The following is a 288358-nucleotide window of genomic DNA, read 5'->3' on the forward strand; positions in this document are numbered from 1 at the left end:
AGGGTATTTTCAGCAATTCTGAACAGGTGCAGAAAAGCATCTGGTCATGGTAGGTGTTGCCGGTGGAACAGCAAACCAACACTACTGGGCTGATAACTTTCTGGGTTGGCATGTAGGATGCTACTATACTGCATATAAACCCACACATTTACTGGACAGTACAGCAGCTTTTCTTGAAAACCTTGAAACAGAAGCAAATGGAACAATACCATTTTACATCAATATTGTCTTTGCAGCATCTGGTCTGATAGCTCTCATACGTTTTGCACTTTGCACACTGGACATGGCAAGGGAGCAGTTTCTCCATTTGTTCCTCTGCATTAAACATTTTTTAAAGTACTGTCATTTAGGAAACAGTCATTCAAATAGCTTGTGTAGGAGATATTCCTAGAGGGCTTTGTAGAAAGCAAAGTTCTGTTTGGCTACTAAACTACTATAAAATGGACATAAAGTGATACTGGATGACGCACCAAGATTTGGATTGAAATTTGAGATTATCACAATCCTGATCTTGTGTCCGCGGACGTACTTCGCAATAGAAACAGTGTGGTGTCATTCCATGGGCTGTCAAATAATAGGTACTGCTCATTAGACTCTGGTAGATGTAATGAATGAACTGCTAATAATCCTGCAAGTTTATGGATTATTAAGGCCAAATTGTAAGCAAATATTTGCTTCATTGCTTGCTTATTAGCTGGATGATAGTAACTTTCATCTTACTTTTTCATACTATGCTTAAGCTTTTTATAGGTTAGCCATACCATTTTTGTTCTTCAGCCTCCTTTTTGAGGAATGTGTAACTTCCTCAAAGCCATAACTTTAAACTTAACTGAGATTTATCAATGAATTGTTTAAAGAGCCTAGGCTTGTACATGTTTACTGTATAGGCTGTCTGATGCCAAAGCCTCAGGCTGGTTAATAACTGGCAAGCCCCTCCTCGCCCTGCACCCACCCCCTAGCAAAAGAGCAAAACATTTTATCGAAATAAATTTCACTGACATTTTCCTTGGTTCCCTCTCTTTCCCAACTTAAACCTGAGTTCCAAAGGTCGAACAAATATGTCTTGAACTATGTCTAGAAAGTGCTCAGCCTTGGATTCTGGCAAGATTGCTGTGGGAGGTTGTTTCAGACTTAAAAACTATGGTCTAGCCAAAATGAAGCACTTTAAAGCCTACTAGATTTCAATGATTTAAATGCTGCCACTGGAAACAATGGGAGTTAAAAGTGCAATGTCAGCTGGAAATTTAAACATGCAGCTATGTTTGAAACTTTTCAATGTCATTATCTAGTTTACACAGATAAAATGTTGAGCCAATTCTGCTACCCGTTAATGCGCCTCCATAGTGATAAGCTAATAATGAATTTGTCTACACGAGGAGCCATTACATGATAAACATTGCAAAAGGCCAGTCTATTAGCTGACTATTACAATAATCTTATATATCACCAAAGAACATGGTCAGTAGACACTGGCCCCAATTAACATAATGTTGTGACTTGGGCCACAATCCTCTGCATACTTACCTTTGAAAACAATAGGCCTACATTGGCTGTGAGGTCTAACAAATTTGTTCCATTGGTTTCAATGTGGCTTAACCTTGACTAAGACCCATTCTACACATGTAGCATGAGCTGGTAACATCTTGAGGTGGAAAATTCAACCGTACTACCTCAAATTGCAGATGGGAAACTCATATTTGAATGCTCACCTATGTAAAAAAAATCCCTGTAAGTAGAAATAGCAGAGCAGGGAGTGGGTTGGGTTAGAACCTTACATCCTACTGGAACAATATTTTATATGTAGGACTTATTGCCCTGTCGCCGTAAGAAATCATTCACATGTAAGGAGGGTTGGGGTGTTTTTTTTTTAATTCAGGGGAGCATTCAGAAATGTGACATACATCCCTGTAGTCTAAAATCATACAATCTAGTTTACCACCTCAGCTTCTACTGCATGTGTAGGCTAGATCTGACTTTTGCTGTTTTGGGGCTACTGAAATCTAGTGAGTTCCTACCAAGAATGGGAGAGTTGTGCTAGAAGGTGTTTCTGCTTTTATTCTGCCACTTGCTCTGTGTACACACACCCCACAAACATCGCTTTTGTTGTATGCTTTTTAAATATTGGGCCTTTATGTATAACTGTCTTTGACCATTTGCCTTGCTGGCTGGGGCTGGTGGGAACTGGAGTCCAACAACATCTGGAGGTTCCCCATTTTTTAGTCCTTTAAACTTGTTCATAGGAAGGCTTACAGCCCAATCCTATCCACTCATTTAGTTGATTTGATGCAAGGAGAGGCTTATGTCCCAACAGATACGTTCTGTGTACGCATTATTAGAGTGGGTGGGCCAGTGACAGAAGATACAGACCTAATAGGGCACAAAAGGCCAATGACAGTCCTGTGTTATTATTTATTATTATGCATTATTATGGCCTGCATTATTATGACAGTCCTGCTCATTACGCAGTGCCTTCCCTCCCCACAGCATCAATTGCTATTCTGGCTTCAGCACAGAACCAGCTACCTGTACTAGTGCAAGAGGCCTTTTGCTGCATGCTGGGAACCCTGAGCCAAAACATAGATCTGCACAGCACATGCAGGGGTGCATATGACTGAATGCGAGCCAATCACCTTTGACTTGACAAAAATCAAATTTCATTTTATACCATTTTATTCCATGAAATAATGTATAAAAACTTACAAACTGGAAAACATAACTAGACACAAAATAGGATGATACTCAAATAAAACATGTATATAAGAACAGAGCTGTATCTGCCTCTCTCCCCCATCAAAACACTGCCTGCGTTTCTAGAGGAATACTTTTGTTTATTGAAACTTCCCCACCAGTACAAATTACTCCTTTTTTATACTACTGGAGAATACTCAGAGATTTATATATTAAAAAGATAAAATCAGCAGCTTAATTTTAAATTTGCAGACAGTACTGTCCAGAGCAAAACTGAATGTACAATGTGTCCCCTTTATTTTTTGCATAATTTGCCTGACTGGAGCGAAGGTAATGGAACATAAAGAACATACAGCTTCCCACTCAATGTTGCGCTATTACTTGAAAACCAACCATGATAGTCTCATCATTCTTCTCCCATTCTGCTATGTTACAAGAGGATGCCAGTAATTAAATAGTATTTAAGACCAGACTCCCTTTCCCATAATTCCTACATGTTAATCAGATAAACTCAGATCAATGTTTTGATTAAAAAAGCCAAAGTGTTTTTCCTCTTTCTGTGACTCTAGAAAGGCTCAAATCTGTTCTCCCATATGCTTAGCACTGGGCTGAATACGTACAATTGTTCTAATCTCTGATTTCCTCCCTGTTTTGGGTGACAGTACTCAATATCATCATCATCAGTTTCCATTCAGCAGGATAAAAAATGCATCCACACTGGACAAATTTGAATATTCTTGTAAAAACAATCAATTTGTCTGACTTTAAAAACTGTTCAGTTATTCAAAACTGGTGTCCAGTTTTGTTTGGGAAGGGTGCATACATACATTTACCTGACATACACACACACACACACGTTTTTATGCATATAAAAAGATTGCCATCACATTATTACTGATAGTTTAGTAAAATCTGATCCCAAACACATTTACCTGGAAGTTTAAGCCCTGCTGCTGTCAATGCGATTTACTACCAAGTCAGTGTGCTTGGGGTCATAGCCTTAGTAATACACTTTTTGAATGGACATAATGTCAACGCAGTTACCTGAAAACAAACACTTGACAAAAATATTTTGGATTAAAAAAGTATCCTTGGTTCATTAAGGGAATTTGAGCTTTTGTAAAACGACAAATAGACACAGCTTATACGTATATATAACTACGAGAATTCTTTATCCTCAACTAGTCTTCCTCTAAAAGGTAATTTGTTATGAGGGAAAATAATTGTACTTCAATGAACAGATGTGTTTTTTCTTTTTCTCATCTTGCATCTCACTGCACTTGAGCATACAGTGAAACAGTCTTAAAACTTACTTAGAGTCTGTTACAGATGCATTTTTAGCACTATTCACATAGTTAGCCAAGTTACCCTTACACATTTTCTTCTGTATGAAAATCAATTATTATAATTTGATACAATACCCTTTATTAATTTATATTTTTGCTGGGAAAAGGGACAGTTAGACTTCCTTTCATGTCAGTGTAGTTATGGTTGAGAGGGAGGGGAGAAGGAAAGGTTTAGTAAAACTGAATAAAACAAATGTTCTTTTTTAGTTTAGTTTTTTTAAAATGATGTGATTTTCAGTCAGTCTAACAACACTGCTTCCTGTTCTTTTTTGATAGAGTCTAAGACCGAGTGGTCACTCTCTGTGGTTTCAGTATCCCCACCACCTAGCAGAATGGATCTATCCTCTTCTAGAGTAAAGACAGAGTTTTGACTTTGGCATGAATGTTTGACAACTTCATTAGGTGTGGAGAACGTTTTGTCACACAAGTTGCATTTATATGGTTTGTTGGTCTGTACCAACATATTGTCCATTTGGTTGCCTTCCTCAAAAGTACAAAGCTCCAGAGTCTGCTTGTCCACCATAGTGTATGTGTCCATGCTTTGGTTTAGACATACATGTCTAGCAGCTTGATTGGCCCGGCAGAAACTTTTGTCACAGGTGCTGCACTTGAAAGGTTTGCCAGTATGTATGTACATGTGCTCTCTCCAGTGGCTTTTCTGAATGAATTTGCGTCCACAAATGGAACATTCGTATTTCCGCCTTTTAACTTCCCTCTCTTGATCCGCCTGCTCCAAGTTGTCTATGTCGGCAATGTCAGAGGGTGGTGGTGTCTCTGCCTGTTGTTGCCCATCAATCGGTGAATCTGAGATCTGCTGCAGCTCGCTATCGCTGATCATTCCAGCTTCAGGCACTTCCATAGCATCTTTTTCAGGAGCATTATTACAAAGAGACAAGGGAATACTACATTCTCCATGCTGGCTAGATGTGAATGGCACTCCTGTGTGAATCTGGAGATGCTCACGCAAACTACTTCGCAAATTGAATCGTCGACCACAGAGGTGACAAGCATAGTATTTGGGGAAGCTTCCATTCTTCTTCATAATGCTTGGCTTAACATGTGCTATTGTGAGAGAAGCAGGCTGATCATCTGAGGAAGAGGCTTCCATGTTGGTTTCATCACCTGGAGGAGAAGGATGAGGAGCAGCTGAAACCAGTTCTGGAGACAGTGAAGACTGCAGTGGGTCAGAGGTGGCCATATTTGTCTGGGGCACTTGAGGCAGAGTTGGTGGTGGTAACTGTGACAGCTGGGAGGCTTCATGCACCTGTTCTTGGCTTACTCTTGATGGCTGTGGCCTTGGTTCTCGAACAGGTTTGTCAGCTGCTGTGGCTGCCTTTGTGGGGTTTCTTGCCTGGTGATCTGCAATCTGAATACCATATAATGAAGATGCCAATGGAAAAACTTGCTCTGGATGTGCAAAGTTTCCTTGACTGGCAAGGCTAGCCTCTTGAATTAATGGGTATGCGTGCAGAAACTTTATTCCTTGCTCTAATCGAACAGGATCTATGAGTTGAGGTGCCATCTTCCCAGTGTACATCAAATGGAGGAGATAGCTGAAAATATCTGGTTGTATATCAGTTGCCTTCAAACGGACACATTCACTGAAACAAATTTTAAAACATTATTTAAGAACATGGTAACGTACTTCTGAAGAATTACAATAATTTAAGTATACAAGGTTGCAATCCTATACATACTTACTTGGGAGTAAGTCCCATTGAACTCACTGACTTACTTTGAGTAAGCATGTATAGTATTGTGCTGTAAATGTAAATATAAATAGGTTAAGCAAAATTAAGTAACTGTTATTGATATTTATTTAAAATTTGATTAGATGTTGCTTTTCCTTTGAAAAAATAGCAATCATTTCCCTTTGTATCTGGATTTTAGGAAATGGGGTAATAGACATTTCCTGCTAAAACCAATTTCAGAGAAGAAAAGTTATAGCAAACAGCTAAGGAAGACTCCTTCGTTCAGGACCCACAACTGAGTATAGCAATTTGTAGTATAATACAGATTCTCATGCATCACAGTAAAACAAAAACTCTCCTGTATTTAGACAAATGAACTCTATATGCTAACAACTTGAACCCTGGGGTGTGTAGAACCCTGGGAGAGTAGAACCCTGGTCCTACTCTCAGCTGTGGTGAGAGTAGGAGCTGCAAGGATGAAACAGCAGAAAGGAAGCACAGTCCTGAATCCCACTTTTCTGACAGTAAGGGCTGGGACTGGAGATTACACATGAGCAGCGGACTAGACTTCCCATCTCTGTTCAGCTTGCCAGACACCTGTCATTGTCTCAGTTGCCACAGTTCAAGCCACCATTTATACTGCTGCAGCAGATGTATAAATTAAGTTGCATGCTGTGAGATGGTTCCAATTTATTCCCAAGTCAACATCTTCAGGATTGCAGTCACTGAACCTGATCCACAAGTGAGTTAGCAATGAAGTCCACCAGATTTAAATCCTACTGGCCTTAACTGATCTGTGGACTGAGCTGGAGGTGATTTATTATGATTGATAAAGCAGCTCACGTGAGGCTGCCCTAATGCTTAGTAATTCTTCAGTTTGCTTTACCTCAACTGACTGCATGCCTTTCTTTCTTTTTTTTAGAGTGGACTCATTTATAATTACCTGCTTTGATGAACAAACAACATCTTGAAGTAGTTGGAAAAAGCGGCAAGGACAGATTTGTGCGCCTTAAAGTAGACATCACCAATAGCAACTGTGCAGTCACACAGGAAACCAAATTCCCTCTGAGCGTTGAGCTGCTGAAGAAGAATAAGCCCATGGTTGGCCAAATCCATCTTTTAAAATCTGTAAAGCAAATGAACGTGATGAAAACAACTTAAACATAACTTGCCTGTAGCAGGAAATGCTGACACTCAGTGGGGTGTGATCTATAGGTATGAAAATCATTTGGCAACTTGCCAATAATGTCTATAGGCTTTGGACAGTGCCAAGAGTTTGATTGCTCCAAGCCATCATTGCATGGGGAACGTGTGGCCGTCCAGATGTTCTTGGACTCCACATCCATCAGCCCCAGCCAGCATGACCAGTGGTGAAGGATTATGGGAACTGTAGTTCAGTAACAGCTGGAGGGCCACGCGCTCCCCACCCCTATAGTAGATGTAAGGTGAACTGGGTTTGGAACAGAAAAATAGAGATATGCAAAGTATATCTGAGACTAGAATAAAAAGTGGTAAGTGAATACATAATTTACAGAATTATGTATTATATTATTATTTAGAATATCCCAAGTATAGTTGTGGAATGGTTTGAAAGATCAGGATCTTTATAACAAACGTATGAATCCCTAAAATATATTCAAATGCCTAGGCCTAAGTGCCACCATAAACTCCTTTTCTCAGCCCTGCCTGTCAGAATTCAAAGCACGGGTGCGTTGCCTCAGTGACTTCACAAGACTATGCAAGGGTACTTGCAGTATGGGAAAATGAATCAGGATGCAGAGATAAACTGAGTGGGCTGACCTACCCCCACCACTTGGGATTTAACTTGGGCTTAAGTTACTTTTCATTTAAAAATAGGTTTGGCTTTTGAGTCACCCACCAGTTCACTGCTATTCCAACCTACAGACCTGGAATACTAGGATTTATTGATATTTTATTTATGTATTTATTTCATTTTTACACCGCCCAATAGCTGAAGCTGTCTGGGTGGTTCACAAATTAAAACCACAAAAATACAACAGAAAATACAATATAAAATATAATAGATTAAAACTACAGAATAAAAATACAACCAGAATAAAACCTAGCAGCAGTGCAGATATTTAAAATGCAATAGCAGATTTAAGATAGCAGAGCTAAAAAACTGAAATGCTAAAATGCCTGGGAAAATAAAAAGGTTTTCCCCTGGCACCGGAAAGAGTACAACGTATGTGCCAGGCGAACCTCTCTATGGAGTTTGTTCCACAACCGGGGTGCCACCGCAGAAAATGCCCTTTTCCTGGTAGCCACCTACCTGCCTTACTTCTTTTGGCAGGGGCTCCTGGAGAAGAACCCCTGAAGATGATCTTAGGGTCTAGGCAGGTACATATAGGAGGAGACAATCCTTTAGATAACCTAGCCCCAAAACAACTGAGAGCAGGGGTTTACACTGTAGACTTTCCAATATCTGGGGTGGGGTGTGTGCGTGTGTATGTGTGTGAGCAAAACCCAGGGCTGCAGAGAGGTGGTCCAGGACAAAACACTCTTGGGATCCTCCTCCTGCACCCCCCTAGCCACCTTGAGTCCCAATAGTGGGAAAAAGGCAGGATATAAATATAATGCTGCTGCTGCTGTCAGTAGATCATAGCATATTTAAATACATGGAATATTGACATAAACAGTTTACAATGTAGTATGTAATGATGATAAATTCACTAATACCTATGAATATCAATTCACTAGATAGAAAAACCTATTTTAATGGAATGCAAAAGGAGTATTTCACAATACTGCTGAGGAAATTGGGAATTATCACAGTATCTATAAACATTATTTATGGCAACTATAATTAAGAGAAGAAATGATCAGACATTGACATAATTCAAACAAAAATCCTTTATTACAGTAATGAATTATCTGAGAGCAATCCTATGGTCCCCGGGAGGGTGATGCAGGGGCCATAAGATATGGCAGATTTCCCCCTCCAAGTGTGGAGACAGGGGTCCTCCCTCAGAAGGAGAGATGTAACCATAGATCCCACCCTCCCAGCCACCTCAGAATCTTCGACATTGGGGAGAACAAAATAGAGGTGTGTTGGGGGTGTGCCAGTGGGCAGAGAGGAAGAGCTTGTTGATTTGCAGGATGCAACCACACTACCCAACACAAAGCAGCACTGTGGCTCACCTGAAGGGAATTCTGGGACCAGATTTCCTATCTGACTCTGTAAAGCCAGCTTCACCAATGTGGTGCTGCCCAGATGTTTTGGATTTCAGCTCCTGTCAGCCCCAGCCAGCATGACTAATGGCCTGGAATGATGGGAGTTGTAGTCCAAAACAAGTGGAGGACACCACGTTGGGGGTGGCTGCTTTAAAGCCACCGCCCTGAAGGTCAAAGGTGAATGATCATATATACAACAACGACTATGTGAGAACAGCAGACTTCTTCCAGACTTCTTCCAAAACCGCAACTATTTATGAGTACAAGTATTGGGGAAACCTAGGCCAGAAAAAAACGGATTTGAGGAAAAGGTGCAACTTAACTAAAAATTCTCTCTGGATCTATCCAGACACAGAATTGTTCTGGCCTTTGACTCTGGAAGAGTTTCATTTTTGCACTAGAAATCTGAATAAGTGAAATCATTCAGACTTCTGCTGCAAAAGTGAAACTGTTTTTTCCAGTTCACTCACATGGCCTGCTCATGTTTGCTTGGCTCTTAAATACAGTATATACAAAAGGAAGAACCTTGTTTTCCCACCAAATTTAGTAATATGAACCAATATGCTGGAGACTCTCAGTCTTGTGGGGCCCTGGAGCAATTTCTCTTCCCCCCCCCCCCCCGCAACTTTGGCTAAATTTGTAAAACTGTGTGTGTGGTGTATGTGTTAATATTCAGACAAAACGCAGACATGAAAAGAACCACTAGGGGAAACACCCAACTTGTCTTGAGCAGGAACCAAAGCCTGCAATCTTATGTACCCTACCTAACATGGGAGTAAACCAACTAAACATAGTGGGACTTCTAGCCTGACACAAGCCTGCCTTTCAGAAGCAATGTTTATCTGGCCCTTGGTGGGATTAACACATTTTAATCAAAGTAGATGTTTTGCTCATATTTTTGCTTGAAAGAAAAAGTAAACATATAATGTGGATCTGTAGAAAGACACAGATAGTTTAAAAGAGACACAGATACTGTGGGGAATTGGCTCTAGTGACGTACAGGGGACCCAAGTAGACTTCTGCATGAAAGGGGAAACTCAGAAAAGTATGGTAACTTGGTGGCAGAGATGGGGCTGAGCTGAGTAATGGCAGAAGAAAAAGGTTGAAGCATTGAAAGATTAAGGACTTAACACAGATATTACAGCTGGGTACAAGAAAGTCCATTCTTCAGAGAGAGGGATGCTTCATTTATGATGCCTTTTGCTTTGTCAGGCTTTAAGTGACCTAAGTGGGTTGGAGCTCAGGTATAGGAAGGCCTTTTAGCACAGGACTTTTAAATTATCCTCTGTCCTGACTATACTGAAGGTTCAAAATAACAAATACGGAGCAGGGAGAGGATCACAAGGGTAGGAAGGATAAGCAAAGCTAACTGGGACTTGAGTCCAGTAAGGCTGGAAGAAGCGTCACGCTGGGCCCCCAGTGCTTGTTATGCTGGCAGGGATTAAGCCTAGACTACAATCTCGGCTCGCAGCGTTTGAACAATAAGGTTTCTTTGAGGATTACTTTTACAGGGGCTGCTGGCCTGGGGGAGGGGTTTACTTAAACCAGGGGTATCTAACTGGATCCAGGGGGTGGTGGGCTGGATGGCCCCGGTGACAACCTCTCCCATACCTTCCACCACTGCGGAGCAGTCAGGACAGGGAAAGCGCCTAGCAGGCTGCTGCCCCCCTCCACGACGTTTACCCAGTGAACATTGAGACCCAGCGATCATGTAAAGCCATGTATTTCCTTTCAACAGACTTGTGAACCAACCCTTTGATTTTCCTTCAAGATGGCTAGATCCTCGCATTTGAATAAAAAATGAGGCTTGCGTGAGCGGCTGTGTTTATGGTTCTTTTCCATTCTGCAATTAGAAGTGCTGCAAAGAAAGTGTGCAGAACTCCAAAGATCTGGAGCAGCCGCGTCACGGTGGCAAATTCAAGACCGCGCCCTGGCCAGAAAGAAGGGGAGAACGGGGGCCGTTTTGCGACCGAAATGGCTGCCGGCGGAGCGGGGGCGGCGCTCCTCCCCGAGGCAGCCCACAGCCGCGACCGAGCGAAGAGGCGCTCGGGCGAGGATTCCAGCACGCCCAGAGGCGCCAACGAGACGAGCACAGCGCAACAGCAGCCAATAGCGGTGGAGGACTGGAACCTTCCCTTCGCCCTCGCCCCCCGCTTCCCGCGGTGAGTCACGCTGTGCCTGCGCCGCCGGCGCTTCCTATTGGCTGCCCGTGCGGCAAAGGGGGCAGGCAGCGCGGGCCGCCGCCGCCGCCGCCGGCTCTCGCAGCCTCAGCTGGGCCCCGCCCCTTTCCCACCGCAGGCGACGCGGGGCCGCCACGTGCGCGCGCACGCAGCGCACGGAGGGGGCGTGGCGTACGCAGGACGGACGGCGGCGCGAGGCGACGTAGCCAGCGCGAGCGAGCGAGCTGAGGCGCCTAAGGCGCGCGAGAGACGGGATCCGCCGCTGTCGCCAGGGCCGCCTAGGCTGCTGAGGAGACGCAGACGGAGCCGCCCACCATCAACCCCCCTCCTTCCCTCCCCTCCCTTTCCCGCTCCGCGCGGCTGCCTCAGCGCCCGCCCCTCCCCCTCCCTCCTAGGCCGGGCTGTTGCTGCCGCTGGTGAGAGAAAAAAGGGAAAAGGCCGCTACGCAGCTTGGCGAGTGCGAGCGAGGGAGGGAGGGAAACCCGGCGCGAGGGCGGGCAGGCGTGAAGGGCCGAGCCGAGCCCGGATCAGGCCAACTCCCCGCCAGGGCTCGAGAGAGCGGCTGCTCCCTTCTAATCCCCACCGGGCGACCCCTCCGCCTCCCCGGGGCAACAGCCTCCACCTCCCTCCCAGCCACCATCTCAAGGCCCCAGCCGGTTAGTCAGGAAAGCCCCTTCTGAGGCTGCGAGCGTCCTCTTTCCGCCGGGTCCCGACCCGGCCTACTCCAACCGCCAGCACAATGGTGGGGGAGGCACCGTGGCCTCCCCCACCCACGCCGCCACACGCCTCCCCTTTCCTCCTCCCCCCGCCGGTCCGTCTCGGGAGTGGGGGGGAGACCGCGCTCACCTGGCTCGCGCTCTCGGGGCCCCCGCCGTCTCCGCGCGCCCAGCAGCAGCAGCAGCAGCGGCGGCGCCAACAACGGAGTCAGCGCGGCGGCGGCGGCGGCGGCTTTTCCTGTCCGGTTACGTTAGGGTCACATGACCGAGAGCGGAGCAGAGAGGCTGTAGCGAGGAGCCCCCGCCGGGGAGAGAGACAGAGAGGAGGGGGGAGGGGAGGCGGCGACGAGAGCTGTGGCGGCAGCAGCAGCAGGAGCCTCCCCTCCCCCCTCGCCTCCTTCCCCGCCCGCCCGTCCGTCCGTCTGCCTGCCTGTGCCTCGCTTTGCGCGCGCCGCCTCCAGCGACGAGCAGCGCACAGGCCGCACCGGCTGGGCTCGGCCCTCGCGGGCGCGCTCTCTGCAACAGCGGTGGGGGCCAAACGAAACGGGCCCGTCGGCGTGTGGCTGTTTGGGGTGGAATCCATTGAAACCTGCGGCGTGCGGAAGCGGGAATGTGTTGTCTTCAAATCTTCGTTACGTTCACTATTCTCGTTTTTGCCAGAGGGAGGGAATCGCCACGAGGTGGCCAAAACAACAATTAGGTACAACTAGGCAGCAATCCTATACAAACTTACCAGTGAGTATGTGCCATTGAACTAAATGTAACTTCTGAGTAGGCATGAATGAGATTGAACTGCCTATTGGAAAAGGGGAGGGGGGTTAGCAGTGTCACCTAGAGCTAATTCCTGGTGCTATATTTACCTTTAAAAATTACATTTGGGTATTTCTAAAATGCATTTTTATGCAGGCGCTTAAACCTTGTTAATAGCAAAACCTTATGCTGAGGGGTGGTGTTTTTTTAAAAATGTTTAATGCAGTAGTGTCCCAATTAACTTGCAAGCTGGAGAGAATAGCATGCCATTGCTGGTAATACAGATACATAGATCATATTCAATCCACAATTACATACACTTGACGTTCCTGTTGAAATTATTGGTGTTTACATGTGCCTAAAGCTTTGATGAATGATGGCAATAGACTCTTGTCCTAAATGATTACTGTCGTGTAATTTTCACAACAGGAGTGTTGAGATAGTAGAAATGTAATGAAATCCCCATTTAAATTTTTTTTCCTAGATTTTTTCTTTTTTAAAGCCAGAGTGGCAGTAGTGGAAAAGGATTTAAACCTAATCCATAAATGGTGCCATCTGCACCAAAGTGAATAGGCTTCTGCTGGGAGTGCTTTGAATAATAGGCCTTACTTCTGAAGTTAGAAAGAAATATTGTACAAATGACTGCAGTATTCTAGTACATGTTTGCTCAGAAGAGAGTCCCATTCAGTTCAGTGGGACTTAATAAGTTTATATAGGATTACTGATAAAATGGGTGCTTTTCTAAAGAAGGATATTTTGTGGCACTGCTAAATTACTGAATCTAGAATAGGTTTCTGAATTACTTCCTGTTGAGGCTCAGGCAGGTTATTTCTTTACTTGGTTGTGTTATCTGGCTGTGCATGCCTTTTTCTGTTAAGATTCAAGCATCTGCATTTGCTCTGGAATGTTATATATTATCAGGTTTTGCCTTTCTATTTTAATGATAAAGAGAAGTCGCATATATTGTACTTATAGTGCAACCCTATACATGTCCACTCAGAAGTAAGCCCCATTGAGTTCAATGAGAGTTGCTCCCAGTTAGGTGTGCATTGGATTGTAGCCTTGGTTTTTCTTTAGGCCTTGATTTGAATAAAATTTACTGGTTTTGCTCTGGCTTTATGTATTGACTGCTAGTAGATTGCTGTACAGCATTAAAGTTGGGGAAAGGTTCTTTGCTGGAAATGTAAGGAGTCCCTTGAATGAGTATGTTATGGAGTGTCAACGATAGATCTACAAATGTATTTATCCTTTGCATTGGTTTGGTTCCACTAATTTCATTATAAATGCTGTGACTCTGAAGAGGTTTAAGTACTCCACCCTCACTTATGCATTGGGCTTTAATGTTTTGGTATATATAGTTCAGCTTTCCCCAACGTAGTACCCTCCAGATGTGTAGAACTACAACTTCAACCATCCTTAGTCATGTGTCCACTGGCCTTGTAGCTGGGAATGAAAGGAGTTGTGGTTGTATACATCTGGAGGACACCACCTTCAGGAAGCCTCAAGTAGCATTGTAATGGTCTTAATATGGCTGCAGTTCTTACCTTCTGTCCATTTTATGCCTTTCCCCCAATTGGCCCCTTTCTACAGCCTATATTGCCTTGTTTTCCCTTTGCTGCAATCTTCTGCATATTTGTGTTGGAAGTCCCGCTGAATTCAGTTGGGCTTAAGCGTGCATGAGATTATAGCCGGTGGCTGCAATCCTGTATATACTTCAGAGTTCCATTGAATTTAGTTAAGATTATTTCTTAGTAGACGTGCATAGAATTATGCTGTTAGTGCCCTCTTTTTGCTTCCACTACAAGCCCCAAATGTTAACTTTTAAAAAAAAATTGTGTATTGACTCTCGACTGATTGGGCCCCAGGGCAGTTCACAACAATAAAAAATAGAAAATCAATAAAGACAACAAAAATAAAGAAGACTAGCAATTAAAAGCAGCAGATTAAAACAATTATAGTTCAGAGCTTAAAGGCACAATCCTATACATGTTTAGACAGAGAAAAGCCTACAACTCTTAGCATGCCCCAGCCAGGCATGCTGGGAGTTACAAGGCCTTTTCTCTGTCTAAACATGCATATGACTGTGCCTTAAAAGGCCTTTTATCTCTGTTTCTGTTTTTCTTCAAAGCCCTCTCTGGCCCTCTTCCCGCCAGATGAAGACCTTCACCCTGGGCATCTCGCATCTTCTGTTCACCTTTACCTCAGTTCCATCATCTTTCACCCCCCTGCCCTTTCCTATGCAGGCACACACAGGCTCCCCAATGTCAGGTTGTCCTGAAATGAAGGAGGCTGTCGCCACTGCCAGAACGTGCAGCAGTAGCAGCCCCCAATCTTTCTCCTTTATTTCTTCCTCAGCCTGTCCTTTTGATCACCCTTCCTATTCTTTTTCCTTCTTCCCTTACACTCAGCCCAACTACTCTTATCTGTTGACTGTTTCTTCTGTTTCCTTCTCCAGCTTTGCATGCTACAGCCTGGCTTTCTAACTAACTTCCACTCCCTGTGTGTTTATGCGCTGTGCATGCAGGGAGTGGCTGCTGGTGTCCGTCCAACCCGAAGGCTGTAGAGCAAGCAAGGCGAGAAGGCATCAGTGTTGAGGTCCACTGCTGTCCCCAGCCTGCTGTCTGAGAAACTGATGTAAAACATGAAGTTACACAGAAATGTCAATTAAAAATAAAAGAATGTTTGTATATTGAAGTTATAGGGTTAATTTGTGTATATTGTCTGATTTCTGTGAAAGCCTTTCAGTGTAGTGGAAATAATTTTGTAAACCTTTTGAGTAGGTCTTTGATAGGTTGACTGATTCCACCCCCCACAATGTATGCTCTTGGGTAAGTGTGCATAGGATTGCATGTCGCCTCAGTTTCTCTTCCTCCCATTAGCTGGGCAGTAAACACTAGCTCATCCATGCAGTGAAAACCCACCATCTAATAAGGAAGCAGGGAGTCATGAATGCACATTCCCACAACCCATTTTGCAATAACTTTTTCTGAAAGTTGAAATCATATGTATGTAAGGAATAGTATAGTGCTTCACCCTCCTGAAAAGTTATAAAGTATATAGCTGATTGCTATGTAGGTTTTACTGAAAGCACAGTAATGGATTCTGCATAATAGGACTCATGATTACAAGAGCTGCCCAAGGAATTGGGGAAGATGTTGTTTTTCAAATATCCCAATCTTTGCATTCACTTCAGGTTTGTGCAAGTTATTCTGCTTTCAATAATTTTTCCATTTGCAGGTCTCTTTATAAATTGTGGCCTGAATTCTTACAAGCAACAGTCTCATTAGGTTAAAATAGTTTTGGGGACACTGAGTACAAGTGAAGTGTGTGTGCGTGGGGAGAGAGAGATGGGTGCTGATACCAAGTTAGAGCTTATGAGCAGCTATTTTCTGAAGTATAAAACAGGAATGAGCCTCATATATTTAAGATTCATGCCTACTCTACTTTGTACACCTAATCATATAAGGTGGTATTTACACATTGATGGAATGGGCATGAGAGTTTTCTGGTTGTTAGAAAGTATAAGGGGATGACCTATCATAGAACATCTGTGGATGTAGGAGCTACTTTGGGAACATCAGGTTTTTGAAGAGAGCAGCAGAAGCTTACATGCCTGACTAGGCAACAGTGGCTGTTGCCAGGGAAAACACCTACTTTAGAATTATAGATGATTGTGTTGGTGTGATAGTGGTAGTGGGGCAGTGATAGTACCAGGACAGGTGAGCGAACACACTGGCCCCAACTGTCTCTTGCCCCTTCCAATAGTGATGGCTTTTGAATGCTGATGGAAAAGAACCTTCCTCAGTTTCAAATAGCCAGACGACATCTATTCACATTCTCTCAATATATGAACAGTCGTGTCGGGGGTTTTGGAAAATTGGAACTGGAAATTTTTCCAGAGTTCTAACAGAGTGTGATTTACCATGTTTGTTTTATTTACAGTGTTGGCATATTTCTGCCTGCAATATTTACATCTACCAACTTCCTTTCTTTTATTGGCTTTACTATAATGCCACATAATAATGTTTTTTCTGATTAGGCATTGTTATGACTACTACAAATTAACAAAACGCACACACACAAAAACCCTTAACAGGTCTTATGCAAACACTTCCAACTTCCTAAGCTCAGGAAAAGAAATGAGACACTGCTTTGTACATTTGCTGAAAGTGAAAGAGAACTTAACTGCAGTTTTAGTTTTGCTTTCATTTGTGGTCTGAGAGGAAATAAACATTTTAGCTTGGTATTTATTTGATCTGTACACCCAATCAGGCGAGTCCACAACTGATTTTTGGCTTGGATTATATATTTATTTTACCTTTACAAATCAATAAAACACACTTCCTAGGAATCCTCACCTGAAAATAAGTAATTACAACTTAGAACCTGCCAATCTTGCATATTATCATTAGCATCCATTGATAGGCATCCATTAATAATGAATTATACAAAACAATACTTTTTGAAATGGAAAAATTAAGCACTGGAAAAATGTACTCACTGCACATCACTGATCTCAACCAAGCTACCTAAGCATATGCTGCTGCTTTATACTAGGTCAGATAACTGGTTCATCTAGCCCAGCACTTTCTACTCCTGGGTTCTTCACCATGGCACCCTCTTGGTGCATGCCAGGCTCCTTGTCTGTTCTGATTTTTATTCCATTTAAAAAAGTATTAACTGGGAGACTGCTATGCTGCAAAGTAAAATGCTGACCTCTACTGCCGTGTATATTTCCAGATATATTCTTAGAAAATAAAAGTGATAGGTGGCTGCAGCCCAGCACTTCATTTTGAAGTGAGCCCATCCACCCAGAAAAAAGGTAAGCCAGGGGCGGTAGGGGTGTCCTAAGTGACTAGACAGGGTTGCAGGGAGCACCCTGGTGGGTTAGATGGGTGAAGTGAGAAGCAAGGAGTATGGTTGTTTTCTATGTTTGAGAGATTGTTTTTGTTTGGGGTTTGTCATTTTGAATGATGTGTTTTGCCAGGGTCTTGTGTGTGTGTGTGTGTGTTGTCTGGGTTGTTTGGGGGTTTGTGGTGCGAGTAGATTGTGCTGTGTGTTTGTGATTCTCTGAGCACTAATCTAATGTCTGTGAAATTGATACTTTGTTGTGTCTTGTGAGAGCAAATATTTGATTTGGCATTTAGGAATCAGACCCCACCCTTGCGTTATATGCAGTTCCTTAGTCAAGTTACTGATCTCTGAGCCTCATCAGTTCGCCTTCTGTGAAATGGGTGTTGGATCAGAGAACTGTGGGTTCAAAAGAGTGATTTTGTATTTGGAACTCAGATCCCACCTGCCTTCTATTTTTTGTTGTTGTTGTTCTCACCAGTTTGCCTTCTGGAAAATAGGTGTTTTTTGACCAGCCGCACTCACCATGGCAGCCGTTTTGTTAATGGGCAACACCTCCCCCTCCCCACAGCCGTTTTCTGAGTGCCTGTGAAATTGTCAAAATTCAAAATGTAGCCACTGACCCCAAAAGGTAGGATACCCCTGACTAACCGTAGCGCTCTGATTCAGGATGAAATGTTCCCCAGGCCAGTTACCTGAGATCCTTCAGCAGGGAGAGGATTGAACAGTCCAGCATACAGAACATGTCTTTTACCTAAAGATGTGACAGCTTGGGAAAATGGGGGAAGGGCCTTCCTATAGTAGTTATTAAATATTTCCAATGAAAACATTGAAAATTCACAGGAAAATGAAAAAATCTTAGGAAATAGTTTTGCTTTCAGAATGGGTAAAACTGTTTTTAAGGCAGTGTTTTAAAATACCGTAACTGCCCATTGCTCCTTCGAAATGCATTCTGATAGTGTGAGAATCTACAGCACAATCTGATGTTTCTAACATCTGTTGTTTAAAAGACAGGTTTTATATGACCAATCTTTGACCAATTAACTGACACTGATGTCCTAATGAGTTCAATGTTATGAAATTATAACTCAATTTCCAGACAGACTGAGGACCAAACCAGACATTACTTTCATTTTTCCTCGGGGTGGGTGGGGGGCTTCCCTGGATTGGGACCCTAGCATCCCAATCCACTAATGCCCCACTACTAAGGGCCTGATCCAGATTGGTCCCCCCATGCCTGCAATTTGTATTGCAAAGGTCATCTATTTTCTTTAGAAATGAAATATGGGGCTGCTAGTTACATCTTTAATCTGTTTTGACCCTTATTGTCCCTAACACGTGAACTGTTAGAGTGGAGGCATGCCCTGGGTTTTGTTTTTTTCCAGAGTAATAGGAATTTGAAAGAGTGATAGGTTTTTTTGCCTTAAATAGGTACCAATTTTTGTAGTGATCTTTCCTGATAGGCTGCATGTGATATTAAGCGTTAAGTCAAAATAGCTTCCTCTTATTGCTAATAAACTAGTTAATTCCCCCCACTGTACAAGCTGCCAGTAATTAAGATATGGTTAGTTACTGTCCACAATGCTACATTTCATTTTTTAAAAAATAAAATGAAATATGCAAGCAGAGGCAGGAAGGGGCCATGGCTTGGTTTCAGAGATGTAATGCTTCTAAAAACATTTCCTGGGGTTTTGGAAGAAAAATGGGAATGCAAGGGGTAAATAGAATATGCAATACTTATAAAATCAACTATTTTAGTACTTTAAAAAACATGTTTTGTGTAATTTAGCCTGTTGCTGTACTGTGATATTATGAAATGAGTATGAATTCTTTCATATTACTTTCATCTATTCATGTACCAGTATTAGTCTTTCAGTATTTTCCATGCATGTTTATACTTACATGTCCTAATACATATGAAACAAGAACCTTTGGATTGAATATATAGGAAGTAGCCATGTTTAACATTTACTTAAGTTAACAAGGTGTCTAGGAGCACAAGTTGAGAATTATTAAGCAAGAAGTAATGTAAGTTAAGTATTATTAAGCAAGAAAAAAAGCTCAGAGCCAGCATAACAAAAGGATATTAAGACTTTTGATTAGGAAGTTGAACCCAAACCCAATTTTTAACTGTTTTGTTTTTAAGAACACAAGGGTTTATTTTCAATTCAGACATTACCTTTAAGGAGTAACTTGTTCAGCCACCTTGAAGCAGTTCAGATACATTTAAGACATTTAAGCTGAAAAAGTAGAGACCAGCAAGTAAAATGATCAAAGGCACCTTTTTCTGAGAAAAGGATAAGGTGTTGTGAGCTTTTTCATTAAAAAAAATCAGTGTGGAATAAGACAAAAAGGGCTAGAAAATTATTAAGGGTTTGAGAGATAAGGCAGACTTCCTCCGCTCTTGTAATACAAAAACTGACAGCCTGTAGGGTTCATAAACCAATGCTAAAAAAATACTTCACCAAATGCATACCTCATTCATAGAACCATAAGACATGGTGATGACTATTTGGTTAGAAAGCAGATGATTAGACAATACATGACAGACCTATCCTTTATTATTAACCATGGTAGTTAAATGGAGACTCCATGTATAGGTGCACTGGATGCTACGGACAAAGACCTCACTTCCGTGCCCTGCTTATAAGTTTCCAGAGGTATCTGGCTAGTTGCTACTAGAAACAGAATCTTGGATTTGACAAACCTTTATCTTATCTCACAAGGAAATGTCCTTTTATCACTTCTACCAAATTTATTGATGGGTGAATTTAAATAGGGCCAATATAGTTACTAGTATTGCTCTGATCACGTCTCCTGCTTCTTGAAGTAACTTAAGGTCAGTCCAAATTAGCTAGACTTTTCTGATTGAAGAGTCAGTCCTGCTCAGTTCATCATTTGAATATAAAGCTTTAGTAGTTTCAAGTTTGGATATAATTTATTTAGGACAATAGCTAATCTTAAGAGAAGCAGTCTCTCCTGGCAGTGGGGAGACAAGCTAAATGCAAGGATGCAACCACTTTACGAATTCTCTCTCCAATGGTTTCCTGGGAAATACAGTGTTTTGTGTGAACTCTCCAATGGTTTCCTGGAAAATGTAATGTTTCGTGCATTTCTCTAACTTTAGAGGAGACAGAGGCACTCTCATCATCCTCAAAATAATCTTAAGTGTCTGAATCAGTTACAAGTTCATGTTTTTATGAGTTCCAATTCCAATTTCAACTTATTTATGGGGTTGAGTTCTGCCTGCTTCTTGCTCAAGCTCAGGGCTACTTTATACACTCAGCAGAATTATGTGGCAATGCTTTTGCTAGACTGTTGTTTCTTTATACTGCTAATAGACTGCATATTTGAATGCTTCCTGTTTAAGAAACTCACTCCACAAACTAACATATTAATGAGAAGAGTTCAGCGTAGCCTTCTGCTAACATGCTATTTTTCTATGGCAACATTCCCCCATAGTGAGTACAGTATAGGAAAACCTTTGCTTGATCCTGCTGAATGTAAATTTCATAATTGTGCAAAAAGTGTAGCTCATTTTTACAAATGACCTCTGAACGTGATAAAGACTGTACTGTCATTGCACAGGTAAGAAACTGCCACCGTGGACGCAAGCTTTAGAAAGCCAGTCTTTAGTCCCCCCCCCTTTTTTTTAAGAAAGCAAACATCTTAAACAAGAATTAATTTACTCTAAATCATGATTTCATAGGAACACAATCACTGATTTAAAATTTAGCCTAGTTCCAGTGTCTTCAACCATTTTGTAAGCAGCAAGTGTCTATACATTTATTATAACAGTTGCTGAACTTTCCAAAAGTGTAAAGAAGAAAGTTGAACTCCAGCAAACAAGGTTGCAAGGCTGCTGAGATGGTCTCCACAATGTTGTCAAACGTCTTGGTTGGCGTTTACTACAGTGATCAGAAAAGCACCCTGCCGAGTTCAAACATGACCTGCGAAATAAAGATAATTTTACTAGATGCCATTTCCTCTTTTTCCAATGTTCAGTATGTGAATACTGTTGCCTGTGATGCAAACATGACACTACCCATGCACAAGAGCAGGAAGTATGAGAACTCTTGGGGAACCCCAAGGTTTGCAGAAGTACAAAAAAATAGGAAAAAAAGTGGGGGGACTGCCCATTTGGGACTGAATAATCAGTGGTAACAGAGTGCTAGATGACTGGTAGGGTAGAACAGAGTGACTGAAGACGGCACGCTCCAACACTGTTGCATGTCCTATTCGTATTTTCTAATTGCAAGTGCTTGATAGGCAATAAAAGCCACCAATAGTATGTTGCGCTCTGCACTGTTAAGCAGATGATTTTATTAGAACCTGGCTAACAACCTTCATTGTGGAATTGGAGTAACTGACTGTGTTGATCATGTACTCTTGTAATTTGTAGAGAGACTGTAGAGAGGCTGATTCTCCCTCTACTAAGAACTCTCCTGGAATGGCTGGTATTGTTCTGCCTAAGGGCCAATTCATCTTATTAGGATGAAGGTGTTCAACCTGTTTTGGATGGGATTGCACTCCTCCTGAACAAGCACCTTCATAGCTTGGGGCTTCACTTGGAGCCATCCTTGTCACCAAGGCTTAGGTGGTGCAGAGTGCCTTCTACCAACTTCTTTGGACAGGGATAATGTGGCTTCAGTTGTCTATACTCCAGTAATCTCCAAGTTAGATTACTGCAGTGCGCTGTATGTAGGGCTGCCTTTGAGGATGGTTCAGAGGCTGGAGTTTGTGCACAATGTGGTAACCAGATTGATAACAGGGACTAGAAGGTCTGAACATATAACACTGGCTCTGACCCACTTGCACATGCTACCTATACATTTCCAAGCCTGGTTCAAGCATGTTGGTTTTGACTTGTAAAGCCTTCCACAGCTCAGGACTGCGATACCTGATGGAGCGTCTCTCTTGGTATAAACCTACCCATATATTATGCTCATCAGCAAGCAAGAGGACCTTCTGAGTGGTGCCCCCCTCCCCAATTATGGAATGATCTCTGCAGTGAGGCCTGCCTTGTGCCAATGTTACCTTTTGGTGCCAGGTTAAGACCTTCCTCTCTTTTCAGGTTTTTAATTGGGTCCTGCGACTTCTTATTGTTGAGTGTGTGTGTATATATGTAAATGGTGTTTATATTATGCAGTAGTATTTTTAAGGCTTTTAATCTTTGTAAACTGCCCAGAGAGCTTTGACTATTGGGTGATATAGAAATAAATGAAATTACTGGGAGTTGCACTTTTTTTTACTTCAGTGCAAATTAAGAAAAAATGTTATCCTCCTTTTAAAACCTATTTGTTTTTATCTATTTGTTCTTGGTTATATTAGCTCTTTGTACAAAAATTCCTACTGGTCTGCGAACCATAATAAACCATTCAAATGCCAACAGAACCTAATTTCTTAACGTTAATTTTATTAACGTTTTGTACCCCCCACCCCTCCAAATTTCTTAACTGAATCTTTATCCAGACACGCATCTGTGAACTTGCTAACATTCCAGATAACATCTAGGAAATAGGTGTACAGATTGCATTCAGAAAGAAAAGGTAAGAGCTCAAGACACTGTCTTTGTTAATACACCTGCTATGTATTTGATACAGCACAGTAGTAGGTTCTCGCAGACTAACCTCTATGGTAATGAGTATCACTATCATCCATTCCAAGCGCAAGGCATGTTTTTCACTCAAATGATTTCTCATCAGGTCTGTCAACTCTGTGCAGTGTTGGAGCTTTTCATTCACCACCTACAACAGTAAAGATAGAGCTGATATTTCTGAAACTCTTGACTAAAAAAATTGTTAAAATGAATTGTCAGATGAACTGCCTAGACAGGCTTAAAGTCTGATCAACTATACATTAATACAGCAGAGCACCTAACATCTTAGTGCTAGGAGTCTGAGTAATATGTCAATGTTAGATCTATTTAACCAGTTGGTGTACAAAACAGTCCACAGTGACTAGATCAGCTATGTCTATAATATAAGTTTGGGGATTAAAAGGATTTGAAACAGAAAACAAGAGCATAGTCCAGTTCAATGCACAGCGCCTACTCGCAGATGATTCCCATAGGCTTAACAGAGTCCTGCTTTCTCTCCTGCACCTGCATGTATGTATAAATGCAGCGAAGAGGCTATTTCTTTCTATACTGCCCAATAGCCAAAGCTCTCTGGGCAGTTCACAGAAATCAAAACCACAGGGTGCAAAATAAAACAAAAGTATAAAAGCTTAAATGCACGTTATAACAGTACAACCAGAATAAAACCTAGCAGCAACGCAGAGATTTAAAATACAGATTTAAACACCAGAACTAAAAGATCAAGAAGCTAAAATACTGGGAGAATAAAAGGGTCTTCACCTGGTGCTGGAAGGAGAACAATGTAGGTGCCAGGTAAACCTCTCTAGGGCGCTTATTCCACAGCTGGGGGCCCACAGCAGAAAAGGCCCCCCTCCTGGTAGCCACCTGCAGAAGGACACCTGAGGATGATCTTAAGGTCCGGACAGGGACATATGGGAGGAGGCGATTCCTTCAGGTAGCCTGGCCCCAAGCTGTTTAGGGCTTTGAATGTTAATACCAGCACTTTGAATCAGGCCTGGAAATGGACTGGCAGCCAGTGCAGCTGGAAAAGTACAGGTGTAATGTGATCTTGTTGGACAGTCCCTTTTAACAATCTCGCTGCCCTATGTTGGACTAGCTGAAGTTTCCGAACCGTTTTCAAAGATAGCTCCACGTATAATGCATTGCAGTAATCCAGACGAGATATTATCAGAGCATGGGTAACTGGCTAGGCTATCTGTCCAGATAAGAGCGTAGTTGGTATATCAGCCTAAGCTGATTAAAAGGTGCTCCATGCCACTGAGTTCATCTGTGCCTCAAGTGACACTTCTGGATTCAAGAGCACCCTCAAACTATGAACCTGATCCTTTAGGGAGAGTACAGTTCCCTCCACAACAGGGTGAACATCACCTAGCTGGGCAGATGAACCACCCCCTAACAGTCCCTCCGTGTTGTCTGGATTGAGTTTCAGTTTATTGGCCTTCATCCTCTCCATTACCATGCCAAGGCACTGATTCAAAACGCCCACTGCCTCACCTGGGTTTGATGAAAAAGGTAGAGCTGAGCATCATCCGCATATTGATGCCCATACCTCCGGATAACCTCCCCCAGCGACTTTATGTAGATGTTGAACAGCATGGGGGATAAAATATAGCCCTATGGAACCCCATGGCATAATTGCCAAGGCACAGAGCAATAATCCCCTAGCACCGCCTTCTGGAATTGGCCATCCAAGTAGGTGCGGAACCACTGCAGTGCAGTGCCTCCAACTCCCAACCCAGATAAACCTATCCATACCATGGTCAGTGGTGCTGAGAGGTCCAGGAGAATCAACAGGGTCGCATTCCCCCCTGTCCATGTTAGGGTGAACTAGGTGTATATGTGACTCTTGTATCCCCCATCTTTGTTGTTTATTCAGTCAGTCGCTTCCGACTCTTCGTGACTTCATGGACCAGCCCACGCCAGAGCTTCCTGTCAGCTGTTGCCACCCCCAGCTCCCCCAAGGTCGAGTCCGTCACCTCCAGAATATCATCCATCCATCTTGCCCTTGGTCGGCCCCTCTTCCTTTTGCCTTCCACTTTCCGTAGTATCAGCATCTTCTCCAGGGTATCCTGTCTTCTCATGATGTAGCCAAAGTACTTCAGTTTTGCCTTTAATATTACCTCAAGTGAGCAGTCTGGCTTTATTTCCTGGAGGATGGACTGGTTTGATCTTCTTGCAGTCCAAGGCACACTCAGAATTTTCCTCTAGTCAGTCACATAACTACCAAGGTGGACTGCCCTAAATTTGTAATACCTTTTCAAAATAATTCCCCTCTTAAGCATCTTTTAGCAAAATATAGCAAAGTTCTCTTCGTTGTTGTTGTTGTTCAGTCGTGTCCGACTCTTCATGACCCCATGGACCATAGCACGCCAGGTCTTCCTGTCCTCCGCTCTCTCCCGCAGTGTGCTCAAGTCCATATCCATTGCATCGGTGATGCTATCTAGCCATCTCATCCTCTGCTGTCCCCTTCTCCTTTTGCCTTCAATCTTTCCCAGCATCAGGGTCTTTTCCAGGGAGTTTTCTCTTCGCATTAGGTGGCCAAAATATTTGAGCTTCAGCTTCAGTATCTGTCCTTCCAATGAGCACTCGGGGTTGATTTCCTTTAGGATGGACTGATTTGACCTCCTTGCAGTCCAGGAGACTCATAAGAGTCTTCTCCAGCACCACAGTTCGAGCACATAATCAGCATTTCCTCAACATTTTGTTTACATTGGAGTGAACCTCTCATTAGGCTCATAGTTCTCACCAAGGGCTCTATTTTTAAAAACCAAATAGCAACCCTATAGGAATCTGACAGAAACACAGTACAGAACTTGTGCAGGCAAAACCATAGAGCCACACCCATTAGCAGGAACAACCATTAGAATAAATTCATTAAGATTCATTGTGACAAGAAGCGTAATTGCGGTCTTCAGGAGAGAAAAACTGACATCATGGGAAGGGTCACATGCCGAAAGACTGGGAACAAGAATAAAGAATGAGCTTGCTACACTGAAAAACTAAACTAATCAACAAAATGAAACATGAAGAGTAAACTACACACTGGAATAAAAAAATCAAAATTAGAAAATGGGAAATGACTAGCTATGTAGTAACATTTTGAAAGTGAAATGGGATTAAAATGGTCAAAAACTGAACGAAGTTAAATGTACTGTTTAAAGTAAAATAGAGCAGAAAGTTTAATAAAGTACACAAGAAGCAAGCCCTGAAACAGGTCTGAACAACCTGGACATTTTAGTCTAAAAAACAAGTATCGGGATAAGAACGCTAAACGTAAATGGTCAGATCACCTAATAGATCAAAGCGCAATTCACTTAAGCAGGAAATGGTGAATACTTTCTATTTAAAACTTAGATGAAGCCAAAAACTGCAGTATTCCACATACAGACTGCCCTTTTGCAGTCTTTTGCTCACTGAAAAGCTGCTCCTGAAGGTTGGAAGAGACTCTAGAATAGCTTGTGATTGAAATGGAAGAAAGCCTTTCTGTGCACTCTTGCTGGTTGAACTTGCTCCTTGAAGAGTATTACAAAGGGACCACCCTCAGCGAAGTAGAGACTAATGGGACACAGGAAATGGTGCAGTCTCTAAGGTATTTTTGGCCAAAGCTATGTGAGGTTTAACTCTTGAATTGGGCCCAAAATTGGGCCCAACAGATTATTAATCGTATGACTACTTCAGCCTACATTTATATTGGCTAGTGAAGATTTTAATTCTTATTCCACACAGGCTTTATATAGCTGTTGTGCCAGGCAATGTTTGGATAAATATCTAATGTGACATCTAAAAAAATAAATAGGTAGCCACTAGAATAGTGTTATCAATGTATCTATCACCTGTTATTGAACTGCTGTCAAACATTCTGTGAAACTAAGAACTCCCTTATGTAAGTAGCAATCTACTTTTATCACTATTGTGGAGTCATATGAGAGTAAAGGTAGGTGTAAGAGCTCTTTACTCCCAGGCTCTGCATGTGTCCAGTTTTCTATGCGCATACACAGTCCTGCATCATAGTCATAATTGCATTTTAAAAAGCAGAGCTTGGATTTTGAGCTACATTTAATGTTATGCAAGCAGACTCCTGCTTGTTCAATGGGACTCTCCCACTCTTCCCCCTACCCTGCAGCGCCCCCATGCACACTCCTAATCTGTTCCAGAGGGTCTTCCCAAGCCTTTGAGAGGTCGTTCCGGGGAGGGGGAATTCATTCTACCTGTGTTTGGCATTCTGCTGGTGGAAGGACACTGTTGGATTCTGCTACACGTGTTTTGGTTAATTTCATTTTAAACAAAATGTGTAACTGTTCGGGCTATCCCTGGGGTAGCTAAGAAGAACAACTCAATCTCTTGATCATTGGCTTAACATTTATATTCGCATAATGATGGTAGCCATAAATAATAGAGTATAATAATAAAGACTTTAATTTCAGTGCTTCATAAGTTAATTAACTTGAATTTTTGTAATCTGTACATTCACTTCCATTGACAGACCATACTTTAAGACACAAACTCTTCAGTAGGGAAAAGAGAAAACAAGTGCATGGTTTTGTTACTATACTATATTATATACATAAAAAAATGAGAGGCAATGTGGAATGTCTGCCTCTCGATCACACCAACCTTCCAATGAACAAAATATTCAACATGAGGAAACATGGAAGAACCACAAATGTGTTCTCCTATGGCTCCCTACCTAAACTGGCTTCTCCATGCTGGGAAAGCCAATCCCTAAAGCCACCACGACTGAGGGTCTCTTCCCCAACCTTGGCTTGGGGCAGAAATGGGTTTGCTGTCCAGGGCAAGGGGGAATGATGATGTGCCAGTTCAAGAATCCAGTGGAGCAGGACCCCCGCCCCCGCCCCCGCCCCCGCTTTTCACCCTAAAAGAAGGAGGGCTGGTATTACTCCAGGGTGAAGTGGAAGGACATATTCCATCTAGTCCCTATGCAGCTTGGTAGTGCACAGCACTCATCTCTTCCATATGCCATATTGCTATGCCTCTGCCATGCCTTTAGGCCTCAGCCTTTCTGTCCTTCCGCTGTCATGACACCAGCCCAAACCAGAAGCAGAAGCACTACAGCGTTAAAACTTATTTAAGGGGAAACAACGTGCGAACAAAGGAAATCAACCCTGAGTGCTCATTGGAAGGACAGATACTGAAGCTGAAATATTTTGGCCACCTAATGCAAAGAGAAAACTCTCTGGAAAAGACCCTGATGCTGGGAAAGACTGAAGGCAAAAGGAGAAGGGGACGGCAGAAGATGAGATGGCTAGATAGCATCACTGATTCAATGAATATGAACTTGAGCACGCTCCAGGAGAGAGCGCAGGACAGGAAGGCCTGGCGTGCTATGGTCCACGGGGTCACGAAGAGTCAGATACGACTGATCAACTGAACAACAACGTGCGAACAAGCCTAAAAATGATTAGAGCTCTATTAGGGTGTTATTAACCTGAGTAAACATGCAAGGAGAGGGAGCATGCTAGATCTGCACTTGCCTTGCTCATTTCTGTCACCCTGTACTCGCGGAGAACAACATTCTGAAGAGGCTCCTGTGTCCATGGTGGTTCTCCACATGATTTTGACAAAAATCGGCATTCAAAATTGCATGGGGAGCTTCCATAGATAAAGGAGGCTCTCTTCAGAACGTCTCCTTCCATGAGTTCAGGGCAATAGAGACGCGTAAGAAGGGGCAGGACTAGTGCGCTTTTTCTCCTCACATGTTTACTCAGTTTAATACCGTCTGAATAGGGCTTAGGTTACTGTAGGGAAAATCTAAAATGCATACCTTAACTCTGCGATTAATACTGAGAAACTGACAAGTTTTATCATACAGCTGTTCAAGGTGCTCTCTATCCCAATAGAAATCTGGTGTAATCAGCAGGTCGGAACTCAGATTGATGCGGTGCCTGAGGAAGGGTACATAAATAAATAATCAGATTCTTACCAATTATGGGACTTTATGTCTATATTTCTATTCTGAGGTAATAATGATCAGTGGGTGGTTCAGATGAGCCTTGAAGGAATCTCAGGCTTGCAGACTCCTCCTTCCCATTACATGCCATAACTGCCTCTGTGGCTTGAAGAAAATATGACTTCTCCAGTTCACATAAAGCATCAAACAATGGTTTTCCTTAAACCAGGAAAACAGTGAGGGTATCACAGTGGACGAAGGAGCTCAGGAACCCAAGGATAGCACCCACGGTGCTTCTAGACAGAACTCCTACCACCACCAGTCGGAAGGTACTGTACAGCAATTCTTTTTTTCTTAATGGATTTTTTGCGGTTATAAAAAGATGGAAGCAGCAGTGGGAAAACAAGGGAGGATTATGAGTGGAAGATGACAACATCTGGCCCCTCCATAAAATTCTGTGAATGAGGCAGGGTGATGGCACAATAAAAGGCTCCTCTGGAAGCCCCCCAAACCATTGTTTGGCATTACATATAAACCAGTCAGTTGTGTTCTATTCAGGCTAAGTTGTTCACTAAAACAAAGTGACTGATTATTTCCCCATATTGTTTTACAACATCAATAAGAGATTCATTTTCAAAAAACAGCTATGAGATACTTGTTAATGAACTGCTTTTTGCTTGGCTATACTATCCTAACATAAGATTTTGAAAACAAACATGCTCTTTCTGGTTAAGGGTCAGTTCCTAATCTGCCATGATTAGAGGATGTATGGTTGATCTTACATCTCTGAATAAAAAGCCATTTCCTGCTCTTAGCAGCCAATTGAAGCTTTATTTACAGCATCCCTTCACGACGCACATAAGCCCATCTGTAATGAATCACAGAATAGTAGGGCTGGAAGGGGCGTATAAGACCATCGAGTCCAACCCCCTGCTCAATGCAGGAATCCAAGTCAAAGCATCCCTGACAAGTGGCTGTCCAGCTTCATCTTGAATGCTTCCAGTGTGGGAGAGCCCACTACCACCCTGAACATTGCTAGGAACGTTATGTAAGTTACCTAGGATTTGGGGGAAACAGAGAACTTGGCACAGTTATACATTTCAATCAATTGCTTAAGGTCTTATCATTCCTGCTCTTTAATACAGCTACTCCATTGACTACATTTCTACACAACATCCACAGCAACCTCACAACAATTTATTTTAAGGGAGTGTGAGTTAGGGTGTGGTTGCACTGAGCCTTTCCACTGTATTTAACATTTCGTTTTCAATTCCTTGTGCCCGTGTCCCCTATAAGGCTTTCCATGTCCTCTTCTTGCAGTTACTGAGCTAGTCTTTGGAAGTAAACGCAGGATTTCTTTAAAAAGATTATGCTCTATTTATGCATAGACAAGCTATGCTTCTCCAAAGGTAACCAATAATTTTGCTGGTATCTAAAAAATCTACAAAAAATGGTGGTTTGAAGTGAAGGGAGGATCTGTCAAAGGAACCCACATGTTTACCAGAATTAAAAACAAAAAAGGAACAAGTTGTCTGTTGATGAAGATATGGGATTAGGTTTATTTATTAACATTTATATACCACTTTATCTGCTAAAAAGCCATCGAGGCAGCGTATAACAATTTAAGCCAATTAAACCTTGCAACAATAAAAGCAAGAACATTAAGAGAGCAATCCTACAGCCCCTGGACAGAGTCTAGGCAGCAAGAGGATACTTAGGATTCCTGGATCCAAAGTTGGAGACAGTGCTCAGACCCAGGAGTCTGAGCTCCACACCCTCTTCCTCTCACAGCTGGCACAGAGAGAACCTAGGTCACAACGGTGACTTTGGAGGGAAGGGAAATCCCTCCAAAGTATACCCAGCCTCCTTCTCTCCCCCTCACCAATGCCTTGGCTAGACAGGAGATAATACCCATCTAGCTAAAATGCATAGGGGTGGGGGAGCACAGAGGCCAAGATCACCTTTGACACTCCTCCCACTCTGCACTGGATGACTGTAAGCTTCTGAGTTCAGAGGCTTACAGCCATCCCCACAGGATTCCGCCCTGAAATAGAAAAACATTAAGCGTGCAATTCTATGCATCCTTAGACAGGAAAAAACCTACAACTCTCAGGATTCCCCAGCCAGCATGGCTGGGGAATGCTGGGAGTTGTAGAACTTTTTTCTGTGTAAACATGCATAGGATTGTGCCCTAAATCATCAAAAACTACAAATTTTAAAATGCCTTTGTACACCCTTTCTAAAGCCAAGAGAGTGGGGTCCAATCATAGTTCTTGAGGGAGCATATTCCATAGTTTGATGTATGTACAATTAGATTTTAGTGTAAACATTAAGAAGTCCTGATACAAATGGACATACAGAAGCCAACCACCAAGATCAAGTGACCGTGGCATGTCTCTCCAAGTACCTGAGTTAAAGTTAAGGAACACTGCTGTAAAGGTAACTCTGGATTTATTTAACACTAAAATCTAGACAATATGTGAGAACTGGACACTTAGTCATAGTAGTTGTGGGTTCAAGTTATTTTAAAACTTGACTGTTACTAGACTCATTTTTTCCTTATTTTTAATGAAGATACCTTAAAGCAAACAGTTCCCCAATTTTTTGCATTACATCAGCATGAGAGAGTTTCATCTTCCTTCTTGATTTTAGTATCTGTAAAAAGATAGCAATAAGCCATTAGGAGCTTTGTAAATAACTCCAGTTAATAATAGCACACAACAACAGTGAAATATTTCCTATAATACAATCAACTGTTTTACTCTTTTGCCAAACGTAACATTAATAATCTCTTAGATCAGGCACTTCTGATGTTTTTGCTTCTGTTCGCGTTCTAATCCATGATAAAATGGTATTTCTTATTCTACTTAACTACTTTTTGTAAATTTGAAGTTTACAGACATGTTAGCTTAGGTTCTGTTTGTATGAGTTGAATACAACTCTTGTGCAATAGGGCTTTCCTGCCACCACCTCCTTGGGGGATTCTCATGAAAGGCCTCAGATGTGGCATGGGGGGGCTACAGTGGGAACAGGAAAATCTGAGAAAATTGGGCAAAGGCCAGTGGCGAACAGAGCACAGAAAAGCCCATCACATAAGCAGCTTCCACTCACACAAAGTCTGGACCCAAGCCATTATTAATAGTAGCAAATAATTTTCCCTATTAAGAGAGCTGCTTAAAAGATTGCCTGTATCACAACTGAATCCTTTGGAGTTGGACTACTGCCAGTACCAGCAGCATGATGTTCTAAAAACCTGAGTTACAACTGTTTAAAATATTTTTTTCTGCACCTCATGACATTCCCCCCCACACACACACACACGCACCCATTTTCAACATGGGCTGGGGAAACACCTCTGGCTTTGTGTTATTTATTTAAAACATTTCTATACTGTCTTTCATTAAATCAGATTCCAAGATGATATACAACAATATAATTAATACATTTAAAAAATGGAACACAATAAAATACACTCAAACAGCCATAATTCAACTGCAAATAACACATTTTGAGGCAGACTGAGGGATTATACAAATTACAGTGTCAGGGTAAAGAAACCTGGTGCTGAAAAGATTGCAAAGTGGATGCAAGGTGTACCTCTTCAGGGAGGACATTTGAAATCTGGCATGGCACCACTGAAAGGTCCCTCTGTTTTGTGACTACTTAATGCACATTATGTATAAGAAAAGTACTGGGCGTAAGGCCTAATAGGAAGATGTTAAGGCAAAAGCTTTAAAGGTAAGTACCAGCACTTTGAACTGAATGTGGAAACGAACAACCAGTGCAACTATTTTAAGATTGGAGTGATGTGCACAAACCTGGCTGGACCAGTTAAAATTCTAGCACCTAAATTCTGCACTAATTGAAGCTTCTGAGTTATCTTCAAAGGCAGCCCCACGTAGAGAATGTTACAGTAATCCAACCAGGAGGTTACCTGAGCATGAATCACCATGGCCAGACAATTCCTCTACAGGCATGGCTGCAGCTGACGAACCAGCTGAAGCTGGTAAAAAGTACTTCTTGCCACCAAGGCAACCTGAGCTCCTAGTGAAGTATTTCTTCCCTTTACTGGCCCTCATTCAGCCCATTACCAGGTCCAGGCACTGGTTCAGCTTCACCTGATTCAGATGACAGGTAAAAATCAGCATTCTGATTACACTTCACTCCAAATCTTCAAATGACCTCATCCAGTGGCTTCATAGAGATATTAATGTGCATCGGGGATAAGATGGAACCTTGCCATGCCCCATAGCATAAATGCCATGGGGTCAAGTAGAAACCTCACAATATCACCTTGTGGAACTGGCCCTACAGGCAGGAGTGGAACCACTGTATGATTGTGCCCCATGCACACACCCCTGAGCCAGTCCAGTAAGATACTATGGTTGATGGAAATGTATCACTGAGAGGTCAAGGAGAACAAAGAGGGTCACATTCCCCCATCTCTCTTCCAACAGAAGTGATCCATGAGGGTGACCAAGGCTATATCAAGGTCAAAAACCAAGCCTGAACCTGAATCCATTTCATCCAAGAGTTTCTGGAGTTGGACCACCACCATCCTCTTCAGCATCTTGCCCAAGAACTGAATATTTGCAACTGGGTGATAACTGCTGTAATTTTCTTGTCACAGCAGGTGTCTGAGGATTCTAATATCTCAGTTATAATAAAACTCTGCTGGACAGCTACTTGAGGATGCAATGGTATTAGAGAAGGAACACTGCATGACTGTCAAAAAGTAGACCCATTAGTGTGCTCTCACTTGTATTCATATTCACTGCAAGACTTGCACCACTTATGTTCTATCCATCTCCCGATATTGCATTGCATCAAACACCCTGGCAAACCTGGGAGCCAGCTACACTCTACAGCACAGGAGGAGGGAGAAATCATGTCAACAGCCCAAAGCGAGGTAAGGGCTTTGACAGGAATGCCAGCCACGTTAACTGGAAACTCTCTAAGAGAACTGAAGAAATCCATCAGGTGATATCTCTCTGGGGCTGGACTAATTGAATGAATCTACCACTCCTGCAGAGGGAATGACAGCTGGCAAACTAAACCACACCAGGAAGTGATCTGACCATGACAATGGAGTCACAGAGACACTCCACCTCTATTCCAGACCTTCCCCATGACCAGTCAACACTACCAGGTCAACAGCACATCCTGCAGTGCGCGTAGGCTATGTGATGTATTAAGATGGCTCCATAGTTGTCAAAGTAGTCATAAAATCTTGAGCTGGCCCCACCAAGGCAGCCTTAGCATGAATGTTAAATTCCCCCACCAGGACTCCAACACCACAGCTGAGTTTACCACTGCCAGCTCAGGCAGGGAATCTGATGGGCAACAGGATGGTCGTTAAGACCTTGGAGAGCAGCTACATATTAGAACAGGCAGTAGTGAGCTAGACAGATCAGGGCTAGGCAGCATAATTTCTAATATGGGATTAACACTGGCCTATTTTGCACGATTATTATAAAAACTAAAGACATAACGTATATGAAGGGCACTTGAAATATGCTATATAAATGCCACATATGAGTATTATTGTTCTCTTGAAATACATTCTGAGTCTCTTAGGACGCAATCCTATGGCCGCTAGTCAGTGGCTAGATGGCTATAGGATAGGTCAGTTCCCTGAGAACCGATCTTCACCCCCTCCCGCACTACCTCGTAGGCAGCGCGGAATGGCCCCACGCTCCTCGCTCATAAGAGGAGCATGGAGCAGCGAAAACGGGGCGTCCCTGGGGGCATGCCAGGGAAGTCAGAAATCCGGTATGACACATCCAACATGTCATCCAGCCGCTGCTTCCCGCTCTCTGCCTTCCCATGGCTAGACAGCCGAAATCAGCTGTCTAGCTGCGCATGCAGGGTGGCTGAAGTGTGGAGGGGATGATCACCTCTGCGCTTCTCCTGCCCTGCATTGGATAAGCAGTTGCCTCCAAGTTCAGAGGTGGCCACCTATCCTGGTAGGATTGCTCCCTTAGTAGCAAATAGCGCCTTTGCAATTCAGTGCACAGATTGGACTGGTTTTGAGTGTTGGTGGAGGAAGAGATGGACATTTCCTTCCTTAAAGAAAATGTTAAATGAGTTTTCTGGCTGTGAATATGCTATTCTTTAATATTTTTAAGTGCAAATGGACTTGATAATCTGAATTCTTTGATATTCTTTGATGCTTGGAGACTAGCAAGTGAGTAATTTAGTAAGTATATCGGTCCTGTTTGTAGTGCCAGCTACGAGGTACCATAGACATCCTGATGTATATGGTTTTAATGCTTTCATATTTTATATTATTTTATCCTGGGTTTTTTGGTTTTAATTTTTGTGAACCGCCCAGAGAGCTTTGGCTATTGGGCCGTATAAAAATGAAATAAATACATACATACATAAAAATAAAATGTGGGTAAAAAGGATAGCAAAGTTGTAGGCAAAATATTCCATTTAATATTCCAGAAAATATTCCACTTAATAGCTCCTGGTTAAATAGTCCCTTTTGTTTACAGAACACTAACCTTAAAGTTACCCTAGGAAAAAGTTTTACATCTGAAGAACAGTTCTTCATCATTCAGAAGCTCAAATTTCCAGAATGCTTAACATCTGGAGTAGAACTCGGGCAAACATCAAACCCGTACTAGGATATGAAGATCCAGCAGAGTTTTCCCCTTCAAGGAGCAGAATGTGTGCTATCTAGTAGCTGTCCCTAGCCTTTACATAGCACCAATATACTGATATTAAGTTACTGATTTGCTAGTCTCCATGTGTCAGGAGTGCCCTAGCTGCCTCTTGCAGTCCCCACCAATAGCCAACTCAGGACACAGACGACGAGGAATTCTTTCCGAGACTTTATTCCTTTATGACTCTTTCAGATACTAATCACTAGCGACAAAGCAAGGAACAGCACTGAAGAAAGATAGCAGAGTAGCCTAAGCTCCAAGTAAGGCAGTTGGTCCCCGTTTGAAGGAGAATCACGGGGAGACCCTGAACGTATGGGCTAGGGAGAGATCCTCCCTCTTTCCCTTGGGTCCTCGGGACACGACAGTTGTTTGGGCGCCAAACAAGCGCTACGCCTCCTTTCGGCGCCCTCCATCTGTCATCGCTCCCTGCGTCTGCACCGAGCGTCCAGCAAGCCCCACTCCAGCATTCTCTCACTGCCAGGGTCACTATCTATCCCAGGAATGCTGGCAGGAGGAATCTCTGCCAGCTGCTGTGCTTGTGAGAGATGAGTGAGCTCCTCTCCCACGGATTGCTGTTCCTCCTCAGAATCAGAACTGCTCTGGGGCTCTATTGGCTCAGTTTCCACCCTGACACCATGCATAAAAAGGTTCAGGTTATCATGTTAATTTGTATTAAAATTATTTATCCAGGATCAAACCTAAGGCATAAAAGGATCAGGAAGCATCTTAATACTCTTTTTTTCTGATAAAAGGCATTCATTTACACCCTGCATTTTCTATTACATTTATGAAAACTCAATTTAGATTTCATATTATTTTCATACATGCAAATCTGGGTGAGAAGCAGCTTTCATCCCCCTTTATAATCTATGCTATGTGTAGGTTACTCTTCTCAATGAAGTCCCCACTGAAGGTTGTCAACATGTGGATTCATAATAAATTTGAAGTCAACTACACTCAAGAAAATGTAACATCCCCATAACACACCAAAATGTGTTTAATTAAAATATCAGGAAACTTTTTCTTAGGTTGTAGGATTATACTGAAACATCTTAGGAAGTAATCAGATGTTGGGTTCGAGATGCTCCATGCGTCTCTATAAAATTTGAAAATAAGGTTTTGATTGTGTGTAGAAATATGGCAAACAAATTCCAATTCTTTCATTTTACTCAAAGTTTCTGGGCTCATCTCTTTGCAAATATAAAACCAAAACCCGTCAAATCTGCCTGACTCCTTTTACTTATTTTTTTAATGGACAAATGAAAAAAGTAGCAAATACCTCAGGTATTGACTGGATAGATTCTACAAAATTATCCAAAGATGCTTCCCAAATGGCCAGTTTTACTACATCAGAGAAAAGTACAAAAGACTTATTATTCATGTTGACTACACTTAAATGTTATCACAAAATAAAAGCCTCATTTGCAATTATATAATGTGTTGTTTCCAAATATTAGGATGGCTTGTCTTTGCAAGTAACCTACATAATGTAGGCTTGAGGGTCAAAACACATGCTGCAGGAGACCTGTGATTGGATTTGTCAGTTGTTTTTATACAGCTGCGGGGGGTTCCAATTTTACTGGAGTGGTGACAGTGGGGGGAGAGGCATACTTAACCTTTTCCCCTGCACTGTTTCTCCAATCTAAATCATGCCCCCCGCAAAAAATACTATTAGCCTTGAAATGGAAAAAGTACAGTAATAATTTCTGCTGTTCCTATTAAAATCAGAGTCCTACCACCAGCTTAGTGTAACACACACACAGGTGATCTGATCACAGATCTCCAAAGTTATCTCTCAGCCCAGAAATGAACAGTAATTTTAGGCCTTTAACAAAGCTACTTGCTGCAAGGCTGAATTGCTTAATTTTTATGCACTGAACTGCATATATATATATATAAAGCTAGAATAATATTTTTATAATGCAGCCTAAACTACTGGAATTGTTTTTCCTTTTTAGTATCCGTGTAAGAGAAAATTTGAGATCAGGACTGAATTGTTCTCATGAGAGCCAGTGTGGTGTAGTGGTCAGAGTGTTGGACTGGGAGCCGGGAGATCCGGGTTGTAGTCCCCACTCAGCCATGGAAGCTCACTGGGTGACGTTAGGCCTGTCACAGACTCTCAGCCCAGCCTACTTCACAGGGTTTTTGTTGTGAGGTTAAAATGGAGGAGGAGGAAAATGTAAGCTGCCTTGGGTTCCTTGCAGGACGAAAAAAGGCAGGATATAAATGCAATTAATAAAAATAATAGCAATAATAGTAATGATAATGATAATAATATGGTTCAAAACAGATATATAGCAATGCAAGCTTCTTCAAGGGTACTTTGTCAGTGTACCTCAACAGTAATCTCAGAAATTCAGTTCTCATTGTCTCTGCTGCAGAAGTAGCTTTGCATTACACTGTGGTAGTATTTGCTTATATACCTCCTTGTCTTTGGTACATCTTCATGAGATTTATTCATGTAAATGTTTTTAGATAATGTTTTGGGACAAAATTACTTGTATTTGACAAATATATGAATATGCAATTTCCTCCCATCTCTTACTACATGTCCCAAATTATGATGCAAACCCACAAAATGCTGCTTAAAATGCATGATACAATATACATCTTACCAGAAAGGCATAGAGCATTTGAAAAAGCAAACTTCTCAAGAGTGACTTCATCAGTATCTAGTTCTGAATTGATCAGAATTTCTCCTCTACGAAGCTTTGACTGCCCTCTGTAAAGAGTAGTAAGAGTATGATAAAAAGATGATTGCAGAGTTTGTAAAATAGAGGGAGCGCAAATGGAACCAAAAAGGAGATTATTGGTTTGGAATAGTTAAGACATATTAAACAGGTGAATATATCAATACTCTATTTTATTGGTTCTGGAACACAGGGTGAAATCGAACACTGCACAAGTTAACTTCTGCTCGCATATCGGTACTTCCCTCTCTCCTCCTCCCCCACTGCAGCCCTCACCCCCATGCCTCCTAATCCATTGGAACAAATTTTGAGGATGTGCAGGGGGCTTCAGGGGGAGAGGGATCAGTAGGAGGAGTTAGTAGGAAATTGGAAATCACCCAAATTTCAACATTTCTTTTGAGATTTGGCCCTCATTGAAGCTGAGAATAGCAATGCTTTCTTATTTTGCAAAGGAATTAAGAATGTAGTTTTATTAAGGAAATTATGCCTTGGCAGGGAAGGGTGGATATTTGACAATACGTTCAGGAAGAAAATGTAATCCGTTCAGGGGAACATGTGGCGGTTTAAAGCAGTAGAGAATCAGGTCCGTGCACCTTGGCCCCGCCCCCTAGATCTCCGGGCATGCTGGCCCTGCCAACCTCAGTTCAGATGTTCCCATGCCGAGGTGGCAAGACTTGAAAGGCAGTTCTACTTGCATTCACTTGAACTAGGGATGTGTGAGACATCCATTTGGGGGTGAAACCTCAACTGATTTTTCTGGTTTGGTCTTCACGGATTTTATTCCATTTCTCTCCGCTGGCATCGACTCAGTCTGTAGTGAGTCAACCCAATGCACAGATTCTGGTGTTTTTTTAAATGGTGGCAATTTGCGCAAAGTGGATCTTTTTTGGGGGGGCAGAGAATCTTGAAATCTGTACAAACGGGATAATAATTTTTCAAAATATTTTTTTATTGGCAATTTTGCACTAATACACATGATCACAAGTCTGCCTGTCCTCCATGTAGCCCTGCCATATTCCCCTCTTCTAAATACCTTGTCAATTTCATGCCCTCCAAACACTACTTTGTTTAGCCCAGCAGAGTACATCATCCAGAACTCAGCAATTTTATCCTCCACTTTGGTGCTTCCCAAGTGAAGGGGGGGGGGGAGAATTGACAAGTTCTTTGACAAATACAGAATATGGCTCTGGTGGGCTAAATGAAGTAGTGCGTGGAGAGGATGAAACCGACGATGGGAATATGGCTCTGTGGGGCTACACAGTGGACAGGTGTATTTGTGATTGTGCGCACTTGCTCAAGATGGCCAATACTTTTTTAAAAAAAACATTCATTACCCCATTTGTGCAAATCACAGAACCCAAAAAACAAAGGCGCAAAATATTTCCATCACCAGGAAAAAAAAAAATCCGCTACAGTCCGCCACTGCCACCTACTGGAATGGAAACACTGTGAAATCCCATTGGGCTTAAACACAGCAGGATTCTCAGCATTGCACATCCCTAACTTGAACACGAGTAGAACTCTCTACATGATCCTGGACTCTGCCATATCAGGCATGCATCATGGCTCTTTGTGGATTAAGGGCATAATCCTATGGTGATAGTAAGCCACCTCCAAACTTGGTGGTGGCTGACCACCAAGGTCAGGGTGGGTGGAGTGTGGAGGGGACCTTCTCCTCTGTGCTCCAGCCACCCTGCATTTGTGGCTAGACAGCCAATTTCGCAAGACAGCCTCAAAGTGGGAGAGGGGGAGGCCAGATGGCACATAGGAAGTGTCGTAATGGCGCTTCTGCCGTCCCCTCCCCTCCCCCAGGAATGCCCCCTTTTCGGCCACTCCACGCTGCTCTTCCGAGTCAAAAGCTGGGGATGAACCATGCCGCCTATGAGCTGGCAGGGGAGGGGGCGGGGAGCTGGTTTTCTGGGAACCGACCTAGGAGTGCTGGCTCCCAGCATGGTTCTAAGAATATGAAAAATCCCATGGCTGTCTAGATGGTGTCTAGCGGCCATAGGATTTCACCCTAAATAACACATGATATGCTGACCATGTCATGCAAATCAGCCCTATATGTCAAAAGCTTCTGTCATTATTGGCCTGTTCAAATGGTAGACTCTTCCTGAAGATCTAGCCTGTGGGCAGGCACTACCTTTTTTCACTGATTATAAGTAAGCCGCTCTGGAAGCCTTTTTGGCTGAGGAGCAGGATAAGAATGCATTTATTCTAAATAAATGAAATAAATACATTCTATGTAATTCTATGTAATTGATGACATACAGATACTTACTCTCCTTTCCTATAGTTAATCTCTTCATTCTCCCAGTGAATTAGCGCTACTTCATATGGCTGAATTTCATGCTTTTCCAGCACTTGCATTATATTCTTCATCTAGGAAATGATATATTATATTAACTTGCTTGCAAATATTGTAAAGTCATCCCAGACAAATTTAGTCTACTGGACACGGTGCCTTCAGCCTGTCTGCAAAAACATGGAGGGAGACAGTGGAACTCTTACAGAGTTCCCAACTCCAGCTTTTCCTCAAAAGGCAAATGCAAGGGCAGAGGGTATCTACAAGAAATAATTGGCAGGAAGTTATTAACCCTACCTCACATGTTGATTCCTTTCCACAAATGCCCACAGGTAGTTTTGAATTGATTTTTTTCAATCCAGGTTCCAAAACAGTAAGTCAATTAGAAGGAAAACATTATTTTGGGGGTGGTGGTGGTAGTGAGTTAAGGCATTTCGCAAGGGAGAATTGGCGGGTATGAAGAGAGTTTAAGCATTTCTCCCTCACACCACATTTCTCCTACAAATGCCCTCTAACCCAACATTCATGCCACTTTGGTAGATGCAGATTTGGGAACCCATGTTTTCCAAAGCAATGTGTTAATTCCTCCCAGAATCTGGCAACACTTTCCATGTGGCCAGACCCATAATATCTGCCATCCCCAGTCTTCTCTCCACAATGTACCCTATACCAACAATGATGTATTTATTTTTAAATTATAACCTGCAGAAAGACATCATTGTGAATTAGTTAGAAAGGGTAAAAATCTATGGAAAAAATATGGCACAGAAATCCCACTGCCATTCATATTTAACTAACAAAGGATGAGAGCAATAAAGTAGATTGCAAAATGTAAGAAGATATATGATTAATAACATTTGCTATATCAGGCCAGCCTTTTAATTTAGTTTAATTTTAGGGACACAGTAGTCATTCTAAAACTTTCTGCAGAGGTAATGATTCTGTTTTTATTTACAAGGGAGAATGGCTGGGTACTTTGTGATCGTTTGCTCACTGCTTATCCAAACAAATAAGATCCCAAGGCACAGAACTGCTTATCCTCCTGAGAACTGCTCATTTATGTCAGAAAGCTGCCTCCCCACAACCCCTCAGGAGACACCCTTCCCTTCAGAGGGTCACTCCCTTAATGGAATCAAACTGTGGGTTTTCCCTTTACCCCATATCCTCATCTCAGGAAGCTAATTTTTATAAATCTTTTTTTAAAAAATTATAATTCCTTTACCTAATGTAGTTTACCTCATAAAACCTGACTTGCACCTACCGTTTTTTCTTCAACATTCCAGAACACAACAGATCCTTCCCTGTATTAATGGAATTGCAAGGGTGTATCAGGCTCACACATTACACTTCATAAATAAAATGTACAATTCTTAGCAAGGAATAATGATCTATTCTATTAGCTGCCTGGCTTTAAAAGTGATCAATCAACCAACTGCCTATCGCATTACCTAAGTGATCATTGCTTTTATGAGGCTTCAGAAAACAGTAAACAATGTTCTTTATAAAACAAATAAAAAGTTTTTGCTGAATAAGACACAGCCTAAGATCCATAGACGTGATAGATACAGAGGTCAAAGTGGCGATCCATTGATTAAGCAGAATGGGACAATCCAATTCCATACTCCATTCCTGCTTAAAACCCTGTATATCATATTTATTCACCAATAACATCCATTTAGACATAAATCATGGGTGGCTTTGCCTGACCAGCCTCAATAAGTGCTTCTAATAATGATGGAGACTCTAATGCTGTAAAAACGGCCGAGCCAAACCTAGATACTAACAAATGTTGCAATTTCAAGTACCGCCATTCAGCCATAGCTGGCAAGTCATATTTGGTATGCAAGATAGAAAATAACAAAAACTCATCATCAACATCCACCAGTTGATCCAAAGTAAAAACCTTCTTATCTGTCCATGTCTGCCACAAAAACATTTTCTTACCCATTTTTAGATCTGGATTTCCCCATAAAGTCAATTTAGCATGAGAAAATGGATCAAACTGTAATTGACATGACGTTATACACCACACATCTTTAACTGTCGAAACTGTGGGAGAAACCCTATGCATTCTTGTATGTCTAGAACCTAATGCCATCCATTTAGAGAGGAACCGGACAAGAAGATTCCCAAACTGAACAAGGTGGAAGATCTAATGCAAATGGAAAAGACCAAAATGTGTGTCTATTGGACATCACACATCCCCCTAAATAAGGGGTTGTCTAATTTGGTTAACTGCTGATGGCGCAATGCAGCTAATGCTTCTTTTGAATATATGTTTTGGCAATGTCCAGTCGTTGCTTCTTTTGGGGAGGTTATTTGACAGATACATTTTGTACAAGAACAGTCTTAAATATTAGCTGATGTACACGCTCTTTTAAATTATTTACCTGCTTCATGAAAATTAACAAATGGTCAGCATAAACGGATTCTCTGCGTCCCTTTGACAGCTAAAAGACTGAAATTACAACATTGGAAGGATAAACGCTCACTTCCTATAATGCAATGAATTGAGGACCTTATAACACCTTCAACATTTGAACAGGTGGCATATAGATGCCACCTTCAAAGGGTTACTTATTTGGATATCTGGTCAACTTTCACTGAGGTGTATATATAATTGCTAGTAGGCTGTATTTTCATATATATGCATTTCATATGTATTCATTGCTATGGACATATACAAATGTATGTATGTATATTTTAAAAAGCTCAAAAAAAGAAAAAGAAAAAAACAAACCAAAACCCTTTGAAATAGATGTAGTTTATTTTCTAAAAATGAAAGCCCAGAAAGAGTAGCCATCTTATAGTCCAATTCTACCCATGTTTACTCAAAAGCCAGTCCCTCTGTGCTCAATGGAGTTACTCCCAGGCATGCACATCTACCTGGAGGTAGTAAGACTAGAGGATTGGAACATTAAAGTTCCTAAACCTAGCTCCCTAAACCTATGATTTTCATTTCTGTTAAAAATTTAAAATGTAGCTCACATGCATCTTATTGATGTGTTTTGCTTACCTGAAGAAAAAAATAATCCCAGGATCATGTTCTTTCACAGTGCTTTCTGTGCCGACTACCAACACATTTGCTGCATCTAATTCATAAAAAAAAAGCAGGTGAGGAAACATATTTTAAGACACACCACATTTAGCCTACATCCTATATCTTATTACCTGAGAATCAGCCTGTGGGATTTACATCCAAGTAAATATTCATAGTTCTGTACTGCACATATCTGAACATAATGCCCTATTTCAGAATAAAGATTATGGAAAAATATGCTTTTAAAAATACGGTCAATAAGCAGGACAATAGAAAAAGCAGTCATTAGTGATCCGAAGCTAGCTAAATTCCATTAATTTTCACATTTCACAACACTACTAGCTTTTCAGGAATGCTACTTGTGACACCTTTAGCCACAAAAAATACCAGTTATCTCTAGTCTGTGTTAAGCTATATCGTAATAAACTCTGTACAGCCTTACTTTCACTCCAATGAAAAAGAATGGGCAATATCCAATGTTAGCGGAAACTAGCATTTCCAGAACAGAACAGGACTCGTTCTGGAAAAGCTACTTTTGCCTGGTTTCCAGGATTACTGCAGGAAGTGCTAGCTCCCTGTTGCGTTAGTGGTCATTCCTACTAGCACAACTTAATGAGTGCTGGCAGACTGCCAGCTTTGGATACTGCCCAATGGATTTATGGCAATTTCCCACCACTGACTGAAATGATAATGAACTGGCTTCTACCCAGAGATTAGGCTTAACTAGTCTGTAGATTTCAACAACTGCATTGGTCAAATTGCCATTTCCCATTTTTATCACACACTGACTTTTCTAAAGCATAGTGAAAATGACTTACCAGCAACTTCATCAGTAATTCTTTTAGCTTTACCCCTTTGTTTTTGCGGGAAGCCATGTCCAACTTGATTTTTCCACAAACCTACTCACCATGTTCTTTTCTGTTTTCCCCAATAATGAACATATCCCCTTGTGTAATAGGACTGTTTAAACACATAAACTAGAATAGGGCTAGAAATATTTACCAGATGCCTGTTAGTCAGGGACCAGGACAGGAGCCAATATGTTGGAAAGGCATCTAAGAACCACAGAGAGAGGAGTGAATATAGCAATAACTATCAATATGTTTTAGCTGAAATCTGCTCTAGGAGTCTTGTTTAGATTATTGAAAAAATAAAAATTCTGTGCTGAAATAAACCCATCCATATGCAGTGATCTGGATTTAAATGCCCAGGATGTAATCCATCTAGCTTGTCCAGTGATAACTGGTTATGGTACTGGCATCATTAACATTTATATGAAGGGACAGAATGCAACTAGGAAGTAAGCTCAGAGAAGAGTTGTCTACTTCCTTAGTATCATCTGCTAAGATCCCTCTGTGCCATGACTTCCCATGCTCTTCATTTACTGCAGATGTATTCAGCATCTAATGCTGTCCAGATGGCCAGTGGGACTCACCACTAGCGCAATAGGAACATAACAGTCCCTAAAACAACTGGAAACAAGCCAAAATGCTTGTTTCCAGAATGGGTCAGGTCAGGAGAGCTCACAGAAGGGAATTCCGCTGACCTCTTGCATTCCAGAAATGAGATTTCAGCTCATTTCTAGAACTGCTTTAGGAAGTGTTAGCTTCCCGTTGCACTGGTGGTTGGTCCTGCGAGTGCAACAAATTGAACACTGGCAGTATTGGATACTGCCCAAGTACTATGAAACATTTTCTGTAAGACAGTCCCTTAAGGAGGCAGATACCTTTCCACGCTCTACAATCTAAGGATACTCATCTGTTGTTAGGCTGCTGGCCTAGAAGGCAGAGAATCAGTTTTCAACATCACAGAACCCAACACTTTGCCAATGAGCCTTGCCACTCTTGTCTCCAGGACACTTGGTTCTGGTAGCCAGAGTCCAGCTTTTGCTAGATCGGAGACCCAGCACACTGCAGCTAGGGGCCTTGCCCAAGGCCCTGTAGTCATTCCAGGAGTTTCTCAGCACTGCACCTTCATCTTCAGGGTAGTCCATTGGAACTCCTGAAAAGGTATCTTTTGAACTGTTGAATCCCCTGGAGAACCTTTGTGTGCAAATGGTAGCCGCCACCTCTTTACCCACTTTGCTACTGAGGGGATTGCAAGTGCATGTGGAGAGACCTGTGTTACACAGAACCCTTTGCTTTGCTTTGCTTTCCATTCCATTCTCTCTCTCAGAAGCCACAGAACACTGATTTGTTTATCCTCAACTGCCACAGCGCTCAAATAGCTGGAGTCCAGCCCATCCAGGACAGGACCAGGCAGGTGAAGCCACAGCCTAGTTTTGGCATGCAACCACCCTCAATTTAGACATCAAGAGCTCCTTAGGCTAATTTCTCCATACTTAAATCCTGTGAATCGATCTCTAGGGTGTCCATCTGGTTCTCTGCCTTTTATGTTTAATATACCTAGGATTGTTTGTTGCATATCAGAGGTGCAGAAGTGTTTTCATGTGAGGTGGCAAACAGCCGCCCCACCCCCGGCCCACCGTGGGCCATATGACATCAGTAAGCGTGGCCCCGCCCACTGACATCACATCGGGGGGCATGGCCACACCCACTGACATCATCCCCCCAGCTTTCCTCCCCTGCTTCCACACTGCGGGAAGCACAGAATTCCATGCCTCCACCCAGTACAGATAAAAGGACTCAGATGGCACCAAGAAGAGCACTCTTTGTGTAGCACAAGAACCCGACTCAGACTGTTTACTCTGCACCTCACAAAGCCTCACAGAATATGTTTCTCCCAATAACCTATTTAGCGATCTCCAACTCTTGTAACCATGTTATTGACAGCCCTCAACCAGTCAGCTCCATTCACCTCTTGCCCTTTCTTGCCATGTGCATTCCATCTAAGGATTATTCAAACCCCCTAAACTTGATGAGTTAATGAAATCTTTCGGTATATATGTTTGTCTAAGTAATTTTATACACACACATACGCAGAGAGAGAGAGACAGAGATCTTATATATTAGATCTCTTTAGACACCATATGGCACTGAAGGAACTTTATCTGGGAAACGTAGTTTAATGTACACAGTGTAATACATAAGAACGTAAGAGCCATGCTGGATCAGATCAAGGCTCCATCCAGTCCAGCATTCTGTTCACACAGTGGCCAACCAGCTGCCCATGGTAAACCCACAAGCAGGACACGTGTGCAACAGCACCCTTCTGCCCAAGTTCCTCAACAAATGGTGTACATAGGCATACTGCCCCTGATACTGGAGGGAGGATATAGCCATCAGGACTGGTAGCCATCAACAGCCTTATCCACAATGAATTTGTCCAATCCCCTTTAAAGCCATCCAAACTGGTGGCCATCACACCTTATGGAAGTGAATTCCATAGTTTAACTATGCACTGTGTGAGGAAGTACTTCCTTTTATCTGTCCTGAATCTCCCACCCATCAGCTTCATGGGATCTGTATTATGACAAGAGGGAGAAAAATGTCTCCCTCTCTCCGTATCCACTTTCTCAACATGCATAATTTTGTACACTTCTATCATGTCTTCCCTTACTTGCCTTTTTTCTAAGCTAAATAATCCCAGCTGTTGTAACCATTCCTCATAGGGGAGTTACCCCTTGATAATTTAAGTTGCCCTTTTCTGCACTTTTTCCAACTCTTCAATATCTTTTTTAAAACTGTACACAGTATTCTAAGTGTGATCACACCACAGATTTGTATCAGGGGAGTATGATCTTGGCATTTTCATTTTCAATTTTTTTCCTAATTATGCCTAACATCAAATTTGCCTTTTTCACAGCTGCTGCACACTGGGTCAAGTTCTCTTTCTCAGTCAGTCACTGCTAGCTCAGATTCTATCAGCTTATACTTGAAGTTGGGATTTTTTGCCCCAACGTGCATCACTTTACACTTGCTTAAACTGAACTGCCTTTGCCATTTTGATGCCCATTCTCTCAGTTCAGAGAGATCCTTTTGAAGCACCTTGCAATTCCTTTTTGTTTTAGCCACCCTAAATAATTTGGTGTCATCAGCAAACTTGGCTACTTCACTGCTCACTGCTAATTCAGACAATTTATGAATAAGTTGAAAAAACACTGGTCCCAATTCAGATCCCTGTGGGACCCCACTGTTTACATGCCTTCATTGGGAGAGTTTACCATTTATTCCTACTCTCTGCTTTCTGTTCTTTAACCAGTTAATGATCCTTCCTCTTATTCCATGACTGCTAAGTTTGCTCAGAAATCTTTGCTGAGGGACTTCGTCAAAATCTTTTTGGAACTCCAAGTAAAAAACATCTACCAGATCACCCCCATCCACATGTTTCTTTGACACCCTCAAAGAACTCTAAAAGATTTATGAGACAGAACTTACTTTTGGGGAAGCCATGTTGATTCTTTTTCAGCAGGCTTGTCCTTCTATATGGTTACTAATTTTATCTTTAATAATGCTTTCTTTAATTATCTTTAATTAAATTAACTTTAATAATTTACCGGGAACAGATGTGATGCTAACTAGGCTGTAATTTCCTGGATCTCTTTTAAAAAATTGATATTACATTGGCCATTCTCCAGTTCTCTGGTACAGAGGCTGATCTTAGGGACATGTTACATATTTTTGTTAGAAGATCAGCAATTTCACATTTAAGTTCTTTAAGAATTCTAGGATGGATACCATCTGGATTTGGTGATTTATTTACATTCAATTTGTCAATAAGGTTGAGTATACCATCTTTTGTCACCACTATTTGCCTCAGTTCCTCAGACTCCCTTCTTGAAAACATCAGTTCGTCTGCAGTGAAGACAGATGAAAAGAATTTGTTCAGCTTCTCCGCAGTCTCCTTATCCTCCTTTAGTAAGCCTTTCACTCCATTGTCATCCAGTGGTCCAGCTGCTTCGCTAGCTAGTTTCCTGCTTCTGATATATTTAAATAATTCTTGTTGGTCTTGATGTTGTTAGCGATAAGCTTCTCAAAATGCTTTTTTCCATCTCTTATTGTCTGCTTGCATCTCCTGTGTGCAAGGTTGTGCTCTCGTTTGTTTTCTTCATTTGAGTAAGACTTTTGTTTTCTGAAGGAAGCCTTCTTTTCTCTAATAGCTTCCTTGATCCTGCTCATTAACCATGTTGGTGACCTCTTGGACTTGGTGGTACTTTTCCTAACCTGTGGTATACATTCTAGCTGACCTTCTATTATTGTGGTTTTGAGTAACCTCCAAGCTTTTTGATGGGTTTTAACCCTCTTGATTCCCCCTTTCAACTTCTTTTACCAGTTCCTTCATTTTAGAGACATTTCCGCTTTTGAAGTCAAATGTGACTGTGCTGGATTTCCTTGGCAATTTTCCACTTAAATATATATTAAATCCGATAGCATTGTGGTCACTGTTAACAACTGTTTCAACAACGTTTACATGTCATACTAGATTCTGGGCAACACCACTTAGGATTAAATCCAGGGTCACCTCCCCTCTGGTTGGTTCCATGACCAACTGTTCTAGTGCACAGTCATTTAGGGCATCGAGAAATTTAACCTGTTTGTCGTGACTGGAATATGCGTTTATCAAATCAATGTTGGGGTAACTAAAGTCACTCATTATTACAACGCTTCCTTGTTTGGAGGCCTCCCTGATTTCATTTTCATCTCATGATCACCTGGAGCATTCTGGTCTGCGGGAAGATAGCATGTTCCTAGTACTAAATTAGTTTTGGAGCTTGGTATTGCCACCCACAGTGCTTCTATGGAAGAGTCCACAGAAAACCCTCTTAGCTTTTCTAGTCTGCTTGACACTATGCCCTCTTTGACATACAGAGCAACACCTCCCCCAGTACGCCCTATTCTTCCTGCAGAATTTCTATCCAGAGATGACAGTATACCACTGGTTCTCTCCAATCCACCAGGTTTCGTAATGCCCACTATATGTACATTCTCCCTTGGAACCAGGCATTCCAACTCTCCCATTTTGGCTCAGAAGGTTCTAGCATTTGCATAGAAACACCTATACACAATGTCCTTCCCCAGATGTCTCTGGCATGTGCCACTTCTGCTATGGCACTTAGGCCTCTTTGACTGGCTATCATGTTTCACCGCCTATTTCCTCCCCTTCTACATTTGGGCAATAGGAAACATTTTCATCTTCATGGGTTGATTCAACCCAAACCAGATGCTTCTCAGCTCCAGTCAGCTTTCTGCCAGGATTCAGTTTAAAAGCCGCTCTGCCTTTTTTATATTTAACACTAGCAGTCTGGTCCCATTTTAGTTCAAGTGGAGCCTGTCCCTCTTGTACAGGCCTGGCTTTCTTTGAAGCCAAGAGTCAGGAACCATTTTGTTTACATTACAAGCTTAATGGCTGAAAACTTGCATGTCTAAACCGAAACCTGTCAATATACAATACTATATGAGAAAAATACAGCATGAATATAAGCCAATCACCCCTTCTAGTGCCATGTCTGGATGGTCCCAGGCCTATCAGTTTGGAAGCGAAACAGAGCCATCCAAAGAGAAGGTAGTTATTTATGTGTACTCAGAGGAATTGCCCAGATACGCAGAAGTATATTGGTTTGTAAATTAAAGGATAATTTTAAGAAAAACCTGATCGACAAAGGCCTATGCTCAGGACTTCCAGAACTAATAAAATGTTGAGTGCATTACTTTCAGGGGGAAAAGGAGGTGGGAGGAAAGGGGATTGGCTTGCTTAAGCCTACAACAGCTTACAATATCCTGGAGATGGAATTAGGGCTTGCTTGAAAAGCTATCCTCTACATCAAGAATGGGCAACATGTGGCCCTCACAGCCCCTCAGTGTGGCCCCTGCCATCCCATGAAATTCAGGAAGACTAAAACAAACAAACATTTTTTACAAATGAAATGGCATCCATAGCTGCTATGGAGCACCAAAAGAGTCAAAATCAGCTTGCAAACAAGTGCCCTTTTGGCACTGCATAGTAGCTCTGGATGCCATCTTTTTTTTTTATTGTATTTCCCCACCCCGGTTTTGGCATCTACAAAGGGTGGGGTGCAACCTATGAAGGGGGGTCCAGGGAGTGAAAATGGCCCACAGACCTCACAAGGTTGCACACCCCTACTCTACATGCTAATACAGTGGGAGTGGGGGAGAAGGAAAAGGGCATGTTCTCCTATTCAGTGTCCAGAACACACACATCAAAGTAACAATGAAGCAAGCCAGCCCAAACCAGAGCCCTGTGGCACTACATAGGAGAGCGGAATAAAGTTGCAAGAGAGTGGAAAAGATAAGTCTTTTTTTCTTGCCCACCTCCTGAACCCCACCCTGCCAAAGAGCCATCAACATCACTACACAATTCCTCTTCCAGGCTCCCCCAAGTTCTAAACAGGAACATTCCTGTTAGGTGCTGAGAATACACTGCAATGTTTCATTGAACATCCCCACTTATACAGCACTATTTCCAAAAGAATGTCAATAGGTTTCTTTATTTCAGATTAAAGTCTTATCTACAGGAGTTAATGGAAATGCTGTCAGCACCTAAGAAAAAAATATGTTCAACAGTGGTAAATGTTGGCTGTGCAACAAATTGTTTATTTTTTTACTCTCCAAATTAGATTTTGATAGTTACTGCTTTATTTAAGTGCTAAAAAGCAATTACACAAATTCCTTCCACAGTTTAATCACTCTATGGATTGCACACTGCAGATTTAGGAAGCTCTACTGAATCGAAACAGCTCAGGAATACAGCCAGAAAGTATAGAAGGTAAGAGGGGGGAATCACTATGGGGAGGTCATAGGAAAATGCTTGTGTGTGTGCCGTTGCATCATTTGCTAAGTGTTTACTTCATTTCTTAGAACTAGATTGGTAAAGTAGATATATTTTGATGCAGTAGCATCATGGCCAAATTATACCATACATGGGATTATGTTTCAAGCAGCATTTCTGTGCAGAAAGCCTCTATACAGAATCTGCAAGGTAATCATAATTATGTCAAGATAATATTATCTCTGAAACAGCATCAGTTTAAAAAAACAATATAAATACCCCAGTCATATTGCTAAAAGGAAGTCTGCTCTTTGTATTCAACCGGCGACTTGTTTCTAATAGAGGGGGAAAAAAGTGTTCAGAGGTCTACCTCTAGGTAATGTTGTTATTTCAACATATCCATACGATGTCAGGTCAAGGCATAGGTTACCAAGATGATATTCATCTGCTGTTGCAAAGGCTGTGCACTGCATCAAATCCTGTGCCAAAGGAACAAAGTTTAGTTTTAGAAAACGATCAAGGGATATATTTAGAGAACATGTATTTGGCTCAGTCACCAGCACTAGATGAGAGGTCTATGACCCCTGGTATCAAATGTAACTTTAAAACACACACACCAGTGGATTAATACTAGCATTTTGCCAGTAGGTGGCTACAACATTTTGTATAATAAAATTGCTGGGCTTCACAAATCCTAACTACTATGTGTGTATAAAAATTATATTCAAAGCTGCAGACCTTTCACCAATATCAATGGTTTAAGATTAGGCATAAAAGATATTACATTAGGTCTCCTTAATTCCTTCCTGCACCTGTTGAACAAGTCCAAATGCAGGCCTGCTGGAAGCATTCTGGAGCTAGGAAAAAATATACCAGTTTGGGTACATTTTAAAAGCCTCCCACTATGGCTTTGATCGTATGCAAACGTAGTTGGGTGCAAGCCCCCTCTAACTTTAGTGTAACTTACTTCCTAATAAATATGCATAAGATTGGGCAGTAAGTAAATCTATTTCCTGTTCCTTCATGTACAGGTTAGAAATTACCTGCAGTACTTGGATAAATGGCTGGCCCTTAAGGTTTTATCCCCTCCATTCTCTTTCTTCTCTCAAAAGGCAACATTCAAAGTACTCAATTTTTAAATTATCCCCAAAATACAATTCCAAAAATTGTGCAATTGTAAATTCATTACAGATGTTAAACTGACTCCCTGCTTTGTTGTTCAGTCGTGTCCGACTCTTCGTGACCCCATGGACCATAGCATGCCAGGCCTTCCTGTCCTCCGCTCTCTCCCGCAGTGTGCTCAAGTCCATATTCATTGCATCGGTGATGCTATCTAGCCATCTCATCCTCTGCCGTCCCCTTCTCCTTTTGCCTTCAATCTTTCCCAGCATCAGGGTCTTTTCCACTGAGTTTTCTCTTCGCATTAGGTGGCCAAAATATTAAATCAATAGTATGTGTACACACATATATACATACACACACACACACACACACGGATTAACATTTGTCCTTGCAAAAAACCACACTTTAGCCTGAGAATTTCTGCATCCAGCAGGTGGAGCTACACATTGGAGAAAAGGACAAATTCAAACTGCAAATATTTTTATGTAGTCTGTCTGAGTCAGTGTGATCTCTGGCACAAGATTTTGCCATGTGGCAGTTTCCACTTGAAAGTACCCTACTCTTTCAGCATTTCTGACACTTTGCCCTGTATTTTGAGCTGGAAAAAACACAGCACAGAAAATGGTGTCTGAAAAAATTGTTGTTTTTTTTTTCAGAAGCTTCTTGGATGTCAAACCATCAGTGTATTCAGAAACTGACTTGCTTCTCAAGTGATGTGGGATACTTAGACCATATTCCACAAACCACAGTTCATACAAATCCCTCACTTGCTGCAATATAATGTGATCAGTTATACTGGGAGATTGCAACATTGTTACAGAGGTATTTAGAAATGTTACCCTATGTAACAATTATGAAAACATGCCTAAATAGTTGTTTTTATATAGTGTTACATCATAAAGAAAAATACTTGCTAACTATTGCACAGAACTACACATATAACTCAATCACTAGTTATCCCAGGATTATTGACTATAGCACATGTAATAAATGGGCAAAGCACGGGAAAACTTTCAGTCTCAAACTCTAACATCCCTTCCAGTACAGAGGTCCTTAATCCAGCATCATTCATGACCCCGGGCTGAAGCAAAGGCTCCAAACTATATAAATTTTAATTGATGTAGTTTGCACGTAATGGCAACCCATCAGTTTAAAAACTGATTGTTCTGCACGAGTGGCCGAGAGCAGGTGCACTGCCTGCAGCGCACCTGCCTCTTCCATTTTTACTTCACAACCGACAATTGGCTCCTTTGTAGGATGTAGAGATGCGAAGGCCCGGGAAAAAAAACAGAAAAATTGGAAAAAACTGTCTTTCGCATTTTTTCCAAAGACTGTTTCCCTCCCCGCCGCCCCGCAAAATTGAACAGTTTTGGATTATAAAATATTTTCTTTTAGAATTTAAGACAAGGTGTTCATATATTGTTACCCATCCTTTACTCCCCACAAAATTATTTCCAAAAGCTATGTAATAAGAACACTTTTATAAAAAGTACTAGGGATGAAAAATGTCTGGAAATAATGAAGCCATGGGGGAAGTATTCTTTAAACCTGTCTGTAAGATTCCCAGCATAGTTATTTCTTCCATTCCTTATTAAAATTATTGATCTAATGTATCTTTTACTGATATTTATTTAAGGATATTCCAAGTCATGCTCAGTTTCCCAACATGTGAGTAGAGTCACCATATCATAATATGGAAGAAAATGTGCATTATTGACAGTTTGGGTTTTGTTCTAGAGAGTCCTGTGTTTCTGGGCTTGTTCTGTTTATATGCTGTAGCAGTCAATTAATATAGTTCTAATCTAAAACCCACACAAGAAAAGACACTGTAGGTTATTCTGCCACCTTCACCAGATGCAACGGAATAGCATATGGGTTATCCCACCTATGTTTCTTTTTTTTTTAAAGTTAACTTTGAAGCTTGGGTCTACAGAACTCACTGCCAGAGTTTTTAATAAAGTTCTCAATTAGACCTCACCACTAGGGAATGCTGCCTCAGCTGTTAAACCTTTTAACTGCTGCCACTAGAATAAACCTTCTCTTCCTAAAAGAAACTCAGTAGCTTGGTTCCTATGCTGTAGGCATGGGGTTGACAGAGTCTAGAGTCCACCTTTCAAAATGAACAAAAAATAAATGTGGTTGTTCAGGCAGGCATTTGGGGTGGATTAGGGTATTTTTAGAAATATGATGTTTTAATGTAGAATTTTATTGTTTTAAAACTGTTGTATTGCTGTACATCGCCCAGAGCGGCCAGGTGACTGGCCAGATGGGCGATTAAGAACTTTAAATAATAATAATTTATGTACTTCATCTATGAAATTATGATCTCATGGTTATAACAAAAACAAACTTGAACAATCTTCAAATTGTTAAAAATTATTGTTGATAATTTACCATTACCATTACCTCTATACTACCATTGTCTGTGATTAAGGCTAACAAGGATTCTCAAGATGACTAGCGACTACGGTGGTACAAAAAGCAAGGTGCCAATTTCAAAACGTATGTAGGGCCTCAACTGTTTTTCTGCAGAAGTTCAAAAGACAATTTTGTACATTTACAGTTTAAAAAAAATTATATGACCCAATAGCTTTTTTAAAAGAGCTAACCATCCCATGAAGACTAGACTTCGGCTATGTTTTGCATACTACTTTCTCTGAAAAGCAACAATGACGTATCTAGCATTCTATGGGGCTTCACTTATATAACTGAATGGATATATAGTACTCGCTAGCTAAATGTGCTTAAATATACTTTTTCTATTTTCACCATTTAAGTTAGTTTGGTTGGACTTAATTTTTTTTATGCTTTTTAAATGAATGTGATTTTCTGCTCTAACCCTCATCTACCATTACATGGTTCTCAAACTTTGCCAAGCAAGCCTCCTCATATTAAGAAACAAATGTTCTAAGGACGCAATCCTATGCGTGTTTAGACAGAAAAAGTCCTACAACTGCCAGTGTGCCCCAGCCAGCATGGCTGGCTGGGGCATGCTGGGAGTTGTAGGACTTTTTTTCTGTCTAAACATGCATAGGATCATGCCTTGAGCCTCTCCCAAGTGGACTCTTTTACTAGCCAATACACCAGGAATAAAAATGGAAGTAGCATGACACAAAGCATAGGGGCCTCAGTAAAAGGAAACAAAAGCCCATCTCCATGTATAAATGCTCTTTCCTAAGCCATGGCCAAACTGAGTTGGGGAACTGGGTCAGGGAAGAGCTCATGCTTCTATGGGTTGGCCCACCTCATATTTTGGTAAGACTGAGTTTTCTCCATACCTGCATAGTATGATATTGGTGTTTGTGAGTTACAGACTTTGAAGATGTCATACTTTACCTCAGTTTCAGATGGTAGTGGTAGATTAGCTCTAGATGGCTGCTTGGTCCTAGATGCCTTTAGTGGCCTTTTAGCTGGTACGATACCTTGGTTTGGCATAATTTTACTAGCTGATAAAACTGAAAAATGTCTTTTTGGTATATAAGTCATTCTTCTTATACATTTTGAATTGTGCGTGTAACTTGCATTTCTAAGAGCACAAAATTGTTCCCTGGATGGAGGACAAACATTCATAATCAAAGGATTCACAGTCTTTCCTGAAATAGTAACATTAGCTTGTGGTCTCTGCCAGTCCATGGCTTGTACACCAACACTGGTTAAACAAGAAGCTGCTGCCTCTGGAATGCACAGATTGATATATCTATTTGCTAATAGATAGTTGCTTGATGTCCCTTGAAGACTGTTGCTTGATGTTAAATGCCCATATTTATGAAAGCATTGGCACTGGCTTATTGTGTGTGAAGATCTAGCCAGGAATCTCAGTAGTTTAATTGCCATCTTTTCACTGTGACCTGAATAAGAGAGTTAAAGAATATCAGCTTTCTGGAAATGAATAATATTTATCATTTTACAGAAAGATCTATACTGCAGTTAGTACTGCAAGTCAATCACATTAATTCATAGGATTCATTCTGCATTTGTAGGCTCAGCTTCAAAGGAAGCAGCAAGGGAGACAGCAACAATAAATCTATTTTACTTACCACAGCAAACATAATGGCCAAATATAGGGTTTAATACATAAATATAGATATATAGAATGTTTGTCCCCAAACACTCTAAAGTCATGTTAACGTCTAGCGGGGAGAAGTGCCTTGCTTCAAAGTAGTATGACTTTAGCCAAGGAAAGGCCAGTGGTTGAAACTATGCAGAACATTCTCAGCACAGAAGCTGCTAGTCAGCTAAGGACTAAGTCAGTGCCAGTTCAGCAACACCCACTGGTAAACCAGATGTGCCCAAAGCTCACACACCATGCACGGAAACGTATTGGTTATTATGCTACTCTGGTCAAAATGTATTACTTAGATCAGCTCAGCTCAGTTCAGCTTCCTTAGAGGCACAGTACCTGGAGGAAAATTATGGGAGGTGGGGGTCCTGAAGTAGGTGGGACCTTTCTTGGCCCAGCAGTGAAGGTTTGGAATTGCAGCCAGCTGTGCCTCAAAGGAAAAACGATACACCCTTCACCCTTTCTGTGAGGTGGGGGGCCGGGAAATGAAATTCTAGGGAGATAATTTTCTCCCCACCCTGGCACTGCAACTCCACAGAGATCTGCTGTGGTAGACGGAGGAGCTATCGCCCTTTTATCTAGCTTCAGGCTGAAATACATGGTTGTGTGCAAAGATCTGTGCCCCCCCCCCCCGCAGAATAGGTGATTAATGCTAGTTTGGGTGGGATAGAATGGGAATCCAAATACAAATAATTTTCAGAAACGCTGCTTTAAGAGACTATCATTATATTTGATCACCACTCACATGATTTCCTTCCCCTCCCCAATAATTGCTGGATATCTCAACATAATGTCCAATCTTTCCTTCACAGTAGAATTTGCTCCAACAGATTGGACCACTCCTGCATTAATCATATAAATTTTGTCAGAAATTCTAGGCACAAGAAAAAAGGCAGTGAAGGAAACATTATTCAGTGGTCCAGTTATTTTACTACAGTCTTACTTCTTTTCCACCAAAAAGTATGGTGGAATAAAATACAATTTACGACTCTAAAGGAGACAGGTACAAAATCAACCCTCCCAGGGAGAGAAGGGCATTTTGCAAATCTGGGGCCACCATACAGACAACCCTGCTTCTAGCAAATTGGACATCTGGAAAGAATGACACCTGGAGCAGAATTTCATTTGGAGATCATAAAGCACAGGAGGTAGGTTAAAATTCCCTGAGATATGGAAAAGGGGTTCAACATGTCTTGGATGGGGTTGCACTCCCCTTTAAGACTCAAGTTTGTACTCCTGTAGTCAGCCCTGAACCTAGATACCCAGGTTTCAGCAGTGACCAGGAGCAATTTTGCACAGGACACATATCTTAGTCACATCTTGTTTGGACTACTTTAACATGCTCTACATGGGACTGCTTTTGAAGAGTGGATAGAAACTTCAGGTGGTCCAGAATGCTGCAGCCTGACCATTGACTGAGGCTGGTTACATGGAGCATACGACTTGCATGTTACAAAAGTTCCTCTAGACGTAATTCAAAGTACTGGTTATGACCTTACAAATCCTCTAAAACTTGGGACCAAGTTATCTGAAACTGCATTCTCCCATATGAGCCTGCCTAAGTGTTAAGATCCTCAGAAGAGATCCTTCTTTTGGTCCTGCCAACATCTGAAACACACTTGGCAGAAACTCAAGAGAAGTCCTTCTTGATGGCTATTCTCTGGCATTGGAACTCCTAGCCAGCTGGTCCAGAGAGTCTCTCCCATACACATCTCTATCTTGCCTAGATTGAGCTTAAGTTTACTTGCTTTCATCCAGTCCAGCCTTCCCCAACCTGGTGCCCTCCAGCTGTTTTGACTTCAACTCCCATCAACCCCAACCATCATAGCCAGTGGACAGGAATTCTGGGAACTGTAGCCCAACATATCTGGAAGGCACCAGGTTGGGGAAGGCTGATCAAGTTCATTACCGAGTTCAGACTCTTGTTCAGAGAGACTGCCCCTACGCTTGGATGTGATGAAGAGGCAAAAATAATGGTGGGTGTTATCTGCTTACTGATGTCATTGTATCTTACAACTCTAGGCAATGGCTGGATCTACACTACTGCTATATAGCGGTACTGAAGTGCACTGATAACCGTTGGGGCACATTACACATTTGATATACCGCTTTTGTAGTGTTATTTCCTGCTTTTTATTTCACATTATGCAATATAACACAACAAGTATCATTGTGCATCCTACAAGGTATAAATATGCAAGAGGGATATAGCGTTACCATGATGGGACATTCATAATATGACTCAAGGTGTAGATCTGACCAACCTCACCCAACATTTTCATGTAGATATTAGAAAGAACAAGAGACAAAACTGAACCCTAAGGAACCCAGCAGGACAATTCCTACAGGGAGGAATAAGCAAGTCCTAACATCACTTTTCTGGACCTTAACTTGTAGGGAGGAGCAGAACCACTGCAAAACGGTGTCTCCAACTCCAGCCTACAATCACTGCTATTATATCTCAATTTCCTTCAATAATAATTTTTAACAAATTGACTTCGGCTGCAGCTAGGCCTGTTCAAACTCCTCCCAACCAGTGCTTGAATGATGGGTGAAAAGGTAATGGGGCCCTTAATGAAATCCTCAAACCTCTCCCCACATTTTTAGCCAAATCGTGACCCCCAGTAACCTCCTAAAGGTAAAGGTGTCCCCAGCCAATCATGTCCGACTCCAGGGCGTGGTGCTCATAGGGATGGGGGAGAATTTCTCCCCGAAACTTCGGGGGGCCGAGTGCCAACGCATTCGGTCCTCCGAAGGTTGTTCGGGGAGAAATTCTCCCCCCCGCCCCAGGATGGGACTTACCTTTCACGAATGTCCCTCCCGGCGGCGGGTCCCGGCGGCGGTTCGGCAGGTCTTCGGCAGGGGTGGGGGCGGCAGCCGGTCTTTCGACCGGCTGCCACCACTGCCATTACAAGTAAAAACAAAACAAAAAACCGCCCCTGTGATAGGCTACGTAACGATTAACATAGCCTATCACGGCTAGATTTGCAAAGTCAGCCGTGATAGGCTATGTTAATCGTCACGTAGCCTATCACGGGTGACTTTAAAAAAAAAAGCGTGTACGGCTAATGGTGGCCCCCATAGGGAGCCGCCATTCGCGTTCCTTATTTGGTCCCTGTAGTCTACGTAAAGATTTACGTAGACTACAGGGACCAAATAAGGAACACGAATGGCGGCTCCCTATGGGGGCCGCCATTAGCCGTACATTTTTTTTTTTTAAGTCACCCGTGATAGGCTACGTGACGATTAACATAGCCTATCACGGCTGACTTTGCAGATCTAGCCGTGATAGGCTACGTTAATCGTTACGTAGCTTATCACAGGGGCGTTTTTTTTTTTTCTTCTTCTTTTGAAGTTCGCGGCCGGGGAGACGGGGCGCTTCTCCCCAGCCTGAATTTCGGCCGGGCGAGGCGGGAAGCCTCCCCCCCCCCAGCCTGAACTTCGGGGTGAGCAGCGAAGCGCCTCCCCCCCACCGCGAAGCAAGCTGCGAGACCAGGTAAGTGACTTTCGTACACTCCTAGGTGCTCCTCTCCATCTCTAAGCCGAAGAGCCAGTGCCATCCGAAGACGCTTCCGTGGTCATGTGGCCGGCATGACTGAACACGAGGTGCACGGAACGCTGTTACCTTTCCCGCCGCAGTGGTACCTATTTATCTACTTGCAATTTCTTGCTTTCGAACTGCTAGGTTGGCAGGAGCTGGGCCTGAAGACGGGAGCTCACTCCGTCACGCGGCACTCGGGTCTCGAACTGCTGTCCCGCCGACCTTCCGGGCTCATCGCGGGGCGGGGGGGCGGCCCCCCCATGGGGGAGGCGAACTAGGAGCCACATATAAGGCGGACGGAAAAAGGCAACCTCATCTCACAGGCGACCACCACAGCCGACAAGCGACTTTCAAGGGAGGGAGAAACGCTCCGCCCGCTCCGTCGGAGCAATCCCCTCCCCTCGCTCTGCGCGAACCTCAGATAAAATCCACTCCGAGCGAGGCCACGGCCCACACGCCAGAGCCTTTTGCCCAGGCGGCTTCCGCTCAGCCCGGCGGGGACGCCGCTCTCACCTCTGAGGGCGGCAACGCGCGACGCCGCGGCAGTCAACCTCGCGGCCCCGAGCGTGAGGCCGCCTTCTGCGCCCCTACACGCGTTGCCCCGCCCCTCCCTGAAGTCGCGCGTGGCTGTTATCCGCCCGCCCCTTCTCGGGTGACCTCACGTAGATCCCCGCCTCTGCTTCTCCCCTTCCCCCTTACGGAGGAGGCTGATTCGCTCGAGCACACACCCGCCCCTTTCTTTGCCCGACGTGCGAGCCAGCCAGCCAATAAGGGCAGGCCTTACTAGGAAATGGCGTAACTCCGCCAGGGTGGCGCTTGCCGGAATGCGGCCTCAATGAGTAAAATGGCGACGCAGATGGCGGCGCTGCCGGCTTCGCTCGCGGGCAAGTTTAAGGGGTGCGTCTCGCCTGTCGTCCCCGCCGCCGCCCTGTCGTGGCTCTTTGGAATGGGGGGAGGGAGACGGGCTCGCCGTCGGCCCGAAGGGAGGGCCTCGAGCCGTAGCGTACCACAGGGCAACGGTAGGCGTTTATATCCGGGCCCCTTTCTTTGCCTTTCCCCGCTGCCTGCTTGGAGTGAATGACTAGACGCTCGCCCGAGGAAGGGCTGGCCTCGCGTGACCCGCTCTGTAAATCACTGGTTCTCGCTTTATTCTTATCTGTGTGAGCTCCAGGGCCACATTCGCTTTCGGCGAACCTCCCAGAGTTGCGCGTCTCCTCCGCTTTAACAGGAGACTCTGCTAAATACTTACTTCCCACGTTCCTAGGCGCGGCCCTAAGCATTTTTACTCAGAAGGATTTCAGCCTTGCGCTGCATTTCAAAGCACGCTTGCTAGGGATTTAAGCCCCATTGAATTCGGTGGGAGCAGTTTATGAATACGCGTCCTTAAGACGGGGCTGCGCATGAGAAGAAGGGGAAAACGGAAGGAGCTCAGTAGTAAGGACAAAATCGAGGATGTGCCAGTTGTAGCTGACGTTGCAAGTCCAGCACCCGGATCCTGTGCAGAGTTACACATGCATAAATCCAATCAAGCGCAGCCCTAATTTTTCCAGCACAAATACTGCTCTCTGGAAATCTTCACCTCCTCCAGTCTGAGAGATTTGTGAAGAATGAACTTCCACGCCTCTATACTGTTGTGCTGTGTTGTTTGTGCTATGTCCTGTTTGGCTCCCATTGTGACTCTCCCTGACCCCACTCCAAGACCGATTCAAATGTGGAACACCAACACCCCTATTGTATCACATGTGTTGCTCTCTATTGGAGCCACATTTACAGGTTTCTTATAATGGTGGTAACTTGGGATATATGTGGCCCCAAATTTCAGCTTTCTATTTTTTGCAAATATATCCCAGCAATTTCAGTATTCCTGTCAGTTACTGAATATAGGTAAAAGACTATATACTAGCCGTTGCTTGTCCTTGCCCTTCCTAGCCAATGACAAGCTGCTGTGGTGACATGGAATGTAGATGAATTATCTAATGGCTCAGAAAAAAATGTTTGTGGTAGAATGTTAACACTACAGCTTCTGTAAGGTAAATGGAAGACTTGATTTTAAAAGGAAAGTCTCATACCGGGCTGTAGGAACAGGATGAGCTATGTCAGTCGGTAGGAAGAGATGAAAGACAGGCAAAAGTTTCTGTGCATTTGAACATTAATAGGGATAAGGACCTAGGATGTAAAAGGTGAAAGCTCAGGGATGCTCGGGAAATAACGTGGTTGGCTGAGAACTAGGGACTTGAATAAAAAGGAAGCAGAGGACTGAAGGAAAAATATGAACTGCTATGCACGTAATGGTGCCAAATTATGGGTTAACCAACAATTTCCTGGTTGTGTGTTGTTGCTGCTTTGAATATGCAATCTCCGATCAGCCTGACCATAGGTTACTTCGTGATATGCAAACCTGGACACTATGGGTTGTTCATGGGTTAAACAACCCAAAGTTAACCTTAGTTCTTAGGTTAACTTTGGGTTGGTTAACTTTGGGTTTCTTAACCCACAAACAACCCATAGTGTCCATGTTTGCACAACTTACAGTTGGGCTGATTGGTGGTTGTATATTCAAATTTGAAGCAGCTTGTTATGTGCTTAGACAGGACTATGTGAGAGAAGTATGCTGTTGGCAAGAAGGAAGTAGAAAAGCTAAGACATTTTGGACGCTGAAGGACAATAGTGTAGGATAGATTGTTTTAAATCTATGAATTAAACACAGGTTTTAAATATTTTCCTATTAGTATTTTATATGTTTGTTGAACAATGCACTCTTGCTAGTTAACTTAGTCACTGAAAGATATTAAACATATTAGAATTAATGTTTATGCTGTCTAGTAGCCTGTATATACATTGTACATTTTTATTATTTTTAGTGACTGCTTTTACATTCTTTATTTCCTGTGGTTCTGCTTTTGCACAGAAAAGGAGCACAATGACCTGGCTCCAAAAGAACAACTGCTTGGTTTGGCTGTTATGGTGGTTCCCCAAATTCACATGTTCCCATCTCACCATGTGTGCTATGATTCACTCCTGACTTGAAGAAAACCATACCTTGCCATTATATGTTAACAGTGAGCTAACTGTAGTTTGCACAAACCACTGTTTGCTTCCAAATCAGAAGGTACAGCTTGAAGTAGGTTTCCAATTCCTGCTTGGAGGCATACTATGGTTTATTTAGCTTAAGATGTAATAAGTTGTGGTTTGCCACAAGCCAGGAAGTAGGAGGATTAATTTGAGCATGCAAAGGCGACAGAGGGCATGTGAATCCTAACCCCGTTCATGATGGCCAAATCATGTTGATGAAAATGAGCTTTTAAAAATGAGATTTCTCAGCCCTGGAGCCTAACAGTGGGACTTCCTAACAGTGGAGGTGCGGTGTAACTGCAATAAGCTGACATTTATTTTCCACAATAATCTCTGTAACATTAAGGCAACAAAACTTGACCCTGAAAGTTTGGGCACTTGAAGTAACATGTATTCAGTGTATGGCTTAAGTATGCAAATCAGTTGGCTGATAGGACCAAAGTCTTCCAGCTTTTAAAGATAAAGTGCCCATTGAATGAATAGTTTCCATTCAAGATGTGCTGCCAAGGGGTGAGTGCATATGACATGAATTGTGGGGTTTAGAAAAGGCTGTGTTTTGACATCACAATAAGCCTAGTTTATCATGATGGGAACGAGCCTAGTCACCCCACCTGGGCTCACACATTCTTCCCCTCCCTCTGTCACAGCCACGAAGAGGAAATCAAGCTTTTGCTTCTGATTTCAGCTAACCACAGTTTGGAGTTACAACAAAACCTTAAACTGTGGTTAATCTTAATTATGGTTTGTTTGAAAGAAGCCAGCTTCATAACCTGTTGTTTGAAGTTAGCTTGTGTCAGACAAACCAAGATTAACCACTGCTTGTTGGGGTCAGATGATATGACAAGCTGCAGTTAATAACAATGGGTGCAAAAGCTGCTAAACTCCTCCTTGCAGCCATGCCAGGGAGTACACAAGCCCAGGAGGAGGCTAGGCTTGTTTCCATCACAATAAATCATGGTTTATGATGTCCAAATGCAGCAGTCTGTTTGTTAAAGAAAGTTTACCTTTTTCTGGATTTCATTTGCCTGATGATAGTTTGATGAAGTGGTTATTTACAAGCCTAAAATAATATTGTTTTGTTCTTCATAGATCCTTTGCATATAATACAATTAAAGACAGGCTGCCTCTTATCCTGACTAAAGTTATTGATACTCTGCATCGACATAAAAATGAATTCTTTGAAGAATATGGAGAAGTAAGAAACTGATACCTTTGACTCTTTCTCTCTTCACAATGTTCTGTCCGAAATCTTTAGCTTACCTATAACTCTCTATAATTATTTCTGCGTGCTTAGAGAGAACTTTTTCTGCTTTTATAACTCCATTCAAAGATCCCTGCTGGATCAGATGACATATCCATCTTGTCCATCATCCCGCTTCCACTGTAGCTTACAAAATATGATGAAGGCAATAGCTTTCTCCCACTGTTGGTCCCTATCAATTGGCTTTCAGTGGCATGATATCTCTAAACATGGTCGTTCTGTATGGCTCTTATAACCAACAGTTCAATCCTATGCATGCCTACTCAGAAGTAAGTCCCACTGATTTCAATAAAACTTAATCCCAAGTAAGTGTGTATGGGATTGCAACCTAACAGACACTGATTGACCTATTCTTCCACTAATTTTTTCTCATTCCCTTCAAAATCATCTAAACTATTGGTCATAGCCACATCTTGTGGCAGTGAATTATGCACTGTATGAACAAGTACTTTCTTCTATTTATCCTTAATCTGCTGCCAGTCAATTTCATTGGATGGCCCCTAATATCAAGAGAGGATGAAAAATCTTTCCTGTCTCTGCTTTCTCCATGCCAAGTATAATTAGATAAACCTCTGTCATGCCCTGTCACCTTTTTTTCTAAATTAAAAACAATTTCAAATGCTTTAGTCTCTTTTCTTAGGGAAGGTGCTTAAACTCTCTGATCATTTTGGTTGCCCCTTCTTGACCCCTTTTGAGCTCTACAATATTCTTTTTGAGAAGGGGTCACCAGAACAATACACTGTATCAAATGTGTATAGTTGTGGCAGCACAGTCAATTTATATACTGGCATTATGATACTGGCAGTTTTATTTTTTTCAGTCCCTTCCTTAATAATCCCTTTACACACTAGATCAGTGTTTCATTTATCTATCTGCCTTGACCCCAAAATCTCTTTCATGGTAAGTCTCTACCAGTTTAGGCACCATGAGCATGTATGTGAAATTTAGGGTTTTTGTCCCAAAGTGCATTGCTTTGCTTTGCACTTATTTGTATTGAATTTTGTTTGCTTTTTTTGCCCATTCACCATTTTGGAGCTCTTCAGTCTGCAATTTCATTTTATTTTGAAATCTGAGTTACATGCTTATTTCCCTCTATATCAGTATGATCCCTTACCCCTCCTTTGTATGGTATTTTGTCCTTCCCTTTTATCTTAGGCTGTTTTATTTTACCTTTCTGGATAACGAACCAATTTTTGTCCTTCTGCTTCCTTGTTTTTTTCCCTTTCACTCAGAGACCATGAGATATTAAGTGAAATGTTCTGACTCCTGGGTGTTAATAGCTGAGGACAGCAGAGACAATATTTCATTTTGTTGCTCTGAGTTGTGGCAGAGTATCATGTTAAAGAATGTTAAACTATGACTTAGAAAACTCAAATGCTGTGAGAAAGTATTGGCCTGCTTAAGAGAGCCAAGTACTGGGAATAAGAATGTGCTGGGAATAAAATATTTTAAATATTTGAACAATTTTAGCAGAGAAGGGCTTTGAAGGCAGAGGAAGGACAGGGAAAGAGTTATTAAGGGTACACTCCTATGCATGTTCAGACAGAAAAAACTCTTACAACTCTTAACATTCCCCAGCCAGCATGGCTAGCTAGGAAATGCTGGGAGTTGTAGGACTTATTTCTGTCTACTCATGCATAGGATTATGCCCTAAGATAGTGAAGATCTTCAGAAGGCTTCCTCCAGCTTATGTATAGCCTATGTGAAGAAATGATTGCAACTGGGATCCAGATGCTTCTCTACAACATTGGGCTATGCTGAAGTCTAGTAGTTATTGTTACTTGTAGAGGGCTGGTATTTGGTTTGTATAAGTTGGAAAAGTCAGTAAGTATAGAAAAACATATGGGATAAGAAACAAAATGCTTGTTCCTGTTCAGGACATCAGCCCTATTGGAACAGAAATGTTGTAGTAAACTGGGTCTTACTGATTGGGGGAGGCTTCAGGAGGGGGAAAGGAAAAGGGAGTTACACCTCTGTTCTATATAGGGTAAGGTCCAGCACTAGCTGCTAGCCTCAACCCTGAGTGCATTTCTGCTATATAATTGTGAATGTGCTGGGAAGGCTTCTGGAGTCTGAAAAAGGTGTCCTTTTTCCTTTGCTCCCTCTGAAATTTCCCCATATAATGTAGGGTGTTTTTAACCTCATGCTGGTGTTTTTAACCTCATGCTACACATCTCCACAACACTGATGTAAACCCCAGGATACTATAAGCTATTAGGGGCACAAGCACACCAAGCAGCTCCCCCATCTTTTAACTTTTGTTTTTTCCCCGATTGATGCCTTGACTTACTACAGGTTATAGAAGCCACTGAGTATAGGTCCTTGGGCTATTTTCTTCAATGCTGTTTTTATTTTAACTTACAAATGAATATATTACTGCATACCTGGGGATTCCCCCCATGTTTGCAGAAAGCATTTTATATTAGGGGGCATACAGTGCTGGAGATGGGGAAGGCAGCTTGCTCCTTCCAGGATTCTTAATGTAAGCTGTTGAGAGCTTGAGCAAATCATTTCCTTCTCTTCATCTGCCTTCCATTTCCCCTTTATTTTGTATGCGGGGTTCAGTTGATGTACAAACAGTTCTGTGTCTCAGACTCTCAACCACAGATTTGATGTTTAATCTCACACAGTCTGCCTGACTTCTGGTTTCTTTAGACTCTTCCCACCCCCTGGTCTCCCATATAGGCTTGACTTCCACTCATCTTCTGTTAGCTCCCAGAATGTGAATCTCAGGCAGCGTTTGGGGATTCAGAAATGTTATTTAAAAAAAAACTTGTATACATCTGCGCATCTAGGGCTTTTCCCAAATATGTAGAAACCACTACCTTATTTCTGGGTGATCCTATCTTGCTTCCTAACTGATAAGCACTCAGCTGCTTGAGTTCGCTATCAGAAAGGACTGGTATGGAGTGCTCCTGTCCATGCTAGCTAGCCATGCCCTCTTCAAGGGTACCATTCCATTCACTTAGTGTTCTATGGCCACTAAGCATGCTCAGTCCTCATTGGCCAGTTTGAGGTGGTCCCCGTTTATATTTTGGAATTCTCCTGGTCATGCTGATAATCCTCTCTTGTTACTTAGTTCCATTTTGGATGTAATCCTGCGTTTGCCATTAGAAGGGATGATGATGAACATACTGATACTGAATTAAGCTAATAGTCCTCATCATCCAGAGGAAGGATAGGAGAATGGAACTGGCACTAGCAAATCCCCTCATTAATACCATAGGAGTAGAGAGGCAACATAATTTTAAGTTTTCTAAATCCTGTAACTTAAAAGTCACAGCTTTGCCCCCTCATCTAAGACAGATCCAAAGTGAAATTGAGAGCTTTTTTGTTAGTTATGCTATGACCTCTAGAGCCCTAACAACACCTCTTCTCTGTTCAGAGTTTTATCCAACGTTAGTATAACTTAACTCCCATTCCTTTCAGTGGGTCTACTCTAAGTAGGATTATCATTGAATACAAACCTGAGAATGTATTCTTTTTAATGCTGCCATTGTCTTATTCATATGTCACTATCCTACCCATATTTCCAGTTTATATAAACAGTAGTACAGTGACAGAAATAAGATGAGAAGGAGGCATAAGCAAAGTTCATTTCCCACACATAACTAACTCTTTGCAGGATTTCTAGGTGTGTGGGGATTATTAGATATTACAAGAGCAAAGTGGTGTCTCATACTTACTAAGTCTTAGAAAGCACAAAATGTTCCACATATCCCCCATATATGTTGTTGACTTACAAAGTTGTTTCTTGTACCCTGAAACTGCATGTATTCACTTGTTTCAATATCCAGTATCATATACAGGTAATAATTTATCTAGTTATTCAGCTTGATTCAGATACTGCGTTGGCTGTCATGTTTGCCACACTGAAGTATGGATTCTGGACCTGCACTTTTAATGGGAGCTCATGAGAATGTGACTCCAACCTTGCAGCTGTTGTGCTTAAAGGACTCTATCAAATATGATTGACTAAAAAGATGTTTATTAACAAACACATATTTGAATTGAATGCATTTATTTTCATTTTATTTTAGAAAGGTATTGAAGCAGAGAAGAAAGCTATAGCCTATCTTTCCAAGTTACGGAATGAGCTGCAGACAGACAAGCCATTGATAGCCTTGAATGATAATCTCCCTGACATCACTCTGTGGAACCAGTACCTCGAATATCATCAAAATTTATCAAATGAACCACCAAGTTGGTTTCAGTCTCCTTGGTTATATACAGAGTGTTACATGTATCGTAGAATTCACGAAGCACTTGTTCAAAAGTAAGTAATGTAATGTCAGCTGTTTTTGTATGGTTTCCATTTGTTGGGGAATTGGGAAAGACAGTTTAGGCTTGAAGTAAAACATAACCTGATCTTAAGTGCTGGCCATTTCCTTTTCTTCATTCCTCTTCAAACTGGTTCTATTCGGCAGCAGTTCTAACATCTGAGGACTGGAGTCTGATAAAGAGCTTTGCTTCCCCAGTTCCTCTTCCATCTGCTATCAGGAACCAGAGAGTGCAAGAGACATTGGCAGTAACCTGAGTGAAGAAATACTGCCCTGTGACGGTCTAACATCTGGCTGCTCTGACAGCCATTTCTGGGCTGGGGTTATTTTCTCTGAGCTCTGCGTTGGCCCAGAGATGCAGCAGCAGAGTAGCAGCTAGAACATTTAAGGAGGGGTGGGTGGGCTTCTAAACACCTTTGTTCGCCCCTAGTAACTCTTGTCTATTTAATATATTTTAAACATTTGTAAGCCACGTCAAGGAGTTCATTTAATAGGTGAAGTATAAATACTCTGTAATAGTAACACTTTTAGTTGTTAGTTCTTGCTATAAATGTTGAAATACTTGGAATTCTCTTCTTGCTTTGCTGGTTCTATGCTTTGTGACTTATTAGCTTTGGTTTTCAGTTTAATTCATATTATTCCATCCATTGTTGTAGTAAATGAAAATTGTTGACAATTTTAAATTTAGAATCCCATACAAAACTAATTTCCAAATGAAAACTTCAGTTGAAAAATACTGTTTAGTTATGGGATGGTGCTGTTGCACTGCAACCCACAGGCAGCTGGTTGGCCACTGTCTGAACAGGATTCTGGACTAGATGGACCTCTGGTCTGATTCAGCATGGCTTATCTTACGTTCTTCGTGCTTTACATAATGTATAAGCCACTTTTACTGTTTGTACAGTAGCTGCATTCAGACAATCATATTTCATCATAATAAACCAATATATGAACACATCTTTCAACTGCACATGCAGCCAATTTGCTCCTCCATTTGTGCAAGCCAGGAAACAAGCCAGGAAGTGTTCCGTTAACTATAGTTTCCAGTTTCATCCAAAGCAGGATGATATGGTTAACAGCTTCAGAGCAAGTTAGTATCGTAAGCCAACATCAAACCATGGCTAAATATCTTGGCTTATCCAGAGCTGTTAACCATAGGTTGCTTTTGCACATAATGGGCCAGTGTGATTTCATGGTTAGAGTGTTCGACTGGAACTTGGGAGATGTGGGTTCTAGTCCCCACACAGCCATGAAGCTCACTGGGTGACTTTGGGCCAGTCATTGACTCTCAGCTTCAGCTACCTCACAGGGTTGTTGTGTCGATAAAATAGAGAGGAGGGGGACTATGTAAGCCACTTTGGACTCCTTGCAGGAGGGAAAAAGGTGGGGATATACAAGAAATAATAATAATCCATGGTTTGCACAATGAGGATGAGCCTGAACGCAGCGTCGGACTTGCACATTCCCCCCATCCCCTCTCTTCCTCCCACATGGTTGTGGGGAGGACTTTGCTAGAGTTTGGTTTCACCCTTAAGGCATCCTGGCTTAGTGTTAAGTTTGAACCAGAGATCCTGGCTTAAAACAAACTCTGACTAATTTAATAGGGAAGCTTCATAACCCAGGATCTGAAGCTGGTTTATTATGAAACTGACCAGGATTCCTGGTTTGAACATAACACTAAGTCAGGATTCCTTGAAAGTAAAACTGAACTCTGGTGGTTGTCCTTCCACCCACACAGGATATGCATGACTCGTACAGTTTATTCAGTCTTGTCCACACAACACTAAGCTATAGTTTAGCATTGGGGGTGAACCGGGCCATAGTTTCCTGGTTTGATTAAAACAGGGAACTATAGTTAACAGATGACTTCTTGGCTTTCTTACTTGTGCGAAGGTGCTGTGTGCACAGCCAGAAAGCTCATTTTATGAAAGCTTAGTTTATTAAACTGAGATATGATTGTCTAAACACAGCCAGTGCCTCAGGATTTGGTAGTATCCATAGTTCAGGAATACAGATTGCATATGGAATCCTTTCAGATTACATTGGAATCACGAAGGGAAAAAATGTTAAAGTTCTTTTCTCTTGTTCCTGGAAGGATGGAGGTGTATCTTGTTTATTGGGAACAAAAATATTAATGTCTTTCATTTCTTAACCATGTTGGGTTTCATAATTTCAATTATGATTTATTACTCATGCTTCCAGAAATTGTTTTCATTTAAATTTCAGTTAAAACATCAACATCAAAAGAATATACATTTTGTTTATGGATATAAGGTCAACAAATATTTTCAATTGTTCATTATAAAATATTTGTAATACCTGTAATGTACTTTCCAGCTGTCCATATTTTTTTCTGTTGAGGGACAAGTATAGGGGAGGAAGGAAGAAATGTCAGATATTCCTTATATATTTATCATATAAGCTATTGTTTCACTCTCACTTATGGTATATTAGAACCCAACTGTTAAGCCACCCCGACTCCATAGGAACAAACATAGTTTGTTTTTTGCATGTAGCTTATTTGGTAAATATATAAACCCCAAACTAAACATTCCTGCCTTTGATTTTTACCCAAGGAAAGATTACAGGTAGAAGAGGGGTAGATGGGAGAGTTTGGAGTACTTATTATATGTGTTTGAAATATGATAAGCTATAGGGAAATATAGTCTGAGAACAAATTAAGGTGCTCCCAAACACTTTTCTAACATTTACATAGTAAAATGAAACCTGTTTGATCAAAGGTGGAACTACATGTGATGCCCAACATGGGATTGTTACTGAGAATTAACAAGTTCCCTCTTACAATATGTGGAACAATTCCCCCATGTCATAATATGCTGTTCATTCTCATCTATGCCAAATGCATTGAATTATTTGAAGGTGAGGTAAGGCAATAGACAACATGACATAGGGTAAGTGATCCTATGGGGTGGGGGTGGGTTGTTCAGCACCCAGTGATGTCCAAAACTGATGTAGTAATGTGTCGTGTGTCCCCCTTCTCTTTAGTCCACCTATCAGTGACTATGATGTATTTAAAGAAGAAAAGGATCATGGTTTCTTTGAATCTCAGCAAGCTATTATTGTTTTAAGTACTCACCTACAAGAGCTGTTAAAGAACATAAAGGACCTAGATGAAAAATTCCTGAAGGAAGAATTTTTTAAGCTGATTCAGGTAAAATTAGCAGTACTTGCTGTTTAAATATCTAATAGGTTGTACATATTCTCTAATTTTAAAAGCTATTTTAAGTTTCTAGTTCTTAAGATGACCTAATGTGATTAGGAGTATCACATTTCCAAGAAATGTTCAAAAGCTATCCATGTCATCAAAATATTTTTAAACAAGTTGAGATTTTGTAAGCCTTCCAGCTCATTGTACACTGTTCCCTGCAATCACAACAATTTTATTTAAAACAGTTAATAAAATCCATATAATATTGCTGGTTATGCTTCCAATACTGAGGTGCAGAAACAAGCATGACCAGCTACCTGAAAATTATATAGGATCTGTACTGGAGCCAAAATCTTTCCCATGCACATGATTAACTACTATGGCATAGATTATTTTGTGGCATTTATTTGTGATATTTATTTTCAGTCAGACACATGCCTTCCTGTGGTGATCCTTAACAAAACACAATACATTCCATTTGTTCCTTTGTTATCTCAGTTTGTCCAGTTCCAGCTAAGCAGTTGTCCCTTATTTCTCCTTTGTCAGACCCTAGTTTTGGCATCTTGCCAGAGTTTGGGGTGTGTTCATTTTCTGAAAACCAATAAATTACATAACTGAAATGTTGAGACGAAAGTATGACTAATGCAGCTTTTGTTTATGAATTTGAAACCTGGGGAGTTAGTTGTGCTCCACAGTTGATGGGTTTATATGTATCATCGCTCAGTAAAAGTATCATCCTGATTTAGGGGATCTATGTGCATGGAAGCAGACTTAAATATGTGTATCTGCAGTTGATGTGGAAATGCATATGTAAATAGGTCCTGCGTGGGTAGTTCCCTAGCCTAATCCAACATCTGGGCTTGTGTGCGGAGCCACCACCCCTTTTTTAAAGCTAGAATCTATCATTGAGCTGTTTGGGAGGAAGGGCGTGGATTTGGGGCCAAACAGCTGATAAGCAGGCTTCCAGCTGTTTTACACAAACGGTTGGATGTTAAACTAAATGTGTTTGGTGTATAACAGCAACGGATTGCCTGGCTCATAGAACTTAATGTGTCCTTTTTTTCTTCTTTAGGTTTCACTGTGGGGCAATAAGTGTGACTTGTCAGTTTCAGCAGGTGCAGATAATTCTCAGAAGTCTAACCCATTACAATCTGTGGAAGAGCTAAAATCTTTTATCTTGGTGGATCACATGGAAAAACTCTGGTCATTACTTATAAATAAAAAGAAAATGGATACACAGGCAGCAACTAGACTTGACATAGTCCTGGATAATGCTGGTTTTGAACTTACTGCTGATCTTGTATTGGCTGACTTTTTGTTATCCTCAAAATTCGTTACTGAAATTCACTTCCATGGAAAAAGTATTCCCTGGTATGTGTCAGATACTACAAAGCGTGACATGAATTGGACAATTAAACAAATGCAGTCAGCTAATCACAAGTGGATGTCTAGATGTGGTGTCTCCTGGGAGGGTTATATGAAAAAAGGTGTTTGGGTTTATCATGATCATTTGTTCTGGACTTTGCCACATGAATTTTCTAGTATGGCTCAGATTACTCCTGATTTATATGCTGAGCTACAGAAATCAAATTTAATTATTTTTAAAGGTGATCTGAATTATAGAAAGTTAATAGGTGACCGGAAATGGGAATTCACAGTGCCATTCCATCAAGCCTTGAACAATTTTCACCCTGCACCTCTCTGCAGCTTAAGAACACTAAAATGTGATACTCAGGTTGGATTGAAACCTGGGCAAGGTGAACAGCTTACGAATACTGAACCTGAGTGGATGATAATTGGGAAATATGGAATAATTCAGTTTGATGCTGCTTCATGATTGACTTGCAAAATATGAAGGATGGCACTGTGCAAAATGCCGTTGGTGGTGGTCATGGGTGAAAGACCACTGGCTTTCAATATGCATGTTCTCTTTACTTCCATGGGTCTTGCTGCTATTCTAAAAGTGGTGCACAATTGTGATACTTCACAAACTTTTCTGGTATTCTTAAAATATCAAAAATACATTAAAGGTTCACTTTTCATCTCTTAATTATTTTATTTTGTAAATAGCATGCTGGACAGAGGGCATAGTAAAAGCTGCTTTAATGCTGGATATGCATCTGACCTCTCTTCTGTTTTAACATAGAACCCAAGGCAAAGTTTAACATAGAACCCAAGGCACTAGTGGATAACAGTTACGTTTGCATTTCTGTAGGAGAAGTCTTACTTTAAAGCTGTTTGAATTTCAGTTGATTCTGGATGAAGTTATTTTAAATAAATTTATTCAAATGGTGTATGTAAAAAGACTTGAATAATTTACCCACTATGAGAGCTATATGCTTGGTCCATTGTAGTTTAAAGAAACAACCTGGCAGGGAGCTCCCTTCTCTCTCCAGCCATCCTAGGCTATCAGCAGCAGTCTGGGCTAACTCTAGCCAGAGACAGAAGGCTTTGCCTTAACAGGCTGCCTTGAAACTTGGTGGAACCACATCGCCTTCTCTGCCTCCCTGCCCATGCTCAGGAGCATTAGAGCAGTGTAGAACGTGCCCTCATAAATGAGGAGGAGAGAGATAGCAGGGAGGAAAATGCAAGGAGAAAAGGGCCTGCCCCACCCTGCCTGTTAAAATGTCATGGCAATTACCACTACCTAGCTGTACCATAGAGAGCACAATGTTGTAAATCTTATTTATACCTCATGACTGGTATAGTTACAATTCCCATTTATCCTGGTCATTGTAGAGGGTATTGTGACCACCACCAGAAGTATTGTTTTAGGAGCCAGCATTTAGAAACCTGGGGTACACACTGTCGCTTAGTAGTTTCTTTAAAAGTCTAGAATATACTGTGTTTCCTTTAGGGATCCCTTCCTTCTAGCTATTCTTGCCCACATACATAGGGGAATACTTAAGGGTAGTTCCTATATATTTAGTTGGTTAGACATTCTCAATCACAATTGTGAATTCTTGGCAGAAGTACCCAACAGATTCTGTATCTTAAATAGGAAGAGATTTATGAAACAAAGTTTATTTTATTTTCTAATGTGCTGTAAGGACAGCCGATCAGTGGCCCATCTTGAATAGTGTAGAATCACTTTAAAACTCAAGGTATATGAATTTACAATACTCCCTGTAATACACAAATGCACATCTTAAAATTACGGTGCTGCCAAATATTTCAGTAATTACTGTTAATTAGAAAGAAAGTAAAACGCCATTTTTTCAGCAGTTTGGAGTCTATTACCACAGTATGACAATGAGAAATTACATGGCAACCTAATGTCAGCCTTGTCTAATGTGGAGGAACTTTTATTATATTAGAAATGCCCTCTTGAATGCTTAGAATAATATCAGATTCTAATTTTATTCCTGTTTCTCTGCACCATACCCATTTTTGTCTCACTTTTAACAGTTACCTAAGCTTCCTTTGACACTACTATCTACTTAACATATTTGGAAAGGAATCTTCTCATTTCTAATCTTGTGGTTTGTTTGCATATTTAATTCAAGCACCCCTTGTTAATGTTTAATTTCTGTGATATTTTATCATGAATGATCAGAGTAGATATCACACTGGCTCAAAGTATAAAGCCCACGTTCATGCTAGCAAGTGGGCAATATGATGAAAAAAACATGCTGAGAAAATTAGCCTGGAAGAATATTCTTTCATTCTTTGGGGACCATCTGCTGCAGTGTGAATCAAGTCACTCCAGCAGCAGCCCTGGTCCCATGAATTGCTGTGCAAGCAAATACATCTTTAGGAAGAAGCATTGTGACTGCTCCATTAAAGATATTGCATTAGTGTAATAAGTGAATTACCACTACAAATGCCCGTGACGATTGTCAGATGCAGTAAAGCACTAGATAAATATGTCAATGGGGTTGTGGAAGTAGGACTAGGTATAATTCAAGTTACGCGCCCTCCTAAAGATCTGATGTTCATGGAACAAACTCATAAGCATCAGTCTGTACAACTACTTTCTGATAATAACTAGTTACAACAGGAATGAAACTGGCAGTCAACATGAATGGATGCACGTCCCATCCAGGAGGCCACTGTACCTACATTGCTGCAAGTTAGCTGTATTATGAGGGGTTTTTTTAATGATCAGTGTTAGCAGATTCCTAATCATGCTTGCTTAGAAGTGAATTCTTCTGAAATCAGTGAGACTTGAAGCCAAGTAGATTTACTTAGGGTGCAATCCTTTTAAGCTGCCTGTTAGGGTCTGAACTTGGAGACTGACAGGCATCCTATGCAGAGTGGGAGGAGTGTGGAGGCAATCTTCACTTCCAGGTTCTTCCGGCTCTGCATTTTTGCTAGATGGACTTTTTTGCTGGTCTAACTGGGGCTCTGTGGAGCAGCAGCAAAGGCCAGGGAGGCCAGAGGATTCTTCATAAGCCAGCCTCCCCAGTCCCCTCCCCACCCACAGAACTGCCTCTTTTGCAACCTCAAGAGAAGCAGCTGGTGTGGTTCTTTCCTGTTTGACAAATAGCAGGTGATGTGCCAAACCTGTCTGATCTATACCACTTTGCATTGCAAGTGGAGGGTTAAATACTCCATACCAAAAAATCATCCAATGTATAAAACTATAATGTCAAGATGTAGGCTAGAATAGAAATCTCCTTGACTTTGAGTTATTTATTTATTACATTTCTAATCCACTCAATAACCAATGTTCTCCGAGTTTTCTGTTTGCAGGGATTGTTTTTTTTTCGTTCAGAGGCCCCAGTTCATGCTGTGTTTGTTTTTTTAAAAGATTTGGTTCCTAATGACACATTCAAGTGCCATATGTAGTTTGTTCCATAGAAGTGAGAGGCAGCTTGGTGGGGGGTTCCGAGGGCCATGGAATGGTCATACATTCCTTCTACCAAGATATTTTAGTACTAGGGATAGTACTGGGTGCTTCTGTCTGATATGCAATGTTAGGATACTACTTGCACCAGTATAGTTAAATCAGTCCCTTATGATAGGCTTTAAGGGCAGTTTTAAACATTATTATAGTTTTGTTTTTATCATTAGGCCCCAGTGTATGTGGCACTTTACAGAGTAGTATGACCCAAACCAGAGTTCTCTGCCACAGAGTTTAAGAATCTGAATTTTAACAGTGGCGATACAACACATCCAAAGCTATTTTTATTTGTATGCTTGACGTTCCTCACTACACATATGCAAAGTGTTTGGTTTCAATGTATTATGCATGGTCACCTATGTGAGGGGTCCCATAATAGATTAAGGGCACAATCCTATGCATGGTTAGACAGAAAGCCCTTCAACTCCCAGCCATGCTGGCTGGGTAACGCTGGGATTTGTAGGACTTTTTTCTGTCTAACCATACATAGCATTGTGTCCTAAATGTTTCAAACGTTACTAGTTCAGCATGAGATTCAGCAATGCAGAAGTGACAACCACAGGATTATATAGTTTTATTTATATTTTTATATATCTATATCTATATCTACTGTGGTTTGTGATATATCTGAATATATATATATATATATATATATATATATATATATTCAGATATATCACAAACCACAGTTTCAGCACTTTTGATGCTTGGTAAATCCCTTCTGCCCACTAGAAAGTGAAGCAAAATCAAATATAATCCACTGCCAACAATCTAATCTAGCTTTCCTCAACCCAGTGCGTTCCAGATATGTTGGCCTACAATTTCCATCATTCCAGCAGCATTGGCTGTGCTAGCTGGGGATGATGGGAGTTATAGTCCAGCCCACTTGGAGTGTGCCAGATTGGGGAAGGCTGATTCTAGTTGCAAATATAATGGGTTATATCCCATGTTAGTCCTACTTAGAGTAGACCTATTGAAATGAATGGGGTTGAAGTTAGACTAGCAGTGGATACAACCCAATATTCTTCTTAGTCACAAAAGCTTGATCTTCCAAATGATAAAAACTCTTTCCATGCAGTGTAGTGATCTATAATTAGTATGTTTTTACTATGTTTCTTTTTAAAGGACTTTTATCAACAGGATTCTACATATGTTATGGGTATAATGCCAGTTTGTAATAAATCTTGGGTGCTTAGATGTCTAGTAGTCAGCAGAAACATTTCTAATCTGTGTGTAACATCCTGTCCAAGGTTCTGGCAATGATCATAGACAAGGCAAAGTGGTCCACAAGGGGAACAAAGTCTTTGTTCCATCCCTCTCTCTTTTTATTAATAGGAGAGATAGTTCTCCTTTTGGAAAGGAAATTGGCACACTTTAAAAAGCCGGCTGAAATATATTTAAGAAGGTCATTAAAATCCCACACTCCCACTACCAATAAAGAATAAAAAAATAAATAGTGGACTCTAGTGGAAGCTTGCCCAAGCTGAAAACTGAAATTGCTTTCTAAGTTTCCACAGGAAAATTAAAGTCTTATCTAAGATTTTTACAAAGTGTTCTGGATTTTACAAACCCTTAGACTTTATGAGCTGAAATATGATTTCTGAGGAAGATGACCTAGAAGTCTAATGAAATTTATAAGACTGTCTTAGTTAGATCTAACGTTTAACTATAATTGAGAATAAAGCTGAATTCGTTACCAAACTGCCCTTAAAATCTCTGTTTTGTGTGTCCGTATGCAGTTAAAAGACATGCCCAGTGAGGATGCAACAGGATATAAAATCATTAAAATGGAAACTAGGTTATTTGAAACATAGTTTCATGCCACCATGGTTTTTTTCCTGCATAGCTAGCAAAAAGACTTGTTTTTTTCTCTGCCTCCACAGAATTGCAGTACCAACAGACAAATATGAAAGGAGTTGAATTATCTGAGAAATAAATAAATTGAAAAGGAATAGTTGTAAGAAATGCCCATGCATTTTTGTTCTCTAGCCTGATTAGATATAGCATAAATATAAAAATGAACAACCATGTTTAAGGGTGTAGTCACTGCAGTGTTTGAGTGAAAAGTCATGGATGGAAAATGTTATATTTTTGACAATTTCATTTTTCATCCAGCAAGATTATTGGGGGGGGGGGGCAGTCATTGTATGTGTCACTAAATCCTGGAGTTACTAGACACCACACAAGAAAATTAAAAGTATGAAGAACTACAGGGAACAGGTGGTGGCTGCTTGCAGGCAGCAAAGGAAAGTGGGAGTAGTGTTTGAACATGTTTATTCTAAAAACAAGTCATCTGAACTAAACTCCCCAAAGGTCAATATTGAAATATAGGAATGAATAATTAGTAGAAAGTTGTTGAAGCATTGGGAGTTGATTCTTCTAATATATGGGCTTTAAAATAATATCTAATACTAAAAGCATAAGATATTTTCTGAAGCAGCAGTTTCATGATGGTGTTGCAATTTGAAATCTTGACCAGGTTGTATATTAGATAAATCTGCAACTATAGTACTAAACTAAAAGGATCAGGACATTACCAGGACTTCCTCCTCCCATATGAATCTGGCTGTGCATTAAGATCCATTGGAGAGGCTCTGCATGTCCCAAGTTCAGAGGCTTGAACATGAGAGACAGCCTTGTGGCTGCCCCTGATTGTGGCACTCCTTGCTGCTTCTTGATAGTGTTTTGCTGCCTCACGTAGACCTTTTTATTCAGTCAGGTTTTTAACCTGGTGAGCAGACAACACTATTTGCTCCCTGGAATATTTAAATAAAACTTTGTCTGCTATCCTTGTGTCCTGTTAAAGTGTTCAGTTTTTAATATGTTTTGTATGATGGTTTGTTTACATTGTATGCTGTGAGCCCCCTTTAGTGTTTTCATAAAACAGAAAAGCACGGTATCAATTTTCTTAATAAAGGAAAACAATAAATTAGTGTTGGGATTATTTTGCAAGGGTGCATATCATGTTCAGAAGAGCAATCATTTTGTTTTAGAGCTCCGAGCTTAGAGCCACTTCACACATTACCATTTTGAGATATATATTCACCTTAAATGTTTTAAGTACACCATGTGTTGTCTCTGGAAAAAAAGTAGTGCCATCTTTAAGAGAAACGCTGCATAATGTGCCACACACACGTACACTCCTATGAGCTTTTTTTAATGTTCAAAAATGTACAAAATATTGGGTAGAAAGGCCATTTCAGTTCTTTTCTAAAATGCCCATGCCATGACACCGAAATAAAAAAAGTTGATCTTTGAGATATTAGAACGAGTTATGCGTAATCATCTTTTTGGTGCCGCCAGCTTGACCTGAAAGGGAAGTCCCTTCCTTCTCCAGGTTCCAAATAACTGGAAAGAAAAAAAGGAAGACAACACCTACACAACCCGAACGAAAGCCACCTTTAAAACCACGCGGTTTTTAAAAGCATTTCTCGCCAGAATAGCTGAGCGGGCGCCCCATCGACAGCCCTTGCGGCGTGTGTCCGTTGCCGTGGAGACGGGCGTCGCTTAGCAGGAGTCGCGCTTGGGGACGCGCGCGGACGGTTTCCCGGGGAAAGTTCTGGCCGAACGTTGGGAGCCGAGCGGCCTAGAGCTGGCGCGCGCGCGGGGCCCGAGGGAACATGAGAAGCGCTGGCAGCGGCAGCGGCTCCCGCGCAGCTTCGGCCTGCGCCGGGCTCACTGACGTGACTAGCGACGCACCGTTGCTGCTCTCGCCCGCCGCCACGGCAGCCTCGCTAGAAGCGGAGGTATGGACCCCGCCCCTGCCTTGCTCGACGGCGTGGACTGGCAGCGTTCTCTGGATTGCAGAGTCAGGGATTTTTCTATGGGCGCCTTTGGGGCGTGTGTGTGTGTCTGGCCCCTGTTAATATTTCCCTTGCTATGTCTTGACTGTTTTGTAGCGCTACAGTCGAGCCACACAGGTGTGGGGGGGGTGGAATTAGGATTGCAAGCCGCCCCGCCCCTTTCAAAACATTTTCTGGTAGGGCGCCTATGCCTAACGGCCTCACGATAAACTCAACAGTCGTAGCTTTCCTTGTCATCGTCGATGAATTTCTGTGGTGGAAAAGCTGCATCTCGTTAATTTTGTTCATCACGCAGCTGTTAAGGGCACAGAAGCGCTACCAGTAATTTTTTTTAAACGTCAACCCTAGGTGTGATTATAGGATGCTGGTAGGAATGTACCCCCCCCCCTCCGGGCAACTGTAATAGCTGAAAGATGCCCCGTAGCTTGCTTTTTGTTTCCCAGGTCCTTTTTGCAACACTTCATTGATGTCACTGTTTACGTCCTGTTTAACTCTGGCCCAGTCTTCAGGGTTACAGTTATCAAGTGAAGACTGCACCATTCTCTTCTGCTATAGCTACAAAGGGGCAGTACTCAACCAAGGCAGTTTCATATGCTTCTTTCTCCCAGTCCCTTGGGGGGAATGCATCTAAAGGTCTACTATCTCTGCCATGAACCTGCCAATTCACTTATTCGATCATCATTGGAGACCAGTTTTTTAGGTGCCTCTCTTTTTTGCAGGTTGAACAGGTAAGCGACTGGAGGTGGTGGGGGTTGGATCTAGACCAAGGGCATAATCCTATGTATGTTTAGACAGAAAAAAAAGCCTACAACTCCCAGCATGCCCCAGCCAGCCATGGTGGCTGGGGCATGCTGGGATTTGTAGGCCTTTTTTTCTGTCTATGCATAGGATTGCACCTTAAGGGCACGATCCTATGCATGTCTAGACAGAAAAAAGACTTGGAACTGCCAGCATGTCAGGGGTGTTTCTGAGTGCAGGGAGTGGGATAGCAGTTCACATTCTGAAAGAGAACCGCCAGACATGGGGGAGGCGTTTTCCCAGGCTAGTCCAGACATGACTGGGCCAGCTTCTCAGGTTACAAACACCCAGGTGGCTGAGGATGAGGGTCCCTCTTCACACACCCTGTGAGAGACAGCGAACAGAAGGAGGCGGGGTTTGGGGAGTCTGATCTAATAGATGCCAGGCACAGAGCGAAGAGAGAGAAGGCAGGGGCAGAACTTAGACTGTCTACCCGATTGGCCTTGCGTGAGAAGCTGCGCTCAGAAGCCTCACAAGAGAGAGGGACCTCCCCCACTTAAGTTAGGCTAGTGAGACTGCCTTCCTCTTCAAACTGCAGGCAATTCCCATAGCTTCCTTTTGAATTCCCCTGAAGGCATTTCTTTGTAGACTGAGAGTCTACAAGACTGAGAATTTACATCTGCATGACCCTGTGAAGTAATGGATTAAAAGCTGTAGACTGAAGCCTCTCGTCTGTGTTTGTTTTTGGCGTTGAAATAAAGTGGGGGCTAAAGGAATCCTGACACAGCATTCCCCAAGCAGCCATGCTGGCTGGGGAATGCTGGGAGTTGTAGGACCTTTTTCTGTCTAAACATGCATAGGATTGTGCCCTTAGTCATACTTAAGAGTAGATCCAAAATTAATGGGGCTTACTGTGCCCTAGAATTAGCATTATTCAGTCTTCAGAACCTACTGCTATGTTAGAGATCTGCAGGGAGGCAAAAAACAACTTTTCCCTACCGCACATGCATGTGACCACATACACATGAACAGTAAGGCATAGTAGTGCACAGCTTGTTATTTCACACTGTAGCTGATGAGGTTCATTTTGTAAGTTATGATAACGTATTCTAGGGCAATTCTGCTTTTCTCAGTTACTGCTAATCCCAAGACATAGCCCCTCACTTTATTTTGAATCATGGGACCAGACCCAGTGTCTGATCATTTACATGTATTTCAACTGATTCAAGGGCACACAATCGCTCCCCATAAAGTGATATGTCTGTGTGTGTACATCCACTGTACCTAGCATGTGGGGGACAGGATAAGAGAGGGACTCTACTGATATTACAGACCCCCAATCCTCTCCAAAAAAATCATTGGCGGTGTTGGAATGTCATCCCCCCATTTCCTCAAATCCCCCAAAGTAAATAGGGGTGAGGGATTTATTGATTTATTTATCTATCTATGCTGCTGCCCTTCATTACAAATTCCAAAGGCAGCATACAGTACAATAATAAAACAGTAAATATATAAAACAACTACAAGAATAAGAAGCAGCCATTTTTTAAAAGCCACAACATTCAGCAGAACAGATAAAACCATGATCAAGGCAACCTACATTACATGATGAAATTCCTGGGCAAATAAAATGGTTGTTACCAGGCACCAAGGTCACCGTTCGTGCCAGGTGAGCCTCTCTAGGTTATGCATATGCACTACTCTCATACTCTCAGGGGCTGTATTAAGACATGAGCCCTTGGCAGGCCAGGAATGGGAATCTGGGTGGCTGAAGGGAAGCAGGCAATTACCTGGATTTAAAGTATAATGGGGGTGGGGAGAGATTGGGCTGAGAGAAAGTGCATTGTAGGATCCCCATTTCTCTCCCACCACACAAAGCTTCTGTCCCTGGTATGGGAGACTGTCCCTTTCCCACTTGAAGGACCACCTGTGGGAATTGCACTTTCTTCATGCCCTGCTGAAAGGAGCATGTGTGGAAGAAAGATTTGGAATTAATTGTAGTGGATGGGAAAGAAGGGAGCAAATTAATCAAAAGAATCTGCCGTCCCTGCAGATTATTTGCACATCCCTATTTTTGAAGTTTAAATGGCCACACTTAGTATAATAGCCATCAGATTTATTCTGTATAACAGGGGTCACCAACTGTTTTGGTCAGTGAGCACATTTGGAAGTTTGAGAGCATGTTGTGGGTGCTCTCACAAAATGGCTGTAATAGGGGAATTATCCAATCATAAAATGGTTGCCATGGTGGTCACGGCTGGGCCACAGCACCACTTTCCAGAAGATAAACTGATGAGACTAATAGAAAAGTAACTTGCCCATGAACCTAAGTACAAGGCAGAGTGGGGACTGAGCTCCAAAACACAAAATCGCTCTTTTGAACCCAATAAAGATAGTGCTTCACAGCAGAACTTCACTTTGCAGCATGCTGGCCTCCCAATTAAAAAATAATAATTAAAAAAAACTTAAGGGGAAAAAAGAAAATCAGGAGAGGCAAGGAGCCTGGTGAGCACCAAGAGAGGTCTAGGCATGTCGGTGACCCCCACTGTATAACTTTGGGTCAGTTGAACTGTGGATCTTATCTCTATAACCCCCCACCCCGCAATACATGATACTACATTATATGAGTCACTGAAGCTACAATCTTATACTCATCTGGGAGAAAGCCGCATTGATCTCAATGGGACCCACTTCTGAGCAGACATGTATAAGATTGTGCTATTAGTCAGGTCATGGGTCCTTCTAGCCCAGTGCCTACACCAGGTGTAGACAACCTGGTGCCCTTCAGATTTTTGAACTACAGTTCCCATATGCCTCAGCCACCATGACCAGTGGTCAGGGACTATGGGAGTTGTAGGCCAAAACATCTGGAGGGCACCAAGTTGCTTGGCTATGGTCTACATTATTCTAACTGGCAGTGGCTCTCTAGGGTTTTAGGCAGAGGTCTTTCCCAACCTTGCTTCATTAGCCTTTTTAACCCAGCCTTCTTCAAACTGGTGCCCTCCTGATGTGTTGGACTTCAACTCCCATCTCCCAGCTGGGGCTAATGGAGTCATAGCCCAACACATCTGGAGGGCACCATCTTGGGACAAGGCTGCCAGAAATGACGTGGCTTGGCCACAGGGTCTTCTATATGTAAAACATACGTTCCACCACTGACCTGTTGGCCCTCCCCTATATTTCTATTTCGTATATATATATATATATATATATATTTTTTTTTCCAGATAAAAATCCCAACATTTAACTCTGTGAAATACTAAAAGGATGAGTAAGCAGCACTAGGGTTAATATTTTAGTTTACCGGGAAAATTTATTTAAATTCTGTCTTTAACAATGGCCATGATAGAGGTTCAAAGAGCTAGTTCCCGTGTTAAATTAGACTGAGTCATGTGACTTTCTTGTCCATGGAAGATGCTGCAGTTTAGATCTATGTTTTACTTACTTACACGTTATATTACTAATGAGAATGGGTGACTGAACACTTTCATAGAGTCTTCTGGTCACAATCCTCTCTCTTTGAAAGAAACCCTCACATTTTTTAATTCCTTCTTGTTAATCTTAACGTTTCTGTATCTTCTCCCAGTTCTTCTCTACCTCCAAGACTACCAGACTAAGGGCACAATTCTATGTGTGTTTAGGCAGAGAAAAGTCTTACAACTCCCAGCATTCCCCATGCTGTCTGCCTAAACACACATAGGATTGTGCCCTTAGCCTTCTTGGGTTAACTAAACTTTCTGATCTGCTCCAATGGACCTACCTTAGCCTTCTTATTGCCCAAGACACTTCTTGATTTTGGCTGATCTTGGGAAAGGAATTCTCTCTCAAACTTTCAGAATCCTTCTCAAACTTTGATCTACAGACCCAGATGGATCCTCCAGGGGTGCTTGGCATTCTATCAAGAAATGAAATTATGTACTGTATGTAATCATCTTCACTTTTATCCTCAAATCTTAAACTTCAACATACTTTTACTTTTCATTTACTTTTTTCTCCTTTGAATTGGAAAGCAGGCGTGTTTTAAATAAGGTAATTTGCTCAGTAGTAAATCTTGCCCTGGTTTCAAAGACTTTAACAAACGGAAGTTGTAAGCTAAGGAAAACATACTATTGAAGACATTTTACAACAGCCAAAAGAAATGTGGAGTGGGTGGGAAAGCAATTATACTTCAGCTGCATTCTGAAATAGTCTGGTAGGAGCAACATTAGTGTCTGTTGCTGGCAAGTAGCCACTTAATATTTGAAATAGCTGCCCCCACCAGACATAGCTATGAAGCAGAGAAAACCTGGTCCTACAGCTTACCAGCTGTTATGTAAGGAGAGAGATTCAGAGTCACAGATGAAGGTAGGTGAAACCTCCTCCTTAATCCCCAAGTAATAAACTTGTTAGTGGGAGTAGAGAGGGTAACACTACTTATAGACACAATTACCATGTCCATTGTAATATATCATGCTCCCAAGTATGCTTGAGGCCTAGACTAGCCTTCCCCAACCTGTTGCCCTACAGATGTGTTGTACTACATCTCCCTTCTTCCCCAGCCAGCACACCCATTGCCCATATTGGCTGGGGATGATAAGAACATAATGAGAGTCATGCTGGATCAGGTCAAGAGCCTATCTAGTCAAGCATTTTGTTCACACAATGGCCTGCCAGTTGCCTGGGGGAAGCCCAGAAGTAGGAGAGCTTAATAACACCCTCCTGCTCATCTTTCCCAGCGACTGGCATACTGCGGCATCATGACAGCTAACCATTGATAGCCTTATTCTCCATGCATTTGTATAATTTCCTTTTAAAGCCAACAAAATTGGTGGCCATCCCTACATCTTGTAGAAGTGAATTCCGTAGTTTATGCGCTGTGTGAAGTACTTCCTTTTATCTGTCCTGAATCTCTCACCATTCAGCTTCATGGGTTCTAGTATTATGAAACTTCTCCCTCCTCACACTATGCATAAACTTGTACTCCTCTATCATGTCTCCCCTTACTCACCTTTTTTCCAAACTAAACAATCCCAGATGTTGTAACCCTTCCTCTTAGGGGAGTTGCTCCAGCCCCTTGATCATTTTAGTTGCTTTTTCCTGCACCTTTTCCAGCTCTACAATATCCTTTTTGAAGTGCAGTGACCAGAAGTGTGGTCACACCATAGATTTGTATACAGGCAGTATGATGGGAGTTGTAGTCTAACACATCTGGAGTCACTAGGTTGGGGATAGCTGGCCTAGACTATGATCTTTCTTTTCTGTTATCAGGATAAGGTGGCAAGGAGAGCTTTTCTGTTCAGGGTCGCTTGCTTCATTTATATTTCTCTCTCTTGGACAAGTACAGTAACCACTAATAAAAGTTTTGGAGGCAACAAAAGGGGAGAGCCCCTTTAAAAGGAGTTGTTCTATGTCACTTCTCAAGGGCTGGTTGCAGATCAGTCCATTTGGGTTACTGTTTCATTTCATACAGCACTTAAGTTCAGCAGCTGCAGTGCCTTGTATTTTATAAAGCACTAAAGATTATTGTTTGAATTATATTTAGGTACAGTTTGATTATTAAAGCTTATCATTCTGAATTCAAGGACTAAAGTGTTTCTTGTTAAATGCTGCAAGAGGGAGTACATTTATCCAAGGTTTTCTTCTTTTCAGTTCCTTATCTTTCGTCCAGCTCATGGCTTTGATCTGAAGTTCAGAGAAACTCAAGTAGATTGCTATTTAGCTTTCTCATAGGGCCTTTCCAGATGATGGGCCAAAAAGCTAGGACTGAAGATGTAGCACTGTACTTGTATTACACATACACAGCACCTGTAGTGCAATATCCAGGCTCTGCATAATGTATAGGGAGGAGCAGCTTCTTGCCTTCTTGTCAGAACATAGCTATACTGCCATTTCAATTTTAGTAAAGTCAGTCCTTCAACTTAAATTACGCTATTTTTTCCTATATAGGAAAAATTATATTGTAAAATCCATTGATATTTATAATGACAATTAGATTTATCTATTTATTTGTTTAAAACATCTCTTGGCCGCCTTTCAGGGCAGAAGCCCTCCCAAGGTGGCATACAGCAATAAAATACATAAAAATACATATCTTCTGTACTCTAAAAAGAAATATCACATCTAGAAATAAATTCTTTAATCTGGCCTTTATTCAGCTTGCAAGGGGATTTTTTAAAACTTATTTTTAATTACAGAATTTCAAAAAAGGAAAAAAAGGGAAAATGTGGCTACATAGATTTGAATATATCCATTTCAATGCATACATATGAAGTGTGTGTGTGTGTGTGTGTGTATAATGCAGGTTTCTAAGAAGTATACATAAACTTCAACAAAACCAGATGAAATATCTAAATAAGTATCCATTCGCAGGTGCTTCCACTAAGTGCCTCCAATAGTGTCTATACATCACCTGTTCAAACACTGAAAGCATTGTAAGGTGTTCAATCCATTGCATTATAGGAGGCCAGCATTTATCCTCTGGTAATCTCTAAGTTAGAGTACTACAATGCACTCTATGTGGGGCTACCTTTGAAGACGGTTTGGAAGCTGCAGCTTGTGCAAAATGCAGCAGCCAGATTGCTCACAGGGACCAGAAGATTTGAACATGTAAGACCGACTCTGGCTCGCTTGCGCTGGCTGCCTATATGCTTCTGAGCTCAATTCAGGGTGCTGGTTTTAACCTATAAAGCCCTATACGGCTTGAGACCGTAATACCTGATGGCATGCCTCTCCCGAAATGAACCTACCTGTACACTATGTTCAGCATCTATGGCCCTCCTCTGTGTGCCTCCTCCAAGGGAAGCTCAGAAGGCCGCAATGAGGGAGAGGGCCTTCTCAGTGGTTGCCCCCCATCTGTGGAACAAGCTCCCCGATGAGGTTCGCCTGATGCCAACATTATCTTTTAGGCATCGGGTTAAGACCTACCTCTTTTCCCAGGCATTTGGCAGCACATGATGTGTTTTAATCGGTCCTGGATGTGTCTTTAGTTATGACTGATAGTTCAGTGTTGTTTTTAGGTATATGTTGTTTGTGCATATTGTCTGTGCTTTTATGTGTGTTTTTGTAAATGGCTTTTAAACTTTTTATATTGTATTTAATATTTTAACTTCTATAAACTGCCCAGAGAGCTTCGGCTATGGGGCGGTATAGAAATAATAATAATAATAATAATAATAATAATAATAATAATAATAATAATAATAATAATATCCTTCCAGTGTTGTAATATCAGTCTTTTAGCTGTCAGAAGGGTGCAGAGAATCCATTTGCACTGACAAGGCTTTAACTTTCAGGAAGCAGGTAGATAATTTGAAACAGCATGTATATCAGTAAATATTAAGGAGTGTTCCAGTACAGAATGTATTTGTATAATGACCTTCTCCTCAAAAGAGGTAACTATTAGGCATTATCAAAACATATACTTAAAAGAAACATTAGCTGTATTACATCTCCAACAATTACCTGACTTAGACAAACTTTTATTAAAGAGATGCTGTGGCATCTAGTATACATGAAACAAAGGTTTTTGCTGAAGAAATTCAACCTGAGTTCCATAGATGCATCTGGTGCAGACGCCAAGGCAGCAATCCATTGATAGGCAAAATGGGGTGACCCAATTCCCTATTCCATTCCTGCTTAAGACCCTGTATATAATATTTATTCACCAATAGTAAGTATTTATAGACATGGTTGTAGCTCAGTTTGCCTGATCAGCCTCAATAAGTGCTTCCAATAGCAAGGGAGATGCTGAAGCTTTGCAAATATTAGCCGATTTCATGCAGCTACTGCTAGTATTTTAGCAATAACATAGGCTCAATGCAGATGTAATGCCTGCCCAGGAATGCAGGCGATGAGCACAAGTAATCCTGGAGCTGGAAGTACGAGGATAAAACAATTAAAATGGATTAAAGTCATGGAAGTAGATTATGGTAAGAGTATAGTCCAGGATATTGGGAAAGAACAGAATACGATGGGAAGGAGACTAAGGGCACCAAGGTTTTTTTTGTGTTTTTTTTTAAAGATTGATAGGTTTGCTTTGGTTACATTCTTTCCGCCCATCGAATCACTGTGAGCCACATGGCACTTGTCAGTGTGAGGAATGACTATGTACACATGATGCGGTCAAATGTATGGGAAGCCACAATATTGTTGCTGGAAACTGCACCTTTATACCTATTTTAACAGAGATGATTGAAACATGCAGGCAGCAATATTACACCGTCTTCTTATGTAATTGTACCAGAACAGTATTCCCGTGGGCGGTCCGTTGTTTGAAAGCACTTTCTATATCAGAAGCTCTCACCACATGAAGAACTTGTACAGTAACCCCCTGCAGACATTTAGGCTGTAATCCAGGCAACTTGAGGCTCTCCAGATGTTTTGGCCTTCAACTCACATCAGCCCTAGCCAGCATAGCCAATGGTGAGGGATGAAGGGAGTTGTAGGCCAAAATATCTGGAGAGCAGGGTGTGCCTACACAAAAGCAGGGGTCTATGGGTGTAGGCCCCTGTGTGAACATTGTTATATACGTGGGCATTGGCCATGTGGAAGGGGTAGGGACTGTAGTCATAATCACTCTGCTGCTTGGAGGCAGGCATACCCTAAACATATCTGTGTTGAAGTAACAGCAAATTCTTACTTATGGTGGGGGGCGGGGGGGGGAAGCAGGGCAGGGAGTTAGTACTGATTATGGTAAAGTTGTCATGTGAGGCTTCTGTCATGAGCTCTGATTACAGTGGGGCATTCCATTGTTCAGTCCGCTGGTAGAAAGTTTGTGATGACCTCCTCACTGCAAAATCTAAAGTCCTCATTGTTTTTGGTCCTTTTCTTTTCTCTCTACACACTCTGAATGATCTTATCATAGGTAGGGATGCTGGAGAAATCCGCCACGGACTCCAGTGAGGCCGGATTCTTTGGAATCCAGCCCCCCGGAGTCCGTGGCGGAACGGACTACCCCTCCACCGCCACCCCCCGAAATCCTCCGGGACGGACCCTACCTGGCGGTGGATGCTCCGGGTCAGGTTGTCCTCCTTCCACAGCCGGCCTGCGGAACAAAATGGCGGCCGTCATAGCGGCCGCCATTTGCGTCCCTGCCCGTGGCCATGATTGACTTCGTAAGTATTTACGTAGCCTATCACGGCAAAGAGCAGGGACGCAAATGGCGCCCGTTATGCCATTTGCATCCCTGCTCTTTTCGTGATAGGCTACGTAAATACTTGCTGCGGAGCTGGCCAGGGGGGATTCCGGGGAGGAGGGATGGATCGCCTCCCCCCCGCCCAGTGGATGCCCTGACTGGAACCAGGTAAGGGATTCGTACATCATATATCATGGCTTTCAATACCACCTATACACAACTGACACCCACTTCTCTCTCTGAACTATCTGTTCCCCTCATTAAATTTGCCTTTCCAACTGCCTGTCTGATATTTCTTCTTCAATTGTTTGTCATCATCTCAAACTCCATATTTCCAAGACTTCTTTTTGTCCTCCCAAGCCCTCCTCTCTTTGTTCCCTTTCCTTATGCATTGACAATGACCCTGTACACCTGATCAGGAACGAAGCCTTGGTTTTCTTTTTGGCTCCTCTCTGCTTTTCATATCCAATTCATCACTAAATCATTTCACTTCATACATATACTGTGTATTGGGTTTTGATTGAATTGTTTTTGAGAAGACCCCTATTGTGTTGTGGAACTACTTCTCCCTTTACAACTTTTCCTCTTTGAGGGTTGCAGTCCCTTGGAGGGAATGTGTTCGCTACCTCTGTGGCAGGCCAGGGCTCTCGTGGAAAGCACAGAGACATGGAAAGCCTCTCCCAAGCTTAGGTTTTCCCGAACAAGCAGCCGCTTGGCCAGGTAGGTCTGTGTCTCCAGCCAGATAACTCAATCCTCTTTTTAAATAGGACACAGCTTTCTAGTGATTCCTTAGCCAGAGTTTCAGTGCTCCCTAGTATTCAGTCTGCAGGAAAGGGCTTCAGCCCAGGGAAAGGTGTACTGCTCTTAGAGGTCCTGCTACAAATGTATCTTCCCCCACTCTATCCCCGCTTTCTGAATAAGCACATGTAGATTTGTGTGTGTGTGTGTTTCTAGGTAATTTGGCTCCAGTATTGTATCTGGCCAGAGCCCCGGCCACTTCTGTGCAAGCTTTGTGTTCCAGTAGTAAGGATTGCAGCGTGGGCCCCTTTTAATTGGTGCACTTCTGGTATCACCTTGTCCCAAATCCCCCATGCACTCCAGTCACATTCTCCTGAGAAAGTATCTGAAGACATTGCCAGCCTCCAACAGCTTGTCTGGAGGTTCTCATAGGGAAGGGGCCACCAGAGACACAGATAAATGTGAGTGTGTGAGAGTTATAGGATCTGGTTAGACCGGGTGTAGCCGGAACACACAACCCCCTCTCTGTCAGCTTAGTTTTCCCTCCAGCCTGCTCCCTCCACTCTACTGCCAACACTCCCCCTGCCCTCACAATCCCATTTTCCTATTCCCATAAGTGTTATGAACTCCACATTTCCTAATACCTGTTGCCTTGTGCTATCATTCAAACCATCCTTCCAGGACGGAATGTTCACGCATGTCCACAACCTTGCTTTGGGTTTCAGGAACCGGCCTTGCTGAAAATATAGCTAATTTCCCTGTGCAGAGTACAGTTCTCAAGGAAAGCCTGCAGGTTCATTGTCATTGTTATGCTTATGTTTAGATTACATTGCTTTACCAGGGTGATTTTCCCAAAATCAACTTGTGCATTTGAAATCGATGTTTATAAACAATAAATGTGCCAAGTGTGTATCCTGAAACACTTGTGTGTGTGTAAATCCTTGGCTAGGAAGTCTTCTCCTAGCCATAGACCCTCTGTGACGAATGTCTAAAGGTTCCTGCTGTGAATGTGTGTCTGTGGGAATGTGGACAGGGCTATACACGTGTTCGCACAAGCAGGAGCACATTTGGTAAGAGTTTGCTCATCAACTTGTGTGGTTTGTTTGTTTGTATTTATCATCTGCATGTGCCATAAAACTTTCCTCCTGTGGGTTGATTTTGTGATATGGAAGTATAGTCCTGGTGAGCCTGAATCAGGAGGGTAACATTTATTTTGATGATCCATCCAAATTATTGGGTTCTGGAACTTCCATAAAGCTACTGAGCTTTTGCTGCCACAAAAGCAATTTACAAGCACTGTGCTTTTGCCTGTGGTCATGTGTGAATTCTATATTAAAAAATCCATAGACAGGGCAATTTTCCTGTCAGAAGATTTTTCAGAGTTATGACTGGTGTTTTTTTAAATGCAGTCATCTGTCTTCACAAGTCTGACCTGCGCAGCTTCTGAAGTTTCAGTTGTTGAGGACATCCAACCAAATGCCTCCTTTGCAAGCCTTTCAGATGCTCATACTGCAAGATTATGGTAAAAAATAATCATGCAACCATTTTCTTCCTCTTGAAACTTATTTTTGTTCTTGTTTCCTTATCCCTTAATAAGCTTTCATCTATCTTTAAACACATTAGTTATTATTTGATGGGCCCAGAGAAACGAACTGGATTTGTATGGGCTTAGATATTTGGGGAGTAGAATAAGGTGTCTATAAGTAACACATAGGCCAAGCTGAATGTTTGCGTGAATTGGCAGTAAAGTATCATCCCAAGAAGATGGAGATAAGATTAGAGCGCTCTCTCTCTCACACACACACACACGCACACACACACACATGCACACACTGATTTATAGATCCAACCCAGCAGAATAGGTCATGGCTTGTCTCTGTTTGCACAAAGACTAAAGGGAGGCAACAACTAAAGGCAAAGAGAATATATCTAAAAATCACACTTCAGATTTAAAATGATTATATAAAGTTGATTCGATGGTTGTTCCAAAATGGAGACGCTTGGTAGGAACCTTTACCATAGATCTTGTTAACATAGTAGAATAGATGGTGAGGGATGTTCTGCCTTTGCATAGGGCAGTGCTGCAAAACTTTTGAACAACCAAGTTGAACACAACCCACCAGTCATGCATGGCAGCCCACCAAGGGCTCTACAGATCTCCTGTTTTTCCTGTCTGCCTGGGACTGTCAAGCACCTGCCTGCCTGGGTTGTCAAACATCTGTCAAGTAACAACATATGACATGGCAAGTGGGATGTGTTCAGCTCTAGGCACGGCCTAGAAATTGGTTTGATAGGTTTGGAATGTTCAGAATGTTCTCTGAGCTGCTGCTTCTGTTTCATATGGAAGTAGAGCAGGGGAAACCACACAGTGGAATACTTTACCGGATTAGACTTGTTGGTGCCTAAATTATCCACTAATTGGAACAGTAATGAGCAAGTGTTTGGTTTATACACAATTACCAGCTGCATTTTATGCAGTTCATTTCTTGGATCTTGATGGATTTATGATTATTAATCTAGAATCATAGAATTGTAGAGTTGGAAGGGACCTTGGACGTCATCTAGTCCAGACTCCTGCTTGATGCATTCCAGACAGATGGCTATCCAGCCTCTACTTAAACCCCCCCAGCAAAGGAGAGCCCTCTAATTCCTGAGGCAGTCCACTGTTCAACAGCCATTCTCTGGTTACAGGAACATTTTAATTGTGTTGACTTTTGAGAGCATCTGCTTTCCCTAGCATTGTGCCATCATGCGGGAAAAATCTCACCTGTTGGAATGTCAGTAATATCTACAAAAATAACTGCAGCAACAACAACAACAACAACAGTAATAATATACATTTGTCAAACACGAAAACAAAGAAGTTGCTATAAAGCTGCTTATTTTATACCTATTAAGAGACCGCAAGACAAGAACATCTGGCAACCATATCTCCCCTTTTCCCATGCCATGTAGCTCTGCTTTTTGTGCTTTACAAATGCAATAAAATACAATTTAACTCAATGGGACTTACTTTTGAATAGACTTCTGTAGGATTGCACTGTAAATGGAGGTCTCAAGTGGATCTCCAAAAAACACATGGAAAATAGTAAAGCCTTCGGCTGCTTTTCCCAAGGTGAGAAGGGAGGAACAGAGATGACTAAATGGAGGTGGAAGTTCCCACTGAGAATCACATGCCTCTTATTACAGAAAAGTCTCAATTACATGTTATAAGGAGCATATGGCTGCCACCAAAAATTGCATCCAATTTGAGGTATGCAGCTTGTCACACAATTGACCTCATGTCCTGATGACATAATGCAGTACATATGCCTGCCCCTACTCCTGTTCAGTAACTGGTCAGGGTCACAATCTCATGCATGTTTACTTGGGAGTATGTCCCATTGAACTCAGTGGGACTTACTTCTGCGTAAACATGCTTAAGATGCTAAGATACCTAATGTAATGTAATGGCTATGAGATTGATCAGGAAGTCCTGGATTCAAACATTGCCTCTGCCGTGAACTCATATGGGTAATAATGCTGACAACGTACAGGGTTGTTGTAAGAATTACTACTAGTGCTTCAATGGTATGCAAATACTAAGTATTATTATTAAGCATATCATTAGACCATTAATATTATAAGGTTGAAGGTGATGTTTTGTGTGCATTTATTTTATTCTCATTTTTTGTATAGAGTTCTTATATACATTTTTACTTCTTATACTGTTTCCTCTGTTTATTTTCATATTTTAACATATTTTAAAGACTGCTGTTTATTTTGATTTTGGTAAAGGTCACTGGCCATGCAGTGAAGGTATTGTAAGGCCAGATTGTGAGTTCGCCAAATAGCAGGTGGTGCCTGAGCACAGAGAGCTACCAGAATGAGGCTCACTTCCAGAAGTATATTTCTAAAATAGTTGAGCCTTAGATCGTTCACGGCCTTAGAAGCCAGACAAAAAACAAACAGAAAGGGGGAAGTATAATGCTCTAATTAGGATGAAGGATAATGTTTTTTTAGAACATTTATTTAATTCAGTTATGAATTGGGTTTGGTTTAATGACCAAAAAAGCCTGATGCGTAAAGAATACTGGAAGTACCATAGTTTGTGAGCACCACACATTTTCTGAGGCAGTTTGTATGAACAGACATTCTTGTATACAAAGCTCTCTCTGTTCTTTGGCCCTCTGCTATTTTAACAGTCTCCAGTTAACGCGGAGGGAAGCCGTCATGGCTTAGGACTACTTGGATGAGTCATTCTAAAGGAATATCTGGCAATATTAGGTGTAAAACTGTGAAACACAAATTTCTTAATCCTCTGCATTTCCCATCACCGGAAAGGAAACTGTTCTTACCATAATTCAGGCAAATGCAAGATCAGTAAGCACCATACCATTTGTATATAACACAGCCTTGTAAGTAAGCCCAGAAAAGTTACTTGCCTGCACTTTTCTTTTTTACTCACCTGCTAAGAGGCTGGTAGCTGGACAGAGCAGTCCTATGGGCATCCAAGAAGCACTCTGAAGTCAGAGTGCTCTGAAAGTCCTATGCACTGCTGGCTGACACTTGGCAGAACAGGAGGGGCGAACTTCGCCTTTCCGTCCCCTTCCTGCTGATATTCTGCTTTTGAGCATACCCAGTGGAGTCACAGGGATGGGAGATGAGAGGCTTGTGGCACCTATGGATCCTTGGTGTCTCCCCTCCCTGCCCTCTTCCTCCTCCTCATTTGCATCCTCATCCAAGGTTGGAGCTGTTGGAAGCTGTTGTGGTGCTTTCCATGATGGCTGCGAGGCAGGGGAGGGACAGCAGGAAACAATCCCTGTTCGAGTTTCCCCTCCGGAGGTTGTCACAGTGTCTATAGCCTCAGAAGGGAGCTCCACAATATCCTGTAGTTCCTGGAACACTCTCTCAAGGACCATAGGATTGCTCTCTCAGTTTCTATGCTGGTTTGGAAGAGACAAAGTACCTCCTTGCGACCAGTATGGAAACAGGCTGTTAACCTGTTGGGAGGCTAGTTTTAAAAACTGCCTTCTACGTAGTGGGCTAGCTACACAGAACGGGACACTCTTTTTTCTGCAGCCATGTTAGAAACCACATGGGCTGGTGGATGAGGGACATCCTTCATCCACCAGCTCTTTTGCTAGTCCACACACTTGCATGGAATTCCTTGTTGCCTATGGTGACCGGGCGAATTGTTAAATCAAAGTTGATGTAACAGTATTGGAAACGGAAATTATCAGTTTGATGGAATATGTTCTTTATGCAAGCTCTAACCTAGATTATACACGAATGGCGCCCCCAGCAAGCACACATGCACAACCTGCTCCAATGCCTTATTTGTTGCAAAAGACGAATAATCCCCTTCCAGATAAACTCTGAGCTTTGCTCTGAAGCTTTTGTGTCGTTATTTGAATAGCACATAAATATTAATCCCAGCCTTCTCTAAACATTATATCATAGTTGCAGTGTTTATGCCTTCTTGCTAGGGTTAAATACAATTCTGCTTCAAAAACATGTTAGGCTTAATTTTATTCAAATAAACAGTGCAACAGTCGCCCAAGCATCACATTAGAAGCTCATTTGGAAGACACAGCTTTGATTCTTCTCATTTTCCTACTTTCATAAATCCTTGCTTTATTCAAGATAATTGGGCTTTCTGGGATAAGTGCTGCCAGCTGTTCTCAGAGAATGGAAAGAATATTCAGAATTCTCACACTACAGAACAGAACAAGAGAAAGATACAATACCATAAAATACCTGCCAAAATCCTGATCATGGTGACCCAGTTCACATGATTAAATTGATCCATGGTGGCCTAAATAAGCCACCTTGGTTTGTAGACACCCATTCCATAACCAAGCCTGCGCTAGTAGGTTGTCATGTCATCTGAACCCAGCAAGGGTGGGTTGTTAGCATAGTTAACACACCACTCAGAACCCATGGGCTGTTTTAGGATTGTAGGTGGTTTGTTAACCATGGCAACAACCTACCTGCACTGGGTTTGGACAACACAAGAACCTATGAGTGGGGCTTAGGTTATGGAATGGGCAGCCATGGGCACCCTCAAACCACGGTGGCTTATTTAAACTACTGTGGGTAATTTAATGGTGCAAACCCAGTCAGTCAGCCATAAAAATTTAAAAAACCCAAACACTCGTGTATGTGTATGTATTTTAAAATTATATTTTACTTTTGCACTTTAATGGAACCTCTATTAGGTGGCTTACCCTTTCTCAATTAAATAGCAATGTATAGCAAAAAATAACAATAATGGTGACAAACTGTGTTTGAATTGTGTTTTAGTTTTAATAATTTTATATTGCATTTTAATGTTTTATTTGTTTTGTGATCCACCCAGAAAATTTGTGTTATGGGGTGGCTATATAAATAATAGTAATAAATAAAACTCAGCTAGGTGGCATATGTTTGTTTTTAATGTAGTACTACTTCTGAAATGGATATTTTGCTGTAAAATAGCATAGTTCTTACAACATTGGTGACCATCAGAACTGAAGATCTATATTTTAAATGCTGAAATACTCCTTGCACTTTAAAGAATACTAATGTTTGAAGCTTGAAACCATGCTCCTGACAAGGAAATATTTAGAACTGGATACACAAAGAAAATGGCCATGTCCATCAAATGCCATGTTGGGAAAGGACAGAAAGACAGTAAAAATGCAGGCAGAATGGGGATGTGGTAAAATGAGTCTGAGCAGGATTGGGAATAGTTTACATACACACCCCTCTCATGGTGTTTTGGTCGCAGCTGTTAGTGAAATGCTACAAACCTAAAACAGTAATGGTGGAATTTCAGTTGACTACCAGGATTTCAAGACCTTCCCCGCTTGCCTTCCATGGGAAATTTTGTAGTATTTTTATGTTCTGTTGTGATGTGAGCTGCCTTGAGAGGATTTGTCTTGAAAGGAGGTATATAATTTCTGAAATAAATAGGGTGTGGCTGTAATTTCACCAGCATAAACAGCTTTGTACACCAGTCACAGCTATGTGGATTCGTAGGACTGGGTTGCTATGTAATGGGATGGACGTAAGCCCTTCTTCAAGCTACATGTGTAACTCAAGTGCTTTACAACAAAGTTTTGTAAAGTGGATGGTTGAATCTCACTGAATCATGCTGGTAATGCATTTGCACCCCAGAGGCGTTCAGCATATTTAGCATAAAAACAAATGCAATAGCCAATTAATTAATTAATTGACGTATACCATGGTGTCAGAGCAAAACCCTCTTTAAAGCAGCTTGCAAAAATTAAAAAAATGAATAATTTTATCACAATTAAAACAATCCAAAATGACAGATAAAAGCAGCAGCAGCTAACAACCAGCATGCATACAGATCAATAAAATGCTGCAAGAAAAGGGGAATAATTGTAGAAGTCCACTTAAAGGCAGATACAGATGAGGCCATATGCCCCTCTTTAGGCAGACAGTTCCCATGATGTGGGATCACCACAGAAAAGGCCCTCTTCCTTGTGCCCAGCAAACTGATGATGGGCCAGAAATCAGAACCTCTGAGGCCCATTTCAGGGCATGGGCAGCTTTGTATGGGTGCAGGTGGTCCTTCAGATAAGGATTGCTGAAGACTTTAAAGGTAAAAAACAGCACTTTAATTTGAGCCCAGGAACAAATAGAAATGCAGCCAGTGTAACTGGTACAGTAGCAGTATAATATCATACGATCAGAACACTTGGCCCCCACAAGCATCCTAATGGCTGAATTCCGTACCAGTTGAAGTTTCTGAACTGTCTTTGAAGGCAGCCATATGTAAAGCAGATTACAGCAGTCTAGTCTAGATGTAACCAGGGCATGTGTAACTGATGCCAGATCTGCCTTGATAGGGTTGCAGCTGGAAAATCAGCCTAAACTGGTAAAGGCTCTTCTAGCCATCAATGCCACATGCACCTCCATAGATAGGTCCAAGTCCACAAGAAGCCCCAGACTGGCTTTTCAGGGGGAGTTCAACCCCGTCCAAAATTGGTTGCAGTCTTCCAGTTCAGCACTCTTCCCAGCCAACAGTATTTCAGTCTTGTGTGGATTAAGCTTCAACTGATTTGCCCTCATCCAGCCCAAAATTGCCTCCAGGCACACGTTCAGAGTTTCCACCACCTTCCTGGCACTGTCTGTCGTATGCATGTTGATAACACCTTAGCCCAAACCTTTCCCATGGGTTTCATATAGATGTTGAAAAGCATAGGGATGAAGATGGAACCCAGACTTGTCCCCCTGTACTACTTTCTGGTTCTGTCTCTCCAGAAAGGACCAGATGCCACTGTAACATGCTTCCAAGTGCCTCTGCACAGTGAGAACTCAAAAGGATACCATGGTCAATGGTATCAAAAGCCACTGAAAGGTCCAGGTGAACTCACAGGATTGTACTCCCCTGTCCATTCAAAGGCGCAGGACATCCATCAGGGCAATCAAAGCAGTTTCCATCCAAAACCAGTTTGGAAGTCAGGTTGAAATAGATCCAAATAATCAGAATAAACTTCCTGAAAAATGGTTCCTTTGCCAAACTAAGTAAAACAATAAGACTGAAGCAGGATGCGTTCTGATTCTCATCCTGTTTTTTACCAGGGAGCTCAAAACTATTTCCTATTGGATATTCCTGTCACTCGAGAACAGCTTTATCACTATCGGAATGCAGCGGAAATGGCCCATAGTGAACTTGCAGCACTCCTGGTAAAGTATGAATGTGCCCAGGCGGAGGTAAGTTTTGAAAGAGACATTCCTTCTTGCATGAAAGTGTTTGTTAACCCACTAAAAGTATCTCGTAGATAATGGAAACTCCACGTAGTAAACGTAATGCATGGACTGGCTCTTACTTTCAAATATGTTGCTTTAGGATTTGGCTATTACTACAGTTTTAATAGTGACCCTTTTGCTTCTTCCCTTCAATATTTTTTTTTGTCATGGACAAGCTTTAGAATTATTTGCTGTGCAGTCCAAACCTATGGATGTTTACTCAGAAGTAAGTCCCACTGAATTCAGTGGAGCATGCAGCTATTCAGTTTTTTCTTCCTGAACAGATTTTTTTTCTGGAAAGAAGAAAGATGGAAAACATGAGAGGGCTACAAATTGAAGATGCCACCTGCCCCCCCCCCCCGGTAAAATTCTGCAAATGAGGAAGTGTACTTGCACAATAAAAGCCTCATCTGGAAGCACCCTAAGTGAGGAGCACCATTACTGTATCATATTCCAAATATGTGTCAGAGACATAGCAAAATAATACTTCTTAAGAAAAGAGGCCTTCGGGGGAGGTGGGAGTTGCTTTGTCCACATTTTCTTTTCTTTCTTTTTTTGCATAGACAGTCCATTTGTTTCTGATAAGAGTGTGCTTTAATGCTTATGCTTCTAATATTGTAGAAGGAACAGGTGGACTCAACTACTGGTCCTTTGCCTTGTTCTATTATTGTGGGTGTTGGGGCTTTTTTTGTTTTAAGAGCTATAGTTTACTAGTCTTTAGATTCACTGCATGAATCATTAATTGTGAATTATGAACCAATTTGTTGTTGCCAGGCTTTTGATCAATTTAATTAACTTTTGAGTCAAAAGTGATTATCTTTTTTTATTGCAACTTGTTAGCACATAAGTATAGTTCCCATTTTGAAGAGAAATGTAACACTTCAACATAAGGTGAACATTTGTTATTACATCTGAATCTTTTCAAGCTCTTGTATTTATCCATTCTGTTAGTTCTGTAAACAGTTGTTCTATTATACTTATTGTGCAGATTTAGCCATTTAAATTCTACAGTAGAGTTTGCTCTCTATATTCCTGTTGTATATTTCTATTTTGAACCCTTATCCTGAACTTAACTGGACTTGACAGTGGGTCCTGTTTTTTGTGTGTTTTTTTGGAAGGGCTTTATTTTTAAACTTGTTTTCTGGAACCAGCCCTGACCTATGATCTTTGCCCCAAATTCAGAGAGTCTCATTATGTACAGGTACAGGCTTACAAACTGACAAGCAGTGCTTTCTGTTGAAAACAGTAGGATCACAGTTTAATTGAAACTGACTAGAATTCCCGAGTAGAGCATTAACAGCACAATCCTATGCATGTCTATTCAGAAGTAAGTTACTGCCACTGAGTTATTCCCAGGTAAGTATGTATAGGATTGTAGCCTAAGGCTGCAATCCTACACTCGTCTACCTGGGAGTAAATCTCATTGAACTCAGTGGGACTCACTTCTAAGTAGACATGCATAGGATTGCAGTTTAAGGTCCAGGATGTAGATTAGGACCCAGACATACCCAAATACTGTATTAAAATTAAGAAAAAGGAGTTTAATTTTGGATATAAATTCCACTGAAATCAATTGGACTTCTAAGTAAACATGGTTAGAATTGAATTGCTTTTAGGACCTCTGAAGAAGTTCTTAAGTTTTGCATAGGTACATATGGGAGAAGGCGGTCTCTCAGGTAACTTAGTTATTCATTCCTAGTAATAAATTCTCTGTCAGAATCTCTGTTAGAATCTATTATATATAGGGAATTACTTATATAAGGAGATACTGATTCAGATCATTGGTCTATCTACAATACTGTGCCCCATAACGTCATGCAGTATCCTTTAAGATTAAGTGGAGATGGTAATAGGAATTGATCTTGGGACTTTCTAAATGGAAAGCATGTGCTGTACTGCTAAGTTAAATTCCTTCTCTCTCAATCTCTGAAAATGATTAAAATATATATTGAATCACGTCTAGATAACCTCTAGCGCACTTACATTTTGTAATCCACATCTGTTTATAGCTTCTAGATCTTAAATCCAAATTAGCCTGTAAAGACGTATCTATCCAGGAACTGAAGGCTGAAGTTGGGGGCTATAAAGAGAATGATGCCAGGCAATCTTCTCTGCTCTTCTCTATGCAAAGTAGACTCCAGGAGATTGAGAAGGAATCTGGTACAATTGCCATGTCTAAAAAACAAGTGGACCTAAAAGCACAGGCCATTCTCCAGGAGAATTTGGAACTGAAGGGGACAATACAGGAACAAGAAGGTCAAATCAGGTAAGGACATCAGATAAAATGCAGAGGAGGAGGGGGATCATGTAAGCCACCTTGGGTTCCTTGTAAGAGAAAAAAGGCAGGGTATGTAAATAATAATAAATAAATGGACATCTTAACCTGAAATAATTGCCCTATATACAGTAGTTACTGTATCTGTAATGGTTCTTAAAAAGAACGATGCCTGTACTCAGACAGTGAAACTCCATCCCTCTCACAGGAAAAATGTCAAAACAAAACCTGGGTGTTTTCTGCTGACTTTTTAGTCTCCTTGGTCAAGATGGAAGGTGTATGTATAAGACAGGGGTGGGCAACTTCTGGCCCTCCAGAAGTTTTGGCCTACAACACCCATCAACCCTAGCCAGAATAACCAATGGTGAGGTCCGATGGGAGTCACATGGCAAAACATATGGAGGACTACAAGTCCTCCTCTCTCCCCCTGTATAAGAGTTATATAGGTTAGTGTGGTTAATAATATTGGATTTTCATAAAATTATTTTAGGATTTTATATTTCATATTTTTAAAATGAATTACTTCTTGCTAGTTCTAGAGAGATGCAACTCAGAATAACACAGGATAGAAATCTAGCTAAATAAAATAAACTTGAACTTGGGTCTCATGCTAGATCTTAGTAATTGTCTTTCAAGCCAGTCTATTTTCCCCTATCTCTCTGATATTAGTACTTGGGGCAGAAGCATGGGAGAGAGATCTCACTACTGGAGGTGGGGAAGGCTTTATCTGAAAGCCTTTGTAAATGCACTGTGGATTTTATTTATTTATTTTTATTTATTTATTAGATTTCTTAGCCACCCATCTGGCCAGCTACCTGGCCACTCTAGGCGGCGTACAGTACAAATAACAACACAGAATATAACAAATTTACATAATCAACTGAACGAAACAACATTGCTCTAAAAACAAAACAAAACAAAAAAACCCCACATAAGCCACCCCAAATGCCTACCTGAACAGCCATGTTTTCAAAACCCAGCAGAAGCTCATCAAAGAGGGGGCATGGCCAAGGTCACTAGGGAGGGAATTCCACAGAGTGGGGACCACCACAGAAAAGGCCCTCTCCCTAATCCTCACCAGCCTAGCTGTCCTGGCTGATGGGACAGACAGAAGGCCTTCCAAGGCCGATCTTGTTGGGTGGTGTCCCTGGTGTTGTTGGAGGTGCTCTGGGCTGGAACCATATAGGGTTTTAAAGGCTGATGCCAACACCTTGAATTGGGCCCAGAAAACAACTGGTAACCAGTGTAACTCCTTCAGGACTGGAGTGATGTTGTCTTGCTGACCGCTGCCTTTGATCAGGCGGGGCACCAGCTGCGACTTCCGAACCGTCTTCAAGGGTAACCCACATAGAGCACATTACAGTAGTCTAGGTGAGAGGAGACCAGGGCATAAACTGCTGATGGGAGCAGGTAGTTAGGGAGGTAGGGGTGCAGCCGCCATATCAGATGGAGTTGGTACAGCGCCACCTAGGTCACGGCTGACACCGGAGCCTCCATGGACAGCTGGGAGTCTAAAATGACCCCCAGACTGTTGACCTGGTCCTTCAGGGGCAGCCATACCCCATTGAACACCAGGTCAACATCCTGGTTTTGTCGGGGTTCAGTTTCAACTTAGTCCTTTTCATCCAGCCACTCACCAACTACAGACACTTGGACAGAGTTTCTACAGCCAACCTTGGTGAGGATTTAAATGAGAGGTAGAATTGCGTGTCATCTGCATATTGGTGACAGTGCACCTCAAACCTCCTGATGATAGCCCCCAGTGGCTTCACATAGATGTTAAATAACATTGGGGAGAGAACAGAACCCTGTGGCACCCTGCAAGTGAGCAGCCAAGGGTCTGAAGTCTCCTCCCCCAGAGCTACCCTCCGGTACCTGCCAGAGAGGAAGGAACGGAACCACCGTAATACAGTGTCCCCTGTGCCCAACCCCTCCAGGCGGTCCAGGAGGATACTGTGGTTTACTGTACCAATAGCCGCTGAGAGATCGAGGAGAACAAGGAAGGAGCATTCACCCCTGTCCAGAGCCCTTCCCATATCATCCACCAAGACCGTTTCATTTAGTAGACTGTTTAGTAAAGTTTTCAGGGCCTGCCCTATTATTAGGCAGCCACCTCAGGTGGCAGATGCTGGGTGGTGTGGAAGGGGCTGTGGTGGCAGCCCCTTGGCCATTCCCCTCTCTTGGAGGATAGAACTGTGTGTTCAAGGCAGCCTGTCCTGCACCCCCTAAGCTAGCCTTCTGCCCTCAAGTATGGTGAAGGATGCTGTCATATCATTAGTGCTGAAGTAAGATTCAGTTGCCAGTCTTCTGTAGGTGAAATGGAAGGGTACCATCTCCTCCTTTGGCTCAGGCAGCAATATGTCTTGGGCCAGCCCTGATAGTTTTTGACTTGATTTCCGATGGAAGACAGAAGTTTTAGGTTTGGGGATTTTTATATAACTTGTTTGGGCTTTGTGTGCTCTCCTGTGCTGTCCAATTCACAGAGCTTATAAAAAGGAAAATTTGGAACTGCACAGTGGTATATGATAAGAATTTGCTTGTGTAGTGTGTGCCCCTGCAACACACTTGTGCATTTCCCTTATGTGTGAGTACATGCATTGTTGCTTAGAGTCACCTTCCATGACATTTTGAAGCTCCATGTAGAGTGGGAGAAAACTGAGAGTGAAGAGGGATCTTTGTTGTCAGTCTTTGGCTGAAAGAAGATTTCTCTCATCATGAAGCTTAGTAATTTTGTCCCTGAGAGTTGTCTTCTTGTATGTGGTGAAATCTTTAAATACCTTCAAGGGGGCTTTTCTCATTTGGGATCTAACTGACTCCTGCGCTGATATTTTCAGACACAATTCATGTGTGCCCCAGTAAGATCCCTGTTATGAATATCATATTGGATATTTTCTGCCATCTCTGCCTTTAGCAAAACATTGGCAACTTCACCTGACTTTGTCAGAAAAGTAGTCCCCATGTTCCAGAATGATTTCCTTCATGTTTGAAACATGGGTGAACACTCTGTGGAGAGTAGCGGTAGAATCTGAGGGGAATGTCTTTGGCAGGGTATATTAGATTAAGGTCTGGGGTTCTAGAGGAGCCGCGACTGCTCACTTTAATTTTCACATTATTATCATTCACATTTTACCCACCTAACACAAAATAGCTTTTGCATGACATCACCTTTTGAACTGCACAATTTGTTTTTTTGGAGTTGCACAGTTTTCCCTACAACTGCACATTTTGTTGTCTGGCTGCACATTTTAAAAAGCTGTGCGTGGGAAAATGTGCATTTCATGGCATTAAACAATGGCAAACATAAATTTGTGAAGCAAAGTAGTACTGACTAGACATGGGAAAGTCTGTTGAGTATGAGATCAAAAGGAATAACTATATAAGATTTTGTATATATTAGCAACAGAAAAATTAACTACATTAACTGCATAAAATATGGAATTGTAAGTATTGATAATTTCAAAGCTAACTGAGGCAGAGTAATTAGTTGTTGGAATCATGATCAAGCTATACATATATTAAATTATACAATGGCAATTCTTTTTTAAATGGTTATTATTCTTATAGCATTTTTTAAATTATGAAATAAAAAATGGGAGAAAGTGTACCTTGCTCCAACCCACCTATTAGGCTTATGTTTATTATATGCAGACAAACTACAGTGCTTTTGCCGTTGATTGGACAAATGTCCAATCAGTGTGGAATAACTATGACTTTATAAGGCAAACGTGTGGAGATGCTGTGCGTACTGCAGTGCAGAGTATTCTTGTTCTTGATCTTAGCATAGTTCTGAATGTTGAGGTAAAAATCTTATTTGGTGTGTGTCTATCCTATATGTTAATGTGTTTTTGTTTTGTATCCTATTAGAAAATATTTGAATGAGTCTGAAGAGTTGAGGATACAAGCCTCTAAGGCTACCAGGGAGCACAGTGAATTTATTACCCACCTTTGTAATTTCTTTGACATGGGCATAAGAGGGAAAGAAGAACCACAGGAACATCTGCTCTCAAAGGTTTTTGATTTATACAATATTATAATTATGAGGTGTAACCAGTTATGTATATAACACCAAACTCCAGTGTTTACCATGTCCTATACAGACAGTTGAAGAGTCCACCGAGAAAATGTAACATAATATAGTTTTGCAGAAAAAAGATGTGTTGTGAAAGGAAGGAAGTCTGAAACCACAAATATTCAATAATGCATTTTGCCAGAGTAGGAAAACATAATTGGCAGAAAAGGGTGCAGGAGAAGAGAAGAAAGCAAATGCATACCTCCCAATCCATATTGGAAGGCCAAGCAGATTTGCCACTCAGAGATACTCACTGGTCCAGTTCAGCCAATCTTGGGATAAACTGCAGTGAATAATTGTGAATCAACCACAGTGAGCCTCAAGCTGATATGCACACTTTTCCTTCTTCTCTTCCTTTGCCTGAAAGAGGAAAAGAGTGAAGGCTTCCCTTTCAGTTTCGAACAAACCACAATTCCATGTTACATCCAAACTTTGGGAACTGTGGTTTATTCTGACCCAAAGTTAATTTAAACCAATCAGGATCAAACTGAAGTTCCGTTCAAGGGGAGTGGGAATGCACAAGCCTGAGGCTCACTGCGGCTCATTCCCAATCACCAAAACCATGGTTATTATTTATTATAACTGTTGAATATTACTTTGACCTTGTTTTAAAGATTTCTGAAATGAAAAATTGCTAACTATCGTGATAATTGAATGTCAAAAAATGTAACTAGAAAGTGAGAACTTACAAATCTAATTCTCTTTGTTAGGACTTTACTTTATCTTCATAATTCATCCTAAGAAAAAAAGTCAGAGAAGAAGGTGGTATTTATAGTAGAGAGCAGGGACTGCAATCCAGAGAGCTGATCAATTAAGGCTGTGTTCTGTGCCAAAGACAGTATTCATAGATTTGAAGGCTCTATGATCAAGTCATTGTTGCCTGCAAGTACAGATTCATTTTTTCAGTCTCGCTATAGTTTCTGTGTCAAACAGGTTTTGTAGGGCTTTGAGGTACTTCAAAATGCGTTAAAGGCTGTTTGAAGAGAAACCAGAGTGGGACGAAACTCAACAACAGCAAAGAACCTGTGTACTGCTGGGCAATTATAGCCTTTTTGTAGTACCTTAAAATCTCTGAAAAACTATTTTTTTGTACAAAGAATTACTCTGCGTGTGCAAGTGAGGCTTTTGATCAAACAGAAGGCTTCCTCCCATTTTCTATAATGCCCCACAGTGAGCTGTCTAGTGCAGGGGAGTTTCAAAAGTGCAGCACTATTTAAGACATAATTTGGAGAAAGAAAGGGGGAAAAGGGTCAATCTTAGGCATGTCCACATGCCAAAAGAGGCTTGCTGGCTCACAGTCAGAGCTCCTATAGTTTCTCTGATGTGGTGTAGCACGCATCATTGCAGCCAATTAACCATTTGTGTCTCACCTTTCCCAGCATTTTGTGAACCGCCCAGAGAGCTTCGGCTATTGGGCAGTATAGAAATGAAATGAAATGAATAAATAAATGAATAAATAAATAAATAAATGCCAATAAAATAGCTGCATACTCCATCCTTTGTTTGCAGAATATTCTTGTGCTTGCCAGAGGTCAAGAATATAACTCATGTGACTCCTTGACTTGAGCTTACATCTATAAAATGTACCCATTTAGCACAGTGTGTTAATTACTTTTTTTACAGAATGGATGCCTGACTCTTCAGCCCCACCATTTCTTTCATGCTTCACAATAAAGTTCACCGTAGAAATAATACCAGAGCTCCATAAGACATCAGTTATATAACCCAAGCTTTGTTTGTGAACAGAATGATGGGACTGGAAGGTATCACATGGGTCATTTATTCCAGTTTATTTATTTAAAATATTTCTATCCTGCCTTTTAGGATGAGCTCTCACAAGGCAGCTTACTTCAGAAGTGTTAAAACAAAACAGTTAAATATCTTATAAACAACAGTAGAGTAAATATATATAGGCACCAGCAATAAGGTCAATAAAAAGCTTTATGGAATTTTTTTTTAAGTATTTAGGGACTGATTAAAGGCTACACAAGAAGGGGTAAATCAGAGTTTTCAGGGGAGAGAATTCCACAAGTGGGGCCACCACTGACAAGGCTCCGTCACTGATACCAACTACTAGCCTGATCAGCTTTGGTGGAAGGCCCAAGAACAGGGCCTCTGAGGCTTATCTTAGGGCCTGGGCAGGTTCATATGGGCCTTCAAATAACCTGGCCCCAAACTGTACAGGGATTTAAAGCACTTTAAATTGAGTCCCTAAACAAATAGGTATGCAGTGGAGCAGATGCAAAATTGGTGTGATATGATCAAACCACCTAGCTTCCACAAGCATTCTGATGGCTGAATTTTGAACCAACTGAAGTTTCCAGACTATCTTTAAAGGCAGCCCTACAAAGGAATATTATAGCAGTCAATGAGTAACTGAGGCCAGGTCTGCTTTCTCCAGATAGGATTACAGTTGGAACAGTAGTCTCCCAACACTACCTTCTGGACCTACCCCTCCAGAAAGGACTGGAGCAACTGTTAACCCATGCCTCCAAGTCCTGCTGTGGTAAAAGGTGGTCCAGAAGGATGCCATGGTCAATGGTACCAAAAGCCATGGAGAGGTCCAGGAGAACCAACAGGGTTGTACTTCCCTTGTCCATCTCCCAGCGAAGAACATTCAGTAGGGTGATCAAGACAGTTTCAGTCTCATAGCGAGGCCAGAAGATGAACTAGAACAGATCCAAATAATCAGTTTCATCCAAAACTGCCTGGATTTAACTAGCAGACTAGTTAAAAAATTATCTTCTACAAAAATGGCTGGTGGAGGAGGGATGGCTCGCTCTGTCCCTCTTTCTGCCAGCCCACTTGGCTTCTGTGCTTCCCATGGAAGATGGATGGAGCAATCCATTCCTCATCTGCCAGCCTGCTCACTCACTCAGCTGAATGTTAAATACAACATTGGTTTTGCCATACCTAGCTTGTCTGACCTGGATGTATGAGCCACCTACTCTCCAATGATCCCACTGAAGGCATCAAAAGGTGAAATAATATCCCATCTCTAGACCTCCTCTGTTAAATTACATTTCTTTCTTTAGGGGTTAATCACAGGTAATAGGAAGTCCTAGTCCCTAAGTCCAAGGAAATGACTACTTCATAGGCTGTGATGCTGCATCCCCATAAGGGACAGACCTGATTAAACTGTACTCTTTGCTCCTAAAACCTAAAGAGGTTGTCTCAGGTCCATGGAGGATCATCTCTGACACCATATACACAATTTCAAGTATCCATAATTGCTACAGTACAAAAGCTTTATTTATGGGCAGCTACAGTAACTTTAATGGGATTGCTTCAGAGCAAATGACATATGGATCAGAATCAGTTTCTTTATGCTACAGTGTAATTTAATGTGTGTTTAGGTTTTCTGCTAAAATCAGTGGGACTTGAACGAGCTTAACTGTGGTTGAATTGTGGTATGAATTTGCCCAAAACATTACAGTATGATAAGCAAGAGCATTTAAATCTACATAGCTATTTGACAGTGGGGAAACCCAGTATTAAATAACCAGTTTTAAATAATTACCTAACTTCTATGCTTCTAGATCAGTGGCATGCATAAAGAGACTGCAGTGCTAAAAGGACAGATTGCCACACTCAAAGAGACCGTAAATGTTCATGAGATGGAGTTGAAAGCTAATAGAGAAACCATCATGAGGCTTGTTTCAGAGCTGAACAAAGAGCAGAAAAAGACAGCAGGCTGCTCTCAAGACATGGAAAAGCTAAGCGAGGTGTGTCCTTTTAATAAGCTTGTTGCATCTCAAGTCTTTCTCTATATAGACTTATTTTGAAGAGTGCTGTATGATCAGTCTGCACAAGTGTTTATGTGTGAAGGGGCTGAACTCCTTGAAAAATTTATTACAAAATGCTTTTTTAGGGCCCAGCTAAACAAGATGTTGGAGATCTATGATCAGATCTCCTGCCTCCTTACATTTTAGCAAATAGCACCCACAGTCAGATTAGGATCAGAGTGCTGGGTGAGGGGGGGATTAACACCCAAAGAAAATTCTACCACCCCAAAGCTGCTATTTTCCGTCTCGGGGGAAACAAACATGTAGACAGGCTTCAGGAAACCACATTGTAAGTTATGGTAAAAAAAATGCTGAAGAGCTGGAGATCTCTCTAAAGTTTCCATATTATGCTGAAGGCGGCAACCCACTTTTCAGTTGAAATTTTAAAATTAAAATTGAGAACTTTCTTGCTTCTTCAGCAAAACAAACAGCTGTAGTTAGGAGCAGCCCTTACCCTGAACTAACTAGAAGCATTCACTTCTCGCATAGATTCCAGGCGGAGCATAATTTTCCTGCCTCCAGCCTCCATCTCTGTATGTCATTTAAAAACAATAACAACCTCCAACTGGGAGTTTGTGGTATATCATTTTGATTTTCTGATTCAGATACAAAAGTGTCTGATGTGTTTGATCATAGCTACAAAAGAGAAATGTAGCCACTAGGTGGCTACATTCAGAGACCTTACCAGCAACTTCCCATATACTGGCTATAAAGTAATAAAATGTGGTTGTCCTCCAAAACAAGCCAACTACATGACTAGAGTAGTTCTCAATGCAGGAAGAGTCCAAGACTTACTGAAACAGATGTTCAAGCAAGTAAAAAGAAAAGATCTTGAGCCATTCAGCTGATCTGGTTTAAATTAAAGTCTGATTATATCTAATCAATTTTAAATTGGTTAATGTTTTAAAATGGGTTATTTAATGGATTGGTGCTTTTTATAAAAGGAGCAATAAATCTGTCATATGAATCTTGTGAAAAACACTTCAGGGGCACTTTAGGATATAAAATTATATGTATGTTTCTTATGCAAACTTTAATTGTAAATTAAATGATGGAATAGTCGTTAGCAGTGAAACCACGTCACTTTTACATTTGACAAAGACAGGGTCTTTTGTCATATCAGCATGTAGATTCTGCCAAAGTCAAGCACAGCCATGGCATACACAAGATCACATCTGAGCTAAACTGAGTACACTCCAGAAACTTAGAAACTGTTGGTGATTATACTTGGCGGGACAAAGATGTTCTTGTGTGAGATAAATGGTTAATCATTTGATTTATAAAATTAGGGGCCACATTTCACACATGATTTGGATTGTGGCAAGAAAGCCACTATGGGGCTGGGGGAGGAATTCAAACTGGTCCTTTCTAGATCTCTTGTGCAGTTTTTACACTCAGTCCAAGCCTTGAAGAGTGGCTGGAATAGTTGTCACTTATGATTTAAGGAACACTGGTGTACTTACAAATTCTTTTAAATTAAGGGATTTGGCCCTTGGATGATCTGTTTTGAAAGCATACTCTGCCTGCCAAAGCAAGTCTTGCCACCAGACGAATAAAACCACAATGGAAAATATGGCAATGACTTAACCTACAATATTAGTGTTTTGTTTTATTTTGATTCTATCATTAACATTTTATGAGACATGGGAAACATAAACAGATCTTAATATATAACAATTTTGAACTCTTCCATTCAAAACATATGGCTATCATTGCTAATCACTGAGCTCTGCTTTCAGTCTTCTTTTTTATTTATTTATTTAATTCATTACTTTTATATCCCGCCTTTTTTCCTCCTTAAGGAACCCAAAGTGGTGTACATAATCTTCCTCTTCCACCTCCATTTTATCCTCACAACAACAACCCTGTGAGGTGTGTTGGGCTGAGAGTCTGTGACTGGCTCAAAGTCACCCAGCAAGCTTCCATGGCCTAGTGGGGACTAGAACCCGGATCTCCCAACTCCCAGTCCAGCGCTCTCGCCACTACACCACACTGGCTCCCTTGTAGGGAAAAGCTCTTCATAATAGACAGACAGACATAGTTTGACTTGAGGGAATTGCTGAACAGTATTAGGATCTTTCCAGACATTTTAATCCTCTAGGAGGATTTCATGGTGGTAAATGGAGCAGCTAGAAAGTGCTGCCATTTTGGTAACCACTGCTTGACAGCTGTAGCTCAACGCTGACATTCCTGTTTCCAACTAGCATGACTAGTGCAGGTCTTCTGTTGTGTGGGAAGGCAACTGTGCTAGTGTTGCAGGCCCCTGGGAGTGGGAGGGGCCATAGCGCAGTGGTAGAACATATGCTTTGCATGCAGAAGGTCCCAGGTTCAATTCCTGGCATCTCCAAGTAGGGCAGGAAAAACTCCTACCTGAAAACCCAGAGAGCCACTGCCAGTCAGTCTCGATAATACTGCGCTAGATAGACCAATGGTCTGTGTGAGGCAGCTTTTATTTTTTTTATTTATAATGTTCTTTTATGTATTTAATGGCCCTCTTCAGCCAAAAAGGCTCCCAGAGATTACATATAATCAATTAAACAAGACAGGCTTACAATCTAAAAAGACATGACACATAAGGAAAAAGAAATGGGGAGGGAAGAGGGAAAACAATTCTCTTTCACCAGGGCGGGTAGCATGGCCCCTCTTCCCCCTCTCTTCCCCCTCAGCTCAGCCTGCTGGAATGGCTGCTGGTGGTAACAGCTGAGAGAAGAGGAGCCTTCATGGGGGAGGACTCTCAGCAGGGCTGGTGGTATGGCCCTGCTCTCCCTCTCATCTCCCTCAGCTCAGCCTGCTGGAATGCCTGCTGGTAGTAACAGTTGAGGAAGGAGAAGCTTTCAGGTTCCACCTGTTGGATGTTGGCTGTAACAATACACAGCCCCCTCCCTTGCTGACACATGTCAATGCATGTCCCCAAATCACTTCTTGTTTTTTAAAAAATCTTTTAAAAAAATGTATTTGGAGACTTTGCACTCACCCAGTCCAACACAGGTGCACAACCTTTCATTAATTAATTCAGTCATTTAAATATTCCCACCTCATTTCTCATTAAAAAAAAATACTGAGGTGGCAAACAACATATTTTAAAAGAAGAAACTTTAATGTATTTGCTATATTTAAAAATGGGAGTACTACCTCCACAAATTGATCTTGCAGCAGTAAAGCCAGCCCTGCCCCAGACTATCACTTTCTATTCCTTATTTAGGTTGTATTGAATTAATCTCCAGTTTCTCTATAAGCTTATAAGAATTGTATAATAAATAAATAAATAAATTAGCCTTGTGCTTGTGAAAACCTTTATTTCTCCCTTCACTTTCAATTTAGCAACAAACCATAGTTTGCCCCAGAACGCAAAGCGTAGTTTGAACTGGGTTTGCATTCCTAACATGCAGAAAACTGTTATTTGCACAAAGAATAGTTTCCCTGTTTTGAATGTAAACTTAAGATGAGCCGTTCTGTTTCTGCTCTTTCTGCATCAATGCTTAACTGTTTGATTCTGTGAGCTGTGTACTGTGATATACACATACCTGATTGTGAATACTTATTTGGGTTATAAACAGAAAATGTGTGTTGGGGGGGAAATAAAATATTTGCTTGTTATGTAAGGATGCAGTCTGAATTAGAGTGAATAACGAATGCTTCCAAGGAAGTGCCCAAATTTCCATTAAGCTTACTGAAATTTGACATGAACAACAGAAAACCTAACCCTCGGCATAGGGCAGGCTAGGATTGGAGGGCTGTTTTGAAAGTAGTTATCACATTATGAATGAAAGTAAGAATTATTTTTGTGGTTTTTGCTGTAAGCTGCTTACATACCAAGCACTACTTTCTATCAGTATGTATATTACTGCTTTTTTAACATCTGGCCTGTAACATTCACATCCAGAGGCAAAACAGAGGGAGTATGAACCTACATTGCACATTCTATTGCCCCTACTCACTCAGCCACAGCAGTAGAGAGAAGAAAGATTCATGGGATATTCATCACCATTGCATCTTTCAGGCTTAATGGAACAATGCACACTTGTCGAGAGGCATTAATCCATCCTTTATCTACTTCTGGCTTCCTATGTTAGCCATGCAGGGCAAGAGTCAAGCCTGCAGGTGGCTGGTCTTACACCTCCAAGAATCCTGTCCACATCCTCAGTCTGTACAGAATGAAAAGTATCCATAACATTAGGACAGGCAGTTGCCAATGGTACTTCTACTGGGTCTGCATCAACTAAACCACAACAAATATAAGTGACTTTATTTGCAAGGTACTCTGCAAACTGGTCACAAGGGGTGACCAAGCAGTGGTCCTCACCAGTTTGTGAGCCAGGATATAACAGTCTTTTGACCCTTGGAACAACTCCGCTTCCGAGCTCTGTGCAGATACAGTGAATTTCTTCAAAGGTTAACTCTAAATTTCATAGAATTGGAAGGGGATCCCTTCCCCTACGATGGATGTCTGCCTATACTTTTCTTGAAAACCACCAAACCAGAAGATTCCACATATTTCTATTCAGTTTCTTACATTATTTAGTTCAGAATCTAAATCTGTTTTCCTGTCAGTACTTCTGCATATCATTCTCCACCCCAGTAGGTCTAATAAACAGTTTCTGTTGCTTTCTTTCTTGCGAACTTTTAAAATGCTTGAAAACCTTGCTTTTTTCTAGGATAAACATATCAAAATCCTTCAGCCTTTCTTCATATATTTCTTTCAGACTTCTTATCACCTGTGTTGCTCTTTGAATTCTTTCCCCTTTGGTATACTCCTTGAATTACAGTGCCAAGAACTGAACAAAATGCCATATCAAAGAAGGGAACTTGCATAATCTGAAATGTTTGTTGTGCTCTCATTAAATGCATGCTGGCCACTTGTAATCATTCTGTTTTCCTTTAGGTATTTCAAATTAAGCAGCATCCAAATGTTGTCCCTCCTTGCCCCAGTACCAAGGACTCCTTCACAGATGATAATTTTCCTCCATGTATATTCCTTACATGTGGGGAAAAGTGTGTATATCTCACATGCACCATCATGTGTGAGAAACATGACTGTGTTTGTGTGTCTTTTATATGCAGCAACATACATTTTTGTGCTTATTGCACATACAATATTTGTGTGAAATACATGCTTTTAATTATGTAGAAGTAAATATATTTAAAGGAAAATAGTCATGTACACAAAGACCTTAATTGTGTGTTCCCCATAGAAATTTGCCTCCGATGCCAGAATTGCTGAGCCATTTAATTTTTGTTGTTGTTAAAAGTAATGCTGAATTTACATAACTGAACCTGCATACCCAGCTAGATTTGAGGCAGAAAGATCCTGAGGCAGAATTGTGAAGTAGCCAAGTTCCAAAATTTCTTAAGCATAAAAAAGAACTTGCTATGGATCTGGATAAGGGTGCATAGGTTTAATGGTACAACTTTAATAGTAAAAATAATAAAACAAAGTCTTCAACAACAGAATAATGGCTACTCCACCTGTGTGGGATCACACCAAGGAGAAACAGTTCCCATGAGGAGTGTGTGTATGTGTGAAGGGGTTGCGTACTGCACCACCTCATCACACTATCATCAGTAACAAATCATGCTAAAAAAACAGAGGATGCACTTTCAAGTGTTTTATTTACTCTGATATTTTCAAAGGTATGGCAATCATGTCTGTTGTTGTTGTTCAGTCGTTAAGTCGTGTCCGACTGTTCGTGACCCCGTGGACCATAGCACACCAGGCCTTCCTGTCCTCCGCTCTCTCCCGGAGTGTGCTCAAGTTCATATTCATTGCATCGGTGATGCTATCTAGCCATCTCATCCTCTGCCTTCCCCTTCTCCTTTTGCCTTCAATCTTTTCCAGCATCAGGGTCTTTTCCAGTGACTTTTCTCTTCGCATTAGGTGGCCAAAATATTTGAGCTTCAGTATCTGTCCTTCCAATGAGCAGTCAGGGTCTACTGTTCTCTAATTCCCTGGGTCTAACTTCTCTCAATTCACTCCACTCTCAGCTCCCCACTGCCCAGTAGATTTTTTCATTCAGTTATTAAGAGGCCATCCTAAGAATCTGGCCAGTTCTTTGAAGATCCTTTGGAAGTTACAGCAATGCAGACTTTAATGAATTCAAACTGACAAACTCCTTTGCAATCCTTATTTACATGTCCTCCCCTGCCTTGATCCAATCAGTAGTACTTGTTATCTCATTACAATGTTATTTTTTTTGTAAAGAGTTGAAGAAAGTAGGCAGCAAACAGCTAAGCCTCCTTTACATAATTTATCTCTCCTTTTGCATTAACTGTAATGGCAGGATATTGTCAGCTTCCTTTTGCTTCTAAATATCCATAAAAGCTCTGAAAGCAAGCAAGGATGTGTTCAAGGAGAAGAAAAAAAAAATGAGGGCCCCTTGTTTCTGACTTCCCAGTCTAGTTGCAGTGCCTTTGCTTAAGCTTCCTGATTTCCTTTGCTTCCTGATTTCTGTTCCCATGGGCTACTAATGTACTCCATAATGAATTGTCCTCCTTTTCACTTCCTGCTTCCCTTTTAGTACTCAGATCATTAAAAATATAATGACATAATCACGCCTGTTGAAAATGATGTGTAACTTCTTTCTTTCTTCATGCAAACTGCATTTGTATATTTCTGAAACATAGGTATCGACAGACAGTGACCATGTTTGCACAGAGTGATAGGCCAGGATTCTGGTGACTCTTGGCTTACTGTAAACAGAAATGGTGCATGTAGCCTGTTCGCTCCCACTTATCTTCTCCTGCTAGCATGAGCAGCCAAATTAACCAGAGATAGAAAGCTACCATGACATCCAAACCTGGGATCCAGGTTTGTTGGTCCCAAACAAGTGAAGATTTGTAAGCCAAGAACAAACCCTGGTTTATAATCCTGGCTTACAAAGGGCACAACAGATTTGGATCCCGAGGTCAGATGTCATGATAGGATTTCTAATTCTGGTTAGTTTAGCCACTCGCACCAGCAAGGAGAGCCAAGTAGGAGTGAATGCTCAAGTTCATATTCATTGCATTGGTGATGCTATCTAGCCATCTCATCCTCTGCCATCCCCTTCTCCTTTTGCCTTCAGTCTTTCCCAGCATCAGGGTCTTTTCCAGAGAGTTTTCTCTTCGCATTAGGTGGCCAAAATATTTGAGCTTCAGCTTCAGTATCTGTCCTTCCAATGAGCACTCAGGGTTGATTTCCTTTAGGATGGACTGATTTGACCTCCTTGCAGTCCAGGGGACTCGTAAGAGTCTTCTCCAGCACCAAAGTTCGAAAGCATCAATTCTTCGGCCCTCAGCCTTCCTTATGGTCCAGCTCTCACAGCCATACATTACTACTGGGAAAACCATGGCTTTGATTAGACGAACCTTTGTCGGCAAGGTGATGTCTCTGCTTCTTACTATGCTGTCTAGGTTTGCCATAGCTTTCCTCCCAAGGAGCAAGCGTCTTTTAATTTCATGGCTACAGTCACCGTCTGTGGTGATCTTGGAGCCCAAGAAAGTAAAATCTGTCACTGCTTCCATTTCTTCCCCTTCTATATGCCAGGAAGTGATGGGGCCAGATGCCGTGATCTGAGTTTTTTTAATGTTGAGTTTCAAACCAGCTTTTGCACTCTCCTCTTTCACCCTCAACAAGAGGCTCTTTAGATCCTCATCACTTTCTGCCATTAGGGTGGTATCGTCTGCATATCGGAGGTTGTTGATAATTCTCCCAGCAATCTTAATTCCGACCTGTGATTCATCCAGCCCGGCATTTCTCATGATGTACTCTGCATATAAGTTAAATAAGCAGGGTGACATTATGCAGCCTTGTCGTACTCCTTTCCCAATTTTGAACCACTCGGTTGTTCCATGTCTGGTTCTTACTGTTGCTTCTTGACCCTCGTACAGGTTTCTCAGGAGACAGGTAAGGTGGTCTGGTACTCCCATCACTTTAAGAATTTGCCACAGTTTGTTGTGATCCACACAATCAAAGGCTTTAGTGTAGTCAATGAAGCAGAATTAGACATTTTTCTGGAATTCTCTTGCTTTCTCCATGATGCAGCGAATGTTGGCGATTTGATCTCTAGTTCCTCTGCCTCTTCGAAACCCAGCTTGTACTTCTGGTAGTTCTCGGTTCGCATACTGCTGAAGCCTAGCTTGTAGGATTTTGAGCATCACCTTGCCGGCATGTGTAATGAGCGCAATTGTGCGGTAGTTTGAACACTCTTTGGCGTTGCCCTTCTTTGGAATTGGAATGTAAACTGACCTTTTCCAGTCTTGCGGCCATTGTTGAGTGTTCCAAATTTGTTGGCATATTGAATGCAGCACTTTAACAGCATCATCTTTTAGGATTTTAAATAGCTCAGCTGGAAGACTGTCATCTCCACTAGCTTTGTTATTAGTAATGCTTCCTAAGGCTCACTTGACTTCACTCTCTAGGATGTCCGGCTCAAGTTCAGTGACCGCATTATCATGGCTATCAGGGACATTCAGATCTTTCCTGTATAGTTCTTCTGTGTATTCTTTCCACCTCTTCTTAATCTCATCTGCATCTGTTAGGTCCGTGCCTTCTCTGTCCTTTATCATGCCCGTCTTTGCACAAAACGTTCCCTTGAGATCTCCGATTTTCTTGAAGAGATCTCTAGTCTTTCCCATTCTGTTGTTTTCCTCGATTTCTTTGCATTGTTCATTTAAGAAGGCCTTCTTGTCTCTCCTTGCTATTCTCTGGAACTCTGCATTCAGTTGGATATATCTTCCCCTTTCTCCCTTGCTTTTCTCTTCCCTTCTTTCCTCAGCTACTTGTAAAGCCTCATCAGACAGCCACTTGGCTTTCTTGCCTTTCTTTTTCTTTGGGATGGATTGAGTTGCTGCCTCCTGAACAGTGTTACGGACCTCCGTCCATAGTTCCTCAGGCACTCTGTCTATCAGGTCTAATCCCTGAAATCTATTCCTCACCTCCACTGTATATTCATCAGGGATATGATTTAGGTCATACCTGAATGGTTTAGTGGTTTTCCCTACGTTCTTCAATTTAAGCTGAAATTTTGCAAGAAGCAGCTCATGATCTGAGCCACAGTCAGCTCCAGGTCTTGTTTTGACTGACGGTATAGAGCTTCTCCATCTTTGGCTGCAAAGGACATAATCAATCTGATTTCGATATTGACCATCTGGTGATGTCCATGTGTAGAGTCGTCTCTTGTGCTGTTGGAAAAGAGTGTTTGCTATGATCAGCGTGTTCTCTTGGCAAAACTCTATTAGCTTTTGTCCTGCTTCATTTTGTACACCAAGGCCGTGCCTGCCTGTTATCCCAGTGATTTCTTGACTTCCTACTTTAGCATTCCAATCCCCTATGATGAAGAGGACATCTTTTTTTCGTGTTAGTTCTAGAAGGTGTTGTAGGTCTTCATAGAACCGATCAACCTCAGCTTCTTCGGCATCAGTGGTTGGGGCATAGACTTGAATTACTGTGATGTTGAATGGTTTGCCTTGGGTTCGTACTTAGATCATTCTATCATTTTTGAGATTGTACCCCAGTACTGCTTTTCCCACCCTTTTGTTGACTATGAGTGCTACTCCATTTCTTCTAAGGGATTCTTGCCCACAGTAGTAGATATAATAGTCACCTGAATTAAATTCACCCATGCCTGTCCATTTTAGTTCGCTGATTCCCAAGATGTCAATGTTCAATCTTGCCATCTCATGTTTGACCACCTCCAGCTTACCTTGATTCATTGATCTGACATTCCAGGTTCCTAAACAATATTGTTCTTTACAACATCGGATTTTCTTTTCACCACCAGACACATCCACAGCTGAGTGTCCTTTCGGCTTTGGCCCAGCTGCTTCACTCTTTCTGGCGCTACTTGGAAATTCCCTCTGCTCTTCCCCAGTAGTATATCGGACACCTTCCGACCTGAGGGGCTCATCTTCCGGCGTCATCTCTTTTAGCCTTGTGATACGTTCCATGGGGTTTTCTTGGCAAGAATACTGGAGTGGGTTGCCATTTCTTTCTCCAGCGGACCACATTTTGTCAGAACTCTCTGCCATGACCTGTCCGTCTTGGGTGGCCCTGCACGGCATAGCTTAGGGCTTCACTGAGTTACGCAAGACCCTTCGCCACAACAAGGCAGTGATCCATGAAGGGGGAATCCTGATTTACTGGCCATCAACTCATAAATACTGCTTGGTTTTTGGTTTTTTTTTAATGGTTGGCTATCTCTAAAACAAAAATGTAGGTTGGCATTGCTGCCAACCTGCCAGCAGGAGGCCCACTCCTTGTTGGATAATAGGAACAACTCTGCATGCTTCAAAACACTAGGGGTGATAGAGAATACCCTGTAGCTTGATCAGTTCCTGTTTCTTGCTCCTTCCCTTCTTCTTGCCCCTGCAACAAGCACCATGTGGCTCTCTCCAGAGAGGAAGCAAGTACCCATATTTCATGGCTTCGCTCACACACTCAGCTTTATGGGGTGCTGGAAGTTAAACAATGTTAGATAGCCTTCTCTGACGATTAGTAAGTTGACGATCAACTTACTAATAAAGTAAGTTGATTTGAACTTCTTTTAAACTGGCTCTAGCCTGTGTTTATTGTCTCCAATACTAAATGCTGTGTTGCCATGCAATCATTGTATAAAGCAATTCTGCTGTAAGTCACAATTCTGTTTCCAACGCTCCCAACCTCTGGAGTCCTTTGGACCTGCTTTTCCTCTTCCTTCCTGTCACTGCTGCTTTGCTCGTCCTCTGTAAGCAAGTGAGCAGTGATAGGAGCCACATCTTCTACACTCCCTTTGAGCAGCTGGGTGGACCAGAGGACACGGCCAAGTGAATAGGCAACAGTGAGGTGTGGATGGGCCTACTCAGGGAAGGAATCCACTTAGGGCATCTTGCTGAAGGACCTCCTATAATACTCAAGCTGGCACTACAAAAATGCATAACAGTTGTGCTGTTTTAAATTATTGTGACCAATTTGCTATTTCAGAATAGGTGCCCTGTAATTCTATTTACATTTTCAAATTTTAATAACCAAAAATTAGATCAACATCAGCTATTATGAAGTTGGCAGGCTATGTTGTGCTGCACCTGTGACAGGGACGGAGAACATTTGTGAGAATAATATTGCAGTTTGAAAAGGTTCCTTGATTTCCGTAATAGCCATAATTTAATTTTTGGCACTAGAATAGATTTTTTCTCCTACCAAGATCTTTTAAGAAAAGGAGCAGGGAAATCAAATTAAATGGAAGTATGCCAAAATGTAGAAAGGCAGATTTTGCTGGCTGTATGTCTCCAATTAGAGTAGGTTTGAGTGGTGACAAGTATGTAAACAGTATTCTTTCTTTTTTAAAAAAAAAATCTTTATTTAAGATTGGCATAATTATGGAAATAAACTAGTGCCTAGTGTTCCACCTCCCATTTGGCATTCAGAACCAGACATGTCACAAAGAACCAGAACAATCCTTCCACATGCATGCAGCTGGTTGCCTAAGGCTTGTACTTTACAGAGAGAAAAACTTCTTATTCTCAGTTGTCATTCAGAAAGTGGACTGAAATTGTAAAGGATTATTAGCCATTGTTGCATTATGCATGAACTTCTAATGCTTTTATTGCTCCTGTGAAACAATGGTGCTTCTGTGATCACAGGGCCTGCAGCCCAAACCAAGATAGGGCCTTCTCAACAGCAGCACTCCAGTTGTGGGAGTGTCTCCTAAGAAAAGTTTGACTGACCCCTTCATTTATGGCTTTTAGACAGGCAGTCAATAAATTTTTATTTCGCCAGGCTTTTAATGGGTTTTAACTTTATTAACTTTGTTGGAGTCTGCTTTTATTTTGCTTTGTTTATAGTGGAGGGGCTTTTTTGTATCAGGATTGTGTTTTATTGTGGTGAAGTGCCTCGGGTCCCTTATGGGGGCTGAAAGGCAGGATATACATAAATGTTCTATAAATAAAGTCAAACCTCCAAGCCAGTCCTGTCCTGTCCTAGGGGCAGAGAGTGAATATGGACCACTAGTTTTATGTTGCTTGTCCTGAATGCAGAAGACATGATTGTGCAAACTCTCTGCACTAGTAGCCCTGTTAGTTTCAACAGAAATTCTGCCTGTGAGTTTTGTAACAAGCATGAACTAGTCATAAATCCTAATAGCGTTGCCCTTCCATAAATACATTGTGAAAAGCAGCTATTTATTTTCTCTCTTCTGGTGTCATGTAAATAACATGATTGTTATGAATTTTATTTTAGGATCTAAACAGCGCTACAACAGCTAAACAGAACCTTGAGAAGGAGATCAGAAACCTTCAAGACAGATTGGCTGCTTGTCAGAGGGCTTGGGAAGTCTCTCAGGAAGAACTGAGCCATCTAAAGAAAATCTGCAGTGAGAAAGAAGAGCACCTGAAAAGTAGTGTAGAGGAAGCCAGGGCTGAAAAAAGCCTGCACAAGGCCTTTAAAGATCAAATTGTCACTCTGCTTGGAAGTAATTCCACTGTGGTCAGACCATCAAAGGAGGACATTATGGAAAAAATTCAAGAAATGTGCCATGGGGAGGAGAGCAACAAAACAGTATGTGAAATGGTATTATTATTGCCTCTTTTCTGTATGAATTATAATCTTACAGATGTTGGCAACCTCCTTGTGTATATGCGCTTAGTGAAAAACAAAACAAAACCCCAAACCTATTACTCATTAGTTGAAACATGACAGCACATGTCTCATCAGCTCAGAAAGTAGGAGGCATGGTTACTCGCTGCCACTCCCAGAACCTAGTGGCAGAAGTATATTCCAAGCTTTTCACAGCCACGTGACCACAGAGAAGGCATTTTTGGCAGTAACCATGCTGCTGCCTGAGCATTTGAATTTGGCCATGCTCTCTTCAACAAGGGTCTAAATCTTAGGCCTCTCCTTTTTTCTGTCTGAGACAAGGCACTGAAAGTCCCCCATAACCTAAGTGCTGCAGCCTAGGTTGCAGTTGCATCTCCACCATTTATTCTTCACTTTACATGCCTACATTACACAGATAATATTAACAGGGGTATTCCTTAAATGAGCATAATAGAAGATGGAGAGGAGGCAGTCTCTTACTCAGGAGTAAACTAATTAACAGAGTGGAACTTACTTTGGTGTAAGCATACATAGGATTACACAGTTAGGTATGCTGGGTCCAACGAGTTCAGAGTTTTAAAGGTTAAAAATGCTGCATCTCAAATTGTCCAGGGAAGGCAATATGAAGGCAGCACAGAAGCTCACAGGGCCTCCACTGTCAGGAGAGCTGATGTATTTCCCACCAACAAAAACTTTCTGTTTGTTCTCCTGCTGTCGTTGTGGGAGTGTAACACTCCTTTACTTTTCTTCTTCACTTTCCCTAGACCTGGAACGGGAAAGAAACCGAGTGGCAGGTTAGCCATCCTGACTGTATGTTGGTGTGGCACTGGCCTCACTTTCCTGACAGTAGAGAGCCCTTCCTCTTTTCCATGGATGGGAGATGATCCTAAATAAGAAGAGCATGGTCAGGGTGTTTCAGGGCTTCAGGCAGAAACAGCAGATGATGGAGTTGTGGAGAAAAGAGTTCTGGTGATAGACAGCATATATGCATAAAATCATATAAGTCCTGTGGCTTCTTCATTTCATGAACATTTTGGTATACAATTTTTAGAGCCAAGTGTTTCCCACGATATACAAACTATTTATTTATTTAATTTTTGTGGGGAACTGGTTAATATCTTTATACAAGTTCATGATCAAAGTATGTGTCTGCATGAATTGCAGTGTTTAATGTTCACAGCCTTAACAGAGCATACACAGTAGGGATGTACGAAAGTCACTTACCTTTTTGCAGCTTGGCTTCGCGGTGGGGGGGAGGCGCTTCGCTTTCCCCCCCGAAGTTCAGGCGAAGAGGGGGAGGCTTCCCGCCTCGCCCGGCCGAAATTCAGGCCGGGGGGGAGGCTTCCTGCCTCGCCCGGCCGAAATTCAGGCCGGGGAGAAGCGCCCCGTCTCCCCGGCCGCGAAACAAAAAGTAAAAAAAAAATAAAAAGACCCCGTGATAGGCTACGTAACGATTTACGTAGCCTATCGCTGCTAGATTTCCAAAGTCAGCCATGATAGGCTACGTAAATCGTCACGTAGCCTATCACGGGTGACTTGGGAGAAAAAAAAAAGCGCGTACGCAAATGGCGGCGGCCCATGTGCGCCGCCATTTGCGTTCCTTATTTTGGCACGTCTAGTCTATGTAAAGATTTACGTAGACTACAGCGAAAATAAGGGCAACGCAAATAGTGTGCCCTTATTTTCGCCGTAGTCTCCGTAAATCTTTATGTAGACTAGATGTGCTAAAATAAGGAACGCAAATGGCGGCGCCCATGGGCCGCCGCCATTTGCGTACGCGCTTTTTTTTTTCCCCCAAGTCACCCGTGATAGGCTACGTGACGATTTACGTAGCCTATCACGGCTGTCTTTGGAAATCTAGCCGTGATAGGCTACGTAAATCGTTACGTAGCCTATCACGGGTGGTGTTTTTTTTTTACTTTAGTTTTTTTTTTTTTTGCAATGGCGGCGGCAGCGGCAGCCAGTCGGGAGACTGGCCGCCACCCCCGCCCGCGACAAACCGCCGCCAAACCACCGCCGGGACCCGCCGCCGGGAGGGACATTCGCCAAAGGTAAGTCCCGTCCCGGGGGGGGCGGAGAATTTCACCGCCGATTTCGGGGGGCCGAATGCGTTGGCGCTCGGCCCCCCAAAGATTCGGGGAGAAATTCTCCGCCATCCCTAATACACAGCCATAAGTTCTTCTGACCTGAATATTTGTTGTTCACAGACATCTAGCAGACGTTGCTCATTGGCACTTTTTAAATTGTTTGGCTTTCGGCATGATGACCTTAGTGCAGATTATCCAAATGTGCTGTAAAGATGTTGATCATTTGCTAAGTATCCTTTTTTAATTAAAAGAAAAGAAAAGCAAGTTTCCAATCGGAACAAACCAAGTTTGTGGGCTTGGTAAAACATTTACCAAAAATACCTACCAAACGTTCTTGCCACCTATGCTGTGGTGCTCAGCACCAGCAGAGCATAGAATTGAGTCCTAGGCTTTCAGGAAACATTTGTCTTTTTGATCTGGTATTATGAGCTGGCTCAGCCTTCTGTACTGAGGCCACAGTCAGTTGAAGACATAGTTATTATATATATGGCAGAATCACACATTTCTGGACCCTCATGAAAGGCTTCCTATCCATCATAAAATTGCTTAGTTCTACTTAAAAAGCTAAACCAAGATGAGATCAGACCAAGAAATAAGATGTTGATGTTGATCAACAATAGCAACAACAATAACGGTGGACAAAATGTGTCTGTGTTTTTCTGGCGAAAAATAAATTGTTAAATTAACTCATAACTCTGTTTATAGATTAGAGTTCAGTGTGGATTTGGGCTAGATCCAGGAAGATCTGAGTTCAAGTTCTCGAACCGATAAACTCCTTTGTATGGCTTTGTGCTCTCTCTTAACTCCAGTTTTCTATCTATAAAATGGGAATAACGAGTTACCAGATAGGGCTGTTGTATCTGTATTTCCAGACACAACTCGAAATGAAAGAGATCTATCTTTAATTAGGTTTGTTGCTTCAAAATATAGGATCAGTGTGTTTTTCTTTAAAAACAAAGGGGAAGAAGAGTTAAAATATAATCCTATGCACACTTCCTCAGGAGTAAATCCCACTGAACACAATAGGACTGACTTCTGACTAAATATGCAAAGGCTTGCACTGTTGACCTTTGTATCCACTTCTATGCTTTCTCATTTCCTAAACCAGTGTTTCTGAAGTAGCATGCCAGGATGTACTTGTGAAAATACCCAGTGGATTTCAAGGGTCCAGTGGGTCCAAGTTGGAGAAAACTCTAGCAGATTTCCTTGCAGCTCTTCAGAGTCAACAGAAATTTCACAGCTACAGGCTGGAGCTAGAGTGTGTTACTCTTGCAGTGGGGATGCTATGTCTGTTCCATGTCTTGGCTGGCTGCTCATGAGATGGAGACAACTGACTATGGGATGGCTCCTCTCTATGCAAATGTTTCATTTGGGTGGGAAGCTCGTTTAGGTGGTATCCCCATGGCAAGAATAATGTGTGCTTTGGCTGTAAGAAAGGGAAGATTCGGGACTTAATTAGCAATTTTAGCACATTTTGTTACTTTTTTTCTGATTCTACAAGATGATGGGAACCATGGCACTTGAAATGCTATATGAGTGAGTTTGGCAGAAATGGTAAAGAATGGTGCAAAATGCCAGATGCATACTTAACCCTACAGAAATTGCAGCTCTCAGTGAAACCAGACATGAAAAAGTACCAAATGTATTTGCTGACGAAAAGTTAGCCTTTGACAAACATACAGCATAGAACTGGCCTGAAAAAGCGAATGGCCTGTTTACGCTGCCCTAGAATGATGTCCATCAATAAGGAAGTGTGCACTTCAGCCTCTGGAGAGTTACTATTTGGAGATCAGGAGCTGAGAAAACAATGTCAGAAAGGACTTGAGAATACTCTAAACATATTATTCCCAAGAAAGTGCTATCTGTTCTTTGGTTTTAGTTTGATGCATTTATGCTTGATAGATCTGACGTATTGATTCTCCAAAGTGTAACAACAAATATTATATGAAGTGTTCATGCACAATGCTCATCTTAAAACACCCCCCCCCCGAATATCTGGGTTTTTATCTACTGCCTTGAAAACATGCCCCATGATACATCATTCATTTTAATAGCTGTTACCATTGCATCATTCATTATAATATAAGAACTTTGAGGTCCATTTTGTGCTCTTGTCTATCTTGGAGCATATGCCTCAATTGCCTACCTAGTTCTGCTACAGGCCCTGAATGAAACCCTCCATGTTCGACAGTCAGATGGAGAATTGTCTGTTGTTGTTTTCCACCTTCCGAATCCGTTTTAATTTGTACCTCATTAATATTTGGTTGATGGTTTTAGCTGTAGCTCTTTCGTTTGCTTGTCTTTGTTGCTGTTTATGCATTTCATAGCAGTTGCATACAACCTTTTCCTGTGTGCCTCAGTCTTGGGTAACATAATCCATTTATATTTGAAATGTTGTGATTTCTAAATGCTGAAACTGTCAGTGGAAAGTGAGTGTTTTATGCATAAGTGCTTGCAAAATCAGGCCAGCTTGCAAACATGAGATCTACATCTGTGAGTTGGGAAGACGATTTAACAATATTCTCAGGGTGGAACTAAAGCTGAACAAGTAAAAAATACCTAAACCCATTACAGAGAAGTTCCATTAAATTTAAACAGCCTTATGAATGTAACAAGTATAATCTAATAATTAATTTTATCCATTAGAGAAGTCATGTAAAAGTTGTGCAAGTTAACAACACACAGTTATGACTGATTTTGTTGTTTATATGTTTTAGCATAATGGGATTTAGTCTGCTTTTGGCTTTGGCTATGCTTGACTTAGATTGTATTTTTTTGAATTCTGTTGTCTTAACATTTGTGGCCTAAAAGCATACCAGCTTTAATGTAAAAAATGTTATACAATATTAACTGATTGTGGTTAATTCAAAAATTCAATCCCTTGGTTGCCTCATGTTTCAGTACTTTCATGTTCTAATTTTTAATAGACCAAACTGTTGTTTCTGGGTATTTGGTCAGAGTGTAGTCCTGTTGGCTTCTCACGCCATGACGCTGTAGGGAAACAACAGAAGGTAATTTATCAGTATGTGGTATATTTGTCTGGATCCATCAACCAGGGATGGAATATAGGGTCTTCTCTGCCATGCATTTGTCCTATTTTCAATGCATATCTGTCCAGTTTGAAACCTACTTCTGTGGTCGGCCTGCTGTCATAAATGGTGGTCCCAGGTCTGTGGGTCTGTTTGTCTGTCTTCTTGTCACATTTTTTCCTGTGCTTCTTGGTCCCGAGAAGGATTCCTGATTTGGAAAGGACTTTTGGTCGGCAAAGGCAGATTTTTTTACGTGTCAGCCACACTGAATCAACACACTTGACCTACCAGACTCATACAGACAGGACGAGGCAAGCGAGGTGGCTGTCAGAATTGATTCTGAGCACAGGGAGATAGTTAGCAGCTCAGATTCAGAAGAGGAGCAGCCAGAGCTTGGGGAGGTTTTTTCACAGGCCAGATATGGGTAGGCGTGGTTCTCAGTTTACCAGCTCCCAGATGGCTGGGCATAAAACCTCATCCTCACCCCCCTCTGTGAGGAACAGCGAGCAGGAGGAGGAGGAGCTTGAGGTCTGTGACCTACGGGACACCAGACGGAGAGGCAAAGCTAAGAGGGAAACATCAGGAGTGGAGCTTAGACATTCAAATCAGTTAGCAATGCGTAATAGGCTACACAGGGAAGCAGCAGGCAAGGGGCGGAACCTCCCTCTCTAAGTTAGCCTAGTCAGGCAGCCGCTTTTTCAAACTGCAGGCAACTCTTGTTTATTCCCATTTGAATCCGCTGGAGGCATTCCTTTGTAGCCAGAGAGTCTCTGAGTATTTGCAACTGTAATGAACCTGAGAATAATGAATTAAAAGGGGGCAAGGGAACCCTGAGAGCAGCCGCCATAGGAACCAACTTCGGAGGGGAGTGTTCTTGCCATCTCACAGCACAAAACATAACAGTCCCTCCCTCCATTCCATGATCAATCTCTCCCTCCTTCCCTTGCTCATCTGCCAGATGCACATCCCTGTCCAGCATAATGGAAGCTGAGCATGGGGCCAGCAGCATGCAGGGTAAGTGGAGCATAGTGTCCAGGCTCATGGCTCCTCTGCTGGTGGTGCTTGTACTGGGTGCCTTCTAGGCAGTGTATCCCCAAGACTGAGTGAGCCACCAGACACAGGAAGAGCAGCTAACAGGAGGAGGTGGGCCCGTGGGATCACACGACAGGGAGAACTAGATTATTTAACTGTTAGACTAAGGAGGGCTCCAGCCCCCTATCTGACATCTCAGTGGGGCCCACTGGCTGCCCACCCAGTGCCAGTTTTGCAGCAGCACCAAAAGGTGCCTGCTGCCCATGGTGCTTGGTTTATTGGTCAGCTGCAGGTGGTCCGCAGCGCCCCCAAGAAGGCCAGGTGACTGACTGGTCTCTTCTCTCAGCAGGAGGATATGGTTTTGGAGCTGCTGTCCTTGATGTAGACACAGAGGCTGCTGGCAAAGTAGGTGCAACACATATGTGGGCATTAGCAAGACAGAGAGGCAAGCCAGGCTACAAAAGCGCACACAGGTGTTGCTGTAGATGTACATTGGACTGCAGCTTGAGCTCATTGGAATGGGGAATTCCTAATTGCGCAATGTGTGTGTCTCATAGCAACTCATAATTCTTTAAGGTGCCACAAGGTTCTTTGTTCCCCCCGTCACATCTGGTGAAGCATCTGGTCCATGGGTGGGCAACATGCAGCCTGTGGGCTTTTTGTGGTCCCCTGGGCTTTTTGTGGCCCACCACCACCCTCCAAGCTGCCATAGCTGAATTGCCACCAAATTTCAGTGGCAGCAAAAACCTTGCATTTTCACTTTAAAACAAGGGGTGTGGGGAGTACATGCCTTCTCTTAATGGAAATTTATGCACTCCCAGGAGCACAATTATGCATGAAAACAAGGTGTGCCCTCCCAGTACACCTTGTTTTGAAGTGAAAATATGGCACCTTTTTTGCCACCCACAGTGGTTTCTGAACCTCTGGATTAAAAAAAAAATGCTTTGAGTTTATACAAAATTAAAATACACGTGGGGTGGGAAATTGGTGTTCAAACTACTGCACAATTGCGCTCATTTCACATGCCAGCAAGGTGATGCTCAAAATCCTACAAGCTAGGCTTCAGCAGTATGCGAACCAAGAACTACCGGAAGTACAAGCTGGGTTTCGAAGAGGCAGAGGAACTAGAGATCAAATCGCCAACATTCGCTGCATCATGGAGAAAGCAAGAGAATTCCAGAAAAATGTCTATTTCTGCTTCATTGACTACACTAAAGCCTTTGATTGTGTGGATCACAACAAACTGTGGCAAATTCTTAAAGTGATGGGAGTACCAGACCACCTTACCTGTCTCCTGAGAAACCTGTACGAGGGTCAAGAAGCAACAGTAAGAACCAGACATGGAACAACCGATTGGTTCAAAATTGGGAAAGGAGTACGACAATATTTAACTTATATGCAGAGTACATCATGAGAAATGCCGGGTTGGATGAATCAGAGGTCGGAATTAAGATTGCTGGGAGAATTATCAACAACCTCCGATATGCAGACGATACCACCCTAATGGCAGAAAGCGAAGAGGATCTAAAGAGCCTCTTGTTGAGGGTGAAAGAGGAGAGTGCAAAAGCTGGTTTGAAACTCAACATTAAAAAAACTAAGATCATGGCATCTGGCCCCATCACTTCCTGGCATATAGAAGGGGAAGAAATGGAAGCAGTGACAGATTTTACTTTCTTGGGCTCCAAGATCACCGCAGACGGTGACTGTAGCCATGAAATTAAAAGACGCTTGCTCCTTGGGAGGAAAGCTATGGCAAACCTAGACAGCATAGTAAGAAGCAGAGACATCACCTTGCCGACAAAGGTCCGTCTAATCAAAGCTATGGTTTTCCCAGTAGTAATGTATGGCTGTGAGAGCTGGACTATAAGGAAGGCTGAGCGCCGAAGAATTGATGCTTTCGAACTGTGGTGCTGGAGAAGACTCTTACGAGTCCCCTGGACTGCAAGGAGGTCAAATCAGTCCATCCTAAAGGAAATCAACCCTGAGTGCTCATTGGAAGGACAGATACTGAAGCTGAAGCTCAAATATTTTGGCCACCTAATGCAAAGAGAAAACTCTCTGGAAAAGACCCTGATGCTGGGAAAGACTGAAGGCAAAAGGAGAAGGGGACGGCAGAGGATGAGATGGCTAGATAGCATCACCGATGCAATGAATATGAACTTGAGCACGCTCTGGGAGAGAGCGCAGGACAGGAAGGCCTGGCGTGCTATGGTCCATGGGGTCACGAAGAGTCGGACACGACTGAACGACTGAACAACAACAACCCCTCATGTAGGGCAGATGCAAAAGAGGACACAGCACCTGCACCTTTAATAGTTATTAGAAAAGGAAATTTCAGCATGTGTATGTTGCATGACAAGCGACACCTGCTGAAATTTCGTTTTCTGCACAGCTATTAAAGATGCAGGGGCTCCACCCTCTTTTTTATCTGGATACCCTCGGCACATCCTTATTTTTCAGAGGCAGAGTGGATTTTTTTTGGCACTCACAGTCCCAGTTACAGGTAAGCTCTTGTTGGAGTTATCAGTGGGTCTACCAGAAGCAGGAAGAAACAAAATACATCAACAGCAAGCAAAACTATCCACATGCTTAAGGTACGTACCTTCTCCCCTCTCCCCTAATTTAAGGCCATAGGATATCACATCAAGTGTATTTGAAATCTGTATAAATTCAAAGCATGTTTTTTTTCCAATCCAGAGGTTCAGTCAGCTTTATAGACATGAGATTAGATGCTGCCAGTAAATATATAGGTATGTGCATAACTTCTTAATATATGTTATTAAGCCTTACTATGGAGCCATTTGTAAGAATTAATGTGGGTTAGGGCTCAAGCCTATGCATGTTTAGACAGAAAAAAGTCCTACACCTCCCAGCATTCCCCAGTGAACATGGCTGGCTGAGGAATGCTGAGAGATGTAGGACTTTTTTTCTGTCTAAACATTCATAGAATTGCACCCTTAGTCAATGAAGTATGGGGACTCTGGGCTAGACTGCATATTACAATGCACTCCACAGGCCTGCTGAAGCAACTGGTGCATGCAGCTGCCATGACATACAGTGCATCTTGTGGCATGGATCAGCTGTATTATGTGGAGAGTCTCTAAATTGACACTAGACGTCATTGGTAGTGGCATGGAAACTCCAGATGATGAGTATAACCCAGATGATGAAGTCGTAACTTCTGCAGAGAGCATTTGCTACTCAGAGACTGTCTCAGGCAGCTGTCATGACAAGATTACATTATGTGGACCACTTGTGACCTGAGTTCAAATTCAAACCAATCCACATACATCCCTAGTTTTCTGCTTTAGTTCCCTGACTTAAAACACAGGTATTAACTTACTTCACAGGTTTGTTGACATCATGTGTAATAATAGTATAAGAACAGCAAAGCACTTTGCACACCAGAAAAATGCTTTAGAAATATAGTACTCAACTTAATATGATTCAGCTTACACTTAAAAAAAAAAAAAAGATTATCAGTTTCATCTTAATTAAGCTCAGGTTCTTATTTGCACTTGCATCTTAATATGTTAAAAAAGGGTAAGTTTGACTGAAATTAAATGAGAGTTACAGGACAATCCTAAGCACACTTACAAGGGAGTAAGCCCTAGTGTGTTCAAGGCAACCTACTTCTATATATACATGCTTTGGATTGCATTATAAATTCCAGTTGATGTGTTTTGGGTGATTGGGTGTCAAACTCACTGATTGCAAATTGATTTGATTGTGCACCATGGTAAATGCTCATTGACATGTTGTATCAATGTTCATATTAGGTTTCACATTCTTCAAACAGTTCGATAGTAGAAGAAACGCCTGCAGGAACTAAAATAATATTTAATGAAGTATTGTCAAAATTGAGTTACAGTACAGTAGAGCAGCAACCCCCAACCTTTTTGGCACAGGGGCCAGTCTCATGGAAGAACAATTTTTCCACGGACTTGGGGACCGAGCCACAGTAGAGGTGTGGGAACCCCCCTTACCTTGGGTCTGCGGGGGGGGGGGCGATCTGTCCCTCCCCACCCCGGAATCCTGGCCAGCTCCGCTCCATGGCAAGTCTGCAGAGCTGCCGGCTGACAGCGGACTTCCGGCTGCTGGGATGCAAATGGTGTCCGCATAGCGGAATAAGGGCAAATAGCGTTGCCCTTATTTTCGCCGTAGTCTACGTAATCTTTACGTAGACTACAGCAACCAAATAAGGAACGGGAATGGCGGCTCCCTATGGGGGCCGCCATTAGCCGTACGCGCATTTTTTTTTTTTTAAAGTCACCCGTGATAGGCTACGTGACGATTTACATAGCCTATCACGGCTGACTTTGCAAATCTAGTTAATCGTCACGTAGCCTATCACGGGGGCGTTGTTTTTTTTTTACTTCTCTTGGAATGGCGGCGTCGGCAGCCGGTCAAAAGACCGGCTGCTGCCCTCGCCCCTGACGAAGACCTGCCGAACCGCCACCGGGACCCGCCGCCGGGAGGGACATTCGGGAAAGGTAAGTCCCATCCCGGGGGGTGTGTGTGCGGGGTGCGGGGGGGGTGCGGAGAATTTCTCCCCGAAACTACTTTGGGGGGCCGAATACGTTGGCACTCAGCCCCCTGAAGTTTCGGGGAGAAATTCTCCCCCATCCCTAATGCAGACACCATTTGCATCCCAGCATCCGGAGCTGGCCGGCAGCTCTGTGGACTCACCGCGGGGCAGAGCTGGCCAGGGCCGGTGAGGATCCCGGGGGGGCGGATTGCCTCCCTCCCCACGGACCCAAGGTAAGGGGGATTCCCACACCCCTACTGCAGCCTGGTTCCTAACAGGCCACAGACTGGTACCGGTCCGTGGCCTGGGGGTTGGAGACCCCTGCAGTAGAGTATTCATATGAATAGTCTGTGAAAGCTCTGGAAATACTCAGATAATCAGAAATACTGATGAATAGCAGAACTGATATAACGTAGAGCATGTGGCACATCCTTTGTTCCTGGTTCAGTACTTTTGCACAAAGCTAGAAGAATGTGAAATGGTACCTACGGAAAACAGGTACATGTAGCATGGGCTTCTTCTGAATACTAATATTGCTCTTGTGGACTGCGTCAACCATGTGGAGCATACAGTTCCCAATCTATATAGTGTTAACAGGCATGGTATCAGCATGGTCCTGTGCATGAGCATCATATGGCTTTCCAGAATTGGAGACACCAATTTAAGTGAAAGCACCTCATATACGTGCACCAGGGAAGCATACTCATTGTGTCACAGTGATAGGGAACTACAGAAAGAACACCACATATCAAGAACTAACACTGCACAACCCCCTCTCCTTTCAGTGGAGTTTGCATGGGGCTCCCACATTTTGTTTTGCATAACTGAGAGATTAATAACAGGTGATTTACATAACTGCAGATGGATTTCAGGTTCTGCTGTAATTGGAAAATTTGGTTGAAATAGTCCAACAAACTGTATTCTGGAACAACAATGCCATTGTCTCCAAGTATTCCTTAATCGAATATTTGTTGAGCCATTTTCATTGATTTCTTTGTATTGGACAAGTGGGATCTATATTAATATAATATTGTCTGCAGGTAATTCATTGTTGGGGCCACTTCATTTCTGCTAATTACATTTCTTCTAATTAAGTTTTATTTGCTTCCCTTTTTGCTGAACATAGGACAGTTATTCCACTACTTCAGATAATTTGGTGATGTGTTTCTTGTGCCATGGATTAGTCTGAAGCACAGCCACTGACTTGAGTCTGCTTTCCCCCCTGCAGATGGTATCCCAGCTTGAAGCCCAAATAGCTAAACTGACAGAGACACTGGAGACGCAGACTAAGTTGCACCAGGAAGCTTTGCAAAGGACCAGAAAAGCAGAAAGCGAATCTGAGACATTTCATGATCAATTAATGCGTCTGGAAGGGGAGCTAGTGTCTGGGGACGTGATACGAGATTCTTTGAAGCTTGAGAAACAAAATGTAATACTTTCTATTTCTAGGAAGCGCACAGGTCAAGCTAGAGAGATAACTGAGTTTAACGTAGGGATGGACAAATATGTCAGTTTTGGTTTCTCATTTTTCCAGTATTAAGTTTGATTCATCCCATTCCACATCAGTTTGAGACTGTTTGCATGAAAATTCACACACATTTGTGTGGTTATTTCTCCCATTCCACACATCTGTATGTAATTTTGCCTAACATCGTGCATTTTTTGCAAGCCATTTTCCCTAACATCATGTATTTTTGATGTTATTTTCTCTAATATGCATTTTGTGTGCACTTTCCCCTAATACATACATTTTTAAGACATATTTTGAGTTGGCGAGCTCTGTCCCAAAATTCGGAGAAGTGTGAATTGTAAAGGATAACAGTTTCGGTCTACCTATCGATTCGAAAGTGCAAAATTAGGTGAGTTCACATTAAAATGTGAACCAAACCAATTTCTTCTCCCATCCCTAGTTTAATTACATAGTCCTGAATACACCAAAAGTGAATTCATGTTCTGTGCATGTATGTGCTGTATGCGTGTGTATGTGTTGGTGCATATGTATTATTATAAGCATGCTTTGTTAATAGCTCGTTCAGTAGGGTTTGTGTGTTGGCTTGATAATTTTCAATGGTCAGAATGGCACGTGAAACTTACCACTAGCTAATCAAGACTGTGGATTTTTTCTTAATTCCAGGGCCTTAGGAGGAACTGTAAGGGAAAACCTTTACATTTGCTCAGAGAAACAGAAAGAGTTTTGGAGTTTTGGAACTAGCTGAAAAAAGTTGCTGAGAGGTTTTTGGCTGCCAGGTTTGGAGTTCCATGTAGGGATGTACGAATCTTTTACCTTGCCATCCGGGGGGGAGGTGATCCATTCCTCCCCCCGGGAATCCTCGCTGGCCGGCTCCACTCCGCATTGACTCTGCGGAGCCACCGGCCAGATCCGAAGCCCCAGCGATACGGCCGTCATTGCCATATCACTGGCTGGACTGACGGACAGCGGACGCAAATGGCGTCCAGCGTAGCGGACGCCATTTGTGTCCCTGTGTTTTCACGCAATAGGCTACGTAAAGATTTACGTAGCCTATCACATCAAAGAGCAGGGACGCAAATGGCGTAGTGGACGCCATTTGCGTCCACAGTCCATCAGTCCAGCCAGCGATACGGCAATGGCGGCCATATCGCTGGGGCTTCGGAGCCGGCAGCAGGCAGGATCCCGCTGGTGAGGGACTTCACAGGGAGGTGGAGGTAGGAGATCTGATCCACCACAGACTTCAATAGAATCCGGTCTCATTGGGGTCTGTGGAGGATTTCTCCAACATCCCTAGTTCCATGGGCTGCTGAACTAGGGGAGTAGTAGACTGCTTCACCACCCCACCCCTAAAACCTATAATTCCGTTATAATATGTAAGTTGTACATATTACAGTATCTCCAGCAGTTGGTTCTCTAAAGGAAACTCATGCTATAAAGCTGTCCTGGAACTGCTCATTACTTGGAGAAAAGGGGAGAATGAATAAGTACATTTCAAATGAAATTGAAAAGTTACTGAGAAAGCAGCTAGTTAGGTGGATATATGAGAGGCCAGGTTGACAGCTAATTTTGCTTTCTCTGCTAATTTTAGAATTAAAGCTTGAAAGAAATTCAGTTAGGACCCACCAAGAAAATGAAATTTCTCAACTCTGTTAAAGGTCTCTACCTTCTTTCAGCTGTTATTTCCCACCAATATGGGCTGGTTTGCCTGACTGTTGCCTATGATTTTGATTTACTAGGGCTCTGCCAAATATTTTCACAAATCCCCTGATGTAGAATGTCCAACTTTTCTTGATCCTGTTTCCTGCTATTTGTTTCCTCTGATTAAGGCGTTTTCTTTTCTTTTTCTTTGCTTCTTAGAATGATTCCAGCCAATCATGTATAACTTGATGACATTGACTACACAATGTCACAATCAGATTTGAGATGCACTAATATCACTGAAGGCAAATTAAGCTCACTTAGAATGAGGTGAATATTTCATGGATGTCCCTTGAGTGACCCTGGCCAATGGAGGATCACGTAGTGAACAGGATGGCATTATAACAATATGTAGCTAATTGCCTAAAATGTGGGGGACTTTGACACAGGTGAAAATGTTTGCAAAATCATGCGCCCTTTGGGCTCAGCCCTGTAATTTATTTATCTGTCATTCTTGCATCCCCCCTTTTATGAAGTTCAGTCAGCAAATGTGGGTTATCCCACTTTTATCCCCATAGAAACACACTACCCACAGCTACCCACAGCATTTCATAGCTGAATGGGGATTTGATCCCAGGTATCCCCAGTCTAAGTGATTAGAAAACTATTTTTAAGGATTTTCAGTGATTCTGCTAATACTTGGATGGCTGATGACAGAAGGGGCTGGGGGATTATCCACGTGACAATGGACTGGATGAGAGCCAATAAGCTGAAGCTTAGTTCTGACAAGATGAAGGAAGTGGGTTCTATCCAAGGTTAGTCTAACTTAGGTCCCATTCATTTCAGTGGGTCTGCTCTAACTAGAACTAACATTGGATACAATACACTGTTAGTAGAGGGTTTGTCTTCCTGGTCTAACAGTGTCCAACCTATTCTGGAGAGGGTTACACTCCCCTAAATGACCAGGTTCATAGTTTGGGGCTGTTTGTTGATCCATTGTGGTCACTAGAGGCACAAACGGCCTCTGTGGCTGAGAGCACCCTTTATCAGATTAGGCTAAAAAACTTGCTATAACCCTAGCTGGAAAGAGATAGCCTTACTTCAATCATCCATGCCTAGGTTTCCTCCTGTTTTAAATTACTGCAATGTGTTGTCCATGGGCCGGCCTTTGTAAATGGCCCAGAAAGTTAGTCCAGATTATGACTATAAGATTGCTAATATACTGAGTGATATGAGCATATCACATCAGTTCTTCGTCATCTCTACTGCCTGCCATTCCATTCCCAGGCCCAATTCAAAAGGCTGATTTTGCCTTGGAGCCTGGGTACCTGAAAGGTCGCCTCTCTCTGTATGTACATACCTGGACCCTAAGATCATCGTTGGAGGTGCTTCTCTGGGTGCTCTCTTCAAGTGAGGCGTGATGGTTAGCTATGAAAGGGCATTTTCAGTAGTGGCACCCAGGTTAAGTAATGCTCTCCCACAAGAGGCTTGTCTGGCACTTTGTTGTCATTTGGGCACAAGGCAAATACCTGTTTATTTTCCCAAGTGTTTTAAACCCATTTAGGCTGTTAAATCAGTTTGAGTCCACTTTTGTATTCTATGCTTCTCGAGTTTCATGCTGCATCATATTTTGTCACATTTCTACTTTATTTGATGTTATAAGGCTATTTTAAGCTGCCATGAGAATGTGTGTTAAAGGGCAGCTTATAAATGCATATTTTTTTAAAAAAATGTTTTTGCAAATAACAGAAAGAAAGAAAGAACCACAAAAGAAAAAAAGGAAGAACATAACATAAAACATATCTATACACAATAATCATTTACTTCACCCTTAATTAAAAAAAGAAAGAAAATACATGTGTGGGGGGGAAGGATTTGACACTTCTCTTTCAGCATAATATTAATATAAGCAGTCTATATACCTAAATAAGCATCTACACGAGACTGATGACCACAGGAGATGCATTCAAATGTAGCAAGAGCAATAAAATCTTCATACCATTGAATGATAGCTGGTGAGTGTTTATCCTTCCAAGCTTGAAGTATAACTCTCTTTTTCTCTGGAAAATTAAATCTTCCTTTATCAGAAACTGAATTATCTTCAGTGAAAAATGGGAAAGAGACCCCTCCATCAAACTTCCGAACGCTGCATAACGTTTTCGAAAATATGTTTAGAGAATGTATGTAGAGAATGTAGAGAATGAATATTACACAATACATAAATTACCCGTGGCAAGACCTTCATCTTAAGTATGTTAACCTTACCCCAAGTACTCAAATTAAGAGATATTTCTTCCAGTAACACACTTATATTCAGTTTAATCACTTGTGAGATGTCTCTAGGCACCAATACACCAAGACACTTTATCACTTCTGGGCACCAACAAAATTGCCGTTTAGTAACTGATTGGGTATCTTGATACAACCTACAGACATTAATTAATATTTCAAACAATTAATAGTATAACCCAAAAATGTACCAAAGGTATCAATTAATCTTATCAATTTTTATATAGAAGACTTTAACCTATTGAAGAATAACAACAAATGATTTGCGTATTTATTTTATTTATTTTGTTGTTGTTCAGTCGTGTCCAGCTCTTCGTGACCCCATGGACCATAGCACGCCAGGCCTTCCTGTCCTGCGCTCTCTCCCGGAGCGTGCTCAAGTTCATATTCATTGCATTGGTGATGCTATCTAGCCATCTCATCCTCTGCTGTCCCCTTCTCCTTTTGCCTTCAGTCTTTCCCAGCATCAGGGTCTTTTCCAGAGAGTTTTCTCTTCGCATTAGGTGGCCAAAATATTTGAGCTTCAGCTTCAGTATCTGTCCTTCCAATGAGCACTCAGGGTTGATTTCCTTTTGGATGGACTGATTTGACCTCCTTGCAGTCCAGGGGACTCATAAGAGTCTTCTCCAGCACCACAGTTCAAAAGCATCAGTTCTTCGGCGCTCAGCCTTCCTTATAGTCCAGCTCTCACAGCCATACATTACTACTGGGAAAACCATAGCTTTGATTAGACGGACCTTTGTCGGCAAGGTGATGTCTCTGCTTCTTACTATGCTGTCTAGGTTTGCCATAGCTTTCCTCCCAAGGAGCAAGCGTCTTTTAATTTCATGGCTACAGTCACCGTCTGCGGTGATCTTGGAGCCCAAGAAAGTAAAATCTGTCACTGCTTCCATTTCTTCCCCTTCTATATGCCAGGAAGTGATAGGGCCAGATGCCATGATCTTCGTTTTTTTAATGTTGAGTTTCAAACCAGCTTTTGCACTCTCCTCTTTCACCCTCAACAAGAGGCTCTTTAGATCCTCTTCGCTTTCTGCCATTAGGGTGGTATCATCTGCATATCGGAGGTTGTTGATAATTCTCCCAGCAGTCTTAATTCCGACCTCTGATTCATCCAGCCCGGCATTTCTCATGATGTACTCTGCATATAAGTTAAATAAGCAGGGTGACAATATGCAGCCTTGTCGTACTCCTTTCCCAATTTTGAACCACTCGGTTGTTCCATGTCTGGTACTTACTGTTGCTTCTTGACCCTCGTACAGGTTTCTCAGGAGACAGGTAAGGTGGTCTGGTACTCCCATCTCTTTAAGAATTTGCCACTGTTTGTTGTGATCCACACAATCAAAGGCTTTAGCTTAGTCAATGAAACAGAAATAGATGGTTTTCTGGAATTCTCTTGCTTTCTCCATGATGCAGCGAATGTTGGCGATTTGATCTCTAGTTCCTCTGCCTCTTCGAAACCCAGCTTGTACTTCCGGTAGTTCTCGGTTCGCATACTGCTGAAGCCTAGCTTGTATGATTTTGAGCATCACCTTGCTGGCATGTGAAATGAGCGCAATTGTGCAGTAGTTCGAACACTCTTTGGCGTTGCTCTTCTTTGGAATTGGAATGTAAACTGACCTTTTCCAGTCTTGTGGCCACTGTGGAGTGTTCCAAATTTGTTGGCATATTGAATGCAGCACTTTAACAGTATCATCTTTTAGGATTTTAAATAGCTCAGCTGGAATACTGTCATCTCCGCTAGCTTTGTTGTTGCTAATGCTTCCTAAGGCCCACTTGACTTCACTCTCGAGGATGTCCGGCTCAAATTCAGTGACCGCACTATCATGGCTATCAGGGACATTCAGATCTTTCCTGTATAGTTCTTCTGTGTATTCTTTCCACCTCTTCTTAATCTCATCTGCTTCTGTTAGGTCCCTGCCTTCTTTGTCCTTTATCATGCCCGTCTTTGCACAAAACGTTTCCTTGAGGTCCCCAATTTTCTTGAAGAGAAAATAACAGCCATGCCTGCCTGTTATCCCGGTGATTTCTTGACTTCCTACTTTAGCATTTCAATCCCCTATGATGAAGAGGACATCTTTTTTTGGTGTTAGTTCTAGAAGGTGTTGTAGGTCTTCATAGAACCGATCAACCTCAGCTTCTTCGGCATCAGTGGTTGGGGCATAGACTTGAATTACTGTGATGTTGAATGGTTTGCCTTGGATTCGTACTGAGATCATTCTATCGTTTCTGAGATTGTACCCCAGTACTGCTTTTCCCACCCTTTTGTTGACTATGAATGCTACTCTATTTCTTCTAAGGGATTCTTGCCCACAATAGTAGATATGATGGTCACCTGAATTAAATTCGCCCATGCCTGTCCATTTTAGTTCGCTGATTCCCAAGATGTCGATGTTCAATCTTGCCATCTCATGTTTGACCACCTCCAGCTTACCTTGATTCATTGATCTGACATTCCAGGTTCCTAAACAATATTGTTCTTTACAACATCAGATTTTCTTTTCACCACCAGACAAATCCACAGCTGAGTGTCCTTTTGGCTTTGGCCCAGCCGCTTCACTCTTTCTGGCACTACTTGGAAATACCCTCTGCTCTTCCCCAGTAGTATATTGGACACCTTCCAACCTGAGGGGCTCATCTTCCGGCATCATATCTTTTAGCCTTGTGATACGTTCCATGGGGTTTTCTTGGCAAGAATACTGGAGTGGGTTGCCATTTCCTTCTCTAGTGGACCACATTTTGTCAGAACTCTCTGTCCGTCTTGGGTGGCCCTGCACGGCATAGCTTATGGCTTCACTGAGTTACACAAGCCCCTTCGCCACAACAAGGCAGTGATCCATGAAGGGGTCATTTATTATTTATTATTATTATTATTATTATTATTATTATTATTATTATTATTATTTTATTTATTTACAACATCTATATACTGCTCCACATCCAAACAGATTCCAGAGCAGTGAACAATATTTTTTTTTAAAAGACATTTTGTTGTTTAAAAACAGAATACCAATAAAAACATGGCTGGTTAATCAAGGAAGGCTTCTAATATGTTTTCAGGAGGTGCCAAAAATAACACAATGTTGGTGCCTGCCTGACCTCCCCTCAGTCTTCTCTTCTCAAGGCTAAACATGCCCAGCTTTGGGGGGTTCTATTTAATTGTCATAGCTAACACCTCCTGGTAGACCTTTCTTACATGAAATTGTCTAATCTCTGGATTGGGTTGGATCAAGACTAAGGCTGCAATCCTGTAAATGAAAGTAAGTCCCATTGAACTCATTTGGGACTTCTTGTATAGGATTGCACTGTAAATTAGTTGAACTTTGGTCCCATGGAAATAAGTGGGACCAGTTATGATTTAAGTCCCATTGATTTCAGTAGGAACGAAGTTCAGCTAACTTAGTGTGGATCCAACCCATTGATTTCACTGAATCTACTCTAAGTATGACACAGTCTGGATCCAATCCAATATGTTAAGTATGTATACGAAATGCTTGTGTTTGTTCACCCTGAAATCACTGCCTATCTATTTCAATGTGAGACTCTAAAGTGTAGTGTTAGCAAGGAGAATGATTTCCCTAGACATAGCATCTCTCAAACATATTCATAGTTTTATGAACTTTGATTATGTCCTACCTTAGTCATCTTTAAAAAACACATACAAAAAGCCCCAAAGCCTTGATTTCATTTTTTTTTTGGAAATGTAAATTATTTGAAAATGTATTTTGCCATTATCCCCTGATATAAAGAAATACCACATGTGATAGAATAAATCCAGATTAAATGTTCCCTTTTGGATTATTTGTTTATGCTAGAAGAAGTATGGCAAGTAAGGTTAATGCTTTAAGACAGAACAGGTGATAGTTTTCCTCTGGCAAATTTATGCAAGGAAAAAATATTACGCTTGGAAATAAATCCTGTATCAAAGCAGTTAGTAGAGTATAAGAATGCTGTTTTCCTTTTGTTGACTGGAAGACATTTTGTTGCCTCTTTTGATTTCTTTCTGCATTTTCCCTCTGAAGTATCTTCAGTTTTTGGATCAGCTTTCTGAAAAGATGAATCTGGACCACATCGCAGCTGATATTGGATTTGACATGAGATTGGAGGCAGTATTGGCTCGTGTGGAGCAATTGATCAAACTGGAAGGAGACACATTGATAGAAAATAAGATTGTGGCACGAAATTTGCAGAGGAAGGTAGGAAAAGTAGAGCAGGATTTGAGAATATTATCTGTTAAAACAGAACAAGTTTAAATATCTGATTATTTACACCAGCATGTTGGGAGTTGCAGACTAGGACCATGGAAACATGAATTCAAATCACGCTCAGCCAAGAAGCTTGCTGAGTGACCTTTGGCTAGTTACTACTCTCAGCCTAACCTACCTCACAGGGTTATTGTGAGGATAAAACAGGGAGGATGAGAACCATGTATTTGTCCTTGAGCTCCTTAGAGCAGGGTTGAGCAGCTTATCACCCTTCAGATGTTTTGGCCTACAACTCCCATCAGCCCTAGCCAACATAGCCAATGGTAAGGGGTGATCAGAGTTGTAGGCCAAAAAAACTGCAGGGGGGGGGCACAACTTGCCCAGCCCTGCCTTAGGGGAAAACCAGTTCAGAAATTAAATAAGAAAAAATATATTTTCCATTGCATTAATGTAGGTGAGATATGATGATGTGTGTTATTCACTGTCTTTACTCTGAAATGTAGTTGAAAACTCAAAAAGAGCAACTTGACAACAAAGTGCTACAGATGAAACTTTTGCGTCAGAAGATAGTTCAGCTGGAAGAAGAGAAGCAAGTACGCACAGCCTTGGCTGTGGAAAGAGATGAGGCCAACCTTACTGTCAGAAAGTTACAAAAGAAGCTTGACAGATTACAGAATGAACTTGCCTTGGTGAGAGAAATAAATACAGACCTGAAAGTTAAACTGGCTGACACCAATGAACTGAAGGTGGGTAACAGGATTTTTGAGTCATGTTTGGAAGGAGTACAAATGCAAGTGGGTGATTTTGCATTTAAATAGATCCTGAGAGGAAAGCGTGGCTATGACGAGAAAAAACAAATATTTGCCATTGCATTCAATGAGGATGAATGTCCCGTTCATGTTGATTACTCTGCAAAGAAAGCAGTTCAGCAATATGTACAAAATTTGTTCTTCAGAATATTGGATTTCAGAAGATAGTTCATGTTCTAAACCATTCCAAAACATGCATTTTAAACTCCACCAAGAGTGGAAATATTTGGGGTGGATTTGTAAGGACAAAGGTGGACTGCTCCCCCTTCCTGCCACTTCTCTGCTCTCCATTGCCCCTTCAAAATTTTCTTAAAAGAATATGTTGGTACTGGGCTTCTAGTACATGTTAGTATGTAACGTGTAGTTAGCCCCTCCATAAGGCGGAGAATCAGTGCACACTATCTCCCCCTACACACACACACACACACACACACACACACTGCATAAAAATAGAAATAGTGTTTTCATTTGCTCTTAGCCAAAAGGACAGGAACATTTTAATGTTGCCAGAAGTGGGCGGGCGGGCTGGCTGGCTGTCTTTCTTTCTTTCTTTCTTTCTTTCTTTCTTTCTTTAAATTTCTATCCTGTCTTTCTGCCCCCAAAATGGTCCTTAACAATAAAATTCAGATTAACAAAATCTCAATTTAAAAACATACCTTAAAAGCTAATAAATTAAAAGTAGAATTAAAAATACAACAAAGAAATAAACAGCACCAACCAATTAAAAAACCCTTCAGCAACCAACCACCTTACGTGCCCAAGGCCTGCCTGAATAAAAACATCTTTGCCTGCTGGTTGGAAGGACAACAGAGAGCCTAATTGTCTTTTTTACAGGCTTGTAATGTTTGAAGTATTAGTGCTGCCAGATTTAGTAGTATATTTTAGATGGCTGCTTTTAGGCTGCAGACCTATACTCCAGGGGCAAGCAACCTTTTTGGGCCCACAAACACATTTGGCAATTTGAGAAACTGCCTTGGGCACTATCATTTGTTTGTTTGTTTGTGATATTTATATACCACTAAATATAATAAAATCCCTAAGCAGTTCATGTATAAATATTAACATCACATTTAAAATACAATATTAAAAAGAACATTAAAAACAATTCCAGTTACAATAAAAGAAATACAATAAGATGGAACAACATGATTAATTTAATTACAGCCCAGGGAAAGCCTGAGTGAATAAGTGTGTTTTCAGGAGGCATTTGAAAGATATCACATTTTCTGCCTCCTAAACTGCACGAGGGAGGGTTTTCCAAAGGGTGGATGCCACTACCACAAAGGCCTGCCGTCAAGGTATTACATGGTGACATTCCATTAATTTTGGAATGACCAGCAAGGCCTCCTCTGACACCTGGGTATGTATAAGGGGAGGCGGTCTGCTAGCTATCCTGGTCCCAAGTTATTTGGAGCTTTATATGACAATGACATAACCTTGTTATGTCAGTAGCTAATAGGCATGAAATGACTGCCACAGAAGGCACGGCTAGTCACAGCAGAGAAGTAACCTGCACAAAAGATTGAGTAGAAGGCAGAGGTGGAGTCTGAGCCATAACACAGTAAAAAAAAACTCCTCTGAACCCACAGTTTTCAATGCCAATAGAAACCTATTTTACAGAAGACAAACTCTTCTCTCTCCCCACATTCAGTTTATCTCCCTAGCTCTTTTTTTTCTCGCTCTCTCTATTCCTAATTCCCTCTGAAGCAATCCTAGCTGCCAGTAAGAAAATCTGTTACCTTTAAAAAAAAACCCAATAAATAGGAGGGGTGGGGCACGTCAGCAGGTGCCAAGAAAGGTGTCTGGTAGCATACTGGTGCCCACAAGCCCCACTTCCCCTCCTATACACACTTACCTGGGAGTAAGTCTCATTGAATTCAGTGGAGCTTACTTCTTAGTAAACACATATAGAGTTGCACTGTTAGAGCTCAGTGCATATTTAGACAGGAAAAGTCCTACAATTCCCAGCATTGCCCAGACAGCATGGGGATTTAAAGGGTTTTTAGTAGTGTTTTTAATGTGTTTTGCTTTTTAGTATATAGTTTTGGTTTTGTATTCTGTGAAGCCACTCTGGGTGCCCTTGGGCAGAAGAGTGAGGCAAAAATAATAAATTACTTTATTTTACAGGATCATCCCTCATTCTGCATAAAGCCGTGTGGTTTTGATCTGACGGAATGTGAAGTACTAAGCAATTGCAGTTTCCTTTTTGCTTCCTATTTAGTTATTTCTCATTTAACTGTCTTCCAATGTGTTAAATGACTTTGCCTCAGAAAATTATTATCTTTGGAAGAAAATGTTTTGACATCCAAACTGCTTCTCTCATTCGGCTCAGTGGATACAACATGCAATTCCTGAGCATCTGTCTTCTATTTTGGTTGTCACAGATGGCAATGAAACATTTTTAATACTTCTTTCTCACTCTGGCCATATGATGACTTTCTTCGCTGATCAGAAACAACAAAGAGTCTTGTGGCATATGCTTTCATGTACCAGAGCCCATTTCATCATATGCATGAAGAGCTATCCTCAGTAATTGGAGGTAGCTGGATCACAAGGCCATTACACTGAAGAGGTACAGGGCCAAACTTCACAAGGTATCAGTGAACAGTTCTCCTTAATTGTATATTTTTACTTAAAAACAGCTGTGGGGATTCTTATTTTAACTAGATTGGTGAGGTTGGGGGGCAGATTTTTTAATCCTCCCTTCACACCATTTCCCAGTCTAAATTTCCCGCCCCCAAAAGATACTTTTGGTACAGGATTGAGAGGAACATACAATGTTTCTTCCAGCAAAACAAATACCAGTTTGGGAAGGGCAATTTAGATCAAGAACACAGTATGGCGGAGGGGGTGTAACTACACCTTCCTTACCCCCACCATTCCAATCAAAATTAGAGCCCCCTCTGGCTGCATGTAAGTAAAAACATAAACTTCAAGAGATATGATGAAGGATCTCTCGCATCTTATGTTGTTTGGCCCCCACTACCTCTTGCATGTCCCAACGTTTAGGCCCCATTGTTTTAAATCCCTACTGAGGCAATCCCCTGTGGAATTTGTCCACAGATCAGAACACTGGAGCAGGACAGAACTATAGAAGATCTAAGCAAGTCCCAGGAGAAGCTGGAAAAGATGAAGACGAAGGCTGAGAAGCAGCTGACCTCTGTCAAATCAGAGTTACATGTTGCAGAGCGCGAAGCAAAGGAAGATAAAAAGAAGGCCAAAAACATGCTGGAATCTGTTACCAGTGAACTGACAATGCTTAAATCTTCTCTGGAGGAAGTAGTGAAAAAAGAGAGACAGGTATGTGCCAATACAGCTGATAAGTGGTACTGAGTAACTACTACTACTACCTGGCACTGGGTAACAACAAATAGTATTACTACTTATTAGTGATTATTTTTATTAATTATTAGTAATTATTAAGCGTCTTCGGACAGCGCTGGCTCTTCGGCTTAGAAACGAGGATGAGCACCGCACCCTAGAGTCGGACACGACTGGTTGGGGACACCTTTACCTTTTTATTATAATAACTACTACTAATCATTATTTATGAAGAAGAAGAAGAAGAAGAAGAAGAAGAAGAAGAAGAAGATCTGCATACCACCCAACTGCCAAATGCCATAGGGGTGGTTTAGGGTTAAACCAAACAACAACAACAATATAACCATAGATAGATAGATAGATCAACAGTACAGCTATCAAGATAGTAATTAAATGTTAAAAATTATTTAAAAGATTGAATTTGGTACCTGAAGCAGTTTTGTGGGTACACTTACCCTTCCAATATTGTATTTCTTTTACAGGCATGGACTTAGAATTAAAGTGTAGTTTGCAAGAAGTAAAAATACGCTGTGAATGAATAATTTTGCTTCAATAAGACTGGTCTGCTTCCAGCATTCCTCCCTGCCACAGTTCTGATCTATATCAGGACTCTGACACTCACTCTAGAGTGAACAAAAAATAGAGAAGGAGCTGCACACTATGTAGTTAGTGCAATGCAGCATACCCCAATCTCTAGAAGCGCTGCACTAAAACTCCCAACTTCCACAGCCAGTAGATGTTTTCTATGTCTCTTGCCTTCCCAGTTTATGCACTTCTCTATACCCTCAGTCCAGAAGGGATTCTTTCATTCCACTCAAATGGTCACATAGGTCAGTTGCTTACCTTTAGTATCATCCCTTTAAGCCTTAAGGTCTTAAGGGGACAGCTACAAAGAAGCATAGGACTCTTCCCAAATGTAATTTATTCATGTTATATTTATGTATACGTTATGTATGACATTTCTAAGCTGCCCAATAGCCAAAGATCTCTCTGAGCAGTTCATAGAATAGAGCTTAAAACCATAAAATATGAAAACTTAGTGTAAAAACCTGAAAAAAATAGTAAGAGCTACAGAATGAAACCAAACCAACAGCAGTGCTAAGATCTAAAAAGCACAAGCGCAGTTTTTAAAAAGTGAAGGACTGGGACAATAAAATGTTTTCACCTGGAGGCAAAAAGACCATAGTATAGGCACCAGGGAAGCCTCTTTGAGGAGGGCATTCCACAACGGGGGTGCAACAACCAAAAAGCCACCTCACTTGATGATCTTAGGGTCTGGGCAGATATATATGGGAGGCGATGATCCTTCAGGTAAGATGATCGTATTGAGTTTATCTCCATTACACCATCCTAGCTGAAATGATTCCTGGGTTTTATACTGACTACTCTAAAAAGAAAGCTTTGAGATGCAACCATCCACTCATGGAATAGAAATGCCTGCCCTTCTATATGAATCTAAACATTGGGTTTATAGGGAGAACTTCATTTGATAACAGCATATAACTTGGGTACATTTTTCAAAACATGTCATTATTTTAAAAACAAGAATAACGCAATCTGTTACATCAAATGTCACCTATTTTAATAAAGAGCAGACCACATTTGTAAGCATTTGGAATATGGCCTTTAGAACACAATGAACCACAAACAAAGGTCTGGACATATTTTGACATTAATTCAGGTCATGCAATGAGGTGTATAATGTTTAATGTGTGACTGCAATACAAATTACACAGAACTTTGGATCTGGTGTGCCCCCCCCCTTTTGTCTAAAATTCATTGTATTTTCAAGTTTTACACGTTTGGCAAAGGCAATCACTTACAGCTTCCTTCCTGAACTGCTGCGTAAAAGAAACCTAAACTAAACATTTATCCATCCTTCTTTCTTTTTACATCTATGGCCTGGATATGGTAAAGCTGAGTCTGGGCTATACCACTTCAGACTTCAGGGGCAAGGGGCTCATAAGAACATAAGAAGAGCCACACAGGACCCAATCTAGTCCAGCACTCTGTTCACACAGTGGCCAACCAGCTGTTGACCAGGAACCCACAAGCAGGGCATGAGCTCAACAGCACCCTTCCACCCATGTTCCCCAGCAACTGGTGTACATAGGCTCACTGCCTCTGGTTCTGGAGGTAGCACATAGCCTTCAGGACTAGTAGCCATTGATAGCCTTTTCCTCCAGGAATTTGTCCAACCCCCTTTTAAAGACATCCAAATTGGTGGCCATCACTACATCTTGTGGTAGTGAATTCCATAATTTAACTAGTGATGGCCACCAGTCTGGATGGCTTTAAAAGGGGATTAGACTAGTTCCTGGAGGAGAAGGCTATCAATGGTTACTAGTCCTGATGGCGCTACACTACCTCCAGTATCAGAAGCAGTATGCCTGTGTACACCAGTTGCTGGGGACATGGACGGGAGGGTGCTGTTGCACTCATGTCACGCTTGTGGCTTTTCTATGGGCAGCTGGTTGGCCACTGTGTGAACAGAATGCTGGACTAGATGGACCCTTGGTCCAGCATGGCTCTTCTTATGTTCTTGGCAACTTTCTACTTAAATATATATTAAATCCCATAGCACTGTGGTCCCTGTTTCCAACTGTTTCAACAACACTCACATCTCGTGCTAGTCCTGGGTGGCACCACTTAGGATTAAATCCAGGGTCACACCTCCCCTCTGGTTGGTTCCATGACCAACTGTTCTAGGGCACAGTAATTTAGGGAATCAAGACATTTATGCTCTTTGTCATGACTGGAACATGAATTAATCAAGTCAATGTGGGGGTAATTGAAGTCACCTATTATTACAACACTTCCTTCTTTGGAGGCCTCCCTGATTTCATTTTCCATCTCAAAATCACCCTGAGCATTCTCATCTGGGGCACGATAACATGTTCCTAGTACTAAATTAGTTTTGGAGCCCAGCATTATCACTGTTGAGTCTGCCTCTTTTTGGTTTTCTAGTCTGCTTTACACTAGGCCTTCTTTGATGTACAGAGCACCACCTTCTCCAGTGTGCCCTTCCCTGTCCTTCCTATTGAGTTTATATCCAGAGAGGTCTGTATCTCACTAGTTCTCTCCATTCCACCAGTTTTCCATTAGGCCCACTGTATCTTGGCTCTCCTTTAAATTCAGGCACTCCAGCTGTCCCGCCTTGGCTCAGAGGCTTCTAGCATTAGCACAGAAACACCTATACACAGTGTTCCTCCCCACGTGTGTGCATCTTCTGCTACGGCATTTAGACGTCTTTTACTAGCTATCATGTTTCAGCATATGCTCATAGCCCATTTCGTCCCTGTCTCTATTGGGCCATCGGAAACACTTTCATCTTAATCCCTCAGGGATGATTCTACCCAAACTGGATGCTTCCTAGCTCCTGCCAGCTTTCCCCCAGGGTTAAGTCTAAAAGCTGCTCTACCATCTTTTTTATGTTAAGCACTAGCAGTCTGGTTCCATTCTGGTTCAAGTGGGGCCTGTCCCGCTTATACCAGCCCGGCTTGTCCCAAAATGTTCCCCAGTGCCTAACAGATCTCAACCCCTCCTCCCTTCACCAGCATCTTATCCATGCATTGATACTCCTCATCTTCACCTGTCTAGCTAGCCCTGTGCGTGGAACAGGTAGCATTTAAGAGAAAGGTACCTTTGGTGGTCCTGAATTTTAACCTCCTACTTAGCAACCTAAATTTGGCTTCTGTGACCTTACAGCTACATTTTCCCATGTCACTGGTACCAACATGGACCGGGACCAGGACCCCACCATAGCACTATCTACAAAGCTATCAAGACAGCATGTAATATTTGCAACCTTCGCACCAGGCAGGCAATTTACCATGTGGTCTACACAGCCATCACAAACGCAGTTGCCTATGTGTCTAACTGATCACATTTCCCACTATCATAAGCCCCCTGCGCTCCAGAGGCACATCCTTGGTGCGAGAGAATATTTGTTTGTCTTTCAAGGCATGGGTCCCCTCTGCCTCAGAATGATTGAGGCTCATCATTAAAAAAAAAAAAAAGAAGCACAACACCCTCCACTTAGAAAACTCGAAAAGGGTTCTAGCTGATTTCTTTATTTGTTTACTTAATTTTTATAGGTCACCCACCCATCAGCATATGTTCTCTTGGCGACTCATAGAACAAAGAATAAAATAAAATATTAAAATACAAAATATAATCATTAAAATACTTCAGCAACTTTGGATTTAACCCCATGGTATTTATTATTTTTATTCTTTTGGGTGGTCTCTTCTAGAACAACAGCTATTTTTTTAAATAAGTAAGGCTGCAATCCTATGGTTCCTGGAAGGGCATCCCAAGGGCCATAGGAATTTTCAGATCTCCCCCTCTGAGGGTAGAGAGAGAGGTCTGCCCTCAGAGGGGAAGATCTTCCCTCAGATCATCCCTTCCAGCTGGCTGGGGAATGCTGGGAGGGGAATGCTGGGAGCTGTAGTACCTTTTTCTGTCTAAATATTCTTAGGATTGCGGCCTTAATCCCCTGACATAGGAGCTCTGATGTTGGTTAAGGTAAAAAGAGGGTAGATCGGGGGGACAGCACAGTCAGACTGGGGACGGCACAGGATCGAACGCCCTCCCAGTCCCCAAATATGCCCTCAATATGCGGGGGCTGCCAGCCCTAAAGCTGGTGTAAATAATTGCCCAGGAAATAGTTTCCTTAAAAAAAGAAGCACAGAAATAAAGAACAACAACACTGCTTGCACCAGTAGGGCTCTGGATTTGTCGGAGGCTCTTACGTGGGAGCTCTTCACAGCAACAGGTAGCTTTGCTCTGTAAATAAATAACCACCTTATTTCTGTGGAACTCAGACGCTGATAATAACAAGGATTATGACTTAGAGGTCTTTGTGGATGCTCGGTTTACATTCAATCATTAACTTATTTGTCATGCCCGCTTTACAGTAGCAGTTCTCTTGCAGGGATATTGCATTTTTCCAGCACGACATTCATAGGTGGAAGCCAACATCATGTTTATGCAATGGGACTTTCTCCCTCTCTCCCTTTGTAGCTCCCACACCCCTGAAAATCTGCTGCAACCCTCCAGGCCAGATTTTAAGGGTGCACATGGGGGCTGCGGTGAGGAGATTGAATTGGTCCCCTCCCAGTTCCACTGCCGTTCTACCAATGGAAAAACTTAATTGTATTTCACCCATAATGTGTTTTTCTACTAGGAGCAAAGAATCCCCCCTCTCCCCGCTCCCTCCATACACACACACTTCAGCTAAGGCATCAATTTGTAGTTTCAAGTGCTGTGTAGAATGTACTTGCATGAGCGTCATGGATACCTGTTTGATAATATCTGAGACACTAATTGTGACACAGCTTTCTCCATGCTTTTGCTGTTGTGTGACTTAAAACAAAAATGTAGAACACTATTTCAAGATATAACCTACTATATCACTTAACTGTAGAATTTGTTTTTAGACCTTTAATAACTTTTCTTTAAAGTAGAAACATTTTGTAAACTATTTGTTTTTAAGTCGAGTGTGTGTGTCCCCCTCCTCTGGGGCTAGAATGCAAGCTTCCCTTGGTATATAAAGAGGTGTGGATGTGAGTATCACCATCCCATGGAGCACTATTACCCTTTCCCTAAACATTAACAGAATAGTGTGCTCCTGGTATTAGCTTTGGGATAGCATGAGTACAGGCCAAAGAGATATGTGTATTATCTGGACTGACTCTTAGATTTTAAATTTATTTTTATTTATTATTTCATTTATATCCCACCTTTTTTCTGCTTGCAAGGAGCCCAAGGCAGTTTACATGGCCTTCCGCCTCTCCATTTTATCCTCACAAAAACCTGTGACATAGATTAGGCTGAGAGTCAGTGTCTGGCCCAAAGTCACCCCATGAGGTTCATGGCAGAGCAGGGACAAGAACCTGGGTCGCCCAGATCCCCGTCCAACACTACACCACACTGGCTCCTCATACATGGGAATGAATGGCTTAATGAAGGCATTCCGGCCAGCTGAGAATATAATATGACATATCATCCAGACATTTGTAAATGGGCTTAATACAAACCAGTGACAAACATAAAATTCTGCTCCAACTACCAATTCTTTTGAAATGTGTAATGTAGAATTGAGTACAACATAGCTGTCAGAAATGGATCATCCTTCCCGCTTCCCAGTCAACACTACAAGGAGACAAAGCTTCAGGCTAATGCTACTTTATTTTGCTAGAAACTAGGCTCTATACAAATGCAGATTCTAGGAAACTCTCAGACCACCTCAGGCCCCTAACAACTAATCGGCAATCTCTAATTAGAGGAGACGAATTGGAGGCTAGTGAAGTTGCTGACAGTTTGGGCTTGAACTTCATGGCCAGACATGCTTTGCAGTGATGCCCCTCCCTTAGGGTGGCTCCCTCCTATGTTGGGTTCCAAGAATGGCTTTCCTAGTGGAGCATCTGAGCTTTGCTCCTAACTTTTCTCGCTTTGCTTTGCGACTTGCCTTAGCGTCTGTCAAGTTACATTCCTCTTCTTCCTCTTTGGAACCTTGAGTTCTCACATTGGAGGGAGGGGGTAGGGACTTAGCCTGGGGCATCTGTTTGTTAGGGTCTTCGGAGGAATCTCAGCGCTTTGGCTCACTAGGGACGGTCCCTCCCCCAGCCTCTGATCTAACTGCTCTAACTCTGATTCAGAATCGGAGCTGTCAGACGTCTCAAGGTGCTTAGACTCATCCCTGACAATAGCTTTGTTTGGGACTCATAGGGATGCATTTTGGCCATTGTATAATTTTCAAGCTTGCCCTTGCCACATTTGTTTATGTAGTCCAAACCCAAACATAACACAAACACCTGTATCAATCTTTTCAGTTATACTGAATGGTAGCAAAGAAGCAGAAGCAGAAGTCCACAACGTTTTTTGTTACAACCACATTTTGGGCGGTCATGCTTTGCCAAGCATGCCATATTTTTCTAGTCCTTGTTTTGACATTTTTATGTGTTTGTTTGTTTCTAAAAATTTATATCTAGCACCTTCGAGGCCAACTGGCATTCCCAAGGGTGGCTGACAAAAAGAACAAAGGATACAGTATTACAATAGCCAACCATACAAGCAACAATCCAAAACCATAACAATAAAGCAGCAGTGCAGCACAGAAGTTAAAAACGTCAATCAGTATAAAATTCAAACCAGCTTAACGGGATTAAAAAGGCTGAGAAAAAAATAAAAACATAAAAAGGACTTTTCATGGCACCAAAATGACAACAAAATAGGCACCAGGTCACATCCCGGTGGGAATGTGTTTCCCAGGCAAGGTGTCGTCATTAAAAAAGCTCTCTGCCTGCTTGCCTGCCAACCATTTTACCTCAGATGGCAGGGGTACCCAGAGAAGAGTATCAGATATCAGTGGACAGGCAGGTTGATCTTCTTTGTGGTCTCCGTGACTTACACATATGGGTTATGTACCTATACAGAACAGTCATTTAGAACATTCTAGAGCTAAATAATTTTAGGCAGGAGCCCTTTTCAGCACATCCATGGATAATACCCTGGATCATGTCTACAGATAGGCATCCCTCCAAATGATGGGAATGGGATCCCAGTCCTCATTGGCCTCTGCCAACCGACCACATCCATATTGGCAACTCCAATAGCCAATTCAGTAGAGATGTTGGAGAAATCTGCCACGGACTCCAGTGAGGCCGGATTCTTTGGAATCTGGCCCCCCGGAGTCCGTGGTGGAACAGACTACCCCTGCACCACCACCACCCAAAATCCCTCTGGGACAGACCCTACCTGGTGGCGGATGCTCCAGGTTGGGTCGTCCTCCTTCCACAGCTGGCCTGCGGAACAAAATGGCGGCCGTCGTAATGGCTACCATTTGCGTCCCTGCCCGTGATTGGCTACGTAAATATTTACGTAGGCTATTATGGCAAAGAGCAGGGACGGAAATGGCTCCTGTTATGCCATTTGCGTCTCTGCTCTTTTCGTGTTAGGCTACGTAAGTATTTATGTAGCCTATCACGAAAGGAGCAGGGACGCAGATGGCGTAACGGGCGCCATTTGTGTCCCTGCTCTTTGCCGTGATAGGCTACGTAAATACTTACGTAGCCTATGATGGCCTAAGGCAGGGACGCAAATAGCAACCGGCATAGCGGCCGCCATTTGAGTCTGCAGCACGGCAGCAGCAGCCGGAAGTCCGCTTGTGGCCGGCCCCAGCCGGTGGCTCCGCAGCTTTGCCGCAGAGCAGAGCTGGCCAGGGAGGATTCCGGGGGGAAGGGACGGATCGCCTCCCCGCTCCAGCGAATGCCCCGACTGGAACCAGGTAAGGGATTCGTATATCCCTACACCACAGCACCAATCTGACTGGTCCAACTGTTACAGCAGTGCCTGACCGTTTTCATCCAAATAGACTCTGACCCTTCCTTGTCAGCTGGAGTTGCATCACCACTGACAAATGGGAGGTCCATCACCACCAACTCTCTATCATCTCCTGAAACTATTCTGTCAAATTTGAAGACAGCCCTCCTACGGGAGTTTTCTGCTCCAATCACCCCATGCCAGTCTTAAGAGAAGAAATCACTACCCTTTCAAGCAACAATATGATAGAAAAGCTCACTTCTGCTCAAAGGACCACCAGTTTCTTCTCCAAGTACTTTACAGTCCTTAAGGACAGAGGTCGTTAACCTGTACTCGACCTTCAGGATGTCAGTTGCTACATTCACCCAAAGAAATGGAGGTTGACTGCACTCTCTTCCATTCTTCCCCTCCTGTGTCAGGAAGACTGGTTTGCTACAATAGATCTTTGTGACACTTACTTTCACATCTTTACATACCCAGCTTCTCACCCTTTTCTCGGATTTGCATCTCTGTCTACCTCGCGGGAACATCCAACACTTGTGGACTCACTCAGCAGGTCGGGAACTACCCCCCACGAATGGGAGCTCTCTCCAACAATCTCTCCAACAAACTCTTCAATACATGGGGCATTCCAGCTATCAACTTCTTTGCTACAGCATTAAATGCAAAATGCCAGTCTTCCAGCAGCAGAGTTGAACACGAGCCAGACTCTCTAGGGGATGCCTTCCTTCTCCACTGGGGAGGTACCCTGACTTACACCTTTCTGCCCTTTCCTCGTCACATGGGTGGTGAACAAGGTACAGGAAGATGGGGCCCACTGCATCTTATTAACCCTGTGGTGGCCAAGACGAACATGGTTTGCAATACTTCTCATTCTGTCCAATCACACCTTTCTCCACCTTCCTTGCATCCCAGATCTCCTCACAATGAGTGACAGGGAGATCAGGCACCCTGACATGGAGACCTTATGTCTCACTGTGTGGAAGCTGGATGACCACACCAATTTTCTAAAGAGGTCTTGGAAGTAATGTCTCCTTCCTGCAAACCTTCCACTTGGGCCTCATGTGCTGTCAAGGGGAAGGCCCTTTTGGCTTTATTCCCCTAAACAGGACAGAACCCAAAATCCTGTGGTCTTCCAAGTATATTGGTTTTACTTCTTTCTCTGAAATCTAAGGGTCTAGCACTCTCATCCATCAAGGCCTACCTAGCCACGGTATTGGCTAATTATGACACTACGGAAGATTTCTCTCTCTTTGTGTACCTTCACATTAAATGATTTCTTAAAGGGCTTTCCAAGCTCAATCCACAGGCTTATCTGCCCATCCTGTCCTGGAGCCTGTTGATGGTACTGGCACAACTGACATCCAAGCCTTCTGCGCCTATAGCTACAGTGGCCTATGGCTTATACAATGGCCTATGGCTTAGCTCTCTACTAAGGAGACCTTAGTCTCCTCAAATAAAGGTGGCATCTCTTGTTGCCATTACAAGAGAGCAAGTGGAGAGCAAGCAAACTGTGTGTCCTAAGGCATAACCAACCATTCTTGTTTTTTCACAGAGATAAAGTAGTGTTACGTCCAAGGCTGTTCTTTTCTTCCTAAAGTTGTTTCACAGTTCCATTAGTTCAGGATATCATGTTGCCAGCCCACTGACTTTCCTTTGTTAACCTACCTCCCGGCTGGACATTAAACTTCATTCCTTAGATGTTAAGAGGACACTGATGTTCTGTTTGCACAAAACATAATCGCTTAGAAACTACTCATTTATTTGTCTGCTACTCGAGGCCCCAAAATGGTCATCCTGTGTCATCAGAATGCTTCGCCAAGTGGGTGGTTTTGGCCAGACTCCTGGCCTACCAACTGGCATATCTACCAGTTCACCTACAAGTATGGTGAGATTCCACTAGAGCCATTGCATCCTCTTCCACTTTACTTAGAGGTATCCTACTTGCACAATTGTGTAGTGCAGTGACCTGGGGTCAACCTTCTACTTTCATCAAACATTACCACTTGGGAATCAGATATGCAGCCTTTGGCATAGCGGTTCTTTCTTCAGTTCTGGCATGACATCTCCCTCCTCCAATAAGTCACCCATATATGTGAGTCACAAAGACTATGAAGAAGGACAGGTTGCTTACCTGTAACTGTGGTTCTTCAAGTGGTCATCTGTGAACTATGAAGAAGGACAGGTTGCTTACCTGTAACTGTGGTTCTTCAAGTGGTCATCTGTGAACTATGAAGAAGGACAGGTTGCTTACCTGTAACTGTGGTTCTTCAAGTGGTCATCTGTGAACTCACACAACCCACCCTCTTCTCCACTTCGATGCCTTGCCTTCTTTTATTCCTCTGCTGTGCCATACTCAGAACCAAGAGGCAGATGGGAGCCACACCCAGAGTGTGCACAGAGGAGGTGGGTGGGACTTCCGCCTAAAACTCTGTTTAGCCCTAGAATGTTCTGAATTAATGTTCTGCACAGGCATATAATCCATATGTGTGAATTTACAGATGATGACTTGAAGAACCACAGTTACAGGTAAGCAACCTCTCCTTACAGGAGAACGCATGATACTTAATTTATTGTATGTTTTTCCTTTGCTCTCACAGCTGGCAGACTTCAGAGAAGTCATCTCTCAAATGCTGGGTCTCAATATTGCCACGGTCGCTCTTCCTGACTATGAGATAATTACTCGTCTAGAGGGGCTGATCCATTCTCATCAGCATCACTTTGTTCCCTGCGTCTGCTTCAAAGACATATCAGTGAGGCAAGATGGACCATTGCAGCTTCTCCACTGAACCCTTCCTCAGAGCCAGTGTGGTTTAGTGGCTAGAGTGTTGGACTGGGAGTTGGGAGATCTGAGTTCTAGTCCCCGCTCAGCCATGGAAGCTCACTGGGTGACTTTGGGCCAGTCACACACTCTCAGCCCAACCTACCTCACAGGGTTGTTGTTGTGAGGATAAAATGGAGAGGTGGAGGATAATGTACACCGCCTTGGGTTCCTTAAGGAGGAAAAAAGGCGGAATATAAATGTAATTAAATAAATAAATAAAATTCCTTTTCTGCTGATCTTCTCTTTGCCAGTGTAAATATTCCAGAATGTGACACAAAACACTAGAGTTCAGGGATTGTATTCAATATTAATCTAACTTAAGTCCCATTCATTTTAATGGATCTCTTCTAAGTAGGACTAACATTGGCTACTACCCAAAATATACAGGGCCAACAGTGAGAGAGCTTTTAAAAAGTGTCTGTAACTACTTATCATAAGGTGAACTTTAAATGCCTGGGAAGTATCTTAATAATATTTTCTTATAACTGAAATGCTTATATACTCAGCTTCAAAAACTGAAAGAACATTATTACCATTATTATCTGAGAATGGGAACTGTATTTACAGAAAATTGCCTGTGTCTGATTTTGAGCACTTCTGCCATCAGCCTTCTGCCCCACAGTCCACCCCTTCAGAAGGGTCCCCCAGCTCTTGGGCAACATCTTGCAGGAGGCAGGAGGGGGTGGGAAAGTCCCCTTCCACCAGCCTCCTTCCATGCGTATTTCTTAAAATCCAAGTCAATGCACTTGCTTTGCAAAACATAAGATTATTCCACAAGTCGTTAACAATCCATTAACCAGTTCAGCACATTTACACAAAGGCATCACAACTTGCATTCTTTTAACAACAAAAATCCTGCTGAAGGGTTTTGTATAGTGGTTCTCCATTTCTGTATGTTTTGTACTCAGGTAGGCACATTACAACTATCTTTAAATATTGAGAAGACATTTGTAAACCAAAGATTTTTTTAGGCAAAAGCTTTCAAAAGGACTCTTCAGCAGGACTCCTGAATTCAACTCTTAGTTATAACTCAGGCTACATATTTTTCAAACTGAGAGCAAGTGGGATTAACAGGACACATTGGCTTCAGCTGCAGAACTGGGCAGCTAATCCAGGATGGTGGCCCTGATCCAGGAGTTCTATCTCATGGTAGAGTTGATGCATGGATTACTAGATGAGAGTATTCTGTTGGGTCCTTATAGAACTTTGACTGTGGTCTGTCCATAATTATTTTTTGTGTATAACATATATCTCACTATCTCCCACTTCTTGAATAATGCAAGAAGGGTTCATAGTTTTTAATCAAGTTTTGTAAGCTGCCTTGAGTGCTATTTTTCCTGGTAGAAAGGTGAGGTACAAATCGAATAAATAGTTAATGAACAAAAAGAAGAAGAATTAGAACAACAAATATAACTCTTTTACTACATGATTAAGAATCAATTTTATTTTACGCAATAGCTAATTAACGCCATGTGGCTCTGCTTTGCTTTTAGTACCTGACCCAGTAATATTAGTTGCAATGGCACTTAAGCCCTCTAAGGTACTGGTGCAGCAGTTTAGACAGTTACCAAGTCAACATATTTATTATGCTTTCTTAAGATTATGAGTATATTTTATCAGTAAATCTCTACAACTTTCAAAACTCAAGGTCTAACCTTTTAAAAAATTAACTGCTCCTAATTATTAGCAGAAACCGAAAGTGCTCTCCATCTAAGTTACTTTGGAAAATACTGGTGGAAAAGTAGTGTGTAAATCTTTTAAATGGATACACTTTCAGATGTGCAACATAACCCTAACCATGTTTGTTCAGATGTAAATCTCTCTGATTTCTATGGAACTTACTCTATAGTGGGTGTGCATAGGATTGAAGCCTTAGGCTGCAGTCTTATGCACATTTATCTGGGGGGAAGCTCATTGAACATAGTGAGACTTACTTCCAAGTAAATATATATAGAATTGTGTTGCACATCTTTAATCCTTGCAGTACGCTCCTACAGGAGGCAGATATGCAGAAAAATGTAGTCATTTGGTAATGACTGAAAAACCATCTTTCTTGTATATAATCCATAAACGGGTACTTCGGAAGATACGCTGCTTTATTTTTATTTTATTTTTTTAGCAATAAATTAGCAATAGAAAGACGGCATGTATGTGACTATTTTCCTCATATTAACTAAGTTCTAATATTCACATAAATTACTTTTCTTATGGATAAGTACTAGCATCTGTTCTCATTTAGAATTACCTTTTTACTATCATTGAAAATCCTTTCTACAACTGTGATATATATTATAGTTTAGTGATTATAAATGTATACAATTATTTTCTCATTACTGAATCTATTTTAATTTGGACTATAGTCACTGGTGATTATGGAATGAATAGAAAAGTCATCGCTATAGATTTTCTGTGCAAATTAACTTTTAATATTTGCGTTTAAACAGCAGGTCTAATCATTTATGAAAAGTAAAAGTTATGAAGTTTATTGCTGTATCTGCATTTTTTTAATTGAACCTCATTTCTATTGGCTTACATCTGTGATAGAGGGCAACATGTTGTCAGATACCAAAGATACTCAGCTACTAAAAATTATAGAACAAATGTGCACATGTACATGGGTTGTGTGCATATAAAATATGTCTGTTTTCAGTCTGCTTTGTGCTCAGAAACATCTGTCAATTTCATATTTTTACAATGAGCAGGTTAGGTATTACAGGATTCCTATAAAATCATATCCATTTTGTTAATATTTTAACTGATGACTAGAATCCACAGAAGGGCATTCTGCTGGAGCATCTGGTTTGGAAATTTCAGTATTTAGACTAAATGAAAAGAAAATGAGGAATTATCTACCAAGATTACCTGAGTTTGTTGTGTAATGTGTGAAATGGCCCGGAACAGCCTTCCCCAACCTTGGCCCCTCTATATGTTTTGGACTATAATTCCCACCAGCCTCAGCCAATGTCGCCAATGGTCAGATATAATGGGAGTTGTAATCTATAATATCTGAAGGGATCCAGACTGGGGAAGGCCTCCATAGAGAGGAGATACATTCTTGCCAGCAAATATCACCCCGGGAACATGAGGAAGCAACCCTAGTAACGCTATAGGAGGAGAAGAAAAACTCGATTATAGCAAACAAATTATATGTGAATGATGGTAATGCAAAATGAGTGTGCCCTCTTTCTGGATTCATAGGAAAACATTGGTACCAATCAGAAACATTAAGGTTGCAATCCTATACCCACTTACCAGTATGTCCCAAGTAGGAAGTGGGGCTTACTTCTAAGTAGACATGCATAGGATGGAGCTGTAACGATGCAACCATAAGCACGCTTTGGTTTCTGAACTCCCTGTCAAAAGAGGCTAAGGCTGTGTTTCCACCAGCGATTTACTCCAACTTGGCTTCGTGGTGAAGTCTCTGTGTTTCCATGATGTCGTGGCCATTCAGAGCTAGCCCCGCATTTTATTGAGGAAGAAACGCTTCTCCCGAGACTGGTTATAGTCCAACTTTTCCTGCTTACTTTGGCTCCGTTACTGACCTGTTTCCACAACCACACTGGGTTTGGAATCATAGTCCTGCCCATGGAGTGTGTAGCCTGGCCCTTGTGGGTGTGTCACTCACCTGCCCATGACCTCACCGGAAGCAGCGTGTGAAGGAGACGGGGAGACGACACTGGAGGGAGCAGTCAGGCAGAGATGAAGCGATGCACACATAAGCACCCCTGACATAAAGTGCAGTGCCCGCCCACCCTGGGTATCCCTATAAAGTTCCCAGTCAAGGTGATGGCAGGGAAATCAGGAGAGCCACAAAGACGGAAAGTCATTAAATTGTTAAGGTGCAAAGACGGCTTCACGGAGTGTCGTTAAGGCACGTCCTGGTTTAGGGGAAGAAAGGGTTTAAAAGGGGAGGGGGATGCTGCACACACAGCTTTGCTTTGTCGCTCCTTTGTTAAAGTGAAAGTGCACTTTAAAACACACTTTAAAGGAAAAAACAAGAGGGCTGGAGCGGAGCAGAAGGGGGCAAGGGAGGCAGAGATGACGAGATGCACAACGAGTATATCATCTTTGCCATTTCCTCCCTGTGTATTTTCCCGTTAGCGCTTTGTCCCACTTTGTGTGGGCATGTGCTAGGGGGTGTTACTTCTGAGTGTGCTAGGGGTTTTTACTCCATTAACTTCTCTTTCCATTGTCCTGGAAACACGGCCGAGGAGGCAGGAACAAGGATGAGGTAATCAGACCCAGCCCAGACTCCACTCGGACACCACCCAGCCATCAAGAAAATAATTCGATTAAAGCTCAGTGGAAACAGCACAGAGCCCCAGGCTACAGTGATGATAAGCAAGGACTGTGGAAACAGGAAAAGGAGAAGATACAATTGGGGAAACATTGCAACAAAGTTGCAAACAAAGTGAAGCCAATAGCGTGGAAATAATTTGTGCCCTCCCTGCTGCCCTTCCACTGGAAGGCAAAGTCCTTTTTATTCAAAGAGGTCTTTGGCATGTAGGCGGGTCTGTTGGGTTAGATGTTTTTATTCTGTTATTGTGTTGTTTTAATGCATGTGTTTTATTGTTTTAATCAAGTTTTATTTACGATTGTAAGCAGCCTTGAGTGCTAGAGAAGACCTGTTCAGGCATTAAAAAAGGGTTAAGAACAATGTATGAGAAGGAGCGCTCCAGGCCTGCCCGCTCCTCCATCACATTTTTCACTCTGTACTCACAGAGGGTGAGTGTCTGAAGGAGAGAGTCTCCTGTATCCATGGGGGCTCTCCACGTGAGCCAAAATTTGGATTTTTCAACCATCTGCCATTGATAATACTTTGAAATGTTTTTGTTATGCAGATTGTTATTAACAGGGTGCTGTCAGCATAAAAAAGTTTTTAAAAGACTTTGGAATGGCAGAAAAGTGAAATAACAGCTGGGCAGACCTCCTCCCCACAAAACATCCTGAAAAAATGTCAGATTTTTTGACATTTTAAAAAGTTAGAGATGGATTCATAGAACACGTGAAGACCACTGCCACATGTTGACTTTCAAGGACTGTGTGGTGTACATTTCTGCTAATAATATACCTGTCATATTTCACCAAGGAAGAGGAGATAGCAGGCAATTGACAATGATGGACAATCCCACTCTTCACTCACACCACACTACGATAGTGGTTTTGATAAAGGGTTACTGGATGGGAACCCCATGGAACGTAAAGAGTGAAGCAGCTGGGCCAAAGCCGAAAGGACACTCAGCTGTGGATGTGTCTGGTGGTGAAAAGAAAATCCGATGCTGTAAAGAATAATATTGTTTAGGAACCTGGAATGTCAGATCAATGAATCAAGGTAAGTTGGAAGTGGTCAAACATGACCACTGAGATCTGAGATGGCAAGATTGAACATTGACATCTTGGGAATCAGTGAACTAAAATGGACGAGTATGGGCGAATTTAATTCAGGTGACCATTATATCTACTACTGTGGGCAAGAATCCCTTAGAAGAAATGGAGTAGCACTCATAGTCAACAAGAGAGTGGGAAAAGCAGTATTGGGGTACAATCTCAGAAACGATAGAATGATCTCAGTACGAATCCAAGGCAAACCATTCAACATCACAGTAATTCAAGACTATGTCCCAACCACTGAGGCCAAAGAAGCTGAGGTTGATCGGTTCTATGTAGGGATGTACAAAAGTCCCTTACCTGAACCCGAAACTTGATTCGTGGGGGGGGGGAGGCGCTCCGTCCCTCCCCCTGAAATTCTGGCTGGGGGGGGAGGCGCCCCGTCCCTCCCACCGCGAATCCTGTCCTGCCGGGACGCAAATGGTGGCGGCCGTTGTCGCTGCCGCCTTTAGCGTCCCTGCAGTCAGCCGTGATAGGCTACTTAAATCTTTACGTAGCCTATCATGGCTGAGTGGAAAAAAAAAACACGCATACACAAATGGCGGTGCCCATGGGCGCCGCCATTTGCATTCCTTATTTTGGCACGTGTAGTCTACATAAACATTTACGTAGACTACGGCGAAAATAAGGGGAATGCAAATAGCGTAGTGTCTACGCTATTTGCGTTCCCCTTATTTTCGCCGTAGTCTACATAAATGTTTACGTAGACTACATGTGCCAAAATAAGGAATGCAAATGGCAGCGCCCATGGGCGCCGCCATTTGTGTATGCGCGGTTGCTTTTTTTTCTTCTTCACTCAGCTGTGATAGGCTACGTAAACATTTATGTAGCCTATCACGGTGTTTTTTAAAAATCTAGCCGTGATAGGCTACATAAATCTTTACGTAGCCTATCACGTTTTTGTTTTTTGTTTTTTTAACTTGGAAATGGTGGTGGCGGCTGCCGGTCGGAAGACCGGCCGCCGCCGCCACCGAACCGCCACCAGAGCCGCTGCGGCCAGGGACATTCGCACAAGGTAAGTCCCGTCCCGGGGGGGGCGGGGGGGCAGACCGTTTCGCCACCAATTTCGGGGGGCCAAATGCACTGGCATTCGGCCTCCCCGAGATTCGTGGAGAAATTATCTGACATCCCTAGTTCTATGAAGACCTACAACACCTTCTAGGTCGCCATACATACTTTCAACCATGCTGTCATCTCTACAATGTGAGTAGGGGCAGAGCTGGATCTACTAAAAGCTGGAGAGGTATCTGGATCAGAAGCACAGCCAAGCTCCAGGGGATATAATTAAATAAAAGAAATAACCTGCCACACAAGGCCTTCTTAGTGGCTGCTTCCAGGCTCTGAAATTTCCTGCTGAGGTAGACTAGCTTGCTGTCTGTGCTGGCCTTCCATCATCACGCAAAGACATTTTTATTCAAGCAGGCCTTTGGCTTGTAAACCAGTCCGTTACTGAAACAGGTTCTGTTGGGTTGAGTTTTGTTTTTATTTCTTGTATTGCTGTGGGTTTTGTTGTTGTTTTTATTCTATTTGTTTTTATGACTGTTTTAACTAAGTTCTTATTTTTTATTTTGTTAATATTTTATTTTTTAAATAGTTTTATTGTTAGCCACCTTGGGGCGCAATCCTATGGGGATAGACGGCCACCTCCGAACTCAGAGGCGACCACCTATCCAATGCAGGGCAGGAGAAGCATGGAGGAGATCGTTCCCTCCACACTTCTCCTGCCCTGCATTTGTGGCTAGACAGCCGATTTTGGCTGTCTAGGCATGGGAAAGCAGAGCAGGGGAGGAGGCTGCTGGATGACACATAGGATGTGTCGTACCAGGATTTCCGCCTTCCCCGCTCCAGAACGCCCCCATTTGGCCTCTCCATGCTCCTCTTCCGAGCTTGGAGCATGGGCTGTTCCGTGTTGCCTGCAAGGCAGCGCGGAACAGGTGGAAGGTTGGTTCCCAAGAAATCACATATCCTATGGCCATCTAGCCACTGACTAGTGGCCATAGGATTGCTCCCACCAGCATTGTGTTGTTTTTTGGGGGGATGGAAAGGTGGGTTATACATCAAATCAATAAATAAGGTTGTTATGAGGATAAAATACTGCTCCGAGCATCCTGGGATGTCAAAAGTTCAGTGTGTCCAAGTAACAGAAGTTCCAAATAGCCTGTTGTATCAGTGGTTTTGGTAGCCCCTGGATATGGTCTGAGGGCATGTGATACAGCAACCTTGCTGAAGCTAAGTGGGTTTGTGTCTGGTCAGTGCCTGGATGGGAGACTGCCTGGGAACCATATGTAAAACCACATTGAGTTCGATGACAGAAGAAAGGAATATAAATGCAACAAATAAATAATAAATGTTTGGCTTTGGCTGTCATGTGTTCCTGAATTGCTGTATTAAATGGGTATAAACATTCACAATGGTGTGCAAATAAGTGTAGGAAACTCCTTGGGAACCCCATCTATGCCACCTTGAGTTCCATGATGGAAGAAAGATGGGATATAAATATAAATAAAAAGAATGTAATTTATTAGTGAACTATCTTGTGTACAAATATAATTAACTTCTCAAAATACTTGCAATCTATTTTGCTTCAGAAACCTGCTTGCTGTTAGGAATTGTAGTTTTACATCTGAAACCTCATTACTTGAACCCCTTTTTATAAGGGAAAATCTAGATTACCTGTTTTTCCCTATCATGTGGTGACTTTTCAGACACTGTGTTGTAGAATACCAAGGAAACGATATATTCAGCGGCCACCATATTTTTGTAAACTAGGTTTTTATCTTTTGGCCTCATCCCTTTTGGAAAATGTATAAAGTTAGAAGGCTTCAGTCCTATATACCCTGAGAAATTGTCCCAGAGGCCATAGGATAGAATAAATCTCCCTCACAAAGGTCAGAGAGGGAGGTCTGCCCTCAGAGAAGGACGTCCGCCTTTGCAAGGCTCCCCATAGCGAACATGGAAAGCTCTGAGGTACTTGCCTTGCTGATGTTAGTGTTTCATCCTCAGGGCAAATGCTGGAAGTGCCAGGAGCAGATCAGGGGAAGACTTGGGTCTTCAGGATCCAAACCCATCCCATTCCTTTCACACACACACACACACACACACACACACACAAACACACAATAATTGGGAGGAGTAATACAAAATCTGATGTGGGAACTGAAGGGGGGGTAAAAAAGATGTTCCACCCCCAACTTCTGCTCTGCCAGTGTGAAACTGGCAGGGTGTAGGAAAAGGATTCTTGGATCCTCTTTCCTCATGCCATAAGATTGCTCTGCCCATATATTATCAAAGATTATGTCCCAGCCATACTATGGTTTCTAAGCCTACCTATATGTTTAATTCAGTGTCACTGTCTTTGCACAGATGACACAACAGCACATAACGTATATATATGGATCAATTAATTTTCACTGAGTTAATTTAGCATGAATTGTGTTCATAGCTGTTGCAATCTGTATATTTCACTGGAAATGGAACAGTCTTTATAAGTAATTGCTGGCAAATTTAAATGTATGTCCTGTCCTATCACAAAAGCTTGGTGTGAGTCAGAAATTAAATATCTAATGTGATGTCTTCTTTATATCCCCATCAAGGTGTTGAGGAAAGATGTATTTATTTATTTACAATATTTATATACCGCTCCACATCAAAGATTTCGAAGCGGTGAACAAGATTAAAGAATAAAACAACATATTAAAACATTTTATTAAAACTTCATAAACTGCAGCTGGTCACTCAAGGAAGGCCTCTCGAAATTACAATGTTTTCAGGAGGTACCGAAAGCAACACAACGTTGGAGCCTGTCTGACCTCCAAAGGCAGGAAGTTCCACAGGAAGGGGGCCACTACACTGACGGCTCTTTTCCTGGTGGACTCCAGCCAGGCCATGGGTCCGTGTGGAACCACCAGGGACATGCCCTCTGATGACCTCGGTGAGGGGGTAGTTGTGGGCAAGGGTTGGGAAAAGGGCGATATGGGGGGAATAGAAAGCAGTGAAAAGGTGGCAGAGGAAGGAGGAGCAAAAACTTTTCTTCCTACTTTTGCACCAGATTTCTCCCCCTCCCCTAATTTTTGGCAGCTCCCACTTCTGGTCTGCATGGGACTGCATTGCTTCATAACGCAATGGAGGCTCTCAAGATTGAATGCTTCCTCCATGTCAAAAACGCCTTCTACTTTTAAACCTAATGTGTCAGACTAGAACTGTTCTTCCGCCATGGAAGAGCATGCATTCTGAAGTGGTACAAGCAGGTTGTGCACACGATTCTTCTGAGTGTATAGCTTGGCTTGGCCCCTAAAAACCTAAGTGATTAACAGCACAATACATGACTATGCAGAAATCCCATTGAGTATAATGGGGTTTGCTTTCACGTAGGTGGCCTTAGTTTGGCTGGATCTGGCCTACAAAACAAAGCATTCCTAATCAAAATATTGTAAAGCAATATAGCTTGGATCCAACCTGACCTAAGTGATAACCAAGCTATATTCTTCCATGTGCGGGAGGCATTTCCTTCACACAAAGTGGCCCTTACGAATGCTGTTGATTCTGCCTCCTGCATCCCACGCCATTCCAGGAGTGACTTTTCAGAAGTGGGCGGTGCAGGCGTTTGCAGTGAGGAGGAAGGGCAGAGAAACCTGGTTGCACAGGCAGATGTCCACTTGCACTTCTTTGGATCCATATATTGTAAAGAGTTGTTACTTTTCTTTGACATGAGGCCTAAAGGAGAAATAACCCATTCGGAATAGCTTTTGCATATGAGCATAACCTGATTCATGTAGTTTTTGGTTCATTTTTGGTTTTTATTACCAAAATTCAAGCTGATCACATGAGTCATGCTACAGTGGTTGACCCAATTCTTGTTATACAAATACCTGATTCATGTAGACACAGGTATAAGACCTGTGTCTACAGCATAAGAGCAAAACCAATTATCTCTAGAACACTTCAGGAATTTCAAGTATTAGCTTGGGGTTCTTTAATTTTGAACCACGTTGAAGAGTGTTCCACTACAGTGCTCACACTTGATTAAAGGCATTTTTATGTTAAGGAATTAAAATGATTGATCTGTTTTTGATTGGGGTGCACGTCAAAAAAAAATCTCTAAAAGAAATGTATTCATTCTAGCTTACCTAAACTTCCCCCCTTGCTTATTCTGATTTTAGAGGCTGGAAGAACTGGAAGTTTAATTATTTTTAAATGAACATACAAAACTGGTTTCAGACCATTGGTCCATCTAGCCTAGAACTGTACAGTGATTGGCATCAGCTTTCCAAGCTCCCTGGCAGAGGTCTTTCCCAGCCCTACTACATGAGAGACACCAGGGACTGAACTTGGAATCATCTACCTACGAAGTATATGCTCTACTATTGAGCTATGGTCTGAGTAGGACTATTGAAGGACAATTAACCTACAGAGTCATATCAGACTTTGATCTGCTCACTTCCCTCATTTTCTTCTTCCCCACTAGATAACGTAGTTTCATAATTCCTCTTGTGAAGTACTTGATTGATGTAGGGTGTTTTTTTTTAAAGACACTTAAGTGGTTCAGAACTCTATGGAGTATTTGTGAGCATAGATACAGAATGAAAGAAAGGCCATAGTGTGCCACCACACAGAGCCAGTGTGGTGTAGTGGTTAGAGTGTTGGTCTGGGATTCAGGAGATCTGTGTTTTAGTCTCTACTCAACCAAGAAGCTCATTGGGTGACTTTGAGCTAGTTTCTGACTCTCAGCCTAATCTACCTCACAGGCTTGTTGTGAAGATAATATGTGAGCCGCCTTGGGTTCCTTGCAAGAGAAAAAATAAGGTGGGATATAAATGAAATAATAAATATACATTAAAATTAGAAATAATAAGAAATCTAAGGTAGTCTGTAACAGCCACACTCTGCTCTTCCTTTCTGAACCCTCATACACCTTTTCTTTTTTTTTGGGGGGGGGGACAGTATCAATCTGCTAACCCTTTAATGTCCTGGCTGGAAACAAAGGAAATGATTGATTTAAAAAAGACTCCAGTTTAACATTAAAATAATGGACTTTATTGGTATCGCATTCCAAAGAAGAGTCAAACTGCAAGTTATATTAATTGCGTAGCATGTAGGTGCGCCTGATAATTTATTTTAGTGAAATAATGCATGGCCCTGATTCAGATCAGGATCAGCATGCACTGGGAGGGTAGGATTACACCTTCCCCCCTCTGAAAACATTTATTCCTGAAATTCCATCCCCCTCCCCTCATCGGAGGGTTAACAAAAGAGAGAAAAGACTGCATTTTTAAAAGTTGCTCAGCATACAGTGGATTCTAGTTAGCTGAAGTGTTTCCCATTCCTTTCGATAGAGGTAAATCAGATCCCTGACAGCTAAATGAAATGTAATTTTTTTTTTAAAAAAAAAAGGAAAAGGGGTGGGTGAGAGAGGGAAAATCACAGAACTGACTCCATACTTTGGTATCCTAAAATGGTGTTACAAATATTTCCAAACAGCAGCTGCAGCCTACAGCAGCCCCATTAGCTTGTGAGGGTTAACCCTTATTTTCCCTTTTTGTGGGAGTGGGGAGAAGGCAATATGCTGGGATTGGCTAGGGAGCAGTGCTTGAATGAGGGGGGGGAAAGGTAGGGGGCTTATTGAAATACACAAGCCCCCCCCCCCGATTCTCATCCAGCCTCCCCAACAGGCCTTCTAAAAACAGTAGCTAATGGGGCAGTCACAAAGGGTACAGGAGACATGCCCCTCTGCCTCCCTATAATTCAGGCATTACCAGGGAGAGAGGGGAATGGACAGGGTGCACAATTGTTCTATTAGTACATTGCCAATTTAAAAAGCAAAAGCAATCCACAGATAGGAAAAGAGAACACAAACAGAAGGGATATATCTAAGGCTGCAAACCTATGCACACTTAAAATGGACTGGGAGTAAGACCCATTCAATACATTAAGTGGGGCTTCTGAGGAAACATGCAGCAAGGACAAGGTTGCATTCCATTCTTCCTTTTGCAAAGGGCCCTCTACCCTGAACGAGACTTGCATCTCTTATGTGGACATAAGATGCAAAGGTGCTGCGGGGAGTATTCTGGCAGCTGTTTGTGTGGGAGCATTGTTCCCATGGAAATGCTGAAGCCCTTCTCTTGGAGGCCTATGGGCTCTCCATACAGAGCTCCTACCCATTGGGCCATCCACCTGGACCTAGAAAAAGCCTTGTTCTCAAATTGTTACACTGCCTTTAAAAAGCCTTCGATGCTTTAAAAACCTTACAGTCAGCTGTACCTGATTTGGGGGGGGGGGATAAACTGTATACCCTCTGTAAACACACACACACACACACACACTTCAGAATAGACTGGCAAAGCAGAATGTTTTTAAAGCAGAAATCGAGAAAAGGAGGAGGCATTTTATGGGCAAAGTCATTCAATCATATGGAATTATCTGCCTCACAAATTAGCGGTAGTTTATGGCACAAAGCTGGTCCAATGAGAAAAGTTTGTAATTGGGCAGAGCTGATGATCTCTGCGCCTGATTTCTGAACATCAGGTTGTGTCTGGTACAAGCAGTTATGTCCATTTCTGTGGCTCTGTAGGAAGCTTTCTTCAAAGGTTGGTGATATTTCTCAGCACAGTTTGCACTAGGGGGGAAGAATGTATTCTTATTCATCTGGTGGCCAGTCCTAAAGTCAGGATGCATGAGGTCACAACATTGAATGTATCCTTCTATCGCAGGCAGGCTGGTCAGAAGTCAAAGTAAAAAGTTATGGAATTATACATGCACAGAGACACACACAACAGTTTTGTCCTGTAAATGCTTTCAGTAATCTGCATTGCCTTTAGGACACTGTTTTTACTGATCAAGATGGCTGGAATATCATGTAGACTTAGAACTAGGTATTAAGATCATAATATATTTTTGTTGCAGGCCTTTGCTCCCAGTCTTTTACTTTTTCTGTTGCACAATTCTCTTTTTTTCTGGAAGAATAAGGCTATACCCTTTCTTATATAGTGTTATAAGGAGCTATTTTTGCCTAGTTCTTTAATCCACAAGACAGAAGACTTAGAGTACTCTGGCTAAACTAAGATGTGGAAAAGTCTAAGAGTTCAATTCCAAATGTAATCAAAATGCTGATTATGTAAGAATACAGTTCTAAGATTCAACATGCCAAATACTTGGAAATCTAAACAGAAGCGGCATGTCTGTTGATGTAGAAGACTGAAGTGTAACATGCCTCTCTCTACCAGGGATTTCTGAACAATGTACAGCAGGTGCTGTTTACTAACTTAAATTTCTTCTTAGTATTTTTATTTGTCTATCTCAGAGGGAAGGAATACCTGTAACTGAGGCCATATTGGCATATTTCTAATTACAATAATACATGTTCTAGTCATTAAAAGCAATAATCATAACTACAGGCCTTTTTCATTTCATGCTTGAAAGAATTAGAATAATAATAGAATGATAAAGAATAATACATTTTGAGTAGTGGTGATAACTAATAAAATATTGTTTTCCCCATTCCTTTAGGGCAGCAGAGTGCACATATTTATCTTTAACAGAATGACCTGCCAATTCTCTGTCACATGCCAATCTGATAAAGGTCAGCTATTGAACACCCAAGTCAGACAGAACGTCAAGTGCGCAAGTGATTTGGACACATCTCTGACTTTGAAAAAGTAAAAAAGGCTTAACAATATTCCTAAATAAATGCAATTTGAATGGATATATTTAATAACTACGTTTCTGTTAGGGAGTTTGCATCATGAAAGAAAACTCCTCCTGGTAAACTTAAGGCACAAGACCTGAATTCCAATGATAGAATTTTGCTCATTTTTTTTTTAGGTTATGGTTATTTGTATTTTCTTTTAAAATGAGTTTGTGACCAATCTCCCACTTTGGGAGAGAAAACTGATTTCAGAATAATGAACCCAACAGCCTGAGGGCCATTTGAGAGCCTTCTCTGCTAATGCTCCAAAACTCCCCTTGAGGTGCAATCCCATGCATGTTTAGACAGAGAAAGCTCATGTATGGCTGGCTGGAACATGCTGGGAGTTGTGGGGTTTTTTCCCTGTCTAAATATGCATAGGATTGTGCCCTAAGCCAGTTTACAAAGGTAGTGGCTATCTTTCATACACCATCTTTGTAAAATGGTGTATGACAGATAGCCACCAGCTTTGTAAAATGGCTTAGCCTGTTTTCAGCATTCTCTTTTGGCATTTCACGTACTTTCGGAAGCAGCCATCTTTCTCCAGTGTGCTTCTGAGACACATTCCAGGATCCAATGATGGCATGAAACCATTTCTGCTATCATACCCAGCTATGACAGGCACTTAGCCACATAAAATGACCTGGAGTTTATATTCTATAATCCAGTGCAAAATAGGAGAGGCAACATGTGGAGATTAAGTTTGTAGAGGAGTCATGCTGTCTGTGGGGCGCTGGTCATTGTAGGACTTATTTCTGTCTAAACATGCATAGGATTGCACCCTTAATGGGACAAGTAAAAATGAAGAGACTTTCAGATATATTAAAATCAAGAGTTGAGAACTCCTGAAACACTGCTTCAAATATTTAACCATTGAAGCTGCTGCAATGTGGCTGGAGACAAGTACAGGAACATTAACATCTCTCCCTCTTGATGATTAAATATTTGAAATTTCTGGATATCTGTCTTCATATGTTGCACAATTATTTGTGAATGGGTATGTACACAGACTGTGAATATCTTTCACAATTATTTGTTTATTACACAATGTTTTTAGAAGCCCAGCTCAGCTGTAATGCTATGCCTCTTGGCCCATTGGCATACAGTTGCCCATTTAATTACCAAATTACTAATTTTTGAGGAGAATAAACCTCTAGATCAGAAACACTTTTCAAATGGATACACATATTCTCTCTGTTATCTGCTGGATTATATAATGACGAAGTTTATTCTGCCACTGTAGTGTCATTTACACAACCAATTTTCTCACTGTATGACAATTTTTGTCACTTCCTGCTGGGATCACACAGAATCTAGATCGCAAAACAGGATCCAAGGCAGGATCAAGCAAGGATGTTTTCACTTCCTTGATCGTGAACCAGAAACCAGGATTATGTTATGCTTGCTGATTCCATGGTAGATATTTTTAATTTACAGAGGGGTAGCCCACTTTAGTCTGTTGCAGCAACTGTGGCTCAAGTTTTAAATGTTTACTACCAAAATTCGAACTGATCACATGAGTCATGCTACAGTGGTTGACCCAATTCTTGGTATACAGATACCTGATTCATGTAGACACAGGTATAAGACCTGAGGCTCAAAGCAGATGTTATAAAGGAGATGAATGAACAGCCACGGAAAGCTGCCTTCAACCAGGTTTGACCACCTAGCCCGGTATTGTCTACCTTGACTGGCAGCAGGTTTTCTGGAAGAGATTTTTAACGTTCGCATCACCTACTCCCTGAGATCCTTTTTAAAATTTGACGTGTCAGGGAATGAACCAGGGATCGTTTGCATAGAAAACATACCCACAGAACTATGGTTCCTCTCTATAGCGCTCTCTCCTTTCTCTCTCTCTCTCTCCTTCTCTCTCTCTCTCTCTTTCTCTCTCTGTGTGTATGTGTGTGTGTTGTGTGTGTGATTTAACTGAAAAGCAGCTACATGTGAGTCTGCCAGTGTGAGTAAAGGAACGGTGGGGTTGAGGGAAAAGGGCTACTTAACACTTTCCCTTCCTGTCCTTTTCTTTTCAAATGGCATTGAGGTGATCTGAAGTGCAGTCTAATCCCTCTCTGGGCATTTTTACATGAGGCTTTTATCCTGCATCTTTACAAGGCTTCTACTTCCAGATTCTTTGCAGGATTAAGATTGGCTCCTTTACATGGGCTTTTTTCAAGGGGGTTTCTTTCTCTGCCTTTCTATAAGTTTCATTATACAGCCACTAGAGGGTGCTGTGGTATAGTAGAATTGCATAATACACAAGACTCTCACTCCACCATTCTAAATAATACCAGATTTTCCTCATCAGGAAAAAAAACACAATAATGGTTGCAAAGCACAGGAGAAGCTCTGGAAGATGATGATGTCATGTAAAAAATGACCATGTCCCTCATACATACCCAGGCAACCTTTAAGATCATCAGAGCAGGCCTTGCTGGTCATTCCAAAACAAATGGAATGTTGCCATGCAGTAAGTACCATGGCAGGCCTTCTCTGTAGTGGCACCCACCCTTTAGAAAACCCTCTCTGACACAGTTTGGGAGGCAGAAAACATGGCACATTTTAAACGGTTCCTGAAAACACATTTGTTCACCTAGGCTTTCTCTGGGCTGTAATTAAATTAATCATGCCGCTCCATTAATCATGCTGCCCATCCGCTCCTTGAATGGTTTTTATTATAGTTGGAAGTCTTTTTAATGTTGTGTTTTATTGTATTTTAAATGTGATTTTAATATTTATTGTGAAATGCTGAAGGATTTTATTCAATGGTATATAGGTGTCATAAATAGATAGATAGATGATGATGATGATGATGATGATAGATAGATAGATAGATAGATAGATGAATGAATAAATACCTGACCTGCAAACTACCATGTGTGAGCAATCTCAAGTGCATAATATAAGCCTCATGTAGAAAGGCTCTCTGTTCCTTGGCAAATGATTTGCAAAGAGAGGGGGAAGGATTGCGCTGCAACTCCCACCATGGGTCACTGCCTGTAAAGTGCAAGTTGAAACTCTGAATGGGGTGACATGATCTGAATCTCTGTCTCCTGGCCAATACAAGAGAGGGAGGGAGAGAACTGGGGCTCCAGCCGCAGAGCTCCTCCTTTGTCACTCTAAGGAAGGCCATGCACAGGGCAAGCTTTCCTACTCCGTTGCCAGGTGCATGCCAAGGGCGGAGGAGAGAGGGGAATGTGTGATAGATCTGAGGGCATGAAAAGAGATTTGTGTTGAGGGATGGCTTGTCTTTCAATGGGAACTTTATGCACACACCTCCCTGAAGCAGCAACCTTTGCACCAAAAACCAAACCCCACGGAAATTCAGCAGAGCATTAGATTTCCTGATCTGCTTCAGGATGGTTCCGCTACAGACAGACGGACAGAACCACAATGTGGAATTTAGTGGCATCCCTAAGTAAAATGAAAAAGTAGATGAACTGTGGATTCATCAGTCCTTCTAAGAAATGAAATATGGGGGAGGGGGAAGGAACGAGATGCCAGCACTTGCGAGAGATTCTGACAGAGTTCAAATAACATCTTTCTTTCTCTCTTATTTTAAGGGAAATGTAGGTATGTACCATTCTTGGTCAGTACCCTGAGATCTGTGATGACCTGGTGTTTGGCATGTGGGACCTTTGTTCATTGCATAGATAGCGTCGCTATAGGATTTAGTCAGTAGACAGTGCTGATCATAGTTGTACCTGGGTGGGTTATTCTATTCCTCTTGGAGACAGGCAACAAAGCCCTTGCCTAGACTAGTGTGTCCTCTAAGCCATCCATCATATTCAGTATGCTCACACCTCAATGTTCTTCTCTGTCCCCTACACTTTGCACTCTATAAACATGTGGGTTTCAGTAATGTGAAACAGGGATTATGTCCGATCATGTCAAGGTGTGGCTTGGTCAGCATGTTTGTAGTATAACATTTTCACTCACATGTATATCTCTTGTTGGTGATTTTTGGCTACAGCCTTTGACATGTGATGCTCAAGTCTTTGATTTAATACTGGTATTTTATGGTTTTAGTATTGTGCCATGCAAAGGGAAGGAGATGCTGTGCTTAGTGTTGCCATTCCAATGTCCGGCCCCTTCCATGCTTCCTGTACAGTTATTCCTACCTACACCAGAGTTGCAGTATCTGAATTGTTCTGCTGGTGCAACACCAGAACTCCTGATAACACATAGATGCATCTTACCTTTTGCTGAATCCTGTCCACTTTCTGCGTCACAAAGCAGACCTTGGAATCAGCCTGTTAGTTGGCTAAGGGATGCAGAACTGGATTCAGTCTAACTTCCAATGCTAGAAACCCACTTAAATCATTTATCTTTTTCCTAACCTTCTGGAAACCTCATGCCGCCATTCACTTCCCAAACCGAAATTCTCATGGGTAATGGGTTGGTGGGTTTGGAAAATCTATTGACAATTGCTTTGGCTATTGGGCGGTATAGAAATGAAAAAATGAAATGAATGAATGAATGAATGAATAAATAAATAAATTGCCAACGGATTGGCAGGAGACTACTGGTTGAGCCTATCCAGGAGAGTTAATACTTAGCTCTCATATTCAACTATAGAGTGACCAACAGCTAATAGAGTTTTATTGTACCCACTGTATCTTCCTGATTTGGTTGTTGCATCAAGTAAATGTGATTCTTGTAAATAATCTCATTCTGATGTGGCCCAGCTTTTTGTTTGTTTCCCCAGCATTGTTCCTAATTATTTTTGTAATTATTTGTATGTTTACGAATCAGCAGCACTGAGCAATCTATGGGACTCAACCTCAGGCACAAAGCTTTGGAGCAGGGAGTTATTTTTCAAAAAGCTCCAGTCTTTGAATCTAAACATTGTCACTCCAGCTGTCAATAACTCGAGCAGCAAGAACATCAAGCAAACCCATTAGTCCTTCTGCTGAGTTAAAGAGACTAGTGATTCACCACAGACTAATGTTTGAAGTCTTACAAGGCTACATAGCTTCTTGCTCCTTTGCAGTTCCCTTGTCTAAGCAATTTCTCCTTTGGCCTGTCCTCTCTAGTGGTCTAATTCTTCACTACAACTCCAGAACCATTCCAAGCTTGCCTTTTAACCTTTCATTTCCCCCTTTTGTCTGATCCCACCCAGCCTGGTCTAGCACAATGTCTTCCTCCTTTGTTTCCTATCTTGCTCCCATAACTGACATGTATCCTTGACATTTCCTGCTCGGTTATCCACTTAATGTTTTCTGTATTGCACACCTCAAACTGGCATGCTCTCCCCCACCCCTTCTCTTTCACCATGCACCCTGACTTACAGCTGTTGAGATTTCTATCCCACACTGTTACAAAGTGTGCAGACAGTTGTGGCATGCTAAATTTGGGCAAAAGTAGATTCTTAATTTGTGCAACTTATGTGACGTGCAACTTATAATACAAACATACATATCAGCAAGCCAAAAAATAGCCTGGATTAGAATGTTTCCTATGCCAAGGAGCTGTGCCAACCCAATGTCTTATTCTACTCCTCATGCATCAGGTGGTCTATCTATCTCGCCTTAAAAAAAAAAAAAAGCAGCACATATAAAAAGATGTTAATCCTTCACCTTACCTGTCAGGGGTGTTTCTGAGTGCAGGGACTGGGATAGCAGTTCAGATTCTGAAGGAGAACCATCAGACATGGGGGTGGTGTTTCCCCGGCTAGTCCAGATATGAGTAGGCCTGCTTCTCAGATTACAAATGTCCAGATGGCTGAGCACGAGGGTCCCTCCTCTCACACACACACACCCTGTGAGAGGCAGAAAACAGGAGGAGGCAGGGTTTGGGGAGGATGACCTAATAGATGCCAGACACAGGCATAGAGCAAAGAGCAAAGAGAAAGAAGGCAGGGGAAGAACTTAGACGGTCTACCCGATTGGCCTTGCATGAAAAGCTGCTCTTAGAGGTCTCAAGAGAAGAGAAGGGCCTCCCACGCTTAAGTTAGGCTAGCCAGACTGCTTCCCTCTTCAAACAGCGGGCAACTCTCGTAAATTCCATTTGAATCCCCTGAAGGCATTCCTTTGTAGATGGAGAGTCTCTGAGAATTTGCATCTGTATGACCCTGTGAAGTAATGGATTAAAAGCTATAGACTGAAGCCTCTTGTCTGTGTATGTTTGGGCACTGAAGTACAGTGGGGGCTAAGGGAATCCTGACATTACCAAAAATAACAATTGAAATGACAAACAGTTTGAAAACAATGGTTAAACTGCTCTGGAGATGGGGAGAGGTGTGTTGATGATGGCATAGGTACTAGCCAATAGATAGTCTCTACAGCTGGCTTTTCTTGTCCCTCAGTTAAAACTGAACAATGTAGAGAACTTGCAGAATTTGGTTTTGTTAAATGTCTCAGGCCAGGACATTTTTTTTTTCATTTGTTGGGTAACAACAGTTACTACATTTGCACCGCCACACATAAGTATACACATGTAGCTGATCAGCACGTGTAAGTATTGATCTTGGCTAAGAATGAGGCATATCATGACTCAGCAATCAGATAGACTTTTTCAGGTTCCAGCATCCACATTCTTCCCATACCAGGGAATTAAATTAGGTTATTGGTCAGCAAGTATAAATGATAACTTTCTTACCCTGGCTGATCCTAAACCTGTGCTTAGGCAGCCTTCCAGGACAAAATTCTAGAGTCAAGATTTGTGAGACATATCTCAACAACAGCAGGGAAGGTGAGCTCCTTGGTAATAACTTTTCAGGGTGAGTTATCTCTCTCTCTTCACTCACATACGCATAGTAGGTTGTGGATAGGTTTCAGCACATTGGATAGCACCTTTAGAGTGCTGGCTGGTTGTAACTAAAACCCAGAATAGAAGCACTGCCCCTCCAAAACTGGAGCTCCGAGCCTCCACTGTGTATGGCCATACAAATGCTCAGTTAGCGTGATTGCTGGAACAGGAAGGAGGGGTAGGAGGGTAATCTGGGAACAAAATGCACAATTCAGTTGCAGGCTGATCATTCAGATCCCTTACAGCTTAATAGTACCTTTACATATTTCTGTTTTGACTACAAGTGGAATACATTACCTTGAGTTCTAGACGGAGAAAGAAATGATGAAATAGAGATATTCAGAAGAGGATAAATAAACATTAAGGATATGAATTATTTATGGACACAATATAATTATTTAAAGTAAAATAAAATAAAATAAAATACAGGCATTACAGTTAGGAACTGATCCAAAGGTATGATTTTATACATATAACAGGAAACAATGTTTCTGCAGAGGGGGGATAGCAAGAAACACTCTACCAGCCCCATGAGACTATACAAGCTGGAATAAACATAAGAAATGTCAGGGACAGGACACAACTAAGCCAGGAAAAAGCTGGTTTCAGCTTTCAGCCAGAGGGATGGGTAGAGATTTAAAGGCTTCTCCTTTACATCACACTCCTAGAATGTACTGAAGGAGTCATTATTAAAAATGGCCAGGTTATGTATGCTCTGCCCCCAAATAGAAAGAAACAAAAAAATTCTGTGCACTGGTAATCAACATTTTGTGTGAAGAAAGCTGAATTCTGCAACTTATTTATTTATTTATTTATTTATTACATTTATATCCCACCTTTTTTCCTCCAAGGAACTCAAGGTGGCGTACATAATCCTCCTCCTCTCCATTTTATCCTCACAACAACAACCCTGTGAGGTAGGTTGGGCTGAGAGTCTGTGACTGGCCCAAAGTCACCCAGTGAGCTTCCATGGCCGAGTGGGGACTAGAACCCGGATCTCCCAACTCCCAGTCCAGCACTCTAGCCATAAATTGAAGCATAATTTATGCTGTTTCAGCTAATCACAGTCTGCCTGCTAATAATCCTGCTTCTGGCTTTTGAAATCTGAACAGGCATTATCTATACACTTTTAAGCTCGTCTTTGCCCGTTGAAGAGCTAAAAAGTACCTTTTTTAAAAATGAAAGCTGCTATTCTCAGGATGCTGAATTCTGTACCCAGTACAATCTTCTGGTGCTTAAGCGATATGCCAAATACACACACTCATCCCTGAGAAATCATCACTGAACGCAGCATTTAAAAGAGAGAAGAAAAGGATAAACAGAGCGGTAGGCTTCCGAGCTACATTCTTCAAAGCCACCACAATGTTGTGAAAGACACTGGACTCAAGGAGGTTGAACTGTTATCATCCAAAACATGTGGAGAAAAAGCAATCATTCTGCTTAATCACTGAAAACTTGATTTAGGAATTAAGAACTAAGATTGAGCAGGGATTAGCGAAGGGGATAAGGCAAAGGTATAAAGTGGGTTAAAGAAAATTCTGAGGATATAAATATAATCTGTATACTAATCTCAAACTGCAAGTATCTCTCGGGACAGGCAGATAAAACTTCACCTCCAGGTGAAGTTATTTAATTCAGGGAGTGGAACAAACCTCAAACCCCAGAGGTTTGCAAAAAAGGAAAAAGGAGAACTTCTGGTGAGGGAATAGTTCTTCCATAAGAAAAAAATCTTAATCTTAGTATTATTATTAAAGCTTGTTTAGTTAATGTTTCTGAAATCTGTCCAGTGTATATGTTTATATTTCTTCTGTGCACCCATCAAAAGCTTTCAAATGCAGATAGGCAAGGTTCACCAATTTTAAAAGGAAACCACAATGAGCCATGACATGAGTATGATAATACATGTGTGTGTGTGTAGGGGTGTAAACGAGGTGTTGGAGGTATGTGCATGATCAAAGGAATCACTTTTTAATGTCTATCTGTAAATGTAGTGAAAGGTGTGTGGCTGAGTAGAAGGCAGTGTGGTTGTGGTATTTTTGTGCACTAAGGGATATGTTGCTGTGGATATGGACATGTGTGTCCATAGAGCTGCCGTCCCCAACCTGGTGCCCTTCTGGACTTCAATGTGTGGACTTCAGTTCCCATCAGCCCCAGCCACCATGGCCAATTGCCAAGAATGCTAAGAGTTGTAGCCCAAACCATCTGGAGGGCACCAAGTTGGGGAAGGCTGAAATACAGTGCATCAATACAATGTAAAGGGTTGTGTAAATCAGTAAAGGGGTGTTGGAGTGTGTGTGCAAACAGAAGAGGGTGAAGAACGCCAACCAGTGCTTACCCGCCATCCTGGTTAGAGCTCTGATGCCGTGTTTTATAAGAAATTTTTAGATCACTTGTTGCATATCCAGTTAAATGCCACTTAGATACAATTAAATACAGCTTGGCTGACTGAGTGTGGACATCTCATCCATTGGTTGCTTGCAGCAGCTGCAGCACATGCCATGAGTGGAGGGGGAGGAAGAAGAACAGAGGAGGAGGAGGAGGAGGAGGAGGCAGGGCGAGTGCAAGCAAACAACAAGGGCCTCTCTCTGCGGCTGCTCAAGCAAGAATTGCAAGCAGTGCCAGCGCCAGGCTTTGGCGGGCCCTTGGGCAACGCGCTGTCAATGGGCCCCCTCCCTCAGTGGGTCCTACCTTCTGTTCCGCCTTTGTCACCAGCTGCTCCTGCTCCTATCCCTCTTTCCCATCATTGCTGCCACTTGCTTGCTTGACAGGCAGAGAGCCGGGGAGCCAGCAGGCGCTGGCATCTACTGGTCCTGCTGACCACCACCACCACTGTCTGGGCCAGAGCGAGAGGCAGGCGAACAAGCAGGTTGCAATGGTGAAGACGAGGAGCAACTCCAGGGGCTCTTGTCAGTGGGCCCCTGCTGGCACGTGGGCCCTTGGCAGGTGCCCGGCCGTGCCTGCCTTGATGCCGGCTCTGATTGCAGGGCAGCAAAGACGAGCAAGTTGGGGTGCAGCCAGCGTCAGCAAGCTGCTGCTGCTGCTTTAGGTTTTTCACCATCCACAGCAGCTGCCCTTTCCCTTGCTTGCTTGATGCTCATTAATAATAATTATAATAACAACAATAATAATATAAACATGATCATAATCATTATTACATTTAAATCCCGCCTTTCTTCCTCTTGCAAGAAACCCACAGCGGCTTACATGGTTCTCCTCCTCTCCATTTTACCCTCACAACAACCCTGTGAGGTAGGTTAGGCTGAGGGACAGTGACTGGCCCAAAGTCACCCAGTGAGCTTCCATGGCCGAGTGGGGACTAGAACTCAGGTCTCCTGAATCCAAGTCGAACACTCTAACCACCTTGGATAGCTCCTTTAGAATTCTGACTGAAACCCAAAGCAGATTCACCAGCCCACTGACACCTGAGCCACCAGCCTCCACTGAGTCCACCCCCTTGCCCAATCCAGGCTGTGTGCTGGAGGGTGCAGCTACAGCATCTCTGACAGATGGCCACCCAGCCTCTGCTTAAATACCTCCAGCAAAGGAGAACCTTCCTTATATTGATCTTCCTCATACGAAGTCAAATATGGCCTGTCTGGTTGAGCAGTCTCCATTCTGACTGGCAGAGGCAATCCCAGGCCTCGGGTAGGGTTGTTTTGTTACCACGGATCCTTCAGCTGCACCCTCCAGCACACAGCCTGTGTTGAGCAGCGGGCTGGACTCAGCGGAGGCTGGTGGCTCTGATGTCAGTGGGGTAGTGAATCTGCTGTCAGTCAGAACTTGGATCCTTCTAACTGGAGATTGGACATGGGCCTCTATAACTGAGCTACGGATAGGCCTTCCCCAAAATGTTAATGGTAAGTGCAATGCAATGAAGATAATTTAATTAAGAAGTCCTGTAGCAGATTCACAACATTTGCAACGTGGGAGGTGTGTGTGTCTGTGTGCGAGTAGACCACGGTGTTTGCGTTTCAGGAGCTTCACAGAGTATTAGTCCATCTCTGCAGTTAACATATAGGTGAGCCAAAGTCTTTTTTATTTTTAAAATTAATTTTTAACTGTCATTTTCTCCTTTACAGAATGTGCATAGTCCTTGTTAGTTTATTTTCTGCACCACAGGTTCTGTGTATATCCAAGGCAAACTTAAATGGCTGTCTCAAATTTCAGGCAGAAATTAGAAGATCATGTGACAGATGGGAAGGGTTTAGGAATCAGTAGAAAATTAATCTCTTTCAGGGCCACTTCAAGCAAATATTGTACTCCTCAGCAGTAGGAGAGTTGAGGGCAATGAAGGGGCAATAACATATATTTCCCTCCAAGGGATACATGGTCTTGCATATCACTTTAACCTGTCTCTACTAGCATTGGGGGTATGCATCTCCAGGACATTCCAGGCAAATTAACAACATATTCTTCTCATATAGTTCCAGGCCACAGCAGTTAAGTTAAAAATCAAGCTGTATAGTGTAGAGAGAGAAACTGAGAAAATGGGATTCACAGGGCTGTATGATAGATTTTCCATTCTCTAGCATATGGTGGTGCTAGTACTTTATTTTTCTGTCATCGCATTTCTTCATTTTACGGTTGTATCAGCCTCCTAGTTACTGCCAGAAAGTGGATCTCATCATAGCTGAAAATCCAAGCACACATGCAGCAGAAACCACTCAATGGGAAAGACATTTTAATATCGCTCCTGCTTTTGTCTCAAAAGGAGAAGATTGGCTGATAGTCAGATGATCCTGTCAAAGTAGGTAACCGTCTTTCTTTCTCGGATGTTTGTGGTTTTCAAATTTTTAAAAAAGAAAAGAAAGAAAAGAAAAGCTAGCTATAACTCATCTGCACACTGAGGAGTTGTATGTGTAGTATATGTAGTTATTCATCTTCTCATAAGTGCTGAATGCATCCAAAGATTGTGATTTTTCCCCCTATGGTCGATGATGCTTTTTGGAATTCTTGTCTCTGCTGTGGAAAACTGACATCTGGAACAGTAATCATTTTGGATGTAGAAAAAAACAAGCTTCCTTTTCCACAGAGCAGGAATAACAGCCTGTCTTCAGTACTCTGGGTGAAGTATATTTTTTTTCAAAGCTCACTTGGTTGAAATACCACATTGTAGGAATACCTGTTGGAACCACACAGATCTTTCCATTCAGGTATTTCTGAATGATGCCAGAAACAAATATGCTGCTTTGGTCTTCAAGGATTGTGTAACTTTATGTGTGTGTGTGTAAAAATGTTTTTAAGCAGATCACGCCATATGCTGTTCAGCAGCAAAGCAATCTTGAACTGCCAAGTGAAGTTATTTACTTTTCTGTTTTGGTGGCATTAAATACTTTCCAGGAGATGTTTAGAATGAAAAGTGTAGCATGTAAACAGGCCACTAATCGAAATACTCTGGCTTAGTCTGACTTGCAATCCACGCTTCTTTTACCTGCAAGCTCTCGATTTGGTTTAAGCGTGATCAGTGTGATTTTGTGGATTTGACAGTTTCTCACTTCGCTGCCAAAAATTCAAATAGCTCCAAGGGCAAGAGCTATTCGGTCTACAGGGTCAAGTTGGAAATTACTTGCACAACTTCATATTAAAGAAGGCTGTGTTCTCTTAAAGCTGTATAGAGATCATGTGAATGTTAGAGCGAATGCCTTTTAAAATACTTTCTGGAGGCAGGACTGAGGTTGCAGTCTTATGTACACATACTTAGTGGGAATTTCTTCTGTACAGGATTGTTCTGTAAGTCAGTAGGAAAGGAAAGATGCAACATTTCTTTTAAAATCCCTCATTAAAAGTTTGTGGGGAGAAGAAGGGTACAGAATTAGGTTGCAATATCAAAACTGCTGACTAGTGTGTAGTTCTGTTCCGTTCAATGACTATTCAAGTTTGTAAATAAACCGATTAAGAAAATCTGACATTTGCTTAAGGAAGTGAAATATTTAGTGGCTCGAGATAATTATTTCTGTAAGAATGAGCAGCCTTGCTAATTCAGTTTTCGGTAATGAAATTAACATTAATTTTAACCCCGTGCAGCAGTATTTGTCCCTTTCCTTTATCAAATTGCTCCAGGGTGAGTTGTCTCACTTGGGTTAGCTTGACCATCTGTACCACTGTGCTAAGTGGGAAGGAAGATTTTACTGTAATACTTGGTGCAATGCATGGGAAAATGTATGTCTGTATGGGCTCAATAGCTCATTGAAATGAAGAGAAAAAGTAGTGCTTAGCCATACTGGGCAGAAAGCTTCCTGAAAGCCACTGATATATTTTGGAGGCTTGCCATATAACACAATAATTACACCCATTTTGGAAGAAAACTTTTGTATTCACTTTTTGGTTTTTAAGTGGGGCAGGCAGGCCTGTGTCAGTGATAAAGAAACTCTTATTTATCAGAAGCTCAATGTAATGTTATATGTATATTTGCTAAATAGAAGCTGTTACAGACAAGGTCAGACCACTTGTGGTAATTTAGCACAATATGGTCTAATGTGACTGTCTGTTTTAACTGCCGATGGCAGTTTAACTGCGGGGATTGAACCTGGGACCCGCTGCATGCAAAGCAGGTGCTCTGCCACTGAGCTATGGGCCCTCCCTTAAAGGGACTTTGTTCCAGCTTTGTGTACTAACCATATCCAGATGGCTCTAATCTGGGAAAATGGATAGGCTGCTTCAGCACTTGTGGTCCCTGCGGTCCAGATGTGCCAAGTGCTTTAGCTCACATTGATCTCCTATTCAGCCTAACTGGGACTTCTGTAGAACCAGTACAGTCTTATACAGCCCAAATGGCTATTGGAGAGGAGGTATTTCCCCCAAATCTCTTCTCATGCTCCTGGTTATGTACTAGACATGTCATTGCTTCGCTGCTGGCACTGCAAGTTTATGTTTACCTGGCTGTAACAATAAAATGACCACTGTGGTTTTTCTTTGCTGTTATTCCATGGGGCAGTTACATTTCTCCTCATTAACATCCAGATGTTGCCAGCCTGGCATGCAGCTATCTTATTTGTTCCTGCCAAAGAAATAAAACAAGTTCAGTGCCTGAAAGCGGCGTAACACAGTCAGGAGTTCATTCTGTTACACTGCCAGGTAAAGTATACATGCTGCCTAACCAAACATTTCATTTGATGTGACATAGCCTGTAATCCTTTACCCACTTACCTAGGAGCAAGCCCCACTGAAGTCAATGAGAATTACTTCTGACTAGACATGTATAGGATTGTGCCAATAAGGATCTACCAGATGTATTTATCTGGAATAGGATAATTCAGTCTGGGATTCCATTTTAGCATTGGTTCTTTCTTCTTTCCTCACTGATGTTTAGAATTGAACATCCAGACAAATTGTGTACATTAATTCATTTCTAGCTCTTTCTGCATCCTAAACCTCCTGAAAGAACAATATACATGCTATGTGGTTTTTCACTGATCTGGAGACAGAACTGTGCAGTTTTTCTGAGAGGCAAGTTACACAATCAGCAAAACTGCACAGAGCAGCTCTTACGAAATTCCACCACTCCAGATTGCAAGGGGCGGATCACATGTTTGAATGCTTTCTGCATCCCACTTCTTGCATAAAGAAAACTAGCTGGTCAGGAAGAAGAGTGTAGCACCCTTCTCCCCAACCCACTAGTTTTTTGTCTACAGGAAGTTTTTTATATGATGGCTGCTGGAATCATGCAATACCTGAGGTATAGTGAAATGATATAGTCCCAGAAGAGCTGTGCCATATGATTGTCTTAATCGCTTTCAGAAAACAGTCTAGAGATGGGCAAATTACCCTTACTCTGTTTTAGAAACAGTGTTAATGCATTTGATTATTGACCCAGATTCCTAAAATATTCAAGTCTCAATGCATTTTAGATATCTGAAATATTCAGAAGGACTTTAGGCCCTGGTACTCAGAGGTAACCTCACTTTGTGAATTGGGCTGTACTCTCCACCCCAGCCACTTCATACTGTCCCATGTTATTTACTGGAGGCAGAGATGGTGACCAAAAAGACCCAATTCACAGCAAGAAGGCTATATAATGCTGCACAGAGGTTCTTTAAGCTCCCACACATGTACAGTGTACTCACAGGATCTACGTCAGCCAGGTATCTCTCAGGTATCTCAAACTGATCTGTTACTATACACAGAAATCCAGCTGGAAACCCAGTCTGGCATCTCTAAAGGAGTCTTAAAATAGCAAAGATAGCTGCATTGGCCCATGAGAGAAAAATCCATAGTTGGGAATACCTTTATTAGGACCAACAAAAAGATTGTGCAAGCTTTCAAGTTCTTCAGAACTCTTCCTCACGCTAGGCAGTTAAAAACAAACAAACAAACAAACAAAAATGGGATGAAGGAAGAAAATCCAAAAATTAAGCCATATGTCCAAAAATTAGGCCAGCAATAGCTGAACCCCATTTCTGAAAACATAAAAGGCCAACTGTAACTCAGATCTGAATCTTGCTCTGAGCAAAACACACAGGGTTTCCTGGGTAGGCAGTGGAGAGAAATAAAGAGAAACATGAGAGTCTTTATATATGAGCAAAATGCACCACAAAATTAATCTCTGGCCTTTATGTTTTCAGAAACGCTTCTTTTTCCCAGAATGCTAGGCATAATCTGCTACCTGCAGCATACCAGTGACTAATTTGTTCTGTCTACAATCTCCAATTTGAGACTGATTCGAAACTGCAGGCCTTATGGCCACAACATCTGGGCTAGGTTTTGCACTTTTCTGTTCTTTCCCCATCCCATTTTTTAAAACTATCTTGCCGGATGAAGGGTTCTGCATAATCTTTTGTGGCATTTTGGTTGGTCCTAATAAACTGTGGTTTAAAGTATCCAAAGAGCTTTCTCTATCTGTATTCAGTGTACCAAAATAGAGCCTACTATATGTCACTTATACAAGCCTGTTATCTCCTGCATTGCTTTTGCATTCTCTGGGCATGTATTGTTTTGCATCATTTTTGCCCAAAAGTGCCAAAACATTAGAAACGTTTCTTGAGGTTCTAATGAGAAAGATTTACCAAGGCCTGAAAACAAGAACACAGTGAACATGCTGGGGCACTGATTATGTCTCATTAAAACCCTGTTGCAGGCACTAACATCGGAATCTGTATTTGTGTTTCTTGTGGTTAGTGTGTGGTGGGAGGTTCTGTCCCTGGTTCTGGTGGTTTGACAGACTGATAAGGAATGAAAACCACAGTGGTTTCACTGGCTAGCAAGGGTAGCTCTGGATGCATTTATTACATCTGAAGCTGTGGTGTTTTGTATGTGCAACGCTGATATCAAACATATAATGGACATCTGAAATACATGAATCTCTGTTGTAACAACAAGCCAAAAGACAGCATGCCAATTAAAAAAAGACAGCATGCCACTGAAAAAGGAACTGTAGTTGCTGGAAGCATGTATTTCAGACATCCCTTTAAGGTAATGAGCATTGTACATATGAAAAATGGTGGCTTCAGATCATAGAACAGTAGAATCATAGAATAGTCGGGTTGGAAGGGGCCTACAAGACCGTCGAGTCCAGCCTTCTCCTCAGTGCAGGAATCCAAGTCAGAGCATCCCTGACAGATGGCTGTCCAGCCTCATCTTGAATGCTTCCAGTGTGGGAGAGCCCACTACCTCCCCAGGTAATTGGTTCCATAGTCGTATTGCTCTAAAGGTCAGGACGTTTTTCCTGATGTTCAGCCAGAATCTGGCTTCCTGTAACTTGAGCCCATTATTCCGTGTCCTGCACTCTGGGATGATCGAGAAAAGTTCCTGGCATTCCTCTCTGTGGCAACCTTTCAAGTACTTGAAGAACGCTATCATATCTCCCCTCAGTCTTCTTTTCTCAAGGCTAAACATGCCCAGTTCTTTCAGTCTCTCCTCATAGGGCTTTGTTTCCTGATCATCTTTGTTGCCCTCCTCTAAACCCTCTTCAATTTGTCTGCATCCTTCTTCAAGTGTGGTGCCAAGAATTGGACACAGTACACTAGATGGAGCCTAACCAGTGCTGAGTAGAGGGGAACTAGTACCTCACATTATTTGGAAGCCATACTTCTATTAATGCAGCCCAAAATAGCATTTGCCTTTTTTGCAGCCACATCACCTTGTTGGTTCATATTCAGCTTGTGATCAACAACAATTCCAAAATCCTTCTCACTTGCAGTATTGTTCAGCCAAATATTCCCCATCTTGTAACTGTACATTTGGTTTCTTTTTCCTAGGTGCAGAACTTGGCATTTATCCCTATTAAATGTCATTCTGTTGTTTTCTGCCCAGCGCTCCAGTCTATCCAGATCACTTTGAATTTTGTTTCTGTCTTCCAGGGTATTAGCTATCCTGCCCAATTTGTGTCATCTGCAAATTTGATCAGCATTCCCTGCACCTCCTCCTCCAAGTCATTAATAAAAATGTTGAAGAGCACTGAGCCCAGGACTGAGCCCTGCGGTACCCCGCTCGTTCCCTCTCCCCAGTTTGAGAAGGTCCCATTGATAAGCACTCTTTGAGTCCGATTCTGTAGCCAACTGTGGATCCACTGGATCGTTGTTTCATCTAGCCCACTTTGAGCTGGTTTGCTCATCAGGATATCATGGAGCACTTTGTCGAAAGCTTTGCTGAAGTTGAGGTATATTACATCCACAGAATTCCCATAGTCCACAAAGGAGGTTACCTGATCAAAAAATGAGATCAGATTAGTTTGGCAGGATTTGTTCTTGACAAATCCATGTTGGTGTCAAGTAATCACTGCACTGCAATCTCCCTCTTTGCAGACAGAGAAAGAGTTATGTTACATCCTATGCCCCCTGGGATGCCCTTCTAGAGAACAAAGGATTGCTGCCAACCTGTTTATTTATTAATTAATTGACCTAATGCTTTCATAACAATAATTTCTGAAAGTATAGTCAAACTCATGTTTAATTTAGGCTAATTTAAGCTACAATTCACCCTTAGTTTCATGTGCTAAGTATTATTTATTTCAGTGGTCCAAAGCACATATAACTGGAGTAATTTTGTTGATGAGCAAATGTTTTGAAATGCTTTGCCTGGCTCAGAACCATCAGCACTGAAGTTTCACTCTCAGCAACAAATTAAATATTTATACTTTTTTCCTGCAGTTTATTAAGTGAAGTACACCAAATAACAGAACTCTATGGAAAGGGTTATAAATCATATGTAAAAATGTTTGCTACTTGGCAGATAACATTCTGTTTTACGTTGTATGTATCTTTTCGTATTCTAGAAGGATATGGGAGCTTGATTTCCTTATTAAGGGCAAATGTGAAGATGCTCAAGCCAAATATGAGCAAATCATTCTTGGCAAATGTATTTTGGGTGGTGTATTCAATGGATAAACCCAAATACTCAGGACAATAAGATTCAGTATAGCTCCAGAACCAGACAGCTGTGATTTAAGCTTTGGAAAGTTGAGATCTAGTTGTAATGTATTTTTTCTTTAGCTGAGTCAACCCAGAGGTAGGAAAGAGTTCAAGTGATTCTCAATATGCAATTAGAGTATAAAAACACTGACTTCATCTGCTCACTATAAATGGAGGTGTCCAGAGACATTTTAATGAATATCTCCCTTCACCCCACCAGATATATCAAAAGCTAATCTTGTGGACAACTTTGTCATAGAACATTCCACTGAATCGTCTTCCTTAGAGAAAGAATCTTCAGACAAGCTTTGAGGAGTAGAACAGTAGAAAGTTTAGAATAAAAACGGACCATAACTCACTGCAGAGTATAAGATCTGAATGCATTTGACCACTGATGAGTGTCCTAAAGGTCATATTTGGGAGCTTGAGACCAGAAAAATGACTTTCCCAATTGACAGTACTGGTCTAGATGGCTAAGAATAATGCATCTCCTTGTATATGAAAACAATAAGTTCTAAACAGCTACTCAGATCAGAGGAACTCTTAAGACTAAGAGATATGTGCAGCTGTGCCCTGCTGTCACCTCCCTTCCTCCCTCCCCTCCCCTCCCCTCCCCTCCCTCTCCCTGTACATCCCTGTATTGCTCATCACAGTTTTCCTATCCAAATGTACACCTTCCTCTTGGAACTGTGAGACAGGACATGGGCTCTGGCCTAGCATCCAGTGTTGGCATGGTTGGGCACCTGCTGGAGGCCCACATCCCAGCAGACAAGAGCCCCCTGGATGTGCTTCTTTTCCTCACTATTGCAATTTGCTTGTTCATCTGATTCTTGCTCTGGCCCAGACAACAGTGGTGATGAGAAGATAGACTCACTGAGGGTTGGTGTGACCAGTCAGCCCACCCTCTGATCTATTGGTGCTGCTTTTGAATGCCAGGTCAGTCCATAATAAAACAATTGCTATCCATGACTTGATTGGGGATGAAGGGGATGACCTGGTGTGCATTACTGAGACCTGGGTGGATAAGCTGGGCAGGGTAGATCTGTCTCAGCTTTGTCCACCTGGGTACTCAGTGTAGCACCAGCCTAGATTGGAGGGCCGGAGTGGGGGGGGAGTTGCTGTCCTCCATAAGGATTCCATCTCCCTCATGAGGAAACCCACCCATCCTAGCACCAGTTTTGAGGGTCTGTACCTTGTGTTGGAAACTGGAAAAGGTCAGTTTACATTCCAATTCCAAAGAAGGGCAATGCCAAAGAGTGTTCAAACTACCGCATAATTGCGCTCATTTCACATGCCAGCAAGGTTATGCTCAAAATCCTACAAGCTAGGCTTCAGCAGTATGCGAACCAAGAACTACCGGAAGTACAAGCTGGGTTTCGAAGAGGCAGAGGAACTAGAGATCAAATCGCCAACATTCGCTATCATGGAGAAAGCAAGAGAATTCCAGAAAAACGTCTATTTCTGCTTCATTGACTACGCTAAAGCCTTTGATTGTGTGGATCACAACAAACTGTGGCAAATTCTTAAAGAGATGGGAGTACCAGACCACCTTACCTGTCTCCTGAGAAACCTGTACGAGGGTCAAGAAACAACAGTAAGAACCAGACATGGAACAACCGATTGGTTCAAAATCGGGAAAGGAGTACGACAAGGCGGTATGTTGTCACCCTGCTTATTTAACTTATATGCAGAGTACATCATGAGAAACGCAGGGTTGGATGAATCACAGGTTGGAATTAAGATTGCGGGGAGAATTATCAACAACCTCAGATACGCAGACGATATCACCCTAATGGCAGAAAGTGAAGAGGATTGAAAGAGCCTCTTGTTGAGGGTGAAAGAGGAGAGTGCAAAAGCTGGTTTGAAACTCGACATTAAAAAAACTAAGATTATGGCATCTGGCCCCATCACTTCCTGGCATATAGAAGGGGAAGAAATGGAAGCAGTGACAGATTTTACTTTCTTGGGCTCCAAGATCACTGCAGACGGTGACTGTAGCCATGAAATTAAAAGACGCTTGCTCCTTGGGAGGAAAGCTATGGCACACCTAGACAGCATAGTAAGAAGCAGAGACATCACCTTGCCGACAAAGGTCCGTCTAATCAAAGCTATGGTTTTCCCAGTAGTAACGTATGGCTGTGAGAGCTGGATTCTAAGGAAGGCTGAGTGCCGAAGAATTGATGCTTTTGAACTGTGGTGCTGGAGAAGACTCTTATGAGTCCCCTGGACTGTAAGGAGGTCAGATCAGTCAATCCTAAAGGAAATCAACCCTGAGTGCTCATTGGAAGGACGGATACTGAAGCAGAAGCTCAAATATTTTGGCCACCTAATGCGAAGAGAAAACTCCCTGGAAAAGACCCTGATGCTGGGAAAGACTGAAGGCAAAAGGAGAAGGGGACGGCAGAGGATGAGATGGCTAGATAGCATCACCGATGCAATGAATATGGACTTGAGCACACTGCGGGAGAGAGCAGAGGACAGGAAGGCCTGGCATGCTATGGTCCATGGGGTCACGAAGAGTCGGACACGACTGAACGACTGAACAACAACAACAACCTTGTGTTGGGCCAACCTTGTGTTGGCTGCTGGTGTATCCCTCCGCCCCTCTGCCCAGCAGTCTCCCTGCCTGAGCTGGTTCAGGTGGTCTCGGAGGTGGTGGTGGGGAACCCTAGGACAGTGGTTCTGGTGGACTTCAACATCCACGCCGAGGCTATCCTGACAGGGCCTGCTCGGAACTTCATGGCAACTGTGACAAACATGGGGCTGTCTCAGTACAACACTGGCCCGACATGTGGCGGCACATATCCTGGACCTGTTTTTTGCTGTTGGGCAGATAAGGGATGATCTGGTGTGGGGGGGGTGTTCAACAACCCCATTGTCATGGTCAGATCATTTCCTTGTGAAGTTTGGTTTGGCGGTAGCAGATCCTCCCTGCAGGGGTGGGGGACTGATTAAGATGGTCCACCCCTGGAGACTTATGGAATCCAATGGATTCCTGAATGCTGCGGGGGATTTTCCGGCTGATAGGGCTGGCGATTCAGTTGAGGCCTTGGTGTCACTATGAAACTGATCTTGGAAGCTAAGCAGGGTCAGCCCTGGTTAGTACTTGGGTGGGAGACTGCCTGTGAATCAGGCTTCCTGCATCAAGCAGGGGGTTGGACTTGATGATCTTTCAGGACCCTTCCAACCTTACTATTCTATGATTCTATAAATGGTGAGGTAGGAAGGGCCATCGATACAATCACTCCCAAGCGCCCACTCCAGTGCTGTGGAGCCCATAATTCACCTTGGTTTACAGAAGATCTACAGGCAATGAAACAGGCCGGACAATGGCAGGTGGCACAGGTCTCGGAGCAAGTGTGATCGAAGATTAGCAAAGACTCTTAGTTGTGTCTATCATGCAGCAGTGAGGATGGCAAAAAAAATCTTATTATACATCTATTATTTCATCCTCGAAATGTCGCCCAGCAGAATTGTTCCGAGTGGTGAATGGCCTTTTGGGATCTTGCTCAGGCTCAGAGAAACTGGGATTGGAACCCTTGGTCATTTGCTGTGATAAATTTGCTAGGCAGTTCGAGAAGAAAGTCGCTCGCATTCGCTCAGAACTTGATGCCACAGTTATCGCAGAGTCCGGGAGGTGTCCAGTGTTCCATCTGGTTGTGTTTCCTGGGATCAGTTTCAGTTGTTGCAGCCTCATGATGCGGAGAAGATGCTTGAATCAGTCCGTCCCACCACATGTAGGCTTGACCCTTGCCCATCTTGGCTAATATGATCCAGCAGGGGTGGATTGGTTCAGGGAGTGGTAAATGCTTCGCTCTGTCAGGGGGTGGTTCCTGCTGCCTTGAAAGAGGCTGTAGTGCACCCTCTCCTGAATAGGCCCTCCCTGGACCCAGAGGTGTGTGAGAACTATCTCCCCATTGCCAATATCCCCTTTTGGGGCAAAGTGCTTGAGTGTGTGTGGTGGATGGGCAGCTTCAGACATTCTTGGAGGAAACTGATTATCTGGACCCATTTCAGTCTGGTTTCAGGCCAGGTATGGCACTGAAATGGCCTTGGTTGCTCTGACTGACGACCTCCTCCAGGTGAAAGACAGGGGGAGTGCTACCCTGTTGATCTTCCTGGATTTCTCAGCAGCTTTTGACACCATTGATCATGGTGTCTTACTGGATCGGCTCTGCGGGATGGGAGTTGGGGGGTGCTGTGCTACAGTGGTTCTGCTCCTACCTGCAGGGCTGATTCCAGAGAGTGATATTGAGGGTTTCCTGCTCTACACCATGGCTATTAAGCTGTGGGGTGCCACAGGGTTCCATTCTATCCCCCATGCTGTTCAACATCTATATGAAGCCGTTGGGAGAGGTCATTAGGAGTTTGGGGGTGGGGTGTCACCAGTACACTGATGGTACTCAGCTCTGTTTCTCCTTGTTGTTGGAGTCGGCTGAGGCAGTGAAGGTGCTGGACCAGTGCCTGGAGGCTGTAATGGGCTGGATGGGGGGCCAATAAACTGAAGCTAAATCCTGACAAGACAGAAGCTCTGTGGATTGGTGGTTCCCGAGTCGGGGAATTGGGTAAGCAACCTGTCCTGGACAGGGATGCACTCCCCCTGAAGGAGCAGGTGCGTAGCTTGGGAGTACTCCTAGACCCATCCCTGTCACTGGAGCTCCAGGTGGACTCAGTGGCCCAGAGTACTTGGGGCGAGCTTCAGCTGATCCACCAGCTATGGCCTTTCCTGGACCGGGATAACCTAGCTACAGGAGTACACGTGCTGGTAACTTCCTGATTAGACTATGTCAATGAACTTTACATGGGGCTGCCCTTGAAGATGACTTGGAAGTTGCAGCTAGTGCAAAATGCAACAGCTAGACTGCTGACCAGAACACCTCATAAAAACCATATAACACCAGTTTTAAAGGAATTGCATTGGCTGCCAATATGCTTCCAGTCAGAATTCAAGGTTTTGGTGATGACATTTAAAGCCCTAAATGGCTTGGGACCTCAATATTTGAGGGAGTGCCTCTCCCCAGATATGCCTGCCCGAGGACTGAGATCTGTTGGAGGGGCCCTCCTCTGCGTCTCACCAGTGTGAGACATTCACTATGGTGGGACGTGGGAGAGGGCCTTCTCTGCTGTGGCACCCCGGTGGTGGAATGCCCTCCCCTTGGAGGCCCGATTGGTGCAGACATTGGTCTCATTTCAGTGCCAAGTAAAGACATGGCTTTTTACCAAAGCATTTGAGGGCTAAAGGCATTCCCTAAAGTAGCACACTGTTTTAACTGTTTCATTGCTTTAGATTTTAATTGGTATTAGCTTGTTCATGGTTTAATATGTTTTAGCCCTTTAAATTATTTATTGTTTTATACTGTTTAAATTGATTTTATCTGTATGCCATGCTGAGATCTTAATGATATAGGATGGGATACACATGTTTTTAAATAAATAAATGATGGGACTATTGAGGGTACCTTGCCCAAACGCCCTCAGAAACCTGGAACCAGCACTGGATATAAACAAACTACAAACTATTCATGATATATCCAGGTACAAATCAAGTGAACAACAGCTGATTCAGGTACAACTTATTTTCTCTTTTGGATGACCTGTCACATTCATATGATTGGGCTCGATGCTAAAGTCATACTGGAATATTTGTCAATTGAATAATAACTTTCAATGTTGCAATGCATGGTGAAAAAAGCTGTGTTTTAAGATGATTTTGCACCACCACATTCATTTCTAGAAGGAAGGACAATGAAATGCCAGAAGATTCTTAAGATACTCTTTGTACATGTGTAGTTTTCCACCAGGAAAGAGCATCACAAAAAAGACCTTTCCATTCGGCACATCTGCTGCAGCCTTTCATCAGCAACAGATTCACACACTGCATAGGATATAATAGGGAAGGTACTACCTCTTTAACAAGATGCTTTCTAACAACAAAACCCAGAGTTGGAACGCTAATCAGTGACTCCACTTCAGATATTCTGCAAACTGCACCATCAGTTTCCAGAACATATCCTGGGGGGGTAGAGAGAACTGGGGCAGACACAGTCGTAACATAGCCTGACCTACAACCTAGTTAGACTGAAGTCATTGTATTCAAATAGAATAAATGCCTTTGACTTCAGGGTTCATCCAATTTCTTCAGCCTAACTGATCCAGGACTGATGCTCTAACTTAGTTTTGGCTGGTAACGTAAAACAAACCCTGAAGGCTACAATCTTTGAAGAGAAAAATCAATGGTACATGGGGAATATAATCAGATGGAGAAACGACTATGAAATAATGCAGTTCGTTTCCAGGTTAAATGGACAGCTGCTTTCCTAGGTTAATTTTTTGCTGGCTGCCTTACCAAATGTCCTTCGTACCCCTAAACTTTCTTTTATGTCTTGAACATCTCATACTCCTGGTCCTAGGCCTAGATAACACTGATTATTTGTTTCAATAGGACCTTTTTGTTGAAGTTTAAATTGCAAGCATGCTTCTCCAGATCCAGATCAGGAATGTAGTGGGGGCAAAGGGTTAAAGCCCCTCCCAACAAGCTAGGGCCCTGATCCATATCACCCCCCCCCCGTGATTCCTCCCCCTTGTGATTCCCCCCCCCAAGGGGGGAACCCTGCATTCAGGAGCAGAACTATGCAGTTAAGGTGACGTTATGTGGAAAACTATGCAGTTATGCGTAGTCTGGCTCTTGTTCATCTTACTCTTTGAAACTCTAGATATTTATGGACTTGACTGTTAGTCATCACTTAATCGAACAATACCTGTGGGGCTTCTTTACTCTTACCCACTGTTCAACCCTTGCAAACCTTTTATTTTTGTGTTTATAGTCTTGGAACGTCTTCTAGTTTGTCAGTTATCTTTTAGGCATGCATATGTACAGAGGCAGCAACCACCAGACCAGTTCTTAACCTCCTTGTTTCTTTCCCTTTGCCAGCTTGGTTTCAGCAGATGCTGTACCAGCTGCGAAACATCCCAGTCAATATTCCTAAGAGTACAAATCCGGAAAACAGGCAACCGAGAAACAAATGTAACAGAACAAAACCCTTCCCAAACCCTTACATTTCCATAACCTGTGGAACCACTACATTTTTAGCTGATTATCGAATTCCTTTTTAGTTTGCAACAAAAAAAATAAGCATTGAACAGGGATTTTAATCTGGGAATGTTATGTTCTAATAAAACACAAAAGGGAACTTTTTGTAAGTGTGCCTGATGGAGGGGTACAAGGGAAACACAACTGGTGGAGAAGGACAGGCAAAACACTTAAGAAAGGAAGATGGTGACTACTGCACTTTATTATGAATGAAGAATTTAACCTTGGAGGAATAAGAGGAATATTTCCCTATTCCTACCAGCTGAGCTGTAGCTCGTGATTGTGCACTGTACACCTGTAAGGTAAAGTGCTTTGTGCATTCGAGCAGTGCAATATGAATGCTATACCTGGGTTTGGTTATCTGTCACGCTTTGTTACCACAAAATCATGATCCCAGACTAGTGATGAGTTCATTAATTTATGGCTCTTTTCACATGATTGAGAGCTTTTAAACATTACAGCAGCACCCACAGAAGAGGTGCTTCCATGATGTTCTGTAATCCTTAAAAGGGTACAGACATTTTTGTTAATTCATCCATCCCAAGATATAATGGACCCTGCCATCAAAAATAGCTTCTAGGCTTGGCAAATTGTAGGGTAAATTATGCTCTGGTTAACCTTTTTAGATATTATTATTATTATATGTGTTTTTCAAAAAAGATTCAAGCTGACTTACAACAACAAAATGAAAATAGCTAAAACAATTATCCCAAAAAACCAATAAACCCATGAGATAGCTAACATTAGTGACAGCCATGAGCAATACACTCACCTGATGCACTAAAACAGCCCATCATATGCCATCAAATGCCTGGGAATATAAGTTTTTAAAACCTTGTGTTGTATCCAGAGTCATACTTACATAGGAACATAGGAAGCTGCCTTATACCGAGTCAAACCACTGGTACATGTAGCCCAGTATTGCCAGCACTGATTGGCAGCACCCCTCCAAGGTTTCAGGCAGGAGGTTTTCCAGCCATACCTAGAGATGCCCTTTGCGTGCAAAGCACGTGCTCTACCACTGAGCTATGGTTCTTACCTTACTCATGTCTAACTTATTAATTTCAGTGCATCTGCATCTGGATCCAACGCCCTGAGATTTTGTGGGGAAGCATGCATGTGTAGACAGCAGGTCCTCTGAGCAGCTCAGCAGGGACACTATGGAGACCCCTCCCCTCCCTGCCTTCACTGTCATCCCAACTAGACATGGCAGGGCAGCCCAATGTATTCTACCCACTATCTGCCTCATTCACGTATAAACTGTGTGTGCGTGCGTGCGTGTGCGGGTGTGTGTGTATCTCATGTTTACATGAAAAAGAGTACAAGGGCAAGGGAAGAAAAACCTGCCCCCCCCTTACCTTGCTGTGCTCCTTTGCTTTAAGCAACTATCTCCCTGTTCAATTCACCTCCAGTACTGGAGCCAGGCCAGGAGAAAACTGCTCATAGCAGCAGAGTTCAGTGAGGTAAGGCAGGGAAGGGAAGCAGGGCCAGGGATGGCTCAACATATTTTGCTGCCTGAGGCAGAGCAGCAAATCTTGCCCTCTCCCACCCACCACGTGCAGTCAAGGGTCATAGTACCCGAGACTGGTAAAGGGTTTTATTTTGTTTTTGGCATCTCAGGATAAAATCCCACCAATACCCTTTCCCCGCTCCCAGGCAGTAAAAGTACAACAATAACATATTAAATAAGTAACAATATGCTGCCCTTTCATGGCACTTAAAATCAGCTGCCTGAGGTGTCCTATTTCCCCTGCCTAATGGAAGGGCTGGCCTTGAGGGGCAGGGACATTTTCCTCCTCCATGTGTGCTTCTTCATGTAAAAAGTAGATTTTCCCCCTTCCTGCGTTATAGGAGAATTGGGCAGGTATACGCCCCATCACATCTAGGTTGACCCAGAAACTTTTCTAACAGGCGGCATTTAAGGAAAACAGCAATTGCTTCTTCATGCCAACAGAGAGAGGTGTTGGCTTGGTTAATTACCTATACTTGGAGGAATTGGCCACAAATGCAAATACCCAGTCCACCTGTCCTTGTAAATCTGTCCATTTGTACTTGCCGATTTTGGAGACTCCTGAATACGATCTGAAATGTTCCATTTTCCCTATGTTTTATTGGTAAGGAATTAGATCATGGCTGCTTTGAACTTGGATCCAAACGTGTTACGATTTGAAAGGTTAAGCAATACTGTGAAACTAAACTGTTTCCTTTTATATTGTCGGCACATATGGAAGTCTTTGGGCAAAGAGGAAAGGTTTATGGTTGGAAGTACAGCCTCAAAAGTCAAAAGAAAACAAACATGACGTGATTGCTAATAGGTATATTGTGCTTGATTGTTTCTGGTAAGGCATGAGAAAGCATTGTAGCAGTTTCGTTCCTTTTGTTATTTAGTCAGCTTGGCCACTTACACATCGCCAAAATGAGGGAACATATCACCCAAAAGAGGACACATATTTCCATAAAAGTTGCAACTGCTCATTTATATGTATAAATGCAAATATATAAATAATGACTAAGATTTAAATAGTAATATAATGCATCGTACCATTGTGGAGAAGACTGTGACCAGATGTACCTGCTCAGTCTGCTATCCAGAGAGGTGTCTCCACGAGCAATTTACCACAAGGTTGCTGCGTTCGGAGGTCATTCAGGGCACATGATGTCTGCCATCCCACAGCCACCCCGGGGTAGCTGGTTTCACACCTGTCAGGTGCCTGCTGGATCGGGGGAATCTGGTTGCAGGGCTGGCATCAACCCTTGGTGTCCTTGGGCAGCTTCCAAGTCCTCTGTGCTCTGGCAGGCACCACTCATCATGGCTGCTCTGGACTCCCCTTAATTTTTGTTGGGCCCAGCACATTGAGTGGCACCAGGTTGCTAGATCTAACCATATTTTAATTTCCTACAGACTGGTTAATGTTAATCATGGGATAAGACATTAGCGTCTTTCAAGAAACCATAGTTAAGGTTAACCACAGTTTAGGGTTTTGATGTTATGCTAAACTATGGTTAATTGAAATAGGAAGTTGAAAACTTCCAATTTCCTCCTTGGGCCTGTGCTGGAGGAGAGGGGAGCAGAGAGCATGCAAGCTGACTGGGGGCAGGGTGGGGGGTGGGGAGCTAACTTTGTTCTCATCATGATGAATCATGGTTTATCATGACCTCTGAATGCAGCCTGTGCATGCCTCAGTTCTACAGCTTCCCAATGAAGTTCAAATAAGCCAAGAGCTGGATTAATGAATATCCCCCCCGCCCCCATATTGTGTGTTAGGAACCAGGGCTAGGAGCTGGATTCTGACACACTGAAAGCAAACAAAGAAGCAATACCTTTGCTTTCCTGAAGTGAGCATTAGGTGAAAATTTTACAGTTCCAGTTCCATCTCATTTCTGTTTGGAAAAAAAAAGCCCTGTGAAGTTTAAAAGGTTGCACACTAAGAGGGCAATTTCTTAACTGCACTTTTCTTGTACTATGTTCAAGTACCACTCCATCATACTGTTATGGTGGGTACTTAAACCTTATAATGGTCCAGCTCACCTGTGAAAATTGTGCTTGAAATAGTGTGGGGGGGGGTTGGTGGTTAAAGGCCTCCTTGGTATAGGCTCTGGGATACAACAGCTTGAACCTTTGAAGATCCACTGTAACCAATTTGTGGGACATTTTGCAGATAAAGTTGTTCATATCTGGGCTGACCTGGATGCTGTTGCTGTGACACAGTCAGAGGTGGACAGGATGCACAAAAGAGCCCATAAAATATCATCGAATGGGTGGGAATAGCGGAAAGTCTTAACCTGGCACTGAAAAGATGACAATGCTGGTGTCAGGCAAGGTGATTGAGCGGGTGGTGGCAGTGCAGTTGAAGGCACACTTGGAAGAAACTGATTATCTAGACCCATTTCAGTCGGGCTTCAGGCTTGGGCATGGGACAGAAATGGCCTTGGTCGCCTTGGTAGATGATATGAGGAGGGCTCTGGATAGGGGTGAATGCTCCTTCCTTGTTCTCCTTGACCTCTCAGTGGCTTTTGATACCGTTGACCATGGTATCCTCCTGGACCGCCTGGAGGGGTTGGGCATTGGGGACACCGTATTGCGGTGGTTCCGGTCCTTCCTCTCTGGCAGGTACCAGAGGGTAGCACTGGGAGAGGAGGTTTCGGACCTGTGGCCACTTACTTGTGGGGTGCCACAGGGTTCCATCCTCTCCCCGATGCTATTTAACATCTATGTGAAGCCGCTGGGGGCTATCATCAGGAGGTTTGGGGTGCGGTGTCATCAATATGCGGATGACACGCAGCTCTACCTTTCGTTCAAATCTTCACCAAGGTTGGCCGTAGAATCCCTGTCCAAATGTCTGGAGACGGTGAGTGGCTGGATGGGGAGGAATAAGCTGAAGCTGAACCCTGACAAGACCGAGGTACTTTTGGTGGGAGACAAGAGGAGGCTAGGGGATGTTGACCTGTGTTGAATGGGGTACGGCTACCCTTGAAAGACCAGGTCCGCAGCCTGGGGGTCATTTTGGACTCTCAGCTGTCCATGGAGGCTCAGGTGTTGGCTGTGAGCCAGACAGCGCTGTATCAACTCCATCTGATACGGCAGCTGCACCCCTTCCTTCCCGACCATCTGCTCCCATCGGTAGTACATGCCCTGGTCTCCTCTCGTTTAGACTACTGTAATGCGCTGTACTCCTAAAGGAAATCAACCCTGAGTGCTCATTGGAAGGACAGATACTGAAGCTGAAGCTCAAATATTTTGGCCACCTAATGCGAAGAGAAAACTCTCTGGAGAAGACCCTGATGCTGGGAAAGATTGAAGGCAAAAGGAGAAGAGGATGAGATGGCTAGATAGTATCACTGATGCAATGAATATGAACTTGAGCACACTCCGGGAGAGAACACAGGACAGGAAGGCCTGGCGTGCTATGGTCCATGGGGTCACGAAGAGTCGGACACGACTGAACGACTGAACAACAATGTGCTCTACGTGGGGTTACCCTTGAAGACAGTTCGGAAGCTGCAGCTGGTACAGAACGCGGCGGCTCGCCTGATTAAAGGCAGCCGCCAGCGAGATCACATCACTCCAGAGCTGAAGGAGTTGCACTGGTTACCAGTTGTTTTCCAGGCCAAATTCAAGGTGTTGGTTTTGACCTTTAAAACCCTATATGGTTCCGGCCCAGCCTATCTTAAGGAGCGCCTCCAGCAGCACCAGACAGGCCACTTAACAAGATCAGCCTCGGATGGCCTTCTCTCTGTCCCATCAGCCAGGACAGCTAGACTGGTGGGGACGAGGGAGAGGGCCTTTTCTGTGGTGGCCCCCACTCTGTGGAACTCCCTCCCTAGGGAACTCTGCCATGCCCCCTCTTTAATGAGCTTCCATTGTGCATTAAAAACGTGGTTGTTCAGGCAGGCATTTGGGGTGGGTTAGGGTATTTTAGAAAATGTTTTTACTGTAGAATTTTATTGTTTTAAACTGTTTTATTGTACGTTGTACATAGCCCAGAGTGGCTGGGTGACCAGCCAGATGGGTGATTAATAAATTTAATAATAAACAAACAAACAAACAAACAAACAAACTTGTTGGTGAGAGCAATCCACAATGCGGGTGGGGATGGGGACCCATCAAAAAGGCTCTCCACTTTGTTGCTATCCTCTGGACCTCCCTTGGAGGTAGCACTTGGAGTATCACAGTTACAGGTGGGTTCATCCCAGGAGAGGTGCTCAGTCAGGTAGTAATATGGTTCCAAGCCATAAAAGGCTTTATGGGTTAAAACCAACATCTTGAATTGGGCTCGGAAATGTATAGGCAGCAGGGCTGGTATCAAGGGTAGGCATGGCTTGGCACCCATGGGCGACCCATACCCCAGGAGTGGGTCACTAATAAGAGGCCCCTGGAGTTGCTCTTCCTCTTCACCATTGCAATCTGCTTGTTCACCTCTCTCTTGCTGGCCCAGACAAAAGTTATGGTGAGCAGTAGATGCCACTATTGTTATGTTTTCATGTAAGTTTATTGTGTATATTAGGTTTTAGAGGCTGCCTTGAGAGGGTTTTTTCCCTTAAAGGTGGCATACAAATATCTCAAATAAGTAAAATAAGTTTTAAATTAGTAAATGTGAACTTTACCAGCTAATTATTTCATCTTCAAGATACTGGGCGATTTCCCTGTGTTTCTGTGGACAAATAGCCTGGTTACATAGGCATGAAACAAGCTGCTGTTAATAAACAAACCTCTTAGTTATGCAGTCTTCTCAGCTTCACAGCTTAAGGGTGCAATTCTGTTTGGACAGCCATGCTGGCTGGGGAATGCTGGGAGTTCTAAGATGTTTTCCGTCCAGACAAGCATAGGATTGTGCCATGAGAGTATTTAGCTAAAGAAAGATAGCTTTGGTGCCAAAAAGGAAACATAACACAAAAGGGATTTGGCTCTACATGCTTTCCCTTTAGAGAACAATGGATTCTTGCCCTAGCAAACTGTAATTAATAGAGCCTTGAATGTACTTTAAATAAAGTATTCTGTCTTGTGATATCTCTATATCTGTCTGTCTGTCTATCTATCATCTATCTATATGATACGTATATTAGGGTGAAATCTTGCCTAGTAAGGTTCTCAAGGACTCCATGTTAAATCCAGGTAATATTCATGAGGACTCATAATCGGCAAGTGAAATAATTCTGTATTATTTGTACAGAGGTAAATTTAAATAGGTAAGCTCGTCCTTCAGACAAGCATTATTTTTTGTTTATTCTGGCCTACCCTGGCTCAGCTAGAATGGATCTCTCTCTCCTTTTGTTTTTGAAGGTTGGGAGGCTCCTGGGAGGCTCCGGCGGCAGCAGCTGGTCTTTCGGCCGGCTGCTGTGGCCGCCATTTGCATCCTGCCAAGCTGCTGTGATAGGCTATGTAAGTATTTATGTAGACTATCACGGCAAAGAGCAGGGACGCAAACAGCAGCCACTACGCCATTTGCGTGGCTGCCTTTACCATGATAGGCTATGTAAATACTTACGTGGCCTATCATGGAAAGAGCAGTGGCGCAAACGGCGTAGCGGCCGCTGTTTGTGTCCCTGCTCTTTGCCGTGATAGGCTACGTAAATACTTACGTAGCCTATCATGGCAGCCTGGTAGGATGCAAATGGCGGCCGTTACAGCGGCCGCCATTTGCGTCCGCAGTAGCCCAGCCACGGCTGGAACTCTGGCTGTGGACAGCCCTGGCTGGCAGCTCTGTGGAGCCGCTGCAGAGCGGAGCCGGCCAGGGAGGATTCCAGGGGGAGGGACGGAGCGCCTCCCCCACAACTGCAAATCACACCTGCGAAAAGGTAAGTGACCCTACACACCAAAGATCCTTCTGGTCCAGCCTTTGCAGCAGGGGCTGGCTAAGATACCTGTGGTAGAGGCTACTTGCAGGCAACACTACTGCCCTGCATGTGACATTATTGCTGCTTGAGTTTCGTTACAAAACAGATCTTGCTAAATGTGAAATGGGTAGGAAAGCCAGTAAAAAGGGAGTTGTGGAAGGCAGAAGATTTGGATAGATGCTGCCTGAAGAATTTCATGCACTGCAAAGTGTGGTGGGGTTCAAGGTTCAACCTCTGAAAACTAGTGTGGGAAATTGGTTTAATTAAGGCTACCTATTCTACTGCCTCCTGAGGAATCTGTATAATGACCAAGTAGCAACAGTAAGAACAGACCACGGAACAATGGACTGGTTTAAGATTGGGAATGGAGTACGGCAGGATTGTATAGTCTCACCCTACCTATTCAACCTGTACGCAGAACACATCATGCGACGTGCTGGGCTTGATGAAGCCAAGGCTGGAGTTAAAATCGCTGGAGGTAACATTAACAATCTCAGATAGGCAGATGATACCACTTTGATGGCTGAAAGCGAGGAGGAGCTGAGAAACCTTCTGACGAAGGTGAAAGAAGAAAGTGCAAAAGCTGGGTTGCAGTTCAACCTCAGAAAAACCAAGATTATGGCAACCAGGTGGATTGATAACTGGCAAATAGAGGGAGAAAACGTGGAGGCAGTGACAGACTTTGTCTTTCTAGGCGCAAAGATTACTGCAGATGCCGACTGCAGCCAGGAAATCAGAAGACGTTTACTTCTTGGGAGGAGAGCAATGACAAACCTTGATAAAATAGTGAAGAGCAGAGACATCACACTGACAACAAAGGTCCGCATAGTTCAAGCAATGGTATTCCCCGTAGTATGGCTGCAAGAGCTGGACCATAAGGAAGGCTGAGTGAAGGAAAATAGATGCTTTTGAACTGTGGTGTTGGAGGGAAATTCTGAGAGTGCCTTGGACTGCAAGAAGATCAAACCAGTCCATCCTCCAGGAAATAAAGCCAGACTGCTCACTTGAGGGAATGATATTAAAGGCAAAACTGAAGTACTTTGGCCACATCATGAGAAGACAGGATACCCTGGAGAAGATGCTGATGCTAGGGAAAGTGGAAGGCAAAAGGAAGAGGGGCCGACCAAGGGCAAGATGGATGGATGATATTCTGGAGGTGATGGACTCGACCTTGGGGGAGCTGGGGGTGGCAACAGCTGACAGGAAGCTCTGGTGCGGGCTGGTCCATGAAGTCACAAAGAGTCGGAAGTGACTGAACGAATAAACAACAACATTCTAAAATATATTGACTATATCTCCTAATACATTAAGGGCACAATCCTATGCATGTTTAGACAGAAAAAAGTCCTAAAACTCCCAGAATCCCCATCCGGCCGTGCTGATTGAAGAATTCTTAGAGGTGTAGGTCTTTTTTCTGACTACACATGCATAGGACTGAAAGGTGTATTTCAGGCTTCTCCAAACTGGTGCCATCCAGATATTTTGGACTTCATCTCCCATCAGCTCCAGCCAACACAGCCAGTAGTCAGGAATGCTGGAAGTTGTAGTCCAAAACATCTGGAGGACACCTGGCTGGGGGAAGGCTGGTATATTATTGAACATATTATGCAGGCCTTTGGGCAGATTCAGTCCTGACATGTTTCAAGGATCAATGCGGGGCTGTGAAATAGGCTGCATCCAATGTTTATATACAAACACTTTCAGTGCAAAGGTAGTGCTTTGTGGCTAGGGAGTGAAAGGTTTCTTGAAGCCCCACTGTGTGCTTGTCCCTTTTGCTGCTGTTTGTAATGCTTCCTACCCTCACCTATGAGTAGGCAACAAGCCTACAGGGAGATGAAGCTGATCACAAAAAAGTCCTTTCATCCCAGCCCCATTATGTTGCCATAAACATGCATAGAAACAATGGGGGGAGGAACCTACCCTTTTAACTATTTAACTTGGGGAAATTGAGAAAGAAAAGAATATGAGGGCAGATGAGATCAGGCATGGCGAAATATCTGCATTATTATTGTTTTATACCGTATTTACAATATCGTTCAGATATGGCACTGACTTGAAAAATGCTTGCCAGTAGGATATTACATTTAAGCAGATGTACATATCAAAATAGAAAGGGCAGATCTTGTTATTTTGCTAGAACAGATTGGATTAAAATTGTGTATGAATGTGCTCTAACCAGGATATTTAAATGAACTGGGTGAACATTTGCACTGAGATATGAACTTAATAGTTTTCCAGGTGTTTGATTTTATGAGGTTATGTCTGAGTTTACTTTTAAATAGATGTCTAATGTGTAGTAACAACAGCCCCCTTCATGTGTTAATCTCATGTAGGGGGATCTCTGCGATGGAGATCAGCAGTAAGGAAACTTATGCATCTAGACTTCTGTCCACATAGGCTTCGATGTGTTCTGGAAGCCTGCACAATTAGGATTCTAGAACATGTGGAAGCCTATGATGTAGCCGTCTACATGCATGGGTAGTGCTGGCTCTGGGTTTTTGAGGGCCCTTGGGCAGGACATTTTCAATGGGCCCCCTTCCTCAGTGAGTCTACCTGATTCTATGATTCTCATGGCCATTGTCATTAGTTGCTATTGTTCCTCACCCTCTTTCTCATCATTGCTACCACTTGCTTGCTAGGCAAGCAGAGAGCCAGTAAGCAAGTAACCAGTGGCATCTATGCCTCCTCCTTCCCACCACCACCATTATCTGGGCCAGAATGAGAGGCAGGAGAACAAACAGGTTGCATTGATGAGGAAGAGGAGCAACTCTAGGAGGCTCTTGGCAGCTGCCCGACCATGCCTACAACATAAGAACATAATAGCCATGCTGGATCAGACCAAGGGTCCATCTAGTCCAGCATTCTATTCACACAGTGACCAACCAGCTGTTGACTGGGAACTCACAAGCAGGATATGAGTGCATCAGCACCCTCTCACCCATGTTCCCCAGCAACTGGCAGAGGCATTGTGCCTCTGATACTGGAAGTAGCGTATAGCCATCAGGACTAGTAGCCATTGATAGCCTTTTCCGGGAATTTGTCCAACCCACTTTTAAAGCCATCCAAGTTGGTGGTCATCACTACATCTTGTGGTAGCGAATTCCATAGTTTAAGTATGCACTGTGTGAAGAAGTACTTCCTTTACTCTGTCCTGAATCTCACACGAGTCAGCTTCATGGGATGACCCCAAGTTTTAGTATTATGAGAGAGGGAGAAAAATGACTCCCTATCCACATTCTCCACACCATACATAATTTTGTACACCTCTATCATGTCTCCCCTGACTTGCCTTTTTTTCAAGGTAAACAATCCCAGCTGTTGGAACCTTCCCTCATAGGGGAGTTGCTCCATTCCCTTGATCATTTTAGTTGCCCTCCTCTGCACTTCTTCCAGTTCTACAATATCTTTTTTTTAGGTGTGGTAACCAGAATTGTACACAGTATTTTAAGTGCAGTTGCACCACAGATTTGTATGAAGGCAGTATGATATTGGCAGTTTTATACGCATTTCCCTTCCTAATTATGCCTAACATGGAGATTGCCTTTTTTACAGCAGCTGCACACTGGTTGACATTTTCATTGAGCTGTCCACTACAACCCCAAGATCTCTTTCTTGGTTGGTCACCGCTAGCTCAGATCCCATCAAGTTATACTTGAAGTCAGGATTTTTTGCCCCAACACACATCACTTTACACTTCCTTACACTGAACCACATTGCCATTTGGATGTCCATTCCCCCAGTTTGGAGAGCTCCTTTTGGAGCTCCTCACAATCCCTTTTCGTTTTTGGTGTCATCACCAAAATAATTTGGCGTCATCCACAAACTTGGCCACTTCGCTTCTCAATCCTAATTTCAGATCATTTATTAATAAATTGAAAAGCATTGGTCCTAATACAGATCCCTGTGGGACCCCAGTATTTACTTCCCTCTATTGGGAGAATTACCATTTATTCCTACTCTCTGCTTTCTGTTTTTTAGACAGTTACTGATCCATAAGAGGACCTTATTCCATGACTGCCAAGTTTGCTCAGGAGTCTTTGGTGAGGGACTTTATCAAAAGCCTTTTGGAAGTCCAAGTAAACAGTGTCTACCAGATCACCCCTGCCTACCCTTGATGCCATCCCTGTGCATAGGCTTCTCCACTGCAAATATCCACACATGATATGTAAACATCTGGGGTGAGATGAGGAAGCTGAGGTAACTTGAATGTGGGGCTGGCAGTGTGGTCCCAGTGCCCCTGCATTGTATGGAACCCCATTTGTATTTATTGTGTGGAGCTCCATTTGCATATGGACTATGTGAAGAGGGCCAATATGTGCAGTAAACCTTACAGTCTAAGGAGGCAGATCTGGGGTTAATTTTAGACAAATTGGTAGTCATGTGAAGTATAGAAGTTTCAAGTTTAGGTATTTTAGGTATTTAGAGCCAGTGTGGTGCAGTGGTTAGAGCATTGTCCTGGAACTTAGGAGATCTGGGTTCTAGTCCCCACTTGGCCATGAAGATTCTTTGGCCATGAAGCTCACTGGATGACTTTGGGCCAGTCACTGACTCTCAGCATAAGCCACCTCACAGGGTTGTCATGTGGATAAAATGTATAGGAAGAGAAGCATGTAAGCCAACTTGAGCACCTTGCAAGAGGGGGAAAAACACGGGATATAAATGTAATAATAAATAAATAATAAATATATTTTAACTGGCATACACTTATTGGAGTTTTTTCAAAGGCCTTTGTTGGAAAATAGTATTAACCAAATCATAGCAGAATTTATTCTGATATTTCTATGCCATCCCATAACACCTGAAGCATCAATTCTATTGCCCTGATCCTGCAATCTTTGATCAGCACATGGAGCACCTCTTCCCACCAGGGATGCTCCATTCACTTCAAGAGATGGGGCAGCTCTATATGCACAAAGATATGAATAGATATGCATGCAGCTGCCTCCTTTACTGAAGTAAATACTTGTAGCCTATAATTATAGGAACTCCGTGGCTGCAGTCCTATATACACTTACCTAGACATCTCATTACTGAGTTCAATGGGATTTACTTATTGGCTTATTTCTGAGTAGGAATGCATAGGATTGCTCTGTCAGTGTGCCTTGCAAAACACATGGGACTTTGGACACATGTGGCTGCTTAAAAGCAAGTTCTGGTGACAATCCCAATGGCGTTGACTTCTAAGCAATGTATTTGAGATCAGGGTGCCTCTTGTGTAAACTGAACACTTTGGCTGATTAATTAGTTACCAGTGAAATAAAATTGCTCATGCTGGGCAAGATCTGTCCTAAGATACCAGCACATTGAGTTCCTTTTATTTCAATAATAGAGTTTAAGGTATGCGCTTAACTCTCCTATTGAAATCAATGGGGCTTAAACCTTTACATTTTAAGAGGGCAGCAAACAGCAATTACATAGAGCATCTCTACACCAGCCTAAAATCCCTCATTTAAAAAGGCACTTTCTGCTTCCGTTTTAAATTCAGGATCATGACGGACTCCCTTTACACATGCTTCCTCCCCCCTTTCTCCCTCCTTGGGCTGATCTACATTTACGGGTTTTTTCGCTTCCAATGAGGTTTCACCTCCCATCTTTCACACTACACAGAAGCTGCCTCGAATTGGAACCGTAATTTCCCGCTTCCGTGCTCCCGCTTTCAATACCCTGATATCCTGGTATTTCCCCTTAATGTGCTCTGATTTTCCACCTTTGCTACCATATCTGGTCATAGTCCCCTCCCCTGCCTGTCCATATATGGTGGTGTTTGTACAGAAATATTGGAACAAGGATAACTGTTTTGGCAGTTGGCCTCTGTACACCACCACATTGAAGTTGAAAGGAAGCACACCCAGATGGGAGTGAAGTCAGGACTTTCAGCTGTAATTCAAGGGGTTTGACAAAAGTGGGGCACTAACCATTCAGGAAGGAGAGCCAGTGGCATACACCCCCTCCATTGTTGGTGGCTCATAAGTAATGGAACAAACCAACATCATTTCAAACTTAAGGGTCGCCTTTAATACCTGGAGGAAAATCCTTTGCAGTCAATGACTGCCTGAAGTCTGGAACACACGGACATGACCAAAGGCTGAGTTTCCTCCCTCAAGATGCTTTGCCAGGCCTTTACTGCAGCGGCCTTCAGCTGCTACTTGTTTGTGGGTCTTTCTGCCTTCAGTCTTGTCTTCAGTAAGTGAAAAGCATGCTCTATTGGGTTGAGATCAGGTGACTGACTTGGCCATTGAAGAACATCCCACTTCTTTGCCTTGAGAAACTCTTGGGTAGCTTTTGCTGTATGTTTTGGGTCATTCTCCATCTGCAATATGAAACGGCGTCCTATCAGTTTGGCAGCATTCGGCTGAATCTGAGCATAAAGTATAGCCCTATACACTTCAGAATTCATCCTGCTGCTTTTATCAGCAGTCAGGTCATCAATAAACACCAGTGACCTGGTTCCATTGGCAGCCATACATGCCCATGCCATAACACTGCCTCCACCATGTTTGACAGATGATGCGGTATGCTTTGGATCATGAGCTGTTCCTTTCCTTCTCCATACTTTTCTCTTCCCATCATTCTCGTACAAGTTCATCTTGGTTTCATTAGTCCAAAGAATCTTATTTCAGAACTGGGCAGGCTTTCTTAGGTGTTTGCTGGCAAAGGCTAATCTGGCCTTTAGGTTCTTGAGCGTTACCAGTGGTTTGCACCTTGTTGTGAAGCTTCTGTATTTGCATTCATAAAGCCGTCTCTTGACTGTAGGTGTTGACAATGACATGCCTACCTCTGCAAGAGTGTTCTTGACCTGGCTAGATGTTGTGAAAGGGTTCCTCTTCACCATGAGCAGCATTCTGCGGTCATCCACTTTAGTTGTCTTCCGTGGTCTGCCAGGCCTTTTGCTGTTGCTGAGCTTGCCAGTTAATTCCTTCTTTTTCAGGATATTCCAAACTGTTGTATTGGCCACTCCCACTGTTTTTGCTGTCTCTCTGATGGGTTTATTTTGTTTCCTCAGCCTAATGATGGCCTCCTTCACTCGCATGGACACCTCTTTGGCCCTCATGATGGGAGCTCCAGTGAACAGCTACCAAATGCAAATGTAACACTCAGAACCACCTCCAGGCCTTTTATCTGCTTGATTGGTCATGGGGTACCCAGGAAACAGGCCACACCTGGCCATGCAGCTGCTTGTCAACCATTCATTCCATTACTTATGAGCCACCAACGATGGGTGTGTGTGTATGCCACTGGCTGTCCTTCCTGAATGGTTAGTGCCCCACTTTTGTCAAACCCCTTGAATTACAGCTGAAAGTCCTGACTTCACTCCCATCTGGGTGTGTTTCCTTTCACCTTCAGTGTGGTGGTGTACAGAGGCCAAATGCTAAAACAGTTATCCTTGTTCCGATATTTCTGGCCCTGACTGTATTTCCCTCCTGTCCAATCACAGCTCTCGCTGGCCCCATGTCGTCTTCTGGCTACTGATTGCATAGCTTCCTCAGCACTCAATGTTTCCTCAGCAACAAGCAAAGGGCTGGATGTGCACACGCTTGTCTGATCTTGGAAGCTAAGCAGGGTCAGCCCCAGTCAGTAGTTGGATGGGTGACCGCCTGGGAATCAGGCTTCCTGCAATGAGCAGGGGGTTGTTCTATCCCTTCAAATTAGACTAAGTTTTACCCCCTTCTATCCCCCGCTTCGGATTTTTTTTTAAATTAAAGTGTTATCTTCGAAGAATCGATTTTTTTTTTCTAATTCAGGCATGATCTTTGACGATTCAAAAATTCGAAGATTTGAAAATGGAATAAAGGTCATTTAGTGTGGGAGACGCCCTGGATGTTAACGATGTCATCTAAAGGACCCACAAACTTCTGTTAGTAACCAATCTCAATAGTGGGATAAAAGCTCCATGTGAAGAAGTCCATATTCTTGTGTGGGGTGTCTTTCAGAAAATATGGGTTTCACACTAAAGATGTTAACCTGTGAACATTATAGCCCTACTTAAAAGCACTCAAACTTTGGCTAGATTGAGCCCAATTTATATTGTAGATCAATTTTTATATAACCAATAAATAAAATTAAACTGGATTAATCTTCAACCCTGCATTTAATGGCTCTTCTTCTGCTTGAATCTATTGCTACTGATCTATCATTTTTAATCGCCTGAGGATATTGTTCTTGGCTTGTAAAAATTAAAGAATGATCTGCAGGAAATTTCTACTGCTGTCACAGGATTTTACTGCTTCTCAATAATACTGATTTTGTTGTTGTTGTTCCCAGCATTGAGAAAATAATTTCTATCAATAAGTGGAGCTGATAAGCTTTGGAGTGGAAAAAATAAACAAAATGGAACAGCTTGTTGTTCTACTGTTTGAGGATATCTTAGAATTCCTTGGTCTCATCCTAAATGAAAATATCAGTACTGCTTTTAGTGAAGTAGAAGAAATCTTCTTTTTGACTTCAGCATGACCTGTTACCTAGCTTACGTATGACCAGATACAACTAGGGTGGCCACTTATGAATCGCCCAAAACAAGGACATCCATCACCAAAAACAGAGACAAAAGAGGACACTAATTTGAATAAAGTTTACATATATATGTATAGATGCAAATTTAGAAATTATTATAATTTCAGTCAAAATCCAGTGCATCTTACCATAGCATGAAAGACTATGACCAGGTGACCTGTGTGCCTTGCTCAGTCTGCTGTCGGGGTGCTGTTGCTGAGCAACTTCAAGGCCCAGCTCTTCCTTCTGCTGGTACTTGAACAGAAGAGGCCTTCAAAATAGAGGGCAGCCCTCTGGCAGCCCTTCATGTAGAGGACTGTCCTCTGTAAAAGAGGGTTCATGGACATCCTACAATTATTCCTTGGCAAGACTTTCACATATCAAAGGTAGGGAATGACAAAGCATTTCCTGGTTGTCACAAGCAGAAAATGGGACTGAATAGGTGCAAAACCAGTAGCCTTCATAATTAATAATAAAGTGGCTAAAGCAGTGCTTGGATACAATCCAAAAAATGACAGAATGATCTCAATTCGAATTCAGGGTAAGCCATTTAACATCACAGTGATCCAAATATACACCCCAACCACAGATGCTGAAGAAGCAGAAGTAGATCAGTTCTATGAGGATCTGCAGCACCTACTGGATAGTACGCCAAACAAAGATGTTATTTTCATTACAGGAGACTGGAATGCTAAGGTGGGTAGTCAAACGACACCTGGAATTACAGGCAAGCATGGGCTGGGAGAACAAAATGAAGCAGGACATAGGCCGATAGAATTTTGCCAAGACAACTCACTGTGCATAACAAACACTCTCTTCCAACAACCTAAGGAACGACTTTATACATGGACTTCACCAGACGGTCGACACAGAAATCAGATTGACTACATCCTTTGTAGCCAAAGGTGGCGGACATCTATGCAGTTGGTAAAAACAAGACCTGGAGCTGATTGTAGTTCAGATCACGAACTTCTTATTGCACAATTTAGAATCAGACTAAAGAGAATAGGGAAGACCCACAGATCAGTTAGATATGAGCTCACTAATATTCCTAATGAATATGCTGTGGAGGTGAAGAATAGATTTAAGGGACTAGATTTAGTAGATAGGGTCCCGGAAGAACTATGGACAGAAGTTCGCAACATTGTTCAGGAGGCGGCAACAAAAAACGTCCCAAAGAAAAAGAAAACCAAGAAGGCAAGATGGCTGTCTGCTGAGACACTGGAAGCAGCCCAAGAAAGAAGGAAAGCAAAAGGCAACAGTGGTAGGGGGAGATATGCCCAATTAAATGCAAAATTCCAGAGGTTAGCCAGAAGAGAGAAGGAATTATTTTTAAACAAGCAATGCGTGGAAGCGGAAGAAGATAATAGAATAGAAAGGACAAGATACCTCTTCCAGAAAATTAGAAACATCGGAGGTAAATTCCAGGCAAAAATGGGTATGATCAAAAACAAAGACGGCAAGGACCTAACAGAAGCAGAAGAGATCAAGAAAAGGTGGCAAGAATATACAGAAGATCTGTATAGGAAGAATAATAATATCGGGGATAGATTTGACGGTGTGGTCAGTGAACTAGAGCCAGACATCCTGAAGAGTGAGGTTGAATGGGCCTTAAGAAGCATTGCTAATAACAAGGCAGCAGGAGACGACGGTATCCCAGCTGAACTGTTTAAAATCTTGTAAGATGATGCTGTCAAGGTGATGCATGCCATATGCCAGCAAATTTGGAAAACACAAGAATGGCCAACAGATTGGAAAAAATCAACCTATATCCCCATACTAAAAAAGGGAAGCACCAAAGAATGTTCAAACTGTCCAAAAGTGGCACGTATTTCACATGCCAGTAAGGTAATGCTCAAGATCTTGCAAGGTAGACTCCAGCAATTCATGGAACGAGAATTGCCAGATGTATAAGCTGGGTTTAGAAAAGGCAGAGGAACTAGAGACCAAATTGCCAATATCTGCTGGATAATGGAGAAAGCCAGGGAGTTTCAGAAAAACATCTATTTCTGTTTTATTGACAGTTCTAAAGCCTTTGACTGTGTGGATCATAACAAATTGTGGCAAGTTCTTGGTGGTATGGGGATACCAAGTCATCTTGTCTGCCTCCTGAGGAATCTGTGTAATGACCAAGTAGCAACGGTAAGAACAGACCACGGATCAATGGACTGGTTTAAGATTGGGAAAGGAGTACGGCAGGGTTGTATACTCTCACCCTACCTATTCAACCTGTACGCAGAACACATCATGCGATGTGCTGGGCTTGATGAAGCCAAGGCTGGAGTTAAAATCGCTGGAAGAAACATTAACAATCTCCGATATGCAGATGATACCACTTTGATGGCTGAAAGCGAGGAGGAGCTGAGGAACCTTCTGACGAAGGTGAAAGAAGAAAGTGCAAAAGCTGAGTTGCAGTTAAACCTCAGAAAAACCAAGATTATGGCAACCAGCTGGATTGATAACTAGCAAATAGAGGGAGAAAACGTGGAGGCAGTGACAGACTTTGTCTTTCTAAGTGCAAAGATTACTGCAGACACTGACTGCAGCCAGGAAATCAGAAGACATTTACTTCTTGGGAGGACAGCAATGACAAACCTTGATAAAATAGTGAAGAGCAGAAACATCACACTGACAACAAAGGTCCGCGTAGTTAAAGCAATGGTATTCCCCGTAGTTGGATGAATCAGAGGTTGGAATTAAGATTGCTGGGAGAATTATCAACAACCTCCGATATGCAGACGATACCACCCTAATGGCAGAAAGCGAAGAGGATCTCAAGAGCTTCTTGTTGAGGGTGAAAGAGGAGAGTGCAAAAGCTGGTTTGAAACTCAACATTAAAAAAACTAAGATCATGGCATCTGGCCCCATCACTTCCTGGCATATAGAAGGGGAAGAAATGGAAGCAGTGACAGATTTTACTTTCTTGGGCTCCAAGATCACCGCAGACGGTGACTGTAGCCATGAAATTAAAAGACGCTTGCTCCTTGGGAGGAAAGCTATGGCCAACCTAGACAGCATAGTAAGAAGCAGAGACATCACCTTGCCGACAAAGGTCCGTCTAATCAAAGCTATGGTTTTCCCAGTAGTAATGTATGGCTGTGAGAGCTGGACTATAAGGAAGGCTGAGCGCCGAAGAATTGATGCTTTCGAACTGTGGTGCTGGAGAAGACTCTTACGAGTCCCCTGGACTGCAAGGAGGTCAAATCAGTCCATCCTAAAGGAAATCAACCCTGAGTGCTCATTGGAAGGACAGATAATGAAGCTGAAGCTCCAATATTTTGGCCACCTAATGCGAAGAGAAAACTCCCTGGAAAAGGCCCTGATGCTGGGAAAGACTGAAGGCCAAAGGAGAAGGGGACGGCAGAGGATGAGATGTCTAGATAGCATCACGGATGCAATGAATATGAACTTGAGCACGCTCCGGGAGAGAGCGCAGGACAGGAAGGCCTGGCGTGCTATGGTCCATGGGGTCACGAAGAGTCGGACACGACTGAACGACTGAACAACAACAACAATTCCCCGTAGTAACCTATGGCTGCGAGAGCTGGACCATAATGAAGGCTGAACGAAGGAAGATAGATGCTTTTGAACTGTGGTGCTGGAGGAAAATTTTGAGAGTGCCTTGGACTGCAAGAAGATCAAACCAGTCCATCCTCCAGGAAATAAAGCCAGACTGCTCACTTGAGGGAATGATATTAAAGGCAAAACTGAAGTACTTTGGCCACATCATGAGAAGACAGGATACCCTGGAGAAGATGCTGATGCTAGGGAAAGTGGAAGGCAAAAGGAAGAGGGGCCGACCAAGGGCAAGATGGATGGATGATATTCTGGAGGTGATGGACTCGACCTTGGGGGAGCTGTGGGTGGCGATGGCCAACAGGAAGCTCTGGCGTGGGCTGGTCCATGAAGTCACGAAGAGTTGGAAGCGACTGAACAAATAAACAACAAAAAGGTGCAAAACACTTTACTGAGAGGAACACTCTTCTGTTCAGTTGTACAGACATTTGAATGTGGTGAGATATGGGCTGAATTACTACAACCTGAGTGTTTTCTATCAAAGCAACATGGGACTGGACCCATGTTGCAGCTCTCATGTTCTGCAGCAGAACAGAAACCACTGAAGGAATGGATTTCCCCTCTCTCTTGCAGCTCCCGGCAACCTTCAAATCTGTTCTGGAGGACTGGGGGACCCTCCAGAGCAGACTGGGGGCGGGGGTGCAGTAGAGGAGAAGTCCCATTACATTAGTGGAAAGGAAATCCACTTGCCTGGTGTAGGATGTAACCCAGAAGAACTAGTTTTTCATTCACATGATGCAACGCTTCAGTGGTAGGGATGTCAGAGAATTCTGCCATGGACTCCAGTGAGGCTGGATTCTTAAGAATCCGGCCCCCCAGAATCTATGGCAGAACGGCCCCCTCCCGCCCGCCACCCTGCGGAATCCCCCCAGGATGGAGTGTACCTGGCGGCAGATGCAGCAGTTCTGGCGGCAGTGGATGCGGCGGCAGCGGCTCCAGCTGGTCGCCTGACCGCTGCTGGGCTGCTGCAGCCGCAAATGGAGGCTGTCGTAGCAGCCGCCATTTGCGTGGCTGCCTTTCTTCGTGATAGGCTATGTAAGTATTTACGTAGCCTATCATGGCAAAGAGCAGGGGAGCACATGGCAGCTGCTGCACCATTTGCGCCCCTGCTCTTTGCCGTAATAGGCTTTGTAAGTATTTACGTAGCCTATCACGGCTTGGCAGCCACGCGAATGGTGTAGTGGCTGCCATTTGCAGCCACAGCAGCCGGAATTCCAGCTGCAGCTGGCCCTGGCTGGCGGCTCCGTGGAGTCGCCGTGGAGCGAAGCCAGCCAAGGAGGATTCCGGGGGGAAGGACAGAGCTCCTCCCCCCCACCGCAGATGCCCTGGAACGGAGCCAGGTAAGTGTTTCGTACATCCCTGGTAAAAGTACCTCAGGTGATTGTACCTATTTTAATTCTGCCTGCTATCTAAACATTTATTTACCACATATGGTAAATAGGGTTGGATCCAGATTTAATAATCCTTCATTGATCTACTGTAAGGGCAGGATCCAGCCATAGCCTTGTGCACACTGCCAGGCCCGCCTTCCCAGTCACAAAGCTTCACTTTGTTTGCAACTTTGTTGCAATGTTTCCCCAATTGCAGCTTCTCCTTTTCCAGTTTCGACAGTGCTTTCCTGGATCTCCCACCAAACCTGCCCCTTCCAGAAATGAGCATTTCTGCTTGTTTGGGGGCTGCCACCAAAGTCCCTATTTATCATCGCTGTAGCATGGGGCTCTGTGCTGTTTCCACTGAGCTCTAATCAAATTATTTTCTTGATGGCTGGGTGGAGTCCGAGTGGAGTCTGGGCTGGGTCTGAAAGTGTGCCATTTGAATTGAGGGGGAATGTCTGTAAGTTCTGATGTAGGCATTCAGAGGCAAGCCTCATTAAACACAATGGGAGTTACTTCTGAGGAGACACTAATGGGTTTGTTGTGGGAAAGAGAGTAATAAAGACAAAGACAGAATCCAACCCCATTGTAACATTCAGGATAGCTATAATGAAGCTGCAAAGTAGTACTTTCTTCCTAAGTCAATCCATCGGAGCTTGGCTTGCTTGCTTAAAGGCACTTAAGGAATTGGGTTTTAATGTGTGCTATTTCAATTGGGGGAAATCTCAGCCTCATCCACCTCAATGGGAGTTACTTTTGAGGAGGCATGAATGGGTTTGTTGTGGGAAAGAGAGCGAAAGCAACCCCCATTTTAACACACAGGATCTCTATATGGAAGCTGTGTAGGAGTTATGTCCTAAGGCGATGGACCAAAGCCTTGAGATAGGGCTTAATTGCATTTAAGGAATTGGGCTTTGATATGTACCCTGTCAATTGAGGGGCTTCTCTGTTATTTCTGTGGTCATTGAGAGGGCAAGCCTCATTCAGCACAATGGAAGGGGAAAAAAAAACCTGACTGGGGTCATGGGCTGTGTTCTAGTGCTTATTATCAATGATATTTTAAAAGTTGGTCCCTTGGCATCCTGCTCCAAAACGATGACGAACCTTCCAGAAAACAGGCAGGAAAGGGTTGGGTCACTGACATCAGAGTGGCACCCGCAAAGGCTGGGCTACACGCCCCATGGGTAGGACTATGATACCGGATCCAATGAGATTGTGGAAACAGGTCAGTAATGGAGCTGCCATAAGCAGGAAAAGTCGGACTATAAGCAGTCTCAGAAGAAGCAGTTTTTCAGCAATAAAATGCGGGGCTGGTGCTGAATGGTCACGATGTCATGGAAACACAGAGCCCTTGTGGCACAGCCAGGTTGGTGTAAATCACTGGTGGAAACACAGCCTAAATTCCTTTGAGCTGAGTGGGACCTACTCCCAGGAAAATGTGTACAAGACTGCAGCCTTAATCTCTCCCTCTAAAATCAATAAAAGTGTTCATCTTTGGCTGCATTGTACCAAGTTTAAATAGTTTTATTTTACTAACAACTGAAGTATGTATATTCTATCAGCCAAAGTATTAAATTTACAAGATCCTTTTATTTGGGAAAGTCAAAAGCAGTCAAAGACAGTACTGTGCATGTTTCTTTTTAATGTCATGGAAATTGTGAGGTCACATGGTCGAGGTTGAGATTGTTACCATATTTGACTGCTTCCTCCTTTCAGAAACTCCTAGCATGTGTTACCTTGGCATTTGATCTGTATCAAAAGGACAAATCAATAAAGGTGATAATTTGCATTTCATAAATTTGTGGATGCAACAGTCTAGTTCAGCAAGAAATGTGAATAATCAGTGGTTTAAAAAGATAGCTGGCAGAAATCTACTCTGGGAGCAAAGCATTAATGGGATGTTAATATCTTATTTAGTAGAATCTTCAAAAGTCCAGTGGGATTTTCCTGAGTACTCTAATGAAGAAATAATCCTGAAATTAGAGTGTCTGTAACCTAATATCTAGGGACCGCAGTGGCTTAGTGGTTAAGATGCTGAACTGCTGACTGGAAGGTCGGCAGGTCAGCAGTTCGAGACCCGAGTGCTGCGTGACGGAGTGAGCTCCTGTCTTCAGTCCCAGCTTCTGCCAACCTAGCAGTTCGAAAGCAAGAAATTGCAAGTAGATACATAGGTTCCGCCTCGGCGGGAAAGGTAACAGCGTTCCGTGCACCTCAGTGTTCAGTCATGCCGGCCACATGACCACGGAAGTGTCTTCGGACAGCGCTGGCTCTTCAGCTTAGAAACAGGGATGAGCACCGCACCCTAGAGTCGGACACGACTGGTTGGGGACACCTTTACCTTTACTTTTTTAACCTAGTATCTACCTGAATTTATCTTGATTGGATGTCAGAGAAATGTGCAGGTTGGGATCCTTTGGATTTTCTGTTATGTCTATTCTCATGTTTTAATAACTTGGAGATTTGCAGCAATAATTTGAATTTAAGGCAGCAATCCTATGCCCAGTTACCTGGGAGCAAGCCCCGTTGACCTTACATCTGTGTAAACATGTTTAGTAGGAGGAGGGGAACATGTGGCCTGCCAGATGTTATTGAATGGCAACTCCCATCAGCTCTAGCTAGCATAGCCAATGGTGAGGGATGACGGTTGTTGCAGTCTAACAACATCTGGAAAGCTACACATTCCTCTCCCCTGATGCATAGGATTGCACTATAAGGATATGAAAGCAAGGCAGGATGTACAATAGCTTTGTAAATGATTCCAATATAAGATTATCTCAGTCATAATTTACTAAACGAGGAAGGCTTAAATGGTAAATCGGCTTTCCCTTGAATATGGCTGAGACATGATAGCTTTTAACTGAGAACTGGATATTATGTTTCAGTGAAAGACTTAGTAATTTAAAGAAAATTGTTGGAACCATCGCCTTTTTCAGTAATACACACTCTTGAGACGTGAGATGTATAATACAGTGTATTTTTCCTTGAAGCAAGGCTGCTTTTTGGCCATGCTCTTCCAGAGGGAAAACTGCTGAGGCTAGTGGATCAATAGGATGAAGGCCTCATAATACTTCTAATACTGCAGCAACAATATACTGCACAGATGCAAGAAAAATAAACAAAATTCAACAGGAACTTAAAAGATGAATTATTCAAGGACAACGGCTGAGAAAAGGTTTATATGTTGGGTGCCCATATTTCAATGCAAAGAAACTGTACTCTATATAACGTACATGCTAGCAATGTAACTCCATGTGCCTTAAATGTTTTAAAGTTCATTTCCCTCCTCGGCATTCTGCTGCTTCAGCCTCTCTCTGCTGAGGCTTTTCTATTTTAGTTCACATGGGTCATGTGACCCTGTCAGCCAATTACAGAAGAACAGAAGTAATGGAAACTTCTTTCTGGGATAAAAGTAAGTCAAAATAGCTCAGTCTTTTCACGTTCTGTTCTTCATGCTCACCTTTTTATTGCTGTTCTTACTTTCAGCATGCTAAGCACAACTCATGGTACCCAGGGGAAAAATTAAAAGGTTCTTTAGATTGTGTTTTTGAAATGTCACTTTTATTTATGGATCTTCTTCGGTATATTGCAGTGTGGTCGAGCCTTTAAAAAGAGCAAAAAAAAGTAAGGGAATGCATTTGAAATGGTGAGTAATTTACACAGAAGTACCCATTTCAGCATTTTTTTTTTCTGTATCTGGTCCAATAGCTTGACAATTACCATTTCCCAAAGATTTCTGTGACAGCCTCGCCCCCGCCCCCCTGACCAATCCAGGAGGAAGAGAGGAAGTGACTGCAACAAAGATCACATGATCTGGTCTTAACTTATTGCACATGAAGTTGCAGTCTTAAGAGTATTCTCTCTTACTCCGATATTATTATTTCTAAGTGATTTCAAGACTAACCTTAATTAAATGATTGGCACGTTTAACTTAAGAAGACATTAAGTAATACAGAAGTGATTTCAGCAGGTTTGGGAATGTCATAACTTTCATGTTCATGAGATAATCTATCAGGGATAAATGTTACAGCATTTGGACACAGTAAGTGAATGTACACAGTAAGAGCTTGAATTAGAGAGGACAAGTTTGATTTCTTTCTTCTTTTTTGGTTTTGCTACATTCCCAGATTACTGTCATGGTCTTTTACTAGGCAGATATCTTAGGGACAGTTTAATAAGATCATGTCTTTGTGAAATTTTATGTCTCCACAACTAGATTTTCCCAGAATAATGTTCTGTCCCCCCCACCCCCAAGCAAATCACATTGATACTGTTAACCTTAAAATGCAACTAAAAGTTTTGTTAACCCTAATGCAAGACCCTTTATTGGACTGACACGTGTGTGAAACAGTATATGTTAATAACGTAACATGTAGCAGATTTTTTTTAATCACTGAGTATTTAAAATGATGCATTAGTGGATGTTCTTCAGTAGGCTGTTTTGGTTTATTAAAGAGCACAATAGTTTACATGCAATTAACATGCATGTTTTTCATTATCTAAACATCAGCCAAAGGGAAGTCTGAGTGGTCTCTGGGCTGTGGAGTTTGGGGAGGGGAACTTTAACTCTTTCTCTCTCTACCATGGTCCTGATAAAAACTGCCTCTCCAAAGCTGCTATTTGCATTTCAAGGGAAATTCTCACTAGTGCCAATTTAGATTTTCCCTGAAAGACAAATAGCTGTTTCGGTCCAAAAGCTAAGGAGGAAAGTGCAGAGTTCAGTATTGGGTGCAGAATTCAGCATCCTTAGGGTTATATATGTACACATTGGCATGATGTCATGGAAGCTACATATTTGGTCATCTTTGGTGCAGAAATTGAGTTATCTTAGCACAGACTTTTGACTTGGGGGGTATCCTCACGAGGATTTTACTGCAGTTCTACTCCGCCCCCAAGTCAATCATGTCAGATGATGCATGAAGCTAGCGTGGCATTTCTTGCCCTAAATCCATTTTTTTCTCATACTCATTTTGTGATTTTTTTTTTCCATGGCAGCAGCTTCAGTGCAATTTGGGAGTCTGTGCTTTGCTGCCGGCTGGCGGAAGCGGCACTGATTGGTGGAAGGGAAAGTCCTGTGCGGTGAGGGTGTGGGGAGAACATGTTTACCCGGAAGTAAGTCATTGCCTTTAATTACACTTTGCCTACAGGAGCAGAGGGGTTGGGATAATTCCTTTGCCAGCCCTTTCCCTTAAAACTGTTCTGTTGCAAACCTGGGCTGAACTGCTGCCTCTCCCTTTACATATTCATTTATTGAGCACTGGATAATCATGCTTACTTGGAAGTAGAGATTGGTGAACTGAGCCTGCAAATGTGCTGCTGCTACTCTCAGTCATTCACTGCCAGGACCAGAGCAGCATCTGCTATTATTATTTTTAGTAGTAGTAGTCGTCGTTGTAAAAAGGATCTGGTGCTTTGTAAACATCTCTCTCTCCTTCTTTCTCTCTTCCTTCCCTGCCCCCCTCCCTCAGACAGCCACATCTACAGGGGGAAAAGAGAGGAAAGGAGATGCAGAGCAGCCGTGGGTCTGCTATTATTATTATTAGTGCTGCTGCTGCGCAGTCATTCACAATATCAGTTTTCCATGATGGAGGAAGGGAGAGGAAGGAAGCCTGCACTCATTGGCTGCCCGTTCATTTCTACTCGTGGGACTCCACCCACCCCATCCCAAACTAATGCTGCTTCAGTTCCTGTTTGCCCTGCAAAAGCAGAGGAATACAGCGCTTTACTGGCTTGCGTGTGCCGTGGAAGGAGCTAATCCATTTCTGTGAAAATGCAGATTTTGCCCAATTCGCTTTATAAAGGTGTTTCCATTTAGATTGGCCTTTGGTTTATGTGCAGAATTGACATAGGCCTGACTGTATATAATACCTAGTCAAGCCAACAGTGCAAGATTATTCAGGCAAGTGTAACCTGAATCTGAGTAGAAGACATTGCATTTCAATTATAATGTGGTGAACTTGCCATTTGAAGCCAAGCTTTTCTTCTTCTTTTTGTAATCAAGAGTTTTCCTGATCATTTAGGGCTGATTCACAATTGATTTTTTAAAACTTAAGCATTTACATAGTTAAATTGCAAAATATACATGCACTGCTGTTTGTACAGCCTTTAAATAGCCAGGTTTTCTTACAAGAAACACGGAACTACAGGACAAGGCCCTCTCCCAGTTGCCAACTTAAAACTCAAAAATCCAAACTTAAAAATGTGGATTAGCTTTTACAGCAGCACCTCTACATACATATTAAAGTGCAGATATTTCCTTGGGCCCCAACTAGTGTTCCATTGGTGCATTCAACTGACAGGGCAATCCTGCTAGTGGAATGGAGGCGGAAGCAATTTTGGCAGCCTCTTGTACCTTCAAAAATGTGCTTCAGTGGGTTGGGGGACCCTCTGGAACAGTGTGGCAGTGGTGCAGAGGGCTGTAGAAAGGAGGTAACAGCAGGGATTCCTCTGCATGCCACCCAGCTGAGCAATGTGCAGGGGAATTCCAGCTGTTGTCTCTGATCACAGGTTGGCGATAACAAAGGGATGCGGGCAGTGGGGCACCCTGCCAGCACTGGGAGGAGCTGTACCTCCCAGTGCCAGCCAAGTCTGTTTGTGCACTGTGTGCTGTCCCCGTGGGAATGCTGTGAAGCCAGGGACTTGCCCTAGCTGCGCCTTCCCCTACTGGGGAGGACATGATGCAGGTGAAGTAGCCCTGTCTGAGGTGGCTGGAGCCTGGAGTGCTCCTCCAGCTATCTCCTCAGCTGGGGTGGCTTTGCTGCGTATTAACTTTCCTTGCTTCAGCCAGGGACTGGATTATATCAGGGGCATGGCTCATTTAGCTCCCCACCCTGAAACCATTCCTCTGATACAGAGGGAGCAAAAAAGTACTCCAAGAATGGGACTGTTCCAATTGCGAGTGGTTTAAGGGCTGATGGAGAAGATACTTTTAAAACCATGGGTGGCTTGCTGGCAGGGCCAAACAGGGTGGACCCCACTTATCTTGAGCCCCCCTCCCCACTTGCTTCCCAATACTATTCTCCATCCAGACAGACCTTAATCACATCCACGTGATGCAATGTGATTCAACGTGGCAGCACAATGCACTGGGTCTTTGTGACTTTGCTTCCTGCTTTGGCTAGGGGGAGCGCTGAGCATGTGTGATAAGCCACACATGTTCAGAACATTCCCCTAGGAACTATGGGGTTTCCCCCCCTGCTGGCCAGCAACCTGTTGGCAGGAAAATGGCTTTCAGGAAGAGGCCAGTATGGCTTGTTTGTTGTCAAGATGAAAGCTGGGTCTGCTCAAGAGCATTCTCTACTGTGAGCCAGGGGGCAAAACAGGATTGGTTGTTCTCCTCCCTTCATCCCACTCATGACTGCAGGGGCACCAGGGAGCCATTCCTCAGCCATTCAGTCTTCTTCAAAAAGAATCACCCCATCTCAGTCACCACCAGAACCTGCACAGTGCCAGGGATGGGAAAGAGGAGCCAGACAGAGAGCAGCAGAAAGGTGGAGCAGCAGAAGCACTTGTCTTGAGAGAAGCAGCTCCATCTGTCATGGTCCCAGATGTCATGTCAAGAGCAATACGACAATGGAACCAATTACCTGGGGAGGTGGTGGGCTCTCCCACACTGGAGGCCTTCAAGACGAGGCTGGACAGCCATCTGTCAGGGATGCTCTGACTTGGATTCCTGCATTGAGCAGGGGGTTGGACTCAACGGCCTTGTAGGCCCCTTCCAACCCTACTATTCTATGATTCTATGATTCTATGTCGCCACTGGAGTTGTCTTCAGAGGAGGAGCCAGAACTTTCAAAGCCAGTTGGCCTTTCAGGAGACCCTGACACTAGCCAAGATATTGTGGGCCCCTCAGGAGTGATGCCTTTGAATCTGCCTTCTGGAGAGGCAGAGAGCTCAGCTTCTGAGGCAGAGGAAGATGCTGGGCCACCTCCTAGTCCCCAAGAATGCTGGTGCCTTAAGATCCATGATAGGATGGTGGCCAGGTGAAGGAGCACTTGCTTACTGAAGGGGACTACTTATGAGTTGGGCTTTCCTCAAGAGGAGGACATCTGACAAGCCACTAATGTGATGCAGCTGAACACTGGGTGGGGCTCTAGTAGCTCTGGGTATATCAGCTCTAACTGATAACTTGAGAGATGTTGGAAACAATGTATCTGTTAGCTTTAATGTTTGTTACTTTGTCCTGTCATTGATGCTCTGTGTTAGTGAACCTTGGACAGTTTCTTGACCCTGCTTCTGGACTGTGTAATGTATCTGACTATCTAACTCCTGCCTTAGCCTGAACCCCATTGGACTGAAACCTGCATACCTGACCATTTGCTTGCTAAATTGACTACTCCATTGTACAGCTCCCTGTATTTGCTTGCAAAGAGCCAGGACTCAGTCTAGAGCAGGACACCATCTGCTTCTGTCAACAAAATCTTTCCTAGATGAATGGGAGGAGGAGGAGGAGGAAGAGACAGAGAGACAAACAGAATGGAAGTGTGTGTGTATGTCTGTAACAAAGAGAGACAGGAGGAAAGGGGTTGATAGAATATGCAGTGCAATCCCATATAGGTCTATTCAGAAGTAAGTCTCACTGAACACAGTGGGACTTACACCCATGTAATCATAGGATTAAAGCCTTAAGGAGCAGGGGATAGATTTGGGTCTGTGGGTGTGAATGCTGTGTGTGAGTGAATGAAGGGGCAGCTATGAGTGTATGTCTCTGTGTGTATGATGGGGTGGTGGTGGTGTCTGTATGTTTTGCAGTGGCTTCTGGCTGGCTTCCTAAAGGATATAATAATTGTTACTACATGCAAAGGGATGGACTGTAGGTATGCTCATAACTTGCTGCCCATGATTTCTCCTGAGCAGTCCTATCCTTCTTACAAGATATGCATAATCTAGAATGTTGTACTGTGCTGCTTCTGAGTAGGCCTGCTTTGGTGGATGCTTTGTGGTAGATTACAAAGGCATGGATTTTTGGGTGCTTTCAGAATTTGTTCCTGTGTTTCAAAGGCTGCTTTTCTGTGTGGCCCTGAGGATATCATCTATCATCATCACCATCAGCTTTATTATGGCTGTGTGAATTCTCCCCGTCCCACTCATTTATTCAGTTTCCTTCTCTGTGATGTGTGTTGTTGCTAGGGATGTGAGAACTCACCCCCGTCTGGGTTCTCAGGACGCCCAGCCCCTGCCCACTGGTCCCCAGACTGTGCTTGACCCCCTCCTCTGTTCAGTGAGTGGCCCATAACTTACCTTGGCCCATCCACTGAGATTCCACCTCCACCACGAGCGCCATGTTTTTTAAAAACATGATGATCGTAAGTCTATGTGCACATAGACCTATACACAAAAAATGCTGTGAATTACCCAGGCAGGAGGAGGAGAAGATGTGGCACATGCCCCAGCCACTAGCCATCTCCTACTTGCAAGCAGGAGATGGCTAGTGGCAGGGGTTCCAGCCAAGGCCCCACCCTGCCTGGTCGGCTGTCAAGGACAGGACAGCCAACCAGGCAGGAGAAGGAGGTGCCGCTGCGCATGCCCCAGTTGCTCTTGTTTTTGGGGCGCGCACAGCAACACGTCCAGGCTGTTCCCGGCCACTTGCCGAGCTCTAGGTTGCTTGTCAGCCGGGCCCATCAGTTCCCTGGAGTGTGGTGAGTGGGGGGCAGCTGCAGGGGATTTTGCTGGCTTCCCAGACTAAATCAGGCGCTCATGACATCCCTAGTTGTTGCTGGACTGAAAAAATGTCAGGCTTCAAAGGAGTGCTCTCCTGTGGATTATTATTGCTACTGTTGTTCTTACAATGAGCAAAAGAATGGATTTTGGTTGTTCTGAGAACTTGCTGTTGTGTCTGACTATGGGTTATGTTAACACTGCAAAGTAGTCCATACCTGTTATACCCATATTGTTGGAAGGGAGAGTAGCGTATGACATCACTGCAGTGTAGTTCAGAGTTAGTATCTAGTCTGCTAGTAGGTTTAAATAGTATTATTATTATTATTATTACTACTACTACTACTATTAACAACAATAATTTAGGGGAATATGGAGTTGTGGGGATGGGACAGGACTGTGAAGTATTTAATGAAAAGGATATTTTCCTTCATTTCCCTCCTTAAATACATTCTGTATTTAATTTTCTTCTGACCTCACTGTTTACAAGCCCCCCGCTACCACAATCTGTATTGTATAAAAACCTGAAAATCCCTATAATACCCCATGAATGTGATGAAATGGGCTATAGTCCATGAAAGCTTATGCCAGAATAAATGTGTTAGGTTAAAATCCTATCCATATTTAGAAAGAAAAACATCCTACAACTCCCAGTATTCCCCAACCACCAACGCTGGCTGGGGGACGCTGGGAGTTGTAGAACTTCGTTTCTGTCTAAACATATGTAGGATTGTGCCTTTAGTCTTTACGGTGCCACAAGACTCTTTGCTGTTTTTCCTGTAAATAAAGTTTATTTGAATTGATGTTCATGCATAACATGGAGGTATATGGGTGAGGCATATGAGAACCAAGCAAATATTTTCCAAATTTTTAATGTTTAATACGAGTTATACAAGTTGGTATTAGTCTTCAGGTTTCCTCCACAGGGCCTGTAATAAGATAAATTTCCAACTGGGGTGCAGCATGCTTCTTGTCTCTAGTCCACATGAATGTAAATATGTGCATGCAGTAATGTAGGGGACCTCAACCTTTTTGGACTTGTGGGCACATTTGGGAATTTGAGAAACTGTTGTGGGCACCACCACAAAATGCCTCATCAGTGGATCGCTGCTTTGGCATCTACCTGTTGGCAGTATGGATGTTAGGCTGGGTCTTATTTAGACACTGCAACATCTCTTTAACAAGGGATTGTCTAATTCATCTCATTGCTGATGGTGCAATACAGCTAATGTTTCTTTTGAACATACGTTTAGAAAGGGGTGCTTGGTGGAGAGGGGCTAACATCGAGGGGTTGAGCATCTTTACCTGCCTCAACCCCCCCCCCCCCCCGATAAAAGCTGCTGCTTGAAGACCAGTGCCAGAAGGGGTGCTTGGTGGACAGAGCTGACTAATGTTAAAAATGTGTAGGTATGTGGGACTTGAAGAATGACTGGTAACCTCCCCAGGTGAGAGATGGGGAAGGAACTATGAGAGGAGATGCAGGTGAGAGCTGGGAGGAAGGAAGGCTGTCACAAGTGAGAGGTGTGGCTGCCAACCTGTGCTTGTAGGCTAATTGTGGAGAACCCTTGTGAGGAATAGAGCACAATACAGAAATATAAATTCATTTATTTATATTTCTGTATTGTGCTTTATGCTCTCCTCTGCTTAGTGCTCAGTTGTTGGATTCATTTACCTTGTTTGTACTCTTGTATTAGATACTGTATGTATTGGATATTTCTACTATGTATTTATCTGCCAACACTACGGTTATTTGTAATTGTTTCTATTGTATTTTTGAATATTGTTATATATATTGCTCTTTGATATTTTGTAAATTATATTTACTGTTCATTTGTTATGCTGTAAGCCACTTGGGGCGCAATTTTGTGGAAAAGCGGCATATAAATAAATCATTATGATGATGTCTAGTAGTTGCTTCTTTTTGAGGAGAGCTTATTACACAGATAACTTTTGAACTGGAACAGTCTTTAATATTCACTGATATGCATGCTCTTTTAAATGAACTACGGCTGTGTACCACTTCAGCCTGAAGCCCAAGTAGAAGCAGGCCACTTCGGGCTCCTTCCGAGGTGAAGCGGAGGGGGCATGAAGTGAAGTGAAGCAGGTCAGGGGCTCTCTGAAGCACTCTGGTGTGCTTCAGAGATTCAGCAGCCCAGCCACGCCAGCGCCTCCAGCTCTTTACCTGAGCCATCACAGGAGGAGTCACCGTTGTTGCTATTGCCGCTGCCTCTGCTGTCACTCCCACCAGCTCCTGAGCCCTGGACACAGGCCGGTTCTTGTTGCAGGGAGTCACCATTTTAAAAATGGTGACTCCATCCAACAAGAACCGGCACGCATCCAGGGCTTAGGAGCTGGCAGCAGCAGCAGACAATGGTGGCGATGGAGGCGGTGATGGCAGCGACAACAATGGTGGCTCCTCCTATGGTGGCTGCCGCCGCATGTCCCAAGGGCCCCAGTGAGGAGCTGGGGGTTTGCGCTGCATGGCAGGGGCAGAGGGGCCCCCAAAGTGGTATCCGGCCATCCGAATCCTGCTTTGGGGCTGAGGTGGATCAGCCCCCCCCCCCGAATTAGCCTGAAGCAAATTGGGCCCACCTTGGAAGTCCCGAAGCTGCTTCTGAGTCGGTTCAGGGGTCCATGAACAACCCTAAAATTAACTACCTGCTTCATGAAAATTAACAAATGGAAGAGGAAATAGATTATCTGTGCAGTTTTGACAGCTAAAAGACTGATATTGGAAGGATAAACTCTCATCTTCTATAATGTAGTGGATTCAGGACCTCATAACGCTTTCAATATATGAACAGGTGGTGCATGGATACCACCTCCAAATGGATACTTGGTTGGATAGAATATAGATATGGATCTCTCTCTCTCCCAAACCCAGAATATATTCAATCTCAATTTGTAAAACATTTTATTGTCTTCTTTACTTAGACATTTAGAAACCAAGTTCTGCCTAAAAATGGTACTCACTGCAATTTGCAGAACAAACCTAAAATCACAATAAATTAAAACAAAAGAAACCTCAGCAAAAAAAGTATTTTCAAAAATAGCCAGTTCGGTCTGATGAAAGAATTAATAACCAGATTAAAAGCACCTGTACTTGAACTATCTATTTAGCCAGCAAAAAATACTTTAAAAATGTTTCACTTGTTCCTGAAATGCCACTGTAGGAGCCCTAGAATTCAAATAGGCAGCCATCACAGCTGAGCTAGAATGGGAGTAATATGCTAGCTGCACTTTGTTCCTGTCAGGAGGGAAACTGCAGCATTCTGCATTAACAGCAGCTTTTGAACCATCCTCAAAGCTGCATGGCTCCATGTGGAGTTCACTGTCTGCAATAATCCAAGCAGGAGGTTACTGAAAACGGATGACTGTGGCCAAATTCTCCTGTATGTACAAGGGCAGCCTTTCAAAGTCTCAGCCAAATTCCAAACCCAACTCCATTCTATTTCAGATGAGAACTTTTCAGCCACCCCTTTTACAAATAAAATAAGAACCGAGCAAGCTAAAGGCTCACAGGAAGAGAAGGGAAGACAGTTTCTTCATCAGCAGACCCGTGTAGTCATACAAAACAAATATATGAACTGTGGTCCCAAGGTTTAAAACTTAACAGTTTGCAAATAGTTGGGGGTTGGGATAGACTTAGCATGAAAGAAAGAAGTAGTCATGTAGGCAGAGAAGCACAATGTGTACATCACAAATGATAAACAGGAGTATTTTTTAGCATACTAATAAGGGCCAAAAAAGTCATTACTTTAAACTTGTGTCTAATAGCTGTGTCTTTTCATTTTTATTCTAGAGTAGGCTCAGGAGACCCAATCTAGATCTTAAATGCCTCCCTACTCTCCATGTTAGGGTCTTGATTCAGATCAGGGGCCCTGGGCTTACGCTACATTAAAAAAAGAGAAACAAACTAGCTGCTCGACACACATTTAAAGTAACATGTATTTTGGCCCAAAGAGCAGTCAATGGGGGTGCTGACTTTTTAATCTACATTTCTGCTCTAGCTGAAGTGATGAAAGGCAGCCAGGTAGCTAGATAAAAGCTGTAGGAATAGTTTGATCTTAATTATTCTGCCCAGCAGTGTCTGTAACCCAGACACAGCAGGCATGTAAGTCATAAAAACCAAAAACAATCTGTTCTGAAACAGATAATTACGTTCATTATTCAATCTGAGTGGAATTCATGCATGAGCATTATTTTGAAGTGACAGCAAAAAAGATTCTTGTAGTTTCATATTTGTAGTTTTAAAAAGTATCAAATATGAGCGATAAAAAATCCATATGTAATCTTTAGATTTTTAATCTTCCTAAACCTAACTCAAATGTTGATGTACCATACAAGTTCCAAACAATTTCTCTTCCTTCCCTCCAAAATATTTCTAACCTGCTTTCCCCAGTGCTCATAGCCATATACAATATAATTTTAAAACAATTACTACTCAATTGTATATTTAAAACATGTAATCATAAAAACAGAACAAAAGAAATAAGAACCAGTATAACATACAGGCCTCCACCACTCTGTCTAACTAACCAGACAAAGATCTTCAAAAATGACTAAGGCCTTACGCAAGTGCTTAAAGCGTGTGCTATTCCATAACAACAGGAGAAATCTCAGAGAAAGTCCTACATCTTGTACCAAACAGGGCGCCAAAACAGATGTTACTTTAAATCTGTGTCTAGCAGTGATGTCGGTTTCATTTCACTCTTGAGTAGGAGCCAATTGGGATCTTTAAAAGCACACCTACCCCCAATACTAGGGTTCTAATCTGGGTCAGGGGCCCTGCAGTACTCTAGAGTGAAAAAAAAATAAGAGGTGGTACTCAGATTTTAAGTATTGTCTGTTTTGAATTTGAGGAGGGACCCTGGAGTAGAGCTTTTCAAAGGGAGTCCCATGTAGAATACTTTATGGTTGTAAATTATTTCATAGCACAAAAGCATAGATAACTATGATGCGGTCCTAACTATCTCGAAGGAGACATAGTTAGATATCAGATGGAACTATTAAAAGGTGTTTCTGGACACCACCATGATATCTCTACTCAGCTGTAATCAGTAGTGTGGTGGCAAATTCAGAAGTGCAGGGTCCCTTCGTGACAGTCACAGCCACACTCCCTGCTAAGATTATACAACCTTGTAAGATATACAGCCTTCAACTGGGATCCAAAAACAGTGCAGCTGAGAGCAAGGCAGGGGTATTTCCATTGGATGTCTGAGAAAAAATGCAGGGGTGTTAATCGTTTTCACTCACTCACTCACAAACATTCTAGGTTTTCAAAATATGATACTCTGCGGAAGCGCCACCCTCTCAACTCAGCCCTCATGGACAGGTCCCTTCTCATTTAAACAGCCCCCTTGCACACTCCTGTAGCGCCCCAACATTACCCATTAGCCTTTCCTAAGCTCCTTCGGTATATCTCTCCCATCCTGCAACAGAAACCTCCACACACCCAGCTGGATTGAAAGACACACACCCCTACCTTCTTCCTACTCTCCCCGCAACTGATTTTTTTTTCCTGTTTCCCTTCCCCCCACCAGGGTTTGTTTGCCCAGATACATGCCAACCTTGTACCAAAAAGTGTAGCTGACAGAGCAGGTTGCATTTGGCAATTCTGCTTTCTGTAGAAATTAATGTTCAAGAACTAATCCAATGGGTGTTTATTTCGAATTAAATTTACAGAGATCTTGGGAAGGCAGCTAAGGCGGCCTAGGCACACTTACCTGGGAGAAAGCTCAATTGGCAATTGAACATTGGGGGACTGCCTTGCGAGTAAACATGCATAGAATTGTGTGATCAATCCTAAAAACTGGCACAAAGCAACCACCTGCCCTGCCCTATAAGTAAATAATGGTGGCAGTGCCCCCCCCCCCCGCTGCTGCTGTCATGGCCAGCAGCAGCCCTGAATGGGTGGCCGGTGTTGCAGGAGACGAAGGCAGCGCCGGGCACGCAGGCACAGAGCAGGGACGGGTGGAGAAGCCAAGAACTGAGGAGGAGAAGGGAGGGTGAGAGGAGGCTGCAGAGCTCCCTCAGGCCCTCTCCCTTTGTCTGGCCAGCAGCCAAGAGGCAGCCGCCCGCACTCCCTCTGCTCCCTCCTCCTTCCCTAGCAGACTGTGACCTGGCTGGGAGCTGGCTTCAAAAAAAGTGTCGGAGCGACACCACCCACCACCACTACTCCGCCGGCTGTAATACTGGATTCAGTCTGTGCACATGGTCTCACAGTGGAGAGACGTGGAACATTAAGCTCCCCTCCCCCTCTGACAGCATCTGACCACTCAACTAGCATTGCTCTTTTATCAGGGCTAGTGTCGATCTCATCTCGTGAACCCTCTTCCATTTTAATAGACATTGGCCCCAATTGCATGTCATAACAATCCAGGTGTAGTTGTTGTTTTTTAAAGCTTCTGGATCAGGGGTTTCCAATGTGGTGTTTGTGGGGGACCAATGTGTCTGCAGTTACCTCTCATGCAGGCCACTAGCTAGGCTCCCTGCCAGCTTCTGATTTTTATTTTATTTTTTTTCTTCCATAAATAAATAAATAAATAAATAAATAAATTTTTACTGGGAGGCTGGCATACTGCAAAGTGAAGGGCTGCTCTCCAGCACCATCTTTATTTGGATTCAAAAGAGTGGTTTTGTGTTTGGGAGCTCGGAGTCCACCTCTGTTTGTATTTAGGTTTTTGGGAAAGGTACTTTTCTTTTAGTCTTATCAGTCTGCCCTCTGAAAAATGAGTGTTTTTCACTATGCCCACCATGGCAGCCATTTTATGAGTGGGCAAGCCATTTTGGGAGAGCATCCATGACACTCTCTCACTGACTCAAAAAAGTTGGGGATCCCTGCCCGCCTGGGTTGTTGTGCACGAAACAGTGTGCTAGTGCATGTTGCCCAATCGATCCCACCCTCAGGGCCAATCTACATTGCGCCCGCCATTGCACCAATGAGTTTGGTGTCCCGTCAAGTTAATGCTCTCACATTAAAACGTGATTATTCACACTCACCCATTTTCCCCGTTGCAGTGCTTCATTGAATGCGCAAGCTCGGTTCACACTCGACCGCTGTGCTGTTTTCCTGCTGTTTTCCTGTCTTCAGTTAAGCTTCAATTTGTTTGCCCGCAGGCCACATCCAGTTCATTATTGACATCAGGCAGCAAACAGCTTCTTTGGATTTTGATGAAAAGGACAGATAGAATTGGGTGTTATCATAATACTGGTGGCACCAAACCCCCAAACTCTGAACTATCTCTCCCAGGGGTTTCATGTATATGTTAAATAGCATAGGGGATAAGATGGAACCCTGAGGGCCACCACAGGCCAACAACCACCATCAACCATGGTACCCTCCAGCACCACCTTCTGAGATCGCCCCTCCAAGAAGGACCGGAGTCACCATATAACAGTGCCTCCCAGTCCCATCTCAGACAGATGCCTCAGAAAGATACCATGGTTGATGGTATTGAAGGCTGCTGGAAAGTCCAGCAGAACTTACAGGGACAACCCCCACCCCCGTCCAGTTCCCCAGTAGGTTATCCACCAAGGTGACCAAAGTAGTCTCTGTCCCATAACCAGCAGAGATCAGCCCCAGGAGACTTGGGGAGCAATCCTATTCAGATAGGTGGCCACCTCTGAACTCGGAGGTGACCACCTATCCAAAGCAGGACAGGAGCAGCACGGAGGGGATCATTCCCTCTGTGCTTCTCCTTCCCTGTAATTTCGGCCAGACAGCTGATTGTGGCTATCTAGCCACAGGAGGGCTGAGTGGGGGAGGAGGCTGCTGTACGACACATTCAATGTGCCATACAAGCATTTCCACTGTCCCCGCCCTGGACCCCCCCCCCCGGAACGCCCCTTTACAGCTGCTCTGCGCTGCCTCCGAGGCAGTGCGGAAGTGGGAGAGGTCAGTTCCCGGAAAACCAGATATCCTATGGCCATCTAGCTGCTGCCTAGTGGCCATAGGATTGCTTCCTTAATCAGTTAATTTCACAAAAGGCACCGACAGATGATGCACCCCATATACGTTTAAAGCCAGATGTGTTAGAATCTAAGAATCAATTTTAAGTTGGATGTTGATAGTGTATAGTGTTCTCAGAAATGTAGAAAAGGAGATTAGTTGGTGGGGTGTTTTGTTTGCTAATATGCCTTGGCTGCAAATTGCATACAAAGCAAATCTTTTTAATAAAGTACTTAATTTCCTTAAACTTAAATGATCTGCAGAACCCAGGGCACTTAAAGTGAGTTAATATTATGCCACAAATTATGAAGAATATCTCATATAACTCTGATAATTTTGTTAATTTAGAATGGATTTTGCAGGGGGAGGGCGAATAAAATAGTAGAAAATCAGATCAAAACTGCCTTAAAGAAAAATATAAGTAAACGTTCCTAAGTTTTCATAACAAAATCTCTACATTCTGACATGTCCATTAATTATTTAGAAAGCAGATGGATAATGAAAAAGTTTAAATCTTCAGATGAAGCTAAATAAATAGAATACGTAACATACGTTAAAGTGAAAGGAAAATGTGAAGACTTGATAGTGTAGTCAGAAGACTTCTGCCTGTAGCCAGTTTTACACCAGCTTTGCAGCTGGGATTCGCTAGCATAAAAGTTTAGGAGCTGGATATTAATTCATTGCCAGTGTGGTTGCACAATAAATTGTTCTTAAGTAAGGGTCAGTGTAAAATAAATTATACAATTCAGTGCCAATTGATATTGGCATAAGTTGCATGCAGGCCATTATCTTTGTGAATAAAATGGGTTCATTTCTCTCCTTATCTCTGCAGTGGCTCTAGCTTCATTCTTTCTTTGGTAATGAAGAATTATACAAATGTAATACAGGACAGGGAATACTTTTGCTTCAGGATGATAGAGTTGTTGCAGGAAAAAGGCCTTTATGTTCCTTTACTACTGCTACTACTACTACTGCTACTACTACTGCTACTACTACTACTACTACTACAATAACAACAACAACATATTCCAGGTGTTGAAGAGGGGAAACATGCTCTGTTCTGTGTATAATGGTTTTTAAATGGGGCATAGGTAAGGGAAGCAAGATGCCTTTTTATATGTATATCTCCAGATATATATTATGTGCGCCTGTAATAATCCTTTACATGTTTTAAAAGCCTTAAAAGAAGTTGAAGAACAGCTGTATTTCGCTTGGCTCTAGGGATGCATAGGCACAAGTCAACAGATGCCCAAACAACCAAATATATATCTGTGGAATCAGCCTTTGAATTCCTCCTGGGAGGGGGAACAAGGTTTTTCCTGGTATGTGCTGATGTGGCCCAATCCCCTGCAAAATCCATTTAACTGGAGATTAACATGGCACAGAAGAATTGAACAAGTTACACAGTAGGCAATAATAGCTCTATCATGCTTCCCCCACCGTCCACCCCCATTATGGAAAAGCTGTCTTCAATTTGAACTAAGTAAGTGCACATAGATGGGTGCAGGATTTCTGCCTACTAGGCCAGTCCTATGTGCTGCTGTGTTTAGGCAGTGGATATGAGATAAGAGTCCCAGTACCAATGTCAGCAGTCACCCACAACTATTCTGTTGATGCTTCCTCAAAAACCCTGTACACACAGGGGTGGGCAGCCTGCAGCCTTCAACCTACAGTCATGTGGCCTTGGCTTAATTGAAAAGTCATCTGCAAGTGATCAGTTCAGACCTCTGGTAAGAGCGATCTGTCCTTTTCCCTTTATTGAAAGCCTGCTGGACAGGGAAGAAGAAGGAGAGGGGGAGAGAAAGAGGTTGGGGCGGGGGAGAGAGAGAGAGAGAGAGAGAAGAGATGGTAGACAGACAGACAGACAGACAGACAAGGAATGGCCTTGCCAACTGTTCGGGTTTTGCTCTGCCCACCATGGGCTTTGGCCCTGCCCACTGCCAGAAGGCAGCCTTAGGCAGATGGCCCCTGAGGAAAGCACCCCTCCACAGAGAAAGGTTCCCCATGTTGCATAAGCAGCCTTTTCAGAGTGGGGGGGAACAAAGGGTAGAGCTGTGGAAAGGGATGCAGGGATACCTGTGCTGAGTTCTCTCCATCCACAGTGAGGAGAAACATGTGAATATTAGCTCAGACACACTAAGTGCTAAAAGTAAATGCCACATTAGTCACAGTTGGACGAAGGGTACTGGTCTAGATCTTCCTTTGTTATGGCAGTTGTTATCTTCTTAACAGGAAAATTCCATAAAAGGTTTTAGCATAGTTTTAATGGAAAACAGGTTTGCTAAGATAAACTTAATTACATGTGCTTGATGAGATTTCAGGTTTATAGATAAAAATGACAACGGAAATTCTTACTGAAATGTGCTTCATACACACAACATCAATTCATACGTATTAAAAGGATTAAGAACTGGTAGACCGTGCTAGCTTGGAATTCTGGAATTTGCAATCCAACACATCTGGAGGGCATAAGACTGGGGAAGGCTGTGGTAGACTGACATAGGCCAGTCATTGGGCAGGATCCAACTGTGCCATTCTGTTAGTGCAAATGGTGTTGCACTAGAGGAAACTAGGTTTCCAAGTATGCACAAGAGGAGAGTCCAACTAAAGTTACATGTGCATAAGCATAGTTGTGCAAGTGGTTATGCAAGCAGTTTCATGAGTTGTGCATTATGATTGTGCAACCAGTTGCACAACTGCTTGCACAACCAGTTGCACAATGGAAAGATTTGGCAGAGCTCTGCTAGCACTGTTGGATACTGCCCATTAGAGATAGGGATACTGCCCATTATAGTTAGTGAGTTATCATCAGACTCTTTAATTTGGTATGTCCAGTTGTCAGAGAACTTATTTTTCAGCCCAATTTCCCCATTTGAGGAATAATACTGACTTCTCTCATGGGTTTATGAGAGAAACGTGGTTCAGTGTGCCGTAAATACAATTGCAGAAGTTTGGATAATGACTTGGCATTTACACAGGGCTACACTGACTCAGTAATAATTAGCATATAATCGGAATCAATTGCTGGAAGTAAGAACTAGAATGCAACATTCTGAATTAATTCAAATAACAAGGTGAAGAAATTCACAGTAGTAGCTGTGGCCAAGGTATGTATGTATGTAACCTTGCTTGTCTACCGTCTGTGAGTAAACAACTGGCTGTGAGGCTGCCTTGCCAGGTTGAGGACTTATTTGCTTATGATGTTATAGCTCCGTGTCTTTCAAAATTCATTTACCTACATAAGTCAACCTGATTAATATAAAAATAAGGAAGGATTCCAATGGCCTGTGCATGAGACCCTGGAGTATCCCACAGGGGGCTCTACTGCCAAGGCTGATGTCCTTTACTCCCTGTGCTGCCAAATTAAGGAAAGTGTTGGCCTGATCTCTGCTGTACTCCACCACCACGGCAGGTGGATGAGGGCAATATGAGGGCTTTCAGCTCACAGGGTTCAGGTGATACAAATAGCCAATAGAATCCCATCTGCCCCTAAAATACCGTTGACTCTGGCTTGGCTCCTCAGCCTTAGTGTGGTGGCAAATTCAGAAGTGCAGAGTCCCTTCGTGACAGTCACAGCCACGCCCCCTCACAGCCACGCCCCTGCTAAGATTGTACAACCTTGTAAGATATACAGCCTTCAACTGGGATCCAAAAACAGTGCAGCTGAGAGCAAGGCAGGGGTATTTCCATTGGATGTCTGAGAAAAAATGCAGGGGTGTTAATCGTTTTCACTCACTCACAAACATTCTAGGTTTTCACAATATGATACTCTGCGGAAGCGCCACCCTCTCAACTCAGCCCTCATGGACAGGTCCCTTCTCATTTAAACAGCCCCCTTGCACACTCCTTTAATGCCCCAACATTACCCATTAGACTTCCACACACCCAGCTGGATTGAGCCACACACACCCCTACCTACTCTCTCCTCCTCCCAACTGTTTTTTTTCTTCTGTTTTCCTTCCCCCCACCAGGGTTCGTTTGCCCAGATACATGCCAACCTTGTACCAAAAAGTGTAGCTGACAGAGTAGGTTGCATCTGGCAATTTTGCTTACTGTAGAAATTAATGTTCAAGAATTAACAGTGCAATCCGATGGGTGTTTATTTCGAACTAAATTTACAGAGATCTTGGGAAGGCAGCTAAGGCTGCAGTCCTACGCATACTTACCTGGGAGAAAGCCCAACTGGCAGCTGAACATAGTGGGACTGACTTCTGAGTAAACATGCATCGGATTGTGTGATAAATCCAAAAAACTGGCACAAAGCAGCCACCTGCCCTGCCCCATCAGTAAATAATGGTGGCAGCGCCCCCCCGCCCCACTGCTGCCGTGGCCAGCAGCAGCAGCCCTGAATGGGTGGCCGGTATTGCAGGAGATGAAGGCAGCGCCGGGCATGCAGGCACAGAGCAGGGATGGGTGAAGAAGCCAAGAGGTGAGGAGGAGAAGGGGGTGCGAGAGGAGGATGCAGAGCTCCCTCAGGCGGCATCTCTCGCTCGCTCCCTTTGTCTGGCTGGCTCTGCGTAGTAGATGAAGGGCAGCCAAAGAGGCAGCTGCCCACACTCCCTCTGCTCCCTCCTCCTTCTCTAGCAGACTGTGACCTGGCTGGGGGCTGGATATAAAAAAAAGTGCCAGAGCGAAGCCCCGGCGTCACCCACCACCACTACACTGCTGCTCCTCGGACTGAGCAACTTGTGTATGTGCAGGATGAGTTGCTCCTGTACTGATCGCTCAGTCAGTCACTAGCTGTGGTGAACAGGAGCTCCAACAAAATTATTCTTTTTTGGGATACCTTCTCACTTTTAAAACAATGTATCTATGATTAAGCAGTCACGACAGAAAATAGAAAAGAGAGGCATTGATAAACGATTTACAGTCTTTATTTGCATTATATCAATCTGTCAATGTCCTTGGCCAAATATATCTGTCTTAATAGTATCAGCTTTCCTTTCTAAATGGAAATATACTCCAAACTGTTGAACTGTACATAAAACCATTTTGTGTTCTGAGATTTTAAATACATAAGTATGAATATAAACAACATTGAGCTCATGCTCCATTATGTGGGGTGTAATTAACAATAACAAACATTGGTTATAACAGCTTGCTTTTTCCCTTTATAAATGTTAGCTGTATTAACTAGGTAGCAATACACTTACAACAAAAATGAACTTTCATCTGGTTGTGAGATGCTGGTTCCAGATTTTGCAGGACCCTTGGGTAAGATGGCATCAGTGTCCTTCCTCCTTGAGTGGCTACTCCCCTCCTTTGATCTTGTAACTCTTCATATACTTGGAATGAGCAGGTAAACAGGCAATGACTTCAAGGAGGAAGAGAAATAGGACCAGGGCTGGCACCCTTCTGGGCTGTGGGTCTCAGCTAGGGATGGGGAAAAATGTGTTCAGTTCAGATTATAATACTGGACTTTCACATCAGTTCACAAACTAGAACTCAGATATCCTTTGAACTTCACACTTCTCTGAATTCTCAAGGCTAAACATGCCCAGTTTTTTCAGTCTCTCTTCACAAAGCCCTATGAAGAGAGACGGAAAGAACTGGGCATGTTTAGCCTTGAGAAGAGAAGACTGAGGGCTGTTCAAGTACTTGAAAGGTTGTCACAGAGAGGAAGGCCAGGATCTCTTCTTGATCATCCCAGAGTGCAGGACACGGAATAATGGGCTCAAGTTACAGGAAGCCAGATTCCGGCTGAACATCAGGAAAAACTTCCTGACTGTTAGAGCAATACGACAATGGAACCAATTCCATAGGGAGGTGGTGGGCTATGCCACACTGGAGGCATTCAAGACGAGGCTGGACAGCCATCTGTCAGGGATGCTCCGACCTGGATTCCTGCATTGACCAGGGGGTTGGACTCGATGGCCTTGTAGGCCCCTTCCAACCTTACTATTCTATGATTCTATGATTTTGCAATGGAACATTCCAAAATTGACAGTAAGGAACATTTCACAAAAGAGTGAGCAAGCTTTTTAGTCTCCAGAATTCCTGGAGACTAAATTCTGGAGATTCTGGAGACTCCAGAATTTAGTCTCCAGAATCTCCAGAATTCATTAGGCTGGATGTTAAGCAAACCAGGGGTAGGGAAAGAGAGTAACTTGATGTTGAAGCCACAATGTCTGCATTTGGCCACAATCTTAGGAAATCGTGTAGGAGGAGATGACAGACTTACAATGCAACCCTTTGTGTGTCTAATCAGAAGTAGGTGCAGCGATAGAGTTCAGTGGGGCTTACTCCCAAGTAAATGAGTATACAATTGCAGCTATTGGATTCGGTTCTACTGGGTGCTATGCAGGTTTCAGTTTGAACCTACAATTGCTTGGAGAAAGAAATACACAGTGACCGATTCCCCCGTTTTTAAAAATATTCAAAAATATAAAATCCAGCAGTTATCCAGATCTGCCTTCAGCTTTAAGTGAAACAAGTGTTCCTTGCTAGATAGAAAATGGAAATAAAGAGAAACATTCTTCTATTATCAAAGCTGGAGGTCAATTTTAAGTTTTGTAAAAAGGCAATGTAAGCCAAACTGGGCGGAAATTAAAAGAGAAACAAAATACTATTGCATTTTCAAGCAATCGTTATAAGCAGCTAGACGATTTAGAATACAAACCCATGCATATTTAGACAGAAAAAAGTCCTGCAACTCCCCAGCCACCACCCACCAGTAGGACTTTTTTGCGTCTAAACATGCATAAGAAGTTGGCCAAGCTCTCTACTTGCTTTCCTAAAAATAACCAATGAACTGATTACTGTTCTGCCAGGCCTGTGGTTTAAAGTGATAACATTAACTACAGTATTGTTTTAACTTACTGCAGAAGTTATTTCCTCCATGGTGAGCACATGGTTCGCATTAGGGATGAGTAAATTGGTCTGTTTCCAATCCATGCCAATTCTGCATTCACCCTTAAGTCCAGTGGGTTAAGTCCGATACTGACAGGTTGTCTGCAGAACAGAAGCTGCAGGTGGAAGGGTTCCCCCCCCCTCTCCAACTCCTCATGTGTGCTCCTAATCTGCTCTGAAAGGCTGGGGGACCCTCCTGAGCAGATTTGGAAGGTGTGTAGGGGGCTTCAGAGGGGAGAAAAGCAAGAGGAAGTCTGCTCATGGGATGCTGGATTTAAGCTATTCTGTCCCATTTCTGCATTAGTCCACAATGTTTTTTTTTTAATCCACATGAATGTTTGCACTTGTAAGTACACTTTAGAACTTATTATCAAAATATGCATTTCTAAACATATCCTGATTAGTAAAGAACTGTTGGAACATTTGGAAAGTGTGAGGGGATAACTTAAGTTCCAAGCTGCGTGTTGGTTGGTCTGTGTGTGTCAGGAGCACCTTGGTGGCCTCTCTCAGTAGATTCCAATAGCCAACTCAATACACAGAGGAAAGGATTTCTTTTCAAAGCTTTAATCCTTTTACAACCTAATGACTCTTTCAGATGCTAATCACCAGCGACTAAAGCAAGGAACAGCAGAGTGGCCTAAGCTTCAAGGCGGCAGTTGATCCCCATTTGAAAGAGAGTCACTTGAAGACCCAGAACTTATGGGCTAGGGAGAGATCCTCCCTCTTTCCCTTGGGTCCATGGGAGGCGGCCGTTGCTTGCGTGCCAAATGGGCGCTACGCCTCCTTTCCGCACCCTCCATCGCTCATCGCTCTTTGCGTCTGCATCGAGCATCTAAGAAGCCCCCTCCCGCACTCCCTCACTACCCAGGTTGCTATCTATCTCTGGAATGCTGGCAGGAGGAATCTCTGCCAGGTGCTGAGCCTGTGAGAGATGAGCTGGCTCCTCTCCCACGGATTGCTGTTCCTCATCAGAACTGCTCTGGGGCTCTCTGGGCTCAGTTTCCACCCTGACAGTGTGGTGCAGATTGAGTCCATTTGCATTGGAATTTGCAAACCTTAAATTCATCAAGGATCACTAGTTTGCATGCTGGAAGTCCCAGGTTCAGTCCCTGGCATCTCAGTAGGAGGACTGGGTAGCAGTCAATGAGAGGTACCTTTGCTTGAGGCCCTGGAGAGCCACTGCCATTCAGACAGGACAACAGTGAACTAAATGGACAACTAGGGGCCAATCTACACTTACATTTTTTTCCGCTTCCAATAAGGTTTCACCGCTCATCTTTCACACGATGCAGGACCTGCCTCGAATTGGGACCGGAATTTCCCACTTCTGTGCTCCTGCTTTCAATACCCTGATATCCCCGTATTTCCCATTCATGTGCTCTGCTCTTCTGTGTTCATTACCTTATAAGGTTGTAGTCCCCTCCCACACCTGTCCATATATGGCGGTGTTTGTATTTCCCTCCTGTCCAATCACAGCTCTAGATGCCCCCATCTGGTCTTCCGGCTACTGATAGCATAGCTTCCTTAGCACTGGAAGTTTTACCACCAACCAGCAGACAGCTAGAGCTGCCAGCTCTTGTCTGATCTGGGAAACTCAGCAGGGTCAGCCCTGGTCAGAATTTTGGATGGGCGACCACCATGGAATAAGGCTTCAGGGGGTTGTTCTCTCCCTTCAAATGGCGCTAACTTTTACCTCCTTCTATCCCCTGCTTTGGCTTAAAAAAAAAAATTAAGGATCACAACTGAGTGCCTTTACACACACTGCCTTCCCCCACCCTTCCCCGCCATTCTAGCTTAACTGGTGCTGTAATGTTTTCTAGCGGTCCCAATCCGGGGCACTCTCTTACTTAGGAGTAAGCCACATTGAACTCAATGGAACTTACTACTGAGTAGATCACCCTGTAAGTGATTTTTTTTTTTTAATTAAGGCATTATCTTCAAATCTTCAGATCTTCGAAGACTAGGGCTTCTCCAGCCTGATGTACCCACACACAAGCATAAATTTCTTCAATGGGCAGTCTTTGAAGACACAAGCAGCCCCCCCCCCCGACCTGAGTGTCTCCTGCCTCTGCGTTTCTCAATCGGAGGGAGCAGAGGGTAAAATGCCTCCCTGCAATGAAGGGAGACACCTCTCATCCCCCACCCCAGCAACCTCAGAAGCAATGTCCTCTTTTGTTCCAGAGCACCCTGTGGGGCTCAATGAGGCTTACTCGAAGCTTGCAGACTTACAGGGTGATCTTATGTCTACTCAGTAGTAAGTTCCATTGAATTAAATGTGGCTTACTCCCAAGTAAGTGAGTGTCCAGGATTGGGGCCATGTTACCAGTTAAGCTACAGGGAGAATGGGGGGGAGGGAGGGAAGGCAGCGTGTGTAAAGGCACTCAGTTGTGATCCTTTTTGTTTTTTTTAAGCCAAAGCAAGGGATAGAAGGAGGTAAAAGTCAGTGTCTTTGGAAGGGAGAGAACAGCCCCCTGCTCAATGCAGGAAGCCTGATTCCCAGGCGGTCACCCATCCAAAATTCTGACAACAGCCAACCCTGCGGAGCTTCCAAGATCAGACAAGAGCATGCATCTCCAGCCATTTCCTTACTGGTGATAAAACTTTAAGTGCTGAGGAACCTATGCAATGTCATCTCACGGTCTTCAAAGCTGCACAGCTTTGAAGCTTCGAAGATGCTAGCAGCCCCCCCCCCCCAAATCTGAGAGCTGGGTGCTGTCGCCGCTGCCCCTTTTCCTTGCACTGGCTGCAAAGGGCTGGCATGGGGAAAAGAGCATCGGCAGACCCCCCAGCCTCTTGCCCTGGCCTCTAGCAGGTGGCGGGGGGGCAGAAGAGGATAGGTGCCTCCTTCCCTCCACCCCCACGTGCTACAGTGGCGGCAGCATGGGACAAGCTCTCACCGGGCTTCGAGCCCCAACAGGATGCTCGCACCATCCCTACACTAGGGATAGCAGAGCATTTCTCCCCGAATCTTCGGGGGGCCGAGCGCCAACGCATTCAGCCCCCTGAAATCGGCGGTGAAATTCTCCGCCCCCCGCCCCCCCCCCCAGGATGGGACTTACCTTTGGCGAATGTTCCTCCCGGCGATGGGTCCTGGCGGCGGTTCGTTGGCCTTTCATCAGGGGCGGGGGCGGCAGCCGGTCTTCTGACCGGCTGCTGCCACCGCCATTACTAGGTGTAAAAAACCCCAAAACCCCGTGATAGGCTACGTAACGATTAACGTAGCCTATCACGGCTAGATTTCCAAAGTCAGCCGTGATAGGCTACGTAAATCGTTACGTAGCCTATCACGGGTGACTTTGAAAAAAAAAAAAAGTGTGTACGCAAATGGCGGCGCCCTATGGAAAAGATTTTCCAGAAAGCCTTGTTTTGTCTAGAGTGAATTCAGAAAGTAACTTCTAACAATTCAGTGGCTTCTCGCCGCCAGAGGGACTGTAGAATGAAAAAGGAATTCACTGAATTGCATAGTTAAATTCTATGGACAAGGTCAAGAACTCCAGTATGCCTGGCTACTATTTGGATGGTTTGAGGTTAAACAGTCTTTAAATTGGATAGCTGCTTGAACAAAGGAAACTATTCCCAAGCATTTAACAGCGTATGATGGGATGTTAATGTCAGGTTTTTTAAATTAGGTCCTGGTATCTTATTGTAACTGTGTGTTTTTTTAGCTGTGTTACATTGTTTTTAAATTTTGTATGTTAACAGTCTTTTAAATTATATTTTTGTTTGGTAACTTTTGTGAACTGCCCAGACAGCTTTGGCTACTGGGCAGTATAGAAATACATGGAATGAAATAAATGTAATGAAATGAAATAGGATTGCACTCTAAGAGACCTCACCTTTAGAATGGCTGCTAAAACAGCACTGTTTTCTCCAGCTGCCCTGTCTCTAGTATCCACTCATCAAACCTCTAAAAGCCTCATGAGCAAAATTCTCAGGCACGTTCGTATGGGGCGGATTTATGGAAGTCCCTCCCTCCTGCCACTGTTGCTGTTTTAGTCAATGAATGAGGCTGCCAGGTCAGTTAATGTGCTTTCTAATCATTGTGTGTTTGAATGTTTATCCCACATGTAATCAACCCTTGTAAGTTGGCAATAGTTTTATCAAGCCACTTTGGTTTTAGTTCTGTGACTCTGAAGTCACTAGTAGTATAGAGAGATTCTGAACTCTGAAAGTTTCCTGAGTGTGCAAATGAAATGGTTCTCATTTTGTCCTACCACTATTTAAAATAGAGACATGCAAAACTAGGCATGAATACAGAGCAGGCAGCTGGGATTTTATTTTTGCAGAGTTCAGGAGGGCTTGGATGCAGCATTTTATTTGGATGTGAAAGATCGTGATGGGAGTGGCTGAGATAAATAGTTTGGGGCTCATCTTGAGGCATAGTGCAGTGTTTCTGAAGTAATTATTTATTATATTAATTTGGCTCTTGCAAGAGCATCATAAATCTCAGAAAGTTCTTTGTAGCATTTTTATCTTTAGTTTGTACCAGGCCATGTTCCTGTCCTCCCAAGAAACCAGTCTATTTGTATCTGAGTTAGCTACTTCTGACTTTATGCAACATTATCTTTCTATATAGGAAAGGATGGCAGGCTCCTTCTGCTTCAGGATGTGATGTAAAGTATTGTTTCTGTTCTCTCATGGCTGTTACTTTCCATGTTTTTCTATAAAGGCAAGGATATGAAAGGCAACGTTCTGGCCTACATTCAGCTTTACTCAGTGTACTGCTCCATTCCTAATTCACCCTATAGACACAACTGGATTTGTTTCTTGCTCAGCACGCCTGTATCACATTGCTAAGTATTAAACAGTATTAAAATGCTGCTATGTACTGGAGCAGACACACTGAATTTCAAAGAGGTGTTTGTGCTTACAGTAATGGCTCTATATATAGATCTGAAATCGTCAGGAGATTAACACTGTACAAATCTGTTTTTATTATTTTGTTAGCACCTCATTTTCTTAGGCAGCCTTCTTGTCCACAGTGCATTCCTTGCACCATGGCTGTATTCACAACTCAAAGAAGCACTTTTTAAAAGGGAAAGTCTTTATTTTAAATGCTCATCATTAATTCCTTCCTTCTGCAATAATACTTGGCACAATTAAAAACAGTACTTTTAGATGTACTGCTTCCTTGAACTTTTTCTTTATAACAACATGGACATACTGATGTAATGTGCCTTTCTTTTTAAAAAAAGGTGGGTTGCAAGTATTTATGAAATGGCAAAATATGCAAGGTCTCATTAAAAACAGTAACATAAACTATACACTCATATATAAAAGGTTGTCTTTCCCATCTTCAGTATGAGGGAACCAGGGAATATTAAAGAAGATTCCAAGTATGGCTTTCTAAATGTGGATCTACATGTAATAGGAGGCTCGAGCCAAAAATGACATACCTGTGCTGAGTTCTCTCCATCTACAATGAGGAGAAACATGTGAATATTAGCTCAGACACACTAAGAGCTAAAAGTAAAATGAAATGTGGCAGAACTATCAGTCTGGACACATCCAATGACTCAAATGTCTGACAACCTAGACAAAACAATTAGCCAAGTCAGTGCTTTTAATCTTTGAATGCAAATTACAGCAAGTTCATTGCTCAGTCCACAATTCACCCTTAATATTAAGAAGTAGATTTTGCAAAGTAATCAGAGATTGAAGAACTCCAGGAAGATAGAAGATATTTGTAGGCATCTTCAGTAAAAAAAAGAAAAAGAGTTGAAGCGTCAACAAAGCTGTTCTGTAGACCAAACAAGATGGTGACCAAAAATTACTGCTGTACAAGGAACCTTTAGAGCACAAACAGGATTGATACTCACTAGAGGGATGTCTCCAGTCTCAGAACCATCAGTCTATCCTAAGGGCTGCTCAGGAGGGCAGAAGAACAGAGGCTTTCCTGCCTAAATACATTTTGAGCTAAACAGGTTCAGAGGACAGTCCAGCACTCTTACCTTCCTGGGTGCAGGGCTGGGAACAGAGAGGCTTGTAGATCTGGCAGATCCACGTCTTCTCTTCTCTCCTCTCCTCTCCTCTCCTCCCCGGTCACCAGCACACCCCCTTTCCAACTTTCCGCAGCAGCTGGTGGGAGACTGGGAGGAAGATCCACAATTGGGTCTCATCCATGTTTGTAGCTCTGTCTATGGCTGCAGAGGAAGGGATCTGCAGCATCCTTTGGCTCCCCAGACACCATCTGGGAGCCTCAGAATTTCTGTCTTAATGGCCCAAATGAAATATATTGATGGAAACAGTCCAGTTTAAGTTTCACATGATACAAACTTGCCAAATGACCTATGAGAATGAATTAAAATGAATGAATTACCCATGAGAATGAATTAAAAAATATGGGGGCATTTCCCCCCCCCAAACATAGAGGACTTATGATTTTCCTCTGGCTCATATGGTACAGCACACTTACAATTTTACAAGTTATTTACTCTTCATTTTAACTTTTAATTTGCTCACATGATTTGTCATAAGGGGAATAATTCTCCAAATTAAATGTTTTTTTTTCAGGAGGAGAACTCCAAAAGGAAATATAATTCCTTTTAGACTGAGTGGATTGTGTCTCTTGTGTGGTGGATCCAGCAGTGCCACTCTAAGGATAATGACCATTGATAGGACCTTTAACACTGATTCTGAACACTGATTCAGAAAGAAAAATGAGATAAGAGCTATGAATCAGGGCAAGAACTGGGGGACAATTACTCTGGGCAGCACTGCCAAGGTGAAAGGAATGGAGCTCAAAATGTTTCTGGGTAGTTGAAAGGGTCAATATTATAGGTAAGCATTGCTTGTCATATAGTACATTCTACTAGCTGTGATATGTTTTGAGTATGTTATACTAGGAAGCTTATATTTATATGAAGAAAAGCAATGCCACAGGAAGAGGAGAGCATGTTATATATCTAAACTGGGGTCTCCAATGTGGTGCCTATGGACACCTCCTTTGGAACCCATCAGGCTCCCTGCCTCTTCTGGTTTTTATTTTATTTTATTTCATATTTTTTTTAAGATTTTCAACTAGGAGGTTGACATGCTGCAAAGCAAAGTGCTGCCCTCCAGTACCATCTTCATTTGGGTTCAAAAGAGTAGTTTTGTGTTTTGGAGCTCAGACCCCTCTGCCCCCTTACCTTGGGCAAGTTACTTTTCTTTTAGTCTCATCAGTTTGCTTTCTGGAAAATGAGTGTCTTTTGACTAGCCATGTTCACCATGACAGCCATTTTATAAATGGGCAACACCCCCCCATGGCAGTCATTTTGTGAAAGCACCCACAATGCTGTCTCAAAATTCCAAATGTGCCCATCAGCCTAAAAAGGCTGGATACCCTAGAACTAAACATTCCAATATCTCTTCTAGAAACAGTGTGAATTTCAAAGAGCCAGTCAATTAGTTTTCTACTTGCTGATCAAAATCTCTTGAAAAAACTCCAGATGTGTTTAGGTCCTGTCAGAGGTGTCCTTTACAAAGGAGGGTTCTCTAAAGTAAAATGTTTTAACCTATGCTGGGGTTGTTTTAGAGGCATTAGCTTAGAACAGATGCCCAGAAACCCACTCTGGATTGTTACAGATTGTAATCGGCAGCCATACTCTGTGTGAAAGCATGTGTGAGTTACTGAGCCTCAGGATAAAGTATGACATCAAGCGTGCTCTACTGGGTCGAGTTTTGCATGTGGATGTGGAACGCTAAAAGTCAAAATCTCTACTCAACACTGCATGACACATTCAGTTTCTCACAGCTTCAGTTCTCCATTTGTGGAATAGGTTCATCATTGACCTGGCTCTCAGGGATGTGAGGAAGAATGATATGGACTGCAAATCATTTTGCACATGAAAGGTGTCAAGAAAAATGATTAATAACAAGCCCACTTATATAGCAGCAGAGAAATGAAAAATAGAGACTGGATGTAAAAAAATGTAGGAAATAGCTGTTCTGCATTATCAGGGGTTTCTTTGCCTTTTGTTCCTTTACTGTCTCATGTACTTGAAGCAACAGACATTTCTTCTTTCATTGAATATCAGGTCATTGATGATAACTCCTACTTTGTGACAGCTGCAAGTGCCTGCAATTTTTTTTTTTTTTTAAGTAGAGGCCCTATCTAAAAATTCAGCCAGCTCCAACATGATGTTCAAGCCTTGTTGTAAGGAACTAAGAGAAATAATCTTCTTTTCCTCCTGAGAAAGCTGTTATATTTCACTTCCAGAACAAAAAACATTGCTATAAATTGCTAGCTAACGCCATGGGATATTGGTTTCAGGAAGAAGCATCTATAAAATAAGGTGGCCATATAAATGTATGTAACCATTGGGTTGAACAGCTAGGAAGAACAAAATTGAACTTTTTTACATCATCATTTTAAAAACAAAACTGTGAATGTTTTAACTATATGGCTCAACTATTACTCGTTTAATTTACTCAGTGCTTTGTGGATTTTTGCTGCACAGTACAGGTTGGACAAATACAGGCTAACCCCCCCCCCCCATATAGCATTGTGCATTCAGCCACTTCTTAACCAAAACACAAAGTAGTCCCTATGACCAAGGTTTATTGCATGGATCTGAACATTTGGAAAATTACAGAATTTGACTTCCAACAGGGTTATCCAATGTATCTTTCTGAATCCTAGTAATCCCAGACTTCTTTTACAAAAAAGAGCAACTTTATAGTCCCTGTTGAGTAGTTGAGTGGATTTAAGAGATAAAATCAGCACCCGGGAAAGGCTTTGGAAATTTATCCCATATAAAGTGTATCCCCATTGCATTTTAGGCTTTGCAGGATGGTCCCAGAGGTCTCAAATTGTTGTTGTTCAGTAATTCAGTCGTGTCCGACTCTTCGTGACCCCATGGACCATAGCACGCCAGGCTTTCCTGTCCTGCGCTCTCTCCCGGAGTGTGCCCAAGTTCATATTCATTGCATCGGTGATGCTATCTAGCCATCTCATCCTCTGCCGTCCCCTTCTCCTTTTGCCTTCAGTCTTTCCCAGCATCAGGGTCTTTTCCAGAGAGTTTTATCTTCGCATTAGGTGGCCAAAATACTTGAGCTTCAGCTTCAGTATCTGTCTTTCCAATGAACACTCAGGGTTGATTTCCTTTAGGATTGACTGATTTGACCTCCTTGCAGTCCAGGGGACTCGTAAGAGTCTTCTCCAGCACCACAGTTCGAAAGCATCAGTTCTTCAGTACTCAGCTTTCCTTATAGTCCAGCTCTCACAGCCATACGTTACTACTGGGAAAACCATAGCTCTGATTATATGAACCTTTGTCGGCAAGGTGATGTCTTGCTTCTTACTATGCTGTCTAGGTTTGCCATAGCTTTCCTCCCAAGGAGCAAGCGTCTTTTAATTTCATGGCTACAGTCACCATCTGCGGTGATCTTGGAACCCAAGAAAATAAAATCAGTCACTGCTTCCATTTCTTCCCCTTCTATATGCCAGGAAGTGATGGGACCAGATGCCATGATCTTCGTTTTGTTAATGTTGAGTTTCAAACCAGCTTTTGCACTCTCCTCTTTGACCCTCAACAAGAGGCTCTTTAGATCCTCTTCGCTTTCTGCCATTAGGGTGGTATCGTCTGCATATCGGAGGTTGTTGATAATTCTCCCGGCAGTCTTAATTCCGACCTGTGATTCATCCAACCCAGCGTTTCTCATGATGTACTCTGCATATAAGTTAAATAAGCAGGGCGACAATATGCAGCCTTGTTGTAGTCCTTTCCCAATTTTGAACCAATCGGTTGTTCCATGTCTGGTTCTTACTGTTGCTTCTTGACCCTCGTACAGGTTTCTCAGGAGATAGGTAAGGTAGTCTGGTACTCCCATCTCTTTAAGAATTTGCCACAGTTTGTTGTGATCCTCACAATCAAAGGCTTTAGTGTAGTCAAGGAAGCAGAAATAGACATTTTTCTGGAATTCTCTTGCTTTCTCCATGATCCAGCAAATGTTGGCGATTTGATCTCTAGTTCCTCTGCCTCTTCAAAACCCAGCTTGTACTTCTGGTAATTCTTGGTTCGCATACTGCTGAAGCCTAGCTTGTAGGATTTTGAACATAACCTTGCTGGCATGTGAAATGAGCGCAATTGTGCGGTAGTTTGAACACTCTTTGGCGTTGCCCTTCTTTGGAATTGGAATGTAAACTGACCTTTTCCAGTCTTGTGGCCACTGTGGAGTGTTCCAAATTTGTTGGCATATTGAGTGCAGCACTTTAACATCATCATCTTTTAGGATTTTAAATAGCTCAGCTGGAATACTGTCATCTCCGATAGCTTTGTTGTTTGTAATGCTTCCTAAGGCCCACTTGACTTCACTGTCTAGGATGTCTGGCTCAAGTTCAGTGACCGCATTATCATGGCTATCAGGGACATTAAGATCTTTCCTGTATAGTTCTTCTGGGTATTCTTTCCACCTCTTCTTAATCTCATCTGCTTTTGTTAGGTCCCTGCCTTCTTTGTCCTTTATCATGCCCGTCTTTGCATAAAATGTTCCCTTGGGATCTCCGATTTTCTTGAAGAGATCTCTAGTCTTTCCCATTCTGTTGTTTTCCTTGATTTCTTTGCATTGTTCATTTAAGAAGGCCTTCTTGTCTCTCCTTGCTATTCTCTGGAACGCTGCATTCAGTTGGCTATATCTTCCCCTTTCTCCCTTGCTTTTCGCTTCCCTTCTTTCCTCAGCTACTTGTAAAGCCTCATCAGACAGCCACTTTGCTTTCTTGCATTTCTTTAGGGCTGTCAGAGAATTCCGTCATGGATCGCAGTGAGGCCGAGTGCCAGTGCATTCGGCCCCCCGAACTCCGTGGCGGAACGGCCTGCCCCCCCCACGGATCCTCCCCGCGGATTCCCCCCGGAACAAGACTTACCTGGGACGGATGTTCCGGGCGGCGGCGGCTCCGGCTTCAGTGGCGGCTTCGGCAGTGGCGGCTGCGGCGGCTGGTCTTCCGACCGGCTGCCGCCGCCGTTTGCAGTCGTCTTCTTTTTTTTCCCCAGAGACGTGATAGGCTATGTAGGTTTTTATGTAGCCTATCACGTCTCTGTAAAAAAAAAAAAAGACGAAGAAAAATAAGGAACGCAAATGGCGGCAGCTGTAGCCTCCGCCATTTGCGTATGCATTGTTTTTTTTTTTACCCAGATGTGATAGGCTATGTAAGTTTTTATGTAGCCTAAAACACCTGGGTAAAAAAAAAAAGGCATACGCAAATGGCGGCGGCTACAGCCACCGCCATTTGTGTTCCTTATTTTTCTTTGTCTTAGTCTACATAAATATTTACGTAAATATTTACGTAGACTAAGATGAAGAAAAATAAGGAACGCAAATGGCGGTGACCATAGCTGCCGCCATTTGTGTACGCGTTTTTCCCCCCCTTACCCAGAGCCCCCCGCGGCCGGAAATCCGGCTGCGGACGGCCCTGGCTGGCTGGTCCGCGGAGCCACCGCGGAGAATAGCCAGCTTTCGAGGATTCCGGGGGGGGGAGGACCAGATCACCTCCCCCCCCGGCGAGGATTCTGGGTGGAGGGACGGCGTGCCTCCCCCCAGCAGAACCCGGCGAAGCCAGGTAAGTGGGGTTTCGTACAACTCTACATTTCTTGACTTCCTACTTTAGCATTCCAATCCCCTATGATGAAGAGGACATCTTTTTCTGGTATTAGTTGTAGAAGGTGTTGTAGGTCTTCATAGAACCGATCAACCTCAGCTTCTTCGGCCTCAGTGGTTGGGGCACAGACTTGAAATACTGTGATGTTGAATGGTTTGCCTTGGATTCCTACTGAGATCATTCTATCATTTTTGAGATTGTACCCCAGTACTGCTTTTCCCACCCTTTTGTTGACTATGAGTGCTACTCCATTTCTTCTAAGGGATTCTTGCCCACAGTAGTAGATATGATGGTCATCTGAATTAAATTTGCCCATGCTTGTCCATTTTAGTTTGCTGATTCCTGAGATATCGATGTTCAATCTTGCCATCTCATGTTGGACCACCTCCAGCTTATCTTGATTCATTGATCTTACATTCCAGGTTCCTAAACAATATTGTTCTTTACAGCATCGGACTTTCTTTTTACCACCAGACACATCCACAGCTGAGTGTCCTTTCGGCTTTGGCCCAGCCACTTCACTCTTTCTGGCGCTACTTGGAAATTCCCTCTGCTCTTCCCCAGTAGTATATTGGACACCTTCCGACCTGAGGGGCTTATCTTCCGGTGTCATATCTTTTAGCCTTGTGATACGTTCCATGGGGTTTTCTTGGCAAGAATACTGGAGTGGGTTGCCATTTCCTTCTCCAGTGGACCACATTTTGTCAGAACTCTCTGCCATGACCTGTCCGTCTTGGGTGGCCCTGCACGGCATAGCTTATGGCTTCACTGAGTTACACAAGCCCCTTCGCCACAACAAGGCAGTGATCCATGAAGGGGAGGTCTCAAATTAGAAGCAGTTCAATATGTAATGATTGGGAGAGTTTTCTAACTGAAAGATTTTAAGAGATGGAATGATGTGCGTTACTGCACATTTTAGAAGGAAAACGTGGCCTACAAAAAGTGGACTTGCATGGGAGCCCCTCATCTATGTCATCACTCTCCAACAGAGTACTGCCTTGAGTGGGCTGCCAAGGTGAAACTAACAAGGAGGTTAATTTCCTTCATTCAGCAGGGTCTTCTGACTCTGCGTGTAGCATTTTCAGGGAGCTAGAGGGGCTGCCTTGGGAAGGAGGGAGAAGGGAAGTCCACTTCTACCAGCGCATTTGATCCAGCACAAATCTGAATTGAACCCTTTGTTTTTTTTCTAGAACCTGACATCCACCAACCAGAGCCTGGTGCAAAAGACATATACATTTTATTTCATTTATTACATTTCTATACCACCCAATAGCTAAAGTTCTCTAGGCAGTTTACAAAGATTACCACCCCTCAAATACATACATACATACATACATACATATATATTTGTGTTATATAAACACAATTCTAAGCAATCAGCAATAGGAATCCTAGGACCTGTAAAAAAGCCTTATCATATCCTGTCAAATGCCTGGGAGTAGAGGAAAGTCTTAACCTGGTGCCAAAAATGTGACAATGTTGGTGACAGGCAGACCTCACTGGTGAGAGCATTCCATAATCAGAGGGCCACCACCGAGAAGGCCCTCTCCCTTGTTATCAACCTCTGAACCTTCCTCAGAGGAGGCACTTAGAGGAGGGCTTCAGAAGATTATCACAGTGTGTGGGTAGATTCAGACTGGGAGAGGCACTCCATCAGGTATTTTGGTCCTGAGCTGTATAAGGCTGTGTAAGTCAAAACCATTATCTTGAATTGGGCTTGGAAATGTACATGCAGCTAGTGCCAGCAGGCCAGAATCAGATTCAGACCTTCTCGTCCCTGCTGTCAGCCTGGCCACTGCATTTTGCACAAGCTGCAGCTTCCAAACAGGCTTCAAAGGATGCCCCACATGGAGCACACTGCAGTAATCTAACCAGAAGATAGACTACGGAAGCCAGTAATTAATTCAATTACATTAGAATTAATGAAACTGGAATTAAAGAATTCTAAGCACAGGAATTTGTTCCAAGTACCAGAACTGAATGCAACTCACAGTACTTCTACACAACAATCCACTCCTGGCCTTGGTATCCCAAGTTTCCTTCATTTCAGCAGTATAATTTAGGGCACAGGTGTGTGTGAGGTATTATCTAATTTATTTAAAGTATTTTAGCGAGCAATCCTATGTCCCCTAGACAGTGTGTGGGAGAGATAGGATTTTCCAGTTTCCCAGCTCCGAGCTTGTAGACAGTTCTATGAGCTCATAGCCGGGAAACCATGCTCCCTGCCCCCTCCCCCTCAGAGCCAGGGTGGAGAGAACCGTAGTGGCTGCCCCGCTGTGCCTGTCCGTGCTCATAACACAGAGCATGGACAGGGTGAAAGGGGGGGGCGTCCCTTGGGGTCGGGGGGGGAGGAAACCGTGGAAGCTGTTTTAGATAGCTTCCTCTCTGGTCTCCAGCCCTGTTCCTGCCCCCTCCCAGAAGCCACGCTTAGATGCCTGAAATTGGGCATCTAAGGCAAACAGCAGGGCAGCCAGAGCATGGAAAGAATCATCTCCTCTGTGCTTCAGCCACCCTGCATTGGATAGGCGGTCACCTCCGACTTCACAGGAAGTGGGGAGATGACCATCTGTCTCAATAGGATTTCTTTAGCAGAAAAGATTCCCAGAGTGGCTTACAAAGATCAGATATAAGACAGTCATTGCTGCAGGGAGGAGGAAAAGAGCAAACTTGGGCAGTAGATTCATAGTTACAAAGTTCAGTAATGAGCCTGATTTGAACACAATGGAAGGGCTGTTCCTCCCTTTCCGATGGGAGGGATCAAGTCTCTCAGCTACAGCCATGTCCAGGTGCAATGGAAGACACAGGCAGAAATCAGCTTGTGTGACATTGGATATAGCCCAGTGTTTAATAATGGGGAAAAGGGAGACTTTTGTAAGCCATAAGCTTAATTTTTTAAAAAGGTTTTAAAGAATATTGTCAAGAGATGGGGTAGCTCCTTAACTTCTTTTTTAAAAAGAGGTGCCAGGGCCAGGCTTTTGTAAGTCTATTGCCTTCTGCCCTGGAAGGATGACTTGCTTCTTAATTCCAAGAGTGTGAGCACAGGCTGTCGTGATGGCCAAACTATACTTTATAGTATAGGCCAAACAAAACAGGCCAAACTATACTTTATGTTAAACATGTTTTCTTTTTAAAAGTGCTTAAGCTGCCCATGTCTATTTTGAATGAAAAGCCTCTGCATGGGACTGCAATGTGCATCATGTAACTGCTTTTCTTTCGAAATAAAAGTGGCTAGAATGTTTTGTTTTAGAATGTCATTATTCTGTATTATAAAAAATGTGAATGAAAACATGAAAAGGTTGCTTTTTAAATGTGTATGTAACGTAGCCTGTAGTTTGTTCCTATGAAGCACTTTGGCTCTGAATATTCTTTATGTTTTTATTTAAAGATGGGGCATAGCCAAGAAGGGGAGCTGGTGCTAAATGGGAATAGTTAAAGGCAGAGGGGGAAGTGATACAAAACTCAGAGTGCTTACGGGTTGGGATGGACAAATCAGACAATTTCATTTTCTCATTTTTCCAATCTCACATTCAGTTCATCCTGAACTTTGAGAATTGGGTTTAAAAGTTCACATGAAAGTTCATACACATTTGTGTGCACATTTCTCCTAATATGCACATTTTTTCAGCAACATTTCCAAATATAATTCTTTTAAAAGTTATTTTAACTAATATACACATATTTGTGTGCACTTTCCCGTAATATGGTCGACTCAGCCTTCCATCCTTCCGAGGTCAGTAAAATGAGTACCCAGCTTGCTGGGGGAAAGGTAGTCAAGACTGGGGAAGGCAATGGCAAACCACCCCGCTACGGTCTGCCATGAAAACGCCAGCACAAGCGGCATCCCTCTAGGGGTCAGTAATGACCCAGTGCTTGCACAGGAGGAACCTTTCCTTTCCTTCCCTTAATATACACACTTTTGTACATATTTTTTTAAAATTGAAGAACTCCATTGCAATATTTGGAGAAGTGCCAATTTCAAAAGGTTAACCGAATTTCGGTTTGTGTATCGGTTTGAAAGTGCAAAATTAGGTCAGTTCGCATTAAAGTTAGAACCAAGCAAACAACTTCCTCATCCCTGCTTACCAGCGAATTCTTTTGTACTTACCCCATTGGTCCTCCAGTTATTAACTGAGCGCCTTTAAGCAATGCTGTGTTTTAAATTTCAAAGTTTAAAATTAGATTGCAGCCCAAGGACAAAGAGGTAAGGCTGGGAATCATATTTGGCATACAGTAGCACCTATCCTTGCCTTGGTTTTCAGAGCCAGGACTTTTGATTTAATTATCTGAAAGGAGATTAACAACAAAATATTTTTTGTTTATTATTATTTTAAACCTAATCCTGATTTATGGGATATTGCAGCAGTCCTCTGCTTCCTGGACTTCTCTTGAGTTGTCAGGTGTTTTTTTTTTATTTCATCTGCTTTTCTCAAAAAGGAAGGAGGGACTTGCTCACTTTGGCATAAATCAAAAACTGGATTCCTCTGTGATGGGCTATGTGAAATACAGCCATCTGGCTAATCATGTGGGCAGCTTTCCCAAGTCGTTTTGGCATGGCATTGGTTAAAATTGCCAGACCATGTAGTGAGCTGCTCACATCAGTGGCTCGCCACGTGGAGCTGCCTCCAAGCAGTTGTGTTTCAAGGACACAGCCTCTCAGTTCATTGGATGCAAATAAGAGGGCCTGGAAAGATTTTTCATTCTCTCATCGGGATTGGTGCTGCAAAGTAGGACAGCTTTAGGGCTGATATGTTTATGTGCTGTACTAATTACCATTCCCTGGCAGGAATCCTGAGAGAGACTGAACTTATCCTTGCTGATGATAACATGGACTGGTTCAGACATAAAGCTACATCATGGTTTAGCACCGCATCTAAACCATGATTTAGGTTTAGACGTAGGCTCATGTGCACCTGCTTTCTCTCTCCTCCGTGGAGTAGTCATGCATCCTACTTTACAGAGGAAAGTCCTCTGTTTGAAGGGCTGTCAGAGGACAGTCCTCTATTTTGAATGTATTCTGTATTTGAAGGGCTGTTCAGTCCACTTTAACAATAAAGAACCATAAGAAGGGAGAGCAGGGACCTTGAAGTTGCTTATCAATAGCATTTGGGCTGCACCCTGAGTAAGTATACACATCCCCTAATCACAGTCTTCCCTACTATGGTGAGATGCATTGTATTTCTTTTTAACTTATGCTCATTATTTCTATATTTGCATCTACAGATATAAATTAACATTCCCCATTATGGCGAGATAAGTTGTAGTTCTATTTAAATTATAGTCACTGTTGCTAAATTTGCATCTATAAGGACACAATCCCATGGGGATAGGCGGCCGCCTCCAAACTTGGAGGCGGCTGCCTATCCAACACAGGGCAGGAGAAGTGCGGAGGGGATCGTCCCCTCTGTGCTTCAGCCACCCTGCATTTGCGGCTAGACAGCCAATTTTGGCTGTCTAGCTGTGGGCAGGCGGAGCGGGGGAAGCGGCTGCCAGACAACACATAGGTTATGTCGTACTGGCATTTCCACCTTCCCCGCCCCAGAATGCCCCCTGGAATGCCCCGTTTTCACCATTCCACACTCCTCTTCTGAGTGCGGAGTGCGGGGCCATTCCAAGCTGCTTGTGAGGCAGTGCAGGAGGAGGGGAAGGTTGGTTCTCCAGGAACCTCAGAGCACGGGCTCCAAGGTCAGTTCCCGGAAACCAACGTATCCTGTGGCCGTCTAGCTGCTGACTAGTGGCCATAGGATTGCTCCCTAAATGTGAATTGGCATAAGCAAATTTTATGCAAATTAGTGTCTTCTTTCATCATTTGGTTGTTGTTCTTTTGGGAGAGGCATTTTCTCTTTCGGGGTAATGAATAAATGACCTCTGGCATGACTGTGAGGGGGAGATCGGAAGCCTCTACTTCTGGGATGAAACTAAACCGAATGTGCTGGTTCGCAAGACATGAGCGTGGTTAATAAGCTACGGTGGCTTGTTAACCACCCTGCGTGTGCCAGTCGCATGCTGGTACAATTTACATAACTACCACTCGCCAGTGCCGCTCGTGATGTCTGAACCCAGTGATAGTGGGTGATTGCGGCGGTTAAGAAACCACCCAGAACCTATGGTCTGTTCTACAGTTGCAAATTTATTAACCACCCCAACCAACCACCCTCGGTGGGTTTGGACATAACAACAAGCCATGCCAGTGAAGTATAACTATGTAAAGCCATCTGACACATGACCAGCACACACAGGGTGGTTAACAAGCCACTGTGGCTTATAAATCACCTGCGCGCCAGGGCAGTGTGTCATTACATCTGACAAACATGAACGATAGTAAGTTTAAACCAGGGTGGACAACTTGACCCTCTAGACTTCTGGTCTACAACCCTGATTATCTTTCGCCATTGGCTATGCAGGCCAGGGCTGATGAAAGTTGTAGGCCAAAAGAACTGGAGGGCCACAAATGCCTACCTATCGCTTAAACTAGTATATGGTCCTTGTTGCAGGTCCTTGTTCAGACATAGTAATAAATTGCTTCCAGTCACTTCTTCTGGCTTGGCTGAGCAGAGGGGTGGATGAAATGCTCAAACCCAGGGATCAAGCAGGACTGTTCGTCCAGTACTAAACCACGGCTTAACATTACATCTGAACCAGGCCTAAGGCTGGTATTACCCTGATTTTTTTACCAAATGTTGTCCAGGAAATTTCCTCATTTTTGCTATAAATATTTTCCCCACTGTTTCAGTATTTTTGTCATAATATGCATTATCATAAAAGGTGAGCAAAGGTGAACTGAGAGGATGACATGGGGACAGTTTCAAACAAGAGATATCACATGAGTATTCCAATGTGGTACATTCCTATGTGAGGTCCGTACCACTTGAGCTCCTGCGGATTTCAGTCAGCTTTCGGGAAATTAAAGAAGTTAGATAATTTTATCATGGTAAATGCTTTGATGGACTGAGTACAAAGCACACACCGGCAAGGTTTCTAATGAATGACTCACTGACTAGATAGCTGTTGACTAAGCTTTTTCCTATTTCTGAATATTTGACAGAGGTGGCTATTTAAAATCCTTGAATCTTAAAAGAGAACGCACCATTCCTTCTCAACTTATCTGACTTTAATGGCATTTCTGATTATCAAGCTACTTGACACTATCTACCATTATTTCTTGTAGTGCTGTTTATTTCTTTTCAGTTAATGAAGGAATTGATTTATGAGTTGTGCTATGTGCATTCTCCCCCCCCCCCAGCCCACAACTACTCAAGAGAAGGGTTTCTTTCTTTTTGTACAACATTCTCCAGACTCAGGTTGATTGCGCTGTAGCTGCAGTCGATTTGGATCTGAATTTTTAGTAAGGAATCATTATTTTTAGTATGAGAATAAGGAATAGACATTCAAGGGGAGAAAACACCTGTTCATGCCATTATATGATAAATGTTGAATTGTTGCTCTGTTGAGCACTCCATATAACCTAGGATGAATGATAACATTTCTTTTTTACAATATAATAGGTGATCAGTGTAGCATTTGTTCCTAAAATAATGGATCTTCTGCAGTAGGTCACATAATTTATTTATATTTTTCTTTAAGCATATTGGTTATAGTAAAACAATGAACCAAAACCCAGCATCAACAAACAACAGAAATCTGGACTGAAGTGTTGTTTATTCCCATAATTTGCTGTTTTTCTTTGGAAGAAAGAAGGCCATCTGTTCTGTTTTAACTGCCCCCCCCTTCCCTGAATGATTTAGCAGTTTAATTTGTTTTGTGACAATTTTCCTCTTTGGCAGGCTCATATGTCCACCATATATATGTGAAAACAAGTAAAATTATAATGAAAACAGTGGATTATAATGAGATGTATGCCAGCAGGCACCATTGTGGGTCCCAATCTGATGTTCCCAGTGACAAAAGGAAGGGTATATGCAGCGGGAACAAACAATGCTCAAATGATCAAAACATGAGGGGGAAAAGTCTAGTGCCAGTTCTGGGTTTTAGAAGGCACACTCAATTGGCCCTCTCTCTCAGTGAGTCTACTTTTTCATCAACATTGTCACCAGCTACTATTGCTCCTCATCCTCTTTCTCATCCTTGCTACCACTTGCTTGCTCGATAGGCAGAGAGCCAGTGAGTAAGCAGGCAGCTCCTACTGCTCTTCCTCGCCACTGCCGTTCTCTGGGTGAGAATGAGAGTCAAGTGAACAAGCAGGTTGCAATGATGAAGAGGAACAGCAAGTCCAGAGGGCTGTCTGTTGGCCCCTGGTGGGTTGTGGGCCTTTGGCAGGTGCCCAACCATGCCTACCCTTAATGCCAGCCCTACTCAGATGCAAATATAGGGGCATGAATGGGAAAACGAGCTCAGTGATCTTTGTTAAGACACATATCACACATCTGATATCAGAGGACAAATATCTTTAGCTGTGTTCAGGCTACTCCCTATCCATGTTCTAAAAATGTGAGAAAGCAAATGCATCTTGGAGGGGAGTACATAAACTGCTCTGCAAAATAATGGTAATGATGCATTCTGTAGAAATCACGTGTATTTGTCTCAGTGTGTGTAGATAGCTTGGTGATGGGTGCGTAAATATATGGACAGGTAAATCAGACTATTTCTGGTTCATATCACTTTTGCATGTATTCACCCATAATTCTGTTCTGTCTCATTTGCACAAATTGAAGAAATCTGTGTATGTTTTTTAAACTGCATGAAAAAATGTGTTTAAAAATGTGTTTCTAAATATTTTTTCTCTCAAAATATGCATTTCCCTATATGTTTTCTCCCAAGATATGTAACCATATTATCTCTCAAAACATTTAAAATCATATTTTGATATTTAATTTGGCATGGACTGTTTCTGAACACTGAGGAAATGCAAAAGATGGTGGATAACTAATTCTGATCTGCAATTATGTATTCATTTTTATTTGTTTATCCATTCCACCCATTAGCCAAAGCTTTCTGGGAGGTTCACAACAATTAAAACCATAACATACAGCACAATAAAACATAATACAAAACGTTTAGCAGTTTAACATTACAGGATAAAACCAAAGTAAAAACCAACAGCAGTGTAAAGAATTAAAAATACAGTAATAGATTTTAAAAGAACAGAAAGCGAAAGACTAAAATGTGTGGGAAAATAAGACGGTCTTCACCTGATACCGAAAAGATATAACATAGGCACTGGGCAAGCCTCTCTGGGGAGTGCATTTCACAACCAGGGAGGGACAAAGAAAAAGGCCCTCCCTTTAGTAGCCACCCACCTCACTTCCTTTGGTGGGGGCTTCTGGAGAAAGGCCTCTGATCTTAGGGTCCAGGCAGGTATATATGAGAGGAGATGTTCTTTCAGGTAACCTGGCCCCAAGCCATTTAGGGCTTTGACTGTTAATACCAGCACTTGGAATCAGGTCCGGAAATGGACTGGTAGTCAGTGCAGATCATGTGTTCATATTTGTCCCTGTTAACAATCTCGCTGTCTTGTTTTGGACCAGCTGAAGTTTCCAGACTGTTTTCAAAGGCAGTTCCACATGTAATGCATTCCAGTTATCCAGATGAGAGGTTATGAGAGCATGGATAACTGTAGCTAGGTTGTCTCTTTCCAGGTAAGGATGTAGCTGGGGTATAGTCTAAGCTGATAAAAGGTGCTTTGTGCCACTGAGTCCACCTGTGCCTCTAGTGTAGGGGTGAACGAAAGTCACTCACCTTTTCTCGCAGCTTTTTCGCGGTGGGGGGGAGCGCTTCGCTGCTCCCCCCGCGAAGTTCAGGCCAGGGGGAGAGGCTTCCCGCCTCGCCCGGCCGAAATTCAGGCCGGGGGGGGAGGCTTCCCGCCTCGCCCGGCCGAAATTCAGGCCGGGGAAGAGGCTTCCTGCCTCGCCCGGCCGCGAACACGAAAGTAAAAAACAAACAAACAAAAAAGTCCCCTGATAGGCTACGTGACGATTCACGTAGCCTATCACGGCTAGATCTGGAAAGTCAGATCTAAAAAAAAAGTCAGATTTAAAAAAAAAAAGCGCGTACGCGAATGGCGGCCCCCATAGGGAGCCGCCATTCGCGTTCCTTATTTAGTTGCTGTAGTCTACGTCAATGTTTACGTAGACTACGGCGAAAATAAGGGCAACGCAAATAGCGTTGCCCTTATTTTCGCCGTAGTCTATGTAAACATTGACGTAGACTACAGCGACCAAATAAGGAAGGGGAATGGCGGCTCCCTATGGGGGCCGCCATTATCCGTACACACTTTTTTTTTTTTTTTTAAAGTCACCCGTGATAGGCTACGTGACGATTCACGTAGCCTATCACGGCTGACTTTGCAAATCTTGCCGTGATAGGCTACGTGAATCGTCACGTAGCCTATCAGGGGACGTTTTTTTTTTTTTTTCTTTCATTGCAATGGCAGGGGCGGCAGCCGGTCAAAAGACTGGCTGCCGCTCCCGCCCCGCTCGAACACCGGACGATCCGCCAGCCGGACCCGCCGCTGGGAGGGACATTCAGGGAAGGTAAGTCCCGTCCCGGGGGGGGGGGCGGGGGATTTCTCCCCGAAACTTGTTCGGGGGGCCGAACACGTTGACGCTCGGCCCCCCGAAGTTTCGGGGAGAAATTCTCCGCCATCCCTACTCTAGTGACAACGATGGATCTAAGAACACACCCAAATTATGAATTTGATCCTTTAGGGGGAGTGCAACCCCTTCCAGAAAAGGTTGAACATCACTTAGCCAGGCAGACGAACCACCCACTAATAGCAGCTCCATCTTGTCTGGATTGAGCCTCAGTGTATAGGTCCCCATCCAGTCCATTTACAAGCCCAGGCACTAGTTCAGAACACCCACTGCCTCACCTGAATTTGATGAAAAGGAGAGATAGAGCTGGGTGTCATCCTGCATACTGGTGACACCTCAGTCCATATCTATGGATAACCTCCCCTAGAGGTTTCATGTAGATGTTAAACAGCATAGGGAATAAGATAGACCTGTGGAATCCCATAGCATAGCTGTCAAAGCACAGAGCAATAACACCCCAGCACCACCTTATGGAATTGGTCATCCAAGTAGGAGTGGATCAACTGCAGTGCAATGCCTCCAACTTGCAATACAGACAACCTGTCTGGAAGGATACTGTGGTTGATGGTATTGAAAGCCCCTGAGAGGTCCAAGAGATTCAACAGGGCTGCACTCCTCCTGTCCCTTTCTTGACAAAGGTCATCCCATGGGGAAACCAAGGCAGTTTCCATTCCAAAACCAGGCCTGAAGCCCAACTGAAATGGATCCAGATAATCAGTTTCATTCAAGAGTGCCTGGAGCTGACTGGCAATTAGTCTGGAAGGTATAATCAAGTCAGTTTGTACTGGAATTCACAAAGATCAAATTGTTAAAGTATCCCTATATGTAGATTGGTATTTATTAGTATTTTAACCACCTCCTATATCCTTTTTGTATACTACTCTAGTGAGTTGTTACTAGTGCTGTTTTGAGTTTTTAAAAAAGCAAGAACTGTATATAAAAATATTAAAAATTATACACAAAAATACCATAAGGTATAAAAATGACATAAAAGTAGAAACCTTTAAGAATCAGATAGTTTAAATAAAGTAGGGGTGGGCACATTTAGGAGGCCTGGGGGCCACTTCCCACTTCCCAGAATACTGGACAAGATGGACCTTGGTCTAATCCAGCATGGCTCTTCTTGTGTTTTTATCTGCTGCCACCTCAATTTTATCTGCTGCTGTTACTTTGATTTGATTGCTTTATCTGATTTATTTATGTGCTGAGATTACTTTAATATTGTGGTTTTGAAATCTTATTATAGAGCTCTATGAGCTATTGTAAACCATTTTGGGAGGATACATTATGCTAAAAGGCAGTTTAAAAATCTATTAAATAAATAAAAGGGAAAAAACCTGTTTAATTATGGATATGGGGAGAGGCATGTTACCACAATCACACAGTATTTGGTTATAGATGTGGAAAGGATATATGGATTCTGGATTCTGTTCAGCTTCCATACTTAAGCAAGCATGTCACAGCAATAGCTCTAAACATGATAAAATAGAAGATAATTAATGATGTCCACATTTCAGTTTCACTGATGTGTCTTCTTAACTTGGCAACTGTAGAATCAGGACATTTAAAGGACACACTTTAAAGTCCTTTAAAATGTGTCTTTAAAATGGGGACATATTCCCCTTTTGCTGACACATGTTCCCTTGCAGACCTTCACAAAGGAGTTCAGTTAAAAATGGCTAAAAATGTTTTACTGGGGTCAAAAATCTTTACAAAGCAAGGCCCCATTTCTGGTCAGCATAGTCATTATAATAACAAGCATTTTATTATACATTTTTTCCCAATTGTGGCACCTGATCTCAGGGTCATTTTCTCTTTCTCTCCTTTGGGAGGAGCAAGAGAGTAACTGCAGATAAATAGGTCTATAATAATTCATCAACATACTGAAAGGTTTTTAAATCAAAGAGTAACACTAGCAAGAGCAATGAAGCAGAGCCATCTGATGTCTTAAAACAGCCTTGTAAACAAAATTTACTAGACTACAATTTTGTTTTACTAGCCTTGTCTGCCCATACACATCAACGTCACTCATTTGTGGCTTAAAAGAAAAAGAATGAACTTTTGTACAGCTTCTCTGCATGGTTGACTGGAGATGATTCTTACTTGTTAGAAGCATCCAGGGATGTTCTCTAAAGTGCCTTTATTTAATGCAATACCTCTGTGGAAAGACAAAAGGCAAATAAATACAGCTTTTTTCTGCTGTATTGAATGTGGATTGTAAGGAAAGAAACTCATGGTTTCTGTAAAATGATTTCTCATTCAATTTTATTTACAGAGGAACATAAGCAGGGCTGGTGTCAGACTTCAGTGGGCCCTTGGGCATGGACTGCTAATGGATCCCCAGCTGCCAAAATTCTGGCTCACCACCCCTGCCAAACATCTGCTCCCTGATGCCAAATTCCCTCCCTGCACCAAATTTCTGCTCCCACCCATTAAGCAACTGTGTCTTCCTGGATGGGTCATGGCACTTCTGACAGAGAGCCGAGCCAGATGCTCTACTCACATGCAAAGGTGCTGCTGTTCACCAGGGAAACTTGTTGGGGCAGGGCTGATGAGCTTTTGGAAGGTGCCAATGCTTCTGAAGAGGAGCTGAGCCAGTCAGGCATTGGAGTTGGGTAATCTAAGATGGTGGATGATTGATACAGAGTGGATCTGAGTGGCTCAGCTCCTTCCAAAGTGCCACCAACTGCCAGGGAAATCTGTCCATACTGCAAGTTTGACAGGGTCAGGGATCAGATGGGCCCTGCCTGACCATGCCAACTCTGAGAAGAGTCCTACTGGATCAGATCAATGGCCCCTCTAGTCCAGCATCCTGTTTTTCACAGTGGCCAATCAGATGCCTGTGAGAAACCCACAAGCAAGACAGAAGGGCAATAGCTTTCTTCTTCTGTTGTCTCCCAGCCATGGGAAACCCTTTATATTTTCCTGAAACCCACTGAGTACATGCAGACCACAATCACACAGTATTTGGTTATAGATGTGGAAAGGATATATGGATTCTGGATTCTGTTCAGCTTCCATACTTAAGCAAGCATGTCACAGCAATAGCTCTAAACATGATAAAATAGAAGATAATTAATGATGTCCACATTTCAGTTTCACTGATGTGTCTTCTTAACTTGGCAACTGTAGAATCAGGACATTTAAAGGACACACTTTAAAGCAGGGTAGATGCTACTCATCTTGAACAGGCTGTGCCTGCAATGCAGAAAGATGTAGCTAAATTTGATGAAGACCTAAAAGTAATGAAAGCTGTAGTGGTGGAATCTAGTACATACTTCATCCCATATCTTGCTTACATCTAGCTTGATAGGTCTTAAAACAGGCCTTTTCAAACAAATCAATCTTCTTTACTTTTATTTTGTCTCTTTTGTGTAATTCTGAGTAATTCACTAGAGTAACATTTTCTGAAAAGTTGCAATCCAGCATGTAGTGATCAGTTCTTAAATGTTCATGCAGGTGTAAGTACATAGAGCTGTGTACTTGATTGGGTTTCAAAAATACTGTAGCTTCTTTTTCAGCCAGTTTATATAATCTGCATAGAATCAAGGGATAAGGGATGGTACCACTTTAGGGTGCTGGTGCAAAGTCACATACTTAAATGGTTCCCCATTGCAAGATTTTTCTTGGTGAGTTCATTCAAACATTTACTGTCCAACCTGGAGCCTGAAGTGACAGAGTCCCCCCAAAACCATTAACACTTGATCCTGATGACTGTATAAACTGGCCCTCTGAAAGGCATTTAGAGGTGGAATATTCAAATGACTTGGCGGCTTGCTTTTCCCTTAATAGTGGTGCAAATGCCTCATTTATATCCATTCATCATCATTGCCAAAAGCAACTTTATGCCTTTCTAGCACAGGGTAGATATTATTCTTTGGACAGTATACAATGCAAAGATGATTCCAAATAGAGTTTGCAGGGGACAAAATATTCCAAATAAGGTTAGCGGTGTCATTAATCTGCCAGCGCCATAGTTTAGAAATATGTGCCCCTTTCCCCAAAAGGTGGTTGTGTAGAAGGAAACAAAAAGAAAAAGCAAGCACTGCACGGTAGATAATTTTTGAATATTCATTTCAGGTAGAAAGCATAAATCTTACTTCACTGGTTTGCTCAACATCTTCACAAATTCTTGCTCTCATTTATTTATTTGCTTTTGGCCTGTGGGATTGTTGGCAAGAATACCAATATGCTGATTTGTCCCCATGAGGGGGTAGGCCATAATTTTAATTCTCATTAAAGTTTTCTTTCACATAGGACATGTTTGGGCAAAGGACACCTTGTACAAAGTGAAGCAGCATTCATTTTCATTATGATTTAAGCTTCTTCAAACTTAAGGCCAAAGATGCATTTTTTTCCACTTGGTGTGGAAAACTGATTTTACAACAATGACTTGGCCAACTTTTTGCTTGACATCATTAAAGAAAACATTAAAATTATGAACCAAATCGATCTTTTCCTAGTATATAGTGTAATAGCTACGGCTGCAGGTGTGCCCAATTTACCAGTGGTTCTTCTAATTGCAAACCCTTGTAATTTTCCATGCAGTGTAATGGACAGATATTCAGTGGTTTTCATTGCCCAAGAAAATAGATCAAGTGTGGCTTCTGCATCAATGGTTTTCCTGCTTGTCCTCATTTCTGCTGCTTTCTGTTCCTGGGGTAGCCATGTGTCTTGATTCTTCCTGCTCTGCATCTTGTATTCCTCTCTGTCCTCACTTCCTCCTCTGTGCCTCAAGAGCATATACAAAAAGGTTGATGTTCGCAGTGCATCGCTGCATCTAACATTGGGCTAGCAGAAAAAGAACAAGAGGTGGTGGTGGTGTTCCACTAGCAGTTGCACATGCGCTAGTGGAGCGAGTGGCACATCTAATGCAAGCAACACCTAGCTCATGATTTTATTTATTTATTTCATTTCTATACCGCCCAATAGCCGAAGCTCTCTGGGCGGTTCACAAAAATTAAAACCAAACAACACACAATAAAACAATTTAAAATATATAGAACATTAAAACCACAATATAACAATACAACCACAATAAAACCTAGCAGCAGTGCAGGAGTTTAAAATACAGATTTAAAACAGCAAAGATAAAAATTTAGAAAGCTAAAATGCTAAAATGCCTGGGAAAATAAAAAGGTCTTCACCTGGCGCCGAAAGGAATACAATGTAGGCGCCAGGCGAACCTCACTAGGGAGCTCATTCCAGAGCCGGGGTGCCACAACAGAAAAAGCCCTCCTCCCCACCCGCCTCACTTCCTTTGGCAGGGGCTCACGGAGAAGGGCCGCTGATGATGATCTTAAGGTCCGGGCAGGCACATATGGGAGGAGGCGATCCTTCAGGTAACCTGGCCCCAAGCTGTTAAGGGCTTTGAATGTTAACACCAGCACTTTGAATCAGGCCCGGAAATGGACTGGCAGCCAGTGCAGCTGGAAAAGTACTGGCGTAATATGAGCTCGCAGGCCAGTCCCTGTTAACAATCTTGCTGCCCTATTTTGGACCAGCTGAAGTTTCCGGACCGTTTTCAAAGGCAGCCCCACATATAACGCATTGTAGTAATCCAGACGAGAAGTTATCAGAGCATGGATAACTGTAGCTAGGCTATCTCTGTCCAGATAAGGGCGTAGTTGGTATACCAGCCTAAGCTGATAAAAAGTGCTCCGTGCCACTGAGTTCACCTGTGCCTCAAGTGACAGTTCTGGATCCAAGAGCAGCCCCAAACTACGAACCTGATCCTTTAGGGGGAGTGCAACCCCCTCCAGAACAGGTTGAATATCACCTAGCCGGGCAGACGAACCACCCACTAACAGTACCTCCGTCTTGTCTGGATTGAGTTTCAGTTTATTGGCCCTCATCCAGTCCATTACCGTGCCCAGGCACTGGTTCAGAACAGCCACTGTCTCACTTAGTTTTGATGAGAGAGGTAGAGCTGGGTGTCACCCGCATATTGATGGCACCTCAGCCCACACCTCTGGATAACCTCCCCCAGCGGTTTCATGTAGATGTTAAACAGCATGGGGGATAAAATAGAGCCCTGTGGAACCCCATGGCACAATTGCCATGGCACAGAGCAATAATCTCCCAGCACCACCTTCTGGAATCAGCCATCCAAGTAAGAGCAGAACCACTGTAGTGCAGTGCCTCCAACTCCTAACCCAGACAACCTATCCAGAAAGATACCATGGTCGATGGTATCGAAAGCCGCTGAGAGGTCCAGGAGAATCAACAGGGTCACACTCCCCCTGTCCCTCTCCCGGCAGAGGTCATCCCACAGGGCGACCAAGGCAGTTTCCGTTCCAAAACCAGGCCTGAAGCCCGATTGAAATGGATCTAGATAATCTGTTTCATTCAACAGTGCCTGGAGCTGTCCTACAACCACCCGCTCAAGCACCTTGCCCAGGAAGGGGATGTTGGCCACTGGCCTATAATTGTTAACATCCTCTGGGTCCAGGTTAGGCTTTTTCAGGAGTGGTCTAATTACTGCCTCTTTTAAAGCAGCAGGCACCACTCCCTCTCTCAAGGAGGAATTTACAACCTCCTGGACCCAGCCGGACAACCCCTCCTTGTTTGATTTAACAAGCCATGAAGGGCAAAGGTCAAGCACACAAGTGGTCGATCGGACTTGGCCAAGCACCTTGTCCGCATCCTCAGGCCTCAGTAACTGAAACTCATCCAATAAAACTGGACCAGACGGTGCTCTGAACGCCTCTACCAATGGAACTGCATTAATGGTGGTGTCCAATTCATGACGAATCTGAGCGACTTTATCCTCAAAGTGCCGCGCAAACTCGTCACAGCGTGCTACTGAGGGTTCCACCGTCTCTCTCCCTGGCCCAGAATGTAACAGGCCGCGAACCACTCGGAAAAGCTCCGCCGGACGACACTGAGAAGATGCAATGCTGGTGGAAAAGAACTGCCTCTTTGCCACCCTCACCGCCACAGAGTAGGCTCGATAGTGGGCTCTTACCTGTGTTCGGTCAGACTCAGCACGAGTTTTCCTCCACCTGCGTTCTAGCCATCTCCCCTCTTGCTTCATTGCCCTCAGCTCAGGTGTATACCAAGGAGCTGGCCGGGCTCTGCTCAGAGGGAGAGGGCACTTGGGCGCGATTGTGTCAACCACCCGAGTCATCTCTGCATTCCACAGAGCGACCTGGGCTTCGACAGGAGCACCAGCCATACCAGCAGGAAAATCCCCCAGAGCCCTCTGAAATCCATCAGAATCCATTAATCTCCGGGGCGGACCATTTTAATAGGTCCCCCACCCCTGCAGAGGGGAAAGGCCGCCAGGAGTCTAAACCTCAGCAGGAAGTGATCTGACCATGACAAAGGGACAGATGTTAATTCCTCCACTTTCAGATCACCATCCTCCTGCCCAGTCGAAAAAAACAGATCAAGCGTGTGTCCTTTTATATGCGTTGGGCCGATAACATGTTGGGACAGCCCCATGGTTGTCATGGCGGCCATGAAGTCCTGAGCCGCCCCGGATACAGCGGCCTCGGCATGGAAGTTGGGATCCCCCAGGACCATTGTCCTGGGGGTCCTCAACACCAAGTCTGAGACCACCTCCGTCAGCTCAGGCAGGGAGTCTGATGAGCAGCGGGCTGGGCGGTACACCAACAGAATCCCTAATCTGTCCCGGGTACTCAACACAAGGTACAAACACTCAAGATCTGCACTCGAATGAGCAGGAAGCCTGGAGAGGGAGATTGAATTCCTATAGACCATGGCAACGCCCCCTCCCCGACCCTCAAGTTGGTGTTGGTGCTGCACTGAGTACCCAGGAGGGCACAGCTGGGAGAAAGTGACCCCTCCCAGTTCCCCCACCCAGGTCTCAGTAATACATGCCAGGTCAGCCCCCTCATCCACAATCAAGTCATGGATGAGGGAGATTTTATTTTGGGCCGACCTGGCATTCAGCAGCAGCACCACCAGACCCGAGGGCAGACTGGTAAGGCTGCCAGGAACCATTTATTTATTTATTGTATTTATACCCCAACTTTTTTCCTCTTGCAAGGAACCCAAGGCGGCTTACATTATCCTCCTCCTCTTCATTTTATCCTCACAACAACAACCCTGTGAGGTGGGTTGGGCTGAGAGTCTGTTACTGGCCCAAAGTCACCCAGTGAGCTTCCATGGCCGAGTGGGGACTAGAACCCGGATCTCCCAGCTCCTAGTCCAACAATCTTGCCACTACACCACAGCACCACACTTCCCCCCATCAGGTTGGGGGAAGAACCAGAAGAGGGGACAGCTGTAAGGTGTCTAGCCCCTCTTCTCCTCAGCTGGCCTGTTAATCCCCCAACACCATACCTCCCCCTGCCCGTGACCACAGTTATGGTGGCACCTCCCCCACCCCCTGAGTTGCCCAATAGTCCTCCCAGGCACATATTAAAATGTTAGGGTATAAAATGCACAACAGTTTAAAAGAATATAAAAGATAAGAGATAAAAGAGAACAGCAGCTAAGAAGGAGCAGATAAAGTCCACGTTTGCCCCTTTCCCCTTGTCTTTAAAGCTGCTGCCCTCTGCTGCTGCTATTTGCTGCTAGTATTGTGGCTGCTGGTGTCTCTGGAGAGGCAGGTGGGTAGGTCTTCAGATCCTACGTGACTCCAAGTGCGACGCTAAGTGCACACTTAGCGTCGCACTTGGCGCGACACCGAGGTGCTGCCTCTGGCAGCCCCGCCTTAAGTACCTGTGGGCGGGGGCAGAAGCAGGCTCAGGATCCACCCGGTGCAGCTGCTGGCTGGTCCTCCTTCCCTAGCAGCCTCTGGCAGCCCCGCCTTAAGTACCTGTGGGCGGGGGCAGAAGCAGGCTCAGGATCCACCCGGTGCAGCTGCTGGCTGGTCCTCCTTCCCTAGCAGCCTCTGGCAGCCCCGCCTTAAGTACCTGTGGGCGGGGGCAGAAGCAGGCTCAGGATCCACCCGGTGCAGCTGCTGGCTGGTCCTCCTTCCCCCAGGCTCCTTCCTGAGCAGCCTCTGGCAGCCCCGCCTTAAGTACCTGTGGGCAGGAGCAGAAGCGGGCTCAGGCTCAGGATCCACCCGGTGCAGCTGAGCAGCCTCTGGCAGCCCCGCCTTAAGTACCTGTGGGCGGGAGCAGAAGCGGGCTCAGGCTCAGGATCCACCTGGTGCAGCTGCTTGTGCAATGGCTTGTTCATCTGCCTGGGGAACAGCTTGTGCAACAGCTTGCACAAGCAGTATCAAAGGGCTGGACTTGACACTTGCATACAGATGAAAATGGGGTTTCCATAAGTGGTGGACGTTTTGTGCTAGTGGCATGACACCACCAGATACAACCCATTTTGAGAAATCATGGTCTTTGTGTACGTACACTTAGAATAACACAGGGAAAGGCCTGCACAAACTTGTGACTTTCCAAGCTGAATGCAGTGCACCAACTATGCATTGCAGCCTGCTGGATGCTTAACAACCAACTCCTTCTTTTGTCTGGGAATGTAAAAACAGGAGAAGGGCAATGTCACGGTATAAGTCACCTTATATCAGGTTGACAGTTTGTCCATGTAGCCCAGTATTGCCTGCACTGCCTGGCAGTGGATCTCCAGGCTCTCAGGAAGAGGCCATTCACATCACCCTCTACCTGAACCGTTTAACTGGGACGTTGGGCAAAGTATGTGCTCTGCCACTGAGCCATGGTCGCCCCTTCTTCTCTGGAGATGGGCATTAAGATGGGGTGGACTGTTGATTTATGGAGATGAACTGATTTGCTGTATCTTACACTGAGAAAACTATGGATAACGGTAGGCACTTTCCCCCTCTGGTATAAGTTCTTCCTTACTGTAACTGTATGTCCAGTAAAGTGAGGAATTTCTATTTGTACAGCAGAATGGATATAGTTGGTTGTTGTTGTTGTTTTAAAAAAGATGTATGTATCCTTTTGCTTCTCGGAAAGGGAGAATTTAGCAGAAGGAAAAGTAAGCAAAAAAAGTATGTTATTGGTAACAAAATCTTATTACTTGCTAGAATCTTAGAAACTGACAGGAAACAAGAAATATTTAAGTTACGTTGAAGATGGATGCCTGTAAAATGCAGAAAGATCTTCCTTTTTAGGGCTCTGGAACGTACATTGCCCGCAGAATTATAACTCAATTTTCTACTGAATGACATCTTGGGAAAGAACATGTACATTATTAAGAGAAGGACATTGGGCACTCTGAGGGCTTTTTTATGATTACTCCAGGTCTGATGTTGATTCCTGGTTATTAGCCTTGGTAACATCATTGCCTACAGCAAGCCTACAAAACGTGTGACTAGGCAATTTCAGCACAGTCCAGCAGCCATGCCTTGTGGTCTGCACAGTGCCTGACAGCCCATTGTTTTTTAAGTCCCTGGCAGCAGGGCCAGATTAAAGTCTTTATAGGCCATAGTCACTCTCGTAATCATTGGCCCCCAATAGAGAGGTACAGATAAATATTTATGTTGTATAGGTCTCATAATCATAGATCTACATACACACGGGGTGGTATGTGTGTTACCTTGGGCTAGTGGGGCACTGCCCCAAGAAGAATCTAGCCTCAAAATATCCACAGGGAACTGCAAAACAATAGTCCCCAGATACTCTCCCCCACTGCCCCAATTTGTATCATTTCATTTAAACATACCAGGACTTTCCTGTCTTTCTCCTGACCTGTGCTGTTGTCGCAAGTTGCTCTTACATAGCAGAGCTAATCAGAAACATTGCTACAGTGGCCCAGGGAGGTCTTATCCTTTGTTTCTAGGAATGTGGGGTGGGGGGTGGGGAGAGATTGCCACGTAGTTTTCCTCCCCCCCCATCATTTCTCAGAAGGTTTGGCACACTGACCAATTAGTACAGGATATATGGCTACACCCACCCTTAACAAAATTTGGCAAGGCTGGGCTCTGAAAGCCTTGCCAAGCCATTAGCCAATGACATTGCTGCTGCAAAAGAATCCACACCATCCGACTACAAACTGACTACAGAATGCAAACAACCGAGAACCTGGTTTTTGGATGAAGCTGGCATGGATAATACTGATGGGTCTGAGTGCCAGTGACATACACGGACCTTCTGTCCTACATGGATAAATCTATCATTGAGATGGGCAGAGAGCAAGCAGCATAAAAGGTAAAAAGGTGTCCCCAACCAGTCGTGTCCAACTCTAGGGTGCGGTGCTCATCCCCGTTTCTAAGCCGAAGAGCCAGCGCTGTCCGAAGACGCTTCCATGGTCATGTGGCCGGCATGACTGAACACCGAGGTGCACGGAATGCTGTTAGCTTTCCCGCCGAAGCAGTACCTATTTATCTACTTGCAATTTCTTGCTTTTGAACTGCTAGGTTGGCAGGAGCTGGGACTGACGACGGGAGCTCACTCCGTCACGCGGCACTCGGGTCTCGAACTGCTGTCCTGCCGACCTTCCGGTCTGCAGTTCAGCGTCTTAACCACTAAGCTACCGCGTAGTCTACACTCAATAAAAGGTTTAGTTTTCTTGTGGATAGGTCTATGTCCAGTGATGAAGTGTCCTCTATAGCAAGGGCATTAATAGACACCTATCCATCAGATCACAAACATGCATTCACAGATAAATTTCTGTTGTTCTCATGTATGTATGCAGATCATTGCACAAATAACACAAGTTGGTGACACATTTTCCAAATGTCAGCTTTGCTTTTAGAATATATCTTGACATTTTTAGAACACGTGGTAAAGGGGAGCACTCTTTTTCAAAGTTGAAATGTATAAAGAACTGTCTTAGGTCAACCATGGGACAGAAATAACTATCTTCACTTGCACTACTGTCCATTGAGAATAAGAAATTTGAAGATGTAATCTGTGATTTTGCTAACAAAAGAGCTGCAAAGTTAATGTTTAATTTACATTTACTTAAGACATATTATACATGTATGAGTAAACTGCTAAACCAAACAATAATTTGCTTTAATTGAACTGAATCTTTTTGTAGGCCCTAAACTTTTTCATAGGTCCTTGGGAGCTTTGTAGCCCCTAGGCACTGTGCCTATTATGCCTAATGGATAATACAGCCCAGCTGGGCAGGCAACAAAAATAGGGAATCCCCCCCTATTCCTCCAGCCCCACCTATACTTTCCATACTCTGTACTCCACAGGAAGCTGTGTCTAGGGCAGCCGTTATAGCCTGTTATGTCTTGGGCGGATCAGGGTAAAGAAGACACACACGCCAGCTTGCAGGGTGAGCTAACAATGAACTTTACTCCTCCCAGTAGGCAAATATATATACAGGCACTACCACTGCCATCTGGTGGCAGTGAATGAACTACACTACTTTTACATATATTACATAGCCCACTTGAGCAAGAAAGTGCCTCAGTCAGAAGGGCTCTGGGCTCTGGCATCCCCTCACCCACAGCAGAAAGGAGCCTATCGGAGGTGGAGGATTTTGCCCAGAGATCCCAGTTTCCACTGTTTGTCCCTCGCTTGTTTAGTTATTTATGTTTTTAAATATTTGTAAGTCACCTTATATCAATCGATCTCAAGGCGAGATACACTCCTTGACAAAATCATCAGGTAGGAACCAGTGGTGTCACAACAGCACCAGCATAAACCAACAATAGCTCCACACCATTAGTGCCTTGTTAGTGCAAAGGGGGAAAGTGGTGACTTGGTGCTGAAATTTGGTGCCATCATTGAATTTCAGCAGTACATCTCTGCTTTTTCCCTTTGTACTCACCAGTGCTAGTGATGTTAAGCTAGTGTTGGTTTCTGCTAGCACAACATCGTTCATGTCAGCGCTGTGACACCGTTGCATCTTACCCAACATAAAGCTATAAAACAAAATCATCCATTATGTAACAATTCATTGTAATCTTTGTCACTACAAAATCAGCACCAATAACTTAAGCAAATAAATAAAACTTAGCTAGAGTCAATGAGATCTAAAAGCTTGGGTTAAAAAAGGTCTTCACTTGGCATTGAAACAAGACCAGCGTTGGCACCAGCCAGGCTGCCGAGCAGAGGGCATTCCACAACAGGTGAGCCACAGGCCTATTCACCTTCTTTCCTTCCTTTCATGTTCCCTTGCCCAATACTTTATCTTGCTCATTTTTTTTTTTCCGTCCTCCACTCTACTGGAGTGGCTTGTCACTGAAAGGTGCTGCTGGCTTCCTGGCTGTACAGGAAACCCAACAGGATCTTTCCAGGTAAGGCAACTGGCTCCAGTATGTCTAGAGTCCAATCTCATCTTGCATAGTAATTTAAGCTGCCATGGGACAGTCTCCCTGACAACTTGAAGGATCTGGGAGGCCTGAGAGATAAGAACATAACATAAGAACATAAGAAGAGCCATGCTGGATGAGACCAAGGGTCCATCTAGTCCAGCACTGTGTTCACAGTGGCCAACCAGCTGCCCATGGGAAGCCCACCAGCAAGACATGAGTGCAACAGCCCCTCCTGCCCATGTTTCCCAGCAACTGGTGTACATAATCATACTGCCTCTGTTACTGGAGGTAGCATAGAGCCATCAGGACTAGTAGACTTCTCCTCCAGGAATTTGTCCAATCCCCTTTTAAAGCCGTCCAAATTGGGGCCAATTTCCATTACAGTCCCAGGTGAAAAGGCAAGCCTGATGGCAAGTCTTGCCAGCAGAGGGCTTGTGCCTGTGCGCTGGATTCCATGGCAGCATGATAACACACATGTGCAACCCTTGCCTCCAATGGGTTTCAGGGGTTTCATTAAAAAAACCCAAAGCCAATATTTTTCTGCATCCCCCCCCCCCCCCGCATCAGTAGCAATCCCCTCCTGTCCTCTCCATGGCTCTGTTTGGGCTAGGGGATGAATGAATCTGTCAGTTTCATTCCCCCCACTCCATTTTCATTTTTTAAATCTAAAGTTCTTTCTATACTGTTTATGAAAAAAAATTGAATTTTGACAAGTGCTTATAGAAATACAATACCAATGAATGGTATTGGATACCAATGGATACCAATCCATCTGCATTGGCCAAATTAATAGGCACAGCTATTCCCAACATGAAGAGGGCCATATTGTACCACATTGTACTTGTAGCTGTTGAAGATTAGAACTTTAGAAGCCTGTCTGAAAAAAGAGGTGGCAACAGTTTTTCAGCACCTCGAACATGGTTGAATACAAGGGGATTTAAACCCAGACTTTGGAGGTTTAGCACTCAAAGTCCTTTGCCTGGATGGATGAATCTATCAGTTTTGCCTTGTCCCACATTCAGATTTTTTTTTTAAATCTCAAATTCTTTTTGTCCTGTTCATGAATAAATCTGTAAATTTTGCTAAGATCAGAAAAGGAATACAACAAAATTCTCATCCTTTCCTAGTTTGGGCATACGGTACCTCTTAATGTAGAACATCCAGTATAGACATAGAAGTTAAAGATATGGCAAACTAGTAGGGTCTTTGTAAATCTTTGTCACAGATTTACACTTACAGTAGCATATTACACAGATGTTATTAGAAATTGTCTTGGGGAAAAAAGCTGCTGTGGTTGTCTAAAGTGCTATAGTTATTTTTTATTGGATGAAAACTGGGTGGAGAGTTCACATAGCTTGAGAGAGAGAGTGGAATTCTAGATGAGAAAAGGACAGAAATCCAACTTGAATAATGAGTTTGCTTGCAAAGAGGAAACTGTTGATACATGTTTGGCAGCATTCATGTGGTATAGCTGCCTTGACACCATGGTCATTAATGTATAACTGTGTCTTGTATCAGATATGTAATAAGTGTGTCATGTTCTTGGCTAGACTGTATGGAGAAATCATTCCATCAGCATATTTAAAAAGCATTGCCAATTAACATGGTTTCTTTTCAATTAGTGCTCTAAATGTGATCCTTCTGCCTTGTTGTGGCGAAGGGGCTTGCGTAACTCAGTGAAGCCATAAGCTATGCCGTGCAGGGCCACCCAAGACGGACAGGTCATGGCGGAGAGTTCTGACAAAATGTGGTCCACTGGAGAAGGAAATGGCAAGCCACTCCAGTATTCTTGCCAAGAAAACCCCATGCAACGTATCACAAGGCTAAAAGAGATGACGCCGGAAGATGAGCCCCTCAGGTCGGAAGGTGTCCAATATACTACTGGGGAAGAGCAGAGGGAATTTCCAAGTAGCGCCAGAAAGAGTGAAGCGGCTGGGCCAAAGCCGAAAGGACACTCAGCTGTGGATGTGTCTGGTGGTGAAAAGAAAGTCCGATGCTGTAAAGAACAATATTGTTTAGGAACCTGGAATGTCAGATCAATGAATCAAGGTAAGCTGGAGGTGGTCAAACATGAGATGGCAAGATTGAACATCGACATCTTGGGAATCAGCGAACTAAAATGGACAAGCATGGGCGAATTTAATTCAGGTGACCATTATATCTACTACTGTGGGCAAGAATCCCTTAGAAGAAATGGAGCAGCAATCATAGTCAACAAAAGGGTTGGAAAAGCAGTACTGGGGTACAATCTCAAAAATGATAGAATGATCTCAGTACGAATCCAAGGCAAACCATTCAACATCACATCTATGCCCCAACCACTGAGGCCGAAGAAGCTGAGGTTGATCGGTTCTATGAAGACCTACAACACCTTCTAGAACTAACACCAAAAAAAGATGTCCTCTTTATCATAGGGGATTGGAATGCTAAAGTAGGAAGTCAAGAAATCACCGGGATAACAGGCAAGCATGGCCTTGGTGTACAAAATGAAGCAGGACAATGGCTAATAAGAGTTTTGCCAAGAGAACATGCTCATCATAGCAAACACTCTTTTCCAACAGCGCAAGAGGCGACTCTACAAATGGACATCACCAGATGGTCAATATCGAAATCAGATTGATTACGTACTTTGCAGCCAAAGATGGAGAAGCTCTATATAGTCAGTAAAAACAAGACCTGGAGCTGACTGTGGCTCAGATCATGAGCTTCTTATTGCAAAATTTCGGCTTAAATTGAAGAACGTAGGGAAAGCCACTAAACCATTCAGGTATGACCTAAATCATATCCCTTATGAATATACAGTGGAGGTGAGGAATAGATTTCAGGGATTAGACCTGATAGACAGAGTGCCTGAGGAACAATGGACGGAGGCCCGTAACATTGTTCAGGAGGCAGCAACTCAATCCATCCCAAAGAAAAAGAAATGCAAGAAAGCCGAGTGGCTGTCTGATGAGGCTTTAAAAGTAGCTGAGGAAAGAAGGGAAGCGAAAAGCAAGGGAGAAAGGGGAAGATATATCCAACTGAATGCAGAGTTCCAGAGAATAGCAAGGAGAGACAAGAAGGCCTTCTTAAATGAACAATGCAAAGAAATCGAGGAAAACAACAGAATGGGAAAGACTAGAGATCTCTTCAAGAAAATTGGAGATCTCAAGGGAACGTTTTGTGCAAAGACGGGCATGATAAAGGACAAAGAAGGCAGGGACCTAACAGAAGCAGATGAGATTAAGAAGAGGTGGCAAGAATACACAGAAGAACTATACAGGAAAGATCTTAATGTCCCTGATAGTCATGATAGTGCGGTCACTGAACTTGAGCCAGACATCCTAGAGAGTGAAGTCAAGTGGGCCTTAGGAAGTATTACTAACAACAAAGCTAGCAGAGATGACAGTATTCCAACTGAGCTATTTAAATCCTAAAAGATGTTGCTGTTAAAGTGCTGCACTCAATATGCCAACAAATTTGGAACACTCAACAGTGGCCACAAGACTGGAAAAGGTCAGTTTACATTCCAATTCCAAAGAAGGGCAATGCCAAAGAGTGTTCAAACTACCGTACAATTGCGCTCATTTCACATGGCAGCAAGGTGATGCTCAAAATCCTACAAGCTAGGCTTCAGCAGTATGTGAACCGAGAACTACCAGAAGTACAAGCTGGGTTTCGAAGAGGTAGAGGAACTAGAGATCAAATCGCCAACATTCGCTGGATCATGGAGAAAGCAAGAAAATTCCAGAAAAACGTCTATTTCTGCTTCATTGACTACGCGAAAGCCTTTGATTATGTGGATCACAACAAACTGTGGCAAATTCTGAAAGAGATGGGAGTACCAGACCACCTTACCTGTCTCCTGAGAAACTTGTAGAAGGGTCAAGAAGCAACAGTAAGAACCAGACATGGAACAACCGATTGGTTCAAAATTGGGAAAGGAGTACGACAAGGCTGCATATTGTCGCTCTGCTTATTTAACTTATATACAGAGTACATCACGAGAAACGCCAGGTTGGATGAATCACAGATCAGAATTAAGATTTCCGGGAGAATTATCAATAAACTCAGATACGCAGACGATACCACCCTAATGGCAGGAAATGAAGAGGATCTAAAGTGCCTCTTGTTGAGGGTGAAAGTGGAGAGTGCAAAAGCTGGTTTGAAACTCAACATTAAAAAAACTAAGATTATGGCATCTGGCCCCATCACTTCCTGGCATATAGAAGGGGAAGAAATGGAAGCAGTGACAGATTTTATTTTCTTGGGCTCCAAGATCACCGCAGACGGTGACTGTAGCCATGAAATTAAAAGACGCTTGCTCCTTGGGAGGAAAGCTATGGCAAACCTAGACAGCACAGTAAGAAGCAGAGACATCACCTTGGTGACATGGTTCGTATAATCCAAGCTGTGGTTTTCCCAGTAGCAACGTATGGCTGTGAGAGCTGGACTGTAAGAAAGGCTGAGCGCTGAAGAATCGAGGCTTTCGAACTGTGGTGCTGGAGAAGACTCTTACGAGTCCCCTGGACTGCAAGGAGGTCAAATCAGTTAGTCCTAAAGGAAATCAACCCTGACTGCTCATTGGAAGGACAGATACTGAAACTGAAGCTCAAATATTTTGGCCACCTAATGCGAAGAGAAAACTCCCTGGAAAAGACCCTGATGCTGGGAAAGACTGAAGGCAAAAGGAGAAGGGGACGGCAGAGGATGAGATGGCTAGATAGATCACCGATGCAATGAATATGGACTTGAGCACACTCTGGGGGGGAGCGGAAGACAGGAAGGCCTGGTGTGCTATGGTCCATGGTCACAAAGGATCGGACACGACTGAACAACTGAACAACAACAAACATGATCCTTATTTTCACAGTTTTAAGCATAATGGAAGAGGCCAAACTATGCAATGTTATGTTCTGCTGATGCATTTAGGTTCTATTGGTGTAGCAGCACTGGTTTCATATAGTACAATTCATCCTATACATGTCTATTCAACAGTAAGTCCCATTAACTTCAATGAGGCCTACTTTCCATAGTTAGCATAATTATGCCCTTTAACCTTACTATATCTCAATGGCCTGGGAGACATCTAAAACATCTGGTCTATCAAAGGCTGGTATTGCATGCACCCCACTTCCAAGCAGCAAGATGCTTCAGGGCTTCCAGCACTTACTCAGACTTAGATTTCCTTAGGACAGGGGTGCTGAACCTTTTTCAGCCCAAGGGTCAAATTCAATTTCAGATAAGCTCTCTTGGGCTGCACTCCCCCGAATGAGGGAGGAAGGCACTTAGGACTGAAGGCAAAGGGGGGCTGGACTGGGTTCCCAGGCAGGCTGGATTTAGCCCCTAGGCTTGAGGTTCAACACCCCTGCCTTAGAAGGAGATCACCAGACACTTATGGTGTTTCTGTGATATAAGGTTTATTTACACATATATGCAGGCTGAGCATAAGATGAAGGTTCACACATTAACGCTCCAAACGATCCCCTGCCCCTGTCAGATGTACAAGCGAATCCATAGTGCCAGGATTTCCTGCAGAGAGCAAAGTCAGCTCCCTGCTTCCCTTTCAGACCCAGTTCCAGCACAGACTCACTGCTACACACAGAGCCTTAGCTTGCTTCTACTGTTCACACATGAGAGTCAATTAGCACTTTCCTTATGGAGGGGGGAGAGAAACGTCTAACATGAGTCATTTATACCCAAGACCTATGTCTTTCTGGGCCATCCCAGCTCCCATTAAAACACATCAACAGAATGTTACCAGGTCTCAGTTGCCAAGAGTCCGATGGTCGAGAACTGTTGCCTCAGGCATCTATCCTGACAGAAGTCTTAGGATTAATGAGTACATAGTTGGAAGGGATCCTGAATCTCTTTGCAATTGGAGGCACTAAGCTGAAGAGTCATTCAGACTGACCGTAACACAGAAGAGCTGGGATAAAATGGAGTGCTATAAAAATTCCTTCTGAGGCCTAGGCTACATATTACACACACATGCATGTAATGGTAGCCCAATAGCGCCCCCTTTTTCTTGAAGAAAAGCTGCTTCTGTGGATGCAATAAGACTGGAAAAGTATTAGGAGGAAGAGGCACTTAACACATTGCCCACCCTGTTTCCCTGCTCTTGTGTACTGGCAGTTCCTATGCCACAAAGAAACCGGCTGCAGGGCTTCCTAGGATGGGTGGGGAAGTCCTGTTGATAGTGGCAGAGAATTACAATGGAAGCAGAGAGGAGGTTGGCAACATGATGGGGATGTGTTCCCAGCTGGAGCATGTGAGAAGAAGAGCAGTTTCACTTTTTGCTCACTGCGTTCATGAGAAGGGATGGCCTCAAAAGCTTTCAGGGAGGCACAAAAGGCATGCCCAAGTGGGGAGTAGGAAATCCCCTATAAATTCAAATGAGTTCAGATTTCTGTGAATTTGACTGCAAATTCCATAGCAGACAGGCTTTTTCCAACTCATGCAGATTCTGCAGAGTTGCAGTGCAGACAGGTTTTTTCACTTTGGGGGAAGAATTAGCAGATTAGTGTGAATTAACATTAACGAATGGACACTAGCACATTTGTGCAAATGTGCATTAGTGCAAATGCACAAGTGTGCATTAGAGCAAATGAGCGCTTGCACTAATCTGAAATAGCAAAGCAGAACAGAATTCTGATTCAGACAATCAAATCCTGTCAATGAGCAGACAAAGGAATGAAAGATGCCTGACAATCTGCAAAACACAGATGGAACAAAATCTGTACATCCCTAGTTGGGAAGCTATATGTAGGCCCAGAAGAACAGCTAGCCAAGGATGATTCCCCCTCCCCCCCCCCCCCGCCCTGGGGCAGAAAGCTGACCCTGGTGGAGAAGAGTGACAGACTTGGGCTGTGCTGAATATGACTTCTTTGAGGCCAGAGCTACAGCTGAGTCAGCAATACTTCCCAGGGCTGGATGCTTTCCCTTTCAGCAGTTCTTAATCCTCCTCCACATGGTCTTCCCCCAGTTGGGCTTCAAATGTGGGAAACATGCATTACAAAACATGCTGGGGGAAACTGCTTGAGGGCTTTTGGAGCAGGGAAATAATGAGCAGGAAAAGGACTGAGCAACCCCTCCTGCTACTGTATCACCATTCCCTTGTAGAAAGTAGCTTTTCATGTATTTGTTAGGGTACCATTACAGATGTTTGTGTGTAACTTGCAATTTGGGATGAAACCCAGATGTTATTGCGTTACTTGAGTCACTGTCTCTCAACTTCAGTTCCTTATTTGTACATTTGAAATAACAGTGGTCTATCTCATATGAGAGAAAATTAGTTTTTTTCTAAAGTAAAGCATAAGCGGCAATATACATTATCAGTAACCATATCTTGATACATGGGGGCACAAAGGCATTTAGATAACCAGGAGATCCATTGGAGTTCCTGTGTTCCAATTAATTAATTCTGCTGCACAGTGGCAAATTAAGTAAGGTCCTTCATGCAAATACAAGTGAATTATGTACAGAAATTCTTAATGTGGAATGCACATGGTTACAAAGATGTATGCCTCATGTTAGTATTAATCTAGCATGCTCATTTGTAATTTATGCAGTAGTTTGTGTATATTGTCCATTTCTTAAATAAATAAAAAGGGAAAGTTTGCCAAGGAAGCAGCCCACAGAGCAGCCCACAGAGCAGAATATGGTTCTTTGGTAGAAAACCCCCCAAGGTTTAGGGTTGGAATAAATTGTGGATTAAAAAAAAACAAAAAACTTAAATGTACTACCCTGTGTCAATAACTAGATTTAAATTTGATGCATTTTTGTTTGTCTTTGCATTTGGAAAATTAAAATTAATTAAACCTTAATTTGCACACAGACAATGGTTTTTAAAGAATCTAAATTAGAACTTTTTCAACAATGGCTACCCTTCACATTAACTGTTTTGCTAGAAATTGTGGCAAAATCACTGTTCCTAGAACTTCCTCCCAAATGCACCTGCATCAAAGTGGTAATTTTGATAATTGGGAATTCATGCAGTCCAGCATCATGGCTTTGCTGAGCAGTAGGAACTCTGTTTCACAAGTTTCCAAGATCTGGATGCATCCTGGAATTATCCATTTTCAGTGTTCTGCTGGTAGGCATTAATCAGGCCCATGTGTACATGCATCCCTTGCTAACAAACAGAACGATCACATATTGACAGTTTGGTTATTGTAGTAATTTAGGGCACAATCCACAAGAGTGCTCTGCTGCACTGAGGCTGCTTTGCTGAGTGGCAGCAAAGCCTGGGGAGCCAGAGACCGACCATGCAGCTCAAAGGCCCTGCAAAAGCTGCCGGTGCTCTCTAGACCTGGCGAAGAACTGTGGTGTTGGATTTGACAAGTCCTTTGGGACTTTGCTTTTTAAATTACAGATGCAGTGTTGGTTGAAGGGTGAGTGCTGCTCAGAAACCAAGGAAAGGCTGTAACTGTTGTGCTCACAAACACTGCTGTACTGAAGTGCAAAAGCATTCTGGAAAGTGGAAACTGCCCCAGTAACGTTACATTGGCTTACTTCTCCAGATTGAAGCTCTGTGTCTTTAATAGTGGCACAAGCAGTACCTATCCATCCACAGCCTTCATTTATGATTTTCCTCAGCTGATAAAAAGACTGGAAAAGGAACAGTATTGAAACCATATTAACACATGTTATGTTCAAAGGTAAAATCTAAATGCCACTAAAAAACCCCAAATATGTTTAGCCATTAAAAATTCTGAATTGGGGTGGGGTGGGGAAATCAATATATAAAAACATAGACATGATATATAACTTCCATGGCAGTTTTATCTCTGTGCCTTAAGACACAGAGATAAGACTAGCTTATAAAAGTCTACAGAGGCATGGTACTTCAGCAGCTTGGGTAAATAAAAAAAATGCCTAAATGATTACATTGAGCATTCCATAACAGGGGTACCACAGCCAAAAAAGCCTCTCCCTAGCCTCACTTCCAAAAGTCCAACAGGCGCAAATTTTCCAAGCATGGAAGTGCACTGATGGGGAAAGTGGTGCCTGTCGAATTTCTGCCTGTGACAGACCATTAAAAGGAATATAGGAAGCTGCCTTATACCAAATCTGACCATCTACAAACTGCCTGGCGGTGGTTCTTCAGGGTTTCAGACAGGAGACGTTCCCAACCCTATCTGGAGATGAACCCTAGGGGCTGAACCTGAGAATTTTGCATGCAGACTGTGGGCTCTACCAGATCATCATGAGCCAATGCTACCAAGAAGCTGGCAAGAAACTTGTCATGAAGCAAATTGCATGCATGTAGACATATTTTACATAAATGTAAAAATAAAACAGAAAGCAAAAACATGGGGATTCTGCCAAGAATAACTATGTTCAAGTTTTGACAAAGCCATATAATGGGCCCTCCCTGCTCCCTGTAAGATGGTTTGCATTTCTAATTAAAATCTCATACTGCAATTCTCTTTGAAAGGTAGTTGAAGATTTGGGGGGGGGGGTGCATCCTCAGGAAATGGACTGAATTTATGACAATATGATGATTTGTACTTGGAAGATAATTGTTTCGACTGAAAGAGAAAAGGCTATGAATCAGTTAAAAAGAGATAAGACACCTGGCTATGACAGATAGCTGCAGAAATGTTCAAAGCCCTGGAAGATTACAGCATACTACTTATGTAATAAACTGGGAGTCAGAGGGATAGATGGGGAAAAAAGGGTGTGTATGATTTTGATAAAAGGAAACTTTCTTGTCGGTGATGGATGAATGAGAGCCACCCCCCACCCACTGGTTCCAGCTTTGAAAGGTCTTTTGTACTATCATTCTGATGTGTTAGATGGAAAATAATATGAAGGGTCAATTCAAATTTAAGCTGTATTTACAACAAAGCCTCTAATCTGAGCGTTGTGTTGCTCATTACAAGATGTAGCAACAAGAAGTACAGGAGCCATCACGCTGCTGCTCATTACCACATCTCATAACATGTAAAGTAAGCCTAATCAACTGATTTGAGAAGACTTTGGACATGATAATAGGAGAATAATTTTGTCTTGCACAGAAATCCTAAGGGTGACTAGATGATATATGTCAAAGCTTGATGGTCTAGAGTTCCTCCTTGGAAAATTCTAAAATATATTATTCTGATTGTGTAGACCTGCAGGAATGCCTGCAATGCCATAGACTTGGAGAAGGATGAATGTGGATAGATACAAAGTTCCAGATCCAGATGGTCAAGCGTAAGAAACAACCACTGAGAATTCAGAGGCCTTCAGTCTTTAGAACAATGTTCACTGTTACTCCTCATTTAAGGGAGCAGTTCTGTGGCCCCTAGACATTGTCTGAAGGGCCATAGGATAGTGAGGATGGCCTCTGAGGCTGGAAAAATGACCTCAGAGAGGGGGGAAAGGGGGCGAGGAGGGGAGGACACTGGAGAGACCAGGATATGAGCTATCCTGAGCTCTTCCTCCGTCGTTCCCTCCTCTTCTGAAGTGCCATGGATAGATGGGCAAAAAACCCGTCTAGCAAAACTCTTAGCGATCGGAAGATGAGGAGGTGAAGATCATTGCCACCGCTCCTCCCGCCCTGCCAACTTCAGCCCATAGGACTGTGCCCTAAA

The 288358-nt window shown here is 42.9% G+C and overlaps 5 protein-coding genes across 16 annotated transcripts in view; 3 read left to right on the top strand and 2 right to left on the bottom strand.

The window, feature by feature from the left end:
* Positions 1–2661: 2661 nt before the first annotated feature.
* On the bottom strand, positions 2662–12412 carry ZBTB2 (zinc finger and BTB domain containing 2). Its single transcript, XM_084827836.1, has 3 exons — positions 11947–12412; positions 6669–6851; positions 2662–5635 (listed from the first exon to the last, which is right to left on the bottom strand). Exons 2-3 carry the CDS (start codon positions 6839–6841, stop codon positions 4273–4275), a joined length of 1536 nt encoding a protein of 511 aa, XP_084683962.1. The 5' UTR covers positions 6842–6851; positions 11947–12412; the 3' UTR covers positions 2662–4272.
* A 5130-nt stretch (positions 12413–17542) lies between these two features.
* RMND1 (required for meiotic nuclear division 1 homolog) lies at positions 17543–60720 on the bottom strand. Of its 11 annotated transcripts, none has more exons than XM_084827848.1 (13): positions 60553–60652; positions 57244–57340; positions 55775–56286; positions 51687–51795; positions 43607–43682; positions 41852–41891; positions 40567–40667; positions 38211–38317; positions 36875–36939; positions 31503–31579; positions 28799–28919; positions 23048–23164; positions 17543–21367 (listed from the first exon to the last, which is right to left on the bottom strand). In XM_084827848.1, the coding sequence occupies exons 3-13, from the start codon at positions 56270–56272 to the stop codon at positions 21335–21337; spliced, it is 1344 nt and encodes a 447-aa protein (XP_084683974.1). In that variant the 5' UTR covers positions 56273–56286; positions 57244–57340; positions 60553–60652; the 3' UTR covers positions 17543–21334. The 11 variants fall into 11 exon arrangements, with proteins under 11 accessions (XP_084683974.1, XP_084683972.1, XP_084683971.1 ...); XM_084827846.1 differs by having other exon boundaries at positions 60124–60652; XM_084827845.1 differs by lacking the exon at positions 57244–57340.
* Positions 60721–60873: 153 nt separating this feature from the next.
* On the top strand, positions 60874–73871 carry DCPH1 (damage control phosphatase 1). Its single transcript, XM_084827849.1, has 5 exons — positions 60874–60936; positions 64201–64306; positions 68413–68648; positions 71659–71824; positions 72894–73871. The coding sequence occupies exons 1-5, from the start codon at positions 60875–60877 to the stop codon at positions 73656–73658; spliced, it is 1335 nt and encodes a 444-aa protein (XP_084683975.1). The 5' UTR covers position 60874; the 3' UTR covers positions 73659–73871.
* A 6329-nt stretch (positions 73872–80200) lies between these two features.
* Positions 80201–160515, top strand: CCDC170 (coiled-coil domain containing 170). The gene is made up of 11 exons (XM_084827835.1): positions 80201–80413; positions 99633–99764; positions 101810–102066; positions 105940–106084; positions 109684–109869; positions 122120–122437; positions 134381–134581; positions 142570–142743; positions 143256–143498; positions 146625–146861; positions 157808–160515. The coding sequence occupies exons 1-11, from the start codon at positions 80288–80290 to the stop codon at positions 157994–157996; spliced, it is 2208 nt and encodes a 735-aa protein (XP_084683961.1). The 5' UTR covers positions 80201–80287; the 3' UTR covers positions 157997–160515.
* A 22973-nt stretch (positions 160516–183488) lies between these two features.
* Positions 183489–288358, top strand: part of ESR1 (estrogen receptor 1) — a 347108-nt gene continuing 242238 nt past the window's right edge. The window contains exon 1 of one of the 2 annotated variants that reach the window (XM_084827850.1): positions 183489–183593. The gene's annotated coding sequence lies outside the window, so the exon portion shown is untranslated. Of the gene's footprint in view, positions 183594–223122; positions 223165–288358 lie in introns of those variants that run through there. The other variant, XM_084827852.1, reaches the window with a different exon arrangement.

This window comes from Heloderma suspectum, chromosome 1 (genome assembly GCF_057233095.1).
Source record: "Heloderma suspectum isolate Gila_16-S chromosome 1, 16-S_ref, whole genome shotgun sequence".
Classification (NCBI taxonomy): Eukaryota; Metazoa; Chordata; class Lepidosauria; order Squamata; family Helodermatidae; genus Heloderma; species Heloderma suspectum.

What these genes read in the sequence shown, in the direction of transcription:
- CCDC170 (XM_084827835.1), top strand. Translation starts at nt 80,288, where the DNA reads ATGAGAAGCGCTGGCAGCGGCAGCGGCTCCCGCGCAGCTTCGGCCTGC. An exon ending in ATGAATGTGCCCAGGCGGAG is followed by an intron (nt 99,765 to 101,809) that starts GTAAGTTTTGAA and finishes ATCTGTTTATAG; the next exon opens with CTTCTAGATCTTAAATCCAA. An exon ending in ACATGGAAAAGCTAAGCGAG is followed by an intron (nt 109,870 to 122,119) that starts GTGTGTCCTTTT and finishes ATTTTATTTTAG; the next exon opens with GATCTAAACAGCGCTACAAC.
- DCPH1 (XM_084827849.1), top strand. Translation starts at nt 60,875, where the DNA reads ATGAGTAAAATGGCGACGCAGATGGCGGCGCTGCCGGCTTCGCTCGCG. An exon ending in TCTTTGAAGAATATGGAGAA is followed by an intron (nt 64,307 to 68,412) that starts GTAAGAAACTGA and finishes ATTTTATTTTAG; the next exon opens with AAAGGTATTGAAGCAGAGAA. An exon ending in CACGAAGCACTTGTTCAAAA is followed by an intron (nt 68,649 to 71,658) that starts GTAAGTAATGTA and finishes CCTTCTCTTTAG; the next exon opens with TCCACCTATCAGTGACTATG.
- RMND1 (XM_084827844.1), bottom strand. Translation starts at nt 56,272, where the DNA reads ATGGCAATTAAACTACTGAGATTCCTGGCTAGATCTTCACACACAATA. An exon ending in AATAACAACATTACCTAGAG is followed by an intron (nt 43,683 to 51,686) that starts GTAGACCTCTGA and finishes TTTATGAATTAG; the next exon opens with ATGCAGCAAATGTGTTGGTA. An exon ending in GGGGAACTGTTTGCTTTAAG is followed by an intron (nt 28,920 to 31,502) that starts GTATCTTCATTA and finishes ACCCTTCCTCAG; the next exon opens with GCACCGCATCAATCTGAGTT.
- ZBTB2 (XM_084827836.1), bottom strand. Translation starts at nt 6,841, where the DNA reads ATGGATTTGGCCAACCATGGGCTTATTCTTCTTCAGCAGCTCAACGCT. An exon ending in TTGTTTGTTCATCAAAGCAG is followed by an intron (nt 5,636 to 6,668) that starts GTAATTATAAAT and finishes AATTTGTTTCAG; the next exon opens with TGAATGTGTCCGTTTGAAGG.